This window comes from Enoplosus armatus, chromosome 6 (assembly GCF_043641665.1).
Source record: "Enoplosus armatus isolate fEnoArm2 chromosome 6, fEnoArm2.hap1, whole genome shotgun sequence".
Taxonomy (NCBI): domain Eukaryota; kingdom Metazoa; phylum Chordata; class Actinopteri; order Centrarchiformes; family Enoplosidae; genus Enoplosus; species Enoplosus armatus.
The window spans coordinates 23788159-24075662 of NC_092185.1; the positions used below are offsets into that span (position 1 = coordinate 23788159).

At 45.0% G+C, this 287504-nt stretch overlaps 13 protein-coding genes and 2 non-coding genes across 17 annotated transcripts in view; 6 read left to right on the forward strand and 9 right to left on the reverse strand.

The window, feature by feature from the left end:
- mical2b (microtubule associated monooxygenase, calponin and LIM domain containing 2b) overlaps positions 1–7812 on the reverse strand; it is a 51052-nt gene extending 43240 nt beyond the window's left edge. For both annotated transcript variants that reach the window (XM_070906712.1, XM_070906713.1), the window contains exon 1: positions 7687–7812. The gene's annotated coding sequence lies outside the window, so the exon portion shown is untranslated. The remainder of the gene's footprint in view (positions 1–7686) is intronic.
- Positions 7813–16775: 8963 nt separating this feature from the next.
- dkk3b (dickkopf WNT signaling pathway inhibitor 3b) lies at positions 16776–25576 on the forward strand. The gene is made up of 7 exons (XM_070907846.1): positions 16776–17002; positions 17683–17808; positions 18135–18215; positions 22293–22385; positions 23110–23254; positions 24971–25121; positions 25320–25576. The coding sequence occupies exons 1-7, from the start codon at positions 16820–16822 to the stop codon at positions 25342–25344; spliced, it is 804 nt and encodes a 267-aa protein (XP_070763947.1). The 5' UTR covers positions 16776–16819; the 3' UTR covers positions 25345–25576.
- A 2037-nt stretch (positions 25577–27613) lies between these two features.
- On the forward strand, positions 27614–47470 carry far1 (fatty acyl CoA reductase 1). The gene is made up of 13 exons (XM_070907675.1): positions 27614–27654; positions 33550–33665; positions 34271–34387; positions 34920–35095; positions 36272–36451; positions 37774–37951; positions 39019–39063; positions 39459–39586; positions 39701–39762; positions 41149–41320; positions 44687–44816; positions 46572–46699; positions 47311–47470. Exons 2-13 carry the CDS (start codon positions 33594–33596, stop codon positions 47468–47470), a joined length of 1548 nt encoding a protein of 515 aa, XP_070763776.1. The 5' UTR covers positions 27614–27654; positions 33550–33593.
- Positions 47471–53488: 6018 nt separating this feature from the next.
- Positions 53489–68486, forward strand: LOC139286330 (ovochymase-2). The gene is made up of 16 exons (XM_070907077.1): positions 53489–53513; positions 55523–55729; positions 55816–55913; positions 56887–56984; positions 57129–57301; positions 57391–57486; positions 57574–57752; positions 57917–58118; positions 59284–59407; positions 59622–59755; positions 59936–60079; positions 60617–60741; positions 60836–60929; positions 61020–61151; positions 61405–61509; positions 68073–68486. Exons 1-16 carry the CDS (start codon positions 53489–53491, stop codon positions 68213–68215), a joined length of 2079 nt encoding a protein of 692 aa, XP_070763178.1. The 3' UTR covers positions 68216–68486.
- A 970-nt stretch (positions 68487–69456) lies between these two features.
- cyb5r2 (cytochrome b5 reductase 2) lies at positions 69457–75264 on the forward strand. The gene is made up of 9 exons (XM_070907521.1): positions 69457–69483; positions 69614–69769; positions 70620–70692; positions 70976–71082; positions 71723–71852; positions 71942–72025; positions 72314–72399; positions 72529–72628; positions 74753–75264. Exons 1-9 carry the CDS (start codon positions 69469–69471, stop codon positions 74923–74925), a joined length of 924 nt encoding a protein of 307 aa, XP_070763622.1. The 5' UTR covers positions 69457–69468; the 3' UTR covers positions 74926–75264.
- Positions 75265–75933: 669 nt separating this feature from the next.
- On the forward strand, positions 75934–80011 carry poglut3 (protein O-glucosyltransferase 3). Its single transcript, XM_070907889.1, has 6 exons — positions 75934–76171; positions 76620–76817; positions 77390–77673; positions 77814–78018; positions 79161–79357; positions 79571–80011. The coding sequence occupies exons 1-6, from the start codon at positions 75934–75936 to the stop codon at positions 80009–80011; spliced, it is 1563 nt and encodes a 520-aa protein (XP_070763990.1).
- Positions 80012–83573: 3562 nt separating this feature from the next.
- On the reverse strand, positions 83574–84497 carry rep15 (RAB15 effector protein). Its single transcript, XM_070907081.1, has 2 exons — positions 84216–84497; positions 83574–84119 (listed from the first exon to the last, which is right to left on the reverse strand). The coding sequence occupies exons 1-2, from the start codon at positions 84495–84497 to the stop codon at positions 83574–83576; spliced, it is 828 nt and encodes a 275-aa protein (XP_070763182.1).
- A 2041-nt stretch (positions 84498–86538) lies between these two features.
- On the reverse strand, positions 86539–153138 carry ppfibp2b (PPFIA binding protein 2b). The gene is given in 27 exon segments (XM_070907139.1): positions 86539–86601; positions 88084–88149; positions 89709–89909; positions 91019–91207; positions 91314–91439; positions 92041–92163; positions 92296–92384; positions 92470–92581; positions 92934–93084; positions 93271–93390; positions 93516–93651; positions 96465–96630; positions 98100–98160; positions 98435–98505; positions 98633–98751; positions 98849–98924; positions 99023–99084; positions 100745–100856; positions 103542–103634; positions 104576–104797; positions 110927–111076; positions 117221–117334; positions 119352–119438; positions 124157–124165; positions 132461–132669; positions 135541–135645; positions 153107–153138. Coding segments are annotated over 26 exon segments (3009 nt in total). The 5' UTR covers positions 135623–135645; positions 153107–153138.
- Positions 153139–161846: 8708 nt separating this feature from the next.
- Positions 161847–173515, forward strand: bmal1a (basic helix-loop-helix ARNT like 1a). The gene is made up of 19 exons (XM_070906666.1): positions 161847–161917; positions 163315–163368; positions 163884–164031; positions 164439–164459; positions 164629–164661; positions 165310–165339; positions 165990–166147; positions 166330–166409; positions 166653–166745; positions 167141–167258; positions 167893–168042; positions 169901–170147; positions 171013–171119; positions 171210–171360; positions 171445–171524; positions 171626–171734; positions 172249–172342; positions 173033–173126; positions 173257–173515. Exons 2-19 carry the CDS (start codon positions 163323–163325, stop codon positions 173412–173414), a joined length of 1917 nt encoding a protein of 638 aa, XP_070762767.1. The 5' UTR covers positions 161847–161917; positions 163315–163322; the 3' UTR covers positions 173415–173515.
- Positions 173516–177207: 3692 nt separating this feature from the next.
- On the reverse strand, positions 177208–190135 carry LOC139286422 (BTB/POZ domain-containing protein 10-like). 2 transcript variants are annotated; one of them, XM_070907206.1, is made up of 8 exons: positions 190008–190135; positions 185294–185544; positions 184866–185187; positions 183875–183977; positions 181798–181918; positions 179876–180073; positions 179048–179158; positions 177208–178585 (listed from the first exon to the last, which is right to left on the reverse strand). In XM_070907206.1, the coding sequence occupies exons 1-8, from the start codon at positions 190133–190135 to the stop codon at positions 178116–178118; spliced, it is 1704 nt and encodes a 567-aa protein (XP_070763307.1). In that variant the 3' UTR covers positions 177208–178115. The 2 variants fall into 2 exon arrangements, with proteins under 2 accessions (XP_070763307.1, XP_070763308.1); XM_070907207.1 differs by lacking the exon at positions 190008–190135 and having other exon boundaries at positions 185294–185425; positions 185468–185486.
- Positions 190136–207231: 17096 nt separating this feature from the next.
- On the reverse strand, positions 207232–207960 carry LOC139286628 (phosphatidylinositol N-acetylglucosaminyltransferase subunit Y). The gene has a single exon (XM_070907499.1). The coding sequence runs from the start codon at positions 207778–207780 to the stop codon at positions 207568–207570; it is 213 nt and encodes a 70-aa protein (XP_070763600.1). The 5' UTR covers positions 207781–207960; the 3' UTR covers positions 207232–207567.
- Positions 207961–207976: 16 nt separating this feature from the next.
- On the reverse strand, positions 207977–209317 carry pyurf (PIGY upstream open reading frame). The gene is made up of 2 exons (XM_070907498.1): positions 209063–209317; positions 207977–208124 (listed from the first exon to the last, which is right to left on the reverse strand). Exons 1-2 carry the CDS (start codon positions 209263–209265, stop codon positions 207980–207982), a joined length of 348 nt encoding a protein of 115 aa, XP_070763599.1. The 5' UTR covers positions 209266–209317; the 3' UTR covers positions 207977–207979.
- Positions 209318–211302: 1985 nt separating this feature from the next.
- Positions 211303–211373, reverse strand: trnag-gcc (transfer RNA glycine (anticodon GCC)). The gene has a single exon. It is a non-coding gene; the product is annotated as a tRNA-Gly (tRNA).
- A 3243-nt stretch (positions 211374–214616) lies between these two features.
- Positions 214617–214687, reverse strand: trnag-gcc (transfer RNA glycine (anticodon GCC)). Its single transcript has one exon. It is a non-coding gene; the product is annotated as a tRNA-Gly (tRNA).
- Positions 214688–220309: 5622 nt separating this feature from the next.
- galnt18a (UDP-N-acetyl-alpha-D-galactosamine:polypeptide N-acetylgalactosaminyltransferase 18a) overlaps positions 220310–287504 on the reverse strand; it is a 127027-nt gene continuing 59832 nt past the window's right edge. The window contains exons 2-11 of the mRNA XM_070907360.1: positions 276604–276811; positions 276283–276449; positions 269700–269886; positions 257708–257905; positions 254187–254301; positions 248462–248647; positions 246940–247077; positions 240630–240725; positions 229647–229814; positions 220310–220456 (exon numbers count right to left, since the gene is read on the reverse strand). Of these exons, the coding sequence (XP_070763461.1) occupies positions 220310–220456; positions 229647–229814; positions 240630–240725; positions 246940–247077; positions 248462–248647; positions 254187–254301; positions 257708–257905; positions 269700–269886; positions 276283–276449; positions 276604–276811 (1610 nt within the window). The remainder of the gene's footprint in view (positions 220457–229646; positions 229815–240629; positions 240726–246939; positions 247078–248461; positions 248648–254186; positions 254302–257707; positions 257906–269699; positions 269887–276282; positions 276450–276603; positions 276812–287504) is intronic.

Sequence of the window (287504 nt, forward strand, 5' to 3'; positions counted from 1 at the left end):
CTTGTTGGACAATCGATTGGATTTTTTTTCCTGTAGGGCTAGGTTAGTAATATGAAACTGGATGTGTACTAAACTCTAAAAAGAGATTACCGACAGATAGCCGTTGGGTTCTCCATCGTACCGTCTGTGGATTTTTACAACCCAAAGAGACAGATAAGGTGTTCAAAGTATTCATTCTGACATAAACAAAGCACAGGACGATTAGAATTAAGGCCCTCACAAGATTTTGTTTTTGAACTTTAGTCGCGTTAAGTCAGTGGCCTGTGGATGTGTGTGTGTGTGTGTGTGTGTGTGTGTGTGTGTGTGTGTGTGTGCGTGTGAGAATGTCTGAGAGAGGGATCAAAGCTGAGTCAACAAGTTCCTGCCCAGACAGACTAGACGCCAAGAGAGGAAAAACACAGAGTGAGAAAGACAGACGGACAGACAGGGAGTGTCAGGTGCAGAGAACACAAATCCTTCGGTTTTTGAAATGTATGGAATTTAAATCTGACCGCAGGACAGTGCAGGACTTGACCGGGAGACGTGCCGCTCCTGAATGTGACTCCGATTAGCTCCAGCGGCCGCGATTTCCTCTGAAAACAGGAAATATTGTATGAACAGCTGGAATGTCCGAGAGCTGAAGTGTGGACCTGCTGACTCCTTCTCAGAAACACACCACCTTGACATCCTGAGAAACTTGGTGTGGAAATGAATGAGGGACGTTACTGAACATTTTCAAAAAGTAACACGAAATGTTTGTTTGTATGACATTTGCTTGAGCGCATCGGTTTCCATGATGACACCTCCAATCATGATTCACTTGTCGGTTCGGATAAAAACTCTAAACATGTAACTGTCACGGTCAGAGGTCAGCGGCTCTTCAAACTATTGACATATTTACATACATTCATTCCAATCTAGCAAATAACTCCGTTACTGTTGAAACTGCTTTAGAGAGGCCTGGACACACTATTACAAACACCAATCAGTGCTATGCAATACAATTCAAGAAGATGAGATTTATTGCATTGGGTTTGGCTTGGCGTGTGCAATTAACTGGCGTTTAAGCGAAGAGGGAGGTGCAGAAGCTTTTAAAAATTCAACTTTAGGGCAGACCTCTCCCGGCGCAGCGGCCCTGAACTCACCAAACACAAGGTTTTCAGGATCATTTCACCAGAGAAAGCTATTTTCCTGCTTCCCCCCATGAATCACTCCCAGCGTCCTCTGTTACTCACTGCTATGACAACCACAGACCTAGTTCATCTTGGACCCGTCACCCATATTTGTTACTGACCCACAAACAACAGACAGCTAATACTGTTAAACAATAATTCAACTTTAAATCTTGAATCAACTGGCATTTAAACTGTCTTCAGCTCTTCCACTTAAACTGACATTGTGGCTACAAATTACCTTTATTATTATTCCTTCATATAATACTATAGTTAGTATTTGTATTTTGACTGCCACTTCAATTACTTCTTAAAACTATTTCAAATGTTTTAACTGTAGAGGTTCAGCATCCGGCACATTTGAATTTTCTTTTAAAATGTTGCCGTTCCTTGTCACAATAAATACGTTTGAAATATTTTGTTGCTGAAACCTTCTGCCATACTGTGACCAACCCCCCCCGTTACATTTCTTTTGGTCTTTCTGAATAAAAGCTCTCTAAATAATAAACTGCTAACAGCCTTTCCGGAGGGGAAACTTCTGCATGAATATCTATGAGCCACATCAGACTGGTCCACGGCTGAGAGCGACACACCCACACTTAACCTACAGATAAGGGGCTCTAAGGAGGGCAAACTACTCATCAGCTACATATTTGTTATTCCCCGAGTGGGGGGGGGGGGGGGGGGGGGGGGGGGCACAGCACAGTGGAGTGGAGTGGGTCATCAGTGTAAAAGCACAGAGTAGAGACAAAAAGCAAAACAGCATGATGTTCAGAGCGTTGTGATTCCTTAAAGACACCCCGTGGGGTTTTCTTGTTATGATCATATTCAGCATTTCCCACCAAAAAGCACATTTTATTCCTCATATGTGGAACAGGCAAAGCCATTTAAAAAAACATATATATATTAAACCCTGCATTGTTTACATCCATGTTTGCTAGCGAGCAGTCTTTGAGGAACATTACTGCCACCGACTGCTGATCAGCGGAACAACACGATGGCAGGTTGTGAATCGCGCCGTGCACATGCACAATCCAAACAAAACAGGGAGCCACTAGTGTTAACGTCGCCCCGTTAGCGCTACTAGTGGTCAAAAACTCCACAGGGTGTGTTTGAATTTGGTTTGACATTGGATTGCATAACAGTGAAAGCCAGTCTACATATGACTAAACTATTTCTTTTTACTTCCGTGATGTCCACATTTTACAAGCAGTCCAGAAAAGTCCGGGGGGGGGGGAACAGCAAGTTTCATGCGAATCCTGGCCGTCGTTCTGTAAACGGCTCAGTATATGTGACTCCTCGAGGCCACAACTGCACAGGACGGGACAGCACCTGAGACTGGGCTGCCATGTTTGAGTCCTCCGGCTGGACCGGACTATCATGTAAGAAGTCTTATTATGCCTGCAGCCTTGCGGGAGGGACAGCTGACTTTCATGACTTTGGTCACGGACTCACACCCAAACCAAGACACATGAGCTCTCACTGTTTGCGGTCTTACTGCATGATTCAACTTGGGAATGGGTTAATACACAAGTACTACACTTAAAAAGGCATGTATAGTAGCAATTTCCCATATCTAAAAACGTGCTAACACTACCTGTCTTTTCCAGAAAATGTCTCCGAACTCCAAAAAAAAAATGGTTCTTTGGTTAAAGTGCCCTGCAGATATCCACAATGAAAACAATATTGAACATGAAGCCATAAGGGAACAGCTGAGTTTTATGACAAAATTCCCTGGGGGTAAAGTACACTCATATCCTATTTCCAGTTTCACAGAGTTCCTGCTCAAACTCCAGTTGGCAGCGGGGTTGCCGCTTGTTCTCTTGTTGCGTCAGTGGGATTGAGTTCAACATACTGTTCAAGAGCTCATACCTACTGTATTTTAAATCCGACCTTGGCCTTCCTTCAGACGCCAGCACAAACCTTTCTTACACCTTAAGAGATCGCCGCTCACTAGGTGGTGGCGGGGGTTTTTTTTGGGAACGTGCTCATATCTTTACAGGAGCTCGTACAGGCAACAAGTCACGTCGTCAGTGCTTCCAACAGTTCGGTGATTGGTCTGATATGTCATCTGATTGGGCCGAATTTATTGATATTTTCCCGTTTGTTTTTGCAAAGACAGTCTGGTGCTCTCTTTTTGAGAGTCGAAAGGCAGTTCACGAGAAGGAAGGAAGGAGGAAAAAGGGAAAGAAAGATTTGCATCTCTTGTCTGGTCCATCAAATGTAAATATCAAAATTCAAATGCATGGAAATCACACTGGATTCATACAGACAAAGTTGTGGCAAATCTGGGTCTGACACCTGCTCTCATATGTAGCTCAGTCCTGACTGACACTGCTAAGAAAGCACATTTCCCAAAACGTCTACTATTCCTTTAAAAGTAGAAGAATAAAATAATTAGTACAATGAAACACATCCCGAGGTCTTCACAGGCTAAGCATGTGATGTTCAAGACCTGTGAGCACCCCTTTCTATTTACCGTGGCCAGAGGCAAAGTCTTACAAAGACAGACCAGTTCTTGTGCGAACAAGAAACAGAAATAAACGCGACAGTTAGCACGACATAATGAACTGGCAGGGAAATGATGTGCGGTTCTTTAAAAGCGTGTCGACTTACTGGGGGCAACATGATCCCTTAGGAATTCTTCTACAGTTGAATCAAGCAGTCAAAGCTCGACCCCAAAATTGGTTGCATTTGCTATTGGGTCCAAATCCAAAGTCCAAGTCTCCAAAAAAAGTCAAACGTCAGAAAAAGACATTTTAAAGACACAAGCCCAAACACTCTTGATGTAAAGACACTACTGCTTGTACATACCAAGAGGTGAACAACCATACTGTCTCCGCAGAACTCTTGTTGCGGTTTTAACAGCAGTTTGTAATCTAACTTGACAAATATATAGGGAGCGAGATAACAACATCTGTGTTCAACAGCCTGTCAAATCTCTGAGCAGGGGTTAAAGATTCCTTTTAAAGATCTACCCTATCAGGCTTGGTGTGTTTCTTTGAATGCGGTTCTACTAATAAGGGCATAGTGTTGATTCTTACCTTTGGTACAAAAGGTTGTACCAAAAGCATGGGAGAGTGTCCAAACTCCTGTTAAACAACAATAAAACCAATATGACTAGAAAAGGAAAGGTTTAGCTACAGCCTTGCATTTACTTGAGAGACTTGAGTCTTTGGTTCAACAATACGTGTTGTTTTTAACACTGCCACGTTGTACGGTTGGACTGACACCAACAGGAAACATCTCAGTTGAAAACCAACAGAAAATCTAACCCAGGGCGTACCAGCTAGAAGAAGATAGAAGCAAAAATAATGTTTACATTAATACAGCACATCTCAAACGTATAATTACATATAAAAAGAGTCAAATTGAGTTCCCCCATTTTGCATTGCATCATACAAACATCTCGACAAAAAACAAACAAACAACCAAAAGCTTCAATAACTTGTGTTATACACCACAATACAAATTAGTCAGTAAATCAAATATTGCTTTATTTCCTCGGTCCTACATTAATCTAATCTAATCTAATCTAATGTAAAGTGCAGTAAATCCAAGTCTAGAACTTCCAAACTTCTAAATATAGGTTTCGGGGTAACAACACAGACTACAGTAGCTTGGCATGAGTAATACACGCCATATGTTTGCATGTGCTAAGATAGGCTTTAATTGGGGCATGTGAGCCCTGAAATCAAACCCCTAATCCTCACAGTATTAACACCACACGCTGTAGAGGTTTGGGGCTGGATCAGGCCTACAACTTGCTAGTAGTTGTGACATTATCCCACACAGTATGTCCACATTGCACAGCCACTGGATGACACAGCTACGGTAAGTTTAGGCGTGTCTTCAATTGAGTATCCAACCACCTTGTTTGCATGAGCCTAGCATTAGCATCTGCTGATACAGCAGCTCTGCAGTAAATCCTGATTTTGTTGATACTGTAACCAACAACTGAATAAAAACTTAACTGGACGTACAAGCGTCTTAATAGTCCAGCCCTCACAGGTGGCTGTGCCACGGTCTTGCGGTGCAGTAGCCTGTCTAGAGTTAATGTTGGTTTAGATTACATTTAAGGCCCCACCTCATGGGGTGGGATTTTGGCCCCATGCATCCTCCAGAAGTATAGGATTTTGTAGGCTAATAAGCATTAGACCCTTGGACTGCTGGTGTGCAGTATGTTAGCCCGGCCAGACTGACCACAAGGATGTCAATGTTCCCAGACTGCAACTCAAACCTGAAGACCCTGAAGAGGAGCGTTTAAACATAAAGTAAAAAGTACGGCTGGCCGGTCAATGCAAGAGGCAGAGATAGCAATATAACCTGTTGCTCATGGCAACGGTCGCACTCACACATCCAATGAAAAAGAAAAATCTAAATTCCAAGGCCACATCACAGTGGTTTTCAAACTGGAAATCAATACTCACAATCATGTCCCGACAATTCACTGTAAACATTGCGAAACTCACTCCATTTTGGTCTCCACCAAAAGAAAAACTGGCTTGTTAATATGAAAAAAAATGCAGCTTTAAGCCCTTTAATCTGCAAGCCATATTCTTTTACTTAAACAGGGTATGCATCGTAGATAACATAATAAATGGCTCCGTAGAGTTTAAGAATTGTACATTCCCAAACTATCTGTTGAAATCTTGCCATACTGGAGCTCAACGTGGCCTTCCTCATCTGACAGCAGCCCACATGGTCAGCCGGTGACAGCGACACTCTGCTCCCTGGTGTATTTTTGTCCTGCCCCCCCCCCCTATAAGTCAACCGCTCGTTCCAGGAAGTGACAGCTGGTGCAACGCCCTGTTTTGGTTTTTTTTGCCCCCAGAGGCATCATGGTACAGATAAGTAGGGAGCAGCAACATGAAAAGGTTACCATCTCGAGGGTCGGGCGCACAGCAGTAGGAGGAGGAAGGTGAAGATCAAATCATAATCATCTTTCACCCATGATCCAGTGAATGGCCGAATGGTGCGTTGCTTTAAATGTTGCTGCTGCAAGGAATTGTGGGACGCCATTGCCTCGTCTCCTTTCGTAAAGGGTGGTCCAGCGTACCCTCTGCTAAAGAACATAGGAGAGGAGGCACTGAAGCACCTTTCCTTAGCATCTAGAGAATTCGACCAGCTCTCATCATCATGGCTGCCACTGAGATACTTCCAGGTCATTTCACTCAGTTAGGAACTTTCCCCAGCACATAAAAAACAAAACAAAAAAGAAAGACTTCAACTGCGGCCATGGGCGGTGTCTGAAATCACTCCATATCTATTACAGTCCACCATTTTATTTGAATGCCTGAACTCATGTACACGAATTTCGGCTAACAATCCCACAACGCAATGTGCCGCATTTCTCTACTACTATCTATCAGTGATGATTAGTAAGTGCTTGAAATCTGAACTTACTGCTCATGCGTTTTGTGAGTAATGACACTAAATGTAATGTTTACAAGAAACCCCCACTAGGGCACCTTTAAGTCGGCAGGAAGTAGAAACAGCAGCAACAAGGTAGCACCAGCCTTTTTCCCCCCTGCTATTACCCCTGTTGAAAACCACAAGGATTTGTCCAAGTCCTGGACCCTTGACCCGTTAGCCCTTCATGCTGACCAAGCTGCTTCTGACCAACACTCACATTCAGCAACTATAAGCCACTTGTGGCGATTGCCCTTCCTAATGCTTATTTACCACAAATCCACTTCTATGTATATGAATGGAGTGGATGCCCAGTTCCATCTCCTTAAGGCAGCCTCATGTTCTGACCTGTGCACAGCTTGGCAGGGTTATATGCCAAAAAAAAAAGAGGGGGGGGGGGGGGTCCAAAGATGAGACGGGCCTCCCCGTCTGACTAGATTTCAGTCTTTGGAGGACATGGAGCCACCTGCTACTCAACTGGAGGATGAGAGGGGGGGGGGGGGGGGGGGGGGGGGGGCACGCTCACGTCTCTTTACAAAAACTACAAATCCACATGCACCCACTGCCATACAAGATTGTACTGCTAATCTCCTCTCTGATGGTCCATGGTGGGATGAAATTATTAGCAAGCCCTCTCCCTGTCCACCCTTCCGGGGGTGTGTATAGGGCAGGTTTTTATCTGTGGATCATTAATGTTAGCTAACAGTCAAGTGTTTAAGGCTTAAGTCCGTAGTACACCTAGCAATTGTTCATTAGAGCAGTTGGCAGTGAGTTGCAGCATGTTCATACACGTCGTTTGCCTGATTTTCATCATAGACTAAAAGCGACCGCTAAAGCTATGTCTGGGGCCTGCCCGGGTCACCTGTTGCACCTCTCCCACCTATAAAGTTACAGCCGAGGATAAATAATTCAGCGGCAGCAAAGTGCCACAACAGTTGGCTTCAAGCAAGCGCTGTTATTATCGCGTACCAGGACAAAAAAAAAAAAAAGTAAAATAAATCATTTCCCTGGCAGTGTGAGCTGAATGTCAGATATGAACCATTTCAAAATAGCATTCCCGATAAGCGCTCAGTCGTGCACTCACGCGCTCAGGGGAGGAAAAGTGCGGCTGTCAGCTACTCACACCGGAGAGAGAGTCCAGGGAAAACGAAGGGCAGTCCCGCTGGAGTCCTCCGGCTTTTACCCGCAATGTGTCGGCAGTGAGAGTCCCAAACTCTACCGCGCGGGCCGGTTAGCACATGAATGTCGGCGCTGCTGCAGTTCTCCCCGGCGGCCTGCTCCTCACACGATAGCCGCCGTGTGTCTGCCGAGCCCCCTGTTGTAGACCAGCGTCAAGTCCGACTGCGGGACAGAGAGTGAACTTCCGGTTAGCATGTTTTCTAGAATAAAACTCTCCTCAATGATAAGTGCTTCTACTCACAGTTTATGATCCGTGTCATACTGTATTGGGCCTGCCAAGAATTCACTGTCAATTGTAGCGACAAGCTAGTGAATATAACAGAAAAAAGTCAATCTACTTTTATCTATCTAAATACAGTAAATACAGAATCTCGTTATTCAATGTTAACAAAATACTTTTGAGAAAGAGCATAGAAAGATGTCTATAAACCGGCGCACGACGCCAGAGGTGCATAAACATAGTTTTCGTTCATTAAAAAGACACCATAGCATACTAGCATTAGCCTACATTGTTTTCGCAGGGAAACTTCGTAGCTAAGCTAGCTAGCTACTTACTTAGCTTAGCTTGCCTTCCTATCTTGTGAAGGAATTATACACTTTAAAGCCAGTGGATATTTATAAAATATAATAAGACATTTTATTGAACTGTGGTTGTTGTTGAAGTGGTTTGTAGGCTTGTCAGTGAAAGCTTAAATTCTCACAGAAAAAACACAAAAACAAAACTACATATATATATATATATATAAAGAAACAATTGTATATCATTTATGTCAACACGTATGTGACTGTAAAGTACTGTATTGACGAATTACTAATGTTTTTTTTTTTACTTCTTAATGTGTGATTTGGAAGACCTTATGTAAATAAAGTTCTTCCAAATATCATTCTACAACTATAATCAATGAAATATTCTGTTTGATAGCAGAAGTCACACCTGTGCGTTGGGCCGACTTAGGGCTAGTTTTTAAGACCTACCTTTATTTTGAAAGTAAATTTGCCCCACGTCCGGAACTGCTCGGCCTGTCTGTAGCTACCTTGACAGAGCTATAGGAGCCCCATCATACTTTTTAATCTGTTACTGCCATTTTAATGATATATTTTTAAAAAATATGTCAAACTCAATGTTGTTTTGTTCAGTTTTTTAAGAGTGTGGTGGTGGCATGGAAAGGGAAACACACACACACACACACACACACTTCTTACCCTCCCACCTGCAGGCTACAGGGAACATTTTATTGCTCCATGACAGCTGTCTTCTGAAGTCAGAAGAAAAAGTGCACTCGTGTTGCACATGTTCTCTGTATGCCTGACACTGTATGTACACACATGAGCAGTGGGTCAGTGGTTGCTAATGTCTTTTGGCCCATTTACAGAGAGTGGGTGATGCTTCAGAGCTGCTGCACTATAGCAGGAGAGGCACCTAAAATGATTAGTATTTTAATTTGAGTTGGCAGGGTGAATTATTGCATTAAAAGATATCTCAAAGCCTGGCCAAATGAAACCAAAAGGAACCACGTGGCTAGTAACCTCTACATAAGTGATAAAATACAGGGTTTGTAATTTCAGTGAAACTATATATGTCTCACAGTTTGTACTAAGAAGTGTACTTTTTGACACAAAATGTGCCACTGCACCCATATGTTTGAATGTTCAAAATGGGGTCCACACTCCGATAATGAGAAACATCCCGGGTAGCACACACGTACAAAGCGGTGCTCTCACTATTTGTTACTTTTCTTTTGCGTCATCCCATTCTCATTTTCAACTTTCCAGTTCTGACCGTTTCCCAGAGATGTTGTGTCCTGCCCTGCCCTCAGGTGGTGGAGGACTGCTACGACACCATGAGGGTCTGACTGTGCGGGATAAATTTATGTATATGTATTATATGTGTTTCTCTGGATGCCAATAAAGCTGCACAACTATGAAACTCTTATTTTGACTTGTTGGGAGTTCTTGTTCAAGGCGGGGATTACCAAAGGGGCAAAGTGGGCGGATGCAGTATCCACTGACAAGAGGAGGCCCTAAAGGTGGCTCCTGCTGCTTTATCATCTGATAGGCCTTTTGGCCAGCAGACACTTTGACTTGTCATGAGTAAGAACAGCACAGTATAACATTAATGATGGCTCTGTTCTATTCAAGTGCCCCAGAAAGTCAGGAGAGTGCAGCTTGAATTTCATGGTACGACAATAGACAGCCGAAAACGTTTCCAAACCAGTTTATAGTAGAGAATCATCATCATGGCTGAGACATTACTTAAAGATACCCTGTGGAGTTATGTTTACATTAGTAGGTGGACTCAGACATCAGGTGTATCCCTGAGGTCTAACAAATGTGTTGAATACATTTTTTTTCAGCCATAAAATATTTTGGAAAGTAGATTTTCTGAATGTTTTGGAAACTGCACAGTTTACATCAGCTAGGAGTCTTCTCCCTCCCTGCTTGTTGCCGTTGAGCGGCTTCAACGACTGTTGGTCAGGGTGAAACTGTCGGCAGGAAAGTAGAAATGTGTACCGTGCCACCCAAGTGCACCTACATGCGCCTCCTAGTTCCCAGAGCATGAGACACAAACAAAGTGGGGGCCCCACTGCTCAAAACATGGAGTCATAGGAACACTCCCGCTCAAAAACTCCATAGGGTGCCTTTAATACTCTGTTTCACATGCATGTTATTCTCTCTGGTCCAGACAAGAATAACGCAGCCAACACTGCCCATATGGCAGAGTACTTCTACCTCTGCAATCACTCAATCTGCGTCACTTTTTTGGGGGGGGGAACATATCTTTATTATAAATTGTGTATACAGGATGTATCATTTACATACATACATACAAGTATGTATGTAAATGATCCAGCACAGCACATTCATGGTTCACAAGCACGGTGGAACATTGTCAATAAAAATAATACATACATGGAGTGGAAACATACATACATATATATAAAAAATAAAAAATTAAACAAAATTATTAAAAAATTAACATAATGATAATAACGATAATGCAGGTACAAACATAGACATCAGTGCCTCTCCATAACACTCAGCCATCATTCCTTGGTCTAGGAAGTACATTCCCGAATATATTGGCTATTCTAGGCCCGACACACTGAAGGAACGGTGTCCATACCTAATAAAATATACCAATTTTGCCTTTACACCAGTATGTTAGATAATCCATGGGTAAAAGGTCATAGATTATTTTATGCCACTCAGAAAATGTGGGTGGTTTATTTGAGACCCATTTTAGTAGTATGCTCTGACGTGCAGCATAGGTTAGTACATTCGGTAATTTTTTCCTATAATTCTGCTTAATTCTCAAGTGTGGTCTTCCTAACAGAAGAAAGAGTGGATCTAAGTCTAATTAAAAATAAAATTTAACTTTGAAACAACTTTCACACAGAAATCTTGAATATGTACACAGGCCCATACAGTATGTAAAAAAAAAACCCGACCCACTTCTACATTACACTTCATACTGATTTCTTTGGGTCCATCTTATTTCTAAGTTGTGGTGATAACGGAAGACGCTGCATCACTTTTGAACTCTTTGATCAAGTTCAGAAAACATATTCGGTTATGATTGGGCCGGTTAACTCACTTAAAGCCAGATCAGACTGAGAGAACATAAATACACACACACACACACATATATATATGTACTGCGGACAGCAGTGCAGGTTGTTTGTACGTTTTCAGAGAGCACCTATATAAAAGCCTTAAACGAGACCAGCAGGGCGTCAGTGAGAGAGCAGTGAGAAAATACACCCTAGACGTGCTGAAGCGTCTGCAGATGCTCAAAGAAAAGAGCATCATCCATGGTGACCTGAACCCGTTGCTTCAGAAAGCCACCGTATGGGAGATCTGTGCCGCATTTCTACCCATTCTTCTGTCACATTTTCAGAACGAGTTAACTTTAAAGACGCCACGAAGTCTCGTGGAAAGTGTCCCTCCAACACTGAGAAAATACCAATCTTTCTCCCCCAATATACAGTGTAAAATATGTTAAGTATGCCCTCCCCTTATGAACCCATTCAACAGATCTGTCTCTTGTCATTTCCTATTTATTTTCAATATATTTCTGTTAGTTATGGAAAACATAAGTGCGTGACGGTTTCAGGTTCCTGGGACTCAGCATCACAGAGAACCGGTCATGGTCGTCACACATCTCCACGCTGGTAAAGAAAGCTCAGAGACGGCTGTATTTCTTGGGGAAACGTACGAAGGGAAAACTGGGATGAGATGTGCACGGCCCAACAAATAAACCTTGAACCTTGAATCTTCCTTGAAAGAAATACTAACTTCTGCCGACAACAAGCAAATGACGACAACAGTAGTCGGCGACAAGCTAATCAAATTGCAATGGGGCACTTAGCATTGCAAGCGAGGGGCTATCCCCATAGCAACGTCTCGAGCCAAGCACAATTAAAACACCATGTTAAAACTATTCTTTGCAGCCACTGACCTTAAATTGTAATGAGTAATGCAACTGAGCATTTTTATGTTAATATTAATCTATATTGATTTCTCAGGTACTCAGTCCCACTAAAACCACAATTGTTCTGTGCGCAGCAGGTGGGGCTTTGCTCCGAAGCTCCGCTATTAATGATTACTGTGTGGTTACCTATCCGGCAGTGAGACGAGGGAAACTTTCCCGTCACCACTCTGTATCTCTATGATTCTATCCGCTCTATGAAAGTGAAGGAAAAAATATGGACACAATCACTTTGGGATACATAATAAAATGGCAGGATCATCAAAAAGATGTTACAGGAAGAGAAAAGAGAAAGACATTTTATCAACATATATGACAGACTGACAGAAAGTAATATATAACAGAATAATGAATGCAGGGAATCAGGATAAGAAAATGTAAATTTCATTATTTAAAAAAAAAACATTTTCAGACTTTTTTAAAATCGCATTCTTTACGACACCATCGCATTACGTGATGACAACACAGTCATTTGCCTTCATTGCATAATCACATTCCGCTGCGACACGGAAGTGCTGTGTGCTGTAGCCTCTTTACTGTGAAGGTTCTACATTTCATGCTAAAATGACATTTGAGTGCCCATGTGGGCGGGGCTAAACGAGGGCATTTCCTGTCAGGTGACTCAGCACTCAAATATCACAGCGGAATGTGATGATGCAATAAAGGCAAAAGACTGTGTTGTTGACACGCCATGCAATGATGTCATAAAGCATGTGGTTTTAGATGAGAGTCTTCACAATAACACGGTTACAGCACACAGGCCAGACCTAAACAACCAAGCACTCTCATTGAAAAACTATAATCATTTCTTTGACAGGTTAGAGATGGAGGCTAAAATCATGGAAAGAAGTGATTTCACTATAACTTCAATTTCAGCGCTAAGTAAAAATGAATTGATACATGTGATTCACACTCTTAAAGAACAACGGAAGAGGGAAACTTCATCATTTGAAGCTTCCCTAAAATGTCACAGGGACACTAATTCAATAAATCAAAGTGAGAACATTTTATTGAAGAAGGAGCTTTGCGTAGCGAAGAAGAAGCTACAGATAACTGACGATACAATAAAAAAATACTGTGAAAACAGGAAAGAAGAGCAGGCGCATCGCCTGAAACTGGAGGACCAATTGAGCAAAATCACCAAAGAAAGGGACATTTTAAAAAAACAGTTGCCATCCTACAGAAAGGAATGCAATCTATTTAAAAGTGAGAACAGGAACCTGGGAATGGCCCTGACTAGACTAAGTCAGGACCACAAGTTGCAGGTGGACGCGCTTTTGCGTGAAAAAAAGGAATTGGAAAGCAATCTGTTGATTGCTAAAAATTATAAAGGGGAACTCGCCCTAAAGGAAAAAGCCGTTCAACGGGAAAAGAAAATATGTTTGGACCTGGAAAAAACCCTGGAACTGGCAATAAAACAACTGGACAGCAGCCCTCCAGCAAAGAAAGAAGAGGTGACTGTGTCTTCTAATGATATGAAAATACTCAATGAAAACGTGGCTCTAAAGCAAAAGCTGGTCACCAAGGACCAGCATATGAGCACAAAACAGAGACAAATGGACAAAAAAGATAAAATAATTGAAGAGAAGGAGAAGCAGTGCGAGGAGCTGAAGCACAGCATGGCACATCTGCTGCCTCCGGAAAGACTAAAGTTGATCCCCAAGTGCCAGTGGGTGATCAGACAGCAGGACGAGAGGATCAAGGCCTTAACTGCACAGATTAAAATGTTCAAGACCAGCAAGGCTGAGAATGAAAAATTAGTTCAAAAGGTCGCAGCCATCAAAAAGCTGTATCTGATGGAAAAGATGGAGAATAAAGTTTTGAGGGAGGCCTTGAAGAAGGGTGGAGGCGGGCAGGTGCACGAACCCAAATCCAATGAGGTCCACACCAAGGTGGAAACCCTTAAATCAAGTCTTGTCCCCCTCCCACCCATCTCCACAAAAACCTGGGCACCCACCGCCACCAAGTCACGTTACTCGATTCTTCCGCCCATCTCCAAAGCTTTTATGACTGAAACAGACGAGAAAGAGGTGAAATAAAATGACTTCGACTGTCACGGCTGTACAAGCAGGGGATAGAACCCAAATGCAGACCACTGAGGCAGAGCTGATGCAGTGCAGCCAAACCAATCCGATGAGGACCAGGCAAGAATGAAAAGTCCAAACACGAGGCGAAGTCCAAACAGTAAGGTCCAAAAACACTGATAACGCAGGTAGAACAAGAAAATAAGGAGCCAAGACCAGAAACACAGCAACATAACGTAAAACAAACTGGCAAAGAACAAAGGAAGTCAACTGCTGTAAGACGACATTAACAAGAAACCACAAAGCAGCAATCTATGGGCCTGAAATCAAATCAATAGAAATATTCCGAGAAAAAAACAATAATGAAATAAAATAGTAACAAATATAAAAAATATATAAAATACAAAATAAAATCACAAATATAAAAGAAATACATGAAATATAAAATAATAATAAAAAAAAACAAATAAAAATAATGAAATCTACATTTTCTTATCCTGCATTCATTATTCTGTTATACATTACTTTCTGTCAGTCTGTCATATATCTTGATAAAATGTCTTTCTCTTGTCTCTTCCTGCAACATCTTTTTGATGATCCTGCCATTTTATTATGTATCCCAAAGTGATTGTGTCAATGTCATAGAGATACACAGTGGTGATGGGAAAGTTTCCCTTGTCTCACTGCTGGATAGGTAACTTCCAGAGCAAAGCCCCACCTGCTGCGCACAAAAAAAATTGTGGTTTTAGAGGTACTGAGTACCTGAGACATTAATATATTTCTGGATTAACGCATGGCATAAAAATAGTCAGTTGCATTATTCTACAATTTAGTGCCCAGAGTGTGGGAAAGCAACAATACACATGCCCAAAGCCTTTTGCAATGAAAGCGAATGGCACAACTTTGATGCCAAGTGGGGCTCAGTGCCCGTTGCACCACTGCAATTTGATTTGCTTTTCGCCAAGTACTGTTGTCGTCATTTGCTTGTAGTTGGCGGAAGTTAGTATTTCTAAGGTTCAAGGTTTATTTTGCACATCCCGTCCCAAGTTCGCCCTCTTACGTTTCCCCAAGAAATACAGCCGTCTGAGCTTTCTTTACCAGCGTGGAGATGTGTGACGACCGTGACCGGTTCTCTGTGATGCTGAGTCCCAGGAACCTGCACCTGTTCACCCGCTCCACCAAATACTCAATATATATTTATATATGTATTATACTTAATAATATACTTACAAAAACTAACCAGCAGGTGTCGCACTGATTCTGAACTCTTCATCAATAGGTCTGCGGGGCTGTGGGCACATGCTGGTTGGTTTTTGTGAGAATAGTTTTTGATGGCATGTCGTCTTCTTTACACTGTTCATAGCGTTAATGAGGATAAACTGAGCTTATTCTTTGAATTTAGAAAATAGATAAGTTCTAAATTTTAATTTTTAATTGATTACTGATACTTGGGAAAATATGGCCATCTAGTGCTATTCATAAATAACATCAAAATCTAACAAAGTCTATAAATCAAGCTGGACAGTGCTGCAAAACCACCATGAATAGGAGGACCTTATATATATATATATATATATATATATATATATATATATATATATATATATATAATGTTACAATGTTGGATATTCATACTAAACGTTGCCAAATAATGAGGTAAACGTATGCAAACGTGATCCCTGTGAGCCAAAAGCTCAGGCTTCAGACTGCTCTGAACGCTCCGTTTCCAACTTTTTTCGACCGCCGTGTGTATCTGATGTCACATAGGCACGGATGTCCTTATATGGTCATCTGCTCCAGGCACAGACAAGATGTTTACGTTAGCGATGCTCAGTACCGTTAGGTTTACAGTTTGCCTTTGGAAATTCTTCCAAAGACTTTCCAAACGTGGCCGGCCAATCAGAAGAAAGCCGGCTTTTAGGGAGGGGAGGCCTTGAAGAGACAGGAGCTCAAACGGCTTGTTTCAGACAGAGGGTGAACTGAGGGGCTGCATGAAGGGCCAGAATAAGACCAATAAGGACTTCTATGAACTGTGAGTCATGTAAAGCTACTCTAGTAGAATCACAAAATGAAAATATAGAGCTGGAAATGAGCACAATAGGTCCCCTTTAAACAGCCCACATACATAATATTGGTTCCATGTGCTTCACCTCATAAGCTTAACGCAACAGCGGACACAGACACTTTCAGTAAGATGGAGGCAGTGAAATACGGTTAACTCGCTGTGTGTGCCTCTTCCTGCCTGAATGATGACTGACTTTTGTATTTGTATTTGAACGTCCCTTTATCACATCTGGCAACCCCTGCCACCAGCTTTTGATCTTTCGTTTTTAAGTCTTTTTGTTAAAAACCTGTCGCGTGCTTCGCGAACTGCAATTTGAATCTTCACCACGCCATTAAACCCGATTCGTGCCAGTTTATAGCCGCGCCACCGCTCCTCAGAATTTCCAAATAAAAGCGGATCCAGCTGCGTTGCGGCCGTGCGCCCGCCGTGCGTCACACTTCTGCGCTGCCCGGCAGACAGGCAGAGACGGCCGCGTCTAGGAGGAGGAAGAGCAGGAAAGATGTCCGGTATCGTGCTGCTCTCGGTGTCCTTGAGTTTGTGCTCGTCGTGGGCGACCGGCGGCACGGCGGTGATCCTGCGGGACGCCCTGGAGCAGGTCCCGGTCAGTCTGAACGACATGTTCCGAGAGGTGGAGGAGCTGATGGAGGACACCCAGCACATACTGGAGGAGGCTGTAGACCAGGTCTGCGTGACGTTTTATTCATCCATGCACGGGGCAGTGTTGTATATTTTCAGAGCTCAGATAAGTTTCTCCAGTGTTTTGTCACAGCCTACATCTCATCTATCATAACAGTTGAATTGTTTTGGTGGTCAGCTTAATTGTGACTGCCAGGCTGAGGCATGTGTTGCAGCACTACACATAGTTTCCATGTCTGCTTTATGTCTGGCCTGTCTGAATAGGCTGCTATTAAGAGTCCCCATCATAATTGTAGTTTCTCCAAATGGATATTTGTCCGGTTAATTCAATAAGAGAAGTGGTGAAATGGAATAACCGTAAGCCCACGTACTTGTGTGACTGAGAGAAGGTCTGCTATTTTCCACTGGACCTGGATTTCAACAGGTCTAATAAGACTGACTGGTGTTTCACTACAGTGTCTGGTTTTGATCATTTGTGAACTACTGGGGAGTTTTCCCTTCATGACGTCCAAGAAATTGAGATTGACATCAATCACAGCATGCTGTAAAACAACAAACTGTCCACAGTTATAGTCACCTTGAAGACCCCCCCCCCCCCCCCCCCCCCCCAACAAAAAATGAAAATATGGAAATCTAATGTATGGACATAATGGAAACGCCATGTTCACTATTTCATACAAGATTTATGAATGGATTCCACATGCATCCTAACATTCAATCCGACAGATAACCACTGAGAGTGCCAAATCATCTTTAACGCCCCTGGATCTGCGTCCAAACTACCACAATGAGACGAAGAGGAAGATAAAGGATGGAGACCGGGCCGTTGAGGTGCTAGCTCGAGCTGACAAGGTAGGGGTTAACCTTTGACTGTATTTTATATATATATAACTCTAAGACAAAATCCTCTCATCCCTTCAAGGTCTTTTATTTTTTTTTCATAAATGGAGAAAACTAGCTTTGCTCAAAAAGTTACGCCCCTTTACATTTATGAGTGGGTTTAGAAATGGGGCTGTAGGGTTTGTGAAACACATACGAGGAACATGAAGGCTGTGATTGTTATTTTACTGATTGTAGGGATGAGCCCCCCCTCCTTTCCATCACATGAATAAAGCACAAAGTATGATTGCTTTTCAGTTTCAGCCTGATACAGTTTGTCACCTTTTTGACATTTATAGGGGACTAATAATACAACAGGAGAGATGCCTCAATCACACATCCATATGGAGATCTCTGGCCAGTGGAACAGCGTGGATCACGTGAGTCTCTTGCCGTCCCGGTCTGGTCTATGTGAATAGTTCGAGGACTGTGGGCCCGATGCATTCCGGCCCAAGTTTCCCGGTAATTTGGTTTCACTGCATCCTGATGCTGACACGGTTAGAAATGCACAAAATAGACGGAGATGTAGTTCTCTTGAGAGTGGGGACTTTTCGAGCATGTAGCAGTGTTGGCTCTGCTGACTCAGGGTTCCGGAAGTGGTGGTGTGTTTGGATTTCAGGCAGAAGCACGAAATCTAACCGCCCCAGTTTTAGGCCAGATGTTTCTCTTTTAGTAGTGATGATGGAAGCCGCAAAGGCAGCCCTTTAGAAACTCAGATAAAGGCTTGAGTCGTTATCACCGGTCGCATGTTATTTTTAATCGAAAAATGTGTCAACTCATCCAGAGCACCGGGTCTAAATGTCATGTTTCACGTGTACATAAGAGGAGACAGAGAGGTGGAGCGCCTTCTGAAACTGTGGCTGTATTGTCTCAACTCGTTTTATAAGGAATGAGATCATCCAGCAAACAGACCTACCATATACTTTTCATAGTTTTAACCAACAGGAGGCCGGCTCGCATTGAGGTCATTATTGCTGCTTGCCGCCTGTTGAGCCATTTTACTTTGCAACGGTGGTTTTGATCTTGTTCTTTTTTTTTTTTTGCTTTCCTGGCAGCTGCACAGAAAGCGGTTATGTTAATGGAACTTGCTGCTGGAAAAAAAAAAAAAAAGCCAGGGAAGCAAGCAAGCCTGCAAGCCAGGCAGGGTAAGGTCTGCTCTTCTAAAAGGACTAACTGTGTAGAACCTTTTTTTTTCTGTGATTTTAAGATGAAAAGACTAGTCTAGGCTTAAACTGGGACGCATGTGAAACGTTTTAGATGTCTGTAGGTAGCCAGTTAGTACTGTTGTTTAAATGGAATTTTTTTTTGTGGCTTGAGGGTTTACAGCAGGCAATTATTCTTAAACTAATGTTCCTACTTTCCTACTGTGACCTAAAGCACCCTCAAGTATTTCAAGTAAAAAATGTTTTAGACATCTGTGGCAGCTACCTTTGGTCATGCTGATTAAAGACAGATGATGTTGTCTGTTTTTACCTGCTCCATTATGTCTGGGAACATTAGCCGTTAGCGTTTAACTCACACGATCACAGCGACTTAAACATCTGCTCCCGCAGCCACATTAAGATGAAATCTTATTTTGTATCTCATAATTGGAACTATTAGAATTAGCAATACAATTAATTAACTAATGAGGTAGGTATTAGTTAACTTTTCATCTAACACTGTCTGTGAACTATTTTTATCTGTATCGGATAAGCTGGATATCCTCAGGCAAACAACCAAATGCTTACACTGATAGTCAGTAAACGGCGCTAGCTGGACGCTGCGCTCATCTGGACTTAGGGGGACGCAGCACAATAGTACTGACTATTTTCCCTGCATTCTGAGCTCCAACTGATGGGTTAAAACTAGCTAAAGGCTAAATATCAGCCTTGGGCTCAGTCCTTTAACCGGCAGTGTTCAGTGCCTTTTATGACACATCAGGATCATTTATGCGGCGGTTTGTGCAAAACGACTGCATCACAGTAACTTGCTACGAGTTAAAAAATGTGGGTCGAGCTTAGTTGGTTGATGGTACGGCTAATTTAGGGCTTGCCTTGGCCAGCTGCAGTTTCACCAGAAATCCCAAAGGCTTCGACACTTCAATGGGGTCTATCACTCAGTGAGTAGACTATGTAACTGTTTCGCCCTTTTTCTTTCAAAGTAATTTGTGGAAAATACTTTAAAAGAGAGGTATAAGCTGCTACTAGCCCTATGAGACTAATAACAGCTGTAGTCATCTGGCATTTATTAAGATAATTGCAGGGTGTTGTGGTTAGTGTGGTCCGTATTTGTAGTTTGTCTCTGTTGCTTCAGTAATATTTTATCTCTTGGCAAATGCTACGGAAAGAAAGAACATTTTTGCACACTGACCACAGATTTGTTACTATTATTATTATTATATTTACATATTTTCCATGTTATTTCCGCTGAGAGATAGGCACGTGGCAGCAGAGGTGAGGCAGATATGCTCGAGTGTCTATCATTATGAGTAACCCTGTTTAATAAGATTCTGCTGTCAGCCTCTTGATCCTGTCCCTGACTTTGACACAGTGCAGTCGGCCTAAAATAATGGTCGCTGTCCCAGATACTTAGCTCTGTTTCTGTGCTGATTTCCGAGAGGCAGCGCACGCAGGCCAGCGCTGTTTTTGGCAGACCCTGTTTCCTCTGACCACTGGAAACGAGTCAAGCTGAATCTCAAATGTCTGATTAGCATTCCGAAACCAGTCTCACTTCATTTTTGTTGTTCTTTGCCATGTACCAAGCACCTCCTTGCCAATGTAAAGGCTTTGGATGATAAACTGGACGACCTCCATGCCTGCATCAGGAACTGTAAGGTCCTTTGTTTCGCCGAAACCTGGTGAAATCCTGAAATACCGGACAGTGCCATTCAACCAGGAGACTCTTTTTTTTTGCATACCGATCTGACAGAACACAGGACTGGTGAATAAGGATTGGCGTGACAGGCGAAAGGATTGCATCTGCTCCTCACTACCCAGCACACTGGACCCACTACAGTTTGCCTACTGTCCCAAACGATCAACAGAAGACGCCATAGCACACATCCTCCACACCACCATATATCTCCTGGACAAGAAAGGGAGCTACGTGAGATTGCTGTTCATTGACTACAGTTTAACACCATAGTTGCCTCCAGACTCGTCACAAAGCTCAAGGACCACCACTGTGCATGTGGATTCTTGACTTCCTGGTGGGCAGAACCCAGGTGGACACACCTCTTCCACCCTCATCTGTAACACTGGAGCACCCGAGGGGTTTTGAGCCCCCTCCTGGACTCCCTATACAAACACGACTGTATAGCCACTTTCGACTCCGACACCATCCCCAAGTTTGCTGGCGACACAGCTGTGTTGGGCCGGATCACAGATAACAATGACAAAGGCCTACCTGGAGGAGGTAGAGGACCTGACCCGCTGGTGTCAGGACAACAACCTACTCCTGCATGTCAGCAAGACTAAGGAGCCGATTGTGGACTTTGGGAAGAAGCAGGGAAATACCTTGGTGTCCACTCAGTGGTGAGAAAGGCAAGGCGGAGACTGTTTCACCTCAGATGCTGGAGAGCGAGAGCGTCCTGATGGGGAACATCACTGCCCGGTGCGGAACGTACAATAGGTGGTGCTGTACCCTGCCTAAATTATATTTACACCAGGTGCTGCAAGAATAAGGCTAGGAGAAGCATTAAGGATCCCAACCACCCTTATAAGGGCCTTCTCTCCCTGCTGCGGTCAGGAAGAAGGTGCCGGATACACCAGGCCAGCACTGCGAGGCTCAGGAAGAGCTTCTACCTTCAGGCCACTAGGATACACATACACATGTATATTTATTACTATTCCCATTCTGTTTAAACTCTTTGTAATGCACAACTTGAAGGAACTGCAACTCACTACATGTGAAATAAACTTGATTGATTGATTGAGTGAGTTTGACCAAGAAATGTTTGAGTGGTTGAGGAGAGAGAGGAGGGAAAACTCTTGAGATTTAGCCCTTTTGTGTAATTCAGATGTCATTGATGTTGTCCATCAGGCAGTTTCCATGGAGATGGACTGTGGGCTGGCAGAAACACAACTTCAGAAAACATCAACCACTAAGAACTCATTAGATGGGGGTGCACTGGACAACTGTTACTGTGATACAGGAAAATGTAAACCATGATTGTATTTGGTTGAGCGCTTCTTGGTAGCGTGGCATATTACACGGTCATCAGATGAGCTCATGTTTTAGATTGATGCAATGATTTTGTCTAAAGCTATAATAAATAGAACATCATTCAAATCAAAATGTTTAAATCGTGATTCTGGTTTATATACAGCGACTGGGAGGAACAGAGGAAGCCGATGATTTGAAATGAACACAAATCCTGGTCTACAGTCGAGTTCGACCCACTTTTTCAATGTGCATTTTAATTCTGTGCTCTGGCTACTGACTATATATGTAACTGTTGTTATCTCTCAACCCAGGAATGCATGGTGGACGAGGACTGTGGTGACCTGAAATACTGCCTGTATGAGATTGAGAACTCCAAGTGCCTCCCCTGCATACCAACAGATATGGTGGGGATTCAGTCAGTGTTGTCGTCTGTGGTTATTTATTTAGTTAAAGCTGCACTGATCAATATTTTTATTTCACTAATGGATCACATGACTATGTGTAATGTGAACGGTGTCGCTCGTAGTGACAAACGTGGTTCGTTCTCACCGCTCCCATGAACCTCACATCCAGCTACAGCCAGCAGCCTTTCATTGTACTGAATCGCTAGCATCAACCGTTTGCATCACATTCCTCATAAATGATTTGCGTCTCGTCTCACAAATAGTATCGTTTTGTCTTGGTAAAAGGTTGCTGAAAGGGATAAATAGTGACAGTCTGCCAGTGAAAACGAACAATGAAGACTTGACGTCTCTGTTCACCTGTAGGAACTTCTGTGCCGTAAAGCCATCGCCCTTTTGTCTCACTGCTGCATAATGAAAAGTGAAAGTGTAGAGGCTACCAGTCTGAGCAATATGAAGTCATATAAACATGCACTATCATTATTAAAGTGTCTCAAAACAATGCAAAAAATAAAAACAATGTTAGCTGTTAATCCTGTACAGTAAAGCAGCATTAATAAATGTCATAAATATCTCAATGTTAAAAAGCTACACACAGTGCCTTTTACTGGAAATACTGAAAGGGATCCACGAGAGAGTGGATGTTGGTACAAAAGTACATTAACCATGAATGCAGTAACTGACTATAGACATAGTTATGCATATCTGAATGTGTGTCCCCACCTAGCCCTGCATAAAGGATGAGGAGTGTTGCTCAGATCAGATGTGTGTGTGGGGCCAGTGTACAGTCAACGCCACCAAGGGAACAGAGGGCACTATCTGTCAGGGTCAGAGTGACTGCCGGCTGGACCTCTGCTGTGCCTTTCAACGAGGTGAGCTTGAACAGTGACACCCTCAGAGACTTACCTAACCTGTCTCGTTTAATGTCATATCCCGCATACATGCAGTAGTATGAGCTCAAATACCTGCTGTAGGGAATGTTATTTTATGTCAAGTCTGCTGGGCTGAGGTCAAATCAATTGATATGTCTTTGCATGTACTTTAATTTCCCCTGTTCTTTTTTCTGTAATCAAATTTTTTCTCATTTTGATCTGTTACATCCACTATAGTAGACTACATTATAGCTTTCCGCAGCAGAGTTGTGTCTTCTGTTGCTTCTCAGATCCTGTTTTTGTGTGTGTGTGTGTGGGGGGGGGGGGGTTACGTTACGTTGTTTTTACTTGAAAATTTGTTAGCTACTACTACTGCTCTTATCTTGAAGGAAATTCGGGTCAGCTGATACGTTACAAAAATACGAATTTTCTCGCTGACCAGGAGAAGTATCTTGCCGCGAAGAAGCTTTTCTTCGCCCAGGTTTGCAGTCGTGCACCCTAATGCAATAGAGGTGAATGAAATGTTAAAGAAATACAACAGCATGTCTTTAAGGATAAGGCACAGACCTCCCTCTCTACAGTTTCCACTAGATCTGATTTCTACTGAAGAAATAGTTCCAATGAAAACATTTAACAAGGTGATCTGTGGATTATCCAGAGTAAACAACACTTTGGTAAATAAAACCAAAACTATTTGCATAGCTACATTCCACCAGAGGTAAGGCAGAATTGTGTGTGTGTGTGTGTGTGTGTGCTATCTCTATTTTTCCCTCTCTTTCGTACATCCTGTAATGTTACATATTGGTTGGGTATAACCACCCCCTGTTATGATCTTAATTCAATTCTAATTCAATCAGCATGTTCTGTTTTTGCTACTGCAATAATTCAATGTTCCTACAGGCGTCATTAAAGAGTAACTTAACACTGAAAAGCATTGTTTCACTGCCCACTCTCTCTAAAAGTTTCAAGTCTGCTTCACCTCTGACTACACCCCGCATCACTGGTGAGCGGGGTAGGAAAGTAATCACTCCCAGCAGTGATGTCACGGTGTCCTGGAGTACACCTGTGCATCACTGCAGCATGGTGAGGCGTTGAACCACTCGAGGTCAGCAAAGACAAAGTCTTCAGGGGGTGTGAAGTTGCCCTTCAAGGTTTCATTTGATGTTCTTATCCCTCTCTAGCTTCAACGGAACAAAAGTCAGGTAGGTATGGCCTCCCTAAACATACAGCACGTGGCCAAATATACTGTCCACAAGCCATCCAGTCTCAAATGGAAATGATAAGGAGAAGATTACTGGCCACTTTAGCCAGTCAGAACTGAAGGACTGACATGGAGGCGGTGAGAGTGGAGGAACACGTGCACTCTCATGTTTGTTGTTTTTTCTCTTTGTCACAGTCGGACCAAACAGCATATGTACAGTAGAACTAGTCTGATTTTGATTGAAGTAACAGTCCGTGGTGGTTCATTCCAACTTTGCTGCTTACTCACTGATTTATGCAATCTGTTTGTAAATCAGTTCTAAACACGTCAAATGCGGTCCAAGAGACTAATCTCAATGTCTGTGAAACTGAGCCTGAGGATCTGATGCGGGCTTTACGTTTTTCGTTTTTTGTGTAACAACAGGGACTGGCCAGCAACAGTGATTAGCCGCGATACAGTGCCCACTGTGGCAAAGTAAAGACTTCCATCATTTTTCTCTCTGCTGCTTCCTCCAGAGCTGTTGTTTCCAGTGTGTAATCCCAAACCCGAGAAGGGGGAGTCCTGTCTGAGCCACCCCAACCTGCTGACGGACATGCTGGCCTGGGACCAGGAGGGTCCCCGTGACCACTGCCCCTGTGCCGACGACCTCCAGTGCCAACCTCATGGGTGAGAGCATTTACACTTGCGGATGTATAATAGTTATTCCGGTTGAAGTAAAATCTCATTGTTGCAAATTTGCAGCATGCATCAGACAACGTGGGATCACTACAGATACAAGTGGCATATGGGGAAATAGAATAGAAGTACGCAAAAGCATTACTGCAAGTGTTTTGGTTTTTCTCAAAGTGTTTTTTCCTCTCACAGACGTGGATCTGTCTGTGGACAGTAGCAGAGGACATGGAGGGAGCATGAGGAAGTTATACATAACCTTGTCCAGGAGCTATACGAACGTCATTACTGAGCATTCACCAAAGAATGGCCCACCTGCTGATCAACAGTTTGTAAAAGAATGGGATCTTGCTACGGGACAGGACCTGCACTGTATTATTTATGCTTTACTACCAATGTGTATTATATATCCCGAAGCAAATAAAAGACCTGTTTTTAGTTTTGACTGAGAACCAAGAAAAGCGCTACTGTGGTATGTTTTTTTCTTCTTTGGATTCACAGATGGGCTTCATTTATTTATTTTTTTGCTGAGTGGATGAGAACAAACAGCAAGACATAGCACTGGCCACTAGAGGGCAAGCTTTTGTCTCTTTTCTGTGTGTCAGGAAGTGTAACCTGAGAGATAGCGCACATACTCGAGCAGAAATTCCTGGAGACGAGGCAAGAAGGAAATATTCAGGATGAGGCTGATAGCCACATGATGTCTCTCTCTCTCTCTCACTCTCTCTCTCTCTCTCACACACACATACATAAATAGTACAACTGCAGGCAACAAAAAAGTCTTTGACTTGAATAATAAGATATATATAAGATTCATTTTCAGTGTTTGCCACAGAGAGACTGAATATGTTTTTGTAGTCTTTTATGAGTCTTGTTTCTTGTCAGAAACGTGTGTATGTTGAATAGATAGGTTTGTATTTGCATTTGAAACCCATTGCTTGCCATGCAAAATATCTTAAACAACATTTCCTGTGGGAAAAGCCAAAGATCCTGCACTTCTGTTAAAACTGCTCACACCCTTCTCTGCAGTGGCATATGGACACCTGTGGAATGAACTTTAGGCTATAGTTATTCAATGTTAAACCTGTTGAACCTCTGTTCCCAACAAATCATGCTATTTCTGTTGAGTTCCGGTAGGACCACAGTACCCAGGAGCCTCATCCACCTTGTCCGCAGTGAAGACACCAGCCAGACCTTTAAAATTGGAGTTCTTGTAAGGTTATCGTTGCAATCAGGAACTGAATGTTTTTCAGCAGTCATCCAAAATGTCCAAATGTGAATTTGTACAATTTATCCAACAAGTTTCACAAGGCTGAAGTTAAATGGTCCTGATTTTAGGGGTCTTATTGTGTAGAATCGTTTTTAGGTGGCTTTCCTCTGGATGTGCTGGCTTCCCCCCTGCATGGAGACACACACTGCATGGCCTCAAGGCTGGATTACCAAGCGTGCATAGCGGACAAGTGCACTGGGGCCTCAGTTGTCCCAGGTTCATTGCACCAATCAACTAAGGTGGGTTTGGCTTTATTTGCTAATTCTTTCTTTTTTGTTGTTGTTGTTGTTGTTGCAGGGACTCAACAGCAAATGTTTGCCCTGGGGCCACCTGACAGATGAATCTGGCTATGATTGCCCCTGACTAAGACACTGATATCACAAATTCAGCGCAGATGTGACTGTCCATTGCTTAGTAGTTGCAACAGGTCAAGCGCAGAGGATGAATTCTGCCACAAAGTCTTAATCTAATTTCAGAGTGAGGCCATGTGGCCTTTGCTGACCTGATGATCATCAAGGGATGGTAAATGCTAAAATCTAGTGCAATTGTAGCACAAGCAGAGAGAAGAGTCATAAAGTCTGCAAACTGGCTGAATGATGTCAAGTAGCAATAGCCTATCTAGCTAAAGTTTGCTAACATCGACAAGCTGCTGGTGGTCATTGCAGACCAGCAAGGCTGTAGTAGCAACACCATTGAGTGTGCTGATTTGTGCAAGGGTGTGTTTTATAAACTATTTATGAATTAAAATGTTCATTTGTAAGGGGAATACGTGTGTTTTTCTTCTTTCAGAAGTTTCATAGCCTTAGCTTAAGGGATGGGATGCTTTAGACTCACACCTGACTTTTACCCCTAATGTTGCCATGTTCACTGCGCAGTATTTGTCACCCGATTCAATGGGGGAGAGCTTCATGCCCACCCAGACTTGCCCCCGAGCAAAGCCTGCGGACCCTCAGGAGGTGCGTTTTAGTTCCCCTGAAGCATTTTTTTGTTATTATTATTATTAAGACGAAGTGAAAGGTCGGAGGAGTGAGACCTCGCTTTTTCACCCTATCTGTGCCGGAGACCGCTGTCCCGCTGACGTCACGGCGGTTCATTTATCCGCCCAGGCTGCTGGCTGGCTTCCTGCTGCGCTCTTCACTCTCTGTCCCTTGTAGCGGTACACGCTGCTGCTGCTTCCTCCTCCTCCTCCTCCTCCTCCTCCTCCGCCGCCGCCCAGCAGACTCCCAAGTTCGAGAGCCGGCGAAGACGACGACATTTCGGGTACGTACACCCTTCACATTACGGTCCACCAGCCGCGGCGCTCGTCGGCGGTTTTCAGAGCGCGAGCTGGTGGTATGACAGGCTGCTCAACGTGTGACAGCGTGCAGGAAGAGATGCGCCAAGAGGAGGGAGGGGTGGCTGAACAACTGTAGCGTCGGTCGAAGATATACGCAGATACAGGCACCAAGTTAGACTTTGTGGGCTTTTACCGAACCCTCGCGTCCCCGCCCTCTCTACCACAAAGATGCCAGTCAGTCGCCACTGCCCTCCCCACTCCCCCGGCCACCGCGGTGCTCTTACGTTCAGCGCAAATCTTAATTCTCAATGGTTCTCTCTTTCTCCCCCCCCCCCCCCCCCCCCCACCACTGGCAGTGTGTTCTGTTTGAGCGCTTAAACGAGGAAGGTCGGCTGCTCCAGCAGCAGAGGAGGCACTTTTAATCGAAGGCGAGGTTTTAGCCGAGCGGCCTCACTTTTAATTTACTCCCGGGCTTTGCAGTAATCACATTAAAGGCTGTCAAAGCCAACCAGTCGGTGGTTGGCGTTAAGCGTCGCCCACTGTGCAAATGGACGGTGAGTGGTTACTGGTAATTGTGTGTGTGTGTGTGTTTGTGTGTGCGTGTGTGTGTGTGTGTGGGGAGAATCACGGGATCCGTTGCCTTCGTGTTTTTTTGTTTGGCTGTTTGGATATAGTCTGGTTTCATTTCAGTTTGTGTTTTTTGCCTGCTCTGGTGTGTTGTTTCTTGTAGCCTAACACACACACACACACACACACACACACACACATCACGGTTAAGGTGCAGTACTGTGCTGGCAGTTTGGGGTGAGATGGGGAGATGGTGCCCTCATCAGGTTTAAGACACTAAGCTGGTGGTAAAGCGTGTTTGGCGTTTATTTAACAGGCGTATTATCGAGGGCTTCAAATAGACCTTTTTGGAGGCAGGGTCCTGTTCCTGATTTACAAGTGAGTATGTGAAAGCTTCACAAACCCACATCCAGATCTCCAGTCTGTGCTCTCATGACGTTCCTCGTGTCTTGACGAACTTGTGGGTGATTTTTATTTTATATTTTTTATTTTTTATTTTTTTGACCTGTGTTTAAAGGCGGCGCAGGAAGCTGGGCATTTTCTCTCCGGGGGTAAGCAGGTTGTCACGGAGACACATGTTCCTCCGTCCAAGTGTCGGACGCATTTCATCTGCTGCTGTAGCTGTTGGGCGGCTGCTGACAAGGTGTGACCCCAAGTAGAAAAGAAGGCAACTTGGTCATGCGTGTTTGTGTCTGACATGGAGATTTAAGCGGCCGTCTTTTGTGACAAACTCTGGAAAGTTCCAACTGTTTTTAACCTCAGCCACAGGTGCCCAGTTTGAGCGTTCTAGTGCGTCCAATCAATTATTCAGAGTGAAGATGTGGCAGCGGGGATCAACTTGCTGCCTGTCTGGCCGTAAACTGCAGCAGCTCTTTCGCAGACACTCGATCAGAGGCCGCAGCAGGTCTGTTGTGGTTTGTCAGCACACACACACACACACACACACACACAGGGAAAGATTTCAGTTGTTCAGGCTTGGCTGATGCAGCGTTGAGGGACATCCATGCAGGAGAGCGCCAGGTTCTCTGTTTAGGGAATGCTGCAGAGGGAGTGCTGCTCTTACCTGTTGTCTTTTTGTCCCAGTTCTGCATTGCTCGCTCTGACGTGCATGCAATTGCAGCAATTTTTTTTTTCTTCTCTTCTCTCAAATATGGACACACACACTCGATTTGTAGACAATGCAGCAGGAGGAAACGCCAGCCTCAGTAGCAGCCCTGCCAGTGAATGCAGCATTACCTCAGCGGCTTGCGGTAACTCTTGATCCCAGCCAAAGATGTTGTCGCCCCTCCAGCTGTATGTGTCGGGGTCCGGATCTGCAGCCTTGTTATCACACTAGACCAGTTTTTGGGCATTTGAAAACCTTCCGTCGTAAATAATTTTTGCCCATTTTGTTGGGTGAACCTCTCATACATAGACACAAAATAAGCCCATAAGACAAACAATAATACAAAGATTGCAGTCACACAAATAGATCCAACTGCATACACACCCTAGACAGGCTTTACAGTACAGGTGTGTACTCATTGCTCCCATTATCATTGTGAAATGATGCACACGCGAGCCCAGTGCTTATTCCCACAACTAAGCAAGTGGCTGTTGAAATACACCCGAGTAGTCCAATTTGTGCAAGCGTCCTTCTGTCTGAGATATCGTCGGCACAACCTGCTTAAAACTGTTGTCACGCTTTCGTACTGGCGGGGTGTTGATGTCGGGTCGGGCCGTGCAGGACAGCACACGCCTTGACTTCACACGCTTTCTTTGGATGGCATGATGCTCGTGCAGATTGGGTGTTTGCACAAGTTGTGGCCCTAATTACACTCAACCTGCGCTGTAGGCATGAAACAAGAACACAGGAATCATTTTAGATAAACCTTGGAAGTTTTAGTGGTACTCCAGGACCACAGACCCCCCCCCCCCCCCCCCCCCCCAACACAATTTTATAAAACTACTTTTACAGACAGTTTTGTTTTGCATGATTTTTTTTTTTGTGTGTTGTTGGTGTCTTAGCAGCAGTTTGTAATTTACCAGCAAACTACTATACCAAGCGTGAAACCCTTCCAGCCCGCAGCACACGTGTGCACAAATAGAGCTCTTTTTCAGCACAGCACAGCACAGCCCAGTAAAAGTGGATAAATGGCCAAATAAATGCCCATGAAAAGCATTAATCACCACGGTATTGACAGCAATGCCTGCACCCAATTCTGAATCTCTCACAAAGCTTTCAATAATATATCGGCCAGCCCCGGTGAATAAAAGCAGGAGTTGCTGAGTCTTGTTTGTAGTGGAAGAATGATGACGTAACGCAGTGCAGACTGCAAGCTGGGGCCAGCGTTGTTCCACGCTGCTGTCCCAGTGTCGCCGAGTGACCCTCGCACAACATCTGGGCGAGTGTTTGCCAGAAGGCATGCGAGAGACTACGAAACAAACTAAAGATTAGGTTGGTTAACAAAAATTGTTACGTTTTTTTTGGTCATCATACTTAACGCCGCAGAACCGCACCATCCATAGCGTGAAGCCTGGTGGTGGTGGTAGGACAAAAACGGACCTCCGATCGGAATTTGTGGCAGTGACTTGAAAATTGCTGCTCCTTCGTCGCGTTGACTTGGCTGAGTTTGAGCACGTTTTGCGACTGAGGAGCGACTGCCAGATGTGCAGAACTAATGCACACATATCAACATAGATTCAAGGCTGCAAGTGCTGCCAGATGTCGGATCTAAATTAGGAATGCACTGATATGACTGTTCCTCTCACGATACCGATTCCTATACCTCAACTCTGGGTATCTGGGTTTTTTTTAATGTCCTTGCTTGTGATACCTCTCCCCATGTGATTTCAGACTTACTTCATTTGTTCTTTTCAATAGCTGTTGTCTTTTTTCCCCCATTTTCTAATAATATATTTCCTTTTTTCCAGAGTATTAATTTAGGAGGGTGTATTTCCAGTGTTTGAGTATAAGTTTCTTAAATAAACAATTATGATTATGTTATATTGGATTAAACACATTTTAATTTCATGGTAATATCCACGTTTTATTTTGATCGTTATTTGAATGAATAAAGATATGATCTAAGCACCCTAACCCTGTGATCAACCCATGAATCCAATTTTCTTTCATTTTTTTAAAAATAATTATTATTTTCCCTTCTCTTGTGTGAGTACTGTCCACAATCACAAGCTGCCCTCAGTCAGTGTGCAGCTTGGCCGGAGCCACAGCCGGAGCTGGCCGCCTGGCACAGGATGTGATGCAGCAAATGGTACATCTGCAGCATTTGCCAGGGCCTGAGCCAGCGTCCACTGAGCTAGCGAGGAGGAGGAGTAGTAGTGGTAGTAGTAAAGCTAATAATACATTTATTTATGCAGCTCTTTTCAAAACAAAGTTCCAAAGCGCTTTACATGATTGAGCAAGGATTAAAACATTTCAGGAGGCAAATAAAATAATACAAAAATAAAATGGATAAAGAAGTAGCACAAAATTCCCTCAGAATGTATGTTTTTTCTTTTTTTACGTTTTCGGTGATGCTGCCGCAGCTCAAGCAGGTCCACCATGTAGCGTTTGTTAGCGCTGCAAAGTCTGAGGCGGTTTGTGTTTGGATTATTGTCCAAATGAAAACCACACATGGTTTTAGCTTTATCTACCTTTTTTTTTTTTTTTTAACAATCCTATTCACAGTGCAACCTAGATAATCCCAGATGACTGTAATTGTAAACCCTTTCAGATTGACTTAAGTATTTGGATTGCACAGAGGTTTTTTCTATCGCACAAGAGCGGTCTGCCTGTCGCGCAGAGAAATGAGTTGCCCGAACAGAAGCAAATGATTTATGATCCCAAAGAATAATTTCAGGCCTGAGTGTTGCTGCAGTGGCCGCGGCAGACACTGTCCTGCTGTTCATGCTTTATCTGCACCTGCTCGCAGAAGTTCGGTTTTCCTGTTCTGTTTCAAATCTATGAAAACCACTGTTTTGCATGTCGTAACAGGACGATGAACAGACACATTTGACATTTCGCTTCATTGGCTGTGTTGTGGTAGTTTGTATCGCTTCTCATTACTGCAGTTTGTTCTTACAAGCCAGAATGAGCTCCATAGAGTTTATATGATGATGTGGTTGACATTCATGATTTATATGATTGTAGCATGTTTAGAGCGGCCATGATTAATCGATCGAATAATCAATCGAGTTGCCAAGTAACTTGATTTAAGCGATAAATCGCTAGTCAGTCAAATTTCAAGCAAAAATGTCAAACGTTTGCGGGTTCCAGCTTCAGTGTGAGGATTTGCTGCTTTTCTTTGTCGTTTTTGACAGTAAATGAAGAGTCTTTGGTGTTTTGGACTGTTGTTTTTACATTTTATAGACTAAACGATTAATTGAGACAATAATCGGCAGATTAATCGATAATGAAAATAATTGTTGCAGCCCTAAACATGTTTCAGTTTTCTGCAGCTGGTTTCACATCGTTTGGATACGTGTCGTAATGCGTTTTCAGTCACACAATAACTGATAAAGAAGAAAATCGCCTGAGTTATCTCGTGCATGGCCTGTTATCAGCTCTGCAGTGTCATTCCACTTAAAAGCCAACATAATGTGGCTGATAAGGTCGCACACAGTAGTGCATAGAGTCAACACACCGCAACGAGATGCACTTTGATTTCAGGAGCTTTAAGTATTTCGATCAAGACTTAATAAGCAACAATCCAAAGTAAAAAAAACGAAAAACAAATGATACCTATGGGTGTTTTGTTTTTCTAAGGATCCTCAATTAATCTGCTTCATCAGGACTGTGTGGACGTGGTTTTGATCAGATTTGATTGACAGTAGCACAGAAATGTAAACAAACTGTTACCAACTGTTAGAATCTGATTTCAAATATTTCTAAATCCTGATATCTCTGAGAAGAAGAAATCTGCCATTTTTTTAAAAATTAATTTGTGAATTTCAGAATAACCAAACATTTTGTTCTTTTTTTTTTTTTTAAATAAAGAATGACTTGAACATTTGTCACTTTGCCTGTGACGTGCGTTCCTGATGAATGTCAGTGTGGGGGCCTTGTTTCACAAAAGGCAGGTCTGACAACCTCGAGAAATTCCTTAAAAGCTTAACTTCCCGTTGAGCTCCACTCTTGACTTCATTTTTACAGTGCGTCTTTATGTGGTTTTATGTTTCCATCTTCAGTCTCCACAAGGCAAACGCCTCTTGGGCGCAAGTCCAAGCATGAAGTTGGTCTCATAATCCTAATCCTCCCTTTTGCATTTTGTCTTTTTTTTTATTTTTTTTAAATGATGATAATGATGATCATCTCCATCCTGTCTGGGCAGGTGGAGTGGTGCTGAGGAGCTCACTGAACAGGACCGCAGGCATCATGATGAACATCCCGGAATACTATGCAGGGAAAAATGTGCTGATCACCGGAGCAACAGGCTTCATGGGCAAGGTACAGTTGTAGTTCAGCGGGCAAGTAGCCATGTGGGGCATGACTGGACCCAACAATGTGAGCCACAGAGCGAGACGAGGGGGGGGGGGGGGGCTGTTTGGGAAATCCTTCAAGTGGATTCTTTTCACTCCAACATGAGCGAGTGACGCCAGCAAGTGAACCTGACAACCTGAACCTCTTGCTGCTGTAATTTATTAGAGTTCACATGTTTCTGCTAACTAACTCAGTGTAGTTTCAGTCCATATTACACACAGGAAGTATATACAGAGATGCATAGATTACCTTTTCGGGCCATATAGTGAAGTCACCACCGTTTGACACTTATTGTGGGTGTTATGCTCTGAACTAATAATATAATTTCTCAGATGCACTACTACTTCTTTTCTTTTCTTTTTTTTTCCTTGTTCAACGAATGATAAATGTCCTTTTTTACTGCCCTCTTCTACCAAACACAGCAGCCATTGTTTGTCATGTATCACGTTAGTTGACGTCTCTCCGCCTCTGCAAGGGACAAAAGGAGGAGGTTACAATTAAAAATGGTGTGCAGCATCAGTAAGCAGTCCAAAGAGACGATTTTGCGCCTCCTTCCTCGTTTATTATTTAAGGTGCTGCTGGAGAAGCTGCTGAGGTCCTGCCCTGGGGTCAAAGTTGTCTACGTGATGGTCCGGTCAAAAGCTGGTCAGAGCCCTCAGGCCCGCATCGCTGACATGATCAACTGCAAGGTGAGAAGTGGGGCTTAGAGATGGGACGCCGCCATCTGATGGGTGTTTGGAGAGGGGGGAGGGGGGGACTGTTGCACCAGCTATGTGTGTGGGAGTAGAGCTATAACTTTGTAAAAACAGGTTTCACCACACAAGCTGGTTGTAACATAGCATGAAGATACCACTTGTGTACAAAAAAAACGAACTAGTTACAACATAGCTGTTAGTGTCAAGACTTCCGCTCAGCTGGTGCAGCAGGCTGCTTCTTTTAAAGAGACTGTAGGCTGGCTATGGTTGCATCATCACTTTCTAGATAAGGGGAGGTATCGGGAGGGAGGAATATAGGGCTGGGATCTGCTGCAGAAGGCGTGGATGAAAAGCAGGGCCTTCTGCCATCAGCCATGCTCCACTGACACTGCCAGCTTTACTTTGAAAAGATATTCAGCTGCACACTGAATGACAGTGCCATGATTTTGTGCTTCGCAATTTCTAACTGTACTTCACTGCGTTTACTGTAACTCAGGCATCACTTTGACTTCATTTCACCATTCAGTTGTTTGAGAGACTGCAAGAGGAGCAGCCAGGCTTCGCAGAGAAGATCATAGCAGTGAACAGTGACCTCACACAGCCAGAGCTGGATCTGAGTAAAGAGGATCAGAGCCTCCTGGCTGAGAACATCAACGTTGTTTTCCACTGTGCTGCCACCATCCGCTTTAACGAGCCACTCAAGTGAGTTGTTTTTGTTGATGAATTTCTTCAGAGAATATGCACAGCTCATTCTTTTCATGCCCATTTCTCTCTCATGGCACTTGTACAAGTTAACCATGTGTTTCTTCCTGTTTTTTGTACAATTGGTAGTAGGTCATGGTCCGTTGTGTTTAGGAGACTGTGTAATATTATGGGTGTTTTGCCGGACTTGACAGTGAAAGCATGGTGGTGTTGACAGATTGTGCCCACTGTTGTTTGCAGTACACAGGGATAGTTGACTCCCTCAACAAATCACCTTTTCTGCAGGAAATTGGCCCACATTATTATTTTCTGCTGAACCAAAGACACTGCTTTGACAAAGTACTGCCCATTGAACTCTACTTACAACCTCTAAGAGATTGTGTTTGGAGTAAAGAAAATGCATTCAATTTGAAAGGCATAGTCATTGGGGCAGTTAGATTTGATGCCACACCTTTTTGTCATTTTGTGTTCGTGTGGTAAGATACACGTTTCTTTAAGGAATACATTTTGTAGGTTTTTATATTTGCATTCCTTTCGACATCGAAATGACAAAATCAATATCGCATATCTGTGCATTTAGTGTGGAGCTGGGGTCAGGATGTGATTCGCCTAGCTTAGCATAAAGACTAAAAGCAGGTGGAAAGAAGACAAATATGCCTACCGACACCTCTGATGCTCACTAATTAACATTGTTGTGCCTAGCTTGTTTGTACACGAACCAAAATATAAAACTGACAATTTGTGGTTGTAGGGGGAGTTGCATGCTAGAACTATTTCTGTGTTCCCCTAGTGCCCCTGTGCAGCATCTCCGGCCATAGCATTTGTCCGTACAGGCATGATGGTAGCAAATCTGGCAACCTCACTATGACAAGAAGACTTGTGGATGCTGCTCGCAGTCGCTGCCCCGGGTGTTGTGTCGCCATTAAATAGTTCCACAGTGTAATTAGGAAACTTTAGAGGTAGAGTTTTTTCACTTGGGACAGAGCCAGGCTAGCTGTTTCCCCCTGTTTCCAGTCTCAATGCTAAGCTAGGCTAACCACGTCCCGGCTCGAGACATGAGATTGGCATCCATCTCATTTCACATGTTTGGACTTCACTCATGTCTTTAGTCCCCCACTGCAAATGAAAAATGACCATGTCAGAGTTTACCGTCTATTGCTTTTCTCCCCCACTCAGAGATGCAATGCAGCTGAATGTCCTGGCCACCCAGAAGATGCTGGCATTGGCCCACAGGATGAAGCACCTGGAGATCTTCATTCATATCTCCACAGCCTACGCCAACTGCGACCGAGAGCTCATTGAGGAAATAGTTTACACTCCCCCCGTAGACTACCGCAGACTCATCGATTCTCTGGAGTAAGTTGATCTGGGCTGTTTCCTACAAACACTTACTGCACAGTCAACAAACTGTTGTAGTGGTGGTTGATTTTGGACGGCCTTGTGTACGTATACAGATGTGGAGATGGTCTTTTTTTTGGTCACTAATATACAGTGGCATGGGATTATGGTTAAGGTTTTTAAAAGGACTCTTAATTTCTTCAGATTGCTCGACGCATAAAAGGCAAGTAGGAAGGTATTATCAAGATTAATGTCAGTGATGCGCTGACATGCCAGCTCAGCTTAGCCATGGCCTGCAGAGTAAATGGCTGCATAGTAGCACTAATGTTGTAGAGGCTGCCAGTCTCAGCGGCTGAGCTAGATTAGTAAAGCATTAGAGGCCCGCAGTGAGTAGAGATTAGTGGGATGATTCTGAGGGATTGTATGCATAGTATAGCATCAAGCTTTTGAGGGAACTTGGATGTGTGCAGAGAGAATTTAAGCAAACTTGACCTTTTTTTTGGAGGGAGATCCAGACCTAGCTGAATGCACGAGTTGCTTGGTCCCGAGTGAAACTAAAGTGTGATGTTCCTTATGCCTTTCTTTGCTTGGAGTGTAGAATGTTTTTAAGTAGGTAGTTTGCAAGTCACTCTTTCACGGTATCTTACCGTTTGCTAGCTGGTGTGTATCTGACCAGCTGCAGACTTAAATGTCGTAAGGAAAACTGAGCTCATGAGATGGACGGCCTGTCGGACCACCACTTTGGTCCAGAACGAAATATCTTAACAATAACTGAATGGATTGCCTTGAAATGAACTGACGTTTTTGGCCCCCAGAGGATGAATCCTGTTGAGCGCCACCATGGAGTTTTTGTGGTTGTGAGTGAAATGCCTCTATTGCATGGATGGTCATGAAATTTGGTAGAGACATTCGCGTCGCCCCTCAGGATGAACTGTAATAACTTTGGTGATCCCCTGCCATGCAGGCCATCAGGTCACTATTATTATTATTATTATTATTATTATTATTATTATTAATTCCATCTAAAACTTTGATTTATGTCCAACTAAGTGGAGAACTAATGACATTCCCATCAGCCTCAGCTGATAAGCACATGTGAACTTGGTAAACATTATACCTGCTTAACATCAGCATGTTAGCATTGTCATTGTGAGCATGTTAGCATTTAGCTCAGTAGGGCCTCACAGAGCTGCTAGCGTGACTGTAGACACTGTTTGCATTCATTTCACAGAGTCGGAGACACATCTGCATTGCACCGTGTTGGTGCTGAAGGTGGTTAAGTAAATATGGCAAATGTAACACTAATCTCGTCTCGTTGTTTGTTGTCTTGTCTGGTCCAGCTGGATGGATGACGATCTGGTGTCCGCTCTGACTCCCAAGCTGATCGGGGAGCGTCCCAACACCTACACCTTCACTAAGGCCCTAGCTGAGTATATGGTGCAGCAGGAGGCCGGGGACCTCAACGTAGCCATCGTCAGGCCATCCATAGTAGGGGCCAGCTGGAAAGAGCCCTTCCCAGTGAGTGATCCAGGCTATTAGGGTTACATTGCTTTTTCATGATTTTTTTTTTAGGGAGAGAATTGCTCAGATTCATTTTGGATGCTGTTTTTAAAATGTACCAAGAAAAGCCAAAGCATACTGCAGAAATACAAATGACAGCAACCAGCTGTCCTGTTTTCTGGGTTTGTCCTGTTTTCAAAATCTGTGCCAGTCTGCTGGAGGAGGGGAACTTTTAATGCATTTTGAAGGTATTAAAGGTAGAAATATACTTTCTCAGAACAAGGTCATGTTGAAAAAGCCAAGTTGCATATAGAGCTGCTACCTGTTGAGCGAAAGGTAAGAAGCCGGTCGTCATGGTGAGCAGGGAGATTGTAAAGTGGAGGAAGTCATTGTTTCAAGAAACCAATAAACATTTTAAAAAAAACTTTTGCCTGAACAGCTAGCATACAAGTGGTCATCAGATCTGACAGATCTGTCCTGGCCCGTCATCAGGACACAATCCAGATTTCAATCGCACCCCTTCTGTCTCTTCTCTGAAAGCACTCAGCCTCTGTTGCTGCCAGCACCGAGGCGTTCGGAGCAGTTGAGCGGCGACGGCTGTGGTGGTGGGGGGTAGGAATGTGTGGAATGTGGAGTAAAGAAGCTCCGCACACCTTTTTTTTTTTTTTTGGCTTCCTGGTCAGTCACTGTGGAAAGCAGAAGGACCGCTGCATTTCTGGTTTAGGAAAGTCTTAGAAATTGGGTGACAGACGGCTCCTGTCTGAATATCGGAAAGGGGGCGTTTCAGTTTTCAGACTAGGGTTGCCTCTAATAACAGCATGATCCCTTGTACTGATTAATCATTTAGTCTATAATAACAAATACCGTCACAAGTTACCACAGGCTAAAGTATATTGAAATTGCTTATTTTATTTTCTGACCAGCAGTGAAAACGCCAGTATGTACAATCTATTGTAATATGAAGTGGAGAGAAGTAAGCATTTAAGAAACTATAACCAGAAAATGTTTGATTTGAGTGTGTTCAGTTAATCAGCTAATCGTTTCACTCCTAATTTCATGCTGCTTCCCTCTGACTGCTCTCTCAGGGTTGGATTGATAACTTCAACGGACCGAGTGGAATATTCATTGCCGTAAGTGCTAAGAGAGAATCTGTTTAGGTGGCCTGTATACAATAATGAAAAGCCTGTCTGTTTCTCTCCGTAGTGTGTCATTTCTTTCACCAATGTCTCTTACCTTGTAGTCGTCCGTTTATGAGGCGTAGCTGCATCAGGAAAGATTGTCATGTACAAATGAAGCTGAACATAAACTGCAGAGGCTAGCAGGCTAACAACAGCTGTCCACAGCTTCTTATCACACATTTTACTGTCGTTAACCTCGCTAATCACCGTCCTTACACTTCTTACACGCGTCATCTGTCGCTGTGCTGTGTTGTAAATCAACAATATGAACAAACAATATTTGGATATGTTAATCTGAAGACTAGGAAAGTATGCATTTTAGATGTCTTTTCTGTTGCCGTCACTAGGCTGGTAAGGGGATCCTGCGCACCATGAGAGCGTCTAATGACGCCGTGGCTGACCTGGTGCCTGTGGACGTGGTCATCAACGCCACGCTGGCTGCAGCTTGGTACTCTGGATCGCAGACGCGCAACAGGTTTGAGAGACACAAACACTTTCTCACAGACATTTTCTTGTCAGTGTTGCTCGTACTTTTTTAAGTAAAATTCATTGGGTTTGCTCTGAGATCTTCCCTCCTTATTAACCCTAGAAACATCCTGGTTTACAACTGCACAACCGGCGGGATCAACCCGTTTCACTGGGGGGAAGTCGGTATGAGACCTCTTTTTATCTTACTTAAACACAGCCTCTGTACACGCTGCCTCTAATAACATACCCTGATTGTAATCTGATCCGCTGCCTGCCACACCCCAAGCTAAGAGCCTTTGTTCGCCTGTTCCTTATGGATCCTGTTTGTAGCCACACATTGTTCGGAGGTGATTATGGACATTTTCCACAGGCATTTAACAATCGCACTCCTTTTTAGTGATACTACGTATAGTACATGATTTCAATTCACTCCTAAAGTAAAAAATGTAGTAATGTAGACTTAGTGGTTTGTTTTCAACTTCATGGTTTGGAGTAAAACTCTCTGTAAGTGCAATGATTTTGCGAACACAACACTTAGATTTGGAAGAACGGGTGGAGCAATAACTGAGGGAATTAAATGGTTGAGTCACAGGTAGGCTTAACATCATTTTATTCAAACCACTGTTAGCTTCAGGGCGTGGACAGAGTAACTGGAACGCCTTACAATATAATGCTATCCAATACAATAGCCCATCACTAAAGTGCTGTTTGAGATTTAAAGTTAAAGCACAGTTTTCGTGTATTTGTAGATGTTTTAGTTTCCATTTGTTTGGTATCACTTTAAAGGGGAACTTGCACAGTAGTACTCCGAGACCTGTAAACAGGCTGATGTGTATGTGTAAGAAGTTGTATAAAGCCTTTTGTGGCTCCAGAGGGAGCCGCGTGAAATCTGATGAATTGCCTCAACGCTGGGTTTTGACAAAGATGTATGAAATTAAAAAGACAATATATCTCTGCTGCATCGATTTGGGACCTTCTTCTTTTTTTTTTTAAAGCGTCCATTGTAAGGGTAATGTGAGTACACATTGGTGGAGTCCTGTTTTTAAAGATTTCACATTGGCTTGAAGAGCAGAGGTTTCATTCTTGGCCGTTGCAACAGTAGTTAACAAAACGTCAGAAAAATGGAAACTGGAACATCTGCAATTCAGTGACAACTGGGCTAACTCGGTCTGCTGAGGAAGTATATACACCAGTAGATACACTGGTGAAATTGGTTTGCCAGAAAGTTTTGATTTAACTCGATAGACGTTATTGGATGTGCATCATATTGTAAGTTGCTTATTTTCTTAATCTTTTGTGAGGTACACAATGATAGTATTGCTTGTGATGATACATTTGAACACTCGAGGGAAATATACTACCCATTTGAGTTAGCTGCAGTAAGCTAATCAGCTAGTCAGATGAGGTCGTTTCATTTTCAACTTTTTTCCTTTTTTTGAAAAGTTGTGGCAAGTTTTGAAAGACTTATTTTGCCAGCAGGACCAAAGCTTTCAGTCAGGCATGAAAAACAAAAACCTGTGTTTTAACTGCTGATTGATGACTTGTGTTGAACAACCTTCTGTTTCTTAGAGTACCATGTAATATCCACATTCAAGAGGAACCCCCTTGAGCAGGCCTTCCGTCGGCCCAATGTTAATCTCACATCCAATCACCTAATCAATCAGTACTGGATCGCCGTGAGCCACAAGGCTCCGGCCTTCCTCTATGATCTGTACCTCAGGCTGATTGGACGAGAGCCCAGGTAACCTCATCATCGCCGACTCGGACATGCCGCACCTCTGCTGCTGTTGTTTTTTAACGCCAACCCCCCCCCCCCACACACACACACACACATCTCTGCTGCTTTAGTCCTGTCATTTTTCTTGTAGTGTAGTAGCCTAATGTCGTAGCTGCGATGCTAATGTGTTACATGATGCTTGTGTGCAGTTTTGTGGGGAGTTGAAGAATGTATAACCCAGCTGCCCTCCTGCGCACACACAGGGGATTACGGATGGGTTCTGCACTCTTCACATCTTGCTACTTGCACTGTTGGTATTCTCAGTTGGGATCCCAAAATGTCAGCACTAAGGTCACCTCAGTCCAGCTGATAAATGGACTAAGGTGGACTTCAGTCTGAAGATGCCTTTGGGAACCCAACCCCCAGGTGTTTGCCCTTTCGGGAAAAACCTCTGCTAGTGGTTGAATTGTCACAACAGTGAGCTAAGTGAGCTGGATATGTCGCCTTTTTTTTTTTTTTTTTTTTAATCCAGATACTTAAAGATCTGCAGCCCTTCAGATGTCACATGTGCGAGTGACAGGCAAGCAGCGGTCAAGCCATTACACAGGGGCCCCCTCATCTTGCTTATTAGTAGGAGCTGGAAACGCACATTCTTCTTCATCTCGTGCTCTCTGTGTCCTCCTTGTCCTGTCATATGTGTATCTCTCTCCTACAGAGTACTGTATAAACATGACCTTCAAGACCAATCCCTTAGAGCAGGCCTTCAGAAGGCCCAATGTCAATCTGCGCTCCAACCCCTTTACTAATCAGTACTGGACCACTGTCAGCCACACGCTGCCAGCCCTGCTCTATGACGGCTATCTCAGGCTGACAGGCCGCAAGCCCCGGTAAGGTTGCCACCCCTGCACCCCCCCCACCCCCCCACTGTCAGTCAGCTCCCACCTTTCCCACAAACCCACCCTCCCCAGCTGTGTTTGTTGTTTTGGTTGGTTTAGTGTTTTTTTTTGACTGGTTGTGTGGGAACAAGGACGGGCGCGGGGCAGAAGGAACGAAACGTTTGCCGTGACTTTACTTGACCTCATGGCATCAGCTGGACTTTGTTAGTGTCATGATAACACCATTTGGCTTCTGTCAGAGCGTGTTTTCACCTTGGCTCTATGTTCACCTATGTGTTTGGGTTTTTTTTTTTTTTTATAGATTCGACCAGCAGCTCTATGGCTCGCTCCGTCTGTTCGTTGGTCGGTCAGTAGGACCACAAGAAAGTTCCCCACCCATTGGCGGCCACAGTTTTCGCCCAAGGAGGTTGAAATTTGGCATGGAGATCAAGCGTGTGTTTTGTGTTCATGCCATTGGCAAAAAGGAGGGTGTGGCAATGGGAGTGGCCTATCGCAAAAAAGCGCTTAACTTCAAAACAGATTCACGTAACATGACCAGACTTTGTAGAGATTTGCCATGGAGGTCAAGTGTTTGTGTGAGAGAATGCATGAGTGTACGTGGTCGCAGCTATTGCGACGTCGCACTCGTTTTTATTCTTTTATTCAAAGAAGACTTTTTTTTTTTTTGTGAACATGACATCCATTATTGTCACCCCCCCCCACTCCCCACCCCCACCCCCACACTTCTCACCCAATCATGGAAACCACGGGATGACTCGGCCATTTAAGAAAAGTTGTGTCCAGTCGGAGACAGGTCATGTCCCACTGAATACAACACGCGATGCATGTTAACTGATTTGATATCCACATTTGTGTGTTTCTCTCTCGACTACAAGCCACAGGTATTTCAGGCATTAGATGTCACGCAGTGCCAGTACTTTTTTTTTACTGGCAGAGTTTCAGTGTTTGGCTGTCTGAAATGAATTTGGCTTGCTGGGGGTGTGATTTGATCCTAGTTGGGTATGTCACCAGCTGTAAGTAATTGGCTATCTCTGCCTCTATGTGCTGATCAACCATGCATGCTCGTCACTTCCTCCTGAATCCTTCACTTTCACAGGAGGAATCTGAGTCATCCGAGTCTGCCTCGATTAGTGTAAATGTTTAATCATCCAGAATATGACAGGCCTATCATTGGACTAAGGCCTTTTTTTTTATTATTATTTTTATCAAAACACATTTAAATGGTTGCAACCATGCAATTCAAATTCTATTAAATGTTTACTTTGAGAACTATTTAACTTTTAAAATTCCCAGAATAACAAAATGTGCAGTTCGAAGACTCAGACCCTCTTTTACTCCTCACGAGAAATGGGTACCGCTGCTTAAATTATGATCCCCTAAGTCTGAACTAACGCAGGAAAGAAGCATATTAACTGGATTCACTTGTGTTAACAGGAGGACAATATTATTGCGTTCCTGCGACTGCTTTGACCACAAAGCAGATCTTCATTTTTGTAAGAGTTCCAAGTATTTTGGGTGAAATATTGAATCCGTCTGACCTAAATTTGGTTCCTGGGTCCATTTGACAGTGTATTGTCTGTCCTCCTGGTCTGCACACAGATTAAATCCAGTTAGTCCTCAGCTGATTTGAATCGGTCACTGTCCTCAGGGCAGGAATGACAGACCTGACTACTTACAGTGCCATGTCAAAGTTTGGACAACCATCTTGACTATTTGGGCTAATTGTTAATCTGCAAAACAATCTTGGTCTACATTACCATTGATTCTTTGAAGAAAAAAAAAAAAAAAATAGAGCTGTTTTTTAAAATCTCATGCAACTGAAATTGCATATTGTTGCAGTCCAATGAAAACCATGCATCTCCCATTTTGGTGAGTTACATTTTTTTTTTCAGATAGATTAAAGAAAATACACATATTCACTTTCCAGCGGGGAGATCAAAGCCACTCTCATATCTGTATGGTAAATATGAAGCTACAGCCAGCAGCTGCTTAGCTTAGCTTAGCATAAAAATCGTTTTGGAGATGTATGGTTTTCACAGGACAGTGATTCAACTTGTAGGCACGACTTTAGAAGTCGATTTCAAGTGTCAATGGGTGTGCAAACGCATAGCGGTGTACAGCTCAAATCATCACCTGCATAAATGTATAAAACCTTTGTGCACATTTGTGTTACTCTAACTTTGTTTATCTTTTGTAGTTAAAGTTTCCTTTAACCTTTGCCCTCCCCTCCTCCCAACACCATGGAACCCTGTCCTGCTCTGCATTCATTACCCCTCCTCTCGGTCCTCGTCCACCACCCTTCTCCACTCTCCTATATCCCATATCCCCTGCCCTCCCTCCCTCCCTCCCTCTCTGTCTATCCAATTTTTCTTCATCCCACCACCTCTCTACCCGCCTGCCCCACTCCTGCATCATCCCTCTGTCTTTTCGTCCACCACCTTACTGCTTCCCTCCCGCCCTCTTCCATCTTGCCTTCACCGTTCATTTATCATAGGATGATGAAGACAATCACTCGCCTCCACAAAGCCATGATGGTCCTGGAGTATTTCACCAGTCACTCTTGGGTGTGGAACAACGACAACGTAGCCATGCTCATGGCTCAGATGAACCCCGAGGATAAGAAGGTACGGAGGGCACAGGCGACTGTGATCTTGTTATATGGAAGGAAAAAAACAATTGGTCTCCTTCACATCATTCACTGTCCGCACACGTCAGACCTTTTCACACACTGTGGAGATGGCAGACAGATTTACCACTCAGTGCGTTAATGTCTGATAGTAGGCTGGCTACAATAGACTGAGTCATTCTTTCACTGGTGACGTCAGTCTGTAGTGAACAGAGACATTGTTCAGGATAACTGTCTGGAGGAATCTGCGTTTCTGAAGGGCATGTTGGTGGACTGAAAGACTTTTTTTATGTCCTGTTTAGACATCAGACCTATTGTTCCTGGAACATGAGACACTGACACTTTGTCTCTGTACTCTTGACTGAAGCATATCTGATGACAAACTCATTCTGTATATTACACTAGTAAGTCTAAATAGTGTTTTTAAGTTTTTCATTTGCTGCCTCCGGGGCTGCCTGCACTAACTCCACCTCACTGTCCACTCATCCAATCACAATCATCAAGTTTTATTCTACCCTCGTAGTGGAAGGCGCCGCTGGGGCTTAAATTAGGTCAAAGCCAGCCGGAGCTCAGAGCCTGTTCCTCACCATCTCTCATAAGATAGGTACTACAAATTAAACATTAAAGCAATTCAAATTCTTTCTTTCTTTTTTATCAAACAAACTCCTCGTTTGCTCCCCCATATTCTTCCCAACTCAAAAGAACTTTTGACACGTCACAGTAGGAAAAGCAAGCAAGCCACGCAGCTGCTGACACTTGGCTGACTCATTGTTAATGTTATTAGTTAACACCTGTGCATGTCAAAATGTCTGCTGTGGGGAAAAAAAAAAAAAAAGGCGTGCTGTGTTTCTGTCGCTCAGGGAAACGCTGCACAACAAGCACAAAATTCCAATTTCCTGGTTTTTCTCTGGTTTGTTTTCTCTGGTTTCATGATGGAGCAGATTCATTGGCAGGCCATTATTACCTTATCATCTGGTCTAATCCAGATACATTTACATCGGTGGACATGTTGGCAGATACACAAATAGACAACAGTACACAATTGTTTCACAGGCTGCGTACAGGATGTGTTTGTTGACACAATCGTGGCATGGCCTTGTAGATGGCGGTGCTGGTCTGTCGGTTGATCCAGACGGAAATATCTCAGCCATCGAATGCATCGTTCTGACATTCATGCTCCCCAGAGGATAAAGCCCACAGACCTCAGTGATCATCTGTCTTTTCCTGTGGCACCGCCAGCAGGACACAGTTTTGCCATGACATTTGATACATATATTCCCTAGAAGATAAATTCTAGGTGACCCCTTAACCTTTCATCTAGCGCCATCATTAGGGCAACATTTTAAAATGTCCAGTAGTTTGGTTTATGACCAGATCTCTGCCAAACTAGTGCCATACCCATCAGCCTCAGCTGTACTTCATGATTAGTGCTAATTAGCAAATGTTAGCATGCCAACGGGCTAAACTAATATTGTAAACCCGGTAAATGTTACCTGCTAAGGAGTGGCATGTTTACAATGTCAATGTGTATATTGGCATGCTAATATTAGCATTTAGCTCACTGCTGTGCCTGAGTATATCCTCACAGATATTAAAAACTGTTTACCTTCATTTATTATCTGAGATGTAACTGATTATTACAAAATCTTGATTTAGAAGACCACACTTCTTTTAAGTCACTGAAAAAAAGAAAAAAAAAAGTTTTCAAAGTTGTTGACTAGTGGCGATGTTCCTCGTGCTTCTGTTTCCGTAGGTGTTTAATTTTGATGTGCGTCAGCTGCACTGGGCGGAGTACATGGAAAGCTACTGCATGGGCACCAAAAAATACGTCCTCAATGAAGAGCTGTCAGGCCTGCCTGCCGCACGCAAACACCTCAACAAGTAAGAATCTATGGAATCAGATCTGCAATTCTGCCGACATATACAGGCGGAGGAAGAAATGCTGTGTGTGATGGGCTGTTCGACAGCTGCCACTCTCTGTAGGGAGCAGGTGGCTCTTATTTAATCTACGTCACCACACAGTCTATCAATCTCTGCATTTGCACTTAAATATCCTTTTTAATTTTCAAGTACTTCTGTTCATCCTCCCCATTAACCACTGATGCCTTTTCCATGTGTCAGGAATGTGATGCTCTTTTGGGTTTTTTTTTTTTCTTCTCTCAACCAAACTGTTCTTCAGATTATCACTCCGAGTGGATAGTACACAGTGGCAGTAATCCTCCTGGCTTTAACAAAGCCCATGTGAATCGTTTAGCAAGCAGAAATGTTCAAGGAATTAAAAGGAGAGGGCATGAATTAAAATGGCACATCTAGCATCTGTGTGAAAGCGGACTGGCTTTGGGATATGACTTTGTGTGTGTTCAGAATCAACTGTTCTTTTCCTCTCACGCTTGAGATCTTCACCCTGGCAAGCCAAACATTGGAGTCCTCCTTTTTTCTTTCTTTTTTTTTTGAAGTCTCTGATTTGTCTCAAATGTGTGTCTGTTTCCCAGGCTGAGGAACATCCGCTACACCTTCAACACCATCCTGGTGGTGCTCATCTGGCGCGTCTTCATCGCCCGATCCCAGATGGCCAGAAACATCTGGTACTTTGTGGTGAGCCTCTGCTTCAAATTCCTGTCCTACTTCAGAGCTTCTTCCACCATGAGATAATGAGCCTGGGACAAGGTGGGGGGTGGGGGGGGTGGCGACGACATGAGGAGACGCTGGCTGGTGTGGGTGATGAGGGGTGCCTGATCTCTTACCCCCCCTCCCCGTGTTCGCCCCGACACTCTGGGATTAAACGGAACCATTAAACCCATGAACGCAGAGCGACTGGACGAGCCTGGAGCCCAGAGCGGTCAAAATGTTGCATATCTCAGATCGATCTAACCCCGAACTCTTTAGCATTTCATAAAACACAGGGGGCATGGATTTATCTTGCAAAGTATAACTCTCAGACTAACAGACTAGTTAAAGAAGCAGGATCACGCGCCCTCATTCTGTGCATTTCCAGCCAATATTCAGTCCCCCTCTGGTGCCAGCTCTACTCCTGCAGTCTTTTAAACTCCAGGGCACCCACCCCATCTCGTCTGCCTGCCTGCAAAACAAAGCTATGCATTGGATGATGCTCTGCCGCAAAACCTCCTCAGCTGGTTTTGAGTCAGCCCAGGCTTCCTCCTCTGTTAGTCTTTCATTGAAGAATAACCACTCCAGCTGCTGTGTAAGTTATATTTCTCCTGTCACCTGAAAACATAACTCCAATTCTTCTTTTTCCCCCATTATTTTCTCCCTTGAAGTTTGTGTGTGGTTCTTGTCAATTTTACGCTAGTGCGGCATATTGAAATGTTCTTGATAAACCTGTTTCCAAAGTGCATAATAAGCTGGGTTTTCTAGGGTTTTCATCTGGCAGCAGCTTTTGCTAGGCGCAGCATAAACTACGCTCAGCTTCTGGGGGCATTGGAGCCGGGTTTTGCATGTTCGGCTGGAGGCAGTCGAAGGCTGATTCTGTGCGGACTCAGTGAAGGCTTTAACTCTTGTCTTGCCCGCCTAACCCCATCCCCAAGACCAAAGCCATTTTAACCGATGTTTGTGACCGTTGCCCTGACATCTTGGTGTAAAGAGGAAGTTGACATTGCAAGGGGTTTCCGGCGGGGTCGCGTACACTGACCCACGCCCCACCAAGAGTTGCCATTGGATGACTTTCACGCTTCCTGCTTGGCGCACACTCAACAACAATGCACTCCTGCATGTCCCCCCGGGCTGCAGTGGCTAGTTCCCTAATTATGACCAAGCACAATGTAGATTGTCGTACGATGGCTTCATCCAGTGCCTACAAACAGATTATTCTTGCATCAGCAGATCTTGCAAATCAAGCTTCTTCTACAGGTTCCTTTTTTTTTTTTTTCCCTTCATGTCTGAAAGTCACTTGTGACGGTCTTGAAGCTATTTTTTGCCAAAATACCTCTTAGCTAACAGACTCGAAGCTCAGTAGAGGATGAGCCGGACGGAGTTGAGAGGAGAAATATTGTCACCTTTTTAGCTTCTCTTTCTTTGTTACGCTTGAGGGTTGAAACTCTTTCAGCGCTGGTTGACATATTGAGTCCCGGATATACACTGTAGGTGATGACTCGTGTTCATTGGTCTTTGTTAGTACACTACTTTTTCAGGTAGCTCTAACCATAGCTCACCCTCTTTGTGAAAGGATTTATTTCGTGACTTTAATCATTTTCCTCTGTTAAGTGTGCGGTTAAGTAACTTTCATGGGTCATAGTTTGTCACGTCGGTTGTTCATTTACTATCTTAGTTGCTTCTGTTAATACAGATATACAGGATTTGTCAACTGCTGTTAAACTCTCGGACCACTCTGTGGCCTTCATCGTCCGGTCTTGCTACACGAGACATTTGCCTTTTCAGACAAGAAACGTTGGTTTTGTCACAGAATTGGCAATTGACTGCATGTTTTTTGTTTTTTTGTTGTTTTTTTTGCATCAAAAGTCTCCAGGAATGAACCCTCATGGCCATATTAAGTCGTCAATTAACGTACCTGAGGTTTACATGTGCACTTTGTCATATTTGTCTTGTCTGTTACCTATTTCTCGAGCACACTACAATGTTTGAAGAAGCAGGGTGTGACCTGGATGTGCTTTGCATGTGTCTTCTCAGAGTGTCTTAGGCCCCAACAACTTCAAACGCCCACGTGTGCGTCCTGTGAATGTCTGTCTGACTCATCAAGGAATGTGATTTTGGTCTCTTTTTTTTTTTTCCCCCCTCCCCTCTCACAGCATGAGCTGTTTTACATAGGATCATGTGACGCGTGCAAGTGTGAACCGTGCCTGAACTTTTTTCAATATTCTAACAATGTGAAAAGAGAGCAATCAGATCTATGTTTTCTAATTATTTTGTGTACAGCTCTATTTAGGTAGACTTCAAAGTATAACGAAAACAGATGTATTTTTATGCTAAAGACATTGCGTGGCTATTTTGCTGACGAAAAGCTTACTGAACCAACTTCAGCTGCTGTAAATAATACTTAAAAAAAAAAAAAAAAGTAAATATGTAAACTCAAGTGCAGTATGTTCATTGCTGAATTAAACTGTTATAAGTTGCTTGTCATTTGACTTTACTGTATATGTACATGTACCTTCTTTTTTTTTTTCCTCTCTGAATGTAATTGAATAACACAGCCTGACTTGTTTGCACAGCCAGAATCTTCCTCTGACTCTTGAAACAAGAAATTAACAATACTGTAATTGCCTGTCTTTTTTAATATTAAGCAAGTGTTTGTTCGTTGGAGTGCCGTGCGATACGTTCCGTTGTAGCTCCATTTCCTTGACACGGCGCTGAGTGAGCAGGTCTGTTTTATGATGGTGAGTGGCTGTCACGCTTCTGTTAAGTGTTTTGGGGGTGGGGGCCATGGCGTGTCTCATTCAGGGTTTTCTTCAAGCCTGTTGTGATTTGAGAAGTGAGAGCGATGAACGGGTCCTTTTTCATGTTCTCACTTTTGGTGTCAGGAACTACTGAATCACAGCAACGGTTTGGTCATCAAACAGGGCATTATGCACAAGCAACATCAGCATTAACTCCGCTTGGAACAAATCCTAAATAGTCACATTGATCCATTATTCAAATCAAGCTTCCCAAAACCTGGTTTCAAATCTGAAATGACATTAAATATAATCCACTAATTGGCTTTCTTGCAGAGAGCTAGATGAGAAGATTGATACCACGCTCATATCTGTCCGTTCAATATCAAGCTACAGCCAGCAGCTGCTTAGCTTAGCATAAAGACTGGAAACGGCTAACCTGGTTCTGTCCAAAGATAACAAAATCTGCCTACCAGCACCTCTGCAGCTCACTGAGAGTCGCCCGGCAACCTCATGGTGACGAGAAGACTCCCCATAACACCGCGACGTGTCGTTTACACTTTTCTATACAAATGAATCGGCTTTAGAGGTGCTGATGGATGGATTTTTAATACCTTTGGACACAGCCAGTCTTTGCGCTAAGCTAAGCTAACAGCCACACATATTGTACGGACATGAGTGTTATCAAATTTCTTCTCAGAAGTGTATCTCCCAAATGAAAAGGGCCCGCGAAAGTGTTACTCTCAGAGAGTCTAGCGGTCGGACCCGGCTGATCCGCGTCATCAGGACTGTGTGGGTGTGTCATCAAGCTTCAGATTCAGATGCTCCTGGATCCTGATTGGTGCACAGAAATGTTTTTGTTTTTTTTCCCCAACCGCCCAATTACAAACCCATGAGAACACGAGCAAAAATACAGTAAATACATAAAATAACCAAAACTGTCTTAACTTTGGTAGGAAATGTTGTCATGTCTAGAAGTTAAAAATAAGTTTTCTTAAAGTCATTTTGAAAAATGGATCATCGCTCACCCTCATTTGGATTTGGCGCTTAAACTGGTTTATGTATATAATGATTCTGTCTTTTCTTTAGTTTTACCATCAGGATTTTGTAGGACTAAATGCTCTTTCCTTGTCAAATTGTTATTTAAAAAAACTTCTTTTTTTTTTCCTGCTAAAACCCGTGTTGATGCACTGTTGTTTTCATGAAGTAGAAATGTTGCCAGTCTGTGTACTGATCACTTGCATCAAAGTGGGAGTGGTGGTTTTATTTTTTTATTATTATTTTTCTTGTTTCCATGGCTCAACGATGATATTTGCTCCTTTTTTTTTGTTTTTTTAATACATGGCCAACACACCATGGGGTCCATATGCTTAACGCTGTACTAGAATGCTAACAAGTTTTTCTTCTGAGGTTGTGATTGCATTCAGACTGGTTACAGAGTCCACGTTCATTTTTCAACGGGTCGCTCGTGTGGCTCTTGAGGTGGCTCTCGTTTCATCGCTCCCTACTTTGAGCAGCGTGATTGCAGAAGGAGGAAAAGGAGTTCTCAGTAATTTGTCAATGTGAAACTCCAAAAAAGAAAAAAGAAAGAAAAAAAAAAACAAATCAATGGGTGCCTTTTTGTTTGTAAACCAAAAAGAAGGAATAAACTGTGTTTAATCCTCTTTCTGATTGGGCGTTTGATTTCTCTCAGACGAAGGGTCGTCGCTCTCCGAGACTCAGCCAGAGAATGGCGGCATGATTGACAGTTCAACAAATGAACCATTAGTCTCGATCCGTCCAGCTGACCTGTTTCCTGTGCTGCGTAACAGATCTGTCCTCCACCTCATGCACTGTATCTGCTACCAGACTAAAGTGGAAGCTATTGAACAGCTCCATTAAGATTTAATGCTGCCCAACAGGATTATGCTTGAATGGAAGGGTTGGCCTCTGTCCTCAGTTTGGACGGCTCAGTTTTCATTTTCTAGAAACGACTGGAGGGGCAGCGTTTCTGGTAATTCCCCCGAGGAAGATGATCAGTTTCCTGCCATGGTAACCTTTTAACTTCACACATCACATAACAGCTATGACAGATCGGTTTGATCTCTGGGACTGCATGAACCCATACAGGCACAGGTAACATGATTACTGGTGCACACAAATGCTGCCCTCACTTGACTCTGGTTGCTAGGCAAGCTGACGCTGGAGATTGTGTCCGGATGTTGTTCCACGCTGGAGAGGTTTTGTTTCTCGTCACAAGTGGAAGGGGTTGAGCCGAGAACCGGAGTTTCCAATTTTGTTATAGCCCGAAACTGGTCATTGTAGATTATGGTGTATGGTAATCACACACATGTAAAAACGAAACAAAACTTAAACTAAAATGGAACGCAAGAATCGGGAGGATTGGATTTGTTCTGTGTAAACAAACGAGTGAAAGCTCAGCTCTACTAGAACATAAAATGTATTTTAAAAAGTGAAAAACTAGTTTAGAAGTAATGAAAGCAAAAGAAGCAAAAATAATGCAGTATATATATTATATATTAGTATATATTACATTAATACAAAAGTAGTATCAGCATTTATTCAGAACTGTATATCATGATATGAAATATAGAAATGGTAAATAGACATTAGATATACTGTACAGTACATGTGCAATATTGCATCATACTTATATGGAAGCCCGTTTCAAAAGATGAATAAATTCAAAGTTATGCGTGGGAAAACGATTCAGAACCCAAATGATATTCTAAATTAAAGACCCCCTTTAGACATAAGAGCACTCTGCTTTGAATAATATGCTTTGCCCCACAAAGTCTGATTAACTGGTTTTAGTTTTAAAAGTTTTAACTGTTGGGTGCAAGATTTCTGTGAGGTCTGTTCCCCGTGTGCTCGCCCTGAAGGCTTCACGTTTCCGCGTTCTGGTACGGTGTCGTTTTGACTTAGTATGACTTACAAAGTCAAATTGTTTGACTTACCATGACTATTTCTTTGGTTTTATTACCCCTAACTATTCTTTTTTTTTTTTTTTTTTTTTTTTTTTTTTTTCCTCACACTAAAATGTGCTTCCATACACTCTACATACCAGGAGGCCTACTTGGTCAAAATTTGCTGGCACCTTGTCATCTTTAGATCGGGGTGAGTTAGCATTTTAATACACAAGTGTTAATGCATGATATCAGATTGGATGAGCTGTCTTTGCTCTCCGGGCTCGTGACTCATAATAAGGCTGCAGTAAACCGCAGTATAATGATGACTCGTGGAACCAAATGTAGATGTACAAATGAGTTACTTTCAGGTTTCGGATATGAAACTATGTATAGGGGGAATATACTGGATACACACCATGATGGAGCTGGGGGCAGCTGTCGGTAAGCTAATGTAAAAATCAAAGGATGCTGTCCCATCTGTGGGTCCTCCTATGATGGGACTGGCTTCATTTTTTTTTTTTTTTTTTGAAGCTGACACTTGTGTTATCACTCTGTGTTGAACTAACTGGCTTTTTGGCATCCTCCCAGCTCAAATACATCGACTTTAACAATGAAATACACTGATTAAATGCTGCTGCTGCTGCTTCCGGCTTTACATAAAGAATTCATGGACATTAAATGCCTCCATAACTCTCTGATGCTCTGGAGTGAAGCCAGAGACAAATACCCTGGCACTAATCTGAGTTTATGTGTGTGTGTGTGTGTTTGGGGGGGGCTATCTGAGTACATTTGATAGTTCCTCTTGTGCAGCTTTGCACAGACGGGGATGTGAAAAGACATCAGGCAGTGACTCCTGACTGAATGATCCATTGACAGCTGCCCCCCCCCCGCCCCTGTAATGTTTCCATTCGTCTGGTGTGGGTCACCAGATGCTGAAAGCGACCCTACAGCGATGGGAGCCCTCAGCGTTTTATGCTCCTCTCCGCAACACCTGGCAACCGCCGCATGGCAACGGTGGCCCGGCAACCGTGCCAAGCACTGAGTCACGACCAGCCGCGCGCACCCAGTGGGGCCTGGGCCGCTGGGCTGCACAAACAGGAACTGGGGGCTTACAGGGCTTAGAGTGGGAGCCCAGAGGCAGAAAACACACACACCCAACACTCACACACGCTCTCACTGAACGTCTACACTGTGTATCTGTTAATGAGTGTTAATGCAAGGGCTTTTTAGCACTTAAAGTAATACTCTGGGTCATTTTTGCTACTTTACTGCCAACACAATGGTCATTCAATCTATAACCGGCACATGAAAGCTTTTAGATTTGCTGCCTGGTGAGTCTTTACCGCCTCCCAGGAAACGATGCAATCAAAGAGCTTGCTGGGTAGAGCTGGAAAGCAAGTATGACAGCGACTTTATGTGGTGATAATATGTCTCTGTTGTGTTAACAGCTTGCTGTGCCGCCCCCAAAACGGCCAAGTAAATCGATTACCGATGCATTTTCGAAAAAGCTGATACAGAAAACAGCGTTTTTTAATCTAATCCGGGCTGTTTGGATGGATCGGATGCCTGATAGGAATAAAGAAAAGGTTCAGTTCCCTCACCCCCGTAGCCTTGCGGATTTGTTTGGGTCTTATTAGCCCAGGTTTGGGGATGTCCCGCCTGCCGGATTTCTGCTCCCAGAAATGTTTTGTTTTGTTTTGTTTTTTTTGGGGGGGGGGGTGATAAACTCCCTGCACTCCTCTGCACCTCGCTCAGATCTAAGTATGGTGTAGATTTAAAAAAAAACAACCAAAAACTATATTGTGACAGAAAACCAAAGGTCACTTCAAGTGTCGAAAGCCACACTTTTCTAAAACCTTTCAAATAAATACTTGTCTGCTTTGGCCGCATGTCTGACTCATGCTGTTCCCCACACACAGATACACAGCAGTCCAACCGTAAAGTGAGTGTGGCGAGGGCTCCGTTTCCTGTATCCCATCTTATAAAGCTTCGCCTCAAAGGTCACGTCGACCGCCACAGGTTGTCTTTTCAGGCCGTCGCAACTGAGCTCTTTGGCTCAGGGAGACAGTAACTGCTGGAAACCTCACGCGTCAAAAAAACGTGTGTTTTTCAGGCTTCCGAAGACATCACGGAAGACGAATTAACAGAAAACGGCGTGCGTGTTGACATGCGCATCAGTGCCAGCTAGTGCCCCCCCCCCCCCCCCCCCCCGGGGCTTTGTCTGCATTTTATTTTTATGGCTGTTTCTCTTCTTTGGGAGTTTTTACAGCAGCCGGGCTGTCTGTGTCTTTGCAGCATGTAGGAAATACTCCACACACACACACACACACACACACACACACACACACACACACACACACACACACACACACACACACACACACACACACACACACACACACACACACAGTTGACCTTGAGAGTGCCAACACCTTCACTCTAGTCTGCAGTTCATTTTGTTGCGACGTTCGGACGCACCAACCACCCGCTGCAGGACCTTTACTGGCCTGTTGATGAGCACACGCCCCGGGTCTATAAAGCATTTGGTGTCAACCGGCGGGGGCCATTCTCCATGTGCCTGTTCGTGATGAGGGCCACCGCCGCTCTGCTCTCTCTCTGCTTTTGGGTGAACACCGGCACCAGTGCCGCTCAGACAGGTGAGTGATGGAGGGGAAGGTAGACACCGCCCGTACCCGCTTCTTGTCTTTAATGAATGCTTTTTTTTTTTTTGCCCGCGTGTCAGGTTCAAAGTGTGGGATTCCTCAGGTGTGGAGCCCCATGGTTCACTCGCTGAGGGTGGTTGGAGGGGCCGAGGCCGCATACGGATCCCATCCATGGATAGTCAGTGGTCTACCCTTCCTCTTTGAACATTTGTTAATAGCTTCTTCTTTTTTTTTTGGCTGTGGTTTCTTTGTCTGTACAGCCCTGATGGCTGTTGCTACATGCAGACTAACCACTTCTTCTATTCGCCACCTCGCTGTTATCTGTCATTTCCTGTGCACCAGAGAAAGACAGCCCCCGGGTGTTTTATCAAGTGTCTCTCTCTCTCTCTCTACAGTCACACTGTCCTTGAGTTGCATGGAAATGCTGTTTAATTGCTTACTTGCTCCAATCTGACACTCACAGTTAATGTAACCACATAAAAGCATAATGCGTAATTTCCAATCATCGATGATTTGGACACAGTTATTGTTTATTTTACTGGCGTATCAACTCAACATCTCACATCGTGTTCAGCGACATTGGGCCGAAGCAAAAAAGAAATATGCACCTGTGTGTTCATGCTACAGATCTACATGATCCCATGATGATGGAAGTGGCCGATTTTGTAAAGCTGTAAAAGGCAATGTCAGTTGCTCCGTTGGCCGGCCCATGGTGAAATGTCCATGAATGCAACACAAATACTGAATGGTTTGCCACAACACTTTGGCAGACATTCACAGCCCCAGAGGATGAATCCTCCAATCCGTCTAATTTATGGATTGCAAGCTGTAAGCTAGCATGACCGCTAAATATGCGCCGTGTGCGTCATGTTACCGCTGTGAGCGTGATCGGCATGCCGACAAGCTAACATGCGAAATGCTACGTACTATAGCTGTTGCGTTCCAGCTCCCCTAGCTAGCATGTTAGCATGGGGCAGGCGCCAAACAAACGCTTCTTCTCGTTTGCCGACATGTAACGCAGCACAATAAACGGCACCCCTTTTCTTTTCCTTTTTGCATCCAGAAGCTTCTATCGGGCTTACATCTTTGAGTCTTTTTTCAAGATGTGTGAAGTGTTGAACTTCTGTAAAGTCTGTGTTCTCCATGCTCAGGTTTCCCTGCAGAACAGGGGCTCTCATTTCTGCGGAGGGGCCATCCTGACTGACCGCTGGATAATGACCGCCGCACACTGCTTTGCATCACTCTCAAAGTACTGGTGTTACTTACCTGTGTACCCCCCCCCCCCCCCCCCCCCATCAAGTAGCTCTTTTTGCCATATATGCGTATTCCCGATGTGCATGGTTTATTGTGTGAACATTACAACACGATTCTAACACTTCTCTGCTCCGTCTAGAGAGTCTCTCAGTGGCGTGAGAGTGGTGGTGGGGGAATTTGACCGGAGAGTGGATGATGAAGAGGAGCAGGTCTTTCTCATCAAGTCGGTCTCAGTCCATGAGAAGTACCATCATGCCCTGCCTATGAGCTACGACATAGCTCTGGTGGAGCTGGATCAGCACGTGCGACTGGGCAGGTTTCCATTTGGACGATTGGTTTAGTTTGCTTCGGCGACGATGCATTTTGCTAAGTCATTGTTGAGCAGTTTCTTTTTTCAACAGGAGCCAGCGTCCAGCCAATATGTCTGCCTTTGCCCGATGAGAGCGTTCCACCTGAAACCAGTTGCATTGTGGGTGGATGGGGCCGGATGAAGGAAAGTAAGGAGTTCTCTCACTCCCACCAAACATTCTGTCAAAGCAGACTTGAGCTTTTATTTTGTCATATTCCATTCTGCTGTTTCCTAGAGGGTCGCCTCCCTGCGGTTCTGAGAGAGGTCCAGGTAGACTTGGTGGACCCAGCCAAATGTAAATATGTCCTCCAGACTGTCAAAAGTTCACTTCTCAACCAGAGACCAGCTAAGCCTCAGCCAGCCATGACAGTTGTGTGTGCGGGGCCAGAGAGAGGAGGGAGAGATGCCTGCCAGGTAGAAAAAGAAATGCACCGTCTGCAACATCTGCCCGATGCTTCAGTAATACCTGGGAGCTATGAATGCGTCAGTTTTGAAGAAATCACATTGCTTAGTGGCGTTGAATAGGTTTTGCAGTGCTGTTGCGCATCCATTCATTCCTCCCTTCATCCCCTCTCCAGGGGGACTCGGGGGGTCCTCTGGTATGTCCGGCAGGTTCAGGCGGCGGTCACTGGGTAGCGCTGGGTGTAACTTCCTGGGGGAAGGGATGTGGTCGGAGCTGGGGAAACAACAGCAGCCGCCACCCTTCAAGGAGGGGATCTCCTGGGATTTTCACTGATGTCAGGCTGCTGCTGCCCTGGATTAAGCGTAAACTGAGAGAGGGTAGGTCAAGATGAGGTTATCGTAAGATCGTATGTATCCATTTATCCACTGGATACTGGATCACACGATCCCAATTTATTAGGGTAATCCAGTGTGACTGTCAAGCGACTATAATGTGTCAAATGGCCGTCACATGACCCCTGAAAAGCATTGAATGTCTGCGTTGTGTTCGGGTTAGGGTGCGGCTGAGCTCAGGGTTAGGATTACATAGTCTGTTGACATGCAACACAAAGACAAATTGGCCAAACCAAAGCCCCTTCATTTTTATATCAATCTTAAACCTGCATTTTGTCGATTGTTTTGGCCACTAGGGGGCAGTGGAGACGAGATTGACATATTGACCTCATGGAGCGCAAACTGTTGCTTATTTACGCATCCGGGCAGGTACAGAGCAGCATCATCATTAAGGTGGAGCCATGTTTCTGGCCACCTGACAGATGTAAGATTAATATTTACTCTCCTTTTAGCTCTGTGTCTGCTCTGGACCAGCTCACTGAGGAAGATGTCTGGCAAAGCCCCTGGCAAAGCCCCCCTGAGCCGTTTTTTTTTTTTTTTTTTCTGTCCGTCGTTCGGTGCTGGGCAGGTGAAAAAAACGAGACTGTTGAGTGGTGGGAGTGAACGGAAGCAGCGAATTTGCTGGCCGTTAAAAAGCAAAACAGTGAGTTTAAAAAAAACTCCACTGAGCTGAGGGGAGCTGCGCAGTCAGGTGGTAATTCCTTTTTGAGCGGTGCCACTACAACAAACAACCTCTTTCATATCACACATAGTCTATTGATCCATTGTTAAAAAAAAAAGAGCTTGGGGGCTTTAAAACTTACTTGACATGGCCTCAACCAAGCACAAAACTGAAAACCTTCCCCCCGATATCTCATGACACTATGGGTGTAGGTGAATATACACTGTAGGTGTGTGTACACGGTTATACCAGAAGATATATTAGTAGTAACATTTGATAATAATGGTGTGATGTTAATGAGGACTCTTTCTTTAAATATTCTCTTCTTTTTTTTTTATATGTGTGTGTGTGTGTGTGTGTGTGTGTGTGTGTGTTGGCGTTAGCCGATGAGCAGCAGCAGGGAACAACTTCGTCTAGTGAGTTGTTTTTCCTCTCGTCACAGCAACTCTCATTCATCTATATTTCATAACGCTTCTTTGATGTGCGCAGTACTGTGTGTGTGTGTGTGTGTGTGTGTGTCAGAGCTCTGCAGCATGAGAGACGGACCTGTACCAGACAGTGAGGGGGTAATCAGAAACCCCGCCCTCCCCGGTGATCACTATGACAACAACCAGTGAGTGACACTCCAGAGAAGCAGACAGGGGCTTTGCTAGCAAATGGTTGTGGCTGTGACCGAACCGCCGTAGAAACCAGTATCATTTTATGATCCTTTGAATAACTGTTTAGTGTCAAGATCCGAAATCTAGCGTGTGTGTGTGTGTGTGTGTGTGTGTGTGTGTGTGTTAGATTATGTGTAATAGATGACATATCTCTGTGTGTGCGCTCAGGTTGTGTGTGTGGATCATCAGTGGTCCTCCAGCTCACAGCATTCTGCTGGAGTTTGACCACTTGGATCTGGAGAGTGACTCTCACTGCCGCTACGATCGACTCACTGTTTCAGTGGGCACTCACAGGCCTGTTGGTGAGTTTCACACACACACACACACACACACACACACACACACACACACACACACACACACACACGGCAAGGATTTTTTTTTAATTGCATAAACACGTCTCAGAGGCAGCAGAGCCACCCAGGACTTCTGGAAACGTGCAAGTTACTTAGGTTAAAGCCCCTCTGTTTTTCTTTTTCCAGGGATTTTCTGTGGAAGTGTCCTTCCTGGCCCGGTGCTCCTGAATACCTCCCAGAATGCAACACTTCTCTTCTCCTCTGACATTAGCGGAGCAGGACGTGGCTTCGCCATTAGGCACCGCGCTGTGAAGGGACGCCCTGATCCCGGTGGGAGGCCCAACACACGACGCAAACACACAGTACATACAGTGCACAGGCACGTGCGCCTCCACGTGCAATGCCAAGGTGTCTGTGCAGTGCAGTGTCTCTGGCTCATAAACGCTCTGCTCTGCGGCCACCACTTAGCTGGAGCTGTATATGCACAGTTTTACCACTCCGCTATGTCTGTTGATTGTGGATCTCGTAGCAACCTGGGAGCGGACAGATGTCCCATGACACAGTAATGAGCTGCACAAGACCAACACACACACACACACACACACACACACACACACACACACACACACACACACACACACACACACACACACACACACACACACACACACACACACACACACACACACACACACACACACACACACGCACGCACGCACACACACAGAGGATGAACCCAGTTGCTAATAACGTGTCCTTTGTTTTCAGTGTGCAGGTGAGTGTGTGTATCTGTGTAAATCTGTCTGCCTTCTGGAAGTGTAGTAATGCTTGGTGTGTGTGTGTGTGTGTGTGTGTGTGCACAATCAGGATGCGGGACAGTTATTTTAGTCGAGGATCAGACTGCCGTCCGCAGCCCAAATTACCCACAGTTCTACAGTGACGACTGTGTCGTCCGCTGGGTCGTCCACGCTCCGCAGGGTCACGTTGTAAAGGTGATGCACGTGAATCAAAGTGAATGGCTGGAACTCTCGACAACGCAGCATACCTATCAGTCCGAGGCTGATTTATTGTGCTGTTGCGTTTCAGCTAAACTTCGTTGACTTCTACCTGGAGGAGTCGGACGGATGCTCCTACGATTCCCTCACGATCCTGGGAGACGTGGAAGGAACAGAGCCGATAGGTGGGATTCAAAACTCAATCAGTCAGTCTATCGCCCCCCCCCCCCCCCAGCCCCCGTGACAAGAGGTTCACTTTGTCGTGTCTTGTGTAGCGGTGCTGTGTGGTGGCAGCCCTCCTCCTCCTGTCCTGTCCTACCGCAGCGTCATGGTGCTCCACTTCACGTCAGACAGCAGCATCACACACAGGGGCTTCAGCGCGTCGCTCACATTCATCAGCCACGCAGGTGTGTCCACTGTGTGTGTGTGTGTGTGTGTGTGTGTGTGTGTGTGTGTGTGTGTGTGTGTGTTGGAATTTTGTGAGTGTTTTTAATCTTGTCATTTGTGTGCTACATGTATCTATAAACACCTATTTAAAAAAAATATATATAATCCCTGCCAAAAAATGGATAGATAGATATGAACAGATCAAATAGGACTCTGCGTAGAAATGTCCCAACATTGCCCTCTACACAAACTGCCTCCTCTGTCTTTCTGCAGAGCTCCATGATCAGGACCCAGCAGGCGTTGTTGGAAGTGGAAGAAGCGGTCTGAGAGATCCCCGAGATGATGTGGCAGCCAGCCAGCGACGAGTGACATCTCACGGTTGGTTGTTTTGTTCCACCTTTGGATTCTCCTTGTCCTCTTTTGCCTTTCAGTGTGTTGACTTAAGGTTTGTGGATTTAGAAAGAGGGCGGGGACAAGGATCCTTGCCCCCCCCCCCCCCCCCCCCCCCCCCCCCCACTCCCCCCCACCCTTGGAAAATGTCATGCAAGTGGAGAAAGAGAATGAGTAACTCTCCTCTCCTTGAGTCCCCGTGCAAAGGCACCGAAAATTCAGCTGCTGCACTGAGGGGCGTAGCGGTCGGAGGTTAAATGAAGGTTACATTAAAAGAGTATCTGTGAGTGAGAAACTGCCGACTTTGTGTCTCACTTCAAGCAGTGCTGCCAGTGCAGTCATGGGCTCAACGAAGCAAGCGAGCGTCACTGGCATTTCGAATAGTAATGGGACATTTAGCAATGGAGTCCCAACTGAGACATGAGAAGCAGAGTGACACACGCACTCCTGCAAACTGACAAACCGCCCCCCCACCCCCCAAAAAAAGATAAGTGTTTTACCCACAGTATAAGGGTGGGGTGATTCCGCGCTAAGTTTGTTTCACTCCTGACCATATTGTCGTCTCTTTTCTCTCCTCTATCTTTATCTCGGTGCCTTCTGTAGAAATAACTCCTGCAAGCTAAACACTTAAGTGCAAGCTGTTCTCACTTCTGTCACACATTGTGGAGGTGGTGAGAATTTTGCTGTCGCCTCCCTTTTTTCTTTTCAGCCACTTTGAAAGAGAGCTGGAGCTCCAGCATTAAGGCAGTGGTTCAGTATTCCACTGAATAATTCTGCGCTTTGGGCAATGCACCTTTCCGTTCGCTGTCTTGCAGATATGCTGGATGAGAAGACTGATACCACTCTCGTATCTGTAAAATCTGCTAAATATGAAGCTACGGTCGGCAGCCGATGAGCTTAGCTTAGCACAAAGACTGGAAACAAGGGGAAACGGTTAGCCTGGCTCTGTCCAAAGGGAGCAAAATCCACTTACAGTGCATCCGGAAAGTATTCACAGCGCTTCACTTGTTCCACATTTTGTTATGTTGCAGCCTTATACCAAAATGGATTAAATTCATTTTTTTCCTCAAAATTCTACACACAACACCCCATAATGACAACGTGAAAAAAGTTTTTTTGAGATTTTTGCAAATTTATTAAAAATAAAAAACCTGAGAAATCACATGTACATAAGTATTCACAGCCTTTGCTCAATACTTTGTTGATGCACCTTTGGCAGCAATTACAGCCTCAAGTCTTTTTGAATATGATGCCACAAGCTTGGCACACCTATCTTTGGGCAGTTTCACCCATTCCTCTTTGCAGCACCTCTCAAGCTCCATCAGGTTGGATGGGAAGCGTCGGTGCACAGCCATTTTCAGATCTCTCCAGAGATGTTCAATCGGATTCAAGTCTGGGCTCTGGCTGGGCCACTCAAGGACATTCACAGAGTTGTCCTGAAGCCACTCCTTTGATATCTTGGCTGTGTGCTTAGGGTCGTTGTCCTGCTGAAAGATAAACCGTCGCCCCAGTCTGAGGTCAAGAGCGCTCTGGAGCAGGTTTTCATCCAGGATGTCTCTGTACTTTGCTGCATTCATCTTTCCCTCTATCCTGACTAGTCTCCCAGTTCCTGCCGCTGAAAAACATCCCCACAGCATGATGCTGCCACCACCATGCTTCACTGTAGGGATGGTATTGGCCTGGTGATGAGCGGTGCCTGGTTTCCTCCAAACGTGACGCCTGGCATTCACACCAAAGAGTTCAATCTTTGTCTCATCAGACCAGAGAATTTTGTTTCTCATGGTCTGAGAGTCCTTCAGGTGCCTTTTGGCAAACTCCAGGGCTGCTATGTGCCTTTTACTAAGGAGTGGCTTCCGTCTGGCCACTCTACCATACAGGCCTGATTGGTGGATTGCTGCAGAGATGGTTGTCCTTCTGGAAGGTTCTCCTCTCTCCACAGAGGAACTCTGGAGCTCTGACAGAGTGACCATCGGGTTCTTGGTCACCTCCCTGACTAAGGCCCTTCTCCCCCGATTACTCAGTTTAGATGGCCGGCCAGCTCTAGGAAGAGTCCTGGTGGTTCCGAACTTCTTCCACTTACGGATGATGGAGGCCACTGTGCTCATTGGGACCTTCAAAGCAGCAGAAATTTTTCTGTAACCTTCCCCAGATTTGTGCCTCGAGACAATCCTGTCTCGGAGGTCTACAGACAATTCCTTTGACTTCATGCTTGGTTTGTGCTCTGACATGCACTGTCAACTGTGGGACCTTATATAGACAGGTGTGTGCCTTTCCAAATCATGTCCAATCAACTGAATTTACCACAGGTGGACTCCAATTAAGCTGCAGAAACATCTCAAGGATGATCAGTGGAAACAGGATGCACCTGAGCTCAATTTTGAGCTTCATGGCAAAGGCTGTGAATACTTATGTACATGTGATTTCTTAGTTTTTTATTTTTAATAAATTTGCAAAAATTTCAAAAAAACTTTTTTCACATTGTCATTATGGGGTGTTGTGTGTAGAATTTTGAGGAAAAAAATTTATTTAATCCATTTTGGAATAAGGGTGTAACATAACAAAATGTGGAAAAAGTGAAGCGCCGTGAATACTTTCCGGATGCACTGTACCAGCAACTCTCAACTGTTTCTTGGCTGGGCGCAGGCACTTCCCTGAGTCTCGGCTGGTTTATTAGAAAAGGTATTGGCAGTCTGGACAATAGGAATAGTAGACAAATGTTTTACATGATACATACATAATAAGACTAATTTAACCGTGGTTCATCCTGGGTTTTAGTCTAGGGTTTTAATGGACCAAATGCTGATTCGAAAGCTTTTGCAAATTTCTCCGCTGAGGGATTAACAAAGGATTATCTTATTTTATTTTATCTTATCTTTTACATGTTTACAGCTGAAAAAGGTTCAAATATAAGGATTACTGGCACAAAATATCAGTTTTCAGCTTCGTCAATTCCCAAATAGCGCGAAAAAAAACTTGCAGTTTATGTGAGCTACTCGTCCACGCCCTCTCGAATCTCCGTACTGTGAGTGTACAAACATGCAGGGAACACAGAAGCTGATCGTTCAGAACGGAGAGGTTTCCCTTTTCGGTGCGTTCAGGGTGTTTCTGCTCGTCTAGATCCCCTCCAGAGAGACACAATCCCTCTACAGGTTGCCAGTGCTGACAACAGGACCTGAAAAACAGGTAGGTACGGCTGTGTGTGTGCGTGTGTGTGCGTGTGTGTGTGTGTGTGTGTGCGTGTGTGTGCGTGTGTGTGCGTGTGTGTGTGTGTGTGTGTGTGTGTGCGTGTGCGTGTGTGTCCTCCAGAGAAAGACAGAGAGGCTTCTCTTTCATTTCCTCTCATTTGCTCTAGAACTTTGCTTTCTTGCACACTCTTCTCCACGTCTGTGCTTTCCTTTTCCTCAATGATTCATTATTAATCTGTGCTTCTTTAGACTCTTTGAATTAGGACTGAAACTGGGTTATATACTCTGGCGGGTTTCCACATGACACGAGTGGCAGTATCTTTTTTTTTTCTTTTCTTTTTTCTTTTCTTTTATGAGACTGGGAATTTCTCCCGATGAGTCCCGGCGGAAAGGAAATCTGTTCTTCTGAGACTTTATCCTTCTCTCTCTCTCTCTCTCTCTCTCTCTCTCTGCTGTCATCTCCTCTGCCTCTTTCATCAGACTCGTCCCTTTCTGCTGTCTACCTGCTGTCTCTCTCCTGTTGTAAACCTGTCAGCTCTCTGCATCTGTTTTCATGCTTTGTGTGTGTGTGTGTGTGTGTGTGTGTGCGCGTCTTTCAGAGAAATCATATCTACAGGGATCACCCTCACCACACCAGTTCTTTTGGGACCGGGATGCTGCTTTGCTGTGTCTTTTTTCTCCCCCACTGTAACTCTTCATGCTAATCTGTGCAGCTGGAGGCTCCGCCCATCCAGGTGTGCACTGACTCAGAATGGGCGGAGCTAAGGTTCTGTGTTCAGCCAGCTCTAGCTAGCTATCATGACACATAGAAGTCCAGTTACAGCAGCTAGTCGTAGTTATAACGCTAACCGTGAGCACACAAAGCTAGCTCTCTGAGGTAGCGAAAAATGACGAATGCCTGTCGCCCTCAGACACGTTAGCATAAAAATAGGTATTAAGTTAGCATTTTCAAAAAAAGTAGCGTTAGCTGAAATGAAATTCCTGCTGTTTGCCTGCTGCACAAGTTATGAGCACATAACCTCCCTCATTTCGGATGTTACGTCAGTGTGTATGAAAGTCCTGCTGTTTAGCATCAACACTAGATACATGCCAGACGTGTTACGTTCGTGTGAAACCTCATATCAGCTGCCTGCAGTGTGCACAGGCGAAAAAACGTCATTCACGAGAACCTGAAGGATTATCAGCCTCACGGGGCCGTGAAAAGCGACTCTTTACACTTGTTTGAGGTTTTATTTTTCTCTGAAAAATGATCAGCACAAGATGATATAAATTCAATCCATAGCCATCAGTCTGCCACCTCTATTAGCTGTCTAATCTAATCTAACCTACTAAAACAAGGACAAGGGTTACAGGCCCAGGCCAAATAAACACAATAGTTCTATGTTTTACTGGCCTGTCAGAGTGCCAGTGAACACAACACATAGTGGACATCTGACAGAGATGAATATCACATGATGCAGCAACACGCTCAGTGTTATGGCCACACAGCTCATGTGTTTCCCCCAAACAAGGCATTATTTCAGTCTAATATCTAAAACATTATATTCAACTGTAGAGAACTATTCTGTTTCGCTGTCAAATGATTCATTTCTAAAGTGACTGTAGATGAAATAGTCTAGGTGAGGAGTTTCCAACCTTAAAGGGGTCCCAACTGCCTGGTTGGGAACCACTGCCCTTACAGGCAGAATGAGGAAGATTGTTTTCCTAAAAAATGTATATGTCCAATCTATCCAACGTATAGACTCATACAGAAATATTCCCTGTCAATCATCACTTGTGCCTGTATTTGCCTATTTCGCTGTGTTTGGGACATTTCTGGGCGTCAACCTTTGGGCAGTGGGTGTGTAGCCCCCAGCCAATAACAGCGCACAGGGTGTGAGGGCGGGACTCTATAAAAAGCTTAGCGACCAGGTGCCAGATTGCATCCGGGAGGGAGCTACGAGCCGCAACGACGAATCGTACTCGTTCTGCCTTTAGATATGTGAGAGCCACACACTATTCTTAATAAGGACAAAACAAGTCATTTATTGCAGTTTTTCAAATTAAATTATTGTCAGGAGTCAGTTGTGATTGTTCCATCCACCATCCGCAACACAGCGAAGGGGCCTTTTAGGTTGCTTATGATATAAACCATAGAAACATTATTTTCATGTGCCACAGGAAGTGACCATCCATATTTACAATTTTACAACAACTCTTGGTGTCAGTAGAAAACTACATGAGAGAGGGAACTGTTGACACCCAGCGTCAAAGGCCATGCATCTCTGTGGGTGCAGGGCACCCTCTAGTGGCAGTTCATAGGAATAGACCAGAAACATGAATAAGTCTCTTCAGGCTTGACTTGAACATTTTATAAATATAACACATATATTTGACAGATTATCATCATCATCATCATTATCATCATCATCATCATCATCAGCGTACTGTATGGGGTCGTGTTAATGAAATGACACCAGTACAAAGTCTATTCACAAGACTTTCACTCTTATTGTAGGTTACTCTGAATAATGTGCGCGTTTCTGCATGCATTCATTACAATCAAGTTCATATAAAAAGGTACTGTAGTTTATTGGATAAGTCTAAAACATGCCATTTTTGTTCTACCGGCCCTAATTTTGAGGAACTCAGGAAGTGGAAACAGGAGCGCAGCTGGAAGAGATGAGTCACGGTACTTAAATAAGCAAGCTTCATAGACCTTTTTTCACTGCAGACAGTTGGTCTTCTCACAGCAGGAAAGGCACGGGTGGAATAATAATATTAATGAAGGCTGCATTCCATTCAGCTGAGCCAGTTCCAGGGCTCTGTGCATGTCGTGCATGCTCACTTACTGACATGGCTTACTGGTTTGACTGCTTTTGCGAGTCAAATATCTGCCATAAAATGGGCCTGGTGCTTTCTCAGCTGATCTTTTTCTTCTTCTTCTTTGACTTCTGCAGGGATATCGGAGGGAAAAGCAACATCTCGCATCAAATTCATACGGGCTACATGCTCTGCAGCAGCTAGGGATCAGTGCCTTGCTCAGGGGCAATTTTACAGTAGCCGTGAGAGAGAGAGAGAGAGAGAGGAGTGGTACTGATGCTAACTTGTTGGTTATTCTCTTGACAAAAATAAAGATCTCCCTCCTCCTCATTGTCATAAATGGAAGAAATGAGTTACAGTGAGTCAGTTCGTATCACAAAGTGAGCCCATCTGGCTGAAGTTGCAAGCTGAGGAAATATACAGTGCAGGCAAAACGTCCTTCATAATAATACATGTGTGACAAGAGGGATAATATACAGAATGCCTCCACTCCATGGGTCATCCTGGGCTTACTGACTGCCGTTCCTTTCATAATTCTGCTTTTTTTTCTTTTCTTTTTTTTAGACCCAGTTGTGCAACAGGCCAGCAGCAGATCCCTGTCCCACAGGGGCGCTGTGGACAACAAGACCTCAGAGGATCCCAGACGGCATACGGACATGGGCTCAGATGATGAAGACGACCTCGGGGAATCCTCAGGGGCCGGGTAGTAAGCCACTGGAAGAAGGCCCCGAGGCAAAAATGCATTTCCAAGTGTGCCACGTGTGGAATGACACTGGTTGGTGCAGTGGTGTTTTGAGCTTGGGCGAGGATGAGTGTTATGATGACATGACATTTGTCATTTGGTCTCGGCTGAAATATCTCTGCAACTGCTAGGTGGATTGCCACCCATTTTTTTTTTTTTTTTGTACAGACATCCTTTCAAGTGTTTTGGTCATAGATTCAGTTTGATAAAGCAAGAACATCATTTCCTAACAGGGTGAAATAAATCCACTCGACGCCACCGTGACTCTTTTTCGTTTTTGTGTATTTGCCTCCCAAACACCAAATCATTTGTTTTTTCAGATGAGCTCAGCTGCTCCACAATCTTCCCATCATGAATCTACTTTATATCTGTTCAACAAAACCGGCATCTCCTCTCCTGGCAGTTCAGAAACATTCTCTTATATATGCTATATACTTCTGGCAACACTATATTTTACCTCCCCCCCCCCCCCTCCATTTAGAATTAATAAAATGCTTTATAACACATTATTATGTAGTTGTAAGCAGGTATCTATAACTCCTGTGGGCACCCACCCAGTGATATAACACACACATAATGGATGACAGACACAAGTACATTAATAGCACTTGTGATAAAGCAGTAGAGCACTTTTATTTATCTTTATTTGTTACAGGCCACTGTAGGTAATGTTTACGTGATCATTGTTTTGACTGCATGGTGACTTTAACTCGCACTCAAACGTTGCCCGGTGGTGTTCGCAACCCTCTGAGAACTCACTCAACTCACATCAAGGTGCAAATCGTTCAAAACAAGTGAGCCGTATGTTTTATAGCGTTGAACATGAAAGTTCTCGTCAACTCTTCTCTGCAAAGAATAAAATAGTTCCTCTCAGCGCTTGTTATGTAATCTGTGTGTGTGTGTCTCCTCCCCTCCCTCCCAGAGCAGTGGTGTGATACCACTCCTCTGCTCCTCACTGCCCGAACACCACCTCTGTGCTATGTAGTGTCATGGTGACATCTGTCTTCCTATTGGTGCTTTGGACCTTCACCTCTCCCCCAGCGGGAAGCCACTCCCCCTTTGGAGGCCTTTCACTGTGTGTGTGTGTGTGTATGTGTGAGACTGTGAAGGCTATCACTGCCTTGCTTGTGTGTGTGTGTGTGTGTGTGTGTGGACTCTGGTCTCTCAGGCTGTGTGAGCAGAAGGGGACTCTGGCACACTTTGGCGCACGTTAGAACTATGGATCAGAGCTTGGTGAGGGTTTACTTTCACTCCTTTCCCCAAAGTTAAAAGGAACACTGACGGGAAAAACTGTTGCTTTCCGCCCAAAACTAGAACCCTGACTGTCGGCTCTGTGCGCTGTGTGTGACCTTTTGTCTTGCAGGTGTTCCCGGCGGTGGTGGTGGCGGTTTCTACGGTGGTATTGTCGGTGCTGTACTTCCTCCTGGGAGGCTCTGCGGGAGGGAAGAAGAAGAAGAAGCTGCGCATCACCCTGCAGGACTCTATGGTCAAATATCCCCTTCCTCTTATAGACAAACAGGTACTGACTGCATCCACACACACACACACACACACATTTTTCTTGCATACACATTCACACTCAAGCCTGATTATACAGCAGGTTAATACTCAGCTGCCATGTTATGAACTCAGTACTGCGAGGGAACAATGTGGCATGTAACTGGCTGCAGAAAATGACCTCACAAATGCACTCACATTCATATTCCAGTCTGTGTGTTCGTGTTTCACCCCACACTGAACCCGAAGACATTTTGTTTGTTATTGCTGTGCAAACCCACATAAAGCAAGAAATACTCATGAAAACTGACGCTGCCGTTTAGCCGCTGTGAAGCTCACATTCGGGTCAGTCAGGATGTGCTTCTGAGAGAAAATAGATTCATATACGCGTTTGGTTTAAAGGGTCGTTTGTTTGTTTGTTTGTTTGTTTCGGCCCAGGTTTTGAGACATCTGCCCGAGACTTGAAAGAACTGGGTATGAGATTGAATTCATAAGCATGCATCTCTCTCCAGAAACAGTCTCCCTGTTAAAACAGAGCAAACTGTCACAGATTTTCATTGGAAATACTTTGTACCAAAGGAAGAAAAGTCCTAGAAACAGTGAAGTGAGTGAGAAAATATGGGGGGGGGGGGGGGGGGGGGGGGGGGGGGGGGGGGGGGGGTTGTTATGTTGGTTAAACAAAACCCATGTTCTGTTCCTAATTCGACCACCCACTCTCAAGATGAAGTCTCGGGATATTTATTTTGCAAGCTAGCACGGATCCTATTGCATGTTACTGTTGTTTTGTTTTTGTATTTTATAAATTTTTTTCCTAACCTGTGTGTGTGTGCATGTGCGTGTGTGTGTGTGTGTGTGTGTGTGTTCTTGAACAGGAAATCAGCCACGACACAAAGAAATTTCGGTTCGGCCTTCCATCTGCAGCTCACATCCTTGGGCTGCCAATAGGTACCGAAAAACAGCTCTCTCCTTCTTCTCTCCTTCATCTCAGATAAAAGTTCTTCGGCGCCGGACAGATTTTCAGGCGATGCTGGGGGGTCTTTTTCCCGGAGTATGTTGGCGAGAAGCGAGCATTTACACCCTCATGTCCGAGCGGCAGTTTCACAGTGTTACTTTGTACCTCTTCTAATAAAGCTCCGGATTCTGAGCGTCTTGAAACATGGCAGTAAACTCTTTTCATCCTCTTCTTCCCCTCAACCCCCCCCCCCCCCAACTCTGTCCTCTGCACCAGGTCAGCATGTGTACCTGTCAGCCAAGGTGAACGGCAGTCTGGTGGTCAGGGCCTACACCCCAGTCTCCAGTGACGAGGACCAGGGGTATGTCGACCTCGTCGTCAAGGTAATTCACATCACTGACGTGGGGCTCAAAACCACACAGACGCGGCCACACAGGACGTTTTTTTGGCGTGGGCTGTTGTAGGTATCAGCTGCCTGCCTCTTTTTCACGTCACTGACATCTGGGGGCAGCACCACATTCTATCAACCCTTTAGAAGGGGATCATGAATTGTGATAAAATGCCAATAAGTCGTTTACCGATGCCATTGATATTGGCTGTCAGGTAGTAAAAAAGACAAACCCGAGTGTCACGCTGCAAGAGGATAAGCACCAGCCACTGCACACTACCTGCCCAGCACCAAACAGCAGACAGACAAAGTTCGCTGGTTTAGCAGCTTAAAAGCCAGACGTTAGGAGTCGGTGGAGACCAAAACAGAGGCAGCGGGAGAGAAACATGGCTCCAGACCAATGCTAATGTTGCTCCTTGTCTGTCTAAATGTGTAAATAAGCTGCTGCTTGCTAACACGTTAGACATGTCAACTCCGTAAGGTGATAATAAAGTCAGTTAATACAGCTTTGAGTGGGTGGTTTTTATATTTTGGATGCTTCTTGTCACGTAATAAAAGTTACCCGCACTCGCTCACAGTCCGATGACATGACAGGAACAGATGCAATTGTTGTGTCCTCTCTGCAACTGCTCCAGGTGTACTACAAGAACTGCCACCCCTCCTTCCCCGAGGGCGGGAAGATGTCCCAGTACCTGGACAACATGGCCATTGGAGACGCCATCGACTTCAGAGGACCCAATGGGCTGCTGGTGTACAAGGGAAATGGTATGGTGTGCCGCCAGCAGATGTCACCCTGGTACAATATACAAGACCGTCTGGCACAGCACATAACTAATGCTGAGGTCTGCTCCCAGGTCAGTTTTCCGTCCGACCAGACAAGAAGTCAGAGCCGAAAGTTCGGACGTTTAAGCACGTTGGAATGATCGCCGGTGGAACAGGTTCATTTACATTTCTGTGCACTCCCAATCTCCTCTAATGTACTTTCATGCATGCACTCATATTCATCATACAGCACCTCCTGTATAACTGGATTGTTATGTAGATGAAGAGTGGGAAAAGAATAGTTCTGTCAAGTAGTTTAACGTTGGGGACCATTTGAAGACACTGTCTTTGCAGCCACACTGTTGACAATATCGTTTTATTGAAAAGGCAACACTGTACCTCCACATAACACCCTCAGTTAGACATGAACCCTCCTCTGAGACTCACTCCTCTTACCCTCACAGGTATCACTCCTATGCTGCAGCTAATCCGCAGCATCACAGCAGACCCCACCGACAACACCAAGTGCTCTCTCATATTTGCCAACCAGGTCAGCGCCGCGCGCTACATTGCTTTGGGAAATCCCTCCCCATGTCTCATTGTTAAAGAGCATTAAAGTACACCATTGGAAAATACATTGGAGAAATAAAACCTCTTCCACTTGCACCCCCTCTCTCAGACTGAGAAAGATATCCTGCTGAGGGAGGAGCTGGAGGAGGTGAAGAAGAGCCATCCCGACAAAGTGAAACTCTGGTTCACACTGGACAAACCTCCGCAGGGTAAGGCAGCGTTTCTTCGGTCATGGACCCAACAGCAGGGTGCCTGGTGGGGGCCCCCCGCTCGATGTAAGCTGCCCCGTGTGTTAAAAGTGCCACCCTGTAGCATTTCAACACCCAGAACAAGGTGCTGTTCTTTGCGCAGAGACAGCTAAAGCGCACAGGGTCGTGTTATGGCAGGTGGAGCAGGCCAGAGAGGGAAGAAATATTATTAATATTACCTCTGACCAAAGAACTAGCAGGTCGTATTTGTAATGTGGTCCTAATTTTGTTAAGCAGTACAATACATTAACATGGGACAGACAGACGCTACCTTGTTTTTAGTACAATGCAAAAAACAACATACATTTTAAAGCTGCACTAATCAATATTTTTAGGTCAACCACTGATCAGACGGCAATGTGTAATGTGAAAGGCTTTTGTTGCAGTCATGAGCCCACAGAGAATTGTCTCCTTTTAATATGTTGCACTTGTTGCAGTTGTTTTGGTTTTCTGGCAGCGACTTCACTGTTTTGGTTCAGTCTCACGGCTCTCATCAAAGTCATTTCCAGCAGCAGCAGCAGGCAGCTTTGTCAACAACACACCCGCTGTGCGCTACCCGCCCAGCACCCATCGGCAGACAGACAACGTTTGGATTGTCAACCCGAATTGGGGGAAAAAAAACGGGTTAATGTAGATTTAAAGGTACTTTTAGCCTTAGATTCAGTCTGCAGGACTAATAAAAAAGAAAGAAAGAAAAGAAACGGAGGTTGAATAAATCCACTCGTTGCCGGTGTAGTTCCATTTGATTGTCCTGTCAATGTCGGTGTCCTGAAACAGAACCGGCTACGCAGCGCTAGCACACAGAAAATGTTACACGAGGTGATATGAAGTTTCTGAAATTTCACGGTATGATTCATATTTGATGCGGGTATAATAATCTCAGCCAGATAAGAATGGACAAGATGGATAGATTTGGATCGATAGATTTGTTTGCAGTGTAATTCTTAATTCTTAAGGCATCAATTCATTTGACAGTAATACCTCCATATTTAAAACCTCTGCACCTTTACGGAGAAAAGAATGCCATGTGATCTAAAATGTGTCTTTTGGGTGGATGAAGGCACCACAGTTCAGACATTTCAAACTATTTGTCAGACTTTTCAATAGCATCGGCCATGTTAACGAAAGTATTATATTAGATAATAACCTTTATTTGCTGCATGCCACATTACACTGTAACAAAAGACACAATTCCATATAGAAAATGTTCTTACTTCTCATCATCTTTTGGAAACACTTTCCTTGACTAATACTGTCACGTTGCCGTGATGGATGTATGGTACAGTGCCAGGCTATACGAGGCTGAATGAATCGGGTCTCCAAGCCCGGTGCTTCGCTTTCACTGCTGAATATTCAGAGTGGGAAACCAAACAAAGCTGAAGGAAAATCCCTGCAGGCCGAGGAGGGAGATAGTTCCAACAAGGTGTTACAGTAGCTTAGCAAAACGCTCATGTCTTCCTTTGCATAATCCTTAAAGCGAGCAGATATTAATGAGCATAATATTGTTACATAATCTCTGTTGCGAGGGCCTCGAACGCCGTTCGTATTCTGTAGAAACACATCGGCCCTTGATCATTATTCATTAGGAGAGGTGTACTTGCTCTTCTTTAGCAGCGTTATTATTTGGTTGCCCCGGAGGGAGAGATGACTATCTCTGGAAGACAGCACAAGTTGAACAAACCTCTCCATGTTTCTTTACTTTACTGTATTCCTTCTGATGTCCCATCTCTTCTTCTCTCTGTGGTTCTGCTCAAACGTAATCATTGGGCCTCCCTCTGCTGAGGCACAAAGGAAAATGATGGATTCAAAACGATAGAAACAGGAAGTGTTTATTTTTTCGTATTTAGAGAAGACAGGCTTCTCTGGTGAATAAGCCATAGATGCCGCATCCTGTCAGGATGGAAGCCCTTTCACATTTTTGGCTTTAAATATCCCGAACAACTGTGTGAAGGAAAAGGGATGTGATTCTATTCTGAATTTTCCCAGCTACAGAGAAGATAAGAGACTGAGCTGCATTTTGTTTCAGATCATTTTCTCTGAAGTCGAAGGTTGATCTTTCTTTCTCACTCTTGTCTTGTCCTCAAGACTGGAGCTACAGTTCGGGGTTCGTGACCTATGACATGATCAGGGACCACCTCCCCGCTCCGTCCACTGATGTCCTTGTGGTCCTGTGCGGCCCTCCACCGATGATCCAGTACGCCTGTCTGCCAAATCTGGACAAGCTGGGACACAGAACGGAAAACATTTTTGCATACTAGTGTTCTGATTAACTACAAGACGGGTTTATTCTGTGTAATCACACAGTCACCGTATGAACACTATTGATACTGCGTACACCTGTATGCTTTTTATTCAGGCATGTGTGATTTTGGACGTCAGTGACTGAACGACTACAATGCAAACCTCAGTATAAAATGGGTACGTAATCGTCATCAAAATGACCCAGTAACATCGCTATGAACATTTCTAGGGACTCAGGTACTTTTATATACAGTGTGTCATCAAACTTCCTATCTGTGATTACCTTTTGTACGACACAAAAGCCACTTTTTTTTTTATTTTTCAGGCAAAAATGTGAAATAAACAGTTCTACAGTTTTTCTGTCACTTTACTTGTGTAAAACTCCCCAAATGTTCTGACTATTCCACAAGCTATTGTATAGAGCAACTGTATCTGACATGAACTTAATAGTGTATGCAGGTTTTCCACTTTTAAAGTGAAGCATATGGTTTAATTTACTGTATGGTAAGTCATTTCATATAAAATCCATCCAAGACCATTGCATCCAAACAAACTACAGCAATAAGATTAAAAACGTATACGTAATACAACATTTATATTAATATGAATTAAATGATAATACACTAATTAAACAATTTTGTTATCCCTGCTAAATAGTTCTATAGTTGTATGAGACCAACAACACCAAAGTAAGACTGCACTTCTTTGGCTTTAAGGAGCTGTAATAGCTCTATTTATTTATTTATTTACAAATTCGGCTGTTATCCGTAGTATCTAGTCAGGCTTGGTCGAAAGCTCGAGAACAATTGAGTGAGTGGACCTTGAGTGGTTGCGATTATTTTGTCCGCGCGCTGTAGTATTTAGGCGTCACAATCTGCGGGCAACATTTCCGACATCCCCTGAAGGCATCACCGGATAATGGGCGTGTTTCTCTTCGCCAACATGTCGGCGTAGGAGTTTCTGTCAAAACTTTACACTCCATATTTAATAAGTTCAGGCGTCTAGCAGTTAGCAGTCGGACGAACATGGTGTGTAAACGTGGCGTATACTTGGTTAAGCCTTTTCAGAATGCTTTATTGTGTAAGTTCATAGCCTTAGTGGTTTTTGTCAGCGTAAACTTCACGGTTTCTGACTGTGAATGGGTCGCTCCAGAGAGATGCCTCGTCTGGGGTCCAGGGCTGAACCCCGACACCGTTCTACCGGTCCGCTACTTCTTTATTCAGGCGGTCAATTCAAAGGGGGACAACCTGACTTTATCTCCAGGTAAAGTGGCCACAAACACAGTGCGTGCCGAAAGTGTCATTATTGTTAGGCATAGCATCGCTGAAACGCCGGAGCGGATGCTGACAAACGGCTAGCTAATTTTCCCGGCGCATCGTTTTTTAAGCTAACCACCAAACTGACGTGATTGGTACATAAACAACAGACGTAGCTAGCTACATGCAACAGTGTTATTCTCGACGAGACGTGATTATTAAACGCACAATAATAACTAATGTCATCTCTTGGCCTTCAAGACAGTTTCAGTGCCCACTGGGATCACCCTCGGTGCCCTTTAACTCTGGGGGGGGAAAGTGTCTTTGGTCAGCTAACAACAAAGATGTCATGTGTCATGGCTGTGCAAAATGTAATGAAGCTTTTAAAGCCCATGAAGTCAAGTCAAGTCAAGTCCTCACAGGCCGCTGAAATGTTCTTTGCGTGTGCTGTTCAGGCAGAGACACGTTCAGGGTGAAGATGAGCCCGCTGGACAAGAGGGAGCACATCCGCATCCACGTCCCTCCGCCTCTGGACCGAGGAGACGGGTCCTTCCTGGTGAGGTACCGGCTCTACGGCTCGGTGCTGAAGGGCCTGAAAGTTGAAGTCTTCCACCGGGATGACAATGTCGCCAGGTCGCCGTACACCATCCAAGGTTTGTGTCATTAATAAACACAGCCACCGGAGGTATGTGTATTTGTGTAACCCAAAATCACACATTTGCCTCAAAAGTCTTTTTAATCTGCACAGCATACAACACCCTCCGTCCTTTCACCCTCATATAGATATGAAGAATTGCCCCCCCCCCCCCCAAATAAAAACCTCTTTAACATGGAAGAAACTTCAGGAAGCATCCCTCTTCCAGGGCACTAGACATGCCCCACACACTTAATGGCTGCGGTGCAAAAGAACACCCCCGCTGCATCACCAGAATGACCCAATCTGTGCTCGATGAGGTGCTGGTCTTAAAGCGAAGCCCCGTTGAGCCTGTCGCAGCCATTCTCACGCAAGTGAATGAAATGAGTATTGTGTTCTTTTGCCATCGTTTGCCATCGTATAGAGAAGCAAGTCTCACAACAAGAGTTTAACACCAGCTCCTTTATATGTATATACACCCAGAAAATGCTTGATTAATTCTGGATATTTCTGGAGTTCAGGATGGACGGAAGATACCTGGACCTGCTCTAGCTCCCTCATCTAACCCGGAGTATTATTTCTAATGCCCAGGTCCAGTCTATCATGAGTACTGTGACTGTCCGGAGCTCGATGCTTCCGCCTGGCAGAGCGCCATGCGGTGTCCCGCCGAGGAGCCCCAGATCCTGGCGGACTTCAAATCCTTTCCCACGGTCGACCTGCAGCGTCTCCGGCAGGAAGTGCCTCCCAGGTTTGCCAACAGGGGAGGTCTCGTTCACTACGCCATCATCGGCAACCAGCTGTACCGCCGCACTCTGGGGAAATACACAGACTTCAAGATGTTCTCTGATGAGATGCTGCTCTCTCTAACCAGAAAGGTAAGGGTGTGTGTGTGTGCGCGTGTGTGTGCATGTTCTAGGGATGTTAAAGGATCATACAGCTGTTTGTGCATGCTTTGGCACATTTACTACATGTGGTATCTTAACGTTGTGCTGTGATCTGTAATTTGCCGTTGAAGGTGAGGGTGCCCGATGTGGAGTTTTACATCAATGTTGGCGACTGGCCGTTAGAGACGAGGAGGGCGGATGCCGTTCCGGTCTTTTCGTGGTGCGGCTCTACAGAGACGCGGGACATTGTCCTCCCCACTTATGAGGTCACACACTCCACCCTGGAGACCATGAGAGGTGTCACCAATGACCTGCTGTCTGTCCAGGGAAACACAGGTAACACACACACACACACACAACTCTAGAAAACTATTTGTGAGCCAGGATCAGGGCTGACAACTGCTGAAGTTATGGAGACTCTTAAGTCCTCTAAGTATAAGTACAGAGGCTCTTGCTTTTTTATGATTTATTGAAAGTAAGGAGTCCGGGACAGGTCAGGGACTACACCAGGAACTGGTGCTGTTTATTGGTTTTGAACATACCAGTATTGAACAAAAAAAAGATCAACATTAGTGTTATATTGTGATGAGGGAACGGACCATTCGATAAAAATTATCATTACAGTGTCTAATTCAGTGGACAGGGTTCAGAGCCCGGTGTTCGCATGATTCAGAAAGGTCTGCGATGGTCTCTCGACAGTTAAGATAGAGGCGAAACATACATGAGCAAACGCACAGATGGAATTTTTTCGCCTCGCTCACGTTGGAGGTGTCCACCAGGGGGCGCCACATGGTTCAGTACTGGGTCCCCTTGGTTTTGCTTCCTTTTGTCTGTACCTAAGCTATGTATGCTTGGTAAAATCGTGGACATTTTCTGGACAGAAATGGTTCAGTACACTTTCTTAACTGTATCATTTTAATTCTCTACAGAGACATATAGTGTTTTTCAAGTGTGTCCCTTTTTCCAATTCAGTTTTGACCGCAATTCGTAAGATTTGAAGAATCCAACCCGATTAAATATAAGCCATATGAATAAATCAATAATTCTTGTGATGCTATTTGCAGAGTTTAAACACATGAAAATGTATTATTGGACTCACACGTCCTCCTGTTTCTCCCGCAGCCTTATTTGCACTCATTTTAGCATCTGACTGGTTTTGCCAGACTAGTGTGAGAAACAACTGGCAGTTGATACATTTGAATGAACTAATGAGTCAGGAGACATAGCCACCCTTACCCCAGGCTTTAACGTGTCCTTATAGTACCAATTAAACCCAGACAAATAACAAGTAACTTTTATGGAAGTACATAGTTATTTATTAAAGATAGCCTGTTACAGACAGTTTTGGGTCTGTGTTAGTGTTAGTTTAATAAATGGCTAATTATTTATTAAAGTTTATGCTTTTAAATTCTACCACTTAGACCTCTTTGCTTTCTTTTGGTGGGGGGAGGGGTAACATTTGGACCCTTTTCTTCCAGGGCCTCCGTGGATGAACAAAACGGATCGAGCGTTTTTCCGCGGCCGGGACAGTCGAGAGGAGCGCCTTCACCTGGTCTCTCTGTCCAAGAAAAACCCCGAGCTGCTGGACGCAGGCATCACAGGGTGGTTCTTCTTCAGAGACAGGGAGAAACATGTCGGCAAAGCACCGCTCGTCGGATTCTTTGACTTCTTCAAGGTGAGGAATACATTTATGAATATATTTGATTCTAATTCACTTTCTTCCTGTTACTTAAAGCAGCAAGGTGCAACATTTCTCGCTGAGGCAGGTGCTTTTTCCTTCTTTCTCATTTCATTTTACGTCATCGCATTTTTTATTCACTACTTGTCTCTGGTAACAAGTAGCCTCACCTTGATATTAAAACTGGTTTTCCTATTCCCCCTCGTTTAGTACAAGTATCAGGTGAACGTGGATGGAACCGTGGCAGCGTACCGGTTTCCTTACCTGATGCTCGGGAACAGTCTGGTTCTGAAACAGGACTCGCAGTATTATGAGTATTTCTACAGCCATCTGAAAGCAGGCACGCACTACGTCCCCGTGAAGAGAAACCTGTCGGACCTGTTGGAGAAAATCAAATGGGCCCAAGAGAACGACGCCGAAGCACGAGAGATAGCCAGAGCGGGCCAGGCAGTGACCCGCGAGCTGCTGCAGCCCAGCAGACTGTACTGTTACTACTACAGAGTGCTGCACACGTACTCAGAGCGGCAGACGGGACGGCCGACGCAGCACGCAGACATGGAGCTGGTGCCTCAGCCGGACGACCACACCGCCGCGTGCACGTGTGAGCGTAAAAGCCGCAAGGAAGAAACCGACATGAAGGATGAACTATGACGGAATCTGTCCTTAGTTGTTGTCATTTTGTTTTTTTCATTCTCTGAAACATTCCTGACATATAAAGAGTGAAGATCGTTTTGTTTTTTAAATCTTATTTAACCAGGAAGCCCCTTGAGATGGGAGACCCGGTCAAGACGGCCCACCAGTTACAGGTTAAATAGAAATAAAACAACTGACAGGAAATACAATCATCAGACACACAAGGAAGAGACTAAATCCAGCAGTTACATGGACTTTTAACATGGCTTTAAACTACATTATTAAATATTAAAACTCTGCAGATTATTCCAAGTCCAGGGAGCAAAGCCACCCGGTGGAACGAAAGCTGACTCCGTTTACTTGAGCTTCCAACATTTTAGCACGAATAGATTGCCTGGGAATTTAGACTCACTGAAAATAGAGCCAGTTGATTACAAAATGTTTATCAAAGTGCCCAGCTATAAAATTTTCGTTTGCGTAAATATGTTCAGGGAGACCCGAAGGAGAGTGGGGAACAGGACAGTGACTTAATTTGCTTCCAAAAATGTAGAGGGATTATTGAAATGCTCTGATTTATTTTAAACAGTAATGCGATTTTGATTTTCTTGGTCATGCTTGGGCATTTGTTTAGTTAAAGTTCTCAAAGCCGACCAGTCAGCAGCAGAATTTTGCGCCTCCAGCTTTGACCCACAAGGCGTTTCTCTCTCTGACCATGAGGGCTAACGGTTGTTCCCCCCGCTAATCCTAACCTTCTTGAGAGGCGCATGCGTACTACAAATTGCAAATATTCCTAAGCATTTTCAACGTCAGGTATCAGACAAACGTGATCCAAATGACAGTTGTACCGACGAGAATCATGTACATTGATGTGTGCATGATGGGGCATATATGCAAGAATGAAGTCCAACAGTGAAGATGTTTGCATCAGCGACTGAAAGCTCCTGACGCTCACAAGAAGGAAAAGAAGGAAAGTAAAGGAAGTTTGAGGGATGACTTGCAAGAAAGACTCTGTCCTGAGCCACTTCAAGATGCGGCCGCAGGGCAGTGCCCTCAAAATATAATGCCACTTGTAGTTTTTAATATTGTGCGTCCTGTTGTTTTGTACCTTTTTGTAAAGCTGTGGTTTGTACGGCAAGAAACTGAGGATAGAATTACTGTTTTGTAAACGTGCCTTTGCATTGGATATTTGCATACACTGATATCTTGAAATAAATCCATCTGAAATAAATAGTATTTTGGACGGTTTAGTCTTCATATTTCCCAACTGCACATTGCACATGTTTTGAGTCGGCAGTCAGACGAGGTGCCCCCACTTGCGTCACTTTGTTCACTAGAAGCTGTGCTTTGAGATGAATGCTAACGTTAGCATGCTAACACGCTCACAATGATAACATAAAGCGTTAACGCGCTGATGTTGAGCAGGTCATGGTTTACCGCGTCCATAGTTCAGTGTGTGTCAGCATGCTAGCTATTTGCTTATTAGCACAAAACATGAAGTACAGCTGGGGCCGAATGTCATTGCTTGTGCGGGGTTTTGAAAACTTTGTCTGGAACCTCAGTCTGGACCAAAACGGTGGACCGACAAACAGACCTTGAGCCAGCAGGGCTAAAAACTAATTTCTACTTAGTCTTATTTTCTCTATTCAGTATTCACTAAGGGTTAAAAAACACAGACTTAATCATGGCCTCCACTCCGGCATCATTTCTACAGTTTTCAGCTGAACTAGTATTTACTGCTCTTTGTTCATTTAAACTGCTATTTCTTTCCAGTGTGTGTTTTACAGCCCCCATAGAAGTTGTTTGTGGTGGTCAGCATTTCCCCCTTAAAGTCTCTTCGAAAGCTCTTTGACATTGTTGCACACAAGTGGGGAAAAAAAATGTTCTCAATGCAAATCCTTCATAATATAAAAAAAAAGGAAAAAACAACAGAGCGACAATAATGAGGGTCAAAGAGTCAGATATAGGTTAAGAAGATACATGTTAACATTTAAATGAAATACAGTAAGAGCGATTTACAATATTTTCAAATTCATACAAGCATTTGTTAAAGATCGATATTTTACAAGATCGATATTTCACTTTTTTGGCCCAACTGTATACCGATATACTTTGGTAACAACATTCAAACACAATTACAGTAGACAAGAAAACATAAAGAAGACAAAAGATGTTTTCCAACCCTCTCCATGTTCTCTGTCATTTGACAATGTATTTTCCATGCCAGCGTGTTTGCTCACTAATTACAGTAACGGCACACTCATCCTTCAATTCAGCCAGCTGCAGCTTGTGATGCAGATTTGAAGAAAACAAGAAAAACCCCTCCTCAAGTAGAGTAGTTTAAGGTAAAAGTACTTATTCTGCCTTAATCCAAACAGTAAAATAGTTCATGCAAAATCATGTAGCTCAAGCTCCTCAGTGGTAATATGCAAAACATCGCTGTAAAGAAAGCCTCGGTTCAACTCAGATTTACATGTTGGTCAAACACAGCAGGTAGTTGGATACAAAAACACGGATCCTGGAACATGTTGTTCGTCATTGCTGTCTGTTCCGATTTACTTTTTTTTTTTTTTTTTTTTTTTTTGTTGGAGGGAGCTAAGCTAGGGTCGCTCTTTTTGTTTGTTACGTGTTAGTGTCAGGATGCATGATATCCAACTGATAAAAACCAATGAAATTCTGGATCTGCACTCACACACTTAACCGTGCAACATTTACTTTGCATCACAATGGTTTGTAGGTTTCTTTTCCTCTTGGAAGAAACACTGGAGACTGAAGACAAGAAGTTTTGCACATGTAATATGATTTTTTTTTTTCCTAGTTAGACTTGTCAGAGCAGGAAAAGCACAGGTGTAACAACGACTCTGTTACCTTGAGGTGTAGCATTAAGTCATAAAAGTGAAAGCACCACTCACACAATAGCAGGACCGTAGAACTAAAGCATATAAATGGGATGCAGCCATCTTTAACTGTACAGTGAGTGACAAGTCAAAATGTGAATAGGCCTTTTTCACTGAGGACATTTTGAAAAACAGAGGTGTATGTAATAAAATGAATGACGGCTGAGTTCCAATTAGCTGCTGTAGTTTCAGGGTCCTGGTATGTGCTGGCTGTCAGAGCCATCACTAATGTTGTGTTACACCTGTGCTTTTCCTGCTATCACCAAATGTCTGCTGTGAACCGTACCCAGCAAAACTTGAGCACCATGTTATGTTGTTTCAGAAAAGGGACTAACTACAATGGTATGATAAAACCTTGCAGCTCTTTAAAGACGAATGTGCAGTAGGTTTGGTCGTGTTTTAATGAGCTTCTAACTTAAGCTGTTAGAAAAACAGGACTCTAAGTAAACAGCAGAAGGTGAACAAACACTTGTAAGATGCACCACCATCAACTGGAATGGGTTAAATATAACCAGAATTTTCTTACAAAGGCCTTCTACTTTTATCAAACTCTCAAACATCTTTGTAGGTCTGGAGCTTGTTTCTAAAGAGATACATCAACAGCCCCCACATTTCTATCGCATAACGTTTATAACGGTGTCACTGTATCATGTTGTTGGCCATTAAATATTACGAGTCCCTTTGGTTCAGCTGAATTTAATCATGAGAGTGAGAGGGTCTCCCTCTTTCTTGGTGACAATGGCCTGCATCATTCCTGACGGTGTGTGGAGATACCTCGAGCCTTTGAAGAAGTTCTCGATAAAAGCTCTGTCAATCTTGTTGCACTTCCCGATGGCCGCCTCAAAGTTGTTGCTGAGGACACCGTAGATATTCCCCTTGTCGCTTTTCTTCCCCAAGAACAAGAAGAGGGCATAGCAGTCCTTGCCGACGGAGGTGCAGAAGTCGACCAGCTTCTCGTACATGGTCTTGTTGCTGCACTCCTTCTGGGCTATCTGGACGGACTCGCTGCAGGCCTCCGGGGGGGCGCCATTCTCCTCGGCGTCCTCCCCGTCGGGCAGGTGTAGGACCTGCACGGCGATCTGGATCCGAGGGTTCTTGGAGGGCTTCTCCAAGACGGCCCAGACCCAGTCGGCACCCAAGAGGATGCGCTGCCCGGGAGTCATGGCCGTGCAGTTGAAGGTGTCTGTCATGTTGAGGCTGACACTCTGAGTGATGTAGGTCATCAGGTAGACCTGTTGGAGGACAAGATGTTTTAAAGACCACTTAAAAGCAATTTCGTGAAGGTCAAAAGGGTTACTGTCTTCAGTTTTTTTTAGAAAGTTATCTACCTGAGTGAGCACTTCAGGGCTCGGGTGGAACTTGTCCTCCGGGTCTTTGAAGAGGAGGTACTCTTGAGTTCTGGACGAGGCAGCAGAGATGCAGTCGTTGAATAGAGGTATGAAATCGTTGGGTTTGGCGACTGGGGCCCTCCTCAGCGTGGAGAAGATGCTCGGCCGAGGGGACGTGTTCTGTTCGCCAGAGGGACGGCTGGAGGGGCCACGCTTAAAAGAGGACAGGAAGCTGGAGTTCTGGAAGGGGTGAGAGGTGGGTTTGCTGATGGAGTGGCCCATGGTGGAATGACGATGGAAGGCGGGAGATCAGAGGGTGGTCTCCCTGATACACTGGAAAGATATAAACTGTACCATTAGAGACAGACTGTAATCTGAAATGAATTTCTGGTTAAATAGTATTTGAACAGTTGTGTTCTTGATGTACAAAAGAAAACCACCATCTGTATTAATGTTGTCCCACCATATGGAACCATTGCACCTGTCCGGTCTCTCATTTAACAGTGAACAAATTATTAGTTCTCCATGTTGCACTTTCAAAATCTACCAATTCTCTGCCCACCTACACATACAGTGAGAATAACATGGTCTGGTGTTTATTAAAAAAAAAGCTGATTCCAGGTACTCACCAGGACGGGTCTGGAAGTTTCTGTGGTTCCAAGTCCACTACCTGCCCTCCGCTCCTGTCCCCTGCCCTGCTGAGATACACAGTGTGTGTGTGTGTGTGTGTGTGTGTGTGTGTGTGTGTGTGTATTTATGTGTGTATTGTGCTGTATGTGAAGCTCAGTCTTCGGTCTCTTGACATGTACAGAACTTTCAGTAGACAAAAAGAGGATTTTCTATCCCAGGTTTGGAGGGGGAGTTCCTGCCGACAAGCGTTAGCGTGGGTGTGGTGTTTGAAACTCAAATTTTAGCTAAGTCAACAAAAGACTAATCTTACCAGTTAACTGGCAGCAGCAGCAGCTTGGGGACGTAGGTAGGCCTGAAGGGTTTGATGGGTAAACAAGACACTTAACTGTCTCTTTTCAGAAGGCAGCGCAAATGAGGACATGTAGGTCGGGCCAGTACCTGTTAGTTTGACTCTCTATCGTAATGTAACATTAGAGGATGAGAGAGGAGTTTCACTACAAATGTATAAAGAGTGTGGGGGGGGGGGTAGCTGGATGATAAGGAGGGACTTGAGGGTCACATCTGACATTTATTGTTCTTGTCGAAATTCCAATTTTGACCAATAGGGCTCTTAGGACTCAATAGGACTAGATTCTTTTTGTAAGGATCCTCCAATGGCTTATGGTTTACCATACCAGTGTGTTAATGTTGGTAAGCATGTGTTCTTACGTTAGCCCACGGTTACTTTCCAAATCCCTTAACATTAGCTGTTTACCACTCAGAGGACCCAGTCTGTCAAAGTGCCTTTATTTTGTCAACCAACCATAACAATGCACTGCCCTACAGTACCATTCTGTTGTCATGTGTGCAGTCATACGTATACTTTGTAAAGGCAGGTTTTAATTTGTGCTTGTGGACAGGGTCGCTTCCACGAACAACAACAGCGCTGTACTAAAGCATATACAGTTCAACAGGGGGAGAACAGGGTCAAATGAACCATCATCTGTGCTGATGCCAGACAAGATATTCTGGTTAAAACTGTTGGAGTCTAATGGACAAAATCTGAATGTTTTTTCCCCCTACTGAAATAATACAACTTATTTCAACAAAGTAACATGGGTTAGGTAGGTTTTTGCCCCATTCAGGCCTTCAGAAGATCTAGCAATTCTAACAAAATGACCATTTCGTTTCAGCATGTCATGCCGGTAAATGTCTCTTCATTTCAAAACGTTATTGTTGAGCTGCATATCATATGATTGCCATGAAGCAGGGGATGGCTAATACGGCCCTGTTCTCCCCTTTGATATACCAACACGGTATGTACAGTACACAGTGGTCAGTATGATCGTTAGAGTACATTGCATAGGGAAACAAGGAAAGCAGTAAAAAAAAAATGCCCCAAATTTGTTATGAGTAACAGTTCAGTTCATTATTGTAGAAATGAAAAATGTGATTTTTGTCAGCAACCCTTGATGTGTGTTTTCCACATGGTGCAAGTCCACTGGTGGTCCCTGGCCCACTGTATCTACAGCGTGGCTGCAGAGTGACTGTAGGTGTTAGATGAGGTATCAGCGGCTAGCAGACGGAGATGGGCCAGCTCCACGCTGCAGTGTTAGGCCGGGGCTGGAGGTACAGTGCAGGCAGTCAGACTGCTACAGGTGTCTGCCAGTCGATTGACAGCATTAGTGAGCCAGCGGCGTTCGGCCACCGTCCGTCAAACTAGCGCCGTCTGAGACCGCCTCAGCTCCCTCCGCAGCTCGTCACGGCCGAGCAGGAACTGGAAGCAAAGCATCATGGGTAGCGGTAACGGGTTAGAGAGCTCGGGAGCTGGTTATTTGCCACTGAGCTGGGATCAGTTAGCACATTTAGTTCCAGTATGTATGAGGACACTGTAAACAAATATGACCATCAGAGACATTTTTTCATTTCAAGAGTAAACTTTGAGGACAGCGCCACTAGGAAAGCCCCCCCTGTTGTGTCAACAAAGGCCTGACTTGTTATTGAAAATGATAACGGTTATGTCTAAAATGCGACACATAACATATGGCACCTTGCAGGATGTATGGGGAGAACAGAGCGCAACCAGCTTCACTGCAGAGAGTTAAGGCCTGGAACGTTCAAAGGCTGCTTACATGTTAATGCATCAATAATAATCCACTAATGTAGTACATGACAACACCCCCCTCAAAAAAGGGCTGTTCTATAAAATTAGCACTTTTAACGTGGATCATTTTTCTAAAGGATTTTTTCCGCTCTTTAATTTGAAAGGAACAGGAAATACACTTGTTCACTTTCTTGCTGAGAGTCACTGTAGATGAGAAGATCACTGCTGCGCTCACATGTCCATGGTAAATATGTAGCAGGAAGCTGCAGCCAGTTAGCTTAGCACAAAGACTGGAAACTTGGGGAGGGGGCAAACCTAGATATAACATGTTCATTAGTGAGCTTTAGAGGTGTTGGTAGGTGGATTTCTTTTTCACCTTGGCACCGAGCCAGGGTAGCCGTTTCCAGCCTTTATGCTAAGCTAAGCTAAGCTAAGCTAACGGCTGTCGGCTCCAGCTACATATTTTCACGTCAATCTCCTCATCTAACTCTTGGCAAGACAGCAAATGAGCATATTTAGCAAACCTACACCGAACGCCGCCATTAGTAATGTTACTAATTACACCTGTGCCTTCCGTGCTGTGACATCTCAAAATGTCTGCTGTGGAAAAGACCTACGTCTCATTATCAGGCAGCCTGATTCATTTAGGCCTCCTGTGGCCTTTTCAGTATCATGGGGGGGTAGGGGGGGAGGTGATGTCACCTTCACAGGTCCTTAGATTGAATATTTCACTTTGAAATGAATCTCTTTAAGTAGCAATAAAATAAAAAGATCTCAAGGCTCCACCGGTTCACCGGAGACGTTGCTTTAGGCAGCTACAAAGAAGTGGTTTTACGTGTTTGTTATCCAAAGCCTTAGGGTTCAATTGCTTAGACGACTTCAGCAAACAGAAGCAGGAGCAAAAGAACCAGCGCTGGCATGACGCCGCCTGATGACAGCCGGTAGTGAAGCACCAGCGAGCAGGCTTCACTCCAGAAGCCATTGTACTGCTTTTCTCATTTCCACACAGATCTGCAGTGTTTTAATGTCGCTTCTCCCTCCGATAAACTCCCGAGTTTTCCATCTGAGTGACTCAAACCCCCCCGTACAGCCGACGAGGAGCATTACCAGCAGCTTGTGTGTGTGTGTGTGTGTGTGTGTGTTGGTGGTGCTTACTGTGAGGTTGTTGATGCTTTCAGACAGAGCTTCTATTTGCAACATGGTGCCCTCTGTGATCGCCATCTGCAACACACACACACACACACACACACACACACACACACACACACACACACACACACACACACACACACACAGGGTCTCATGAACCCATCACGATTACAGACATACAGTCAGTGAAACAATGCTATTTAGGCTTTAGTACACAGCAGTTCATAAACGATGCGTTCATGTGAGTATGTAAGTGTGGATACATTACTGACTGACGTAATGCATGAGGATTGTACCTGCAGCTGCAGGCTGAGCCATACTCAAACATGCACTTTCCCCCCCATGTCATCTTACGCAGGGGTTACCATGGTAATGGTCAGCAGCCATCTTGGCTCAGATAGGTCCGCCGGGGGGGGGGGGAGCCGGTATCATAAACAGCCATGACAGCCACCATGATGGTGAGGATGATGATGAAGATGAAAGCAGGTTAGCGGTTGATGCAGGTTACTCGGGCATGCCGTCCGCCGTGGCGCCACACGGAGCACAGTGAGTCCATTGCTTTATTTTGTCCACGTCAGTTGTCTCAAAGTTTAAAAATCGCCCTACACCGCGTCTGTTTTTCTTTATCTTTGGATCGGTATAGATAATTATAATAATAAGAGAATCATTAATAAGAGACAGGATATAGTGTGCGCTTCCCGGAAGAAAACGCATGTCCCTAATATGTTATAAACTCACAGAAAATCTGATTTTACTGTCCTTTCTGCCTTTTGTCTAGAAAGAAGGACTCAGCTTTACACACGTATGATTTTGTTTATTAAATGATTTGATAAGTCTTTTTACATGTACATGACCACATGTGAGCTTCCTTAAGCGGAGCAGGATTTTTCTTTACTATAAAAATACTATTACAGCAAATATGAAAATAACAGTACAAAATCAACACCTCAGGTTCAAACGAAACATGCTATTTATCATTTCCTCTGCAATGACATAAATATTAAATAAGACCCCCCCCCCCCGTAATATTATGCAAATATTGCACAAGTTCATCTCAACCGTGTGACCGAGCTGTATTTAACTGGAAAGTTGTAAATGATGCGATGACTCACACACATATGAAATCGTCTAACGGTGGTGCACAAATGTTAGAACAATGGCTTAATACTGTACAACAAGAGATGTCCATATATACTGCATGGGTTACAGGAAGTGATGTCACAGGAAGTGGAGTCCAGAGGGATGCTGGGCTCTCTCATGATGAGTTAGATCATGGCACAGGTTTGAGGCTGAGGTCGGGTTAGTTAGGCATCTGACTGAAAATGAAATCAAAATACTGAGAGTGCAGATTCATGGTCTCAGCGCGCCCTTCATGACCAGCAGCTGCGACTGGGAGACAGTCGGGCAGGTTTATCTGGGCGTCCCTGAATCTGTTCGCTCGTAAGGCACAGGGTCAGGCTGATGGGCGGGGTTTAGAGGAGCAGGGAGGGGCTGAGGTATTATGGGCCGCAAGCAAAAGGAAGCAGAGTAGTGGCAGTGACAGCCGATTGGCTGACGGAAAGCGGGACGACGCGGTATCGCCACGGCCGCTGTCACGGAGATGGGTCAGCTCCGCTGTCGTCGAGCCCCACCTGGTCCCTGGGGCGGTCGGGCTCTCGGTCCAGGATGGGGCTCAGGCCTCTGAAGCCGGCGTATGGCCGCACCTGCACCCCGTTCGCTGCAGACCGTCCTGACTGAGGCGAGGACGACTCGATGGGACAGACGTAGTCCGTGGATTCATCCGGCCGCCTCCTCCTGAGGTGAGTCAAGTTGGAGAAGCCCAACTTCTTCGGCTGCAATGAGGAGAAATGACCAAAAGGATATGATCATTTTAGTTCATTACAACTTTATTATTATTGCAGTTCTATCACTTATGATAACATTGTGCTCTTCGAGGACAACGTCGCTCCAGCAAAGTCCAAAAGAGCAAGAATCAGGCAGTCAGACAATCGGAGAGGCCAGATCATTTCAACCGCTTTATTTGAAGGCAAAACCCAAAGAGGGCGCACCACTGCCAGCAAATACAGTTGACTCAAGTTGAATCAGGAAGTAATGCTAATGTTGCTCCTGTTCAGTGTGTAAATAGCCAGCTGTTTGCTACGATATTATAAAGTTATATATGTTTTGTTTACAGTTACTCTTAGTTGTGCTTGGTGAAGGCAATGTTATCATAACTGGCAGAAAGGGTACGAAAATGTAAAACTAACAGCATTAAAAAGCAATGTGTCTCTAGTCCACACACACACACACACACACACCAGGCAACAACAGACAGCAGCTTATATAAATGTGCCCTCTAAGCTCGCTCTTGCTGACTAGAGCCAATGTGATATTATCACAAAGCACTATAGGATATCACTTGGTGGCTGGCTGGCCCTCTGGGAGGAAATACACACACACACACATAAAAATAAATCTATTTTTGTGTGTGTGTGTGTGTGTGTGTGGGGGGGTCATGGAGTAGCATGAGAAATTTAAGATCTAAGTGTCCAAGGTCATAAATGGGTCAACAGCAAGTGTGTGCTGTGTTTCAGGGAGGATTATTCTTCCAGCCTCCTCCAGCAGAGCACAGGGGGACTTAGAGCTGACGGCTGGCTCTTAAAGCTGCGAGGAGGAGCAGAGCAGAGCCGGGTTCGCTCTGCTCGCGCAGGCTTAAAAACACACTGAAGGGCTCAGAGCTCAAAGTGAGCTGACACACCAAGGCCTCAGCCCGGATTAAGGTGCCTCCCCTCGCAAACGCAGGCAGGGAGAGGACGGGCTGACTGTGCACCCGCTCCCTGACTGCACCGTCGACGCCGAGGAGGGCTTCCTCTTCTACTCTCCCAAGTCGTATATATATATATATATATATATATATATATATATATATATATATATATATCGGCGCCCTGTGTGATCTCACCTTGACTTTAGCTGTGATGCTGAGTGGGATGTACCCCGCGGCCTCGGTGTAGTCCCTCTTCTCCTGCTGAGCTTGCGCCCCCACCAGGCTGTTGAAGTTGGTGGTGAGGTGGCGTCTCAGCAGCGTTTTCTGAGGAGGGATGTTCAGCAGCATGGCCAGCGTGTCGGAGCTGAACCGAGGCTCCAGCATCTATGGGGGGGGGGGGGGGGGGGGGAGGACATTTGAGACGCTGTTTGTAGCGTTTTTTTTGTTTTGTTGTTGTTGTTTTTTGTCCTACACATTGTACCGTACTCACCACCAGCCCTCCGTGCACACCGCTGCCCCTCAGGTTTGGTGCGTACTCTGCCAGATCCACAGACCTCAGCCACTCCATGACTCGGTGGTTGGACCACTGGACCACCTCACTCGGAGTGAACTGGTTCTGAAACACACACACACACACACACACACACACACACACACACACACACACACACACACACACACACACACACGTGTGAATGCATGTTTTATTATTCATTACAGTTTAACCATTTCTCAAACCATGTAAGTGTGCAAAAGTCCACTAACAGATTTTCATTTTGTTTGGAAATGAGTGGAAACCAATGGCTGCCTGGAATGGTAAAAAAAAAAAAACTGTATATAACCTGCAATGAAAATTAGATGAGGTGCTTTGTATAGTAATTCAGAGTACTGTACGGCATTAAGATAACGTATAAAAGAAACACAAGGCAATATAGAAATAGGATTTTTTTTAAAAGTAAAGTAACACAGACGAGAAAAATAAGCTAAAATTGAATAAAACCAAGAAACAGGAAGCGCATAATCAATAGTCCAAACTTTTATTTAATAATAGACGGTTGCAAACAGAAGAGTTAAAAGCCTCGATTGAAAAGAAATGATAGTTGGAGCAGAGCTCAACTGTGGTGCATGGAATCGCTGCTCGAAAAGACAAAACTTTAACACACCTCGGCTCTCCTTTTATACCGCGCGCCCACACACACACACACACACCTACTTACCTCGTTGCTGGGCCTGCGTTTGAGGCAGTTCGGGTGGAACTTGTTGACGTGGAGGACGTGAATGGCGCACTTGATGCTGAGGTGGTGCAGCTGGCTGGTCACTTTGAGGAACAACAAGTCGTTCTGTGACGGAGAGAGGACGGAGAGGTGAGTGCGATTACTACTAATGCTCTGCGGGGGGGGGGACAAAAACAGGTGATCCATGTTCTTCGATTTCCTGAACAATCAGCGGACTGTTGTGGGTGACAAACTCACCACAGTGAGGTACTGCAGCATCTGCCCGTCCACTCTTCCGTCATTAAACTGGTCTTTGTACTGAGGGAGGCCGATGTCATCGAGCCAACCTTTGGAACATAAAACACCACAGCGTTTATGTCCGGGGACCTCAGAATGAAGCTCGGTCAGTGAGTGTGTGCTTTCAGTACGTACGAGTGACCCAGACGTAATCCAGCTGTGCGGACTTCTCAGGCTGCTTGCCGCTGAGCGTCTTGACGGCTAACTGGAGCTTCTTCCTGTGGAGCGGATTCTTCATCGCCAGCTCCTGGAGACACCGTGAGGGAAGTTACAGTTACTTAAATCCATCGGATTTCAGGTACCATACGTGTGTCAGAGAGAATGATCTGATTAAAATGACCCTGTGGAGGGGGGGGGGGGGGGGTCTGAGGTGGACAATGTGACAGAGTCGAAGGCGAAACTAACAAGCGGGCTGAAAAGCAGAGACAGGCGTTGCTAAAGACCAAACAGACTGACAGACAGCAGCAATGATCAGACAGGTAGAACTGAGAGGGATCTGACAGGCTGAATGGAAACCAACTGAGCCACACAGATGCATCATGTAGAGCGGGCGCTGTGTGTGTGTGTGTGTGTGTGTGTGCGTGTGCGCACGTCTGTACCCTCTCGAGGTCTTGCAGGGTGGCCGACAGCAGGGTCTGACCGCTGGCGACCCAGTGGCGAGCGAGGACGCCGTACTGTCCGAGTCCAATTTCCTCGAGCCAGTCACACACCTGCTCTGCACTCCACTTCGAGAAAGGCGCCTTCAGGTCCCTGACGTGGTGAGAGGAAAAGACTAAACATTAAACACCACTAAACACCACGCACACGCTTTGTTTTACAGTGTTGGCCTCCGGCACATTCTAAAGTAAAGAGTCTTTGTACATTTCATGCTACGTCCAAGCAGGAACACATATATGAGAATACGCAGTATGTGTGAGCATAATTGTGTTTTTCTACCGTGTGTTCCCTGAGCGGGCCAGTCTCGGTCCAGCTGTGGCTCTGAAGCCTCCCCTCTTGAACTCTCCCAGCTCGGGGTCGTGAACCTGGGCAGGGCTGCCCGACTGGCTGCGCCGGATCCTGGGGACAACCAAAACTCTGATGAGAAACAGGTACAGAGACTGAGAGAATGTGGCTGTGTGGGACGGAATATAAGTACCGTACAGCATGTGTGCATATGTACAGTATACATCTTCGATACGTACTTCCCCCAGAGTTTCTTGATGCCTCTTTGACTCTTCCTGTTCTCTGGAGAGACGGGGGACTGCTGTCCAGAGTCCACTCCAGAGGACAGGGGGGACTGGTCGGACAGAACACTCTCCTCGAGCTTCTCTGGATGCCCTGCCGGACGAAAACACGAGAACACAGCGATTGATACTCAAACTAAAAACAAAATAATAATAAACCAAAATAAAACAGTGAGAGGGAATATTCTTTGGCTTGGCATCGACCACAGACATGCAGCTCAAAGTTGACGCGCGCCGGTCCTGGTTCTTGTCGCGCACAGTAACTGCAAAGCTGCACTGATCAATATTGTTTATATTAACGATGTGGGGAAGTGGCTCAGCTTTAGGGAGCTTTTTCAGGCTTTTCTGGGTCATTGTTTTTGGTTTTCTGGTGAGGAAGCCCCGATGAACCCACAAAACACTGCCAGCCGAGCAGCAGACTAGCTGTTAGCGACTAGCTGCTGAACTCTGTGGGGCGCTTAAGCCAGACGCTTCGGCCTCAGGAGCTGGTGGAAACCAAAAAACGGAGCTAAAAGAGAGTGAATGTTGGACTTGGACTTGTGGATAGTGTCATGTTGATACTCCATTATGTGCCGCAACAGGTTGCAGCGTTGTGGTCATTCGGTGCTTCGATGGAAACTCTAAGCAGTCACCCTGAATAAATACAATAATGCATCCAAGAACGCAAAGAACTGCCGGTACACCCTGGATGCATTATTCTCACAGACTCACACACTGTCTGGGGTTGAGATGCAATACCCACCGACATCATAGAGGTCATGCTTTCCGGGAGATCCTGAGGCGGAGGAAGGTTAGTGAGGTGGAGAAGAAAGCGAGGCAGACAGAAAGCAGAAGCGAGCATTAGTCACACCCTCTTCATCTCCACAGTATATACCGCTGTATACACGTTAGGTGTGTAAAGCTGCAACATGCAGATGCGCAGGCCTCAGGCAGGCGCCACGCTGGGCCAGAAACTCAGGCAGGATTAAGTCTGCGTGTTTACATGAAACTCATTTTTCTGCAGACACCGAGAGCGTGGGTGGCTCTTTGTTAGCCTCCGAGCCGGATATGAGGTCACCCCACACCCATTTTGTTTCTTGATTCTTAACCTGAAAGGTCCTCCCTAAAACCTTGATCAGAGGCTGGAAAGGAGAACCCCCCCCCCCCTTCTTTGAGAAGTTTGACCAAGGCGGTGCTCGAACAAACGAGCTGCCACCTCATTACATGCATGCTGCCGTGTCTGATTCCACACCTGTTTACTTTGAGCGCTTGCTCGACTTGCTCCCTTCTCAGCGACATCCTGCTTCAGAGCGTCTGTGAGATGGGGGGGGGGGGGGGGGGGGCGTCAGGTCGCATGTCTGTTTGTTTACTTTGGACGTCTAAGCTAGTTGAACTGCACACGTCCTTAAGCTTGCTCTCCTGGCCCTCTCGCAGCCCCCTGATCACTCTCCTGCCTTAAGCTCCGGCTCAGTGTGAAGCTGATATTTGGGTGGCTGTGTGCTTATGTGCCTATCGGCTTCAAATGTGTGCGAGTTGGAGCCGGGCATTATCTTCGACAGCTCTCTTGAGTCATGAGGGAGTCCTAATAATCCCCGGCTTTCGAGGGGCCTGATCCGCGGTGAGAACGGTTACTCACCCCGACTCCGCTCACCTCTGAGGCTCGGCTGCGACGGGGACAATCTCATTTTGTGTTTATGGGATAGCTGACGGGAATTGTGTTTGTCAGGAGACGCTTGTTTGTGCGACTTCAGAGTCGGCGCAACTCAGGTGCCCAGAAAAGTGTGTTTCCCCAGTGTTTTGAATTTGCGTGTGAGCATACAGTACCTAAAGCCGGAGCACTGGCACTCCTGCAGCGAACTGCAGCCCGAACGCAAACAGAGAGAAGAGCAATCCGACAGCGAAGCAGACAGGAGGAGGAGGAGGAGGAGGAGGAGGAGGAGGAGAGGGGGGTGGGGCACAGAGAAGGAAGCAGTGGGAGCAAAGTTAGTTGACAAGGAGTTAATCAGCAGTTACAGTTGATTGAATTTCGTTATTTGCTGCATTAAGAGGTCTGTTCAAGATCATATTCATATCCCACTTCTACTGGTGTTCAGTAGACAGTTTCTGTCTGCTAAGTTCATTTGAGCTGCGTACAGCAGTGAAGCATGAAAACACAGCGACACAATGGGCCTCCTGCAAGAGTGATTTTCTGTTCCAATACAGACACAGTCACACACACACCAAACTCTCGCAAGTTGTTGGGAATCGTTCGTTTCAACTTGACCAATAGCAGCTGTGCATAAGGAGGTGCCCGCTGGGGAGACAGATGATCATAAGCATAACAGCGTAGTGGAGCTTCGAGTCCTGCGAAAACAGAACACATGTAGCGGCGCTGGTAGTCGTGTAAAGACCCAAAAACGGTCCTAAATCATTCATAAGCTGCCAACAAGGTGTCGCCAGGGCAAATTTCTTTGATCGGAGAATAAAACCAACTAGAGATGGCACAGGATCCGCGGTCCCCCGGCCCTAGTCTAGTTCAAGCAGTTCAGAGATGTGTCTTCACCCCATCGTGAGCTGTCCTAGACGCTGCAGACATGCTTGATTTTCTTACAGCTAAAAACCTGGACGCGCTTGTAGTCGGAATGATGATGATTTGGTGATGTGAAGGTTCCGTTTCCATTAAGTTTGTTTTAATTGGTTAATTTATTTCATATGTATTTGATCTGAATGACTGTGCTATTTAAGTGCTGAGGGAAAATTCAACATACAAATTGGTGACTGCGACAAATGTTCCTTTTTTGTAACTTGTGCGTGGGTTTCTGCTAATGGTTCTTGCATGAGGCCCAGTGTCCCACTTACTCACAGACTTAGGCCCTGTCATTAAAACAGGCGTCACAGGTAACTGCAGGAGAAAACCCCCACCAAAAAAACAGACTTCCTGCGACTCACCGAGACTGTAGTCCTGGTTGTGGCCGTGGACCGGAGAGAGCTGGACGGGGGACAGATACTCTCCGTCTCCCTCCCGGTCGCCGTTCAGCTCGGCCCTCGGCTCTCTCTTTTTGCTTTTTAGTTTCCCCGGCAGAGTCTGGTACTTGCTCAGCTCCATGGGGGGATTCTGCAGAACATTAAAAAAAACAAACAAACAAACAAAACAGTGTGTTGCTTTTCTTTTAGGTACGATCTAGCACCAAATATGGGTTTAATGTTTGTTACTGTATGTCCCATTTCCTCTACATCGATGCACAGGCTGGTCAGTCCCGTCTAAATGTCTTTCATAAGAGAACAGCGGCGTCCTGATTTGATTTGCTCCTTTGCTCTGTTGCATAACAAGAGTGTCCTTTGGAGGGTAAAAGAAAAAAAAGTCTGACGGTGCCGGCATCTGACCAGGCATCAAAGTCACCGGGGCTCTGAAGGAATAAGAGGAGAAAGGCCAGCAGAAAGAAACAGCTGGGAGGCAGCCGTGACGCCGAGCACTACTGACAGCCACTTCAGGTGGGTCTTGGCCCTTTTGTGTGTGTGTGTGTGTTTGTGTGTGCGCGGCATTGAATATCTGCGGAGCGAAGGAGGATACGTGTGTGAATGAGTGTAAGGCTGTGATCGCATAGGAAACTTTTTTTTCTTTCTTTCTTTCTTTCTTTCTTTCTGTTACTCCGAGGGAAAACTCAGCTGTGAACTTTGCCTGTCACGCTGGGAACATGAGGTCAGGGGGGGGGGGGGGGGGGGCGGCTGGAGCATTACGTCACTCTCTCTGTGCTACAGTATACGACGCAAAAATCTCACACGGCTCAAGATACATGACGAGTGTTGCAGAGATAATCTCAGTTTGTGAATGAAGAGTTTTACTAAACAGTCGGTTTAAAGGTGAGGGCACTTCAGATGAAGCCAAAACGGGGCCCAGAATGCATGCAACAAGCAAGCGCCCAACTGTCCGTGGCCATGATCTAAATATGCAGGATTGTGTCTCCTCATGCACGCACGCCTCGCATGGCGTTGTGTACTTGTATGATTGGGTTGGTTGGTTTTTATTTATACGCTAAAGTCTGCATAAAGTATACAAGTTATGCAAGCATACAAGCATTTGAATTTACTGAAGAGGAAGAAGAAGTCAAACCAAGTGGACCCTATACCCCTGCTGTGTACAGAGTATGTGTGTGTGTGTGTGTGTGTGTGTGTGTGTGTGTGTGTGTGTGTATCTGGGGGTTAGGTGAAGGTTAGATTGTGCAAAGTCATGCAGCAGATCAGTACCTCTGCCCCTACGTCTGATTCAGTTTCAACTGGGTGGATCTCTACAGCCTATAGGCCAACACCCACACAGGAGAGAGGAAAGAACACGCACACACACACACACACACACACACACACACATACAGAGAGAGAGAGAGAGAGAGAGAGAGAGAGAGAGAGGTAGCAGGTTAGCAATCACGCAATCAGATTAAAAGGACATCATTGTTCATTTGGAGAGAAGTTAGCGTGCATGTTGATCAGGTATTTAAGAAGCAGCAGCAGATGTATGAGTTCGGATCGGACGCACAGGCTGGTTAGATTATAGTTTTATGAAAGCCAGACAGCTGGTTTGCAACAAACCTTTTGCAGGGATCCACTCTGCAACTCTTCAAGACTGCTGGACAGCAACCTGCGCTGATGCCTGGGAGAAAATTGAAAAAAAAAAGAAAAAAGGCCCGCCGTCATTTCATTCCTGTTTTGACTGCCTGCGCTACATTTCGCCGCGCTCAACAGGAGGCGCACAAACTCACCACGATCCATTAAGGAAGCTTGCGTCCCCAGTGGACACCAGCGACGTGTCCATGGAGTTCTGGATGCTACAACAGAAGCCACGCGACGAGGCGTGAGATTAATAGCAAGTTGTGAGATGTGTGTGTGTGTGTGTGTGCGTGCACGTGCGTTGTGAGTGTTCACACCTGGAATAGTCCAGTTCTCGCTGGTAAGGAGATGAGGATAACATGAGCGGAGAAGAGCCTCTTGATGACATCTGTGCAGAGACAAAACACAATTTAGTTTTCTCCACTTCCTGTCAACAGTTATTATTTTTCAGGGGATGAGTCCTGTGAGAGGATGCATAGAGGTTGTAAAAAAGGTTATAAACTTTGTCATCTTACCTCTGACCTGAGGATATCAGAGTGTGCTTTGTGTGTGACGGCTCGGAGTCTTAAACTGCCGCTCAGCTCCTCTTCACTACTCCCTGGTTGGTGAAAACACAAATATTACAACACCATTACTAAAAAAATCGGAAGGGAGAAGAAGGTACCTCGCCCAGCGTTTCCCCAAATCATCTGAAACTCATATTCCAGGAAAGAAAGGGATGTAATTCTTACCCTGGGTCAGCGCCACGACCTCCCTCATCTTCCTGTACTGGCCGAGCAGGATGGTCAGCTCCTCTATACGTCGATCCTGTTGTCAGAAGGACACAAATATTTGCGCTTTTCAAGTGAAATGATGGGGTTTACTTTCATTACAGCAGCAGTACAAAAACAACAGGCGTCATTTACCTTTTCATCGTTTGAAGCCAACAAAGACTCCATCCCCACCTTCAGCCTCTGGTATTCCTGGTCTGACAAAGAAAAAACACGAGACATTAAAATGTTATTTTGGACTGGCGGTAACCTGGTGTCTTCATTCATTTGGGGCGCCTGATGGGCGCCTGATGCGACGCTGGCGACAGACGTGACGGCCATGCTAACGCGAATGAACAGGCAAAACAAATACACAGTGACAGCGCGACTGTGCCCATGCACCACCGTCACCTGGGACAAACACTGCAGCTCTTCATAATGATATAACCAGCGACGGTGCCAGTACCAACAAATAAAAAAGAAGCGAGATTCCTAAAGTGACATTTTCAAGCAACACAATACGAACACAACACACACACACACACACACACACACAAGCCTGGGCCAGATGCCATTCAATATCCTTTCAAACACTGGAACTGTTCTTAAAGGGGAACTCCACCAATGTTACACACAACGGTCGGTTTACGAGTACTACTCGGCCTGGGGAGCTTTGTTAAGTCTGCGAGAGAAACGTGAGCACTTATCAGGCGGGGGAGGGTCGAACAAAAAAGATGCCATTGGTTGCATTGTGGGAAACGTAGGAACCAGTGTTTTTGGAGCTTGACCCATACTAAAGACTAAAAGTGAGGATATCTTGGCTTCTGATGCATCGACTTGGACTATTCTCGTCTTCCGTCTCTGATGAGTCGCACAACCTCTTATGTAAGTGCAATACTTAGTACCCTTGCTGGAGTACCCCTTTAAAACATCTGGCTTATTGCAATGGAGCCCATACAAACCAAAAGAGACTCGAGCTGTTGGATGTTAGATGGCACTGAGGTACAGAGAGGTGTATACACGCTGACACCACGGCGGCTATCGATTCTGATTGGCTGGAACCAGACAGTATAACTGGATGCCAATGACGCGAGTGTTTGTGTGCAGTTTGTTAACGCGGCAGTATTAAATTGTAGGTAAAGACAACAACAACTAAGCTACAAAGCTTGGAGCTAGTGTTGTTTGCGTAACAAAAAAAAATCTAAACCTGGAAACTAGGAAAAAAAAAAGAGTGATATTTTCCATTTGATTTCACATATGGCATTTTGTTGTCAAGCGGCCGTAGTAAGAGCGGGATAATACCCTCCCAAGCATGCACGTGCCACGTTGCACTGGCGGCCAGACGGTTTGAGAGGATGCAGAGACTGCTCTTTGGTTTAGCGGCGCTGGAACGTTCACCACGACCAACACAAAGTGACGCTAAGCTGTGGGCCAATGTCAAACCAAACACTCTGCCGCCAGACACCCGAGTAAGGCGCCACTAAACTTAAATATTTCAAGTGACCACTTGCTGTTTTTTAGGTTTCTTGGGTTTGTTGAGATTTGAGCTAAAAATCACTTGACAACAATATACTGCAGAAACACTTGAAGTTAAGTGTCTGCATAGGCAGAGGAGTTTGGTTGAACATTAGACCCACATTAGACAGCACACCATGCCTTACATTTGTTAATCAGCTGCTTGATATACACCTCCTCTACAGCAGAGGGCAGCAGAGAGTCAAAAACAAGTCAAGTGTACAGCAGAGGAGAGAGGGACATGTTGATTAGATGTTACAGTAGTCAGAGTTGACAGACATGCATATCGCTGGCTCTCGCGCGCACATCTGCGCTGACAGATGTGGCTCTGAAGCGACTGGTCAGACCGTCAGCTGTGAATACCTCTCTCTGCGCTGTCATTGGCTGTGCCGCCCCTGGCCAGCAACTGGGTCTGCAGGCATTCGATCTCGGCGTCTTTGGAGGCCAGGAGCTGCTGCAGCTCTGAGATTTCTGCCTGCGGAGGAGGACGGAGCACATGTCTGTGAGCGGTGTCGGTCTTGATATTAGACATTGTGAGCTGCTGATGAGTGTATCTCACACACACACACACACACACACACACACACACTCAAACACACACCTATACACTGGAAAGACAAACCGAGTACTGGATAAGGCCTTCGCCAATCAAAGGAGGGCTAAGTCATTACATCATGACTAAGCTTGATTTAGCTTATCTCTCCCTCTTTTCCTGTCATCTGTCTACTCTCAGCTATCGAATAATGGCATCAAATTCCCCCTAAAAGGAATTCCACCTCTATGAATTTAGCACTCCCACCTCTGGCTTGTGATTTTACTTGCGCCTAGGTTGCGGTAAACAAAGGGCTTGGTGTGTTTTTTTTTGCTTGTTTTTTTTGACAACCTAACCTGAGTTGAAGACAATAAAATGCATTATAGGAACAAAGCTGCTGAAGAAAGGCAGTTGCAGACAACAGGTGTCAGAAGACAGGTGTGCGCACAGACTTGCGCGTTTACAACGGTGCGATGCTATAAATGCAAATTTAACACCTCCTGCAGCTGCCTCACAATAAAAGCCTAGAAGTCAAAGAAAGTTACAACAGAAGCACAATAGGGTAGTGTGGTGGGAATAGAATAACAGAATAATTCAAAGAGACTGTAGACGTATGGTATGGTATGTTTGCAATGTATGTTCCTAAATAATGCTGTTTTTTTTCCATCAGTTTAGGTTGTTGAAGGGCACTAATCTGTGAATGGTTACACCTCTTCACTGGTGGGATCAAGGGGGGGGGGGTTTCCATTGCTAGAAAAAGTAGGGCCTCTAGTTGGCTTCTCTGTGCCTCTAAATGGTTAAAAAGTTAATAGCAGTTTGATCACAGGTGATGTATACACATCACAATCATATTGATTTACGTTATCCATGCAAACACCCCCCCCCCCCCCCCCCCCCCCCCCCAAAAAAAAACGCTGCTACATGAACAGACCACCTTGTTCTTCAAATCAGAATATTTTACTATCACACCCCCCCCCCCCCCGGTCTCTCTAACGGTCTCCCAGTCCTTGCTACTTCAACATTCGTGATTTGTGTGTGAAAGTTCGACCAACAACGGCAAAACACAGAGAGGATCAGGAGGAGGAGGAGGAAAAGGAAGAGCTGCAAAGCTGCAAAAATACGGAAGAAGAGGAGGAGGTGGAGAAGCAGAAGTGCAAAAGGAGAACAGTGGCGGGGAGGAGGAGGGCGGAGGGAGGCAGAGCATTAGGGAAGGAGCAAACAAGGCGAGGCGACGAGCAAGAAGAGCGAGAGGCAGGAGAGGAGGAAGAGGAGGCACCTGTGCGCTGCGCCAGCGCTCCTCCCAGTGCTGCTTCTCCAGCTGTGTGTGCTCCACAGTCAGCTTGAGGCTGGACAGCTGGGTCATGAGCGACTGGTAACACACATGGAGAGAGTAAGAGATAGAGAGCTAGAGAGAGCAGAGATACAGGAAGAGGGTAATGATCGGGGAGGAGGAGGAGGGGGGGAGGGTGATTTAGAGATGAGAAGTGGAGAGAGCAAGCCGCAGAGAGGGGTTAACAGAGAAGAGAGGATACAGAGTGAGGGAGGGGGAGGAGGAAGGAAGCGCTGTAAGCATAAGAGAAAGCAATGGCAGTTTGACCACCTTCAAAATAAAACCAATGACAAACAATGTGTTTTTCTGTTTCATTCAAACTGATGAACCATTATTTCAATCTCTCGTCCAGACGAAACCACCAAATATGTCAGGGCTGACTTCTGGATCTTGAATGTCTTTGGTTTGAATATTTAGCTCAGCACAAGCGTCATAAATCTTTAAATACATTTTAAAGTCAGATCAGAAGTTTAAGAGTCAAAACGTGAGGCAAGTATATTAAATAGATTAAGATTAGATAGATCTGCGGTCTTTGTCATGCACATGCATACATGTAAACTAATCCCCTATCCTGAATGCGGAAGCCGGGTTTCTGGTATACATGGTGTTTCAGAATTCAGAATTCGGGAGACTGTAGCCTGGATACTACAAGGGATGGGTCCACATTCTCAGGAAATGGGCTTTTTCACTTTCTGGCCGAGAGATTGGCGAGAAGATGGACGGCGCTCTCATCATGCGTCATTTCAATATGTTGGCTTTGCTTAGCTTTTATTTAAATGTATTTTATATTATGATTATTTTTTTTCCCCACTGTTTAATTTTCCGCTTAGTATGTATTTGGGGGCACAACTGGGGGCTATGAGTTTATGTATGTACAACATTATCTGCTGACATAATGCAAAGGCACTGGTGTTATAAATGACAGCGTGTCCAGTTTGACAGCAGAACTAGAATCATATTGTTTTAATTCAGCATCTTGATTGCAGTGCTTTCCCTGCATCATCTCAGAGAGTTCTTTTCAGATTGGTGTGTGTTGTCGGGATGACTGCAGGGCGGCGGGCCACAGTTACAGTACATTACTTTGTGAGCTCTGATATAATGAGACCAAATCAACCCTGCAGCTGTATTTATTCCCATCTTTCTTCTTCTACAGCTACGTACAGTACATTACCAGCTCTCAAAGTAAAGACATACTTCTTTATCCGTTTAGCTGTTACTCGTACAACTCGTACGTATATACTGTATGTGTTACCAGTTCAGGTGGGCTGATCACAGAGATGGAAGGTCTATTCACGTACCTTGGTGCCTCTTAGTTTCCTCTCATACCGGCCCTTCTCTCCCTCCAGCTCCTCCACTTTGCCCTTCAGCAGCTTCACTTCTTGTAGCAAATCCTGCCGAGAAAACAAAAAAGAAACGCAGCACCTTACTTCATGCGTCCCTCTCCGAGCCACATTCAGCAGTCTATGCCATGTCCATATCAGAATCAACGGCATGACTGAGCTGTGCACATGCCAACGCCTCAAAAAAACGAAACAAAAAACACAGGAGGGTAATCAAACATCAGGTTCACATTCAGTGCAGTTATAAAGGTCTTCGGGGCTGGGCAGCACAGTGGTTAATATGGGAAACATGATCCTCCTGAAACAGATACCACGGCGTGCAGTTATTGACAACCAGGAAAAGGATGAACCCGAGGACCCAGAACAAGACTGAAAGCCGTCCAGGCTGCTCATCGCCACCGTCCGAGGGAGACCTTGCGCGGCATTATTTTGAGAAACAGTTACATGGCCCATCCACCTGGTCAGTGCAGGAGGAAACGGAAAGATGTCAACTCTGTTAGTAGAGGGAGGAAACCACTGTCATGCAAGCAAACCGCATCAAATCAGATCAAAACACAATGCTTGGTCCAAAACCCATGATCGGGGCTGAAATATGTTTTTCCAAATGCTTCCAAATACTTGAGGGGTTAGGCAGAGAAATGCCTTAGCATCCACCTGCAAACAATTACAGTAGCTCATACTACTCGTAGCTATTTCATTATTTTTCCATATAATGACTCCTCTTCAGTGACTAATGTATGGAAGTATTTGGGAAAACCAATCAAAGCCTCCATATCTGCAAGAACCAGAGTAGAGCGTGACCCCAACATCCTGCAGTGCACACACAGACACTCTGCAGACACACTACAAGAGAGGCTGTTAGTTTGATTCTGCGGAAAGTTCCAAATACCGGGTGGAGTGTGGACTGGTTAATAAGGGAGAAGAGAAGGAGAGAAGAAATGATGGGGAAGGAGGGGAAGATGAGTTCATCCATCAAGTCTCCCTACGTGTACAGTCTGTCCTCCATTGTGCATCCGGGCGTCAGAGCCACACAGGCTCAGGTCTGAGCCGGCTGACCCGACCCGGGGGCCTTGGCCCTGGGCTCGGCCGCCTCTGGGCTCCCCCTGCTGGGCCTCCCTCTCCTCCAGGGCCCGCTTCTCCTGGATACGAGTGCTGATCTCCTCCTGAAACCTGCACATCTGCTCCTGGAGCTCACTGATGAAGTTTACCACACACTGGGAGGGGTGGAGCGATGGAGGGCAAATGAAGGGCAGCGGAGGAGATGAATTGGTGAGACGAAGGGAGGGAAAAAAAAGGAGAGGGGGGGGGGATAAAAGTGGGTTGTGAGGAGAGGAAAGGAGAGACATGAACTTATTTGTTAATCTAGTCAGTATTTGGGAATGCCTGTTTCCATGTCTCGGTGCCTGTTGGCTGTTACTGAGGAAACTACACTTAATAGAAACAGCTCAAAAACCCCCAAAAAACATCTGAACAACATATAACATGAATATTTAGTGCAACAATGAGCGCAGGCGAAGGAATTGCAACCGTGTAATGAACAACTTTCTGGACTCAAGGATGAGAAGAGACTGGAAGAATCCTCAAAAAGAGTTCCTGATAAAAGGGGAGAAAACATCAGCATATACTTTCAATCATGAGCGACGATTGTCTTATTATGTTTTATCCTCCTTGTGCAAAATGAGTCAGTGTTTGGGCAGACAGATGCAGCCTCAGGGTCCACAGTAAGTCTTTCTTTCAATTAAAGTACCGTTCCCTACAGCAGGCTGTGGGATGAAGTCAAATGCTCTGGGACATGTGACCACAACATGTATATCCAGTGTGGAGGGAGCAGATGATCAGAGACGCATGATTCCAAATGTCTTCTTTGGGAACTTTGGGACCTGCTTTTGCACAATATTAACACAAGGGCAGCACTTGAGGAGGTCACCTTATTGCAAATGCAAAAAGATCATGACGACAAACTCTATTAGTTTGCATTCAAAGCTTCCAGCCATTGTTGCTGTGGTTTCTTCAGAGTCGAAACTTCTCGCGGACGCGATGTCTGAGGATGTGCACAATGATGTTCCGAAGGAATGCAGGATGAAGACCGGGGTGTTTCAAAAACAAGTGCATGTGTATCATTCTTTTTTATTGGATTCTCTGTAGATGAAGGCACGTGGGTCTACTGCTGTGATGTTTTAATCAATACGTTTGACCTCCATGCAACAGCCTCATGCAGAACCATGACCCAGAATTGAGACAGACGGAGCAGAACAGGAAGAGAAGACGGAGGTGCTGCAGACAGCCGGTCAGGTAGAAAGAAGAACCACAGCGCTTTATTGCATTTATACACATGAAGGGCTCGATCGTGTCTTTGGCTAGAGAATGTCACAACTCTCGGGCTTGTGAAACCTTTCCACAGCCAGTTACATAAAACCAAAAAAAAGCATGCTCATCAACTTCAAAACCCTGTTCCTGAAACGCTGTTGTTTTAGTCATTCAGAGAGTTCAGCAGACAGCAGAGAGCTCGCGTGTGGTGCGCGAGTGGTTTCCCGCAGTGAAAGTGTTTGGCCCTCAGGAATGCTCAGACGGGATGCCTGCCATTCCTGCTGCCAGCCGACCGGAGCCTCGCAGCTGTTGCTAACCACACTCACACACACACAAAAAACACACACGCGCCCTCACTTTGCTGACAAAAATGCAGGCCGGTGTCAGTTGCCATCGTAACATGACCAAAGCAAAAACACCACCGCTGTACGTCGGATATGTTGGATTTGGGTGTGTACGCATGTGTATGAGATCAGACGCGGTATCTCATTACTACGCAAACGTGTCAGTGTTAAAACAGCCCTGATGTTGAGATTTAGGTGGGGGGGGGGCTGAAGCTCAGAGAAGCGGCCTTGTGAACCCTGAGAATCAGACTAAAGGTCCCTGAATAAACCACTACTGAAGTGCCCCTGAACCTGGCATGTCGCCACTTTGGTCCAGACTGAAATATCCCAACAACTACTGATGTGTGATTGACTGCTGTGACATTTTGTACAGACATGTGGACCCCAGAGGATGAACGGACTTTAACAACCCCATGGATTTTCATCTAGCGCCACCATGAGGTTGACATTTGTGGTTTTGTATGAAACTACTGGATGCGTTGCCATGGATTCTGGTACGGACATTCCTCAACACATTAGGTCAACATGTTTTAATGAAATACCTGCAAAGGCTTTCCCTTTGTGCTTAACGCTAATTAGTAAACGTTAGCAAGCCGACAAAACCAAGATGGTGAACTTGGTAAACATTATACCTACTTAGCATCAGCATGTTGGCGTCACTGTGAGAATTAGCGTGCTGACGGTAGCATTTAAAGCACCAGCGACAGTCTCGCAAAGCCGTTAGCATGACTGTAGATGTCTTGTTAAAGGATAACTCCAGTTTATTACAACATACGGGCATTGCTCTCTTAATCTTGGCCATCACTCCATTTGGTAGCGACATAATACTCACCGAGCTAACAGCCGTGATGTGGGAATTTGGCAAAACTGGTAAAAAGAAGTCAGAAGTAATAGCCAAAACCACAGCAAGAAGCTTCTTTCATTAATGACCTCTTGGAACCACAGCAACAAGTGTTTGTTTGCATCAAATATGGATTCCTGGCTGGAAAAAAAAAGGGGTGTCAAACCAACCGCTAACATACCTTTCCTTTTGTTTTTTTTAAAGTTCAGAATCTTGTTTCCACGTGCAGAGGCAGAAAATGTTGCCGACAGTTACGTCCAGCGGGATCTGCAGTGTGAATGTCCTGCATGTTCACTTTGTGTGTGAGCCTCGCAGGGCCCACAACAATATTTCCACAGCACATCCTGTCATTTCTTATCTTCCCATCTGTCTGTCACAGTCTCTCATCTTGTCCCTGTGTTCCTTTTCCCTCCGCCCTCTTGTCTCCCCCCTCTCTCCTGTCGAGCCCTCTCCTCACCCCCTCTCCCTCTCTGTCTACTTCCGCTGATGCTTATCGTGCTCCATCCGTGTGTGTGTGTGTGTGTGTGTGTGTGTGTGTGTGTGTGCAGAACATGGGCCTCGGCGTGTCAAAAACGCTGTATCCTGTTTATTCAATCAAAGCACGCCCCTGGGTGCTGGATGCCTTGTGATAGCTTTACACACACACACACACAAAAAGGAAGTGCACACACACACACACACACACACACACACACACGACCACAAGAGCAGCTTCAGTATCTCGTGGTGCCAGTGGGGAGCAGCTGGATGCCACAATGAACAAAATCCACACAAAGAAACTAGTGAAGACAAGCAAAGACTGCTCAACTAGACTTGGGTGGCGTGCACGTCTGTGTGTGTGTGTGTGTGTGTGCGTGTGTGTGTGGACACGGCATATTTGTGTACGCGATCAGTGAGAGACACAAAGTCTTAACTATTTCCACGTTCACTGAAGCAGAAAGTTTGCTGCAAACCTGAACAGAGAAGCTGACAGAGGAACAAAAAGGTCTAACGCTCACTTGCAAATTATTGTGGTGGGAATTCTGTATTTAATGCTTATATCATTATTCCCATTTTTTAAAATATTTTATGCGTTAACTATGCAACATTCGTGTGCGTGTCGGTTTGACCTTTGGTGTGTAAGGCCTTAGATCGAGCGTCCTCCCTTCTTCCTTGAGGAAGCTCCAGTTGCTGAGACAACTTACACTGTTTTTCTATCATTGATCTGTCCATAAAACTTGAGCGTGACTTCATTCTGTGGTCTTCACCGTATTACAGAACAATTATATTCATATTTGTATATATGCGAGTATTATGTAATATATAATACACTAGTAGAAATACTAGTGTGCTTCTAGTGGATATAAGGCAGTTTTGGGTATCCTATTCTGCTGAGTGAACTGTATGTTTTTATTAGTGGAGTGATGGGGGTGGCATTGTGGAGCACACTGCACACTTTTTTTGTGACAGCCCCCGACAACTTGATTTCAAATTTGTCTAACATTACATGTTATTGTGTTATTAATTATTAATATCAAGGCTTAACACTAAAAAAAAAAAACAGCTAATCTGCTTAATCCATACTGTGTGGATGTGGTTTGATTGACAGAGCCAACATAAACAAACAACCCCAAAACTGATTCAAAGTTTGACTCATTTTGATTGATAAATGACATCACTTTGAAACGCACACATGTCTTTTCAGGGCCTTTAAAGTAAAAGACTTGGCTCAACACTTAGTCTAAATTACCTTTTAAGATGGGCACTTTTTGTAGTGTTGACTGTCAGCTGTCTGTCTGGCAGGCCGTCTGCTGGGTGTTGAAACTGTCACAAACAGTTTATTATTTGGGTGACAGATCTGGCTGCAATATGGTGTTGGGACACCCCTTCATCAACTGATTAGGCTGGGTGTGAATGTATGGCTTTCACTTACAGTAGTGCTGGCAAAGAGTTGTGGGAAAGCCCAACGTGGAGGACAACAACCAAACCTGAAAGGCAACACTGCAGCGACTTCAGCCAACACTGCAGTTTCTAGTGAAAGCTGAAACCATTTTTCGTTATCTCATGGGTGGCCCACAGAACCAAAAGGTTCAGACTTGTTTAAACAAGTGAACTGAAGTTTCAGCTACTTTTTTGGGATCGCCCAGGATCTTGCTTTGTATTCCCCCTCAGCAGTGGCAGGTACAAAAGACGACAGCCCTGAGGCTCTGCGAACAGACCCGGTTGACACCAAACGCACATTCCACCAATCACACCCCTCTTTAGTAGGATCATCGGCCACCGGCCACCAGCCAACAGGTGAGTTCACACAAACAAAGCTAAAGGGGATTTGCTCCAAGTATTCCGATACATCAAGTCATATAGAAGTCACTACACTGTGCTTATTTGTTTGGAGTAAACGGAAGATGTAACTTGGTGGAACATACAAATAAAAAAAGCAGCACCATAGTAGGAAAAAGTTAATAAGTAGATTCTGCAGAAAGAAACTTGCAAGTGAGCCAGGACATTTGAGATATTCTGTGTGCCAAAAAGTCGCCTTAATCAGTGTCCCCTTCCCAAAAACCCTAATGGGTCCACTTCAGCGTATGGGAAACCATTTATTTTGGTTGGTGCTGTGGCCACAGCGTCCAGTGGTGGATGTTGTTGCTACTCGCTTTGGCTCAGAGACGGTGAAAACATTCAAAACACACAAACAACTGACATACATCCTTTTTTATGACATGTCTTAGGGTAACGCGAGGGGCCCCACATGTCCCTAAGTAATCCCTGATGGCATGTGATTGTTTTCCGTCTGCTCACGGACAGAGAAAACAAGAAAAACATGCCAGTAGTCTCTGGTCATTTCATGTTCGGAATGGAAAAAGGCTCTCATTAAACACTGGAAAAACATCTGCATCATCTTTCAGAGTTGTGCACTTTGGGGGGGGGGGGTGCTTCGCCAGAGGCGCAGTATGAGGTCTCAGTGGAGACTAAACCAAGAGACCTAATAGTGCCATTGTTGTACTTATTAAAGACATACAAACATATCACACGTCATACACTTACATAACGCAGCATTAAGGGAGGCCAATGTGTAAAAAAGACAGTCTCTGTGAGGTTGTGCTTTGAGCTAAATGCTAACGTCAGCATGTTAACATGCTCACAACGCTAATGTTTACCACGCTCACCATCTTGGTTTAGTGGGTACGCATGCTAACATTTGCTGATTAGCACTCAAGTGCAGCTGGCTGACGGACATGCCATTCGTTTTGCGGGTATGTGATCATCATGACCAAGAAGTTGCAGTGAGGGATCGAGTCAATACATTTCATCCCGAGTGTGTCATGAATGTCGAGCCCAAATTTCATGACAATCGATGCAATAGCTGTTGAGATATTTCAGTCTGGACCGTGGTGGTGACCAACAGACCTGCATTGCCATCCCAAGATCTACACCGCTAGCGTGGCTAAAAATCTTCTCCCACTGTATATATGTGTACATTTCCTGTAAATTTAATTGAGAAACAGTTTAGATAAATTAGCCAGATAAGAATGCTGTTGGCTAATCAACTGAATTTAACACCCGATATATCAAGGTACTTCATCTCTAAAGATCTCGTCCAATCCAATAACGTCCTAGTGCAGCCCGACATATTAAAGGGAAAGGGATTTTATCAGTGCACAAACATTTCTGATGTGTGTTGTAGGATACTAAGAGGAGGAGGAAACATTTCATTCAACACTACGTCGATGGTGTATACGCATGTATGGGTGGAAACTTTTCATTCAGGCCAACGCAGCAGGAACCTCTGCCTACAGCTACTTACTGTACATACAAGCAGCATTTAAAGTTGTTAACAGACCAACACACACAGGTCTGTTGACTTTACACACCTCGGCTTTGTTCTGCTCGCTGTCCGTGGGATCTTGGGGGCGTGCGTTGCTGTGCGTCTCCTCCATGCCGACCAGCTTCAGCTTGAGGTACGACACCTCGTCCATCAGATCCAGCTTCTGAGTCTCCAGAGAGGTCCTGTTCATCAGCTCCTGGGACACACACACACACACACACTGTAAGTTAGACGCATGGAAAACAACACTTTCACAGACCACGGCAGTAGAAAAAGTCACACACAAATATCGGAGATCAACGCAGTGAGAAGTCAGCATGCTACTCCACTCGGTACAATGTTCTTCCCACACTAACAGAGCAGGCTAGGCTGGGGGGCCCAGACCCCACAAAGCTAAATATACACACACACTCACACAGGCAAGCAAGGGACTCTATTAATATATCTCTGTGCTTCTTTGGTATGGGACAGAGAAAAAGAAAGTGTGTCTGAAAGAGAGAGAGAGACAGAGAGAGAGGGTATGCTGGCCACTGAACATGAAGAAGTGTGTTTTTTCTCTGACTCAAAATGAAAAAAAAAAACAAATCTCTTTGCCAACTCTCAGTGTGTCTGTTGCTTTCGTTTCCTCAACTAAACCTCTTCTAATCCCACTTCCTCTCAACTCAACCTTACATTGCCTTGGATTGTTCTTTAAGCATCTGACAACCATCTTCGTACGCCACTCTTGTTGAGATCAAACATTTTAGAGCAAAATGGAGAGGAAAATGAGCCTGCAAACAGTTACTAGTTTGATAAACCAGGTACAGGAAGTGCAGAAAGCTTTGGCCCAGATCCATCCTTCTTGCTGGTCATTTTATACCAAAAAAAAAAAAAAGAAGTGATTCCAGCTCTATATCTAATCTAGATCTAACTAAAACAGATACTTCCTGTATCTTTTTGTCCTTCAAAACAGATTAAAAGAATAGTCTGGCTGTTAACATGTCATGCAACAAGTGACCATGTCTTGAAATAAAGCAGAATGTTTCTCTCACATCTGGTGATTCGATCGATTTGACGTCACTGGTTTTAAGGAAATGGGGTATTTATGAGTCAACAACCAAGTGAATGACTCATTAAGAGGGACGCAACTTTGCACAGCTTCTCTGAATAATGCACTACTGTTGCACAATAGTGCAAGTTTGAGATGATTTTCCAACCGAGGTCAGGGACTTTCTTTCATGCTGGATCACACTCGATATGACCTTGATAAACACAGCAATGCTTTGGAGCTAAATGCTAACCTCAGCATGCTAACATTTGCCAGCTCAATTCAATTTTATTTATATAGCACCAAATCATGACAGAAGTCATCTCAGGGCACTTTTCATAAAGACCGTACTCTTTGAAATATTAATTTAACAGGCAATTAGCACTAAACACAAGGTAGAGCTGAGGATGATGGGATTGTCATTAGTGTTGCAGGTCATGAGCCAAAGTGTTGGACACATTTGGACAAAAGTCAACCCAAGTTATTACAACTCATCCTGAGGGGACCATGAAGGTTTGACATTTCACAATAAAATATCAACCTCATGGCTAGAGGAAAAGTCAGAGGATCACAGAAATGAATTAAGATACATCCTCTGGGCACAATGAATGTGTGAAAAAAATCTCTATCGGCTATCCATCCAATAGTTGCTGAGATATTTCCGTGAGGACCAAAGTAGTGAACCGACCAACCAACCCACCCACATCGCCATATAAATATCATCTAGTATTTATACACACTTATGTTATACTAACTTGTGCTGATTTTAGGTCCCTAATCGTGTATACTTTTCTTAGTCCTCTTAAGGACGTGTGGAGGCCACATTACACACATTAGAGACAACTCTCTTTGACCACAGACGGACACCATGCGGTCCAAATGGAAAGATCACATGGTAAGCAAATTGTGTCAACACCACAGCCACAGACAGACAGCTAAAACCCCATAATCACTCCAGCTCAGCACACACACACACACACACACACACACACACAAACACACACAAATCTGCTTAGTTATGGCAGCTGACTGTCAGTTTGCAATCTAACACCAGTGTCACTTACAGCAGGATAAGCCGCGGTCTTTAGAAGTAATTTATCAGAACCCTGTGGTCGAGGTCCACAGCTCAGCTGCCTGACATTTGCTTTCCTTTAATTATGAGCAGCAGCGTGTGACAAATTATCATCCGCTCTACAGCATTTATAGATCTCTTTATCGTCTCCAAAACTGAACTGTGTTAAACATGACACAGATACATAGCAGGACTCCGATCCCGACTTACAGTTACTTAATATGTGAAGAATGTCACTTCAGAATGAATATCCACAACTTGAAAGACACCCAGACCGATGTGATCCACAGAAGTATTATACGCTGACGCTCATACCCCATTTACACCTGGCATCAAGGAGAAAACGCGTGTTAATGCCTGCAGAAAGCATTGGGATTGAATCTCACCACATTCCACATGACTGCATTTTTAAGAAACAAAAATCTGCCCAGGGAGTTGAGAGGTCACCTAACTCCGCCACGTCCTGCTAGCTTAGGCAAGCCTGGTAAAAGCTGCTGGCGTAGCAGCAGCTCGCAAGTCTTCCTTATCAAAAAGGGATTCAGAAAGGAATGGCGTCGGTACCATAGTGACAAGAGCAACAAGCCGTAAACAACACCGAAATATTTGAAATGTCGACAAACAGTCATATCTCATACCACAGTGAAGTGCATTGAAACTGGTCAGATATGTTGGATTGTTTTGAAATCTTAAAAGATACTTACTACTAAGAGAATGACGTGAGGTAGTAAATTCATTTTGCCTATGGACAAATCAAAAAAGATAATGAACCTTCACTTAAGCTGCATTTGTGCATGCGCATGCGTGTGTGTACACACATTTGTAACCACAACACCGTAAGACACAGAACTGTCTCAATACCATCATTTCTGTGTCTAGATAAAGGCACAGCAGGACGCGTAGTCACAGCATGACGACATGTGTGGGTGGATCCCCTCTAGCATGAGAACACTGTACTCTGTGTGTGTGTGTGTGTGTGTGTGTGTGTGTGTGTGTGTGCGCGCTGACTAAGGACTATTTCTTATTAGATTAGCTGTGGTTCCCACGGCAAGAAGCAGCCCCGCGGCACTGACACATAACGTTACATGGCTGTCTTTCTCTTTCTCCCTCACTCAAAGACTCACACAGGGACAGTGACACAGATGAAGGACAGCCTGCCGCAGACATGATGTCACCTTTTAAATCCTTCAAACTTGCTTTCTAATGATATATTGAGGAGACTTAAGAGAAACAGATTTGGGAGATGATAAACACTCCGAAAAGGCAACACACTGCGACGCGACGGGCACACAGACCCGGAAGCCAGACGACTGTTATCTTCCTCCGCACTCCGCCTTCATCTCTCTCGGCAAACATCTCGTATCACAGTAGCTATTTGACCAGCAGTCATTAACTGCGTCTCACACACACACACACACACACACACACACGCATTAGCGCACAACCACAAACTGAGACAACAGCTGCAGATCAGTGCAGCTAAATCTAAAAAGGATTGTAAAGAGGATCAGGTGCAGTGGCAGGTGGAGATCTACAGTCAGTTTGAAATGTGCTTCCATTTAACTGTAACGGTGGCGACGTACCAATTCTGTTTTTCAATTACGACTGACAGAAAAACAGGGAAGAAGAGAACTCCCTTGTATAAATTCAAGGATTATAAAAGCTAGCTGGATAAAGACGATAAAGGCCACAGCCCCAAGTGGGGCATTCTTTTTTGGGACTGTGGCCTTTTTATCCTCGGTCTTGACGACGGAGAGAACAAAGAGCCTGTTGAAGGGTCTAAACAGAGGGTTGATTCTGCGATGCACAGAGCTGTGGTCTTGTTGAGTCCAGTTTGGCAGAGCTCATGAGTTTTCCTCATTGAAGACGTCAAGCCAAACAACTGGAACAACTTGAAGACATTCAGAGTTTCGCACTACTTATACTGGCGACAGCAACAGCGCGACCTGTAGTCTACAGCAGGGTTGACCTGCAACAGATACAAAAAAAAAAAGACAGGGGCCTTCAGACAATCCAGACTCAGCTCCTGAAGATCCTAAGAACAACACCCTACAGCCACGCTATCCTCTGTGAGGTCTCTTGGGCACAGCGGTGCAGCCAGATGCTAACATCACCATGCAAAATGTTAACATGCTGATGTTTAGAAGGTATAATGTTTTCCATGGTCACCATCTTAGTTTAGTGTTTGGTGTCTTGGCATGCTAACATTTTCTGATTAGCACTAAACACGATGTACAGCTGAGGCTGAAGGGGAATGTCATGAATATGTGTGCCACATTTCATGGCAAGGCATCTGATAGTTATGTAGTTCATCCACAGGATCCATGGCTAACAAGAAACATTTTAGCCAGAGCAAGAAGGCGAGTGCGAGTGGGTGTCTGCCATGACGAACTAAAGTAAACAAGGGTTGTACCCTTCTCAGGGTAAAGCAGCGTTACAGTAATACACACAAGGGCGAAAGAATTGTTACTTGACTTGTTTGACCTATCATCATACTGTAGGTGTCACTAAAACAACTAGGATTAAAGGTTTGAATTTTAAGATTCAAAACTAATTTCTCGTTCATTCATAGTTGATTACGCAGATACAAGGTTTTCACCCAGCAGCAGCAAAGTGTAGCAACTCATAACTCTCAGTCATCATTCTCAGCGATATCCTGTCAGACATGCTTGCGGCAGTGCCCTGTTAAAAACGTTCTTTTGGTTTTCACAGACAAGCTACAAATGTGATTCTTGCTCGTTCCAGTTGGTCTCATATATCAAGCTGCTGTATCCCATAGGGAATGCTTTATTTCTTTGCTCTGATTGAAGCAAATCTCTGCCCTTTATTATTTTGAGAGGACCTTTTTGCCTTCAGGGCCAATAACAACTTACTGAACCAAAAATGGGACATTTTAGGCCTCATCATACTGCGATGCAAAGCTAATAGCAGTGCTTCAAACTGTATGAAACAACAGTGGTAGCAGAGCAGTCCACAGTGCTTTATCTAAAAGGTCACCCTCAAACTCAGTTTGTTTTAAGAGTAAACTTACCTAATCCTGAAACACAGTGTAATGTTGAGCTTTGACCTGTCAAGTCTACTTGTTCTCGTTTGTGTTAAATCCACCACATAACTGAACAGGCCGCGAGTCAGAGGAGGTCAACGGTATAAAGTCAAGCTGGAATGGAACACCGTGCCACTCCTTTATTTATTCACTCACAGTACCACCTCACTGCTACAGTGTTCAGCCGCTCGTCTGTCTGCACATCCTGTTTGACAGCTGGCACAAGCGATCACGCCAATGCCGCTACCTGACATCAGTGGCTTGACAGAACATGTGTGTAAACTAAAAACAACATGTCACCGTAATAATTTTTCAGCCAATTTCATTTTCAGATACCTTGAGAACATTTTAGTAGTGTTTTCATATGTTGCAAATTAATGTGGTTTAGTTGTTAAAACACTCAGTAAGTCAAAACTGAATTAAACTGAACACTCACATGACTGGAGCCTGATTGGCCGACGCACTCTGATCTCTTTTCCTGCTCGGTTGGACTTCTGGCAGGGCGGACATTTTGACCGTTTTGATCGACTGTCCCTCAGTTTGAGCAGTTCCACGGTCCGACTGCTGATCATTTCTAAAAACTGTCGCGAGCTTGTTTTAATGGAGTAGTATTTCACATGTCGTGGCACGTAGCTACGCTAACAAATTGCACAAAATTAATAAAAACAAAAGCGTCTGCCCAGTTTAATGCGTGTCATCTAAATATTGTGGTACTGACGAATTCAAGAGTCCACTTTCCACTTGGAGCACCTTTGAGTTGACTTTAAAAAAGGCACCCATTCCGCTGATATACAGGCAGCAAAGCACCAGGAAAGACAGTGAAGAAGGAGACTGCTAGCAAGTTAACCTGGATGGAAACAGGTATTCAAAAAGTTGCTTTATAAGAACGGAAACGCATTCAACGTGTTTGTTAAACCTCAGGGACACACACACAGTGTGTTTTGGGGAGTAACGCTCCTCGGGGCACCATAAATCAAACAACATGAAGCCAGCGTGCCGCACTGCAAAGGCCCCCCGACGTATAACAGGAGCTCGAATTAGCCACCTGGTGGAAGAATGACCTCTCCCACATTTGATTAGACAGGACATTGAACATATTGCAAGTTTTGTCTGAGTCTCAAGTTTACAGCCTTGTTCAACGGCTTCTGTGTCACAGATAGTTCCATCTTTTTACGTGTGTGACTATATGTGTGTGCATTACCTGTTGAAGCATCTCCTCTGTGGAGGCCAGTTTCTGCCGGTGCTCCTCCAGAGAACTTTCCAGGTCTCTGATCTTCTCTCCCTGGGCCTCCACCTGGTCCGTCAGAACGCTCACCTAATGGGTGACACATTCATTCTCCATCAGGAATGCAGCGTTGAGCGAGACTCGCACTGGCTGTTGTGGAAGCACACGCGCAAACATTGGTGCATATACGCAAAACATGCAGTTATGAAGTGGCAATTTTTTTATTTATTTTTTGGTTGGCAAACACCACCTACCTATATTTCATGCACACACCACCATGTCTCTCCCTCGTCCTTCACTCCACACACAAACAAACACACAACTCCAAAACAACGCGCATTTACTCAGCCGTCTGTCACTCAGGAATGCGTTGCACATTTACTATAATCTCCCTGACAACACACTCACCTCCTGCCAAGCACACACACACACACACACACACACACACACTACTATTCCCCCGTTCTCCTAAACTATGCCAAATTCCTCTGACAGCAGCTGAATCTCTGTCACTTCAGCTTCCCCTGATTTTCACCCCTGCAGCCACGTCCTGTCTCACGGCACTCTGGCAAATAAAGAAGTTTCGGCCTCAAAATGAATCCACGTCCAAGATTACGAAGAAAACGAGCTCACGTGTTGTGACAGAGAGGAGACGAGTGAATGATCCGCTTCCTGACAATGACTGGGTGAGCCACGGACAAGTGAGTAAATGAATGAGCGAGTGTGTGGAGGAGTTGCAGCTCCTGAGTGTGTATAGCACCTAAAACAAGTATTTGACTGATGTGGTGTATAATCAATCTGCTATAAATCACTAAGACAAGGTATGACTTTGATATGACAGTATAAACTCCTCTTACCTCTTCTGTGCTCCGCTGCTGAGTCACACACACACACACACACACACACACACACACACAAATGCAGGTGAAAGTTCCCTGCTAGGCAACAGGGAAGTCAGTTACTAAACACGGAGTGTGTGTATATGCTAACACAGACAACACCACGCATAGTCCTGAAGAGGAGAGGCAGGTGACGAGAAAGTAAAGCAAATAACCTCAAAGCAGGCAAACTGTCAACGGCCAGTTAAATCTGCTGTCAAGCAAACCAAGCCCCAGTCACCTTGCGTATCAACCAATCACAGCGGGTCTCAGATGAGGAATGTGTAGGAAACCAGTAGGTGTGTTTGTGTGTGTGTGTGTGTGTGTGTGTGTGTGTGTGTGTGTGTGTGTGGCGAGAAATATGGACTTTATGAACAACTTTACGAACCAGAGTCATCCAGGCGGGTGGTGTACTTTAACTCGTCATTAAAAAAAAAAAGACCCACTCGCATAAGCTCACCCAGAGCACAAAACAAACACTCATGCAAGCACACAGGTGAAGAGAGTCGGGGGAGCGCATTGAAAACTGTCATTTAAGTGGGAGGAACATGAAGGCAGATTGCGGCGATCATAGCCGCATGAACCGGCTATTAAAGTGATCTAAGAGCAGGGAGAGCCTGTTGACATCATGCGGCTGTATAATCTTCTGCTTTACCGCGGCAGAGCTCATGTTGATAGTTAGATAGCGTAGAGGTCGGCGGAAAACACAAGCTCAGGCGGCTGGGAAAGCGTCCGGGCATGTTTTGTTATGAAACAACATGAAATATCCAAAGTACAAGGGATTACAGACTAGAAACTAAGACGTATCTTTTTTTTTTTCCAGTGTGGCACCAATCCTTCCAGACAAATCCCTGGCTCGTCGACTCATAGCAGGGATTCAAATCATAATGTCAAAATAAACACAACTGCGCTACAATTAAACATATGATTCTAACTCTTTTTGTTTTTTGGAGAATTCTAGGAGAAAAGTATATAAGTAACATGATACAAATGTCCCACTGAATGTAACGCAGATGCAGAAAGATATATATGTATATATATATATATATTTTTTAAACTTTATTTTGTGAGATGACAGGAGAGATTGACGGGGAATGCGGGAAGAGAGCGAGGAGGACGACATGCAACATAAGTTCCCAGCTGGAATCGAACGCGGGACTGTGATTTTATGATGCGCATTTTAGACCACGAGGCCACGAGGATAATACAGAGTAAGTAATAGTTCTGACCTGTAGCACCAGAGACTCCTTGTCTCCCTCTAGGCGGAGCAGGCGTTCTTGGTAGCTTTCATTGTTGGCTGGAGAACACAGGTTCACCTGGAGAAAAAGGCACAGAAAAACAGAAACGAGGTAAAACAGCTATTTTCACTCTTTAACACTACTTTCCCTGCGGGGCCTTGCTCTTCATACATGGGTGACTGAGTTAGCTGGACTTGAAACAACAGCTCAAGTTAACCTGAACTTCTGTCGGAGCAACAAATCCTTGAGACAAAACCTGACATTCACAAACCTTTTCAGATACAAATGAATCTGAAAATGTTGATAAAATTATGGTTTTAAATGCGAACATGTAGCATTTTGAGAAAACATCAACATTTCTTTGGTTTAATTGTGGCTTTAAAGAGTAAAATACTTGCATTTTGCTTTTTTTTTCTAATAGTGTACCGATACATAATAAAATGTGCCGAGTTAAATAAAATCAGAAAAGCAAGAGCAAAATAAATATATGAAAATTAACGTTTTCATTGTTCTTACAGCCAGATAGAAAGAAATGGTCATGAATTATGACATTTTAATGTGGACCTCCCTCTTAAACACCAAAATGTATGAAATATTGCATCAGAAGTATAAATCCTTTACGACTGGATTGAAACAACGAACTAATTTTAATCAAAATTGAGTTGTATGTTATTCATAGTTATAGCTAAATTATTCAAATAAATAATGAAAAATGAAATATTGATTCCAGGTTGTAAAACATTAAAACTTATAGGGACCGTACTGGTTGACTGGAGCTTCAGACAACAATTGATATATTGTTCTTTTTCTCTTCAACTTTCCTGGCCTGTGGTTGTTGGAAGATAGAGTGACTATCCTGTTACAATTACTGTAACGGTGTAAGAGTGAGAGTATTTTATTACGTAGTGCATTAACGGTATGTTGATCCACTGAGGCCTGCTTCAAGTCAAGTCAAAGTTTATTCAAAAAGCTCAGTATTGCAAATTTGCATCCGGAAGCAACCTCAGGAAGCGCTACAGAGGAGGGGATCCCTCTCCCTGCTTCATGTACAGAACTGGTCCGAGCCAAACTGCTGACCGACTCCTGCCGCGCGGGGCTGACAGAGCTGCTGCTGTTCAAATCATGAATTTTTCCACAAGGCACATGATAAAGAGTTATAAAAGATCATCTGACTCCCATTTATCCGGAATTAGCACACCGATAAATGCATCTTTCTGAGGCTTGGGTGATGATTTTCACAAACTGTTGCCACCTCTGAGGCGAACATAACATTCCAAAAGAAGCGGATATGGATATTTTTTGAGCAGCCATGCAGCCGTGCAGCTCAGTGGGAGAAAAAAAAGCAGCGTCAGGCTCCGTCTAGAAATAGAAATGGTTTACAACACTGTGAAAGAGATCTTTCCTTTTGGTCAGAAGCTCTTTTGCCAGATTTGAAGTCCCTAGTTATTACGGTTACAGCAGAAATGACGTGTTCCGCAACTCAGGAGGTAAAACTGAAAATCAAGCAGAACTATTTTAAATGATGTAGTCAGGTCAGTTTCCATTTCTCTGTAAAGAGAGAGATTATCCCGTCTTTGAGCGTCTGTGTCCAGCTCTGCTGACTCCTCAGCTTGCTGCTGCTGTTAACAGGGACGCTGAGAGAACGAGGGAAACATCATTATCCAGCCATAAAGATGAGGGTTTCTGCTTCTCTCAGCTCCAGAGCAGGCTGCTGGTAGCTGCCCATTCACTTTAAGGAACTTCTGTCCTTTTCACATCAAACTGTGTGGTAGTAGCCCCCCCAAACTGCATAAGAAGAATTGATAATTAGCTGCTAAATGCAGCATACTGCACATTTTATCGTCAATGAATCATTATCACAACACATTTTGAGGCATTAGACAGCTATGGATTGTTGCCAGGCTGGGAATTTGCTATATTGCTGTATGGCACAAAACAAAATGAGTATTTCAGACATCAATAATTAGCTGCTGCAAAGGACCTGAAGCCTTAGAACAGGGGTGTCGAACTCATTTTCACCGAGGGCCACATCAGCGTAATGACTGTCCTCAAAGGGCCAGATGTACCTTATAAATGTAACTAAATGTAATCGAATGTAATGTATAATAAATGTAACTACTCCTTAATGTTAAATAACTCTGAATTTATTACTTATTCAAGTCACAAACATTGCAGTTGCATAGATTTGTTTGTTGCTCTGTTATAACATAAATCCTTTTAATTTGTCAGCTTATGAAACCCACATAACTCCATCAATCATGGATCAAACTATCCAAGTGAATGAAGAAAAATAACATAATAAACAACTCTGAAAAAACTCAGAAAAATAACACAATAAATACCCATTACCCACCACCCATTGGCGGTGAGCCGTCACTTCGCGGGTATCATAGTCGACAGGCATTGTGGGAAATGTAGTTTTTGGTCAAAGCACTCTTTTGACCTATTTATTTTTAGACACTCAGACCTTTTAAGCTCTCGGCCTTGAGTTTGACACATATGCCTTAGAACATGCTGAGACTGCAATTGGACAAAACACAGGTGACGTGTTTGTGATGAAATGCATTTCAAGAATAGCTAATTTTATATAACTGACATTTAAAGCCGCATTAACCAATATTTTCATAATAGCAACGGATCAAATGTATGTAGTGGCAGTTGTGGCTCACAGTGACAAACCCTCAGAGACTCCGCAGTTCCCCTCGGCTGTTTTTTAGCGAGAAAGCTGTGATAAACCCGCTGCGCGCCATGACGCGCCTGACAGGAGAGTGAATACTGGGGCTTATGTTCATCAGCAGAAACACCAAATGAATGCTAATGTTGCTCCGTGGGTGTTTAATTAAGCAACTGTTTGCTAACAAGTTAGCCATAAGGACTTTACAAGGTTATAATAAGTCAGTGTTGTTGTTTACAGGTTGTTCCCAGTGGCCAAAGGCACTGGTGACAGAAGATATACTTGTATTAACTTGTACTTGCCGGTTTATAGCAGTCAATTCTTGAATGTGTTATACATTAAGTTGTGTGTACAGTCCACCCAACAGCTGTTTAAACTATATGGCCAAAACACACTGCCAAAAATAACTGGACAGTCCAGAAAAGCATGCAAAAGGCCCGGGAAGCTAAAATATGTGCTGAGTGTAGACGTAAATACTTGTAAGTGGCCCTTCCTGCCATCATGACGATGACCCAGTTTTGAAGAGGAGAAATGTAAACATCTGCACGTTAGGCTTTTAGCTGACACTCTTATCTGATGCTACGTTCAGAGCAGTAACTGTACAATAAGCCACCAACAGTGCTAACCCAAAACTGAGGTTAGCACCCTGGCGGCATTGTCATGACCATATTGCAGAAAATACAGCTTTAGCTTGTTCGCCTCCACACAGTGTAAAACGTGTGGACAGTTAGCCTCACGACTGTCTAAGAACACAGACAAATGACCCTAAAATCAGCCTGTAATCCTTCATGAACCGTCTGCAGCTGAGGTCAGTGACTTCAGAGGATGTATACAGACTGGGCCACCTGACGCTGACCATATGGACACATTAAAGCTATTAACATACTGTAAACCAAACAGAGAGACGGGGGGGGGGGGGGGGGATCAAAGCTACAGTGTGAAAGTCTCCCTAATGTTTAGGTCTGCAATACTGCTCCAGTATGACTTCTGGTTTGTTGCTCCAGCGGGAGACGTCAAGGAAGTATTTGAAATATGCTGCAATCACTGATATTCCCATCGGACTGTGCAGAGACGCAGAGCCATTTCGGGGGGTGGGGGGGTGGGGTGGTGACACAGCACTTGAAGGGGCTGATAAAGGAAACCAGGCCAGTCTGGTTTTATCTGTCTGTCATCGCCTGCTGGACTGTGCAGGTATGGAGGGGAGGAGGCCAAGAGGGTGAGGGAGAACAGGGATTTGGGGGGCAGAGTTGGGCCCTTCACATTAGCCCGATGGAAAGATGGAAGCTCTGGCCAGTGGAGCGGGTGGGACTCCTAATGACATACACCGCCATATATGATCCCGCTGTCTACGAATGCATGACGGCATGCAGGACAGCACCTACTTTTAGTAGTGCGACATTTCCTTGAATTCCTTGTTAAATTTGGTGGCGAGTGTTGATTTGATTTGGCCCTGCAGCATGTGTAACACATTAGCTTAGGTAGTCTCTCTAGTCACACCTCTGGGTCTCCAAATCTAATTTTCAATTTTCTTGCACAGCTTGACAATCAACAATCCCAGTGAGTGCGGAGAGGGGATTTGTCGGTGAGTTGGTGGCATTCAGGACGATCTCAGTCTGAAATACATTTTTCTTGATAGCGTTAAGCATGCTCTAAACACGCTTAACCACGCTACATGAACACGGTAGTTTCTGTGCAGGGGGGGGGGTGGGGGGGTGGAGTGGTTGTTATTATACCAAAGTAAAGGTTTGGAAACAGTATTTATTAAAAGTGCTATCACACTAAATTTTACCATGGGGGAGTGGAGTGTGTGGGACTTGAAAGCAGATCCCCCAACCTTAACTTGACTTCAGACTCAAACATGTCTTAAACAACTTCACTCCATCTATGAATCTGCTGTGTCAGTACGTAAAAAGTAGAGTGTGCTGGAGATGGCAGGATATCCGCTATTGCGGGCTCGATTGATTAGATATCAGAGAAACAGAAGTCAGCAGGGTAAAAAGTACCCAGAATGCAGCATGGTGAGACGGAGGCAAAGCGCGATAAGGTCCAAAATGTGGATGCACATTTGGTCACTCTGTATTACCAACTGAAGAAGCCAATTAAAAGAGACAAAGAGTGCCACCTGCAGTAACTGTAACAGATTTGCACATTTTGTAACAGTTGACCGGCTTTTTGGACTAGAATGAGTATTTATGGTGTGACTTCATCAGGAGAAGTCACACAGAGAAGCATCATTAGAAAAGAAAGATATGGAGCTCAGCGTTAATCCACTTTTCTGAAACAAAAAAAATGAGATATGATTATTTTTTTTTTTACACATTTCTCTGTGTGAGAATTGATTCTAGTCTGAACATGTGTTTCAAAGTATGGCATCCCTTTGGTGTGATGTTAAAATTATTATTATTATTATTACAGTTTTTAGGACCATAAAAGCTATATATTTCAAGCCCAATGTAAAAGGCATCTGACAAAATGACACAGACGTGGCAAAGCGCTGATTCATAGCCACAATAATCCGCTTATAGGACTCCAAGACAAAACAAAAACACAGCCCCGACTCAAGCTCATGTCTTAACAACAGCGCAGATCTCAGGTGGCAAAGGCGCCCCCCCCCCCCCCCCCCCGATTGAATCCAGCACCATCAGATGCTGCTTTGTCAACAAACAACAATCAGCTGATGGCTGATGCTTCTAATCTGATAACACAGTCCTTGTGATGCGTGCCTCCACACACACACACACACACACACACACACACACACACACACACACGGCCTAACAGCACCGCAACAAGTTGAGGATGCAGCTCGGCTCTTGAGCTAAAGGAAATGACATCAGAAAAGGCGTCTGTCGCTGGGAAATAACACAATAACACGCATGTGAGGGAATTCTTCTTATAAACATTGCTGAAGAGGTTGCTGGAAACTCCTTTCAAGGGCATCAATTTAACGGAAGGAACGTGATGCAAGGAAAGACGTGAAAGAGAGGAAAAAGTCAAACGGAAACCTCAGCGCTCACCTTTTTGAGCCAGGAGAAGTGCCGGTAGAAGTCAATGGGAGCCTCCATGCTGCCAGCCCATCGCTGCCCTGCCTAGTTCCGCTGTGTTTCTGTCCGACACTGTCAGACCGTGTGTGTGTGTGACCAGACAAAGTAAAGAGTGGATTCTTGAGTTTGCAGGCTGCTGTAGCATGCGGGCACTGTCACGTAAGTGTGTGTCTCTGTGTGTGAGCGAGTGTGTGTGAGCGCGAAATGTTCACAGCTGTGGAGGAGGGCGTTTTACGATCTCTGCCTTCTGAGTGGGACAACTCCCCCCTCCTCCTACAGTGCTTCTCCCTTTCTTCTCCTTCTTTAGTAGCGCTCCTTCCCCCCCCCCTCTCTTTCCCTACTTTCTCCCTCACTTCCACACTTATCTCTCCTTCCTCCAGAGACACTCGCTGCCTCCTCCCTTTCCCCGTCCTTGTCGGAGGAGTCTTCTCTTCTCCCCTTTTACCTCCAGTCACTCCTCTTTCCCCTACTCTCTCTCTCTTTCTTTCTCTCGTTTTTTTTCTGCCTTTCTTTACTTCTCAGTCGCTCCCCCTCTTTCCTTTTTCTCTCCCTGCTGAGGTCCATCTGACAGCCAAATGGCCGAGCCCAGAGAGGAGGTGGGGTGGTGGTGGTGGTGCTGGTGGGAGGGTCTGCCGTTTTTCTTCTTTCTCTGTCATCTGTTTGTGTCTGAGTCTTGGCCCATATTCTCCCTCGCTCTCTCTCTGACACACACACACACACACACACACACACACACACACACACACACACACTCACACACAAACACAAACACACACTCACACACACACTAAACCAGCAGCATGTGATGTTAGACACGCGAACAAAGCAGCAACAGGCTGTAATGTCAGCACAAACACAAACCACGCCAGGTCTCTCCCCCTCGCTTGTGCTCTCTCTTAATTAAGTTACAGCCGCAGAGCTGGGAGACCTCACAACACTGTCTGCACAAGTGAGAGACACCCCCCCCCCACTCCCACTGTCTTTCTGTGTCTGATCATCTTCATGTTTAAACCCATTAGCTCAGGTTTCCATTTCCTGTGTACTTTACAAAACCGTTCACCATAACAATGTCAGCCATTTGTCTGAATGACAGGTACATTTACACACACACACACACACACACGCACACACGCTGACGAATATTTTAACTGCTCGGTGGATTATGAGCTATTCAAAGTGTCTTATAATAACAAGAACTTGTTTGTGTGTGTGTGTGTGTGTGTGTGTGTATGTTTGACAATAAGATAATCCTTTTGTGTTGTGTTTGTTGTTGTGTTGTGTACCTTTGATGAACCCAAACTATACTTTCCACATGTGCAGAGCTGCGAAGGCTCTCTGTGACGTACACTTCGTCACCTGCTCATGTGAACAAGGGTCAAATATAGGGCAGCACGCGGACGTCGACGCGGCTCAGCGCATGGAATGTGCAGGCCGACAAGTCCGCATGCGCAGATACCTAATGTAGCACGCACTGCACGGAGCTGGGTGTGCCGGTCTTTCAGTGTGAAGGACTACAAGAGGGTGGCTGATGGGTCACATAACATGGCAAATTATGTCACGTGACATGGTAGTGTTTGAATCTGCTTATCCAATCCAAAATCCTTTTAATATCGCTTACTGAATGGTTTTGGGTTCCGCTTTCAACATTTGTGCGTCACCAAAATCGCAGATAACTTTAAAATGTATTTAAAGCTGCAGTGACAGACATTTTTATATAGTGTCTTTCAGCTCACTGTTTTGGTGTCAGTTTCGGCAACTTTTCAGCAGCTCCATCGGCAGCAGGCAGAAGTTAGCGACCAGCAAGTGATAAAAGTGGAGCATTTAGCTGCTGAGAGGCAGACTTTTCTCAATGCTTTATGTCTGCTGTGATGTGTAAATAGGCAACTCTTTGCTAACTTATTAGCAATATCAACTTTATAAAAAGGTGATAATGTGCCCCCATCGCAAGCGAAAAGGCAGAGAAGGCAGAAAGACTACAGTTTTGCGTGCTAGCCTAAATAACGTTCAACCTGAAAATGAGATGAGCAGCGTGAGATATAAAAACGTTGATAAAAGATTTAAAATTGCCCCACTTTGCTGATCCTCAGTGCTAGTGTGGAAAAAGAGAACATGTCAACTAGCTGGTGCCGACTTGGGGGAAAAACTCTTCTCCAAAAACCGTCAACGGCGTCAGGAACACCGCCTGAAGACCTGTTAACGTCTATGGGTCGGCAGTAATGAGCGGCAGTCACGGGGCATCGCAACTTCCTGCCAATAACACACTGATGATGCTTCCTATGTTTATATGTGTATATCTGTAAGTGTGTGTGTGTTTCGCCATGGAGCATCCCCTGGAGAGAAGCCCACAGGGTGCAGACTAATTGCAGAGCACGAATGTCTTTGATCCTGTTCCTCCAGGTCAGCGGGGGAGGAGTAGGAAAGGGGGGTGGGGGGGTGGACAGGATGAGGACAAGAGGGAGCAGCCAACCTTACATATTGGACGCCTCAATAACCTGCCAGGCTTTTGTTCATCTCTGCTATTGAAATTCACAGGCCAACAATTTTCACTGGAACTGCTTTCCACTGAAGAAATAGTCCCTCTGGAAAGAGGATCATGGATTGATGCATTTTTCCAATGCTGCTAACCCCTACAGTATTATTAATGCAACCATGATCTTTTCCAAACCATAACCAACTTGTGTTTGTTGCCTAACTCTAACCTTAACCACACCGCAGTGGCCATGCACAGATATTGCAGGAAGAGAGACTGGATGTAAAACAAATGTCGACTCTAAATGTAATCCTTGATTTTGCAGAATTGTCCAATACCGACATTTTTTGTCTGGTGAATTTTTATTTATTTATTTATTTTTATTGTCCAAACTAGACAGGGTGCCCTGGTGGACTGTCCACTCTAATAAAAGGCATAAAATGACTTGGAAAAATGTGAAACTGGGTATTCTGGGGTGTGCTCACAACTGGAGCACCTTGTTTACCGTAAACTGTGGTGAACAAGAGTCAACAAGTGTGCAGCAGGAAACACAACAAGGTATGCATGTGAGGGGGACATAACATCAGGGCAAATATTTACTGTAAACCAATCTGCCCCTTTACAAAACATCCAAGTACATTTTATGGTTAAAAAAATAGCAAAAATCTAAACCGATTGGCTTTTATACACAGTGTATTGAAGAGTTTGCTAGTATAATTAAAGAAGTTTCACTTAAGACGAACGACCTGAGGGTCGCGACCCCCACAAGGGTTCAGAGGACAGGAAAGCAGAAGAAAACACATTTCTGCTATACCGAATTATGTTTAATTTTCAGACTTTCCATTACCAGATCGTTTTACCTCTAAAACTTATTCAGATAAAACAAGGGGAAAAAAGGTCACTCCTCGGATGAATTGGCCAGAACCAGTAAACAAACGCAATCTGTGAAGAGGTCACAAGCCAAAGTAGCTGCTGCTCTATATATATATATATATATATATATATTTATATATGCTTAGCACAAATAAAGTAAATTAATAGATGAATAGATGAATAGATGAATAAAGACGACGCCGTCACGTTACCCTGCATGTATGTCAGCAACAGCACAAACAACACTGAGCTAGGGAGGGAAAAATTGGGACAGCTTGGAGGAGGAAGGGAGGAGTGAATAAGAGAGGGGGAGATAAGGGGGAGAGAGAGAGCTGGAGGAATCAAAGTAAGAAACAAAGAAAGAAAGAAAGAAAAAGAGGGAGGGAGGGTTGGCCAGTGACGGCGTGCAACATGTGAGACATCTGCTGTTGAAACAATGTAGGAGCTGAAAAAGCTGCTGAACTGGATCCAAGATCCGCTCTCCCTTTTCAGCCTCAGTCAGTGTGTGAAAGTCTTCGCACTGCTTTCAGAGCAGAAAACAGCAGCCTCTGCAGGACAACACTCAGCAACAGCACGACAAACAACCACATACAACTCAATCCACAATGGCTGTTCGTCAGTGAATTCAGCAGAGAAACACACAAAATTCAAAACGTCACATTTGTCATTTGCAAAAACAGGGAAAAATAGATCTTCTTTCTATGTGGCATTGCAAGTATAGTACATCAAATTCAGTCATGAGGTTACAAAACAGCTAAAAAAAACACCAAACATTTAGAATCATTTGACGGTGTTTGAGCAGTTTGACCTTACCTTAACAGTCCTGAGCGGTCCTTGAGTGCCTGACTGCTACACTAAGTACCTCATTTACAAACAGACTCGCGTCACAAAGTAAGAGGGAGGGTGTCCAAACACGCAGAGCAGCAATGAGGAGGAGAGAGTAGCAGTATGCAGTGAAAAAGAAACGAGTGGGGGGGGGGGGGGGGCAGAGAATTTAGAACGGCCGAGAGGTCACGCAGGACAGACGGAGGGTGTGAGGGAGGCGGCCCAGCGCAGGATGTTGATAACAGTCCATAGAGTTGTAATGGTGTCTCTGAGGAAAACTTAATGGAACCCGCCCCGAACCTCTCCCCTTGCTCCCTTCCCTCCTTCCCTCGCTGTGAAAACACTGGAACTGTAGTTGCAAACAAAGCTGTGCCATAGTAATGATGAACCTGCATTCTTTCCAATGTCTGTGAGAAAATGACCCTGCTTCTCACTTGATTTATTACCTCAGTGAACATTTTCCTGATGACTTCATGGTCTCAATCGCTTGTTTCAAGTCTTCTTCAATACAGCGTGATGTTCATTTTGTAAATAATGGTTTAGAGTCAAATGGAGTAAAGCAGGGTATGCTTTAGGGCGTGGCTACCTTGTGATGGTCACAAACACGGCAACAACCTGTCAGTCAGGAGAGTGGCGCTTGGTTGTACTAAAAGACGATTCATTTTTTAGGTTAAGCACATTTACAAGCTAACTGTGTTAGCAGCCACTTCAGTATAGGTGGGCGTGCATATTGTCTTCCGGTCCTCAGATCCCCTGCTCCATCCTCTCGTCCAAATATGGTCACATCTGGTTCCAAAAATCCAAGGTGGCGACGGCCAATGGGAGGATTTGGCGATGTTGTTAATTCATACCTTTATTGTATCAAGCTGACATAGAAAGAAAGAAAGAAGAAAGAAGGAAAGAAAGAAAGAAAGAAAGAAAGAAAGAAAGAATGGACGGATGGCGAAACGGGTGAACAAATGAGGAAGCTGGTGTCAGACTGAGACAGATGAACCCTGAGTTCATCCTCACAGAGACACGCCAACCTCCTGCAGCAGAGACTAGCTGTTCTGTAGCGCAGCAGCGACATTCCTCTCCTCTCCCTCTGACCCCGCTGCGACTGTCCCCCTACTGTGAAGACACGACATGACAGATGAGTTGTTTCTTCGCCGCCAAAATCACTCAACTTTGTCATATTCCTCCTTAAAGCTCTACCACTGTTCACATTGGGTATTAGACAGTCAAATATACAGTATCACTGAGAGACTGGCAGTCTCTACTGGCCTCTATCCTGTGTTTCACATGCAGTGCATCTACACCAAGGTAGGTATTGTTCATATGCTTACATGAAGACTATACCTAAAGCACAATAGTTTGGTTTTGATCACATTTCTGAGGTGACACAGGCTTGGTTTGAATTCACCAAAAAAAAAAAAAAAAAATACAGAAGCATAAAACTAAATGGACGTGACCGTTAAGAGGTGTAGAAAAATATAGAAGTGAAAGCAGATTTATGTTCGTGATCCTGGACCAGCACTCCTCTGAACCCGGCCTCCTGCTCTGATCACTGCTGAATGAACAGGTGAATCCAGCCTCTCTTTTCTAATGTGCCATGAATAACTCGGACCTCGAAAGACGAGCATAAAGAAAGCCACCGTGCACTCTAAACGTGAATGCTCCCTGCCGAAGGAGGCCTTTCAACGTAAAAAACAGCTGGTTCTTTCGGATCGCATGTTGCATGTTTGACTCTTGTTTCTCCGGGACCGCCAACTTCCAAACCATCACAATGAATATACTTATGTAACTTGTGCGTCACCAGGCAACCCATCCTGCTCTGAGTGCAAGCGAGCGCAACTTTTATTCACAGAGACGTGCGCACTGAGCACACAGTGCAATCTCTTAGCCAGCTGTGTAATCTCGAAGGACAGTGGCAAGTTTCACTGCAAATCTAAAATGAGCAGCTCTATAAACTCTCCGGCTATTGACACAAGAGATGTAAAATCTAAAAAGCTGTATTTTCAGCCTTGCTATCGTGGACGGCAATCCATGCGTCCATCTGCTGGTTCAGACTGAAATATCTCAACAGCTATTGGATTGACTCCTGTGAGATTTTCTCCAGATATTCATGGTCCCCAGAGGACGAGTCCAACTGTTTTCCTCTTTTGTGGCTTCGATCAACGGAACAAAATTTAAACGTGTCCGATCATTTGGTTCGTGACTAAATACCCGGAAAACTAACATTTTTCCCCATCAGCCTCAGCTGTACTTTGAGCTTAGGGCTAATTAGCAAGTTTTAGCACGCCAGCACACTGAACAATGATGGTGAACAGGGTAAACATTACACCTCCTAAACATCGGCATGTTAGCATTGTCATTGTGAGCATGTTGCATGCTGAAATTGGCGTTTAGGTCAAAGCACTGCTGTGCCTCAATACAGCTTCACACGGCAACTGAGATTTGTGTGTGTTGCGTTCAATTTTAATGTCATAAAACAGCCTGGACACTGTGCTGTTTTCTCTGCTGCTTGGGACACACAAATGCTACGACTTCAGGGTTTCCCACAAATCCAGCGCCTCTGCTATCAGAAGGCATTTTTATGTTCTTAAGAAACATAATATTAGCCTTATTAAGCTTCAGGGACAATGAGCAGTGGCTCTACATCACGCAGCCAAGGACAAGCCAACTTCATCGATAGCGAGACTTGGTGCGTCAGGACTAGTGCATGTGATACAAATGCCATTTAAACTCTGGAGGCGCTGACTAAACAAACCTCGTGAGACTTCAGGTGTTGGCCTGAGGTTTCCAAGAGAACTGTTCACGGAGAGTGAGGACAACACAATCTGCAGTGAAAGCAGCAACAAAGCGCGATGCTTTGTGGGGATAAGGAAACAGTTCCTCATGCTTGAGGAGCAGAACAACATGAACCGAGCAATCTGAGCTGATGCTCATCCTCAGCTATTTCTTCATGCGTTTTTAACAACGATGAACCACAAAGAAAAGTCAAAGATGAACAGACAAGCCTCCATGCTGAAATAATGTTACACAAACTGGAAACAAATTCCCTTTGACTGCTCATTAAAAAGACTTGCAGCTTGATATGAAACTGATGAATGAAGTGTGACATCTCCAGTTGCCGTGGCCGCAGCTTGGTTTTTCAACACCACGCTGCAGAGGGCAAACATTATCTGAAGACCACAAATAAGACGAGCTGATTTGAAGCACACAATGTACTCACAGTTCCAGCCTGCAGCCAGTCAATGAGAGCCTGTGCTGTTTCTGCGGGTAATTGTGCTCTGAGGCTGTCCCTCCCCTCCTGGTTGGGTTGGAGCTCCAAGGCAAGTTTGAGGTCCTCGGCTAATTGAACAACCTGCAGCGGACCAGCGCTGACGGGAGAATCCAGGTCGTACATGCTGTTGGAAAACTCCACTGCTGCGGCTTTCGAACCTGGAGAGTGTGCGGGAGAGGAGAGATAATTACTTATCACAGACAGATTATTAAATCCATTCTTCAAGACTGAAACATTACTGCAAGACGAAACTAATCTCTCAGGTGGATTACCAGACTATTTGCAAGGAGACCTAGAATGGAGCTTTGAACACTAGGAAAGCAGGATTTAATCAGAGCCATACATCCTCCTGCATGTTTCCAAAATGTCCATGTGTCACCTGGATCATTTCCCTGGCACCCACCCACACACACACACACACACACACACACACACGCACACACACACACACACAGACACACATCTGGATGCACTCAAATAATTGTGACTCTGAAAAACAGCCACACATTACAGGTCCTCCATACAGTATGTGGAGTCCAAAATGAATAAGCACAGCAGAGTACATAATAAAAACAGCGTTCGCTGAGAGGGAGCTAAGAACTGAAATCTTGGTGTACGCGAGTAAAATAAGGACAAAGATCACATCTCATCACTGCACAGCTTAAATAAATAGTCCAAGGAAATATCATATAGCTGTATACCCAGATGTGACCTTATATGACGGATACAGGATTTGAGTCTCAAAAAGCCCAGAAGGAGCCTTACAGGATGGAGTATGAACAGTGACAGTGGGACATTTTGCACTAACTCACTGCCGCATCTACTGCCCATACTATAAACAAATATCTCCAGGCTGGTTGGAGGGGGGGGGGGTTGAACATGAGCATTTACAATGTGAACCTGGAAACAAACATGAACATGAACCCATTCAACTCTCCATCCACGCAGACTGCAGCGTGTTTGGGCCCGAGCACACAGTGGAGGACATTACTCCCACACTGTGAACTCAGTTGAGATGCAGGCTACAGCAGCTATTACATGCACTTTTATTCCACGTTTTATCCCCTGAAGGCCACTCTGTAGTGTGGGGAGGAGTTAATGGGGAGAACTGGGACTGCGCACAGTAAATGGCGACACTGTTTCAATCACATCGACAACAACGCCAACATCAAAGTCATCAACCAGTGGAGAGCTTTCGCTTGTGTTCCCACAAGATGCTTAACCAGAAAGAAAAAGAAAAAAAGAAAAAAAAAACTGTTGATTATGGAATGCAATATGACCAACATATCTAAATTCTGTTGATAAGTGTCTCTAATTTCCTTGTTAGTGATTGGCTGATGTTATCGCTAATGGGATTTTTAATGTATTTCTATTTGTGGTCACTGAGAGCCGGAACAGCAAACTCAGAGCACTCGATGAGGTCAGCGTGTTTTGGGCTAGCGGCAGTGCCTCTGCGAGCTTCCGAGCTTCAGTGGACCCTCTTTAGTCCACGGGTGCTTCATGGGAGACGGTGGTATGTTGATCCTCAGGGTGAGATGACACACACACACACACACACACACACACACACACACACACCTCTCTCTCCTTTCCTCTGTGATACTTTGCTCCTCTCAACGTTTGTTTTGTCACATACTGTCGGTGGACCGCATTAAACATTAAACCCCACTGTTAGTTAAATCCCCAGTTACACGTGCAAACACAGAGAACCAGGTGAAGCACACTAGTTTACCAATTATTAACCTGCTGTTACAGTTTTGGCCAACAATCTGAAGGACTCCATACTCAAAAACATACAGCCTAAAATAAAAAAAATGCACACATGAACAAAAATGAAGGCTACAGCTGAGCAAAGCGGCATTCTCTGTAGTGATTATAAGAGGGGAAAAAAAAGTATGCTTGCCATCCTTAAAGCCCCAGATTTTCCAGTGTGATGTTGCCCTATTGTCCCACAATGCAACATACAATGGAAATGAAGGAGGTATTGAGTGATCTCAGTAGCGAGATAACCAGCCCCTTTGTTTTCACATGCAAATTGCGAATTATGCACCGTGGCCTACATACGCATGCACGAGGTTGCGCGCGCCCTCACCTTTACACGAGGAGGACCGTCGGTGGTCGAGGTGTTGTCGAGTCCGTAAAGAATTAAAGAAGAAGCGCTGTGTTTGCGGAGCTTATTGTTACCCAGCACCTGCAAAATATGTATGTGTGATATATGTTGCGCCTCCTGGTGATCACAAAATGATATAATACATCTTTTTCCTTGTACTTCTCCTTGTCAATCCTTGTCGGATTTAATTCTAGTTTTCGTCATTTCTGATTCAGATACTTGGCATGTTAAATGCTTTCCACTAGTCAGCTATTGCAAGGCTTTTATTGTGAGGCAGTTCCAGCTTCCTGTGAACTCCCCGGCCATAGCAACTACTAACTCTTCGTCTCCATGCAGTCGTAGACATTCTTCGGCATATTCTTATCGGCAAAGTAGCATTAGTATATAGCATAGGTCAGTAACAGGCGGACCGCGGACCGAGTCTGGACCCAGACGCCGTCCTATACGGACCCGGACCTATAATCAATAAATTATTAAGGGATTTTAAACTTTGACTTCAATATATATCACACTAAATCACAACGCAAGTTAGACATGATGACGTTCCGGACCTTTGCTTGAGGAAATGTTCTCTAACTAGACCTCTTCGAATTTTAGTTGAATACCCCTGGTATATAGCAAGTACTTATTGTAAGAGACTACAAGCCTCTCTGGTGACGCCTAGAGGCTTTGCTGCTCCTTACAGCAAACCAGACCTTGTGGTTATCTGTGGAGCACCGTGACCCCTGGAGCAGGGTTATTCTGATGCAGAGAGAAGCCCGTTTGTGTGCAGATATCGGTTGCTAGGACCACAGCATGTGAGACCCTGTGACTCCCTCTCGCCCTGCAGCATCTCACTTGTGACGCCGCAACCAGCACCGGAGAAAACGAAGAGCACATTTTCCCCCAGTAACTCCCACGCCACTTTGCGGGCTCTTACCTGCGATGATGTCGTCCATCTGCTCCAGCGCCGCCTCCAGCATGTGACTGGCCTCCGTTTCCATGGTGATGGCGGGAAGCATCAGACCTCAGGTGTGCTTGTGTCCTGCGGAAAGAGATTTAAAAGTATGTAAAGAATGTTGAAGCTGCTGCAAATCATGATAATGGTTTGTATCAAAGTTGTACAGACTTAGCCGGTGACTCCCCGGCCTGCGAGACACAATAAAGCAGCCACGGAGATGTGGATGCTCTAATCAACTCTAATCCAATAAGGATAATGCGTCTCATTTGCTTGGCAACTTTCTGTAGGCTTCGAGAATCTAATACTAAGAAACAAAGGCACAAATACATGGAATAAGCCTCCAGAATGAAGAATTTCTAGAATAAGGACATGGGCAAGTATATTACTGTGAGCTAGAAAGAAACATCATGCAGGCGGTCCTAATTAAAACGGCTTTCTTTTTACTGTTCCAGGTAATAAAATGGCCATGAAATATTTATATACTTAAAAGGACAAGCAGGAGTTCAATTTTGTTGCAATTGCTGCAGGTCAAAACTCTGTTTCATGCAACAAGTTTTGAGGATTTTCCCTCTGACACTGTTCATCACAGTGGTTATCTTTTAATTTTCTGCATATGCGCGTAACCCATGCATGCACACGTACAACCGGAAGCAATCACATACACATTATTCCTCAAAGCAGTATTGACTTTTCATCAGTCATCGCAGCCCCTGGCACACCCCCCCCCCCCCCCCCCCCTTCATCTCCTGCCATCCCTGTTCCCTGCCTCTCGCCGCGCCCCTCCTCCCTCCTGTCATCCCTTCTTTGCCTGGCACTCATCTCTCCTTCAAGGCCCTCATCGCTCTGTCACGCTGTCATGCTGACTTACAGACAAGTAGACATCAACATGCAGAAGTCAAGGGAGGGACGGCGATGTCTTGACGCCTTGGGAGAATAACCCCCCCCCCCACACACACACACACACACACACACACCTAATGCAGCCTAATGCTCATCTACAGAACTTTCACAGCCACAACTCCTCATGAGGGCGTCGGTGGATTTACAGAAGCATGCTGTCATTACAATCTGGCGCTGTCGCCATTCTCACAGCCTTTCAGTCAAAGCGTGTCTCCCATGACGCATGTAGTGTGTGTACAGATGCAGATGTGCGCGTTTGAATAAAAGCCCCGGCCATTTTATTGTTAATAACTATAAATGGCTGCGTGTTTGTCTTGTTGAGACAGAGGGCGACAGCGCCATTCAGACACCATGACAGACTGACGTTGTTCAACAGCCCCGTGACAGCAGTTGACCTCGACAGGACAACATTGCCTTTGTCTCCACGTGTGTGTGTGTGTGTGTTTTCGGGTGTGTGAGCAAGGAAACTGTGGGGTTTTCATGGTGATTGTGACACTGTGTGTATGTAAAAGGTGCTGATATAGAGATTACTGTCCTGTTGCAGCACAGAGCTGACAAGACAAACTGTGACAATCCTGTCCACTGTCTCCCATACTGCACAATCTGCACAACTATATGTGTGGAAATGGGTGTGTGTGTGTGTGTGGGAGGGACAGTGATAGAGAGAACAGCGAGGGTGTGTCTGTGTGTGAGGTTCACTGGATCTCCTTGTGATCCTGGATTAAATCTTGGTAAAGAAATGCCCGATGAATGGAGGTGTTTCAGAGGCAGACTTTTGATAAAAACAAAATAATGTTTTGATCCTTTCTTTAAACCACATAACTTTTTAGTTGGGAATGAAAGACATGAAAAAAAACTGCCCTGCTTGAGACAGCTCTTTAACTGAGATTTGCGCGCTGGCCTTGGGAGCTCAATGCACTGTGAGTTACGAAAACATCTGCAAACGAAAGAAAATGAAGAAAACACACGCGTCAATTTGACAAAATTAAGATGCATTTTGCTGTTTTCATAGCTGTGTGAAAGAATAAGCGAATTAAGTTACAGGGTTTATCTAAGGTGTTAATATAAAAACATGATTACATTAGTATGGCGTGGATTACTCTCTAAATACTAACAACCACGTACCAAATAATCACGTCATTGTTTACATTTTATGCAGACAGGTAGTTTTCAAGAATCCCTGTTACAGTGAGAGGCCGGATCGTCCCCTGAGGTTAAATCACGTTGTCTGTGCTCCACGATTTCCCATTCATGTCTTTGGTAGCTGTAGAAACAGACACGCCTTTTTCCAGGAAGGGCGAAACACTCCAGAAAAACGAGTTTGTCCGACGCGACAATGTGCGACCTGTTTGTTGCGGCTGCACCCGCCTCGGTGTTGACAGCTCTCTGTCTCCTGAGTCAAAAGGGAAGCTGGCACGCTGTCAACACAACAGACAGCTCGTGCACAGGGTGCAGCAGATAGGACGTATCAAATTTTGGAATGTTCACAGCTGGAAACGTTGGACAATGGCAAGGATTGTTTGAATGATTGTTTTCAGCATTTGCAGCAACTCGCGCAACTGCGGATCTGTCATTCAGTGCTGAGGAGCACGAGAACTACTTTTGTGCAACGTCAGAGAACGAGAACAGCTCCAATCGCGTGAATGAAAAAGCCCCAATCGGAAACCAACAGGATTTGCTACCGAGCAAGCAGGTCAACCATTTCCATGTTGACAGAGCAGAGTTTTCCACACACACCCTGCTACCCCATGCCCCCCTCCCCCCCCCGCTGCTGTAAGAGTGATAAAGCACAAACAAAAGATCCTCAAATCCAGCACCCGGCAGTCCGAGCACATTTGGTTTCAGATATCAGCACTACGGCCTTGGCTGGTGAGAAAATGAGACACCAAAACACAATACAGCTTCCAACGCTGGACTTAAACATGGGCGTTAGAGTGGTTCACACACACGCACTGTACACTAGCCCTATTATCCCTGAATGCGACACGTGATGAAACCAAACATCTGCTGGGTGCCTGTATGCAAACAATCATATCAAGAGATCTTTTCCATGTACCTGCACGCACCGTGAGTGTGAGAACAAGCCAGTCCAACTCAATCACACAGAGATGTTTCCCTGTGTGTGTGTGTGAGAGAGAGAGAGAGAGAGAGAGAGAGAGAGAGAGAGAGAGAGAGAGAGAGAGAGAGAGAGAGAGAGAGAGAGAGAGAGAGAGAGAGAGGCAGGGAGGAAAGAGGAGAGAGAATGGTGATTAGGCAGCCAGTGCGTTTATGTGCTTCCCCCGCCCACAGCCGCCGCCCATCCAGAAGCTGTGGCTATGTCACTGCCGCTATCAGTGTCATGATTAGCTGCATCAGGACCATCACAGGGCCTCGGCGCGTTACTCACGCGACATCACTGCTCCCGACCCTGCTCCCACCACTGGGATTTAAGGCCATACCAACATGAGCAATTCTGTAAACAACTCTCAATTATTTGCCAATTCCTAATCTCTGATGAGGGCCGCATGGAGTATTAGTAAACCTCATTCATTCAGAAAAACGGTGCTTCTGATCTTTCTTGTGCGAATAGTGCGTGTGTGTGTTGGCCTGATCAGTCCTCAGAAGTCTATTTCAAAAGAAGCACTTGGCACAATATGGAGAGAAGCCACAGGTCGTTGACCAAGGCACCCCCCCCCCCCCCCCCCCACAGGAGACTTGGACCTGTTACAACAGGAAGCAGGTGTAACTCACTAATAACATTAACGATGCCTCAGTTCCATTAAGCGTAAGTCAGTAAGGCCAGATTGCACAGCAGCAGAAGCCTGCAACGGGCTCACCTAAATGGAGCGCAGCCGCACACCTGTGATCTTCCTGCCGTGACAAAATGGAAAAGGCCTGCTGTCGTGACTACGGGTCACGGCTGTCTCTCGGACACTGAGAGAATGTAATTTTGTAATTTACGTCATGCAATAAAGCATCATTTAAATGGCTTTTAGGAATATCATTTTTTTCTGTTGTTTTTTGCCACTTGGGCCAAGCTGTAAACACAACACTGATATACATGTTGCCTTATAAAGTTGTTGTAGCCAACGACCTAGTTGCTCTTTACACGTCTGATATTGACTCTCCTTTTAGCTCTGCTTTAGTGTCCACCAGCTCCTGAGAAAACTATCTGCTGCTAAATGCTCCGCTGCATTGACTAGGCTAATGGCTAATGGCTAACTGTGTCCGTCTGGCGTAACAGCGGCTTTATAAAAACAGTTTGCCTGCTGCATCTCGGGACACGGTTGGGGGCTGTGAGACCAAAACCGCAAGTCGGAGGTCCCAAAAGCCAAAGCAAAGCGCGATAGAGCTGACGGGAGGTGCAAACATGGGGTGATAATTCTTTGTAGGCTTCACTTTCACATTACACGTGGTCATTTGATCCATTGTAAATATAGAAAACGTTGATTCGTGCAGCTTTAAATTTCAAATGTGGCCTTGATATTATTCATAACAAAGGCTGAGACGCTGTTACTCTGTAGATATACAGTTCTAAAGCACCAGTTCCTTTGTAACAGCTTATCATTGATGTAATACAGCTAAAATACTTTTAAATGAGTTATTTAGTTGAGTCATTTAGTACCTAACACACATATACTTAAGTGTCAGTGTGAAAGCACTGCTGTGGTGGCATGAAAACAGCTTTAAATTGCCCTTGAACACCTCAGCTTCTACTGGCATGACCTACACACTGCAGCAACCGCTTTGTGGAGACAATACAGTGCATGACTTTTTTCTTTTTCTTTTTTTTTTTTCCGTAAGATTACGTCTCTATAAGTGGGCTGCTCTCTCCTGAGGCTCGCTCCCAGCCCCACACACAGACACAGAGGAGAGGAAAAAAAACCCCAAAACACCTCAGAGCTAAATCTGTGGGCTTGAACACTGGTTAGATTATCTGCTAGTGTATGACTGTGGGTAGTGTGTGATCTGTGAACCGTGGCTGATGCGCGGCTGCTGGGGGGAGCAGGAATATATAGTTCCATGTGACTCCCAGCGCTGCACTCGCCTGGGCTGTTCTGCGCGTTGAACTGCTCTGCTCTTTATTGTCCCATTTCCTGCTAAAAGTGCATTTGACTCAGACCTGTTCTGTCAAGGAAACATGGCTCTGTGTTCCGCTCTGTCTGTATATTATCTGATTCTTTTCTCCTTCGCTGTGCTCTGTGTGTTACACTCCGGTCCAGTCCAGTAGGCTTCTGCTCTCGTTTCTGCTGTAATCTATTTTGCCCTCGGAGTGAGGGTAATGAACCAGAACACACACAAAAAAAAAAAAACCACATGACTTCCAGTCAATGATCATCATGGGGGTAACCAACAGCAATGTGAACATTCAGACATGACTTTAAATAGTTTTCTTTGGTCGGCCAGTGCCTCCGTTATTTTGTATTAATATTACATTATTGTGGTATTCTTGGAGTGTCTTCAAATGCTTCATATCGCTTAAATCTGTGCAGCCTAAGCTAAAAGGTTATGCAAGTCAATAAACCATAATAATTGCTAAAAGTATTGAAATTGTGTCATAAATACAAAATATAACACAAATATTTGACATTTTTTTCTATCAAATTCTATTAAATAAACACACAAACTATTCTGAATGTAGAAACATGAACAAAGTATCATTATGAGCAGAGTGCAAAGGCGTTTTGATAGTATTTAATCAGCGCCGACATTGGTATTTCGCTTATTGTGATGTCACTTCCTGGATTCTCTTAAAATGCTTCATATCCCTAAAATCTGAACAGCCTAAGATAAAAGGCTGTGAAAGTGAATAAACCATAACTTAAAAAGAAAAATAAAAGTATTGTTCTGTATACAACATGACTTGGCTTTCTGCTGCAAAAGGGAATGAATTCTCTAGCTATTATGGTTTACATTTTAGATCAATTTAAACGGGATTATGCGTTATGGTATGTGTCAAACACCGGCCTCCCACAGCCAGTCAGGGGGACGCCCCCGCAGGAGGACCCACAATCGCCATCAGCTTGATGTTATAACGTGTACAATAACTTCAGATGGGGGAAAATAAAAGGATGGGTAAACTGAGGTGAGGTGGGTGCACGAGTAAGGCTGTGCACCGAGCGCACGGTGAGTTGGTCTTTCCACGTCCTGAACTAGCGTGCGGTTGACGAGAGAGTCACAGGCAGGGTCGAGGAACAACAAACAAGTCAGAGCGACCACATCACAACACGGCCCTCCACTCCGTACCGTGTGCTCTCATACTGATTATAATGCAATGACCTTCAAACCGGTGCATTACAGCAGGGAACCGCCTTCTGATATGGTTTTGTCCCAGGAGGAGTGGGAAGAGTTCTGGTGTTGTTGATTTTAGCGTCACAGCTGTGCGTGAGGAGATAATAATGGTGCGTGTGGAACCTTCACTGTAACCTGTAATGATTGCCTGAGATTTCATTTCTCATTTAAAATGCACCTCACAGTCATTTCACGGGGCTATCAATGACAGACTTATGAACCAAAATACCACCTTGGTGAACAAACACACCTTTACACTTGCCTGGAGGAGAGTTTGCACGGCTACCGCTGTTGCAGCACACACACAATCACACCTGGCGGTCCTCCAGTACTACCACATTCCTGTAATGTCAGTTGCGGAACTGCTCGACTATAGTAATCATCGGTGTAACAACTTGCCCAAGGGCGCCAACAGCTAAGATCTATAGATCAAACTTGCAAAAGAACTGTGTGTGTGTGTGTGTGTGTGTGTGTGTGTGTGTGTGTGTGTGTACGTTTGCGCTGACCGTAGCGTAATGGATGTAGTATATCAAAATGGCATTCGGCTCACTTTGGTCTGGGAGGTAATGAGTAATATTAAGACATGATGCAACTAAATGTACTGTAAGAAAGAGGCAGATGCACAGTGATAGAAGCAGAGCGATAAAGAAGCAGAGCCAGGGTGAAGAGGAGATAAAGTATGAAGAGTCAGTGGTAAAGAGATTTCTCCCGGGGCGAGAGCTCCTCCAACAAAGGCAAACAGCAGAGCTGATACGAGCTGACACTGAGTGGATTGATGTACGACACTTAGCCTCTGGACTATCATCATAAGCATAGCTTATTACTTATCATCAAGCTGACTTACTGTCCTCAGAAGAGGATGGAGACACGCATGTCAGTGAAACATACCGATTTCCACATTAAGCTCCAGAGAACCTCTTCTAAAGATAATGTTGTGACGGCTAATTTTCGAACGGATTGCAGTTGTTGTTCTATAAACGGCTCTCGGAGGCAGAGCTGCTCTGGAGGCAAAAGTTAAACAAGGAATCACTGACAACAATGTGGGATGAGCTATACTTATTCTTGATTAGTGAGCCAACTGGAACTCACCGCACTGAAACTATACTGCAACAGGCAAAGACTCTCTTTTTGTGCATTTGTGAGAATAGTCATTTCAGTGGCGGGCCAACTATCTAGCCTGGTTTTGCTACTCGGAACTTGAAAAGTAAGCTAACTTAGCATGGGAACATTGCATTTTTTTAGGTAGAGACAACGTTTTTGCTAGGTTTCACTCTGAAGTTACTTATAAAATTGGAAGGATTTTTCTTTTTTTTCAGTATTTAGGCACAAAACCAACACGTGCCCAGTCTCCGGTAGACCTATATATAATATCGACAGCTTAAAATGTTAAACGTATGATTAAAGAGACTGAGCAGTATAAATAAGACAAAAACAGTGTCGTACTGATCACATGCTGCAGTATGAACATGATCCATTAAAGTCCAGTCGGAGTAATAGACCCTTGAGTTTGAGGATGACAAAGCACTGCAGAGTGGTTTATAATATTATTAGGAAGGATTTTACTACTCTGGAAAATGATCACGTCATTTCATCATCGCTTCATTGAGATGATCTTGATCCTACGTCAACACTTTTTGTCGGACAACCCTGCGTTTTGTTTTGTTTTTGTTGGGTTTTTTTTGCAGGAGCCCTCTGTTTTACTGTTTTGATTATTACTGAAAATGATCCCGAAAAGAACCTGTATCAACGCTGACTGTCACTAGGGCCTCAACTGATGGAAGTTATTAATGATTTTTTTGGGATGAATCCACTAATTGTGGAAAACGGAGACATTTTTGTTCGATATAAACGACTTGAACGATGGACCCATTGTTGACATTGTTGCCGAGTGACTTTCTGTTATTGACATTGATTCTTTGAGTCCTTGTGCGGTGCCTAATCAGACAGATGACAGCACTGGCTCTTGACTACTCCATTTTTTTCATCCGTGTTTTCATTGTTTCATTGAGAATGCGGCACATTTCATACGTGAAATTCCGTTTGTTTAAAATGTAGACAGCTGTAAGCTAATGCTAAACACTGCAGCCTCCCCGAAGGTCCATGGAAATACATTCTTGAGCTCTGTCGTCTTATTCTGACCCTCTTCTTGAACGATGTCTGAGAAACTGTGGATGGTTAATTGAACTCCATCAGCTCATTCAGTTTGATACTACTCACTAAGGTATGTGACACTATGTATGAATTTGCATGTTGAAGATAAGTTTGACTTTTTATTCCTGCAAATACAAAGGAGGGTTCACCCATCGCTGCACTCCTGATTATAACACAAAGGGATATTTTAGGGAAGTGAGGCAGTGAACCGGTAACTGTTGAGATCTATGAGGAGAAAAATCTGCTGTTTGTTTTCTAACTTGCCTGACAGGAACAGAAGGTTGGGGAAGATTATTCCAGCGTGTCCACACACACACACACACACACACACACACATATATATACACAGAATCTGGCCAAGACATTTGGATGTGCATACATTACATATGCAAATGATGAAATCTCCTCAAAAGAGTATTTACAGTCACGTAAGAGTCTCACGGGAAAGCAAAATATGACCTTTAGCGGCCGATGCGAGCCCGATGAAAGCCCAAGTGTTTCTTCAGAGTGAATCAATAACACACCTGCGGAGCGTTTCAGGGGTTGCGACGTGTTAGATATTAAGTGAACCTGCTTGTCAAACATCCACAGAAAGCTGTCACTGTTCTACAAAGTGGGGAAACCTCGACATTTGAAATCCTGACACCTTCACGAGGGTCAGTTATCGAGAGAGAGAGCAGAAAACGCCAGAATGCTGTGTGAACCTGTGCGGTTGAGAAGACGAGTTAAACATTAACACAGAGAAACACAGGAGAGAGCTGGACACACACACACACACACACACAGAGGGAGAGGGGTGTGTGTGAGTTTACCGTTCCTCCTCATTTGGCTTAGCCTGTTTGGATTAGTGTCACCAGCTAGAGGCCAGACCTAAGCCCCCCAGGCCCTCCTGTCACACAGGGTAAATACAACTGTGTGTGTGTGCGTGTGCGTGTGCGTGTGTGTGTGTGTGTGTGTGTGTGTGTTCGTGGAGCCAAGCCAACAAGAAACACCAGATTCTTCACCAATTAACATCAACGCGACGGGACCACTGACATTTAAGATGAGGATGTTCCTTGTTCTGTCCTTTAGTTCAGCCTGAAAGTCTACCTCTCTCTCTCTCTCTCTCTCTCTCTCTCTCTCCTTTAGTTGTGTTTTCTCATCTTCACCACTTGCTCATTTTGGTAGTCAAGCAACTGGTGTTAGTCCAGCTCAAGACTTTATGGAACACTAACATATTGGCTTACTAATGTAGACAAACTCTCAACTCACTCCAGTCAAACCGACAAGAGAAGATTCTGTAGCAGCAGAGGGAGACGTTGGGAGAAACATTTCGTCCAAAGTTTTTGATTCTCACAATGTGTGGCTACATGGTTGCCACAGAAAAAAAAAAAACGGCAAAAGGTGCACTGTGTGTGTGTGTGTGTGTGTGATGACCAGAGTAAAATGACTTTGACAAGAGAGGTTGCGCGGAGCGAGTTTGTCAGGCAGAACACGCTGGTTCTCAAGTTCTCTGGTTTTTCAGGTTTTAGTCCTGCTCCTCTTCCTTGTGACGTTTCATACCCTGAGCTCGGCAACCCCACTATCAGCAACGCAGAAATGTCTGCAACGCGACACCTGCAGCCAAATTCACAGACGCATGACTATTTATTTACGTGACAATTACATTTCATTGTCAAGGGTAGAAACATCCCAAATAGTACTGTAGGGTCTCCACACAGCCACAGCGAACTTGAAAAACACACACGTATGTTTACAGTTTTCAAGCTTTCGGTTTCACTTTGAAAGCATCACGAGGAGCAGGTAAAGGCTGCTAATAAATACCAGGTGTGCCAGCTGATAGCTCTGTTGCATCGATTGTGGCCCAGTCACACCAGAAGGCGGCTCAGCTCAAGTTCATCCGTGTGGTCTTGCAAGATATGCGATCCTCAGGGAATTACCGCAGCTGGTGAGCTAACCCGCTAAAACGCTAGCCAGCCGGGTACACGCGAACGCTCGCCAGCCACAACAGTTCTTTTTTACATTTCAAAATGTAGTCTGGTGGTGTCTTATAGTATTTTAGTGTGTTCTTTCATGAGACTGTAGAAAAGCTGACCATACAGGAGAGAAAACAGAGGGTAGACGTTTCTGGCAGCATTCTCAGCACGAGGCCCAACGAAAAAAACAATCTTACCTACGACATTTCTGTTTTCTCAACACTTCATTTCTGGCATTAGTCGAAAACAGGGCTTTTGAGTGTTACAAACAAATGCAGTGCATTTGTTTCGCTGCGTTCTGTTCCAGAAAGGGCCTCCAACAACACACTATGAAGGAACACATAAACAGTACAAGCGGCCATAAAACAAATCACTACCATACATGTGTGAGACTTTTTAGAGGAGAGACTCATTCAAGATTTTCATCTCATCTCTCCCTTAAAGTCCCAAGATAAAACTCCAAGAGGATACGCCATGTTTTTTAAGTTTTAAAAAGACGAAAAACGCTTGCCCTCCCTCTTCTCTAGACCTTTATTTTTTCACAGAGGTGTCTTTTTTTTTGTTTTTACAATTCCAGGACAGTAATCACAGGAGGGCGGCCTGGTTGCAATAATTCCCTGCAGAAGAAAATGTGACAGCACTTTATTAGCCTCATAACAAAAAAAAGTTCAAAACAAACTACGGATTCATCCTGAGCAACATGTGGAATGGGAAGTGCAGCTGTTTTGTCTTTCCAAAGCAGATGCAGATCTTTTTTTTGCAGTTCATTTTGAAGCCCTGAAATGGCCTAGGGCGCAAAGACCAGCAGAGAGCTCAAAGACCAGTGTCAGCAAGCAAGGGGGCTGTAAAAACAACATGTCCACACCGCTTAATACATGCACATTAAAGACAGTCACAACCCCATGTGACAGCTGGGACTAACCAATCAGCACTTAGCTGGGAACGGGGGGGGGTCAGTGGGAGCCACTGTGAGTAATGAACTGGACAGCTAGATGGTGGACTCATTCTGCCATGTGTTGAAGCTGATGAGATGACACAGCAAAGCATCCTGGAAGGAACAGGCACACAAGCTATCGAGGCAGTTCAGAGGTGTGTGTGTGCACTCGCATATAATCATTTTTATATTTTTACTTGACAAAGCTCCTCCAGAGCCACAGACGACATTATGACCTTCAAGTAAACTGACCTTTGTGTGTAAAATTGGTGGAATGCTACTTTAAGCCGAAACACAACCGGCTTCATGCCAGTTTTTATCCGAATAAAGCCCACTTTTGTCATAATCATCATCATCATAATCATCAGGCCAGTCTCCCCTGAACTTGATAAATTCCTTCCCCCATTCTACATGAAAGTGCAAGACGCAGAGCTAAATTTCTTGGGCAGGTGATCATCTTAAGAAATCAGACCATGACCTGCATGCAGAAGTGCATGCTGGAGCGCCAGTGGAGTATACCGACTGAGACCGTGAAGCGCTCGCGCTCTGCCAGCTGATTCAGATGCAGCGCAAAAGATGTTGGCCACCGGCCCTTGTGAGTGCAGTCGACCAGCATTAGCCTCATTAGCCTTGGTCCAAATTCTGCCGACAAAGAACGGTTTCCAAGAAAAATGCTAAACGCAAGCTAGCCGGGTGGTAAAAAAAAAACCCATTCTATCTCCACAATAACAGCCAAGCATGTGGAGCAGGGCAAAGCAGTGAAGTGCTACACCTCAGAGGGCCGGCACCTTGGCGACAGGGGGCTAGAGTTACACCGAGTCGGAGTCACAACCTGCTAACAAGCTCTCTAGACATGAACAGAGACAGCTCACTTTACAGGATGATGTTACAGTCACATAAGCATAGGCTGTGTGTGTGTGTGTGTGTGTGTGTGTGTGTCTCGGCTAAAAGTCATCAAGAAGCAGGTGCACAGACAAGCACACTTCATTTCAGCTAAACCAATCCAAACCTCAAGCTTTAAAGAAATGAATAACAATAACACTACTCATGCAGGATACACGCACACAAAAAAAAAGAAAAAAAGAAGAAGCTACTACTCCATCTGTTTCGGGAGCACTAATACTCAAACAGATTAAAGTTCCATTTCCGTTTTGATCTGAAGGAGGCGAATGTGAATTAGTGTCTCCTCCGATCCACAGGCTTCAGTTAAACCAGCAAAGCCAGGATAAATATTAAAAGCTCCGACACCATTCACATCTCATTCTTTCCTCCTAATTCACATATCCTATCTGTTCCCTGAAAATGGCAATCTTCTTGCTTAAGAAAATTGAATCATTAAGTTTCAAAATGAGATATCTCCTTTAATAACATTATTGGTAATACACTCATTTAGGCTTCCTGAATTCCTGCTCTCTCTCTGTGTGTGTGTGTGTGCGTGCATGCGTGCGTGCGTGCATTAGTTTAGTGCTGCTGAATTCTGCAAACTACCCGTCCTGCTTCAGTAAAGGAAGGTGGATCTATAAACTCCTGGAACCAAAACACGAGGCTCTCCTACACCGAAACCCAAACAGAGACCAGAGTTAAGGCAAGGACTCAAATCCAGATCAAATATTGACATTGGCCGAGTTAAACTACTGTGTGATGAGGGTCATATCCTTGTAGCACAGGAGCAGATCCAAACGCACAGCCTATATTTAGGCATATACTTGATTCGTTGATTAATTGATTGTTTGGTCTATGAAACGCCAGAATATAGACAGATTAGTCCTCTGCTCAGGTTGATGGTGGGTGGAGCTAATGTGGGAATCACATGAGGTCACCGGCCTCTGTGTACCAACAAGAATGATGAAAAGTTGCCCTCCCCCCAGGAGGTACAGCAAAAGCTGGCAGGAAGAGTGATGGAGATGTCAGTCAAACGCAGGCTGTATGCGGCCACAGAGACGTGTGATTAGCCAAAATAAGTGAAAACACACACGGAATCCTTAAGATGTTCAGTTTAGTCATCACATAAGGCAGAGAAAAGCAGCAGATCCTCGCAATTTTGGTTGCTTTGAAAATGACTTCGACAATGAAGCGATCAAAACAGATATTTTCTGTCAAAGAACAAAGGAGTATTTTAAAAGACATGTCATCGGAAAGTGATCCAAGTTGAGCCAACATATATATTTTTCTTTTTCACCTACAGCAGCGTAATCCTCCAGACTTTCTGCCACTTTGGCCGCTGCGCATCATCCTGTGAAGGTAGGCTGTGCGTGTCAACAGGTAGTCTATGCACCGTGCAATGTTCAAATATAAAATACATCCATGCTGTTCCAAGCCACTTTCCGTCTCCCAGTAGACCACACACGCCGAAATGGACAATCCACCCTCATCATTGAATGTATAACAAATGGTGCAATATCTGTATCTCTCTTAGTGCAATACAGTATAATTCCCTTATCCGTTCTGTGAATTGTAAACGTGTGAATTTGTAAACTTTTTAAGAATTGTTCTTTTTTTTTTATAACTGCCTTTATTGTTTTTTATTTATTATATCCTGAGTTTTCTTACTTGTGTCTCTGATGTCGCTGCTGTAACCATGCAGATTTCCCCACTGAGGGATTAATAAAGGATTATCTCATCTTATCTTATCTATTTTAACTTTCTATATTACCATTTCCTGTATAGGATACTCCGGTCCAAACAAACACCACCGCAGGAGCAGAAAAACTTTTTTCAGTTTCTTTTTCTTTGCAGCTTTTGGTCCAAATGTTGGCGTTCTCATTCAATATAGCATAATTTGGACGGACCTCTCCTTCCTATCGCCTCCTCCCAACTCCAGCCCTCATCCCATGCTGACTTCTCCCTCCCTATCACCGTCCCTCCATGCTTTTCCTCTGCTGCTGCTGCTGCTGCTGCTGCTGCTCTCCTGCCCTCTCTCCCTCGTCGCCCTAATTCTTCATGTCCACCCCCACCTCCTCTCTCCTCTTCGTTCGTCAGCCGGTCTGTTTGATATCGCTTCTGACAAGGCAAACAGAGATGGATTTGACGGTGGCGATGCTCACGTGCCCCGCTTTTTTTTCAGTGAGGGGTTCATCATGTGTCGTGTGAATGTATCCAAAGCAGAGAACACTGAAGAATTAGCCTCTTACATTATTGCATATCGTGGACAAGTGTCCTGTATAGACTGCTTCTTGAATACTGACGCTAAATGTATTGCCAGCTTCAATACATAAATAAAGCCCATACTTCATTTCTCCATTAATGCTGAAAAGTGGACATTGTTTAACAACTGGGCTGTGTGTTAATATATATTGGCGCCGCTCCTAAAGTGCTGCATCATCCAACAGTCTCACAAACACTCCCTGTTCTCCTCCAAGAGCAGAGTGAGAGCTGATGGAAACAAAATCAAATAACACCAGCTTTTACCCTCCGCTCATTTGTTAACAGCACGGCTAATTTCCCTTCTTTCCATCCTTATTCGCCATTTTTACTCTTCCTGTGCTCAGCCCTTTTTTTTTTTGCCTCTCCCACACTGCCGTCCATCCCTTTCAACATTGCTGGACTAAGATGGGCGTCACTTTTCACTTTTTTGTTTGTTTCAAAGGTTTTACAGTTGTGTCACTCACAGATCAACCAATCAAAGTTGGCATCACGATGGAGGTTCACTGGAGTCCATTCTGAAAATATGTTTACGAACGCATTTTCATGCCTAAGTGGATGGTGTGGCTGTAGGTCAGTTCAGCATCAGGCCTGACACTTTCGGGATTACTAGGCTTGAAACACATACTGACAAACACAGGAGCCATATGAAATAACAGGACTGTGAAACAGCATTAAAGTGACTGAAAATAGTTAAATGCAAACAAAGATTTAAAACGTGTGAAACTTGTACTAGAACTCTTTAAGCCAGCCGGTCAGATTTTCAGAAAAGGACCACACATTTGGGTCTAACAACAGTATAGCTATAGATGATAATGTCCCTGTAAACACATTCAGGTTTGGTTTTCTAGACACCAGAACGAAGCCAAACGCCTTGCTGCGAGTCGCCTCGAACCTTTCCACCTCCTACTTCCCTCAAAGAAACTAAATCCGTAATGCAGACGGCACCGGCTGCACAATGACTGCACTCAAAAGGAGCGCTTAAAGTTGTTGTGAAGTTCCATGACACTGCACAGTGATGCCTTTCATTTGCATATCCTCATACGCTAACAAGCATTTCCACCGACACAGTACTCTCCTTTATCGCACGTTACGTCACCCACTCGTGTTTTGGGTGCTGCGGTGTGGACTGTCAAAGTAAGCAAAAAAATAAATAAAAAATCTAATAAACCTAATCCATTCCCTTGCTTTCGCTCTATTCTTCTCTCTCAGAAATCCGAGAAGCACTCTTTTTAATTTCTTTTTCTCTCTGACAGAAATAGGAATATAGTCTGTGTATTGTCGATCCTCTGCTCTTCTCTACCACCTATTCTCATTTCCTTTCCTCCCTTTCCCCCCTCCCGTGACAGCAAACCAAAGATAACCTCTAATAAACCACAGTCATTTCATTTTTTTCGCTGCCACTATCTTTTCTTCCACTCCCTCAGCAGGCAGAGGATTATTCCTTGTAGATTAACAGCCTGACTTTGTCTTGCTGTTCTCGACCCTTTAGCTCTTCCTCTCTCGTCTCTCTCTTTCACAGCCATTAATCTCGCCTGTATCTCTCCTTCCTCCCTTATTCATCTCTCTCTCTCTCTCTCTTTTCGCGCGTGTCTCTCCCTGCCGTCAGGGAACAGTAGATTACTCCCAGTGAACTACAGTAGCGGCGTGATTAGCAGCCCGAGTTAAGATGACAGAGCAATCATCTGAACCTATATGGCTGCAGAGGAAACCACCGCTCTTGGTATTACACAAGCTGGCTTTGATCACAGGGATGAGTGCCATCATCTGCTGATCCAGTGTGTGTGTGTGTGTGTGTGTGTGTGTGTGCGCACACATGCATGCGTGCACAGACATAGCCACAAAACCTACTCCAGAGTAGCCTGATAACACTGTCAAAACAAACTGTTCCAGAACTGTTTGCACAAAAGTGCATTGGTTACAAATTCAAGGGATTGGGCTATCGCCACTTCACTTTAGCCCCTGTTTTTATTTCCTCAGTTGTTTCCAAGTGCTAATGCCACCCAAGTGCCAACCAAAGCAGCCTTAATCAATTCACTGTCGTCAGTGGCAATGATGCCTTTCAACTCTCTCCCTTTTAAATGAGATTTGCAATAGAAAAGAGGCACCGGCCTGCTGTATTCACTGGCAGGAGGCTCCTTCAACTCTCTCTCTCTCGCCTGTCTGTGATGTCTGTGCGCGTGCGCTTGCATGTGCGTGTGCATGCCTGTGTGTGTGTGTGTGTTAGATGCAGCAGATGCTTCAGCAGAGGGGAGCCACACATCAGCCTTCATATTCTACCATCAGCATATCAGCCCCCCCCCCCCTTCCCTTTACTCACGCTGTCAGAAATTGATGATCTGCAATTACACAGCATGTGTCAGTGCAACTAAACATCATTTAATGGCTCCCAGCTGACAGTACATGACTGAGCGAGCGGAGAGGCACCAGTGTCACAATAAAAGCACCATGTTCTCTATCCCGGAGCGTGTCCCTTGTACACAAAACAAATTTGCTGTCATGTGGAAAAAGAAAAAGTCCAGCCTACAGAATAAAAGTGCATATTAAATAGTCCACAGTATCCTATATTTGTTACAGTATGTGGCTGTTACAGGAATGTTATAACTATAACATGAGCAAATAGAAGAAATCCTGTCGGTCGGTTGACCATGCAGATTATCAAACTCACTACTGAGCACCCCCCCCCCCCCCCCCCCCAGCATTCTCATAGAAATACTATTAGTATTTAGCATTGGCATATTCTAGCTAATATAAGTGCAGGGGGTGAAAGGTGTGCCAGTGTCACTGCAAACTAACTATTGGGCACCACAGCACAGCACATTTAAAGTCCAGATACAACTATCAAAGCTATATTATCAGTGCCCCCCCATGAAATCACTTTTACTGCGTTAAAAACAAGAAGAAGAAAAAATAGGGAAAACTATTTTTTTTTTTAAAAGCGTGTTAAAACCGGACACATATTCAAGTTGCACAGCCGAACAATACTCACACTCCTTAAATCCAGCTTTATGGACTTGTGTGTTGTTTGTTACACTCAAAAGCTTTTAATTTTGTAGCACACTTGTCTCCCACAGTATCATTATATTCGCATTCAAAAGAAATTCCGGAAATTAGCTAAATGACACTTTCCGACAGCAGCAGGCTAACTTCTAGAGTACTACAGTAATTAGCTTCATGCAGTTACATTACTTACGAAATGCGACTCCTCTGAGGCTTTATCCAACTATATCCTCCAATTTAGTTTGCGGAAGACCCTTCAAGATAAAGCGAGCGAGCACACACACACACCCACCCACACACACACACACACACACACACACACACATAAAAAAAAACACACTCACACATGCAAGGTGCTCTGGGCTCCGGAGTTGTCCCTCGTCTATACTCCGAGCTGTACTGAGGCGCGAGCTTCCTCAACTATCACCTGCCATGTGATAGGCAACGGTGCCTTCACGAGCCCCTCGTAATATCTCGCGCGCTCAAGCGCCCCTCATTAGATGCGTATTGGACATGCTTGTTAAATGAATGATTTGGGATATGGTGCGCAATAGATATAACCGTGAATAAATACAGGTGAACACGTGCGTAGGCTACTTCCTTAATTATTATTTTGATGCAAACAAAAACTATGAATTAATGACTTGCAATAAGTGCCTATTTATCAAGCACTGGTAGACGATCATTTGCACATAATGCCTATCAATACTCAAATGCCAAACTAGCATATAAATTACATGCTTGTGCTATTGATATTCCAAGCTGGTGCTATTCTTAATATGCTACGGATAGTCTGACTAAGTCTTAAACATCGCATGTTGCCAACACTGACCTCATAGACAAGCCTAATTAAGCAATTAAAATAAATCCGACAGTACATGAAGGCAGCAAAATGTAGGCAGTGATCCGATAACTTGAATTTTGAGACATTAAACGCCATACTCCATGAAAAGTTCTTCATTTTGCCTAGCTTACAACCTCCCATATTTCCACTGTACCTCAGGAGAGGGGGGGGGGGGGGGTCCTTTAAGAATACCACACAAATGGCACAGAAAACAACTATAGGCCTGTATTTTTAATCCTGTGGTTTTAATATGACTCAACACTGCCATCTAGCGGCACAATGCATGTTTGCAATATAAAGCACTCCAGTGAACTATTTTCATCTCTTTTGACATGTATAGGCCTAGTATTTGTTTCAGTTGTAACTGATTTGTATTTGTCTGGCTAGAATGTTTCATATAAAAAGTATATGTGTGAAAATTAGTAAATAGATGCTACAGTAGTACATATATAATTGTTTGTGAGGGTGAGCAGTGTCATTTTTGTGTCATATGTGTTATAATCTACTTTATTTTTACCTGTCATACACTGAACAAATTGTTTTTCCCTGCAGGTCCAATCAACTTTATTTTGCCCTTTGGCAAACGCTCAACTTGTGTATTTATGATATATGTAATTTAAGTGAAAAAAACAGAGTTTTGATTTACGGCTGAGGACCCAGACCCAGAAAACGTTCTTTATGTTGACCTCGTTTGCTCATTGATCCATTCAATAATTTGGATTGGGATATCCAAAGAAAAGCGTCATCAGCCAAATCAGGTTAAGCTGCTCTTACAAAACATGTGTGATATAAGAAGTGCTCTAGGGCACAAGACAGAAGTATGAAGTCAGACCAGCTTCAGGCACACTTCCAGATTAGCTGGTTTCCCTCTGTGATATCTCAATATATCATCTTCAGAGTTGTTGAAGCTTCATTTCTGTTGCCACAGGTTGAACGAAATTTGTCATTGTTAAACCAACTAATAATATTAATAAGACAGAAAGTGGTAATGAGACATAAATGACAGGAAAAGCTAAAGGCACTGACCTAGGTAAATGCAATGCACTACAATCATATAAATGATAAATATTATCAGGAAAAACTGATATTGATATTTTTTTACTTTTTTAAAAATGTATTTCCACTGATTATATTGTGATAAATTGTACTTAGTTTTTGAAAAATCAACAACTGTACACTGGTTCACTTCCGCAATAATTACAGTCAATATAACATTGCTTACATGCATGTAATATGCTTATTCACTGTATTTATCCACCTTACCCTGATTTCGCCTGTAAACTACAAACAGACAGACAATAAACTCATACCAAACCTGACAATGTGCAGAAGCTTAGATTATTTGTTTACTTCTTGCACGCGGAGACAAAACTGTATAGATTAGGAGGAGGCAAAGCAGGGCAGCTTCATCCGACCACTTTGACTTCATTCCACAATGACACACAAAAAAAGAAAGGAAATGGACCGCAGTTAAAATCTGAATTATTACCTGTCTTGTTTATTTTTCTTCAAGAGGGGTCTTGTAGCAAAATTTACATGGTGTATATTCCTAAATGAAGTAGTCTTTTATTTAATGATCACAAACATGAAGTCAATGGGGGCCCACAACTAACTTTTTTGCTTTGGGGCCCCCTAGTGGATAAATACGATCATGAATTTCTGCATAGTGTTCGTCTCTGTTCAACTTCCACTTTATTGCTCAGTTTTCACATTAATGAAAAAAAGACATTTGACCTTTTAAATGACACTGTCAGATTACAGTATTTATTGTGTGTTTTCATGTCTGGACATTAAAAGAGGTTAAAATATATATATATGAGACCAGCAGGAGGCGTCAGTGTGCACAGTGCAGGCAGCTATAGAGCTTGACCCAAACAACGGAGGATTACTTGCTTACTTAGATGTCTCCATTTAAAAACAAAGTCACACTAATATCAAGATAAATCAATTTTAGAACACAAGTTCACCTTCACCTGCGTCTGTGTATTCAGACATATTAAAGGACATTAAAGGAGTACATTTTTCTCAAATGGTTACGCTGGTTAACAGTACTCTTACAAAACACTACAATTGAATTATTCTTTCATAAATATGCATGTTTACCCTCATATTTAATGTCTCATATTGCCCACATTAAATAGAAGAAACTGAAGAGACCCAGGATCGAAATTAACGGGTGTCAAAGTGTCAAAATACAATGTAAGGCAATTAGGCACAAGGCCAGCTCGTGCTGTCCGCCTACCAGCGACATGACTCGTGATGCAGTGTTCTCCATACACACTCTCACTCACAAGTAGCCTCTGCATTCCGTTCCACTCTGGCTGTCATTGGTTAACTAGCACGCCCATCATATTTTCCCAGCCTGAACTTGTGTCTGATTGGCTAGAGGGGCACCTATGGCGGTAGCACAGACGCCATTGGCTGAAAAACTAGGTTAGTGGTCCGACAGGCATGACGGTGAAGAGAAACTGGGTCACAGTTCTGTGGGTTGCTATTACATATTACAAGCGGCTTTCAATGGATAGACTAATCTCACTGGACCTACTGTAAGTATACAACGAAAACAGGCCCCACGGGTTACCGATATTGCATCTCGGTGACGTTGCTGGTTTTTAATCCATGATGGATATCGTCGATGTTTTCCCAGCGATGTGGTCATGTCAGTGTGGTTTTCTAGAGCAGGAGGAGGGACGCTAGCTCGCTGGCCAAGTCTTGACAGTTAGCGTTCCTCAGCTAGCAGCTGTATGCTAATATTAGTCAACGGGGCTAAATACTGTCATGGATAAAAGGTGGGGAGAACGCCCCCGGTATGCCAGGCTAGCTTTAACTATTGTCGGCATTTACCGCGGCTCCAAGGAAGCTCGTGCACAGGTAAGTGCCGGTCCGTAGGCTCGTTAAATGTTAACTAAACGTGACCCTAAGCGCGAGCGACTAAGTGAACGATGCTATCCAATGCTAGCACGCTAGCTATGTAAACAGGCCTTGGTGGGTATCTGGCACTCGGTTCCTTCGACAGCATCCATCCTGCTGCCGATAACTTCAAAGCCCCCGTCGCATATCTCCGCGAATAACACAGTAACGTGTGGCTGCAACCCATAGCGAGACCGTAGCTGTTTCGATAGCAGGCTCATGTTTGGTTATGAAATATCGTGACACAGTGCTGGCATTGGCAGTGGAAATGTGGCGACCGCTCGGTTTCTTGCTTTCGTGCTTGCCAAAAGATGATCATGATATTGGGCTTTGGTTACATTGTGCACTAGGCACAATCAGTGGCGTTTTGTTGTATGATTCGCAGCAGGGGGGGTGGGGGGGGGGGGGCAACGGGTTTTCATGAGGAGGGTTCCTGGAGGTCTCCAATAGTTGCTCTCCACTGTTACTCAATCTTCTGAGTCATACTCACCACCATGAATCCTCACAGATTGGATTTTTTTTTTTTTTTTTTAGGACGCAGTCTTTTCTAATGGGGGTCTGTTGTGGTTCCATTTCGGGATCCGTGATGTAAAAAAAAAAAAAAAAAAAAAAAAGCTGGCAGTTGTTGATTAGCAGTCTGCAGTGGCTTTTATTTTTCTGTTAATTTTGAGAGATTGTAGTTGCCTTTTTTTATATATTGGCTGGATTTTTAAATGTGCAACTTTTTTTTTTTTCTAATTTCGGTAAAATAAAATAGAAAATCGTTTTAATAATTATCTCAACAGCAGTGTTATCAGTAGTTTACGTATTAACCTTTTCATGACAGGAGACATATCCGCTGTGAACTTCAGACTGTGTGTTGTTATTTTTGCTCATGGACAGGTAGCAGCCTACAGTGCTTATCACTCTTCACCGACGTTGCCACGAAGGCATTTTGATAACCGAAGCTTGTTGTAATGATTCAGTGTCCATGGAGGAAAAAAATAGTTCAAAGGCTAATTAGAGGGGGGGGGGGGGGGTTGTAAGGGAAACATTAGGAAAACGGCTTTAATTACTTTCAACAGCTTCTATACTTGTGGTCAGCCTCTCCGCCTCACCATGGCTTCTAATGTATGATAATGTGTGTTTTCCCAATTTGGAAACTCGGTGAGTCATGCAGAGAAGCCTGTGGAGCACACTTTGTCAGTAGCAGTAGGTGGTATTCTTATGTGCTGCATCTAACAGTTCCGGTGACGATGTTAGGCTGCAGCCTGACGTTGGGTGACTTCGGCAGTGTGCTGAAGCGTAAATGCCGTCTTTTTCACGATGGCTCCCTCGCGGATTACCAGACTGTTCTCGCCGAGTGAAGTGAACGTCTCTCACTGTCCTACCCACCTGTTGTTACTAACGACTGCTTCTCAAAGTTTTCTTGTAACTCGCCAAGTTGTGTATTTTGAGGTATTTATTTATAAGTATTGGGATATTTGACGCTTGCAGCCTGTATCGCTTCGCCCGGTGACTGCCACTGGGGATGCAATCTTTTTTTTTTTTTTAGCAATTAATGATCAATAATTGATGTGTCAGCAAAAATATTTTTAGATGAAAGCTTTATTCAAACAGTAGGCATTTGCTATTTCTAGAGGAAAACCAAAGTAAAATAAGTGCCTGAGTCAAATATTTTTATAGAGGCCCTGTACATTGACACACAGGTGTTTTCAATCATTCTGGCTGACTAGACGATGTACGACCATCGGACTAGATTTTGCGAGGCACTTGCAAAAATAGATTTTGCCAAAAATAGATTTTGCAAGTGGAGGCTCAATGCGATTGAACCTGGACGACCCCTTCTTGGATCAATGCCTTTTATTAAATAGAAAAGTACATTTGTCTGTCCCAGGAGACACCTTTTTGCCAGGACAATGCTTTTGGGAAAATGTCCGGTTTTGCAGGTCCGGTCCGGTGTGGTGTATGAGCTTAAACCGGTTTGATTTTATGCAACCCGTTCATTCCTGGGCTCCCTCGGGTCTCACTGAGGCTGCTGAGTCAAGCGCGACACTCGGTGGTAAAATCTGGTATACTGGTCCGGTGTTCGGTTTAATATCAAACCGGCTTGAACATTTTTACACCGGCCCAACCTTATTGGCAGAGAAATATTTTGCCGCGAAACCTCCATTAAACCCTCATTTTTGCACTTGAGTGTTTGGACGGATTATTGTGTTAATTAGTGAGCTTTAGAGACGTTATTAGGTGGCTATAGTTGCTTTTGGTGATAGCCAGGCCAGCTGTTTCTCCTCTTCCTCCAGTCTTTGTGCTAACCTAAGTTAGCTGGCTGCTTACCTCGTACAGAAGCTGCAGTTTCAAATGTTGCCGGGTGACAAAAACTTCTGTCGTGGCTCATTCTCTTTTTCTATTGGCTGATTTCTGTGTCAAATCACTAGTAGACAGCTTTTAGATACAGGTGTGAAAGCAACTCGACTGCACCAAGGATGCACTGGGTTCTCATGTGGCGGGTGGTCGGGGGACCCGTGACCACGTACATTGTCTCGCGTGAACCAAAATGCATCGCAGATTGATCCTTATTGTTTTGTTTTCATCATGCACTGCACTCAGTAGCAGCTACACCCCACCAGAGGTGTTGGCAACCTTCTGCGGTCAGCTTCAGTGTTTCGTGGCTGCACCACAAAAATGTGAATCATTTCGGGGAAAAATGAAGGTAGAGTGAGCCAAACTAGCATGACTAACTTTGTGTACTCTCTGCCAGCATTGGTTGATGGCTCCGCTGCACAGCCCTCACACGCATTCAATTAATTTCCAATAATAATCACGCAAAAAACATTTTTTTAATTGTGTTTTCATGATCAAGGCTCATGTCTTTGTCGAATGGAGTTGGTCGGGATTGATGAAAGTTTGCATTTTGTCACCACATTTTCAGAGATGGTGCATTGAACATTTTTTCAAAAGTTCTAGGAAGTCAAATGGTCGCACAAGCTTGGACCCTTCCCACGACAGCTTGGGGCTATGTTTATTAATATTCATGTCAAATAAAAATAAAATAAAGGAGCTAATGGACTTCGCAGCATCTCTCCCTTATTTCTTATGTAACTTCAGAATAGTATCGGCGTCGACACTGACTAAACTACTTCCATCCCTGGTCAGGGCAAGTGTTTGGGAGGTCGGGTGGCTGACACGCTGCCTCGATGTTTCCCCTGCTTTCGCGAACAGGCTTTGCTGGCTGCGTCGCGACTGTGTGAGTGGGTGGAGAGCGTGGAACCGGGACGCGGAGCCTGATGGCTTGCTGACTCGCTGACGAAGTAGAAGTAGGTGGCGGATGGAAACTGAGGCTGGCTGGTTTTTGAGACCATAGAGACGGGCTGACCCAGTTTCCACTCTAGCACCAGTTCCTTTCAGTGTTCAATCATGACATAGTGGTTTTCCCCCTCTAGCCCAGAGCTTTGTCCCAATAAAAGAGCTCAGTGAGCCTGTCCTGACCTAGTACTCTGCTGCCTGCTACCTCAACAGTGCGTCTTCAGATTTGTATTCTGCTGTCACTGCAAATTAAACATTTACATGGCCTATCAAATTGTTTTTTCCCCAGAACATTTAGAGGAATCAGTGACAGTTTCTGACTGGCTTTATAAACGGGCATTATAAAGAATGCGCTTTTTTACTTTTTTTTTTATTGATCAGGTAGCCTCTTGTTTGTCTGACTAGCAAACCGATGCATGCACGTGACAAGTATAGCCGCACACTACTAGATTTCTATCTGCAGACACGCAATAACACTCCAGAAACAACCTGGTCGACCCCGAAATTCAGAATCAGAAATACTTTTTTGAAATTATACAACACACTGGAAGCGACACGCTGGTGGTGTGCAACGTGAATATGCGCGGTCCTGGATGCGATCGGAGTTCAGGCTAACTTTTAGCTGTCTTGCTCTGCTGGATTTTTGCAAGTTCGGCACAGTCCAGCAACCCCAACTAACGTCTCCCGGGGCTCAGTTAGTCCTCATCCTAGCTGTTCCCCTTAATTTCCTCCTCTAGCTTTGTATTTTGCAACAGTATGTTCTCACAACAAGTAGGTAAGATTAGCAGCCAAACAGGGTTATGAAACAGTCTGATCTCACATATTTCCTTATCATACTTGTAAAACTAAGACTAATGGGCTCCACACTGCAATACAGGAACAATGCTGATCCTTCCACGTCTTCTACACGGATCATCAACTGGTGAGGATGCTGACTGCTGGCCTGGGACATACTGCTTTAGCCTCGGGCCATTAGCATAATATTATGTACGTGGGCATCAAGTGCATAATTAAGAGCCACTGAACAGGGTTTAAGATGAATCTGCTGGAAACATTGAAAAGTTATCCGGAGACATCGTTTTCAACCAACCTGCTGGAGCTAATGTTACCTTAATCAGCTCGCTAGTTGTCATTTTAGCTGACAAAATCAACGATCAGGGGCTATGAATGAGAATCAGAAAGCCCAGGCCTATGGCTGTGTGAGAACGGCAAGCTTGAGAGCCGTGACGTGGCCACGTTATGCCCATCACTGTTTTCAGGACCTGGGGTGCTGTTGGAGCCTGCCATGGGCCTCTAATCTTCTCAGCGATCTTCCAAGAATTAGAAGAAGACTGGGGAAAGAAACATTTAGGCCGAGTCCTCTAAGTTGGCGCCACTTCAGGTTATGAGGTTATTTAAAACCTCTGAAATGATCAGTAAGCTTCGAAGTGTTTACGTTGAAGAGCAGCAACCACGCAAATTCCGGCTTGCGTACAAGTTAAAACGGAATAGAGAAAAATCTGCTTTTAGCTTTCATCGGCGCATTAAAGGCGCTTCAGGAAATGATCCAATTAGCCCAGATTCACTCATGACATTTTTCAGGTCAGCAGTAGTGAACACAAGGAGTGCTCTTGTTTTATGTCGTCCATATTTTGAGTCAAGTTTTACCATGTTACGTACACATGTGGCCCTTTGTATGGATATTTTCAGCTGTATTTCATTTTGCTGACTTTTTTCGATTAGCGACGGATTTGCACTTGATTTAGATGACTGACTTTTCTCTTTTGGTTCTCTCCAGGACTAGACGGGTTGCACCAGCTGCTTAAGGATCAGATCATATTGGGCCACACTGACCACATCAAATCGGATGAAACTAGGTCAGGCTGAATCAAACCAGACTGAGACCAGACCAGAGCGGAGAGCAGGCCCGACTGATCCCGACCACACCAGGCCCGTCCAGGAGACCTGTTCCAGTTTCCTATCCAGGTGACTGAAGCAGCTCTGTTCTCCATGTGCAGGCTGTCCCCGCTCATATTTCAGAGCGCTGACTTTGAACCAAGGGAGGCTGCCCACTGAACTTGTGCATCAGTCTGACTCGTGTGAGAACTGTCATTGAGTTGAATGCATTACCAGAGACAGGTGCTTATTCATCCTGCCAAGTTATAGGGTCATATAGTGATAGCTAGCCTCCCCTGAAAACCAATAATGTCCGCTGGCACCGCTGCATTCTGAGCGACTGACATCCAAAGCTTGATGTCTTTTTAAATAGGTGAATTTGTACGTAAAAATCCATCTCCAAATGACCAAATGTGTGTGGAAATGCACAGCAGTCTTTTTGCTCACAAGTGGACAGAAGGTGGAGAGTGAAATAACATGGTGGCAGCTAGCTGGAATTGCAGAGTTTGCAGGTTTGCACGGTAATGCCCACTAGGGAGAGAGGTATACTTCCATCTCCATTATGCAGCCACATATCGGAGTCTGACAAGCCATGCAAGTTCGTTGCTGTTAATCCTTGCTGGTGTCTTGTATTTACCGACACTGGCAAGCTGGTAGCTTTGCTCCGACTCACCCGCGAGGCAACTAACTCTGAATATTTGTTGAGATTCCATCACTAGGTCAATATATCTGCTGGAGTAGCCAAGTGTTAATGAAAATATGGACGGTTTAAGCAAACGTGTTGTGTCCTGATTAGTTTTACTCAACAACAAACCTGTAATGTATCGCTTTAATACAGTTATAAAGTCGGTTATATGCCTGCATGCACAAGTCATGGACTAAATGTGATGATTTACTCAACTGTCAATTAAAGAGTGACTCCTAAAAAAATGTTTTTTTAAAAATCTTGTTTTCACCGACCTCCGGCGGTTTCTCTTCTTGGCCCAGTGACGTCGTGCACCGTGACATCACTTTTGGGTGCGGTTACAGGTGCGACAGAGCACACGTCTTGGTCGGTGATGAAAGGGGCTCGAAACTTTCTCAGCCAGAGAGGGCAAGTTACTCTCCAAGTAAAGTTACCCAGTGGAGTAGTTCTCATTATCTCTTCAAGAACTTAATCTGCACATACATTGAGTTGAAATGAGGGAACTGGGACGCGAGTGGCACGTCTCTTATGATTTTAGATTTATGTCTTTCATGTAACTGATACGGTGTGACCTAAATCTCCTTGGAAAATAATAACCGTGGCATGCAGTGTTTTCTATACTGAAACAATAGCGGCTTCCTGTTTATTCTGCCTCCACATTTGACCTAGATGGCATAATGTTTGCCGCATGTGTCCAGGCAACGGTTGTGTGTCTGTGTTTTCTTTCAGTGTGTGGATTTATTTGAGGGGGGGGGGCACAGTTTCAGAGTGACTCAAACATGATGTTTTTGTGTGTTCACAGTCGAGTGGATGGAAGGAGATGATTTTAACACAGAGGCTGTGATGAACATCTGTGGTGAGTGTGACCTCATAATATTGTGCCTTTTTCAAACATGGAAACTCCCAGCAAATGTTTCCCCACCCATCTTAATATCTATTATCTTTTTACTTCCTTCTGTATATCGGCACTCTCTATGATTTGTGAATGTTTTTTTTTTTTGTTGTTGTTTTTTTTTTTCCATCTTTGCCCTTAACGTATACTCGCTGTATTACACTTGCCACTCACTTTGCTGCCTTAATACGTGCTGGCTAGCGGGATTGCTCTCCTCGTCTCTGGGGGAAGTGCTTATGAGTCAAAACACATTTGATTGACGCCTTTTGGACCAATCATTTGAGAGACTACCAAGAGATACCTGTTCTCAACTTCTAAACTAAACGTTAGGTGGAATAGCTTTCTTACAATTAAAAGCAACCCTGAAATTAGCCAACACTCGCCCACAGTTATTACAAAACACGTGTTTTGTAATAACATTCAGAACAGTTCGTTAGGCTGAATAATAGAGGGGTTTTTTTTCCCTCTTTGCTCTGCAGATGACCTGATGGCAGACCAAAGGATGGACATCTCGTCTACAATGACTGACTTCATGTCCCCCGGCTCCACCGACCTCATCTCCAGCTCCATCAGCACGCCTGGCATGGACTACACCCGCAAGAGGAAGGGCAGCACCACCGACTACCAGTAAGGACACCAGGGAGGAGAGGAGGGAGGGGAGATGGCAAAGGGAGAAAAGAAGGAAGGAGGGAAAGAAAAAATGAGGATGAAACAAAGAAAGGAAAGTGAAGAAGAAAAAGGCTGGGTGGGCGGAGAGAAAGAAAGGAGGGAAGTAGGGGACCGGGGAAGGAGTGAGGACAGAGAAAGAGAACAACAGAACAAAAAGAGGAATGAAAGGAAACCTCATGACTGATTTGTAGAGAACCAAAGTCTACGTCTGTTGAGTTAATCACTCCTGTCACAGTCAAAACCCTATAAAATACATGTTCTATTAAACACCATCAGTGTTGCTTTTTACACCGTACACATTTTAAGGAATCACATTTCTCACCACCTGACAGAAAACTAATGATTGACTTTGTGTTTCTTTGCAGAATTGATGGCTTCTCATTTGAGTAAGTTCAAACTGTTTACTTGAAGTTTACCCTGAAGAGTTGAATAGGCTGAAAAACAAACCAGCTGAACCCAGCGCCTTAGCCCTCTCTGGAAGCGCTGTGGTTATTTGAATGTTCTCTGATGTTCTTGCCGAAACTGACACCTCTTTCCCCCTCTTTCCCTCCACAGCGACATGGACCCAGACAAAGATAAACTGGGAAGGTAAGAGGCCGTCATTACCGTGGTGATTAAGAGGGCGCTTTAATCTTCAGTGTTGTTGTATTTACTGGAGTTTTATCACATCCCCTGCTGCTGAAATGATCCAGGCTCCCTTTTAAATCCCAACTTAAGGGAGGGTTGGCTCACCCAAACCGTAAGGCGCATATATTTTCTCCCTTACATCTAGTGGTATCTATCAAAGTGGATAGCTTTTCGAATTGATCTGTCCGAGGTCCATCTCTTGAGACGTCTCGACGGCGCAACTGGAAGCATTTTCTGGGTGCAGCGATGGAAATTGCCCCCTCATTGTTGACGCGACCGCATGTGTGAGAAAGAATGTGAAGACGTTTAATCAAAACTGCGTCATATTTGTATTACATCAGTACATCAGATTGTACAGTCAAATATAAACCCCCGGAGCTTTACCCTCGTTGCATAAGCGCTGTTTAAACCAGCAAATGAGGTTGGTTACAGAACCGGCGGAGGTTAGCCCATTCCCTCCCTCCCTCCCTCGCTCTCCCTTCCTCGCTCTTTTAAAATGCCTCCTGTCCCATAAATTTAAAGCTCAAACCGTGATGTTAATTCTGTCTGAAGCGCTCCCCGTTCAGCCAGTTTCCCCCCTCTCTAATATTTCTTTGTTTGTCTTTGCAGTGACCAACAGGGCCGGATTAAGAATGCCAGGTATAAAAACTCTCTCTCTCTCTCTCTCACCCCCCCCCCGCCTGCTAATCTCTTACATGAATTAAATGTCACTCTGTCTGATAGGGGACAGAGAGCGCTTTGTGTACATTGATAATAAGAAACTTTATACATTGAGATGTGTAGATCGAGCATTATGCGGAACTAAGGGACTGTAAGAGCATACCTAAAGGCTAATGACAAGCTCTCTTTCTCTCGCGTGGAAAGATCTTTCCCTTTTTTAAATTTTTTTAGTCTCTGCAGTGAGGGCAGAACAGGCGAGCTGCATAGACCCTCGGATGTGTTCTTTCAGTCCTGACGGATGGACGCAACACCAAAAATGGCGTTTCATCTTTCTTTAGAGAGCGGCGTTTTGTTTGCGTTGAGCTTAGCTGACTTAGATGTAACCTGTGAGGTGATGGGTAATCCGCAGAGCGAGAACGCGGCCCGTTGAAGGATAACTTCTCGCCTTCCTGCTGCGTTTAATTTTAGGAGTCTTGTTTGTACAACAGGTGAAATGCAAATCAGACATTTTTGTGTATGTTTTTTTGGGGTTTTTTTTTTACTTTGGATTTATACCTGCAAGATGGGTCAGGGGGTCAGTCAATGTAAGATCACCGCCTCACTAACGTCCTGCGCGTCTTCCTCCGCAGAGAGGCTCACAGCCAGATCGAGAAGCGCCGCAGGGACAAGATGAACAGCTTCATCGACGAGCTGGCGTCGCTGGTGCCCACCTGCAACGCCATGTCCCGCAAGCTGGACAAGCTGACGGTGCTGCGCATGGCTGTCCAGCACATGAAGACACTCAGAGGTCAGGATCAACTGGTGAAACAGAAGGCAGGATATTGGGGGAGGGCTCTACTTTCATAGTTTCATTAAAGTAGGTGCGGTGGGGAAGAACCAGCTGCTTTCATTCATGGGAGGACTACAAGCTGTGTGAACTGTTATATGCGCATGTGCAGGTGTGAGTAGTGTGTGTGTTGTTGTGTGCAGGTGCAGCCAACCCGTACACAGAGGCCAACTACAAGCCCTCCTTCCTCTCAGATGACGAACTGAAGCACTTGATACTAAGGGTGAGTGCTGTGCTGATGATCAGGCATCCAACGCTTAGTGATACACACCGTCAGGGGTACATTGTTCAGTAATCCAGGTAGACAGTGTAGCACAATACTTCTAATATTCACCGGGCAGTATTTAATAAACTCAATGTACTTACTAATCCCCAGTCTTGTGTTGTAATTTTGATACAAAACATCAAGCTATATATTATACAGCTAAATCATACTGTGTGTCCTAATTTTGGATATATATTGCAGGCTGCGGATGGTTTCCTGTTTGTGGTGGGGTGCGACCGTGGAAAGATCCTCTTTGTTTCTGAATCCGTCTACAAGATTCTCAACTACAGCCAGGTAAGCCGGCTCAGCCATGAAGGACTTGAAACTTTTTCCGTCCTTTTTTTTGTTTTGTGTTTTTTGTCAGTCACTCGGTGAGCAGTGACCTTGATCAGGATGAATAGGATTCTCACAAGTCAGCAGGATTTCGTCACCGTGAATAATCTCCTTCAAGCCGCACATCATCCCAACCTGTCTTACTTGAGTTAGAAATTCTGTCTGTAAAGATGCGAGTTGCCTTGCAGTTTCCCAGAAAGGCCACCACCCCAAATATGTAAAGTAGCATCAAGCACGGCGCTGACCTCGCTTGAAGGTGTTTGTGGGAGTTTTTCCCCTCACTTTGTTCCCTCTATTCTCTCTTTGTCCCTCACTTTGCCCCCCCCCCCTTCCCATGTCCCCCCCGCCGCCTCCAGAACGACCTGATAGGCCAGAGCCTGTTCGACTACCTTCACCCCAAGGACATCGCCAAGGTCAAAGAGCAGCTGTCCTCCTCCGACACGGCCCCGCGAGAGAGGCTCATTGACGCTAAAAGTAAGTGCGCCAGTTCATGCTGACCCCCCCCCCCTCGAGCTCGCGTCTTAATCCACTGTGTCCTCGCGACAGCAGCGCAAACTGAGCCGTCGGCAATCTCAAGGCTGCCCCGTGACGTCAGTGAAAATGTTCCTAGTGAATTTCAGCACCTGGTTGTGTTGTCTAGTCATCGTAAACCCTTTGCTGCAGCTTTATATCTCTGTGCTGTAATTTAAAGCAATGTTAGCGCTCAGCATGTTGTATCACCTTTGTCAGGTGCAAGAGATTATCATACAGCGCGATTTGATGCTCCTCTGAGACGTGTGAGCTTTAATTGGGTGATTGGGCGAATTTAATTTTACAAAGAAAAGATGGAAGTCTGACAGAAATGTAACTGAAAAGCAAGTGGAAGAAATTATGACAAGGTCCAATACATTTTCTCAGTGGAAAAACGTTTTCTAAGACTGCAAACACACCTGGAGCATCATTCAAGACTTTAAAGTAGAGGCGCTGAAAGTAGAAAGAACAATTGAATTTGTCTACAGGAGTGTAGATGTGCCTCCCCCATGTTATTTTTGTGTCTTTGAGAATGATGGGGGAAAAAAGGGAAACAGTTTTGAAGCCTGTTACTATGTTAAGTGTTTTGTATTTGCAGCGGGTCTTCCAGTGAAGACTGACATCACCCCCGGTCCGTCCAGACTCTGCTCTGGAGCCAGACGGTCGTTTTTCTGCAGGATGAAATGCAACAGGCCCTCTGTCAAAGTAGAGGACAAAGACTTTCCCTCCACCTGCTCGAAGAAAAAAGGTACAGTGCTGTTCTCTCAAAGCGTGACAAGCGACAGTCGCCCACAGTCCTCGTTCTGCCCTAAAATGAGGCAAGGCTGCCTCTCCCAGCAGCCCCCAAAGCATCTCCCCTTCAGTCTTTGAGTGCCAATCAAGGGCCTTCAGCCTTTTCAGTCAGCTTCTTATGAAAGCAAAAGTCCTGATTTCCTGGTGTTCCTCTTTTTCTATTTTTAGAGGCACATCCTTATTAGAACCAGGAATCACACCTCAGTTGGCATGACAGCGCCTCCGTTACACAACCGAGGAAGTTGGCCTCTTTCAGTGCATGTATTCAGTCATTTATTTACTGAACCTTTATTTAACCAAACGGGCCTATCAAAAACGCACCAGGGTTTGTTGTAACCGAGCCAAACAAGTCGGCGTGAACGCACACAATGGGTTTTGTTTTGTTTTTTTGCAGCAGTGATGGATGATGCAGAAACACTAATAGTGCAGTGTCCTCTGTTGCAGTAGCATGGCGTCACAGTGTTTTGAACTATTTCCGTTATTTTAAAAGCCCTCAGACATCTTTTTTTCGAAGTTCGACTACGTCCCGCATGATTCAGGCCACCGTGGATTCACCGCCCGTCCGCTTTTTCCGGCGGCCCATTCTGGAGCACTTCCGCTCGGCGCCCCCAGCCGAGTGCGTCATCTCTGCTGCAGTGGCCTGAGAGCAGATGAAACATATGGCTGGCTGCTCGTCGCCCTGCTTACTTTTACACTCCAGTTCACCCCATCAGCGACTAAGTGTCTTTATAGTCAGAGGAACACTTTCGCAGGCCATTCGAGCACAGTCACGCACGCAACCCAGATCGGCTGTGTCGCCGTTCTCGTTGAATTTTTTAGCGTTCGGCTGAATATTTCATACAGACGAACTTTATTCTCCCTCTGATGTCTTGCTTTGTGTTTCACAGAGGGTGGGGGAATGGAGTTAAGTCCTGTTATAAAGTGGCTCAAGTCCTCTGAGTATCTTTTTTTTTTTTTTTTTTTCTTTTAATTTTTAGCAAAGAATCTGAATCATTTATTCAGATTTTTTTTTTTTTTATTGGACTTTTAGAACATAAATCAACAAACGGTCCACTCTCACAGATTCACCTCTCACCAAGGGGGAAGACCTTTTGCCAATTCAGTACTGGTTCAGTTAAGTACTCTGTAAACCGTAGTGGCCTGTGCCTACATACATATGGGTGAAGAATGTAACAAGCTAACGGCTTACTGCCAAGACTTTCCTCATATTTATGATGAGGTCAGGCGTGGTACTGCGTGCAAGGTCCCTCACGCAGTGCATATTAGCCTGGATCATTAAGTGTCCTTGGACTGCGAAGACAGTCCTTCAATGGCACGTCGGAGTTCAGCCGTGCCTGAGCGTTTTCTTATTGACCACCTATTACGGATGATTATGTTGATGATGGAAGGGAAAATCCACGACGCACTGCGAAGGTTATTGACTTTGTGAAGGCAAATGTCTGTTTGTTTGGGGGGTTTTTTAACGGAAACTAAACCTGGTTGTGAAGTGACACGGGAGTCGTCATCTTTCTTCATCAGTTGGGAACAGTTGTGTCACGTGTGTGTGTTTTTATAGATGTCAAAATGCATTAAACAAAAGTGAAAGGGCCAGTATTTCATTTTTATTTCTTTTCTTTTGTTTTGTAACAGTTTCAAATGTGATCAGCCAATCGGAGCTGGTTTTGTAAACATGTGTAAACCCCCTGTCAGATTCAGTTCGCCGAACCATAAGAATCTCTCATCATCCCCACAGCATGGGGGACGGCATCCCGCTAAGACTGTTCCAGTCCATGTCCAATTATAACCACCCCCCCCGCCTCTCACTCTCATTACAGCCGACCGCAAGAGCTTCTGCACCATCCACAGCACGGGCTACTTGAAGAGCTGGCCGCCCACCAAGATGGGTCTGGACGAGGACAACGAGCCCGACAACGAGGGCTGCAACCTGAGCTGCCTGGTGGCCATCGGCCGCCTGCACCCCCACATCGTCCCCCAACCCAGCCTGGCAGACATCAGGGTGAAGCCCACGGAGTACGTCTCCCGGCACGCCATCGACGGCAAATTTGTCTTCGTTGATCAGAGGTGAGAAGCGAAAAAAGTACACAAGTATATTTTTTCAAATATCAATAATAATAATAAAGCGCCAGCGGACACATTCAGGCAAAAGTCAGTCGATCCATAACAGCAGTACTCTTAATATCTGCCTTGTGATATTTGCACTTGCACAAAAAACCTTTAGAAGTATGTTTGTTTCTCCTTCTGACCGGAAATGTGGGCTTTTCTTTTGCGCCATGAGTCACAAAAAAAAAAAAAACATATTCCAAGTGCACTGTGTACACGCCCAAAGTATGCTCCTAAAACCAGAATAACATCGGCATGTGCCCACATGTCTTAATTGGAAAACGCCACAGTCGGAATATCCGACAGGAACATGTTTCCGTGGGCCGCACCAAATTCGGAATATTATCACAAGCCTGGATTACATTTCCACACCGATTTTTAATATCCGGAGTAGGACCTTTGTTAGATAGATAGATGACATTAGTTTGTATCTTCTGGCAGTTAATTCATGCAGAAAGTGATTCGATTTAAATCCATTTTACCGCTCCTGGTGCGGTAGGGGCACATTTATATATATATCACACTTTATTTAGCCATTTTTGTTGTCGCACCGCTCCAAATGTATCGCTTGTTGTTCGTATCAAGAATTATGCTTTTAAGAGCTCTATTGTCTTTTCATCTGCTGTTGCAATTACAGTTGAATTAAACATCATGTTCTTGAAAATAAGTTGGCGGGGACTTGTTGAGGATGGGCACATTTTAAATTCCCCACGCAGGAAAGCGACGTTACGTGACGGAGTGCTGTGACGCATGGTGAAGTTTTTAGGAAGTTGACAGTAACTTCCCCTGTCTGTCTGTCTGTCTGTCTGTCTGTCCGTCCCTCCAGAGCCACAGCCATCCTAGCCTACCTGCCCCAGGAGCTGCTGGGAACCTCCTTCTATGAGTATTTCCACCAGGACGACATCGGCCACCTGGCGGAGTGCCACAGACAAGGTACCTGCCGAGGGACCGACGTTAGGTTGATGAGTGACTGAATGGGTCGTGTGTTGGGTATGTCTGATGTGCTGATGGCTCTGTCCGCAGTGCTGCAGATGAGGGAGAAGATCAACACCAACTGTTACAAGTTCAAGATCAAAGACGGCTCCTTCATCACGCTGCGGAGCCGATGGTTCAGCTTCATGAACCCCTGGACCAAGGAGGTGGAGTACATCGTCTCCACCAACACCGTCGTGTCGTAAGTAACCGGGGACACTCTAATACCGGTGACGCTTAGCGGTGGAACGGCATAACATTTCCACACGTGTGCTCATCTCTCCAGGTGTCCGATGATGGAAGGGTCCGACTACCCTCAATCTGCTGCCTCACCACAGAGCATGGACAGCGTCCTCACCTCCGAGGGTAAAATACTGCTCTCAACAAAAAGATTTATCCAAAAACAAACCCGCAACCATTGTCATTCACCCACCCCCCCCCCCCTCGTGATTGCTGTTCATTTGTAGGCGGAGGACGGCGGGCGCTGCAGACGGTGCCCGGCATCCCCGGTGGCACGAGAGCGGGAGCCGGCAAGATTGGACGCATGATTGCAGAGGAGGTGATGGAGATCCAGAGGTGAGATCAGCCCCCCACCCCCTCCCTGTGGCCTAGTTTTTAATGTAGATGATGGTGATACAGGCACGACTTATCAGATAATCAGAAGCAAGCTGTACTCGCATGACATAAAATGTGCGGGACGTGACCTTTTTTTTAACGGAACATTTTATGAAGACGTACCAGACGTTCTTCCCGGTGTGAAACAGGACAGGGTGTTCACACTCCTCCGGGCCGGTGCTGACTCAGACTGCTGCGGTGCCGTAATTAAACCAGTTGTCTCCCCTGATAGATGTGGTATCTACTCATTGTCATGGCAACGCTGACAAATTCCAGTACAAGTGTTAAAAATAGGTTGCAGGTGGGCCACATGATATTTGAACCGCTTATCCAGGAAAAACTGCGACTCAGTGCGGTTCTTTTTGAGGATGAGGATGATGAAGATAATGAGGAGGATGATGATGATGATGAGGAGGAGGAGGAAGTGTGAAGTGTGTTTGGGAATCATTGCAACCATCTGCGTCTCCTCTACCAGGATTCGAGGCTCCTCCCCCTCCAGCTGTGGCTCCAGCCCGCTGAACATCACCAGCACCCCGCCACCCGACACCTGCTCTCCAGGGGGCAAGAAGGTAACACACACACACACACACACACACACACACACACACACACACACACACACACACACACACACACACACACACACACACACACACTGTTTCCTTCATAAGGCTGGGGTTCGACAGCATTTTATCCAATCTGACTACAGTATCAGATCCACTTCCTCCTCTCCGATCCCTCACCGATGGCAGAAACGCTGCGGCTTTGAGCGGCAGCCTAATCGGTGTTGACTGACAGAAGAAGGTACAAAATGCTGATTTAAATACGTAGCCGACACATTGGAATAACAGGTGTGTGTAATGCACACCATTCATCTTGCCCCAAAATGCTGGAGCTCCCGACCAGAAATAGCTGTCGGAAACCGCAACCCTGGCTCCGTCCAAGGGTAGCAAAGTCTGCCTGCCAGCACCGCTAAAAGCTCCCCAATTAAAGGAACAAGACATGACGCGTTAATCCGTATAAAAGCCGCCGTGTAAAGACGGCGGGCCCCGTTTCTGCCGGGGGTTATGTGCCGGACTATTTCCTGGAGCGGTGACTGAACTGAATGCGTCTACGTGTGAGGCCGACATGTCCTTCCCATGTGCCTCAGCGTCCGTTCTTTGAGAACAAACGCAAAGATATTTGAGGACAGAATGGAGACACTGATCCGTGTTCACGGTAAGCTGATGCTGATGATGTATGTGTGTCACTGTCTATAGATTCAGAATGGAGGGACACCCGACCTGCCGAGCACAGGGATCATTCCGGGACCTGATTCTGTGGGCTATCCCTACTCCAACCAGTCCATCATGAGTGAGTCGGATGTACACACACACTAAACACACACTAAACACACTTTCTTACCTCAATTTTTACTGAGTTTATTTGTGCGGCGTCTCCTTTTCCGAACATCACTCTCTCAACGTCTCGTCCTTTCATCCAGGTGACAACTCGCACCTGAGCATAGACATCATGGACGACCCCGGTTCCAGCAGCCCCAGCAACGACGAGGCGGCCATGGCGGTCATCATGTCCCTGCTGGAGGCGGACGCCGGCCTGGGCGGCCCCGTCGACTTCAGCGACCTGCCCTGGCCTTTGTGAGGAAGCGGGAAGGGGAAGAAGCAGAGGAGCCACTGACGGAGGGAGTTCAGTCGGAGTGAATTCTGGCTGCCATGTTTCCTGCCCTGTAAAAAGGCTGTAGATACTGACGATTTTTTTTTTTTTTCCTAAAAGTGCTACACACAAGAGGAGACGAGGCTCTCGCTGCGGTTCGGATTATACTCCTACTTTTTGATTCATCATTCCTGCTCGGTGGACAAGTGACCCTGAATGATGGTGTTGAGATGATCCTTTTTGGCAGTGTCAGTTGCCTGCAGACGAGGCGAGAGACCATTACTCTAACAATAGTCCAGTGAATGGAATTTGATGTTACAGGACTGCGGTGCTAATGCGTCTGCTGAGGAACTGAACTCTGTCCAGCAGTGGCTCTGGGCCCAGCCGTCGCCAGGTCAAGGGCCAAACCCCAGAACCAACACAGGACTCCTGAGACTCTGTACGTTCAAGCCTCCTCGTAGGAAGTGGATGCTGAAGATGGGAAGTGAACATGCAACAGTTAGCCTCCGAAGGTTTGCCCGGAGGTTTCTCAGAGGCCGCAAAAATCCACATTCATTTAGGTGATGACAAAACCTGAATGTTCTTTTTCTTTCTCCAAGCTACTCTGCAGCTCGTCCTCACTAAATTATATTTTCCCAGGAGAGTAGAGCAGATTCTGTATTTTCTTTTTTTTTTTTTTCCCATTCATTTTAAACACAAACTGATCTGCCTAAAACTACCTGCAGCACTTCTGTAAGAAGTGTAAGCTGTCCAGAAACGATACTCTCATACATGCTTGACAAGTCCAAAATGGTCGACCCTGTCGGAGGTGAACCTGTGCAACTACTAACCTGATAACAGAGAGAACATCAGCACTGGCAGGAGCGCGGTGCGCCGTCAGTCAACACTGTCGAAAGTCCCTATCGGACTGATCCGGCTCAAATTTTGATCAAACGTAGCGTCCTGCCCGAATGTTTCTCCCGCTCAAACAAATGCGTTCATAGTTTAACAACCATTGCTTTCATAATGGTTGTGTTTGTGGCTCTCTGGGCCCGTGTGTGTCACGTGACCTGCAGTGCCGACTGCGGCCACTGCGCCACAATCACCTCATGGCCGTGGCGCTGTGTCGCAGTCCCATACTACATACTAATTCTAAGAAAGTTTTCAGTGTGTTTATATTTTAAAAGCCAAACTAATTGTGGAGGGTAAAACAGATCCAGGAACGCTTTTAATCCGACGGCTAAATTATCGTATAATTTCCTGCTAGCATAAAACAAAAGCAGTATGCTATAGAAATGTACACTGTATGTAGTATGGAGCTGGGACTCAGCCCTGGGATAGACACGCAACCCAGTGCATGCTGGGAAAGGCTGCAGTCCCCAGCAACCCTCTGATGGAGGATAAGAGGGTGTAGATATGGATGGACTGCACAGTTCAGTGCTGATAGCAAGTCTGCTCAGAGCCACGTAGCCAATACAACGGGCCCCCTACACAACATGATGAAACTGAGTATCATTTAGACCCAGTTCGGTTCCAAGAAAGCGCCTGGACCCGTGAAGACCTCCTACTGCTTTGTTCTCCAGTGCGTGTTCTCCGGCACATTTTAAGGAATCCGGAGAAAAGGAGGTTCATTGAACCTGGTGGGAGCAGCAGCGGCTGTCGCGGCGCGCCGCTGCAGACGTTTCAAGTCTCAAAGGAAGAGCCACTGGACTGCGAACCGAGGCGATCCTCGTGCTCCTCCACGAGGAGGCGTCACTTCACTGCCATTTTAGGGAAGCCTGCTCCTCACGCGCAGCTTCCGGACGGCGATCACGATGCAGGCAAGGGGGGGGGGGTCACAGGGTCACAGGGTCTCCGCCTGTTCACCTCCCCTCGACGCCGATACCCAAATGAAGCACTTAAGATGCGGTCAGACGGTCGGTCAATAAACTCTAGCTCCTCAGCAGGAGGCCTGACTCTGGATCAGCGTTCTGATTCAGCGCAGGACCTGGGAACGTATTTCTTTTGCCTCTGTGATCTGAATATTTAAAAGCTGACCTAACATGTCCCGAACAGCCCCCTTCTAACTCATTTTGCTGGAGTTGGAAGAAGTTAAAGGAAAAAAAATACCTCTGAGTTAAATTCTGCTGCAGATTTACAGTATGTGGATTTTGTTTTAAAAAAAATTTAAAAATTAAAAAAAAAAAGAATCCCACACTTACTCTTGAATTTGGCCTGTTTAGCACTAAATGATACACACACGTAACTGTCAATGCAAACTACCTTGTTCGCAGAGAGGGCTATAACGTAGACGGGGGGGGGGGGGGGGGGGGGGGGCAGATAAATGAGATGGAGGCTGGGCGAACATTTTTTTTTTTTTTCTTTTCATGTGGGCAGAAGTTTTTTTTCATCCCGGGCTTGACGTCAGCCGCTCGGTGGTGGCTGAACATTTGGCAGCCCTCTTTTAAAAAAAAAAACAAGACAACAAAAAATGAGAGCGTATCCAGTCTGGGATGCAAAATGGTGCAAGTGGAAGAGCCGCAGCAGCTCCTGTCTCAACCCATCTGTGTGAAACCCTCGGTGGGTTGAAACAGGACTGTTAATTAAATTAAAATACCTGCTGCCCCCACCCCCCACCCCCTCCTGTCCTCCTCCAATCAGGCAGCAGCTGGCAAGGTCCCCCCCCCCCTGTATCTGTTCTAGTGGTTTTCTGTTTCAATGGTTTTACGCTACACACTACAATAAAGTGTTCCCCTTGTTGATATACCCCTCCCCACCTGACAATAATGTATCAAATCTTTAAATATTATCATGTTAAGAGTATACTTTATGCAAATATATATGAGTATGATGAGTGTATTGTATGTATCAGCAGTGAAATATTTTTAAAATAAAATTATTTGTTTCTGTCAAAAACACTGTGCTACTCTCATGTTCCCCATGACTCCCGCTCCCGTTCTCTCAGCCAATCAGTGCCGGTATATGTTTATATGCTGGTTGCCATCCAGCAGCACAGAGAAGAAAGGCTGAGGCCTCTTTTATCAACCGAGCAGCTGACTGGAGGTCAGTAAGTAACACGCTCTCCTCTTGAAGTATGTGTTCACATCCCTGACACTCACAGAAGGGGAGCTATTGGAAGGTAAACAACATTTTTAAGTCTTTTTGTTGTTTGTTTTTGGTAACAGAGCTCCTTAATATTCCCAAAACCCTTTAAGTTTGTTCGAGGCTTGAGTTTTTTTTTTAAAAGTAATTTAGAGCGGGAGCACACGCTTTGAGCTTGTGCATTAAATAATCAGTTACTGTGGAAGCAGCTCGTGCATATTTCATCTCCGATCTCCATTCCTGAGTCGGGTCATCTCCAGCTATTAAACACTTCTTTCATCCGCTGCCAAACCTTCAGAAAACCTCCCACGCTAGTTTTAAAAGTTTTATGCCTTCTTCATACTTTTTGTTGTGGTTGAAGGCCAGAGCGCTGCTGCTCTGTGTGTCCCTGCAGTAAAGTTCCGACGGAGGAATGTCATGTGTCACCGCACCAGCCGGGGATGCAGAATCACTCCACTGGCCTCAGATCAGCCTCATCGCTGTGTGCGCCGGCCTTCATCATCCATCGAGACGCCTCAAAAGCACCGGTACCAAGACTGACAGCAAACTGATGTCTGATACATGGCGGTAATAAATAACAGTATTGATGATATTGTTCATTTGGCTGTTGGTTAACAGCCAAAAAAATAGCGTGTTCACAGCCCCAACTTCTGTTACCTTATTTATTTATTAATTTTTTAAATCACTCAAAATAAGGAAGTGAAGTCATTTAAGACGAGAGTGTTGTGAATAGCATTTATTAGAAAAACATTTGTGTTCAACATCTCTGACATCCTGTGCGCTCGCAGCCGTGAGACGGTGAGAGCCTGTGCAGAGTTTTCAGGGCGGGTCGGTCGGGCGTGGCGCCAACGGGTGGAAAACGTGGGAACTGGGAACCAAATCGACTGGTTTCAAAATGAACAAACGGGAGTGGAGCATTTTTCTTAAAAATTAAAAAAAAAACTTGTGTAAAACAAAAACAAACCCTTTTGTCAAAGCGACCCTTCACATTCGACTCACATCCAAATATGAAGAGGCACTGAAATCCACTTTCCCAGTGAGGTACAGTATCCCAGCAGCGCCACACACGTCACTTCATTATAATGTAATACAACACATGCATACAGGATGCGAGTAAACTGTCGTTTGGTCGGATAAATAAAATTAAAAAAAACAACAACAAACGAACGGAGGTGGGTGAGGAAGCCTGCTGGCATGCGTCCTCCTGTCTTTGGCCGCTGGACAGTTCGTTGGGACCGCCGAGTTGACTGAGAAAGGCTGCAGCAGAGGTGCAACAGAAGGCAAAGTGGTGTTTTGCCACTCAGGAGGAGGAAGAGGAGGATGAGGAGGAGGTGAGGGGGGTGGGGGTGGGGTACCAAAGTCTGCGTTCACACTGAAAGTAACAAGTGGCCAGAAGTGCTTTATTGTCAGCTGAGAAAGGTCGAACCTTGTGTGCTTATTGGCTGTCGACAGGCCAATCAGGTTTCTGTGCTTCTTGGCTTCCCGTCCAGTGTCACCGGGTCTAATTTCCTAACGTTTTAGGAGTTTTTTGGTGTAAATAACAAGCACTTGTTTCTGTTAGTGTGAACGCAGCAGCGGAGGGAGGGATGGAGGGAGGGGGGACAGGGGGGTCAAGTGTGCAGCCAGTCCTCATGCGGAGGGGGACGGTGTGTCTGGGTCTGGCTCGTAGTGGTAAGTGGCCTGAGTGTGGCTGCCGCCGTGCTGCTGGTTGCCGTGCGCCAAGCTGTGCAGGGCCTGGCTTGGGCTGTCCTGGGCCTGCTGGCTCGGGCCCTCGTAGCCCTGCGCCGAGCTCTCGGGCCCCTGCCCAAACGCCGGCCGGTGGGGGTCGTCGGCGCCCGGCGGCTGCGGCAGAGTGTCTAGCTCGTCCACCTGCGGCCCCGGGGGCTGCATGACCACCAGCTGGTCCTGGGGAATGTCCGCAGCGGCCGCAGCCAGGTTGGTGGTGGACTTGGACTTGACGCACTGGAAGTCCACGTGGCGGCTCTTCCCTTCCTCCTTCTCCCAGGACATGCGGATGAAGGGCCGCTGGACGTAGTTGTAGATGACCTCCGGGCGACCTCCGGGACGCCGCTTCACCTTTTCTTTATATGTCGGGTAGCCTGGAGAAAACACAAGAACAACATTTAAAGAACTACCGCTTCCTGGTTGGAGTCGCTTTCTCGCCGGGTCAGATGTGAAGATTAATACAACTCTCTCTCTCTCTCATGTTAGCTTAGCATAAAGACTAGAAACGGCGAGACAGCTAGCCTTGCTTTGTCCAAAGCTAACAAAATCCAGCAACCAGCACCTCTTAAACTCACTCACTGACCTGTTGCATCACATCTCTTTAATCCATGCAAAAGTCCAAGCGTAAAAACAACCATCCCCTGTTTCATGGAGGGGACTATTTCTTGGCCGGGAAGACGCCAGGAAGTGACCAAGCAATAGTCTGGCACATAGCCTAGCTTGTAAAAACGGCAAACTATACTAGTGTTTTCCAGTGACGGCTTGGATTTGTTGTGCAGTGTTTACAGGGAAAGGTTTCCCACTGTGGCCCTTGAGGGGAAAGTCCCAGTGAGTACCTTCTATTCCCAGCCGGATCTTCTTCAGCCCCCTGTCCTTCAGCACCGACTTGGCCACGTCTCTGTTCTCAATGTACTTGAAGAAGCGGTACAGTTTGGTGCTGTAGATGACTGTAGATGAGGAAAAGAGGGGACAGTCAGCGCGCACGTCCACCACATGACCTTCAACAACTGATCTGAAAAGACTTCCGTCCTTGTCAACAAAGAAATACAACTTTAAAAACACAAATATACGCACATATTGTTGATTTTTTTAAGGCTCTGTCATTTCCTAGAACAGCTACAACCACTGTAGCTTTTAGCCAATGTTACTCAAACCGGAGGACATTTGCTGGGGACTATTTTCAGCTGCGGATTAATCCACATTTGGTGCTCTAGCGAGTATTTACGGCGTGTGTGGGACTGGTTTCAAAATAAGCAACAGTGTGTGTGTGTGTGTTCACTGCAATGAAGGAGCATGTCCCCCAGTGCAACAGTGTGACTCATTGATGTGTTTTTAGGATTTTTTGGACAACAATGGAGCTCTATCACACACACACACACACACACACACACACACACACACACACTCTGAGCAACACGTTTTATTCAAACCACAGCTCTCCTCCTGTTGTTTTCTTCTTCTTACGTACTCTATTATGTGAAAGTAATCACACAAGAAGAAGAAGAAGAAGAAGGTTTCTGGTAACTGGAGGATGACCCCCACCCCCTTCCCCTCCCTCACAGCTCACCCAGCTGGCGAGGCAGACGCACTGCCACCAAAACGGGTCACCCGGGCGGCTGGAGTTCACTAGGGAGCGTAAACAGATCCGCTATCAGTGAGCTTACTCTGCGAGTACTCCTCTCCCATCTGCGGGGGGTACTCCTCGTCCCAGTCCACGACGTCGTCGTCCGTCAGCACCACCACGTGACACTCCCTCTCTCCGCTCTGGGCGCTGGCCACCATCAGCGGCAGCACCATCTCCTCCAGGTAACACTCGAACTGACGCCGGGCACCGTCGTTGGACAGCTCGTGCATCAGGGCACCTGCGGGGGGGGGGGGGGGGGGGCAGGTGGGGGCACATGTCACTGTTTGTGAGGAGCAAACCGACTCCATAACAAATACAGGGGTTCTGTATCCTGTACTTCTTCCAAGTTTAAACTGATATATTCACATGGAAAAACTCACAAACACAGCACCAACATACAGTATAAGAACACACACACGCTGTTTTTGCCGTTTATGAGACTGGGCACGCCTCTCTCCACCTCGAAATGTACACAATTGCTACGTTTTTGAGGCACAATTAAAAAACTAACTGCAAAAAATACAAAAACCGCAGCTTACAGTTACCGCGACACAAAGTACTGCATAAAATACGTTGACCATGTCGCGGGGGACTTCGTTAAAGTGGGACGTGTTGACCACTAGCGGCACTGTGGGTGGAGCACTTATTTTACTGATCGACAAGCGGAGATACGGCGAACAAAAGGAGGAGGGAGACTGCTAGCAAGTAAACGTGGATGGGAAACAATGCCACTTGAGAAGGAAACGTGGCTTTAGAAAATGTTTTATGAGGTCCACGTCCGTCAGAGCTAAAGAATGATGGGGAAATGGATAAAATGGTAACAGTTGTATTTATTCTTATTCATTACTGTGACTCGGGGTCTGGGAGTAAATAGAAACCAGCTACGGTCGGCCCATTACAGCTGTCTCCAGAATGTGTGCACACAGGCTGAGATCTGAGGGCCTTGAGGGCCATTCTAGGACAGTGTCTTCTTCTGAGCAAGGCTGTACACTGGTGGAAAGTTCTGGCTCTTCAGCTGATAATATCCAGGCAGCACTGCACCAGCTCTGACCTAAATATTACCTGAAACATGACAAATGCTGATACCGTGAACTCTTCAAAATATACAAACAGAAAAGGTGGTTTATATGCGGAGCCTTGAGTGTGGGTCTAATCCAGGACTGGAGACTGGTTTCATTGGTACTCAAATGAACCACAAAAAAAAAAAAAAAAAAAAAACCAACAACCCCCGAAAACCACGTCCTGCTGGTACAAGAATGAGACCTGCACGCCTCAGCTGGTTACGCGCTTGCATAACAAGCATTAAATCACAGGGCTAATCATGACCTACTTACAGCTCAACACACACACACACACACACACACAGACACAGCAGCCCCTGTGAGCTGAAGCTGCTCCTCCCACACACTCAGAGACACAAACAAGAGGCACAACCATGCACGATAACAACACTTACATCACACACACACACACAGATGTGCATCACTGACAAAAAAAAAAAGGCTTTTCTAGTGTGACGTCACGGGGTGTGGGGGTGTGTGTCAAACATGAAGTTAGGGAAACAGCACATGACGCAGGACAAACAGCTCCATCGGCCTGTCTCTATACACTATTCAGATATCCACTGTGCATTCATGCTGATAATGGACAGGTCTGAGCCTACTGACATCAACATCAACCATGTTACTAACTTACTACCGCCAACCTCCTCATTCATCCTAAAACCAAAAAAAGGCGTCTGCAGCTGCCTGCACCCACCAGACATGCCGCGGCGTCCACGTTTAGTAATGGGAATAAAAGCAAGCAACGTCTCTTTAGTAGCAACGCGATAACAAGGGAAACGACCTGCGCTCCGCACTCACCACAGTCCAGGGGCTACATCCGCGCGCGCGCGCGCGCGCACACACACACACACACACACACACTTCTTCAGACAGTAAATCGACAGCTGCGCGTACTCACTGAGGTCTCTGCACTTGATGGTGCTGTAGTTGAAGGAGATACAGAGGTAGTCACATGCCTCCCTCAGCTCCGGAATGGAAACGCCGTCAGGGCAGCGGATTATCCCCGATTTGTAGTAATCCTGCCATTTTCAGCAGAGCGCGCGCGCACACACACACACACACACACACACACACGAAAACACAGGCAGAATGGCGGGCGATCAGGCGCACACACAAGCATGGGAGAAAAAACAAGACGCCATTATTGATGCTGCTTCAGCCACACGGGCGGCAGAGAGACGGAGGGAGAGGGATGGAGGGGAGGGGGGGGGGGGGGGGGGTGATGAAAGTAAAATCCAGCGGACGTCACATGTGAGAGAGAGAGAGACTAAGAGGAGAAAAGGGGGCGGGGGGGGCTAACCACGTCACTCTCCCTCCCCTCGCTGTCTCCGTGTTCTCCCAGGGGAGCTTCTGCTCAAAACACTGCGGGACTGCGATGGAGCCGGACGGAGCTCAGGCAGCCACGCAGCTCCCGTCCCGGACCTCTCGCACTTTTTCCTCGCGCGCGCGCGCGCGCGCTCTCGTGCCAGAAACAGCGATGCCGTGGCCACGCTCGGGCCACCATTCAGCTCCTCCAGTAAGGCGCGCGGGCAGCGGAGTGTCGCCGCACTAGCCAGAAACCCGTTGGAAGCCACATATCAACAAAAAGCTCACCGGGAATGCTTCATGTTTTCCGTTCGCGCGTGGCAAAATGAGGCGGCAGTTTGAACCTCAGCCCTGAGCTGTCTCTGCCCTGCTGCCATGTTTGTGTTGTTTTGTTGTTTTTTGTTTTCCTGTCAGCGCTAATAAGCAAGCGTGCTGACAAGGCAGTCTGTGTGCGCTTTCAATCAAACATAATCCCGCCATACGGTGGTCTCTAGAAACCGACAGCTGCGTACAGGGGCGTGTGGTCCATTACGGGCGTTGGGGCGCCGCCGCTCCTTTAATTCCAATTGTGAAATACATATTTTAATGACAAATCGTTAATGTTATTGTTGTGTTGTGTGTGTGTATACATTTAAGTTGTTACTCTCACATAAACCATAATAATAATAAAAAGCGCTGCCTACAGTCAACCGATCACGTTTAAACGGGCGTTGGTTGCTGACGACGACTTAGCTTTTTTTTTTTATTAATCTCGGAACCCTACAGATTAGCTTTTAATTAGCTTTCTTTATATTGATCTGCATTCGAATAGTCGCCAACGGGCTCCTCTTTTAAACTGAAAAATAGCTCACCACGAAGGTCCATTTAGTAGCTGCTCTGGAGCTTTCGATCCAATCTCATGAGCGTTATCAGTGTCATTTCCTTTTCTTTTCTTTTTTTGTGTTTGGAGCAATTTCCAGACTGTTGGCTTTCCATAACAACTGGGCAAAGCTCCACAGCAGCTACTGAATGGACTTATACTGGATGTGTATTGGATCTACTGGCTTCATCTATCTGTGACTTTATTGGGGGGGGGGGGGGGGGTTGTGCAGGATATCCATTTATTCGTCCATGTACTTGGCACAACTTAAAACTGGCTCGCTCATAGCGTTTTATGGTTTATGCAAAACGCTCCCAGCCTGAACACTTGAGCAGTGTTTCTTCAAATAAAAAGAGCTGATGCTGTAGCTAATGGGTTCTGAGCAGCTCTTCCGGGAAGCTTTATCATCTTTCTATGAACATGGTTTTGTTTTTGGGATCCTTTGCTGCCGTGTTTCTATTATACCCCCCCCCCCCCCCCATCCCCCCCTCATTACAAGCAGCTACAATGGACCAAAACGAACTGGAGGGAGTAGGGTGGAAGAGAGGACTGGTAGAACAGGATCAGGATCAGAGAAAGAGAGAGTTGGCGGTGGGCGTGCTGAGAGGTATCTGATGTGTGATACAAATGGAAGGATGGAGGGAGATGGGTGGGAGCAGGGGTGGATGGAGAGAGCGCCAGAGAAAGACAGAAAAAGCTACACTGAGACAATGAAAGCATGAGAGAGAAAGATAGAGACACTGCGATCCGGCGCGCTGTCTGCTGTACACAGGGAGTGACAGACAAACTGTTCTGAGCTCAGCATCCTCACCAGAATGGCTCTGAAGACGGTGGAGCTGATGCCATCGGCCACCTCAAACTCTCCCTTTTCATTGGGTCGTGTGAAGTTGTGGTCCCGTCCAGAACCAAACATCCTGGAAACGAATAACAGATGAGGAAAAACAACAACAACAACAACAAAAACAACTTGTGATCACGGGGCGAACAGATCAAGTATCAGATCAAATTCAAAAGTGGCCGCCTATCAGTGTTGCTGCCGTTTGTTTGTTTTTACGCTTCAGGAGCTGGAACGGCACATTAAAAGGTGCGGGAAGACTTCGAAGCCGTGGTTCAGGCACTTCCTTGTAATCACAGAGGACGGCCGTGTAGTTTCAAAATGAATGTGATCAAAACAACTTGAAGGAAATAAAGACATAATAAATCAAAACCAATCTCGTTTAAATGGATGTAATCCTGACACACACAAAAAAAAAATCACAACTGCCTTATGGTTTATTCATTATAAAAAGGTGCTATGTGAATTTGTATTTATTTGTATACACACACACACACACACACACACACACACACACACACACACACACACACACACATCAACCAGGTCTGCTGGAACGCTTTGGGACATGAAAGGAGGGCGCTGTCCTTTCAGCACCAATACAGTGAAAGCTTTTAGTTTCAGGGAATGGCAGATGGTAGGCGGAGTGAAAGGTGAACAGACAAAAAAACCATCCAAAATATCTATCCTCTTTAGTAAAGCCAAAAGGGAAATAATAATACTGTTATATATGTATCCTGTAGAACTGTTTCAACAGTTTCTACCCAGCTGTTTCAGCACTTACAGTCCAGCAGTGCTGGACAGTCAGCAGGGTGGTTTGAAAACTCACGTCTAACACTCCACATTTCCTCCAGGGCTCGATAATGTATTGGAAAGGTTACCAAAGTAAAAAGTCTGGGCCTTCCCGTGTCTATGGGGAAACTGTAAGGCTCCTTTACCTACTTTAAATCCATTTCTCACACATTACCTGCCCAGCATGGTGTTAGGTTGAGCTGTGAAGATGGCGGGATCCACCACGAATCTCGTGTTGTCCACAATGAGCGTCACTCGTTCCCCCAGTCTCAGCCCACTGCGGTGCCCCTCTTTGCTGCTGAGGTCGTACACATAGATCATGTCGCACAGCCCTTGGCCCAGTGTCTTGGAGTGGTGGTCTGCTCCAGGAGGGCCCAGGGACCGGGGTATGTGTCCCCCGATCAGGGCCCCTCCGGCGTGGGAATAGGGAAGGGGGACCCTGGGAGGGCGTGGGCTGGAGGGTCTGGAGGACGAGCCTCCGTCGCCGCGCTCGCGGTCTGTGGGAGACAGGGGGAGAACACGTGAACACCAGTGAGGCGAGCTGTCAGTCAGACACAACCATAGTCAGGTCTAATGATTACTTCTTCTTCCTCTTCTCCTCACCATGCTGCCGAGTGGGAGAAGTGACATTCCTGATGCAGGGCGTCAGCTGACTCTCCCCCCTCTCATGGGAGGAGTCACGTGAGCGGTCGCTGGAGCGCCGCCGTTGCTCTCGGTAATGTTCTGCTCCTCCTCCTCCTCTTTCTCTCGCCCCGCCGATGGCACCACCGCTGGCACCGGACCCGTACATATTCATGGTGCTGACCTGCTCCTGCTGGTCGCAGTCCAATACTGACAAACCACACTGCCGCTCACTGATGGAGACATGAGAGCGTGTGCACACACACACACACACACACACACACACACACACACACACAGAGGAAATCAAAGCTATGAGCATGTCTTTTATTTCAGCTAAGGAGTAAAGTCAGACTGCACAGCGTTTTTGCTGAATGACATGGCGAGTACTTTGTTCAAACTGGACTACACCGAATAAAGAGCGCCATGTGGTCTGACTTTGGGTTCTGATAAAGATAACCGATGACCCAGAGGTACACGGCCACCAATGTCTTCGTTCATTCATTTTTTTTTTGGAAACTTAGCAAAGGTTTTAGTCAACTTGTTCTCCGTGCAGTTGAATGCTGAGGATGAAGTTACTGCCACTGGTGTGTTTTTGGATCAAATGAGGCCGTCTCCGGGAATCCACAAAACACATTTAAAAAAGATTTCATAAACAGGTTAGTAATAACACAGAGAAAAAGAGGAGGGGAGCTGTTGCGTGCACAAAATTGAGAAAATGTGCAATGCTAAATGTGTGCATAAATACAGGCACTTTGTAGCACTAACACATTAAAAGGCTCGGACTGGCAGCTATTCCGGATTTCAGGCTTCAAAGTCTGGCGCTCTTGCTCTCAGGCAGCATCACCTTCTCACTGTTCTGCATTAAACCTGTTCCCCCTCCTTTTTTTGGGCCTTCCAGTTCACCTTTACGATGGGGGGCAGGAAGCGAGCCGGGTAAGCTCGGTTAAACTAAACGTTTGGTCAGAGCTGGAGCTAGAGTCGAGATGAGGACCCACGAGAAGCTAGCGCTCGTCACTTAAAGGCTACATGTGCCGCAGGAGACAGCGGCGTAAAGAAATATAGATATCAGACAATTCAGGAAATGGAAAAATCCTCTGTGGCCCCTTTTATTTGACTGCCACGGCATCGCAATAAGATTGAATTCCAAACTGCCAGAAAAGTTTGATGTGGTCACAACTTCAAGTCCGAGTGGGATGACACCACTAATCCTACAGAAACCAAAGCACTGACGCATGATATCGTGCAACAATGAGATAGATGGCTTGGTGGACACAGATTAGATCACACACACAGTTGTGCAGAAATCGCTCAGGGGGTAAAAGGTTTGTTTTGCAGTTTGCGAGCAGTGGAACGAGGAGAGAGCCTGTAGAAAAGAAAAAAAAAAGTCTGGAGTCAACTCGTGTGAACCCTTACAGGAGCTGAGTGCTGCAGAAACAGGGCCCGACGACAAACCACCAACCTCAGCCTGCAGCTACACGCACGCACACGCACACACACACACAAACACACCGCCCCAGCATCCATTAGAGAGTGTGCCCATGTGAGACCATCTGAGCGAGCGGGACTCGCTTAGGTACAGGACAACAAACAGGAATGGCTTCGGCTGTTCGCTCGCTCCACGGGCTGCTTTTTCAGGGATTTCGGGCCGACGCTTAACAACCACTCCACCTTGCCTTGGAGCGAGCGACGCCTCCTGGAGTGGCTCGCTGCAATCCAAACAGACAAGCAGCCTTGAGAGAGCTGTTACCAATATCTGCCCTCCTTTCCACAGAGGACTTAAACGCACCATCTCGTGCATAAAGTGGAAAAAAGTGACGGGAATGTGTTAACTCTTTTGGTGTTTTTTGGTTTCAATGTTAGTTAACATAATAGCATCTCTCTGATGGGACGCTTGATTCAGGCAAGGCCCTTATTCAATAATGCATAGGCTCAAAAGCGCAGCGTGCGATGCTATCGAGTTTGACAGCTGTACAATGCGGTTACAAATGGTCAGTTTTAGACATGCAAATTAAATAGTAAATGCATGGAGACGTGAACCCGAGAGAAGGGATGAAGATGAAAGGGAGGACAGCAGAGGTGCTTGCGGTAGCACTTGAAATAGTAACACCGTGTGAGCAGTGGTTAAATGCTGGCCAATAACACTGGACCGGATGTTGGCACGTGTCGAGTGAATGCAGGCAGTCACACTTCAGGTGACATGCAAAAAAAAAAGAAGCCGCCGCATGTATCACATGATAACAGCAATGATACAGGACTGCCTGTGGGGTTTTGGTATTGATATATGAGAGAGGGAAAATGCTACCAAACCTTTTATAATTACATTATTATTCAGTTGTATTATGATAAATTACACTCCTGCAGTTATGTTGATGAGTGTTCACTTCCATTTGGGTTCCACTGCGACAGTGTATCTGATCAATAATAATTATCAGGCAGACACACAACCAGGCCTCAGTGATGAAGAGCGAGTGGCTGCTGTGAAATACGATGATGATGATGACGACCATCTACTGTAGGCTATGGAATCGGAGAGATGGAAGATGGGGAGCAAGGAGGGACAGAATGAGAGATTCTTTTTTTATTTTTCCCTTTATTATTATTTTATAAAAATGAAGTTAGTGACGTACAAAGAGCCAGAGCACCGACTGCCTTCCACAAGGCACAGCACATGACCAGGCACGCATAAATAAACCACTAACGCATAAAGCTCTGACCTAGCTCACTGAGGCAGATTGGACACTTTGACGCACCACATAAAAAACAAATCAAGCGCGCATCAGGTCTTAAACCTGAAGGCAAGCTGTTCATTACTGAATGAGGAATTATAAATGTAAGTCTTTTGTTGCCCGTGTCCAGCGGAAAGGCCATATATTTCGGCAGAGGCTGGTAATGAGAGACGCCTCCCTGGATACTGGCTGACATCTTAACGCGCTGGACGGCCGGGTAGGTGGCCAACCGACTAACAGACTGATTGAGTGGATAATAGGCTAACTGTCTGGGTGGTGGTAGAGCCAGGCGAAGCAAGACCAGTGAGCTGAGGACACAAAATGATCAACAATGCAGTGTGATGACACGTCACCTTGAATTTCCACTGACGCCTAAGCTACACCCAGTCAAGGTCACAGATTCATTTTCGTTTTATGGCGCCCCATCAGCCTTGTGATGCCTAAGATTTTATCTTGTGCACAACACGTTAGCACAAACCTAAACCCAATGATGTCAAAGCACATTTACAAAATAATTAATAATACAAATGTAAAGAGAAAAAAAAAACAACCCATGTGAAGCTAGTTATGGTGAACTTTTAATTATACTCAAAAGGGTAAAGACCCTGTTCGTTTTCTGTTTATAACATGTCGGCTTCACAGTATAGCTGCTGACTCCGGCAATGTCCTTGAAGACTGGGGTCACCATAGCAGCTGAGGAAAGGAACAAAGAGACGCACACTGCTCCTGGCTCAGTGTGTTCAGGTGAGCCCGACAACTTCCTTAAGCCTGTGTAAGAGACACTAACTGTCACTGAAAATGTGAAGAAACAGCATTCAAGGCTATTCATAGACAGGCATGGCGCAATGGTCAGGCCTATTATCCATTATATCACGGTTATACATTATACTGAAGTGAATTGATCATAAACAATTGACCTAATTTGTTATGATCAATTCGCTTCAGCGAGACATGACTGATTGTAATACTATATATTGTGTTTACTTACACGGGTGCCTGACAGTGCATAAATGCATATTTTATCTCCAATGGGATTTTAATGCTGGGCAGAAATGGGATAATAAAAACAAAAGCTGGTCTTCCGGCCAAAACAGGCAGGCAGCCAGTGGCCAGACCAGCAGGGTAGAGGGAACAAAGGAACTGAGGAGGCAACATTTCACTCAGGGCAGGCGGCTCCTCTCATCTTTCACATGGCAATGCAAATCTGCGGCGGCCAAGATCTCACACAGCCAGAAAAGAAGATTTCACTTGTCCAATTTCCTGTGACTGGGCACCAACCCCCACCCCCCTGTGATATCACAATTTCCCTTGTCTTTTGCTGAACAGATAGGTCAACGGCCTGCAGCGCTTACAAAAGATCTGCACACAGGTTTGATGTGTTAAATACAAGTCAAGTTCGCCAACCGGCCCGCGACACAATAATTCAAACAATGCAAGATGCGAGGCATCCTGGCATGTCTATTAAAAGCTTGAGGTGAGAGCCCTGAGGGGTGAGGGTCCCATCTATTATTTAGGGGCTGCTGACACCGACACACTGACGGGCAAAGACATGGGGGGGGGGGGGGGGTCTGCTCTCTGCAGCAGTCTGGGCTGAAATCCAGCAAAGATATCCTCAACATGGGATAAAACTGGGAAATACCCCCTTATAACAATAATATGGATATCATCCTTACATTTTGTCTTATATCTTCGGGAATATGATGGGCATTTCTTATGTCATGCAACATAAAAGATCACTATTAAATATCACAAGATCACTATTTACTCTATTGAGTACCATAGTCAGACGGAGTCCCATCAAGGATACTAGCCTACAGACAGTGATTTTCTTTCTAGAGCACTATCCTTTTATTTTTTTTATTACAGTAAATCGTACCAAGAGCCCGGTGCTAATAGTGTGCACATAGTGTAACACACAATGACAAAGAAAAAAAACCCGGTGCTTTGAAAGCGGACGTGCACCTTACCGGTCGGTATCAGAGGGCCAAGTGAAGACAAAGCAGCAGGGGATGAGCTGCGGGATGACAGCGGCACAAAAGCCTTGCGCTCCTCCGAACAAAGCGGGCTTGCCGGCAGCTTCAGCATCCTCGCTCATTACTTTCCAACTTCCTCGGCATCGTTTCACACACTCAACCTGGGCTCGGACTCGCTGCTAAAACCCACCGCGTCGGCCCAGCGCTCCGATTGTGTCCGCAAGGGCGAGGGAGACGCGCGCCGGCTAGTCATTCGGAGTCACCGGAGGGACCTGAAACTGTGAATGGCCGCGTGCTTGACTGAATCAGAGCGGCGCCGCCTTCACGTGCTCCTCGTAAGCTCCCCCTTCATGTATTAGTAGTGCATGTCATCGACGCTGGCCGTCAATAACAACAAAACAGATCCACTTTCGCCTATACAATTAAACTGCAGGATGTCTTTAGCGTCGCCATCGCAACACTAATGTTTTTGGGGAAGGAAATGTCTATTAGTCAGACTAACCATCGTAAATGGAATTTGTTCCACAGGGACATACATATTTATTTGCCAGTGGTCGTGGGGTATGTTTATATCCGTTTGGCAGACCCCTGCCAGATGCCGCACAAAAATCACGAGTTTTCCAGGGCTATCATTTGATCTGTTCTTTCCAATGGGCTCAAACCGACCACGTAAAAGCAATATTTCCAACTTCATTTGAAGGCAGCATCAAACAGGCACTTACTGAATCGCTCTGTCTGCAAGGTTGTCTCGGACAGTTTTTCCTTCTTGACAAAAAAAAAAAACTAAAACAAGCTCGGGGAACAATAAATCAATCAATCAATCTGAGAAAACACGAACATATACAAAACACCGACATATTTGTGCGCATGCGCCGACCGTGCATGCAGCCTGTTACAGTCCCTCCTGGTTGTTTTCTTCTTTTCCTTACCTTTTCTCCTTTATTTCTTTATTCAACTCAGAACTGTTTTTAAATGTGTATATTTTTTATTTGATATTTCTTATTTTTATATTTTGTACATACTTTTAGCTCAAAATTATGCTACTTTCTACTCTTGAATGGGAGCACCGGTACTGTACAAAAATCCATCAACATGTCATATTATAACATAACTTCATAGTCATAAGACACACTGTATTGTCCATGCTTTTAAGGGCACTGGTTGATTCGGAACTGTGTCGCGCACTTTATCAGCACTACATGGGCAATGTCACCTTCATGACACCAGGGGACCCCTTTACACTACAAGATAAGTCACACTACATTACCTCTTCCAGGCTAGGGCATAAGAGGCACATGGCTGAATGAAATCCTCTCTTCTTTTTTTTTATAAATGGTCACCAGGAATTCAGATGGTGCACACAGTGTGGGATTAACCAGCGGAACATCTGTCTGTGCTGCAACACCAACCTCCTCACTACACAATCTATCCACTGGACAACAAGGGCTGTGGTGTTTTTCTATAACATGACGGCGCTTTACCAAATGAACCCCGGGATGATTTCTATCCACTTTTTGAATGGATTTGGAGGTGGCAAATTAAAGGCAGTTACACATTGGCCATCCATCAAACAATACAGTCACTGCGTGGACATTGTTGACCTCAAAACGTCCCATTTCTGGAAATGACTATGCTATACGTAGGGTGTCTTGTAAAATTAATTGTATGCAGATACCAGTTGGCTACACTCAAGTTAACATCAATGAACAGGGGGGCTAACATGTCCCGATATGTGGCTCCATCTCCGCAAAGGGCTTGTCATTGCAGGGGTGTTACGTTAGCTTAATACAACATTCGTTAACGTTAGCTAAGCTACATAACGGCAAAAGAGACACACCATAGATTTGAACGCAAATTAATTTCTCTAACAACATGGATCCTCGTGCTCGACAGATTAAAGTTATGGCCACATTGGCTGGAAGACAGGTTGTATTGCCTATACTACAATACAACATTGCCGTCCACTACCTCTTAACCACAAGCTAAGCTACATATTTCACCGCTATTCAACAGATAGCACTTAAGGAAATATGACGACACACATTTACTCTGTCTCGAACGTCACTTCGGAAACTGTTAACGAGAAGTTGCCGGATAAAATTCCACGCTGCCATTCTTGCTTTTAAAACGTGACTGCGTGTGAACTCACCGACGATGTCAAAAGCAAGAAAGTCACTCGCCATCGTGCTCTGCAGAGACTTTAGAGCGGCTAAGAGGATTTTAGACTTTTTGGTTAGCCTGTTAAATTAGCGTTAACCGCTAAGCTAAACACCTCGCCAGCCGTTAGGCTAACGCTAGCTAGCTCGCTCCATAAACAGTAGTTCAAAACAAACTTTCCTTTACCTCCTTGCGTTACATTCCGATTTTGGCTTTTTTATCCGCTGGGCAGTCCACCCGAAATACGTGGAAGAGAGTTTCCGTAGAAGACACCCCCCCCCAGCGTACATGAACTACACTTGGCTGTGGATTCTTTGTTTTGGTTTTGGGAAAACTCGCACGCAACGTATCGCGAGACTACCTCCAGGGGACAACCCCCGCATGCACACAAGCGCGCGCGCACACACACACACACACACACAACTATGTACATTCCTGAACGCATAAAAAAACAACAACAACTTTAACAGGAATATGATTCATTTATTTTTTTCATTCATTCATATCAAACACGGCTGACATACATGACAATAAAATGTCGTATTTTATATAGTTAAACACATAAAAAAAATATACAATGTATTTCTATGTTGTTGAAGTGCATAGCCTATTATTAAGCCTAACATTAGATATCCGTTTTGACGTTTTACACTCAAAACTCCAGGTAAAAAGACGTAGCATTACGAGCAGGTCTACAATGTAGCCTAATAAATATAGTCTATACATTCATACATTTAAACTAGACGACATTGGCATAAAACGAGAGACAGGAATGCCCGTTGATTCGGGCGTCGTCAAATCATAAACAACAAGTGTTGGTCTCTTTACCTCCTCCAGTTCGGTGCAGTAAGCAGCTTTACGAGCGGTTTACAACACGGCCTGTCAGATAAAAGTGCATACAGCACGGGGAAGCCTCGCCTCGCAGCCCCCCCCCCCCCCCCCCCCCCCCCCTCTGTCACGTCCATAAATATCGATTCCATAAATACAGTGAAATAAATAAAATGAAAACGCAAAATAAATTTAAAAAAAAACAAAGGTGCATTCTAACAAGAGACGATCTTTCGAAACGTTCGAAACGTTAAAGTAGAAAAATAGAAAGTGGACTAAAATTCTGTGACAATGTTAAAAGTCATGTGATGTAAAATCAACCCAAGTCTCACGATGGCTGCTCTGACTTGAGGAGCTTCTCTAAGAAGCTCACGGCGTGCTGGATCTCCTCCGGTGTCAGGTCGTCCAGGTCGGGCAGCTCCTCGGGACGCAGCCTCCTCCTCGTCCGGCCCGCCTCCCCGCTGCTGCCCCGGGCCGGCGCGGTGTGGATGCCCCGGAGCCTCATCTGCAGCCACTCCCGACGCTCCTGCAGCTGCTTGTGCTCCCCGAGGTTGTGCATGAGCTGGACCTCACTCACCGTCCTTTTTCTGCACACAGGGCCGTGAAATATGGGTTAGTTTGACACTGCAATGATTCATTAATTGAATGTGAAGCCCAGCCGAGGTGATGAACTTGCGGTGGTGAAGGTGATCTTAATTGATCTGAAAGAGGCGATAGGAGGGGGGATTACCTCAGAGGGCGCCCTTGACAGACAGTGAAGAGGTGTAAAATGCAGAATGAAACGAACACGATTTTATAGTCCATGCTGACCTTCATGACCTGTTGAGATGAAAATAAAAAACCTGAGATATAATATGAAATGGAAAATGACCAAAAACACGATAAGTGGATTTTAAATGTCTGACCTTCAGCCTTACGTCAAAATAAGTGAGGAAGCTGTATGATATTCAATTTTTAGTAAGATTTATCTTGAAATCCCTATAGCTGACATATTAAACATTCAAATATATCACAATATCTAGGAAAAAACTGGAGTTGGGGGGGGGGGGGGGTGTTCGGCCTACATCTCTGACAATAATAAACTGAACATACCTCTGGTGGTGGCTCCCCCTCAGTCTGATAACACTAAAAGTTGTGTTCCGGCAGTATAAAGTGGAGTCAGTCTGGTTTGGTGGTTAGCGCCTATCAGTTTTGATAAGCACGGGACTCTCCAGCTTCCTTTTATAGCCCCTGGGCCCAGCCATTGATGAGCTGCCTTCATTATTGCTGTTGATGTCACACCTCCAGCTCCTGGAGGGGGCAGGACAGGAATGACAACACCTCCTCTGAGCTTCAGGCTTTCACCACCGTTGTACCAGACCAAATGGCTATGCATGTTGAACCCAAATACCTTCCCACCCACCTTACACGTACACACACACACACACACACACACAAAATTCCAAACTCCTTTAAAGGAATGCCTGCATTTCCCTGTCGGTAAATCTATTGATTTATTTTATTTCTACATTTTATTCTGTGATATCACTATTAGACCATGTATGTATGTTGAAATGGTTATTCCAATTAATGTGATGGCAGGATGACTGAGAAGGTTTTACGTAAGAAACCCTGTTTCCCAGACTAAAACCACACGCGAAACATCCCTCCACATTTTCAATTTTGCATGCTTCTCTTTTTTATTTACTTCCCCCTATCTCCGTAGAGTGGCCAGATCTATTGGTCCACATCTGATGTGACCTTTTTTTGTCCGACTACCAGCCTGCCTCACAACAATAGCGCCAACATTTGGATGGATTTATGACTCCCATTGGCTATTAGGGAGTCTCCCTGGCTACATAGGCGCTTTGCCCAAGAATTAACATTGTTTTAACGAGTTCACTTCCCCCCCAAAAAAGAGCTTTTACACGGGCCTGACGTCAGAGAAAACATCCTGAATCAAAGAGTAAGTGGGAGTTCAGGAGGTGTGTCGGGGGGGGGTGATCCCGATGCCGTCATGGTCTTGTTCATGAGTGGTGTGTGTATGTGTGTGTGTGTGTGTGTGTCAACTTGACAATCTCTTAACATCTGGACAATCTCTTTTTTTGATTCAACTGCAAGGCTTTTCGAGGCCGGTACCGACATCAGTATTTGAAAGTTGAAAAAAAAAACATAAGGATTCCCTTAAAATTATATTATGAAGGAATTGTGACTGCGATTTATACTGAACAGGACATTTTACAATTAAAAAGTGAACTTGTGCTCGCCGGTGGCCAGTGAAGGAGACACGAAGCCTAAATTACCTCAATAACCCCCTATTGGCCGATATATCGCCAATGAGCTTGTCCTCGGACCCCCCCCCCCCCCCCCCCAGCTTTCAGCCACAAGGAAGATCAATCAATGGGACCAAACAGCTCATGTAAGAAAGAAGCACCCTACTACTTATTATGGTCACACACACACACACACACACACACCACACATTAGGTAACCACGAGGGTATGAGTTTTCTAAATGTAGCAGGAGCTGGGAATGGCGATGTCATGACACAGCGGCCCTGTTCACACCAAGCCCTTTGATCTGTGGTGAAACCGATTTAAAAAGGTAGAAAAACATTTGGGGACTGCAGTCGTTGAGCGATGCATCTCACGCTGAGGGCAGCTGGGAACGTAGGAGAGCGGAACCTAAAAAGCCTCGAAGCTCCAGTGTGAACGGCGTCACGGGGATCACAACCGACAGGCCCAAACATATTGATCAGCACCCTCGTGCGCTGCTTAGACCTTCCGCCTTCCATTCCCACGAGGTGAAAAAGACGGCATTGTGGGCGAGTGTGGCGCCGTGCCAAGCAGCTCAAAGGTGCACAAGTAACTTCTCATCCGAGCGAAGAGGACGAAAGAAAGACATTTATTGGAGGAAAATTTGAATTCTTACGAGCTCTCTCAGTTTTCACTTCTTGTCATTCAGGCAGTTTGCAGCTGTAAATGAACCATCATGACATTAAAGCGCAAAGTGATCCAACACTGATTATGCTCTGAAGTCAGCCATTGCACCTGTTGATACATAAACAAATGGCTCAAGTGGTCAGTGATTAGAGCTGTTTACATACCAGCTTTACAAGATTTATGGTGATTGGTGGGGCCCTTCAGAGACATTGACCTCCACTTGCTTTCCCGTGATTCTATTATGGACTACCGTGGCCACGGCCTGTTTAGATGACACCCGCTGAACACGTCGACCTTTGACCTTAGGTCCTAAACCTTGTCGCCCTCATTACCTCATGCTGCCTTCATGTGCAGCATGTTACCTATGGCATGCAAAGGCAACAAGGCAAGAGACTTCAAGTCAAAGTCCGCAATCCCACAACATCCGCCGCCATTCGGCGGTCAAATGGCACCAGATACAGGACTAAATCATTTGTAACAGATTCATCTTCCAGAGCCGCTGTGCCAAGTGGAGCTGTAAACAAAGGGGCCACTAACTAGCCGGGCATCACCATTGACCTGACATTCATGGCTATTGCAAGTCAGGTGCGTCAGTAAGGCAAGCTGGTCCCCAAGAGTTCAGAATAGTCCCAGGGGAGTAAATAAGGAGAAGGGGACCGCTATTTCAGGTTGGGCTTTGACTTTTATAGAGGGTGACGGCATGTCCCGGGGTAGGCGGCACAGAAGATAAATGACATTGCACAGATGCTGATCGTCTCAAGTCACTTCAAAGAGAGTTGGAAGAAAACAAGGTTGGAATTTATAGAAAAACCAATGATGAAAATGTTATATAGAGCCAAAAAAAAAGGACATGATTAGAAATGGTTTGTTTTGGTGAGGATATGATAGGACCTTAAACATATTTTGACGAAATTATTTAAATATTTAAATCTGCAGTATTTAAACCCCCCCCCACAACATTTGACGTCTTATTTATTCACATATCAGACACAGTTAGCAACATTAGCATTCATTAGAGTTGTGTCTCTGTCCACCTGATCAATGTAAGTTCTGTTTTCCCCCAACTCCTGAGGGAAATATTAGCATTGTTAGCTGCTAGCTTTGTATATGTGCTGTTTGGTGGGGGGCAGGTGGTATACAGTCGGTTTATCAGAGCCATTTTACGCTGAAAACAGTTTCCTTCTGTGGTCAGAAACCAAGTTGAGAGCAGACGTTGTGGGTCTGAAAACCAAAACAATAAGCTAAAAGAGGCTAAAACAACTCTGTCGATCACCAGGAGCAACACTTTCCACATTACACTTAGTCATTTGATTCATTGTTAATATGAAAATAATGATTAGTGCAGCTTTAAGCCTAGTGGGGAAAGAATTTCAGAACATAATCGGTATGAAGTATTTTTGAGATTGGCCATTGTTGATGAAAAGAGGCGGGAACAAAAAGGTTAGATTCAATATAAACGGACTAATGCTAACATTTCTGACATGATCACAGTTCAGACATACACATTTAGGAATGCTTAAATTTGACAATGTGTACTGACGCCTCATAGCTCAGTGTGTCATGGATGCCAGGATTTATGATGTCAGGAGAAGGGTCAGCTTGAACTTTAACAACTTTAGGTCATGTGCATAACAGGCAGTTCTTTACTCCAGCCCGACCCTCTTTTCCCGGAACTGCAGACTGGCTTGTCCCGCCTCCCAAGGCGACATCATTTTTACTGCCACCAGACACCACCACCAGACCATTACCAAAGCCCGGGCTTCCTTCCACTTAGCTGGATTGATTGCTTTGATCAGGCGTCAGAGAGACAGATGATTCATGCGGCAATTTGAACCAGTCTGGCTGCTGAATAGCAGGTTATTACAAGCCATCAAACTCCCCTTCTCTGCGTCACGCAGCCGACCTTCAGGCAGCGCCTCTGCCATGAGCCTAAAAATGCATAAACCATCTGCTTTGGGAGTTTGATTTAACCCAACATTAAAGCGGTGTTATTACTTTGTCGGCGCTTTCTTCAAATGCAATCCTTATCAGAGCTCTCTTAGGAAAGTAGATATAATGGTTGATTTCATGTCCGCAGTAGGAAGGAGAAGGAGCAAGGAGAGGATGGATCCCACTGACTTTGGTGGTGCCAGCAGGCCGACTGTTTGTCTGTGTAACAAACATCACTGAGTCAGTTTGGCTGATTAGCTACGTGCAGCTACTGCACGTGTCCTAACCTAAACTCCATCTCCTCTGCCTCCTCCCTGCAGGATTCACGCATGACGAGACATGAGAGAATGATCTCTGGGAAATGCTGTGCCGCCCCCCACACACACACCCCCACACCCTGAGCCGACCTGAACCCATTTGAAGGAGCAATTTGGAAAGACACCGGCATACTTATGGCCACATAGGTGAGGCTTGCCATCCAGAGTGTGAAATGTGAGGAAAAGGGAGGGAAGCAATTCAGTGACTAATCTGAATGGAAATACAACCCCCTCACTTCCTCTCTTGAGCCTTCATGGTTTTGCTGCCGAGCTGCATGCGATCGCCGTGGCAACGGAAAGCTCCTCACAAATGAAAATGTAATGCCCCCAGCAGGAGTAATCCAGGAGCACAATGAGGACATTAAGATGATGGGTTTGTATGGATCTTATTACTGCTCCAACGTGTTAATGGTTTTGGGAGATAACACATCGTTGCTGTTTGCTCTGCAGGTGAGAAATCTGTGGGAAAGTAGTTCCTGAGTCATATGTGTTAATCACCCTATCAACCCCCACAGATGTATTATGGCCATTTAGTGCTGCTCATAACCTCCATAAACTCCCAGTCCCAGTTTTTTTTTTTTCTTACTAGGTCCAAGGCTAAGGTTGTTTGGAGCTTTATCTAAGCTTTTTTTCAACCACAAAGTCCCTGGAAGTAAATATGTAAATTCAGCACTGGCAATGGTGAGGTAAGATACAGCAGTAGTAGACGTAAAAACATAAAGTTTGTCCTGAGCGTTTTACTAGAGGACAGACAATTGAGTCATTAAAATGTGTGTGTGTGTGTGTGTGTGTGGGGGGGGGGGGTTATTGCCCCGGCAGTATTAATGTGCTCGGCAAATTTCACAACAATCTGTGGATTAAATGGTGAAATATCATGTCACATATCAACTATCGTGAGCGCGAATGTGTTCAGCAGATTTCCCGCCATGACTAACAAATGCAGAGAGCTGACTCACAGAGCGAGTCACCGGGTGTATTCCATAGTCTGGCAGAGACCTCTCCTCAACCTGACCTCTGACCTCACAATGTGACGACTACAAGTTGGAGACTGCACACCCAACTACGGGTATCCCTTAACTGGGAACATGTCTGCTTCCCAGCAAAAGCCTCGTAATCTTCAGTCTTTGGAGAGCTTCACCGTTGGATATGAGCGGGCAGGGAGTGATCTAGCACCCCTAACCAATCTGCGATTCACATAATGTTATTTCCCACCTCAACCGTGTGCCTGGACTGACTGACGCTGACTTAATGTGTCTGATACATCCTGTTCTCCATAACAGCCAGCCTGAATCAGTCTGAGGGATGACAAAGGCCCATGCATTTTGAGATCCGTCCTACATAATGGGAAAACGCCTCATTAGACCTTTGAATTGAGTAAAAACGACGAAACGACGACTCTCCTTATAAAATCAGATTTTGACTTGTACTTCCTTGAATGATGGATGGAAAAAAAAAACCCTGAATAGAGAGACCCTGAAGAACCAGCATGGCTAACTGTGTACATGAACCGGGCTTTTCAATATCTGTTTAATAACATAAGAAATATTATACCATTTTGGCTTTGCGTTGCTCTGGTTTGGTTAATCTGTGCACTCCAGGAGCTGCAATTGCATTTACTGCACGAAAACTAGAAAGCTAAAGCAAGAGAGTTATATCACGTAAAAGCTAGCTGTGAGGCTAGCCTTAGCTAAAGCTCAAGCTAAATTTACTTATCGAGTTTTCCCTACGTGTTGTCTGGAAACTAAAAACACCCATTTTGTCAGCAACTTGTTAATTCAGTTTGTTACTCCGCATAATTCAATCATGACGGGGTATAAAAAAAAAACCCAAGCTAAACCGCTAAAGGTAGCTAGCTTAGCGTATCTCAGTCGCTGCAATCGTAGCGTTTGGCCGTTGGAGTTCATGTGATTTGGTGTGGTTAAGCTGTCGTTATTATCACATATTTCAATGCATTCAACTGTTAATTAACTTATTACATGCAAAACTGAATTAAAAATAGATGGACAGAAACCTAGCAAAACAAACATTTATTTCTTATGAACTACAAATGGTATAATAATCAAAAAATAAAGTTTATTGTTTTAAACATGACATTTCCTGATCATCCAAAGGCAGGGTGCAGTATTTTAATTCAGCTGAGTTATTGTGTGGGTTTTATGGGAGCGATTTTTCTGAGGTAAAATAACCTAAAAGGACATAATATGAAGGTATTACAGCTTTTCTATCACCCAGTTTGCCAGGCAGCCTAAAAAGTTGAAACCCTTTTTTCTTGTTCTGTTTCTGTAGTTACTGTTCTCTGCCTTAGTAGGACAGAATATATTAATAAAGCTGTTTTTTAATGAAATCCAGCTTCCTATTAGCTAATCCCTACAGCCCCACTGCACACTTTAACAACCCACCTGATTACCTATAAAAATCTTCTTTCTCAAACTAACACAGGCAAAGGATGTTGTTGCACTAAAGCAGGTGGAGTTTTTTGTCAAACTAATGGGACGGCGGGATGGAAATGGGTCACAGAAATTGCCAGCCAGACTTTGTAATGGAAATGCTGCAATCTTGCTGGTCTGTGATGTAAGATGCATTTCCTTCCAGTGGCCTTCAAAATAACCCTAAAAATATCAGGCTTGTGTGAAAAACGCTGCGCTTCCGACAGAATGTTTGGGGAAAAACACTGGTGTTCAAGAGCAATGTTGCTCTTAATCAACATTCATCACGTATCAATTTAGATTAATTGCTGCTTAAAACATGGACGCACAGTACGTGCTCAATTTAAAGAGGACACCTAAAAAGAAGTAAGGAAATTAAGAAAAAAAATGACCTTGGAAATAACAATTTGACAAAAGAATTTGCATCCTAAGGTCAACTTATTTGGAGCTTTTCCACATCTCATGGCCTTCCTCACTGGATGGGGTCACTCAGTTGTCATGGAGATGGTTTAGTTGTTATCACATGACCTAAGTATTACGTCAAATTGCTCTTAATTAAGTCCCTGCCTGCAGGAGTGTGTAAAATCAGACTCAATGGTAGATATATCTGAGCCTACCTTTACTGCATCATATACATCCTTAATCATTCATGTGTTGTCTGTGAATAGAGTACATTTCTAGAATAGAATGAGTCAAACAAGTAAATGTATAGGCAACAAGACAGTAGATTAGTCTGCTGTACAAAATTGAAGTGCAAATGGGGTTGCTAACAAAACACTGTCTGCTCTGTTGACTGAAAGGTTTCCCAGCCGACTGTGTATCATCCTTAGGCCGTAGCTACTCGGGAAGATTGCGAGGCTTCACAGCGAGGCCGAAGGAGAGAGTGAGTCATGAATCGTAAGAACAGAGGGGGTTGTGGATGGGGGTTTATGAATTTGCATAGTTTATTTGCATATTTGCACAGTGACTGAGCAAAAGAGAAATGATGAAGCTTACTGGACCGACGATGAGGGGAGGTATTTTAAAAAATACCAAATGTCTTTGCTGCTATATTTTCTTTTTGTATTCATTTCAAGATGTTACCGACGCTTGGCGCAGGGCAGCGCAGTTCCATGGCTCTTCGCCTTCTGAATATAATGTAATAATATAAATGTAAGTCTTCTTATTCTATCACTGTTTATCCACACTCACAATCACCAAAGTTTAGACACTCATGTGTTTCAGAGTATGAGGAGCTGATGGTAAATTGCGACATCTAGTGGTCTTAATGTGAACAGTTTGTGAACTCGATAAACCAGCCAGACAAACACTCTCCAGGACAGCGACCTTCGTGGTAACATTAGACGGGCCTGTCTTCGGTGTCGCGAGAAGATGTTTAAAAGGCGCTCGTCAACACTGCAGGCTGGAGAGGGTCCAATGCCCCCTTCGTATGCCAACGAAAATATTGTAAATACAAGAACCGGAATTAACTCGCAAACGAATGCAGAATGTCAGGGACTTTCTCCGGCACCCGAGTTGGTGAGGTGTGACATTTATGAGGTGGAGGCGCGGGAAACATTAACAAACAACTAGATATATGGATAATGTCTTTTAAGGGTGTAAGCACCGAACATTACTTTTGCCTGGCATGTTGAATTGGCTTATTATTAAAACTGAGAAGACATGTTGTTCCCTAGATGCTATGGAGATGAAAAAAAGTTGCTTATACATTATGTCATCTCAGTACTTATATAGTTGTATCATGCTACAACATGATATTCTCTTTACATGTATTAACTAGACTGCGTGTACTTGAATAAATTAATGACAGGAATTAAACTTAATGATTAAATAGATGACGTGTTTTGTCTTTCTTTCCTCAAAACTGTTCTGTGGTTTTAAGTCTCCTTAAATGCCCGAGATGTCCATGGTCTCTCCGGTTCTCAGAGGTCCGGGCTTAGAAGAAAGCACTTGAATCCAACGTGAACTCTGGGATGCAGAGTCGGTCTCTTTGAAGTTGAGTTTGCCAGATTGAATCTGCACTTCTGAGGTGACTATTAAGTTATTGCAAAAGATTGTATTTTTTGTATGCTGACATTTTATGTTACAGCCCATACGCGAGTCAAAATAAGTCGCTTGGGACGAAGTAGTTACCTTTTTTTTGGAAAATATACGGCCAAAGGGACACAAAGTTAGGCTGAACCTGTCAGGTTTAACGGTAACGTTACAGTCTGGTTTTGCTAAAGCCCAAAGTCGTGTTTCTTGTTTTCAGCTAGGATATTATATAACCAGATAAAACTGTAAAAACGGTGGGAAAATGCAGTCTATAAAAAGGTAACTCCCATGTCACTTATGGTAGTAAGTCAGTATCACTTCTTCACATCGTCATGCTGTTACATTGTCGCGAACTCCATTATGTATGTTAACATCCGAAATTGAAATGCTAGCATGAAATGCTTTCCTGTGCTAGCAAAGAGATTTTTGTCTTTTCAAGTGTGACAAATATCAGAAAGATATCCGAAATTAACTTCGTGACCAAGAAAATTGTACCACATCTTATACGAAAGCAAATACCCGCTAAAATAGTTCGTACAAATAGACTTTTGTCAAAATATGTCACCCTGTTGTGTTTCTTTCCAGCTCTGTTTCAACGTGACACCCCACAATAAATGTCTTGCAGCATACCTAGGCGGCGATTGCTTGTAGGACCTGGGTACTTCTAGTATTCTCTATTTGCCTCCTTACACATGGATTGAAGCTGTAATTCGTAATATGCCAGAGAGCTCAATGAACCAAATGTTAAATCACAGATTTACAGTAAATAGTATTTAGAAAGCGGTGGAGCTGTTACGGGTATTATGCAAATGGTTCATGTCCTCTGGGAAATACAATACAGTGACCTGTCGTCCTGTTGATCTATAGAGTACGGTCTTTACTTCACTGAGTTTATCTTTACAGGGGCAGTGCCCATTCATCATGTCTGTCGCCTCGTGCCTGGGCTCCATGTTAAACCATAAGTGATAAAGAAAGTGGTCCCGTCTAAAAACCTCATTAGGAAGTGAGACACCAACGCAGGCACTCAGCGCCTCTCGAACAGTTATACATAAAAGATTTGCTGACACAGTCTCACTCACATGCAACACACTTGTATGCAAATACAGGTAATAGACAAAGCAAGCAAATAGACAGGACAGAAATGAAAGCATCTATATATACAGACAGGTGACAAATTACAGGAAAAGCATGAATAAATGAGTGAAGCTGTTTTCCTGTCTTTAATTTGCTACCCATCTGTAGAAAGATAGAGACTACTCCCCGACTGAAAGGTAGTTTGGTGAAAACATGAATGAGGTTAAACGTTATTATCGTAACGTATTATATTATTTCCTCGATCAATCAATTTAACGATGAACCGCTAATACAGTCTAGTAAAACCACCCTGCAGTAAATTTGACCTCCTGAAGAATATAATGTGGTTTTGCTGCCTGTTGAATTTTATTGTGTTATATATGTTTCATTTATTTAGTCTACCCTCACTGATATAAAAGAAGACCAATAAGACAGGCGTTGGCATTTTCTTTCATTTAAGTTAGTGTATTTATCTCTACAGGTGTCAGACGAACATAAAACGATGTATTCAAAACTGCTGTACGTAGCTTTTAAAAACTCTGCACTTTCCTCTTCTCGTCGAGCAGACCCATGAGTGACTGTGAGGAGACAGACTTCTTCTGGGAGTCTTGGACTTCATCTGGGAAAAGAAGAAGAAGAAAAAAGGACACCAAAAGGGACAAAAAATGCCTAAAATGCAAAAACAGCACCACCATGAAAGCGGATGAGAACATCCAGAAAAAGAAGAAGAAGAAGAAAAACCCCAAATTCAAAGAAGCAATGGAGGGAAGGAAAGAAAAGAAAAAAGAAAAGAGCAAAAAGAAGAAGAGATCGACTTTGGGACGGGATGACAGTTCTGTGTTTACACAAGCGAAACCTACTGTGAAGCCTGAAGCATTGCCTTCACGTAGCAATGACGAGCTAAAAGTGGACCACCTGACTCAAGACTCCAAGAAGAAAACCAAAGGAAAAAAGAAAGTGGCATTTGACTTGTCACCAGGCCACGTCTGTGTCAAAAGGTCTAAATTTGTCTCCTCATCCCCGCAGTGTCCCGAAGAGAACAGCCTCGCAGAAGCTGTGACAGACTTGGAGAGCTGTTCTCAGGTCACAGCGATGGGGCACGGCCTGGGTCAGACGCACGACAATGCCTCTCAAGACAACAGCCAGGACATAGACAGCCAGGACCTGTTCATCACCCAGAAGACGTTCAGAGCATCGCCCGCTGAGTCCTCCAGTGGTGAAGCCAGTGACAAAGCCATTGCCGCGACTCCTCGGACATTCACGCGGCGAGACGAGCTGCACGCGTCTGTGGCGCAGACAAAACAGCATCGTGAAGGATCATACAAGAGTCCACAAGACTCACATTCCCATTTCCAGCATCGCAGGGACACAAAGGAGCATGCGAAGAAGACAGTACAGGTACTTCTTACAGAAGAGGAAGAGGAAGACGAGGGTTTCAACAAAGCACGTCAGAATCCCAAGAAGGGAAAATTGTCCTTTCAGACACAGACTGAGCTAAACGCTAACCTGACTAAGGAGAAAGAAGTATCATGTCCTGTGCATATAAAGCCCAGAGTGGTAAATCCTTACCTGGATGAGCCAACTGATGTAAACCCAGAGTCAAAGAAACAGTCCTGTAGTTCAGGGCAGCAGCCCGTGACAAACGCTTCCACACAGACAGAAAACTTCTTCACCACTGAACTCTCCTCCTACCTCAACATCTGTCAAAAGCGGAGAGTTCCCACACGCTCAGAGGACTTCAAACCTTTGGACCTGAGCCTGCAGCGGAGGGCCAGAAAAGACCTGGAGCCGCATTCGTCGAGTTCTTCGGACATGAAAGGTGTGGAGGTAAAGAAAGAGGCTTCTGGCCAACACCCCTACTCTGCAAGCACGCACGGTGAAGGCGAAACAGCCCTGAGCCCGCGGTCGCAGCCCGAGTCGAAGTCCGCAGACACGACGACCTCCAGCGAGGACGGCGAGCCCCCCTGTCGCACTGGCAAGCTGGACCTGACCCAGGTGATGCACTGGAGTTACACTGGCACACGCAGCCATCAAATATCTTGTATCTCTATGGGTCTCGCACAATCAATCCTTTCTGTCAAATGCAGTTTACAGAGGAGAAAGGATGCCTACATTAAATTGCAGTGTCTTAGTCTTTTTTTTCTCTCAAACTCCTTTTATAAACTGTTATAATGTACAAATAATATTGTGAATTTCATCACTACACTTAAAGGATGAGGCAGGCAACATTCTATATTTTTCTTACTGTCAACAAATCCCATGAAAAAAACCAAAGCCAACAATTAATTGATCCTACTAACACGTATTGTGTGTGTGTGTGTGTGTGTGTGCATGAGCCAGTGGGCTCGGAGCTGAGAGCCACAGGCAGGGTAGGAAGGTTTGAATGTGTTAAAAGGTGGACTAATTGTGTTTTTGGTCTTTTATTCTCTTAACAATGACAGAAAGATTTTTGTGTTAATGAGAATAATTTGCCAAAAAAAAGGTGATTGAAGTGCTCCAGTTCAGTAACAACACAACATTTTGTTTGACTTCAGGTCCGAGCAGTCCAGATGAGACTCAACGAGTGCTTCTTTTTCAAGGCAAAAGGCGAGGGACAGTCACCCAGACCGGCGTCTCCACTGATGAAACTGGCCCTCAGCAGAGAGGTGAAAAGCAGGAAGGGCCACTGAGGTCACCCGAAGGGATGGAAGTGAAGGTTTCTGGACACTAACCTGTGGTCAGTGGCTGCCGCTTCTTCTGCAGGGCGCCGTTTAATGTCCGAAACAGCGTTTAACGTGTCGGCTTGAAAAGCAACCAGGTCTCAGATTAACCGGTCAAATAAAATTCAACTCTGAAGCTGGTCCTTGAGATGGAAGAATCTTGGGAGCAGAAAGGTGTGATGTAACACTGTGAGGGCAGTCAGTCCCGTTATGATATACAGTAGAAAGTTCAAATAGTCGTGATGGATGTTGTTCGGAACATGAAAAGGAAAAATTTTAACAACAACAGAACAGAAATTCGGCCCCAAAATGAACTTCTGGAGAAAAATAATCCTTATTGTAGCCGTGCCAACTTAATGTGTTTGTCAAATGTACGTTTTAAAGTTAGACTTTCCTATAATGTTGTTGGTATAGGGTTTAAGTGCACACACGCCGTTTGTTACTCCTCTCAATGTCAGTTTTAGCAACAGCTTTTTGAATGCTTTCGGGAAACTGCCATCAAATTGTAGTTCATCGCTTTGTTCGTCGTCTGTTCCGTACGAAAGCAAGTTTTATTTTTATTTTTATCAATTAAAGTTTATTTATTGTGAAGAAATAGTGGTTTACTTAATGTACTGTAGAATCTCTAACTATATACTGTGTTTTTCCAAATGACCCAGTGAAGCTTCAATACACTATTATCATTTCAGGGTTTACTGCACCACTTTGACATTCACAAAGCTTGTCAACAGTGGCTTGTTTTGTAGCTGTTGTGACTGCAACACATTATCATTCTGTCTTTTAAAATCAGCCGATTACCAGTATTCGAAAAGAAAAAAAAAAAAATCTTTATTTATATTTTTGCCAGTTATTACACGCAGCAGCCCTTAAAACACTTAACTAGTAATGTGCATTAAAGCAAAAATCCACCAATGGTTACTCTCAAAATAGACTTATTTTGACAGTAAATTAGATTTTTTTTTTTTTGTTGCATTCTACCTTGTGTCCTGCAATGTGTCTATTCCCTTGGTATCGCAATCAAAATATGTATTACAGCAGTATTTTATTCTAATGTTTGTGGAGATAGCAACCACATTCGAGTGATGTCATGTGACGTCAAACCATCTATTTTTACAAAATGCAGTCTTTTCAGGTGGATTTTTCCTTTAACGGAACAGCGTCAGGACAGCCTAGTTGTGTCTAAAGAGCTTGATCCCCATCCAGCTCCAGAGGTGGAAGAAGACGTAGACGGGGATGGTGACCGGCAGCAGCAGGCTGTAGAAACACAGACTGTTGCTGCTGGTGCAGCCCTGAGGGAAGTTGTCATCCACCGCAGCAGAGTAGAACAAGCCAAAGAGGGACACTATCGGGACCAGCCCCACCATCATGGACAGGGAGAACATGCTTGCTAGGTGGGCTCTAACACAGGGTACTAGTGGAGTAAATAAATAACTTTTTAGCCAGGTGGCTAGAGTGCAGTGTAAGTTCTCACTGTGCAGCAATACAGTCCGGCAATTGAGCAGAATCCAGTTACAGTGCTACAGTGCTCTTTCAGCCCACAACAATGTTAGGTCTGTTTGCTCGGGTCTGCTGACGGTGTTTCTACTCTTGCGCTGGTGTGGTCGAGGTATCGGCGTCTTTCTGCAGGAGTCTGGCTTCCTGAGGGATCATGTTGGGGATGCCGCCGACGATGGGATAGGCGATACCAAGCTCCTCGTTGATCAGCTCGTTGGTCTTGGCCTCGTACCTGAGGGGGAGGGACAAGAGGAACGCAATTCTTCTACTAAGTTCAATACTTTGTCTTCAAAATCATCTCTTTGCAGTGTGTCACGTTTACTACATGACAGTTGTTGTGGTTTTACAGAAAAGCAACTGAAAGCCGTCGTCATCTTTCCCAGCAACACCTGAATGCAGTATCCGTCACCCCGCCCCCCCATGTTCACACCGTGTAACGCTGTTACCTGCGCAGTGTTTAGATACATAGGTCACATATTTTGATAGTTGGGGAGAGAAAACAGAACGTCACAGATTTTCCTATAACACCAGTCAGGTTTTGGAGCCCATTCAGTGGAGTCAATTTGGTGGAAATACATTTTTACGTCCACATTTCAACATGACTTCATGACCGGTGTTTCGGTTTAAGGAGTGACCCGGTTAACTGGCGACTTTCAGCCGAATGCGTCTGTTGTTGTCGTGGTTACGACAGCTGTTGAAAGCAACTTGCTCTCTTCCGGTTTTCAACACATTCCGTAACAACACGCAACGTTCAAAATGCGACCGACTGTTAGCGTGAGACACGTTTCCCCAAACAAGACCAAGTGTGTTTGGATGGAAAAACTACAAAAAATCTCTTGCCGTAACTACGACAACAACTGACGCATTCGACTGAAAGTCACCAGTTAACAGGGTCACTCGTTAAACCGAAACACCTGCTTGATTCGCCTGCGGCGGACGGTGTCATGAAACGGATGCTATAATTATTATCATGCGACATACACTAGAAAGACATAAGTATGCGAACACTCCCACCTGATGGTCATACACATCACATTGCGACTCATATGAAATGTTACTTAAATATCAACCATGAAGTTAAAAAGCACGAGCCCACAGTGGACGCTGCCCCACCCCCCCAAAAAAAACTACCCAAGTCAAGTGTAGTTTGTCCGGCGGTTCCCGTCATACCTCAGCGGCTTCTTGGACAGCGGGCAGACCAGGAAGTCGAGCAGGGAGACGTCGAAAGGCTGCTGCCCTTCGTCCTTCGCACCCGAAAGGCTCCTGGCCGACACGGAGGCGCGCGTCGCCCTCTGTATTAATGGTGCATTCTTCACGCAGCGGTGCGCACGAGCTGCTTCTGTCACCAGTCCACCCAAAACATTCCGAAACATGACCAAAGGTGACCAACAAGCTAGTGAAACTCCCCGACAGGAAGCAAGTGTCTGGAAACTGTGTAACCGGAATATGAGTCCTCTTCCTGTAAACGTCTGTCATTAGTTCCGCCTATTGACTTCTTTAGCGACCCACTTTCAAAAACAGTATTTGAGACCGGTTTAATTGCTTATCTTATAAACTATTTAGAGTAATATTACGTATAATAATAACTAATAAGTAATAAGTATTAGATGTAATTTTTTATTATAGTCATAAGCATGAGTTGGAGAATGGTTGTTCCTACATTTGTCCGTATGGTGGCAGTGTTGCATCGTTTAGCTCAGTAAAGCTAACTTCATGGGGGTGATTTGACCAGAATGTGGAAGCAGAAATATATAGAAAAAAAAACATATGAATTGCATTAACTTAGCTAGGCTACAATACACACTACTCTGCTTCCATCTATTGCTTTCACAAATACGTTGCTCACTCACCTTAGTGAGTGCAATTTAGCCTTAGTGAGTAATACAGCCCACAGCATTGTGGTCAGTCGTCACAGAATAACAAAATCACTGTGCCCGATCAGTAGTATTGAGAGGAATAATCTAATGGAGGTACAAGTTTTGTTAATTTTACATCAGTCACTGTTTGAACTTTAGTTTAATTTAAGCCCCACACACACCCTGAACATGATTTCCCAGAAGGTCATACTGTATCTATACAATATTAAATATTGTGAGAGAGCCCCTGTGCCAGCCTGAGCAGAATGCATTCCCCCATCCATAAGGCTGAAGATATTGCTCTGAGACTTTCTTGGCAGGGCCCCAACTTGTTTTAAAACTGCTTCTAGCTGTAATATATCCCACTGCTTGGTACATGACAGACCTGCTAATATAGTTTTTTTTCTTTTCTTTTTTTTTTCTAGCTACCAGGCCTTGAATACACCAGTGTAGAGCTGTAGCTGTGTACCTTTTTTCGTTGGGTCTGTTTACTCATGAGAGGTATCCATCATCTCTGACAATGTTCCACGGAGCACCGGGGCTGAAATAATGCCTGAAAGAGGACGACATGCATGTCGTACCGCTATGTGCTGTGGCAAAAATGAGTAAGTGCCGTTCAAGTGGAAAGCTGAAGTAGTCACCTTGAAAATAAATGTAAAAATGATCACACTGTCTTATTTTCTACAGGTCAATATCACATATTATAACGCACAAGGCGGCTCACACCAGAGCCACCTATAGGCAAGAAAAGAGCTGTCTTGTGTATTCTGAGGAACATCTGGACATGACCAACCAGCCACTGAAAACCCTGATGCTCTGATCTAATTTAACACAACGTTGCTCTTGAAATGCTGATGAAGTTTCACAGCGGTGATGAAAGAGACATTAGGAGGGAACATTAGAGAGCTAAGACTGGATAACTGTCATTTTTCATATGGTGAGCCAAATAGATATATAAACGTTAGTGTTTTGTTTCGAAAGTATGGAGACCTCAGTCCAAATCACACTGATATTTGTTATAACATAGACAGTCTATGTAATAACATAGACAATAAAAAAAAAAGCAAAGCCACCATTATTATCCCTATTACACATATACACAATCAATTTAGCTTATTTAAAAGGAGCTATACATTGTTTCTTTATCTGGATTCAATATGTATTCAATATGTAAACACAAAAGTACCTAATTTAGACTATTTAAACGGTGTGGAAAAGTGGGAATGATGGGAGGTTTTTGTGCTCTTTGCATTCTTTGCAAGGAGAAACCAACAGTTATAATTATGTCTAACTCAGTTAATGCAGGTTAAATGTCACAAAGGGTAGCAATAGCAAGTGCTGTAGTCGGTGCTCATTTATCTTAGAGTGTAATTACCCGCAGTAACTTTTTCAGAAAGGAGTCCACAGTTACAGAGGCTAGTGGAACAGGCCAGCCCTGCAGTAACGTCAGGACTTCAGCTCCCTGTTCCGCGTCAGCTCGCACCTATATAAGCTGTAGGGACTCTGTGCAATGGAGATGAGGTCTATGTAGTTAGACAAAGTTAAAACCAACTATGCATTGGCCGGGAATCGAACCCGGGCCTCCCGCGTGGCAGGCGAGAATTCTACCACTGAACCACCAATGCCTGAAAGCCCAATAATGTTAGGCTGACTCAGCAAATCACGCTGGCTAACATGCCTGGAATTTGGCCAGTTGAGGTCTATGAGGTAGCGTTCGCCAGAATCACGTTGCCGCACATGTTGGGTGGATGTGACTGTGGACAGTCCTGCTTTCAAGTCATTGGTTACAGCGTCCTGACTAATATCTTAAGAATATATAAAAAAAAAACTCGACAGGGAGTTCGATGCAAAAAAAAAGGCTTCACGCTTCCCCGGTGACAGCACGGCCCCCTTGCCAACAGGCGGCTCAGACTTGGCAGAGACGTTAGCTGGTCCCTGCCAGGATTGTTACAGCGCTAATAACTTCCAAGCTTTCTGGGCAGGGAAAAAGGATCTCCGCACTTCACCAGCAATGTTGCCCCCCTACAAGTGGGAGACAGAGCTGCGCTTGGAAGGCGGCGGCAGCAGCGTGGGCCTCGCAAGCAGCAGCAGAGCCTGACTGGTGTCTCCTGACAGATCCTCCGTCAAGCCCGCTCCTCCCGGCGATGTATTTTCCACGGAGCTTTCATCACTCCCACACCTCTGCTGACCTTCTCAGGGCCGCTCACCTGTGCACAGACACAAGAAGTTCTCGCCGATTACTTCTTGTGACTGCTTCAGGCTGTGTTTTTCCAGGTTTGCCCCCCCCCCCTCCCCCCGTTTGTACTGAAGAGTCAGGGACAGTGACAGCCTTTTTTTCTCTCTCTCCTGGCGACTGTGAACAGACATCTGTATGTTTTTTAGTGATAGAGTGAATCCATCAAGGCTGTGCACCTTTACACACATTTGTCTCATCACCTTCAACCCATTTACAGGGTTTATGGTAATACCCCCCCCCCCCAGTTTCCACCATATTAACAAAGTAAAAGCCCTAATTTCCACATTCTATTATCTAATCTTGTTTGCAGGAATCCACTCGCAAGTCCATTTCGTACCTGCCCCAGGACTCAGAAAGCCATGCCAAAGTCATGTTTGCCCAAATGTGACGATAGCCAATACTTTAAATTGTATCTCTGCTCCACACGCAGAATTCGAATTAAAACATGTTAATAGAGTGTATTCTTGAGTTCCCTGTATGTTGCCCTCAGGAACTCAATGAAAACGAGAATCCGCTTCCCGAAATTGAGTGGTGCACGGCAATTCGGTGTCATTCCATTCTGTTCTGATGGTTTTCCTTGCTGAGCGTAGGTTTTATCCAATTAGAAACAGGAGATTAGGCTTTTTTTCTTTTTTTTTCCTGCCAGGAGAGTTTTCATTTCCATGCTGAAATATTGCTGATGTAGCATTTGCTGCTTAATCTGATAATCAGATCCCCAAGGACTCCCTTCCCCTCCCCGTCTTTCTTGTCTCCCACGGACCCTTAATCCTCCTCTCTCACGCCCTTCCCCTATCTTCTCCCTGTCCCCCCCCCCCCCAGGTCCTCCCACACTTCTTCTCTCTCTTCCAGTCAACACATTCCGCTGCCAAGACGATAAAAAAAAAGAAGAAAAAAAGCTAAGCTCCAGCTATTGCACCTGATTGATGGACAGGCACTGATCCAATGAAGCGTTGCCCCTCAATTAGGCCTCTGTGGTCACCTGGCAACAGCGTTAACGAGGTGCACCCTTCAATTAAGTCGCGGCAGAAGCGTGGGCCAATGAGGCGTGAGCAAAGGTTGACGCTGCATCATTACCGCTCCCTTCAAGGCCCCAGAGTGCCTCACGGCTTTAATCACTGGGTTGCCGTTAAGTACTACGTTGTGGTGCCAATGTGTGTGTGTGTGTGTGCGTGTGTGTGTTTATTATTGCGCACGCTCACGGCTCATTGGACGTGCTAGGTTTACAATGTCTTTGATGTTATGAGAGGCTCCGCGACTTGTTTATGAGGTGCTCATGGTAACTCCCCCAAACAGCATAGGTGCAGGGTTTCAGCTTTTATAGCGACTCATCCGTGGAAATGCTTTATCGCTTATAGAGACAAAAGAGTAAAGCTGTTTTTGGTGCCTGGGCACACTCCTGCATCACTGTAATCCTTTAAGAAGGCACTGTGTTAAAGGATGGATTTCTCTTTAGGGAAGACGCGTCCGCTCTATAATGGTATCTATTAAAAGAGGGGGGAGGCGGCGGGGTGGGAGGGAAGTGAATTAAAGAGAGGGAGGGAAGAGGCCTGAGCGAGGAGGTGTGAGAGGAAGAGGGAGGGACGGCAGAGAGGATGACGGCGGAGTGAATGAGTGGGCCTGAGAGGAAGAGAGAGTCGGTCCAGCTCCTCAGTGGGCTAACGAGGGAGTAGGATGCTGCCTGGAGGTGGTAATTAGTGTATCCTCGGAGGCTGCGGGAATGCAGAGGCCCACACATCTGCCCCCAGTTCAGCTGAACCACAGCAGACAAACTGCACTGCAAACTGCAACGTAAAAGTTTACCGTTCTTTTCCTTTGGTCCGCAGAGCTTTATACTTGCCAGAGTGGGAAATCTTTGGAGCATTCAGACCATCATGAGAAGCTAAAATCCTCCACTTTCTTTTTTTTTAATGGTTAACAGCTCTTCAAGGCAAAGTGACTCATGCACTTGTTTTGGGAGATTTCAGCGGTAAAGGAGACCCTTAAACAAAGGTGTTGGGAGCAAGTTCAACTCACTGTTATGATATTATATGAACAAGTCTGTTAATGTCAAATATGTCAAAGTTTAAAATGTCTCTGCATTGGCGAGAATTCTACCACTGAACCACCAATGCTTGTGAAGCAAGTTAGCTAAATAGGGTAACATGCCCACATGTCCACACAGAATTCTCACCTGGCCTCCATGCAATTTCAAGCCCATATTCTTCAAACCTTAAAAATCCTGAAAACATCTTCTCAGTCATTGTGAACGGGAATTCATTGGGTGATTCCCTGACTTTTCCTCTAGCCCCCACTATGAATTGTTTACTGTGTATTACTGTCGACTGACTGACTTTTCCTCTCTCGCCACCATGAGGTTCATATTTGTGATTTCGAATGAAATGTTGGCTGGCAGAATGAAGACACGACTTGTATTTTGCCAGTTTCAAGTCCGTACACTTAAAAGTTTCTCCATGACCTTGAGAGAAATTCATGATCCCCAGAGGATGAAGGCTACTGACTGGACACTGTTTTTCTAACGATGAAGGCAATGCCTTTACGAATCATATTCTAGAGTGAACAAGTTTCTTAGCATATCCTTCACAGATGGGTAGTAGTAGCTTTTGCTGGTATATGACAAAGTTAAAACCAACTATGCATTGGCCGGGAATCGAACCCAGACCTCCCGCGTGGCAGGCGAGAATTCTACCACTGAACCACCAATGCTTGAATGCCCACAAATGTTAAGTTTACATGACAAGGCACGCTGGCTGACATGCCTGGAATTTGGCCAGTTTCAAGCCCATATACTTCAAACCTTGAAAGCCCTGAAAACATTTCCTCCGTTACCTTGAGAGATATTCACGGTCCCCAGAAGATGAACCCTATGTAAGTTTGTTCACCTGTAAAGAAAACTGAAATGCCCATGAAACATTTTCATTGGAAAAGAATTCAAATGAATGAGCATCCAGTCGTTTTTGTTGTTGTTGTTGTTGTTGTTGTTGTTGTTGTTGTTGCTGCAAATATACAAAAATAGCATTAAAATGAGGAAGTCATGGTAATGAAAAGCTATCTGGATACGTGCAGTTTCACCTGTAACGTGGTGGAACACATCCACCTTCTTTTAACAAGATTACTGTAAATCCATACACTGAACGCTTGGCTCTCAACACCGTCAGTGCCTCGGAAAAAAAAAAAAAAATAAATAAATCATGAATCATATTTCTTCATCCACTTGTGTTTCATTTCCTTGTTGTAAAAAACGGTGACATAAATTGCGAAATGTGTGCGTGTCTGTGTCTGTGTGTGTGTGTGTGTGTGTGTGAGCATGCAAATGACGGCTTTTATGAGACAGTGGGAGAGTAAACAGCAGCATTTCTGGGATTGATGTCGGCGGTGCTCAGAGAGTGCCATCTCATGCATGTTTCATGACGCCCAACTCCCGAGTTCAGCCGAGACGCAGGCGCTCAGGGAAAATGCCTGCGCTCCTGTTTAGCGACCTGCATCTTGGAAGCTAATAATGTAAAATTTAGCAGACGCAGGCAAACAACTCTGTGAGGTTGAATGAGACTTCAATCATTGCAGATTTCATTTTGATGAGATGCGCTGCACAGTGTTTCCCCTCTTCACTCGCTTCAAAACATGTTCAATGGGAGATGGAAGAAAATGTCATTCATGTCTTTAACCGGATGGCATTTATGTAATCTCACTTTTATTAACAGGTGTTTTCAGCACACGCACAAGCGACTGTGGGATGAAAGAGCGTCAGGGCTTTACAGTTTATCAAGTATCTTTGTGTGCGGCGGTTTTGATTCAGACATTCGACAGTTATCAAACATCAAAATGAATGAAGCACCGCTTTCAGTCAAGGTCCACCGCAGTTGCAAACTAGGGAAGGGCAAAAAGGGCTAAAATCCGTCAACTGAGTTTTTCAAATCATCATGATGAAAGATTCTGATGACATACTGCAATAGGCAGGCATCATACACGGTGGTAGTAGTGGTAAGCTCCTTTACCCCTCGACTCCGCCACATTTCAGAGGGGAATGCTGTACGTTGTACTTCACCACGTCACTGCATGGGTTAAGATATTTGGTTGGTTCAGTCTCTCAGCTCTCACCAACCTTGTTTCCTTCCCGATGAATCCACTGCGCGCTACCTGCTCAACACCAAGCAGACAAAGTCAACGACTAGCTGGTGAAGACGGACGGACGCGTCCATCCTTAAGAATGCCAATGTGGCTCCGTGCCTGCCCCGCCCCTTTAGACTACTGACTAGCGGCAGGCACAAATCTTACGAACATTCTGACACTGAAATGGCCTTTTCAAACAAACAGACAATTAACTTTGAGGGGGGGGTGTATCATTAGACAGACAAAAGGAGCAGCAGGGATGTGGCCACGCCCACTTAGGAGACAGGAAGCGTGTTTTCATGCCATTGCCGCAGCTTGTAAAGCGTCGTCTTCTGTTATAGAGCGTCTTTGATGATGATGTCAATATTGTGTTTGAGACGTTGAAATTGTGGTGTGGCTTTTACTTCCACGGGGGAACCTTTAATATGCCATACTATATGTCTGTAGGCCAGCTGCTAATCCGGACGATATGTTTTAGCGTGCTAACCCAACACCCGCACTGTCAAAAAGTGTTCAAAACATTCATTGTTAGCAAAGGCGAAAAGAGACACAGGACAGACGTTTTGCCATTATCATTTTTTTTTTTTACTGTTGGTACTTATAAATATCCAGTTCAAATACACTAATAAAATAGCCTGGACATTCCCATGATTCGATATATTAACAGCTTCCCAAAAATTGAGATACTTTTCAGGATCTACAAACCTGAGCCACAAAAACAAACGACGGAAGGTCCACAGAAGGTTTGGTGACAGGTGCTACACAGTAGCCGATAGAAGACACACAGTTCCAGTCCTCCATGAGTTGATGAGGGGGGGGGGGGGGTAAAAAAAAAACAACAACTTTTGAATACATAATAGCCAGATTAATAATGAAGAGGTTCATCCTGTTTTTGTGTTGAATTATTGATAACGGCTGTTGCAGGCTAGGGCTTTGAATAATTGGGAGATTGATTGCAAAGCGGTTATATTTAATTAAAAGGTTTCATGACGGCGCGTGACTTCTGGAGATGCGTAAATGTAGAGCAAACAGCTTAGCGGTAGTATTTCACGCAAATGTCGGATCAGCGAAAAAGCTACATTTAAAAACATACATCCAGACACTCCTCTGTGTCGGGCACCAATGCCCGGTCTGTATGGAGTTCTATCAGTGCAGGCAGCGGGACAGGAACACACGCATGCACACAAAGTACATTTTGTGGAAAACCATCATTTATATGATCGTCATTTCTCCACAAAATCTATTTTCTTTGTGCTAAAACGGTCCCACCGCACGCTCAGGCGCGAGGCACATGTTGAACTCCATGAGTCACGGCCACGTACGCGCCTAATACTGATGGATTACATGTCGTTGCGTGCCCAATTCCTCCTTCTCGCATGCCCATCAATTATATTTTATATCTCCAACGTATATTTTTGTATGTGCTGAAAGTGTCCCACCGTGCCCACAGAACTGAGGCACAAATTCAACTCCATAAGTAAGACCCACGTGTGTCTAATTTTGACTTTTTGACTTTTTTCCCACTACATGTCTTTGGAATCCACATTTCTTGATGATGATGAACTGAATGAGGAGAACTCATTTTTTTGCACGCTCCCCCGCGGGTTAGCTGTAGCTCCCGATGCCCTTTGTTGAATTCGTACCCGGTGGACACCCGCGATTCAGAGCTTTAAGGGAACAACAGGGCACGCACACACACACACACACACACACACACACACCAGCGCATTGACTGGTTTCGAGGACGCAGCAGCAGAACTTGGATGCTCGTCCACTGTCAAGATACCATCCATCTGCTACGGATGATGTAACATCCATCTGTTGTGTTCAATCCATGCCTTTCCTGTTGCTCGCCATCTGATTCTGCACGATTCAGTGGTGATGCCCTACATTTCCCAGAATACCTTTTGACAGCGACCTTGTTGCAGCGGTGTAGGTGGAGAACGGAGTGACAACGTGGGTCCCGTATGATGGAGGATTCGTAAAACCTGGGCCTGGTCATTTCTAGTTTTGCCCAGCGTTTGTCTCAGTTGTGCAAGCGTTGTCCTCACTGAAGCCATTGCTGAGACCTCGGGAACACGGCGTCATCGGCAAAAAAACCCCCAAAGAAATCTTGATGGGGCAGGAAAGATGAGCGGTCCGACGATCAGAAAGGGTAGAAACAAGCTGTTATGGCCTTTGCTGTTAGCGTTGTACATGCTACGTATTAATCCTGTAATCAGATCGCCCTTTATTCGCACTTTATTTGTCGGTCAAACTGAAATGCCGGTAATTATTCCTCTTTGCACGGGAAAGGTTTGTGCCTCCACAACTACAGCCTGATGACGTAAAATGGCCGCATTTATAATTCTTACAATAATTCCATTTAGGGACAGAGAGTTCAGTTCACTCTTGTCCAATATGCACTGCAACCCCGTCGTGTTCAATTGTGTTCATGCACATGAAGTAACCTTACAGCTTGCCTTCATTTTCTCATCCGAATAAGTCCGACCAACTCTGGGTGTTTGATTGAAACCCGTTGGATCACCTGACCGCTCGTGTTTAGCCATATATCGCAAGTTACTACAGCTGATAGGATCAATGACCACGACTACAAAGACAAGACCCGAGTTGTAATAAACCAGAGTTAATCTTGAAATCTACCGGCAAACAACATGTGGAGTTAACTTATCCATACAACGTAAACAATAAAAGGACTCAGAGGAGCATTCCACATGTATTGATGAACAACATGCTCAGGCCGCTGACGAGGACAAACATCAGCGTTGACGCCTGCTGTTCATTGTCAGACTCTGAAAATGGCATTTTCCATCACTTCGCTTCTTTGTGAACGCCGCTTAGTTACGTGAGCGTTACCCAGCGAGGATCAAGGATCGTAGCATGGGGGGGGGCAGTCTCGGGTCTTGAGGACTTTCTGAAGGAGGAGGCCCCCCTGAAATAAGACAAGTAAATATCTGAACTTGCTCTGTCAAAGCTCCTGCACACCCACGCCGGCATTTTTCATTCATTTTTCCCGACATCTCCTACAGGACTGTGTGGGTGTATACAGACTGTGTTAAACTGACATCTTCTTGTGTCAGTTCTATTATACCTGTCATGGCAGGACGACTGCAGCCCGGATTCCTTTGAATACGTAGCGTTTGGTGGCACGAAACATTTCAACATAAAACCTTTAAACTAAAAACACCAGTGCAGATTGCGCGCCGCCTTCTCCGGCCCCAGCAGTTTTTACAACGCTTTCCTCCTTCCACCCAGGTCTGCTTAAGACACGTCAATGCTCCATGAGTTATGAGAGGCGTGTTCGCTGCCGGTGTCGCAGGAGCGAGGGAGTCTAAAATCTCCCTTTTCCGGATGAATCTCCTGCTCCGTCTCTGAACCCGTAAACATGCGCGCCTTCCGGCGTGATCGGCGGCTCTGGGCGCCTGATCAAATGAACTCAAAAGCACACACTTCTGAGGGATAGCGTTCCTTTCACAATGGCAGTTCAAAGCGCCCGCCGCTTATTCCCCAGTGCGCTCTCTCACTTTGCTGTGGTACCCTGCCCGCACTCTGAGCCAAGCAGTGTGCGACGGTGACGACTCAAAACCTGCCCCCTTCCACATCATTCTGCGTAACAGTCAGGCTGCTGGGTTTTTCCGGAATGCGTGCCGCCCCTCACCTGGCATTTCTCCCTCTGCCAACAAACACATTGGCACCGCGCACGCTCGATTTGTTGTGGTTGATTGTGCGGCGAGGCCGAGGGAGTACAGGCCCTGTCTTAAACAGGCGGACGGGGACCCAAAAATACATGATTTACATGATTTCCCGAGGCTGTCCCTCGGAACGAGCGGCTGTATTTCTCATTTCGATTGCGGAGTGGGACGTCTGAGGAGCCCCGGTTCCATCTGTGAGCGTCTCTCCTCTCGGGTCACTGGCATTAAATTAGTTTACTGATGAGCCGTGTCTGATTGGAGCACATCTTTCCTTGACTCTCGTTAAAAATAGGTCCTGTATTGAGGCTCATTTTTTGGACACTTAGTTCACTTTAGTCCATTTCTAACTGGACTCTCAATTCTTTTTACGTGCACCCGAACTCTGTGACGGTCGATCTTGGGTCTGGGTCAGTTTGGTTTTTGTCGGTCTCAAGCAGGGGGAGGTCCTCACGCGAACTCCCTTCGCTTCGCTAGGTAAGTCCGTCACAACAAAGGCGTTCCAGCAGCCGACTGCCGTCGAGCGTGTTCACTGTGGCAGGACAGTCAGTATGTTAGTGATGGTCCATTTCTGATCGGTGCAGTCCTGAATGACCAGCTGGAAAGGGAACTCTGACTGCCTGCTCTCCACCAGCTCCAGACAACGCTGAGACTCCATGTTCTGGATGGAGCCACCCTAAAGGCAAAGAGAGAGAGGGGTGAGTGAGATTTTACAGAATACAAGCGCTGAAATAATGATGAGACAGGTGAAGAATGCCGCTCTCATTTGGGGTTGTGTTTCTGTACTACAGTTCGGTTTGTTGCTTGAATTCTTTAATGTCGTCCAGCAAAAGCACATTATCATTTGTTTTTAAAAGAAACCCTCATGAAACAGCATCATTACTGTGTTGTAATAATAGCTTGCCTCGCCAACAGCGGTCAGTAGGTGGTAAAAACGCTGGCAGATTAGCTCGCTGGCGGTAAAGCTACATATATGTCACCCTCGCTCGCTTTGCAGATCCCAAGAGAGTCTCCCTTTGGAGTTGCTCTGACCCCCAAAAAAAATGCCATCTTGCGCTGGTGACGTCATTTGGAGCCATACACCCGCCCAAAATGTATTTGCCATGTACTTTGATTTTTTAAGTTTACGCCATGTCCCATCCGCTAACATGGAGGGGGCGGGGTTTATGACCTATGCTGCAGCCAGCCACCGGGGGGGCGATCGAGACGTTTTGGCTTCACTTTTGGGGAGCTGCCATGTCGTCCATCTTTATACACAGTCTATGCTCTATAGTGTTAGCAAGCCAACTGGGGTTGCTGAGCTAACTGACAACCCCCAACCCGCCCACCCCACTTTGGTCGATTTTCATGTGCATAAATATAGATAGGCACGGGCTGAAATGCAGTGTTTAATTACTCTTAACATCATCCACCGTTTGGTTGGTTAAACCATCAGATTAGTCTCCTCATTCTCACCACCCACTCTTCTTCCCTCCCGCGATGCTAGCGCTAATGTAGAACCTTCACAGGCTGCGAGTACAATTAGACGTTACACAGAACAGCTGTCATTTCATTTTCTGCAGGCCCACACAAACACAGAACCGTGGGGAAACAAAACCCTCCGTTCAATTAAAAACACTATTGGCTGCAGAACACTAAGACAAAAATGTAGACAAACAAACCATCAGCCTATATAAAGGATAAATGTATAAATCTAACGTATGGTGGAACAGACCACACATCAGAGTGCACTCCTGACGCTTGCCAAGCCAGTCAGTATTCTCTGTATCCATGGTTTAACAGCCAATAACCTTTCCAACTAAAGTTTGAGTCTGTGGATCTTTTACTGCATGCACCCCCCCCCCACCCCCTCACCCCCCAGCTGCTGGAGGTATGCTGTAAAAATTATGAGCCAGTTTACAGCAAAGCTGCACAGGCATATCATCTGTCAGCCATGGCCAGTGTACATTTGACCTTGTGTTTTTGAATTTCACAGCCTGTAATCACAAATCACATGCAGTTTAATGCAGTGGACGGAGGGCAAGAGGCCACACTGCAGCAAAAAGAGCTTTCCCGGGTACTTTCTCACTCACCAAGTACTCCGACAAATAGACGCAAATAACCCTTCCATACAGAAGTAGTCGTGTGGTCCAGTGTAAATAGAAAAATGTTGATTGCAGCCACTTTAAGGTTCTGGAACATGTTACCTTTTCACGTTAAAGTAACATGAAACCACCACAGTCTTAAAAGGACGGTCAAATCATGGCTTATCAGGAACTGTTAACTTCATTTTCATTCTAGTTATAATTTGTATGCAACTTATTATACATATATTAGTTTATATTATGCAAAATACGTGTGTGCACGAGTGTGTGTCTGTGTGCGCACACACTGTATTTGTTCTAAACAATGTCACAAGCCCATAACTCTCCATTGTGTGTGTGTGTGTGTGTGTGTGTGTGTGTGTGTGTGTGTGAGTGCGCGTACATCCTGGTTTCTTGAACAATAGGCCGGAATCCAAGTGCAAGTAGGACCTTAGTTACATGGCAAGAACAGTAATGTGTTTTAATGAGCCCGAGCTCCGGGAGAGAGGAGACTAAACCCATTTGTGTCAAACTCGCTGCGCGCTTTAGGAAGGCTGCTTTGCTTTAAAATCAATATGCTTTACATCTAACCACAATAACACACACACACACACACACACACACACACACAGAGGAATGATCATCAGCAGAGGCCTGAGAGTACCACAGTGTTTTTAGTGTTTCCAAACACGCTGACTCTCGCTGCTAACTCTACATTCTCCATGAGAACGGTTGACAACACTACAAACACAATACAAAACACAAACAAACAAACAAACAAACAAAAAAAACCCAGCGGTAACAGTAACATGGTCACGCTCTCCTTGAGGCTTTCAGCTCAGAGCGTATCGATTCTGCACAGAGCGGCTTGCCCACATATCGGCCGGGCCGGCATTGTGTGGGCGCGATCACTCGATAGAACAAAGTGTCCACGCTCACACACACACACGCACACACACACACACACACACACACACACACACACACACACACACGTTATCTTGCACACACTCAGAGAGGAGAGAGAATCTATCCGAGACTGGGATTTACAGTTAGATCCTTTTACACTGATCCCGGGCTAATCAGTAAAATACTGGTTAGGAGCTGAGTTCAAACCTGTTTGACTTCGAATGAGCGGCCGGTCGGACCCCTTTCACAAAGTCCAAGTGTTTATACGGAGCGCTTTCATGTGAGGCAGGTGGAATATGATGCCTCTGAAAATCCAATCAGCCAGTGAGTGATCCCTTTTAGAGAAGGATGGGGGAACCTCTCCGACAAGAAAAGAGCAAAGTCGATCGTATGAGACACATTAGCCAACGGGGTTTCGAAAACACAATCAGACAAATGATTTTTGCTGCGGATATTTTCGGACAGCGACTGTCTCACAGAAAGCACTTGGAAACTCCATCTTTCAACTCAGCTGCGTGGCCTCGCTGTTTTGGTTGAGCCTCACAGCTCTCATCAGGGTCGTCTCCTAGCAGCCGCTTTCTGTCAGAAAGCTCTGATAAACCCACCTGTGCTGTGCACTGCTAATATTTTATCAGTGTTGTGTGTACAGCTTGTTGCACTGCCCCCCCCCCCCAGGTAGCCAAAACAAATCAATTGACGCAGGTCCGGTTTGGTTGGAGTGCATACACACTGTTCATTTGTTTCATCATTTGCCTCCCGGGAAAATAATTATTGGTCCATCTTGATTGGACAGATAGAACCCCCACTACAAAGTCTACAAACAATTTCAGTTTTTTTGTTAGCGGGGGGGGGGCTTTAGTCACAAATTACCACCATGATTTCAAAATCATTGGAGGTTATCAATTTAGTTACTAAGTCACAGCCCTCATTCATTAAATTTGCTGTGTGAAGGTGTATTCATTTGATATGACAGTGGAGGCGGCGGTTATTCATTCAGTGGAGGAGGTCCGTTTGTGTTGCGGGAAACCCTGGCCTGAATACAGATCAGTGTTTCATTGTAAAGGCACCTTGCACGCAGGTCTGCTTATGTAACTAACATCTGCATAACGAGACGCATTAAAGCTGCTCTTCTAAATGTTTTCATTATAACGGTGGACCAAATGACTATGTATGACGCGGGAGGGATCGCTCGCGGTGACATACAGAGAATTATTATCCGACTCCGCAGTTCGCCTCAGCCTTTCAGTTTCTTTCAACGCATTGTTTTGAGTTTTTTTTTCTTTAACGGCCCGCGACGTTACTGGTTTGATTTACTCTTACGGCTGCGTTTTCAGCCGCAGGCAGCTGTTATCAGTGAAAAAAAGTTCCAAAAACCGAATGGCAGACATGCGCAGTTGGCAGGCTTGGGGAGTGATGGAATTCATGGAATGACGTTTGGGACTGCATCGAAAAACGTTGCGTTAAAAGTCACAGAAAGAACAAGGCGCAATCAGATCACGCATGACATTCAGTAGGAACGGGGATCGTTAGCAGGATTCCAACTTCAAGACACATTTTAAAATAAAGAACGACACACGAACACGCACACATTACAGCACTTGAGGAGTCACACAGCTCTGGTTTCGAGTGAGGCCACAGCTAATTTTACAGTTGCCACTTCGTTATCGTGGCCTCCGGTGAAAATGTGGCCATTATTTTGCTAATCGAAGCATCACAGCGCAGTGAAAGCTGTGAAAATGCTGTCATCATCCAAGGACTCGACACCGAAGACCAACCGCTGACGTTAGCTACACAGAAATCCAGTTAGCCAAAGTTAACACTGACAAGCTAGCTAACCTGTCAATGCTACTACTACTACTACTACAAACTACTACTAAAATACTACACTAAAAGTACATTTAATTGCGCATAATTATCATTGTGGTGATAATTGGTCCACGTAGCGCTGACCGCGAACCCCAAGTGGCATTAATGCAGGTTTAAAGAACAACTAAAGGCCACTGCCTTCGTGTCCTCATTTTACTGCACTGCACAAAACACACTGACCCTCCACGAGCTCTGCGGCACTGGGTTTGACACTGCCTGCTGCAGTGGGCTGCTAATGGGACATTATAGCAGAAGGGACTCGTCATCGTGGACTCTGCTGATGGCTCTCACTGTATACGGCGCGGCAGAAGAACTTAAGATCCATTAAAGTAATCACAATGGTCTCTCTTACCTCCTCCGCTGAAAACGAGTCAATTGGCTCTCTCGAAGTGTGTGACCCCCTGAGTGACTTCCAACAAGTGTACTTAAAAGTCTGTGCTCTACCTCTTGGCTTCCCCGAGGAGCACAGCTCAGGCTAAGTGTACAGAAGCCGAGTAAGAGCATATACAAGCACACACATACACACACACACAGACAGACAAATATTTGGCATTTGTCCAGCGCCTTGTCCTCAATTCAGCCGTGAGCCCGTCTGTCATTCTGCAGAGTGCAGAGTTGGACCCACACTATTGATTCCCCGCTATTAAGGCGGGAACACTAGTTAATCAGTCGGTCAGACAGCCAGTCAGCCAGAAAGCCATCAGACGGCCAAGTCAGCCAAGTCAGGCAATCCGTCAGCCAGGTGCTCAATCACCGAGTGACTCACCTCAGAGGATGTGGCGAGTAGAAGACTGGAGCACCGAGCACGGAGTCTATATCTATAATTCCTACAGTAGCTGTCCATCTACAGATGATAGCAAACCTACAAAGCAGAACACAGCCCCTGAGTTGGGCTCCAAACAAAGTTCTTCCATCGGTACGTTTATTTTTACTGACCGACCTTTCAACTCATGCGAGCCTGTTTTGAGCAGCAAAAGCACAACATGCGTATTGTTGAAAACATAAAATAATCTATGCAATTATATTCACATTCATATATTTAGACCTTTACGCAACAGTCGGTAAGTGTTACACTTGCATGTGATACCTATAGTGAGGCTAACCGATGTCATGGCTCGTCTACACTGAAGGCATAAACACAACGTATATAAAGGATACGGTCGCCGCCACAGTCTGCGCAGTGGCGATCGGTGGCGATCAAAAATAATTGCCGAAAAAAAGAAATCCTGCGGTTGGAATTTACGAGGCTTATTCTTTCCGAGGACGCAGTTTTAAGATATCGGACGTCAAAGATTTGACAAACCTGATGGCAAAACAGTTATGCACCTTCTAAATATTTCAACCCCCGAAAAAGGTCTCTTTCATATAACACTACGCAAGCGGAGAGCAGTATTTGCCGCTGACAAATATGCCAATAACCTCAATTTGATAGTAAAGCCAGACGCAGCCTCCCAATTAGAGGTTTCCAAGGCGCTGTTGACTCAAGCCACAGCTGTGTGTGCCGAGTGTAAAGAAAACACGAGCTGGTATTTGCAGTGCTCGCTATCTCTTGGAAAGTATCTGCTCGTCTGGGAGCGGTTATGAATTACTGATTATAATGAATTGAACATGATCCAGCATCAGCGAAGCCACACCGAGATGTGGTGCGGTTTGACGAGCATCCATCCTGTGCTACGAAAGGGGGATTATCTATATAAGTGAGTGAGAGGACAGTGACGCACAACAGCGGAGGGGCGCGTAAAGCATGCAGGCTGCATCGAAGAACCGAGACAGTTGCTTTCAGTGCTTCTCAGTTTAGGAGGTGGACAGTATTGCCTGGGATCAATACCGAGAGCTGCTGTTCCCCTTGATGTCTCAACTTTCGCGAGATGGAACTTTTTATTGGGCTACCTCGCCGCAAGTGGCGTCCACCGAGGGACAAACACAAGCAGGCCAACGAAATAAAACGGTGAAAACCCACTAATGGCCGGCAGATTTTTTTCCTCTCCCACTCTTTCTCTCTATTGATGGCTGTTCCCTGAGGGTCAAGCTCAGTTCAATATTGTAAAAGATCTACTTATCAATAATTCACAAATACTGACTGCCAGCTTCACATGAAACGCCGCCTCCCTCCGACTCTCCTTCTCTGGTTCGCTTCGCTTCTTTCCCAGCACTGCTCCTCTCAGACTCGTCCCGTCTCTTTACGCTCCCGTCTGTTCGTCTTCTCCTTTCATGCTTTCAGTCTTCTTTCCTGCCCGCGTGCCTCTGGCGCTTTCTTCTTCGTCCGTCTCCACCTGCGCGGGCTCTTCTTCCGGCCTCCCCCCTCTGTATTTCCGCCCGCATTGAATTAGTTTTGAACCCGTCCTCATAATTAAACTTAAAAACATAACCCGGCCACTGCAAAGGCTAATCTGCACTGGCGTCCACCCTGTTAACGGGGATTAACGACAACAGGGAAGGCGGTTAGCATGGAAATAACTACGCTAACGCTAACACCCACGTAGTGGAGCGCGTGGTGTGCGCCGTTTGGCCTGACCGCCGTTGGTGGCTGCTAGCATCCTGATTTGCATAAGTTACATTGCATATGATGCGTCTACACATCTGCCAGCATAAATGAGTGGATGTGCCTGAGCCATCAGTCGTGATAACAGTGCAAGCGTCTGATTATGTGCTTGGTTGAACAATATTCCACTTAATGTACCAGCACTGGTAGACGGAAGACTCAGGACTTCCCTCTGAACGGCTACAGGAAGCAAAACAGAGTGCATGTACTGTGTACGTCAAAGTGAAGCTGAAGCGGCACTAATTAGAATTCTTTATATTAACAATCACGTAAGGTTATCACAATGCGACTAGTGACAAACCCACGGAGAATTATCACCTAAAGCTGGGCTCAGATTACAGGAGTCCTTAATCCCCAATTCGAAATCCCAGTCTGGGACCCTGGTTGGCGCCGATGTTACCCGGCCCAGATTATCTAAACATGTTTGATATTTAGGAGTTAAAACCAGCTGCTGGTGTCGCCAAGCAAGAGGAAATATTCTGGCCCTTGAGGCCAACGTTAGCTCGCTGTTGTCCTCCCCTCCAGGTCTCACTGGAGGACAGACCACCCGTTGTTGACCGCGTCTCATCCAGACTCGTTCGGCCTTCTGCTTTTGCTTTTATTAATTTCCCGTAGTTTGTGACGCGCCGTTATCTCCAAGTCTTGTCGTGTGTGCATGTTTGAGATCAGAGAGAAGAACATCTGCGACGATCCTCCGCATGTGTGTGGTGCGACCCCGATTTCAAAATCGGTTAGGATTAAAAAACTCCTGTAGCCTGAGACCGGCTTTACTCTGACCTCTTGTAGCTTGTTAGTCTATTTTAGCTCACTGTTTTGAGCTTGTTCTGCTGTCCCTGAGTGGCAAAAATAAGCAACTGACGCATCCTTACTGTGGCTTTTGCAGAAAGATTTGTTTTCACTGAGGTGTATTTACAATTGAACCTTTCACATCAATAGGCGACGCTCTGATCCCACTTGTTCTTTGACACCTCACGTCTCAAGAGTTCTGGCTGAGAGCGGGTACAGATCTGATACCAGGGCTTTGTTTCCTCTCAGTGTGAAATCTGTACATTTCGCTCCATGAAAAGTTAACGGGACTCATCAGATTGTAACTACACATTACTTTTAAACTATAAGCGGAGACGTTTCTATACAAACCCGCTTTTTAGACGCGCAAATTGTTCTAAATGCTTAAGAAAGGTGAATTGTTGCAATTTTACAGTGGCAGGAATTAAGGAGGCGATCAATTCTGGCTAATATCCACCCTGCTTTTGGTAAGGGTGGTGTTGGTGCAGGTATTGATTTGGTGGGTCAGTGGTGATTTGACTGAAGCATCGCTAGTGATGGGTAGAAAAAGAGAAGAAACAACAGCAGAGGACGAGCCAGGGTTGAACCCTACGCTTCCATTTGGTATCCACTCGATAACTTTTAGCTTTTAATCCTTTTTCACTGACGGGGGAACAAGTTTGACCTGAGAAATGTGATCAAATGCTATTATTTCATTTCACCACTTCTCCCTCCCTTCTGAATCTTTCATACATCCAACATTTCATCTGCTCTGTTGGAAAAGCTGGGCAGTTCAATCTCGGGCCTTATTTGGCTTCTTCGCCGAACTTTTTGCGAAGAAAATGGGCTTCTCTTTTCCAAAACCCCATGGGGACGCGCCTAATGGGTTTCATCTCTCTGACTTCTGACATAACTTAGAAGTGAGTTTTCTGATTCTGGCCGATGCTAATTAGAGGCAGATTCCCCTGCCAGCGTGCCCAGTGGCTGCAGATACTGAGGGGAAGTGGGGAGCTGGAGGATGGTGAGGTATTGCTCTCTGAGGGCACTGGACGATGGGGAAGAGAGAGAGGAAGGATCTGAATGATAGTTAAGTAAGCCTCTTATTCAGCCTGATGTCTGGGACAAAAACAGTACACACACACACACACACAGACACAGAAGCGTACAAATGCGCACACACACACACACACACACACACAGACACAGAAGCGTACAAATGCGCACACACACACACACACACACACACACACACAGAGCAGAGACGCCTAGGGCATGAATACAGTTGCGTCTTCTTTATACTAATTATCCGGCTCCCTCTACTTATCTGTCACATTTTAAGACAACATTAAAAGTGTGAAGATTAAAAAATAAGACAGAGGGTTGTTAAAAGTCAGAAAGTGTGGATGTGTGAAAGCTCATTATCCAACCGAAGTAGATGTGCTTTTAAAACGCCTATCACATAAAACAGCAGTTATCCGTGCTCTAACAAAACCGGAAGAGGCGAAGAGGCACGAATCCCACTCAATGGCAATGAAAAAAAAAAAAAGCTCTAAAACCAAAGGAGGTTTGGTCCAGCAGACAAGACACAGCAGGAAGTAGCCGCTGCATACCGAATACCAATTAGCAAACCGATGAGATCAAAGGTGCGTCTGACTGACGTAAAACACAAAACATGCCCGCAGAGTCTGGCTGTGTGTCTCCCGCGTTCGAGCGCGCCTCACCTGAGCGAACGTCCAGGTGAGCTTCATGTGTTTGGTGGCCGCGTAGCTGCACTCCAGCAGCCTGGGCCTGCTGTTCACGTCCACCAGACACTTGTTGTCGTCGTCGTCGATCGTCGGACTCAGCACTCCCAGGTGAAGCTGCTGGGAGCTGGTGTAGTAGACGTTCTGCTGGGGAACACAAACAGGGACTAAGAAGGGAGGACGTGTTTGGTGAGGGCCCTCGAGAGCCCCGAAGTAGCTGAAAGTAAGGCTCCTCTCTCGTTAGCATCAGGATGTGGTGGCGGCCAGTCTGCTCGTGCCATCGCCCTTCATGTGCATTGAACAATTCATGCAATCAAGGTGCCATTTGGTGAGAATTTCTTTACAGAGCAGCTGCAATTTTTATCTCCTGAAGTCGTATTTGTATGCAAATGATTTCAGCAACAACAAACAATCTAAAGGAGAACTGATTTCTGGGTCCTACATATACTGCACTGTATGTTTGCAGCTTAGAATCACTGTTATTATATACCTCAAACTTCATATAGACCCCGGTCTGCTTTGTCCCATTTTTGACTTGCAGTTGGACGATTTTTCATTTTCAATTCACATTTTATATTTCTATGCCTGTGATTAGTAAAATTTGCGACATAAAGGCGCACCTGTTTGTACAGGTTTTCATTCCTTGTCATTTGAAACTTTGTATTTTTATTCCATTTTATAGTTATTTTGTAGTTATCTATAGCACATGTATACCATGTATACATATATATATATATTCAGGTAATCACAATCATATTTTAAGAGAGACCTAAGAACAAAACAAACATTTATAGTCTGAGAAACTAACAACCTGCGTATAAAGTCAGCCCACTAACCACAAAGCAGCAAAGAGAATTAATAAAAACGATTACAGGAATCATAAAGCACGTTGGATAATGAAGCTGTAAAATCTCCAGGAGGACAGACTGAATCCAGCCTGAGAGCTATTTGTACTTTTCCATCCCGTTTAAAAGGTGCACAGAGCCTGAAATGAGTTCTGCTGAGGTTAGTGTGTACATATGGGATATATCTATAGTTAAGTAGCTATGGGATCATGTGCTGAAGTTACAAGATTAACGTTATAGATGCCAGTGTTTCATTCTATAGGGAAACTCTAGAATTGTGTGTTTGTGTGACTCGGCGCATGTCTACAAGTCCATGAAGTGAAATTGGGGAAGGATCAGAGTAAGAGCTGGGATTTGAGAAGAACCAGAGACGTACAAAGTTGTGTTGTCGGCATACAAACAGGTGAGATGACGTAAATGTTGCTGAATGTTGCCATGATGTCTATCCAGAGTTTGCTAACATTACCTAACTTTAGCTAGCCTGGGAACCATGTCGGTTCCCCCTCCCATTCAGACAACCGTTTATCTAATACGGGGCGGGTAAACAATCAAGATGGCTGCTGCTGATGTGGAGCATCCTGTTGAATCCACTGTGGCGTCAGTATTAAACAAATTGGACGGTACGTTTTTTCTATTTTCTCTACACCATCACAGCTCATCTCTGCGCGCCGTAGTCTGTTTACATTTTTCTGCCGGAGCAGCGCTACATCACACGTTTCGTTGCTCTGATTGGTTGTAGGTCTGTCCAATTGCCTTCCGGCGGCATTTCGGTCGGCGCCCGTTGATAACGTCCCTTGGAAATAAAAAAACGTACAGAGAAGTTCCAGACTAATTCCCATTTGCGAATTGGTCTCGCAATGCCAGGCTCAACATTAGCTACATAAAAGCTACATAAACATTAGCTAGTGGTCATACCAGACCAAGTGAGGCTATAGCTGCTAAACCCCTCAGTGTGTTGAGTTGAGCAATGGTGTGTTTTATTGTTGTGAGTTTTCATTTGGAAGACGAAAAGCGTGTTATATATTTTTTTCTAAATGTTACATAGTCTCCCTTTAAAGTGCAGAATATACAGAATACTTCTGCATCTTATAATACTGCACCTTTGCAAATGCCAAGCTGCAGCCTATATTCCCAGACAGTTTTGTCATTAGCAGCAGGGAGCACTGTAAGTAGGCTAATTTTTGAATGTTAAGTGTATTTTTTTTTCTTTTTTTACCTCACCTGCAAATTTTGCCAGGTCTCCAAACAACATTCTCACTTTAATGTTGCGAGAAATAAACAGGCCGCCTGTAACTGATCTAATTAGGAAGGAAAACAGAGAGGAAGAGAAGAAAAAAAAAAGGAGGGGGAAATATTCAGTGGCAAGTGATGAAGGAGGGAGAAGAGAGGTCAGGGATGGAAAAGTGGATCCTGGCTAAATATTAGCTCAGGGAACTTTGCATACCTGCAAAAAACAAAACACAAGGACTACGAATGCAAATGTTGGCCCCGTTCTGAAGCCTGCAAAATGTCTACCGAGGCAAATCAAACACACCTTTATGTCGTTTACAGAAATTAGTAGTTTAAGGAGTCTGACAGAACAGCAGAAGATGAGACAAAGAGTCACGCAAATGAGAAGGATCAGGGTCGAAGCGAAATCCACAGCGGGCGGAAAAGAGTTGAGTAGGCACGGAAACAGCCGCGCTCCAAACAAACCGGCAGACTTTGTGAGCGCGCGTGTTTCCTGAGGAGGTCATTGATGAGGATGACCACGGTCTTGCTGGAGAACAGGACACGCCTGGGTGGGGGGCGGGAGGGGGGGCATTATCATACTGTGAACCTGCCGCAGAGCTTTTAAGCCGCTGTTTAAAAAGCAGACAACAGCACAGATTGATGCGCATGGGTGGGCTGAGTATGTGCGAAGTGCTTCCGAGCGAGGACCGGCTTCTCTGTGTATGTGCATGTGCGCTAATAAGAGCGATTAAACTTGAATTTGTCAATAGATTGATGCTCAGCTGCCAGCGGAGGGCTTAATGCTATCTCCTCTCCTGTCACGGCTTCTTAAAACCTCTAATAGAAGGATTAGCGCAGCGCTGCGTTAGACAGATAGCAATCTCTCCTGACAGATGTACACATTAACAAGCACAGGCAGGAGTAAGCCCGTGAGCTCGGCTGTTTTTCCCCCGTGTGTAATGTCTACCTTCAGTGGGTGGCATTTCGGTCGGAGCTGAATCTTTTTGAGGTCAGACAAAAAAAAGTTGGTGATCAAATCCGTCCCTTCGAGTGCTATAGGACATGTTTTAGATATAAAAACAAAAAAAGTTGTGTACTGTCACCGTACTGCACAGCACCCCGCATATACTCTACGGCTTATTCCATGTTGAAAAGGGGTCTTCTAGCAGAGGACCATAGTTTACTATTCATAAAGCCTTCAACGAGTCCTATAAGGGCACCGAAACGTCATACGCTTAGGTTAAAGTGACAAAGCCGTAGTGATTATGGGTCCTGTCCAACAGGAGTAACGAAGGGAGTAGTGTGGCAGTGGTATAGAGCGAAGAAGTCTGCATAGGGTGGAGGATTGAGGTGGATGGATGGGTCAACAAAACACTGGACTTCGGGTCGCATTTCCCACCGACAGTCAACGTTGGTTTCTTTTAACCAAGACAGGTCCCTAACCTTACAGCCCTAACATAGCGCTGTAAGATCAGAAAAAAAGACCAACGATGCATTTTGCTGTTGTTTAATTTGGAGGACTTGTGGTAAAAAAAACATTAGGAATCAACCTTTTGGGGACTTTGAATTTCCACCACATTTCATATCCACCTGGCCTGTAGCTGTTTTAAAATTACGGACAAACTAACCGAAACTGCGGAAGCAAACAAATATCTTGATATCCTTTAAATAACTGTTTTTTGCGATCTCTAAGTAAATACTGTTCTATTATCTTGATCTCCATGTAGTCGTTGTACCAAAGGTGTTATCAAACGACTCAAAAATATAATTGAATACATCAATAAATAATACAGTTGGTTAAATAGTTAAAATGGAGCGTGAAAAGAAAAAGAAAGCTTTATACTCCGAAGGACGACGAGGTTGAAAAATTAAATGGAAAAACAAAAAGCTTTTCTCTTCTTTGAACAACTGACCGGAGGTTAAAGGAAAAGTATAAAACTTTGTATTTCTTTTCACACTGCATTTCAACTATTTAACCAATTACATTATTTATGGGTGCCCTCAGTTGTATTTTTAACTCATCTGAGGAGATTCATAACAAGAGAAACAATTGTGAGAATCAAATTGAGAACATACAGAACATATTTGCTAGTAGAGATCAAAATGAAGGCCGAGTTGGAAGATGGGTGTGGTCCAAGCAAGGGCGTCGGAAGTAGGGGGTTAGTACTTTACGCCCCTGGCCCACAATCATTTTAAGTCACGGATCACTTAACCTTAACCAATGTTTTGGTATTGAGTACTCATATAATAATGTAGTAATGACTGCTGAGTACTCATGTAATAATGTACTCATGTAATAATGTAGTAATGACTACTGAGTACTCATGTAATAATGTAGAAATGACTACTGAGTACTCATGTAATAATGTAGTAAGGACTACTGAGTACACATGTAATAATGTAGTAATGACTACTGAGTACTCATGTAATAATGTAGTAAGGACTACCAAGTACACATGTAATACTGTACAGTAGTTGAGTAATAATGTACTCATGTAATAATGTAGTAAGGACTACCGAGTACACATGTAATAATGTAGTAATGACTACTGAGTACTCATGTAATAATGTAGTAAGGACTAAAGAGTACTCATGTAATAATGTAGTAAGGAGTACACATGTAATAATGTAGTAAGGACTACCGAGTACTCATGTAATAATGTAGTAAGGAGTACTCATGTAATAATGTAGTAAGGACTACTGAGTACACATGTAATAATGCAGTAAGGACTACCGAGTACACATGTAATAATGTAGTAACGACTACTGAGTACTCATGGGTCGGAACGTCAACAACGTCTCCAGTTTTCAGTATGAAAACGACTTTCCTGTCCTGGTGAGCTTGTTTTTGTTGACAGCTTTGGATGTAGTTAGACGGACCAATCACTGGTGTTTCACTCAACCATCTGCTCTGGTGGCGAGAAGACAACACAAGCACACACACACACACACACACACACACACACACACGCAGCACAAAACAGCTGCAAAGTTGTCTCAGTACATAATGAAGAGGTTCATCCAGACGAGTGGAGCAGAAAGAGGAAGAGGAGGAGAGTTTAAGAGAGAGAGCAGACAATGAGGTTATCTCCTGAAAAGCTGTTATTTATAGACACAGATAACGAACTGTCTACAAAAAAAACTTCCCTTCCTACTACCATGCAGCTCACACACACACACACAAAGAGAGAGAGAGGGAGCTCATTACGCTATCGTACACTGATCAGATTGGCCCCCAGTTTTAATAGGCTTACAGACACCGTCATTTTGAAAATGGATTACTTCAGTGCAACGACAACCGTTTCAATATCTCCATTTCACAACCACAGCCCTTTAATGATCCGAAAAATTAACCGGCGGGCTCTTCTATATCCTGCTGCTTGTGGCGCCTCTTTGCATTTGCGCTATTTATTTATTTTTGTTTTTTTCCAGTGAAAGTGAAAGCTTGTCGGGAATTTAGCAACCTGAAATGAGATGGGGGTTGAGAACGTTTCTGTCTTTCCTGCTGATGAACAGACTCGAAGGCACAACTCTGACAAAGGTGAAAGTTTTTGAAAAGTCCGAGTAATTGGGTTCCGCTGACAAACACACACACACACACACACACACACTATTTGTCAAAAGTTTTTTAAAGTCTGGCAATTGGTTTGTTTATTTGTATCAAAGCGACTGGTGGTGGCGAAATAACTACTTTAAATCATGAATACACTTCCAACTTCCCCCAAAATGATAAATCAATGTCCTCTTGAGTCTCTCCAAAGTGAGCAAAGTCACTGTTGGATAAAAGCCTTTTCTCTTTCCCAAGTGGCAGGGTTGTGTTTCATTAAATTTGTTCTGCTACTTGGTTCCTCTTAATCAAGGCCTGGCTGTTTACTTTGCAAACATCAAACTCTGCGACAGCATTTCCTGCAGCTTGTTCATTTCGGCCTAAACTTACTTACAAGTTCAGTATCCTGGACGCCCACACGCCTACCCACACACACACACACACACACACACCACATTTATATTACTATACGCATCAGCGTGACATGCCTTAGCCGTAAAACTCAAGTCCTAAAATAGCCTCATAAAGAAGTGAGGGCTGGTGAGAGGGTCTTCACTCTGCAAGAGTCAAATAGGTCCCCGCAAAGACAGAAATACGAGGATCACACACACACACACACACACTCACGATTGCTGCCCTGGTAAATAGCCTCAGAGGTCTAACTTTCAGACTTTATTGATCCAGCCACAAACCAATCTTCTTAGCGAGGCTACACCAATATTGAGGCCCAGATCAGATTTCTATCACCTGCTTAATTTCCACGGCAATTTCTCACTATTTCGTCGAAGAAATACCGCGTTGGCCTGAAATTAGCCGCCACAGCCACAGCCACATTCGTTTCCTGGTTTCCTGTTTCGAAACGCTCGAGGACGCGAGAAACACATCGGTCCAGAAGGCGTGATGGCCGTCTGCGGACATCCTCAGCATTTAGAAAGAAGGCAACTTGCTGGAAAGCAATGAAAATGCTTTTTTAGGGATACACTTGGGATGTTTGCCTCTCTACATCTTGTTTGCGACCATAGGTTAGCTTAAAAGGGCTTAAAGCTCAGCGATGGCTTTTCTTAAACTAGCTCTACATTGGACTAAAGCTAGGTTTACACTTGACCCAAGGGGTTTGCAGCAGTCCTGCTACCAGTGGTGTAGATTTTAATCTTAGGTCAGGGATTTGGTTGGGGTCAGGTCTAGCATCTCAGAAGACGGCCTGTCGGGGGTTCAGATTCAGGTAAGGGGGACACGCGTATCACCGGGGACGCTGCCTTCGACACAGCACCGGTAAACAAACAAAAGGAGCAGAAGAAGAAGAATGCGGACAACCGGAACGGAGGACAAACTGAACTGAGACGAGAGAATGAGCGCCTCTACACAACACTGGCAGCTTTTCTTGGCCTTTTCAGCGCAAATGTCACCGCGTGTGAACGACGCGAGCTGCTGGTTGCCGCCCAGTGTTTGTTTGTTTGTTTTCCGGGGCAGCAACACGCGACAATTGTCCCGTCCCCCGGGGGTTTTCCGCTGGGTGGTCTGCCGCCAGGACTCCGGCCGTAGCTGAGCGGTTGTTCGGTGACTTTCAAAGACTCTCCAGGTTCGTCCCAAGCTTATAATCACCACCAGCACCTGCAGTGGGCGGCTTCTGTTCACAGGAAAGCTGACGTGACGTGAACGTGGCGGGGGGTCGATAAGCTGTGGTCATTTACTGCATTATGGAAAGAAAGCGCTTAACCGAACGCTTGCCAATGAAATCCCCACTTTGATGTCTCTCCACTGCACATACTTCCAGGCTCCCCTCCCTCGGCTGAAAAGGAAATCGAGGAACGTTATGCATGGCTGGAATTCAACAGTTCATCAGGTATTCAAAGCCGCGGTCCACCCATCCCGTCGAGTGATTCTGTTCAGGAAGAAGAGGACTCGGAGGTAATCTAAAGGATTGGACCAATCAGAATAAATGGATTCGAGTGGGGAATAAGGAGGACGGGGGGTGGGGGATAACATCACAAAAGATACACCACATGAATAAAGAATGAAGAATGAAAAGTGATAAAGGCATGATGGAAGACCAGAGTGATATTTGAGTCTTTGATGTGGGCTATAAAGCGGCCCCTGCTGCGATTCGCTCCGCATCCTCAGGCTGCTTATTGCAGATGCCTCAGAACCCTCAAAACATGGCGTCTCCTTGCCGTTCACCGATGATCTCAAGACCAATAAGCACTGGAAAGAGGTTTAGTATTGTTTTACCAAGTGTCAGTTTGAGCAGGGCCGGTCACTGAGGCCTGAAATTGCATTAGGCTAATGCAAGGAGAGGTCGTTTATGCATAAATATGTGTGGGAATATCCATTAACAGCAAAGATTATGGATTTATCCATTATATACTAACATTCTCTAATCCCTCTTTGATTACTGCAGCAGGTACAGGATAGATAATAACTTCCATTTCCCTTTATGTGCAGCGTAATGTAGGTATATGCACCCCTGATTCTAAAAGCCCAAATATCTCCAGTCTATAACGTGATTAGTTCCCCTCGCTGATCCCGCACTGTGTAATGATATTCTGCTGCTATCTTGACTTATTCTAGTAAAGCCCCCAAAACACCCCCGTTATCTGGAGACATGTTACAGTGCAGAGGATAAATTATGGCTTGCTAGAAGTCATATTTCTCCTTGGTGAGCCGAAATTCCTCCACAAATATGAGCCAACAAAGGATCTGCTCATTTGCTCTGCCTCACAAGTAGCTATATAATATATATATATATATAATAATACCGCATCATTCTGCATGCCAGAGGGTGGGGAGGAAGCCGACCCACGGGCCTCACTTTGGGGCAGTGCTGGTCTGGGGCGGGAGGGCAGTCTGCCCTGCCATAGGCTGACTACACTCAACCTGCGACCTTTCTGTCCCGTCTGCCAAGTTCACGTCGTCAGTGTGAAAGCGCCTCCACAGAAGTGTCTCTCAAGCTTTGCGCCCATTTTACTGGAAGCCACACTGGCCCACTCAGAATTAAGCTTGCTATTGTGAGCAGAATAAGCTCAAGACCCTCCCCATCTCAATATGTTGCGTTGAGATAAATCAATAAATAAATAAATAAAGACAGCGAGGGAGATAAAAATGTACTAATACAACTCAACTTCTTTATCAGCACCTGCTGATTATGCTGTCTCCGAGAGAGAGAGAGAGAGAGAGAGAGAGAGAGAGAGAGACACAGAGAAACGCAGACACAGCTGTTTCAGCGGCTGATGCCGTATTGCTGAGTGCGACCCAGATAGAAAGTTGGATGTTTCCCGACGTCAAGACGCCGGTCAAAGCTATTAACTTTACTGACAATGGAGGCGAGGCTTGGAGTGTCCTCAGAAAGCTCTCTTCTAGATGCCGGGCTGGCTACGCCGTGCAGTCTAGGTCTGATTATGCAAGGCTCTTTATGGCAGCCGGGATATGATGCAGACAGTAAAATATGAATTTTTAATTTTGTCAAGCTACAGAGCATTTCAAAGTCGTGAAAGGTGGAAATACACAGTCACACTCCCTCGGTTTTTAAAGTGTTTTTCAGTGCCTCCATTTAAGGGGCAATAAGTGCAGCCTTCATAGGCCCCTTAGACCAGAATGGCCTTAAATCTGGCAGAGGGCTGATAGAGTTGTTGATCGGCCTCAGTGGCTCGGGGATTACTTTTCCGATATTTCAGCTGCGAAGGCAGAAAAGTTTCACTCTACCGGCAAAACAGCTCATGACAAAGCAGCAGTCTTCTAGCACGGTGATATATTAGCCCTTTGCTAGCATTTCCTCGTAGATCTCTGCCGTAATTATCCAGCGTACTCATTATGGAAATGTGACTTTTTCCATTTATGTAAATTTCAGGACCCCATAGCTCAACATAATATGCGGAGAGACGCTGTAATTTCTCAAAAACTTTATTAACACTAGCTACAAGCAGTGCACTTTCCTCTTGACTTGCAAATGTTTAAAGCTGCACTCCCTCACAGTATTCTAAATGGTTCAAATGACTGAATGTGAAAGTAGTTGCTTGTGATGGTGAGCCCACAGGAAATGATTACCAACGATTGCAGTTCCTTTTAGCTCTGCATAGCATTTGAGCCCCTTTTTTAGCCCACTGTTTTGGTTTTTCTGGCCCACAACTCTGCTCTTATCAGCATCGCTTTCTTGCAGCGTGCCGGCTTTTATCAAGCTCTGATAAACCAACTGTGCCAAACCGGCCCAGGACCAAGCAACAGACGGAGTAAGTTACTAAGCAACAAGCAACTAGCTGGTTAACACAGAGGCATTTAACAGCATTTAACGGCTAAAGAGGCAGATATTTCCCTCAAGAGACCTACAGAGCTAACAGCAGCGTGAGTACTGTCTGACTTGACTCTCATTCATCAGGTGGACTCATGGACTGTGTAAAAGAAGTAGACGTAGCTAACGTGACGTCACCCATTGGTTTGTGGACTACCGTTTGGCATTTTGGCCGTCACCATCTTGGTTTTTTTGGACGCGAGGGTGGAGCTGAGGATCTGAGAACCCGAGGACACTATGCACGGCTAATTATACCGGCAACCTGACTGCACCTGGCCCCTGGTGGCTACGTCATTTGAAGTAGCTGCTTATACAAAGTTAGCTTGTAAATGTACAAAAAATAAAATAAACTTGTGTCTTTTAGTGCAACCTTTGTTAATCAGAAGGTAGCCCTGCCCTAAAGCATACCCCGCATAATTTACAAAATGAATGTCATGCTCTATTGAAGAGGACTTGAAACTATCCACTGGGACCATAAACTCATTAGGAAAATGTTCACTGAGGTAATAAATCAAGTGAGAAGTAGGGTCATTTTCTCATAGACTTCTATGCTGTCCGACTCAGCTCGAAACGAATGCTAATGTTGCTCTGGCGTCCGCTGGATGCACAACTCCCACAAGTAAAAACTTAACACGGTGATAATATGTCAGCGTGGCGTTCGCAGCTGTTTCCGCTGCCCCCAAGTGGCCACGAAGACAAACAAACGACACCAAGAAAAAAAAAAAATAAATCTATTCATGCAGCTTTAATAATGACGTTCATAATGTCATAATATTTTGGTGGATAGATGTTTGAAACTAGGACAACATTTTTACACAGCCTTTTTGTTGTGCAGAGAATAACCAGATATTACTCACCCACCTCTGCTACTATAATGCAACTGTATGCAATGGTTGCTCTCTCTAAATCCCTCATTTAAAATGACAAAGACTGTGAGGGAGTCCAATTGTCAACCGCTGACAACGTCTCCCACTGTAAGATCTCTCTGTGTTATCAGCATTTTTTTGAGGGGGGGGGTTTCATGTATTTGAACAGAAATAATAGAACAGAATAGAATGGAATAAGAGCCCACTGACCTGCGGTGTCATACCATGACAGAGGTACATGATGGGAACATTGTCAGTGTCGGGTCCCTGGTCCAAACACAGATTGTCTCTCAGACTGTTCTTCAACTGGAAAAGACGAGAGAAAGGTAAAACAGGTGAAAAAAAAAGAAGTGATCTGACGCATCTCCAAGTATGATAAAACCCTAAGTAGGTGGGTTTTAAAGGGTTTACATGTGAGTAATGGTGGCAGAGCACAAAGGAAAAACGAAGAGGAGGTGGACGCCTCTCTTTAATACACACATTTAGTCATCACATTTCCGGCACTATTTAACAAAGTGCTCTCTCCGCACTTTTCAGGCTTTCAGAGCTCGGCGGCCTTTGATTCTCATCACAAAATCTATCCACCCTTAAAAACATGGGAACGAAGAAAAAACAGCTCACCTTCAGTCCCAGTTTGTTTGTCTCATGTGAAGGGCCTCAATAAAACCTTCGTGGTTTCCAAATGCTACGGACTAATAGCAGCTAGATTTACGCTTTATTTAGATGTCTTTGGAGGAACATTTCCGTTTTAATACACTCATTAGCTTTCTCTCTGAGAGTGAGATGAAAGGCTGAAAGGATGAAAGCCTGATGTCGACGTCAGGAAGTGTTAGCGTGAACACTGGAGGCCGGGGTAAGCAGCCATGCTGGCCGCTATAAACACCACCCACCATCCAACTTTGAAGCCGCATCTCCTCCGCACCTTTGATTCACCCATACATCAACAACTTAGAAACGACAATGCCGTGGGTAGTCAGGGGAAATAAGTCAGCTTTAGAGGTGTTGGTAGGTTATTCCTTTGGACAGAGCCAGGCCAAGTGTTTCCCCGCTTTAAGTCTTTTTGCTAAGCTAGGCTAAACACACCTTGAATGACATCATTCTTCTCATCTCACTCTCAAATATTAATTTAAGCAAATAACATACATATCTGACCTTTTTCAATACTTATACATATACATATATATATATATATGTATATATATGTAGAAGACAAGCAAGTCTGTCTTTCTCTTTCTCCCTCTCTCTCCCCTCTGTCGGTCTTCCTCTCTCTGTCTCTACATTATTAATTACTCCATTATGACAGAGTGCTGCATTACACGGCTCTGGTTGTGCGGCTAAAGTGAAGACAAATGGAACCACTACAGGCTAATTATTGCCTGCCAGCAGAAAGTCATACAAACACTTTACACTAACCTTCACCTTTCTTTCTTTTTTTTGTTGGCAGCTGCAGAGCAATATTTCACAAAGGAAAAGCATCTGTACTTTTTCGCATCGCAGGTTACTCCTTTCATTTGGCTTCATTTCCACAGAGAATTGTAGGCTAATTGTACTATGTGCGTTAATTAACACAGGACAATCAATACACCGCAGTGTGTCCTCCTTCAGACATTTACAAGAGAGGGTGGCGATGAAACATTTCTCGTATGATGAAGCCTGACAGCACCATGAAGTAAGGACACACTCAGCTTGCAGGAACCTTTCCACCCTCAGATAAATGATGGATTTGAAAAAAACAGACAGAGAAGGCAGAATAAGAATCTGATTTAGGAACATTGTGGCAGAGTCTTTCCCATCAACGTCTGCAGGTTGTGCCACGCGGTTTGAAGAGAAGGTCAGACGCTCGAGGTGAATGGGAAGAAGTCTGGGAAGAAGTCTGCTATGGAGAAATGACGAAGTGAAACCACTTTTGTGAATCACTGCGCATTCCTTCTAGGCCCACGTTCAGGCTCAGGCTGATATTCATAATCACACCAAGACAGCTCTGGTTTGGGGCAACTGTGAGAGTGGGCCCAGAATACATTTCCAGTGTGTCAGTGACTTGAGCCTTAACGTTTTAAAAGTGCCATTACCTGATCCTGCTGAATTATTACCAGATATTTCAAATGTTTGATTTGAACCAAAGACTGTATATGAAGACGACACAGCTCCCCAAAAGTGGAGCCACAACGTCTCGATCGATTATTTCAGTGGCTACAGTTACTTGCGTTCAGACGGCTGCATAGCACAGCTGCCTTTGAAACGCTCAGGGTCTCTTGTGGTAGAAGTTCAGCTCTCTGAGACTCACGTTCCACACCTTTACTCCCACGGCATTGTAAACATTCTCTGGCTGCCATATCTTAAGTCTGCCATTCAAGTGACCTTTAAGAAGTGGTGATTTGAATAGAAATGCCTGCTTATCCAGTCAAGCTCTTTGGTCTGGGCCTACGTCTCCTTTTCCTCATAAACTTTAGCAATTAGACTTTTTTCATTTCCTGCGAAGCTCTTTTACATACAGCTAGCAAAAGCCTTTTCTCTCTCCATCTGCTGAATAGTTGGTCTCATCCAAGTGGCCCCACATGCTGTTTAGGTCACTGACTACATCTCTACCACAGTCCACTTGCTGCATCCCACCACCTCCCCGTGCTCCTTTGCAGTCACATCACATTTAAGTCCTGTTGGGGTGTCCGCACAGTTCTTGAGCCGCTATTGAGGGCCGAGCTGAGCCTTCCATTCTACAACATCTCACGCTGTTGTGGCACTTGTTACAGCGGTTCAATAATTGGATGTTCTATTGATCCCCCGGTGGGGCGGTTCTCTTTCCCCCTGCCCCATTTCACGGAGAGGACAGAGGTCGGGCTTAGCTACACAAGCAGCCCAGGAGCTGGTAGGGGTTTAGTGTCTCGTTCTCAAGGGTACAACGGTGAGGTCTAAACAAAGGCTTGAACCAGGGGGGTCCTCCAGCTAAAGGAACTACTTATTTCTTTTGCCAAATAAGCTTTGAGGGATAGTAGAAATCAGGTGGTGATAGTTGTAGCTTGGTGGTCTGGGTGGGCTTTGCTTCCTGAGTAGTGCATGTGGTTGGGTTCAGGCAACAGAAGCACTTTGGTTTCGGTTACGCGTCAATAAAGTAAATTAGTAGTGTCTCGTGCTTCAAGTCCATTTTGACTTTTTTCAACATTTAAAACATAACAGCGATATTTCTTTAAGTGTTTTGAGGGCCTAAACGTAACCATGCAAGTACTGAATACAAACTAATGAAATAAGTTGATGTTTAACAGGTATGCTGTTTTGTTTACCATGTTCACCGTCTTTGTTTGGTATACTAGCGTGCTAACAATTGCTAATTAGCACTACGTACAGCTGAGGCTGTTTTGCAGGTATTTGGTCATAAACTGCCGGACTGGACGAAATTTCGATCTGATGGCGGCGCAGAACAAAAAGCCCGGGGATCGCCGAAGTTATATCAATTCACCCGGAGGGGAACATAAATGTATGGACCAAATTTCAAAAAGGCAACCGCATGACGGCGCTCGAGGAATCTTTGTGGGATCAACAAAGTCATTAGGATTCATCCTCTGGAGACTCAACAATTTCATGGTAATCCATCGAGTAGTCGCCGAGATATTTCAGCCTGGAGCCAAGCGGTGGGCCGGCCGGCCGACCAACATTGCCACCGCAGTCTCTCTTTGGTGCTACAAAAACATCATTTCCAGGAGACTTCTGTGTTGGGGGAAAAACGTTACAGAGCTCCAGCTTTGTGTTTCATGCTAAATAAAGGATGAGGGAATAAACAGCATCCTCCGATGGCATCACACCAGAACACTTGTTGCACTCCCTCCAACCGTCATCTCCCGAGAGAGTTTGTTTTTGTCAAATATGTAAACTTCATATCCACATCTCTCGGATGTCACCGTGGCAACGCTTTCATCCCGCGCGCTCACCTGCCGAGCCGAGCCCCCGCACGTGCTCAGTCGCGTCAGCAAATAACTCCGTCACTCCAGCCCGCGCTGTGATTGAAGTGTTTATCGAACAACAAACACAAGAGGTGGCACAGGGGCTGTTGTCAGAGCCGGAGTCTCAGTCGCTGCTGCTAATATCTGAGCAGAACCATATCGGCCTGTTTCATAACTCAATTCATAACTTGTTTTTTTTCCCCCTTCTTCAGTGACAGGTTTGAAGTCGTGCAGAGTCAATAAAGCTGAAAGACCTTTTCAGCCTGAAGGGTATGGGTCCTAGGTGGTGCTAATTTTCCAGACTGCACTCAAGCTCGCAGGAGACAGATGACTCAAGCTACATCTGCGCTCCCGTTATAGGTTTAAAAGGTTTAAAGGAGGCCCCCGTCAAAAAATCACAATCAAAAATGAAATTGATAAATGATTAGTGCTTGGACTCCGAGCCAAGACGTGCTCATTTTTCTTCCCCTATCAGCAGGAGCAGTCAGAGCGGTGGGATTATTCTGCTCAGCTTTCAACAGATTACTGTCATTTTTCAATTATGCAAAATCCTCCCACAGCCGTTAACTGAAGAGAGGAATGGCCATGCAGAAACTAAGTGGCGTAAAAAAAAAAGAAAAAAAGAAAAAAGGTTCACCCTTTCAATACCTCTCTGCTGTGATTTGAAGTGAGCTCTTGTGGTACGGGAGCGTGCGTCCCGTGTTGCGCGTGCAATTAGACTCAGCGTTAATGGAAAAGTTCAACGTTTTATGGTTTGAAATACTTGGAAAAGTGAAGTTTAATGGAAATGTTTAGTCACGAGGAGGCGTTTGTGCTGTTTCAGAACTGTATCAGTGCTTTTCACATGACTTTGACTGAGAGTTTTTTTTTTTGGGGGGGGGGGGGGGGGTTGTTGGTTTCTATGAAATGTTCTGGCCACACAATTAAATTAATAACACATCGAAATCGATTGCCCATAACTTTCACTGCCACATTAAGCTAGGGTGTAGTCTGTGCCTGTGAGTGAAGACAGTATTACAAAACAGAGAAGAAGAGGAGTATGGCCAACCTGAAATCAAATATTAGCCTCAGCGTTAATGGAAAAGTTCAACGGCGTTAGTTTAATTTGTGTGTATTCAGTACTTATGACATGACTTTAACCAGATTACTTTTGGTGGCTTCCTATATGATTCTGATTTTGGTGGGAAACCAAGGACAACCCTGTAACAACACACTTTAAATAATACCTAACACCCCCCCCAAAAAAAAATACCTGATCATGCATGACTTCCAAATTTACTGTGAGTGTGGAAAATATTACAAAGCAGGTACAAAATAGCATTTAGCCTCAGCGCTGATGGAAAGGTTAAGGCTTGACAGCTTGACAGTAATTGTAAAACTTGTGTTTTTAATGGAAATGTTTGGTCTTGACGCAGTGTTTATGCTGCCTTGGTGGTATTTAAGTCCTTAGGAAACAACTATAGATGAACAATTTTTGGTTGGTTCCTATACAGTTCAGTTTTTGGTGGGCAACCACAGACAATCCTGGAAATGACCAAACATTCAAATATCTTAAAGCTGCTCTAATCAATATTTTTCACACTAACAATGGATCAAATGACGACACGTAATGTGAAAGGGGTCGAAGCCACAGAAAAAAATGATCACCCCTCGGCTCTGTGGAGTGATTCGGCGCCTTTTAGCTCACCGTTTGTGTTTTTTTTTTACGGCCAGAAACGTTGTTATTTTGGTTGACTCTCACAGCTCTCATCAGCGTCACTCCCAGCTGGAGCTGGCAGCTGTTTTCAGGTGGGAAAAGCTCTGACAAACCCAGCGTCCAGCAACAAACAGGACGCAGACACAGTTAGTGGCCAGCTGCTAACACGATGGAGCATTTAGCCGCTTGCTAACAGGATCCCCATGACAATTTTAGAAGCAATATTTTGTACTACTGCGCCAAGAGTGGCCAAAGAAACCTGCTAATGCAGGTTCAAATGAAATCTAAACAAAAACAAATCAGCCAGAGTGAGTTGAAAAATGTTAAAATTGTGGTAGGAATATAAAACTGGGTAATCACAACATCCAACAATATGAGACTTTGGTTCCTTTATCTAAATGTCTTAATTGGGGGAGCACACCATTAAGGGTCTTTGAAAATATTGTTGCCTTTTGGCTGAAATGTGACAAGAGAAGAGACAAATGAGAATATGTTCACACATTTTTTGTTGTTTTTTTTTAAACTCCTTGCCGGTAAGCTGCCACAACAAAGGCCTATTCATTTTTGATGAAGCTAAAGGGGTGTCTTGTTCCTATTTCATAATGAATTCAAATGCTCCTGAATACTTTATGCTCTGCTTTGAGGAGTTTCCGTATGTGTAGCAACCAGTGGGGACTGCGTGGGGAAGTGTATGGTGTAGTGTCTCAAACTGCGGGCTGGCGTCCAGACTTTGTCGACTTGTTCCTGTGGGCTCCTGTATCGCATGAACAGCGGCGTGCTTTAATTAACAACAGCATCTCACAGCGTAATGATAAAGGAATTTACTCCAATCAAGGTGGCGGACTGGAAATGTTCCGGGAACCCCGAGGATGAAAGAAGAAGTTGAACTCACCACTCCGTAAGCGACCGTGTCGCTGTAGGACCGGAGCTCAGGGTAGATGTTGGACAGGAACCAGCTGAACGGCCGGCACTGGAGTCTGGATCGCAGGGCTTTTCTCTCCGAAATGTCCCCGATGTCTATTCCTGAGTTCTAGAGAAGGAAAGAAAACACAAACACGTCTGAGTTCACACTTTGTCGGGTGTTTCGCGTACGCTCTAACCTTGGGCAATGCAACAAGTACAATAAGCTTCAACTTCCTAATCGCCGATGTCGCAAGAAATCAAAAATAACAAGCGCAGAATTCGGGGCCTCAGGGTCATTTCGGCACAACCGTGTCCCTGAAATGAAGAGCTTGAAATAATAAGTGAGGGGGAAGACAACAGGAAATGTTTACAGCGCAATCACAGGGAGAAAGGAGTGGAGGTGCGGAGAGGCTGAACTGAGGAAATCTTTTGAAAAGAGGAGTTTTCAGCCTACAACGGAAAATAAAATGAAAGTAGAGAGAGATGGGGAGGCAGAACATGCATATATGTATACACACGGCACAGAGTTTCAGCTGATGTGGGGGCGGGGGGGGGGGGGGGGGGGGGGGGTGTTTGGAGGACTAGTGCTGACAAAAATAATCAAAAAAGTGGAGGGATGAATAAATCCGACAACATTTGATTAGCGATTAATCATTTAAGTCTCATCAACATTGGCTGGATACCACAAACAATATAACACAACATCACATTGGGCTCGATGAAATGACATTTTGCCAAGCATTTTCCACTATTTGTAGACACTTTATGGATAAACAAATGACTTGGTTAACAGAAATATCGTAATAATCAACAGACTCATCAATTATGAACATTGCTGTCACTTGAGGCCGTACATTAGGTAACAGCAGCTGTGAGCGCCGTTTCTAAAAGGTATCTGACGGCTGTCTCACAGTCGACAGAGAAGAATTGGAGACACACGGGACTAAAAGGAGGACCAGCGAAGACAGAGGACACGGAGAGAAGGACAGGACACACCGAGGGTGTTATCAAAGTCTGAAAAGTGACCTGGACTCGGCCTCCTTGTCCAGTTGTGTGCAGGTGCCGATGCCATGAGGAGTTAGGGCAGAGGAGACGGGTGAAGGGAGGGCGGTAATGCTTTAAGGCAACAGCGCTAGCTTGTAGGAAAACACAGGGCCAGGAGCAACGGACAAGATATCTTTGTGCACTGAGCAGGTTTTTCCAGATTTTGGTCTGGATAGTTTTGCTGGACCTGGCAAACCTGAAATAGGGCAAATAGGTCTAAAACACCAGTGTGTGTCATTGTAACCACATTTTAAATTCAAATCCACCTCCAGTGTCCTCTTTGGCTATTATAAAATGACTTGTGCCAATACAACAGCTGTCTTCCACAGGTGCATTCAAACCTCGTTCATGCACGGCCGAGCCTCCAGTGGCCCTCCATGATGGCACTCGTTACGGTTGCTAGGAGATTTGTGACACGGCTTTTGAGCACTAACAGGCGTGCTACACACAGGGAACTGTTTGTTTACCTGCAGAGGAACGTTCCAGGCCATGTAGACGTGACTCTTGTGCTGGTCCATCCAGACCTCGGCCACCCGCAGAGCGTTACGCCGCACGTGGGCTGTCAGGTTCTCCGTGTAGGGTTTGTGGGCGCGCTCGATGTGTGCGATCCGGGAACAGGGCAGGACCTCTACGCTGCCGCCACACTGCCACACCTTTGTGACACACACACACACACACACACACACACACACACACATAAATGCACACACATTTGTGACTGCAGGGACTTCCACAATAAAGGTATGGATATTTTCATGCGGTAAACCTCTATCCTCTGAAGAGGGGATTAAATCCTTGCTGCGAGTGAGCCGGCTTGATAGAATTAGTATGAACAGAAAGGCATCACAGGAGCACACTGGGAATACCCACCCAGGTGCTTACTATTTTTACCATTTTGCAGCTCGTTGACAGTGGAAGCTGTCAAATACGTCTACACAGGCCTCGCTAGCATCATGACAGGCCCGTGAGATATGAAATGAATGTTCCGATTTGGCTCACCATGAATGCAACGCAAGTGTGAAGCCCTCTGGCATGCTTTGACAGTTGTATGTATGTTACGCCGATGTTCATTATTTATTTGTGCTATATCACAGGTATTTAAGCGTCTGTATGTTACAGAGTTCAATGCGGTGCCAAGGCACCAATCAGCATTAAAAATCGTAAAATGATATAAACTGAAATTTCAACTGCATTCTCTCTTCAACTGCTTACACTTGCATCAACACTTCAGCTTCATTCAGTGCTTTCACTTCCACTAAAACCTCAACTTCTTCCAGCACTTCCATTTCAGCTTCCTTCGCTAATTGTGTTCCGGCTGCCACTTCAACTTCTTTTCAGCTAGTTCAAATGTTTCACCTGCACACTTCCAGCAGAGAGTAGACGTAAATGTTTTCTCCTTTTCCACTTAATGTTCAGTCAAATGATGCAAGTGCATGCTAATTTCTATGATAGCACTGCTCACAGTTCGGCACCTCAGGGGCTCAGTGCACCGACCAAAGGAGTGCTGGAGAGTGCCGATTTGAACAGAAACGCCTGCTCTCTCTTTTCCAGTCCTGCATTTTTTTTTTTTGTGTGTGTTTGTGCTATAATCCCTCCTACCAGCCAGCGTCCTCGCCTGTATCCTTCCAAAGCAACTGGAAAGCAAATTCCAAAGGAATCCTCATAGTGCACACACTCGAACCACCTCCAGTGCTTCTACTCCAACTAAAATTTCAACACGTCAACTGCCATTTTAAACGCTTTCATCTCTTACTCTCTGCGGTTGCACTGTCAACGGCTTTCGGCGTGTCACCTGGAAGTGACACTGCTGTCATCCCTTATACCTTAACTGGCGGTTCATCTGCTTTCAGTTGGTTACATTTCAACTGACACTTTCAGCTCAATGTATGACATTGAAATGATTTCAACTCCTTCAAGGGCGTTAAAGCCAATGGAATCTTCAGCTCCTTTGAGCAATTTCACGTCATCTTTGCACTTACACCTGAATTAACACTTCAACTTTATTCAGTGCATTCACTGAAACTTCAACTTCTTTGAGTAGTCCATGTAAATAATTGCCATTTTATTTGCCCCTTCTTTCACTAAATCTGCCCCCCCCCCCGCCATTTCAACTTCTTTCAAACGTTTCAACTACAGTTTTTCAGCAGCAAGCAGATGAAATGTTTTCTTCAGAAAATGTAGCCTTTTCTAGTGGCCACTACAATGTTTAGTCAACTGATGCTTTTGCCATGGTAACCACAATTTCTGACTTTCATGGTAATGAAAACAGATACTAATTTTCATGACAGCACTGCTAAAAAAGTCTGCCGCAGGCAATTTAGGAGTTCAGTGTAACAAGCGCTGGAGAATGATTTAAATAGAAACGGCTGTTCTCTCTATTCCAGTCCTGCACCTTGTTTATGTGTTTGCGCTATAATCTCTCCTGCCGGCCAGCCTCCTTCCCTGTACCCTTCCAAAGCAAAGAGCTACTGCAGAACAACAGTAAAACTGTGGCACTGGCCCGGCGCCCAGGCAGGAGCACAAACCAGAGCCAGGTTCTGAGAATATATACACGCTTCCCTCAGAAATACCTCAACGTTCTCTATAAAGGACTTACAACACGGGGTTAGGGTATAAGGAGCTATTCTTCGAGCATAACAATCTATGTCTGAGCGCGTGGGTGTGCAGAGCGAGATAGAGAAAGGAAAACAAAAAAAAAGCAGTGAAGAGAAAGAGAGGGAGGAAAGATTCAGAGAGAGTGTGAAACATAAAACAGAGAAGGTAAAGGGATAAAAGTGAAGGGAGATAAAGTGGGAACTATAGAGGGAAGATAAAGGAAGTGAAATAGAGGGGGAGAGAGAATAACAGTTTCTCCTCGCCTTCATGAGTCATCCTTTCCAAAAAGCCCCTTCTTTTTTTTTTTTTTTTTTGTCTTGCTATCTTCTCCCTAAATAAAAAAGCCCCCTCCCATGGGATGAAACACGGCCCGGCACCGACCGTTACCCAGAAAACATCTCGGAAAACACCATCGTGACACTGAAGCATTTGCAGTTTATGTGTGTGTGCGTTGGCTTCCAACGTCTGGAACTTATGTCTGGCTGATTTGTACGTGTGTGTGTGTGTGTGTGTGTGTGTCACCCCAACAAAAACGCAGCACATCTACATCCCTAATTGTCTCGCAATTGTCTGTCGCCTTTAACGCGGAACAAATCTCGCATGCGGACTTGTGTCTTTTTTTCTTTTTTCTTTTTTCAAGTTTTAATGAGAAAATGAGAGGCGAAAGGCAACAATAAATGAAGTCGTGAATTATAAATGGCGGCGAGGACGGCCGCACGCTGTGGCAAAAAAAAAAAAAAAAAAAAGACGGCGTGAGACAATGAGCACTAAATATGCACAACATTACGCTTGGGCGCAGATGAAGCGTCATAAAAGCAATCTTTATCACAATGGAAGCGTGCGGGCCGGAGATACGGAGCGCTTCTGCAGAAACTGGAGGGGGGGGGGGGGGGGAACTAAAGTTGATAACAAAAGGCGCCTGTGTTTGGTGTGAGGCAGATGGAAATAGAACAAACTGGCTGTTTTCTGACTTAAACCTTGGGGTGAACTCAACGCATGATGAATTAGTTAAGAGTAAGAGCAATGCCCCCCGGGACACGTTTTGCAGAACTGATTCTGTCAAAATATCACTGCTGATTTACATGATCACTGATCTGCGGGGGGCTCTTTTGCAGCGCAGTCTGCCACTTTGTGCGAAAAATGGAAATATTGACTTTTTCTTGTCATTCTTGATGAGTTTATCGTCGGGAACTGTACGGTGTGAAGTAATTGACGACGATGATGTGCTTGTGTGTGTCGAGGCGGGCGTGTTGGGGGCTACTAATTGACGTCAGGCTCTGACTTCAAATACCCCTGGAAGTGTTTGCCGCGGAAAAAGAAATGTCAATACTCTGGCTGATGTTCCCGCTAACCTTTTGGTGCCTTTCAAACGTTCAAAAGCCTCGCATACGGACAGACGGACGGACGGGGGGGGGGGGGTTAGGGTCTGTCCAGCTCCAGCCACACAGCGAGCTCAACCGTGGCCTTGAAGGGTCTCTCCTCCTGAAACGGGTTCGTTTCAGTTAAGTGTTTGTTGTCACAGCTGCGGAGGGCAACTGATTTGCAGCAACGTGCGTGACTCCCGGACCCTCTTTTAGTGCATAGTGCAAATGTAATGTGGGCAGAGCCGAGGACAGCTGGAGGGAGCATCTCATGTGGGTCAGGGGTGACGTGGCGGCGGCGGCAACATCTCCTCCCGCGGAGAGGCCGGCTGTTCGTGGCCTCGCTGCTTACTCTATGCTGAATGCGCCATCCAAGTCTCCTCTGTGCTAACGTCAACAGTTGTGCTGTGCAGTCGTATACTGAAGAATTACATGCCAAAAGACCTCTACAATAGAGAACTCTGGGTGTTGCAGTAGCACTCATGGTCGCCGCACTGCGAGGAGCTAAGGAGAAAGCCATTATTGGTCTAGTAATACTTGACTGTGGAGGTGTGACATTCAAGCCTCCTACGGAGGAAGTCAAGGCCGAGCCCCGCGCAAAAGCTTTTTACGAGCCAGAGGAAAAGACACATTACCGCCAGTGACCCCCAGTGCGCAGAGGCAACAGGACATTTCAAGCCTTTGGCAGATTTCAGTAATTCATATTCATGACATCATGTCATGTTTATGTTATCAGGTCAAAGCCATTTTAAAGGGGACATTTAGTGAGCCATTATTCATATTGTGAGTATACTCTGCTTGTTTTGAGCTGAGGCTGAACCCAGCCAGCATCTGCTGTCACGGCAACACGGCTGACCCAAACTGATTCCTACTCACTAACCCTTCACTGCAGCCCCACTCACAGCTGTGGAGGGCAATCTGCATTAAGGGGGTTGGTGGGGGGGGGGGGGGGGGCATAAAATGACTGTGGAAAATTGGCCACTCTCTCTAAGCAGGAAAACATCCGCCGCCGAGGATACTGACAGGTGGCCTGCTGTTTCCCTAAAGTATGAATCTCACTCTACCTCCAGTCTTAAAAACCTTCCATGAAGGCCGTTGTTTAGACGACGAGGATCCAGAACCCTGGAACCCTGGTTTTGCATTTTGAGAAAGTTCCCGGGCACAAACAATAGGGAATCGGGGATGGTTGTTCAGGCACGCACAGCCACGTTCCCGGGCACTCACTCACTGAACACAGTCAGTCCAGAGCTAACCGCCGCCACGTGGGAGCACTGAGAAGTCATCGATCGTTCACAGCTGGGGCTGCCGTTCTAACCTGAGAAGAAAAAAAAAGGCTCACCCCTTTGAATCGATATTGCGCGCATCGCATACAGTGAAAATCTGAAAGTAGATTTAGCGAGTCATTGGAAATTGGATATACTTAGCTATATCATGCAAAAGTATTTGATGAATGAACTGAAATCAGCCTCATAAAAAAAACAAACAAAAAAAAAAGAGCACAACTCAGAATGTAGAACAACTACAATTGTGGGGGACAGCAGCCAAGAAGCCATCCTACGGGGAACATATCGCTGTTTGAACAAGACGTCCATCGAGCTGGCTGTGTGTGAAATAATCCAGCGTGAGAGCTGAATAGCCAACACTTTGCTAAGTCGCCGCTGCGCCCCCCCCCCCCCCCCCCCCCCCCTTGCCTCCGGAGACCGGATCAGAGATGAAAATCCCCGCAGCAACCGTTAACGTTAATGAACTGTAGTCAAGCCTGCTGAAAATGATTTCAAACCAGGACCTGCAACACAATTGTCACCATCACAATGTAATAAATGTCACTGATGTGCTGCGCGATGCTGTTGCATTTTATTGAGAATGCCAATTTTGAATGTAGTATTATTACATGAAGTCACAATGGTATCAGGCAGTTGTTACATCATTAGTACTCAGCTCAGTTTGCGTGAGTCAGACTGAATGAATAATGTGGATGACTGATAAAGCCCCCATTCTGTCAAAGGAAAGGTCATTCTTCTTTTCCTGTATACTGGATATGTCTGCTATTCAGGATATTTCAATGCGAACAGTGACAATGGCGGCTGCTTCTACTGTACACGGCACGCACGTGTTGCAGATATTTTTAGACTACAAAGGGCAGTACGCTGGGCTGCAGAGATGTACAGCGTCGGCACGCTGTTGCCATGGCTGTGGCCGCTAAAAGCCAGCGCGGGCTCTCGGCTCGCCGACTCACCCGGATGCCGAGCTCCACGTTTTCCCCGCCGTAAATTTCCATGCCTTCGTCCAGCAGGCCGATCTCCTCAAAGTACTTCCTGTCCACCACAAAGCAGCCAATCAGAGCGGGGCTCCTGAAAGGGAGGGAAGAGAGGAGGTCAGAGAGCGGGAAATGAGCTGCATGCGTTGAGGGGTTTAAATGCAAAACCTTTCTTTCAAGACACACACGAGCACAGTCTGAATCCACACTGGGCACCGAGGCCCCCCCCCCGAAGTGTGCAGCACATTTGAGGCCTTACCCTTTCATAATAAAGCAAGCAGATGTTTCATCGACATCAAACTGAATCAACAGGAGAGAAAAATAACTCTTATTAGTATTCATGCTGTCAGTCCCACACATCTCCTATTATCAATATGAGATACAGCACCGCTGCAAAAACAGCTTGTTTGGGTGAATTTCTCTCCCCCGTGGATACACAGATTGGCAAACAGCCAGGAACTCTGAAACCCAAAAATGCTAATAGGAACGAGGCCCTCCCACTACCGGCTCTTCTCCCTACAGCCTCCGGGATAACAGCACAATGAAATCACAAGGAACACATCAAACATCAGAGTCACGTGCTTCGTACCGTTGTAGTCCATCACAATGGGTACGTGAGGTGAACGAAGCCTTCACATGCAGCGTCAGGTTCATGAAATGCTTACATAAAGAAAAGAGTAATAGCAGCTTGAGGCTAGCGAATGCAACTTTATTTCAACCCGGTTACATTTGTGAAAGAAATGTGTCGACTGTGTCTGCCTGGAATTACAAAATGTTAATGACGTTTAAATCGGATATTCCCACGGACTGTGCCGCCCCAAACTTTGCTCTTCTTCTTCTGCTGGACGTACGTTACGTCTGCTGCTCAGTCCGCACCAGTGGCTGGCACAGTCCTATAGAAATGTTGCTTTCACCCCGGGCAAACATTTGACTTTCCGTGTTTTGATTTTTACCCTTAAGGTTTGATTAGGGAATGCCATGTGCCCAACAACGTGACGTCCTGGAGAGATTTCAGTGACCGTGACCTTAACTGTGTTAGCCCCCGCCCCGTTCAGACCGGGTTTATTTCTCTCGGGGAGGTGGGGTGATTTAAACATGACCTGTGCTGGTCAGCGATTTTAAACCCCGTCCGCGTCATTTTTCGCCACATTAATAAGTACAGCTGCAATCGCCTTCTGTTTTCTTTTATGCGGGAAAAGCTGTCCATTTGAATATGACGTCAAAACGGATAATTAATACAAGGTGAACAATGACCCATTTGGCGTTCGATATACGTCTCTCCCTTTGCGCCTCCCCTTCAGCTATTCGGTGCCCATTGGGGAGCCTTTTGGCTTTGTCATCATGGCACGTCCTGTAATGGTTAAAATACCGTCTGGAACGATTAGTTAAATTACCGAGGAGCTTAGTGAGTATTCAATTCCCCACCTCCCCCCTGTATGAATGGGGCTTTAGACTATAAAGTTTAAATGATGTGGTTTTAACAACATGAGACTTACAACTGACCATGTCCTCTGATAAGTTTTTATACTCTCAGAGCACGTAAAACAGCTTAGTATTAGTACGATTTAGCTACAGAGGAGTACAAATCCTTGATAAACAGCATGGGCAGATTAACCTGTTAGGGGGGGGGGGGGGGGGTCCAGGGGCAAAACTTTGCCGTTGGGCCCACAAGCTCACCTGCTGCTCCTCTGTGCACTACACATGGCAGCTTCAGTACTTGCCAAGAGACCAGAGGAACTCCTATATAAGAATATTACTACCAGGTTGTCCATGTACAGCGTCCTACGGTAACACAATATAATGTTTAAATCCCCCGTGCATGCGACAGTTTGTTTGTTTTTGTTCTCAATCAGGAAAAGTGAAATCAAATCAAATACATATTTACTTCAGAACGTAGTCATTTCTTTGTCAAAACTGCCTTGGAAGTGATTAAACGGCGACAAGGCTCTAAAGTGGTGCTTGACAAATTGCGCTCGGGAAAAAGTACTTAAGAAGATAGAGAAACAAATGATTGGGGGGAATTCATCTTCCTCCATTACGATATTGAGCTGGATACGGCCTCTTGTCTTTGTTCAGATCTATAAACACTGCATCACTGGCTTGCTTGCCGTGAACCACAACAACAGACGGTATTATCCTCTTGCAGATATTGGCGAGTAGGCAATTTTGCTGTTGTTGCTGGGCTGGTTTTCCCTCTCGTCGCCTCCCGCAGCGCGTCTAAGCAATCTTTATCTGTCATACCGAGCAGATGTTTTCCTGGCCCCGTTAACGGCATTGAAGAGCTGGATCATTACATCCACTTCACTGTGCATTGACTGCGCGTACCGTCGGTCGCGAAAATGACCTGCTTTCCTTTTTGAATTCGTGTGACTGCCCACCGCCCCTGATGAGACTCCAGATTTTCACGTGTTACAATGAACTGTGCTTTTTGGCTGTGCTGCATCCCCCAGGTTTTATATGGGTTGGAGTATTGACACTACACTTAGCAGAATTTACATACATAATTATTCATGGGGATTAGTGTTCAAGAAATTATAATGTAAAAATAATGAGCTTAGTAAGTGATCTTATCAAACCTACTTCAATATGCTTCCAGTCAAATTATTAATAATTAATACTGCACTGGCAGCGTCTCACTTCTTTCATGATAACAAGACATTTTCTTCAATGCAAACTGCCGAGAAGGTTTCTGTCTTTTCAATGATTTTCAAATTCCTCGTCCAACGTTGTGCAACTATTTTACCCTAAAATCACTTTGACGGTACGCTGAACTATGTAACTAGGGTTGAATTAGTACAATCTGCCGCACGAAGTGTGTTAGCGCCTTGCGGCACTGCGTCACACAAGGGTCATGGCGGAGGTGAGGAGGCCGGAGAGGACGTTTGACGGAGGAAGCCAAGACGAGAAAAAGAGAGAGTGAGCAAGCAAGAGGCCAGAAAAGTGTAAATCTCCGACTGGCTTCTCGCCGTTGGTGAGAGCTTCGCGTAATAAAAGGCAAGGCCGACGCCGAGCCGGACTAGTAAGTAACACCAGCTTGCTACGTCTTGCGTTGTCGCTCTCGCTTGATGTTTGGCTTTGTTAGCAAAGTTGTCGACCACGCTTTAGGAAGTCAGGTGACTTAGCAGCGTTGGGGTGGACGAACAGGTCAAACACAGGACCTTCAACCAGGAGACTACTGTTCGTGTCCCACGTGAAGCTACTTTTTAACCATGATCTTTTCCTAAACCTAAACGTCAAAGTCGTTTTTTGGAACCCCCTTTCTAACGTGGGGTTAACGTTGCGAAACGATCACAGTTCGGCTCGGTTTAGACACCAAAAACTAATTAGGCTTTCTGGCAGAAACCCCTGAGGGCAAGTCAGCCCTCCAAATCCAAATCCTTCTGCTCGTCAACAAATGCACGTGTACACTGACGGTGAACTGCTCTCCGAAAAACTGTAATTCTTGCATAATGCTGCTTTGAGTTGAAAAACAAAAGTCTTTCAGCTCTCCCTGTATTCACCTGATAGGGGCCGTGTGGTTGCGTTGTATCCACCAGGACTTTGGCGGGTTGAGGTATCGACACCACAGCTCCCAGTCAAAGCCCTGAGCAGACAGCGGGTACTCCTCGATCTCAAAGGTGTCGTACTTGATGTTGTCAAAGGAGGGAGACACCACCCTGGTCCGGTCCTCCTTTATTCGCTGCAGAATAGGTTCTGCCCTGTGGGACGACACAACACAGGGATTATTATAACATTCAAGCAGAAACGTGAAAAGTAGAACAAGTGAAATGGAAGTGTTTTTCAAATGTCTGCAGTCAAGTCAAGTTTTCAAAGACTTGCACAAAATATGATCCAAAAATAATATGCAATCTGAACTACCAAGACTACGTTAGCTCAAACAAGATGTGGCCATCCATTAAAAAAAGACTAAATCTCAGACTTCTTCCTTTTGTTGAAGCCCCTGAAAGACAGAAATCTCTGCGGCAGAATATAGGGAGTTCATGTGGGACCCCATTATTCAGAGTAAGAAGCTGATTGGGAAAGTTTTCAGGGCCTTTAATGCTGGACATCTACTATCTATCTACATCAATCATAAAATATTAATAACGTCCAAAAATGGCTGAAATCTTTATGCTAACCCTGAGTCAAATGATAATAATACTGAAATGAGTATCAGCAGTATGGAAGGGGTTTGCGTATAGAACCAAAGCCACCAAGAATAATTGACTGCAGCTCTTCTGAGCTTTTTAGCCTCTTTTAGCTCCTTGTTTTGTTGCAGTCTGCGGTGGTGTTATTGCGTTGGGCACGTCATTTATGTACTCAGCTCCGATTGGGAAATGATCTTCTCAAGTAGCCACTATACCGGCGCACAACGAAGTGATTCTTGTCTCGTCTTACCATGTTTACAAGACACAACAGCTCATAAAAAAGTTATTGAAGAGAAGTGGGATGCTTTTGACAGCAACAACTTTGCTTTAAGTACTTTCATGTAGCTGAGCGGAGTAGAAAAAGAACCCTGCCCTTTCTTTTGACGAGGGAATCAAGAAGAGCGTGGCAGTATCGTTGATCCCACGCGTTAGTGGACATCTGAGCCTTTCTCAACGTCCCTTTTGAGTCTGTGAAGTTGTTGTGCGTGTCCTTCATTTATCTCCAGTGTTTAGAGTCAGTCGGTTTGGACGGGACGTCGACCCTTGTTTCAAGCAGCAGCAGGCAGTTGTGTGAAGTCATTTTCATGAGAAGAAAGTTGAAAAGATCCAGACATTGGTGGGGGAACCAAATAACAAGAATTCTCCTTTTATCTTACACGTTTGTCATGAGTATCATTGTTGCTCTGTGCCCCCCCCCCCTTGTGTAAATTGGCAAGCGTTTATGGTGAGTATAACAGTAGAGTGAGGGTGAATTCCCTCATCAAAATTACATAAAGAACAGGACAAACAAGTATGCTATGGTAAATGCAACAAGCGAAAGATCACCTGGATGAAAAGAGGAAATGAAATACAGTGCGAGGGAGCGTCAGTCCATGCTTGAAGCTAGGGAGTGAGTCTGCAGTGCCGACTGGATTAGGAGGGTCAATCCACCAGTGAGAAGTCAGGATGGAGCTGAATCAAGGACTGAGGGAGTGCTGGCCCGGGAGGCTCCTCAGGGGAAGGCAGTGAGAGTAGTAAGGCACTGGCTGGCATGGGAAGTCCTGGAGAGTTCGAGCGCACCCTACTTAGCCTTGTCAGCCGTTCCCAGGGTTTAATTTAAGAGGAAGCGCAGGAAGCGGTGTTAGAATTCACCGAGGAGTTGCGAGGGCCAGCAGAGAGCCCCTCTAGAACCCCCAAGCCCAAATAGGCGACGACTAGAGCCTGGACTACAAACGCAGCGCGGCCCTTGATCAGGTAATATCGGATTCAGCGGGTGTTGAGCTGCAGGGCTGCGGCTGCGATGGCGGGTGGATTACGATTCACAGAGGCTCGTCGGCAGCCTGGGCAGCAATCACAGGGGCGCTGCCGATACAGAGGTGCTGCTGAGGGCTGAAGAGGAGCACTTCACGTCGGAGAGATGGAGCAGGTGTTCTTCTGTCGGACACAGATAACAGCTGCACGGAGGCAGATATGCTGTTTGTTTGAACGTGCTTCAGAGTATAAACCACCTGAAGCACGCTGACTCATCCACTGATTTCTAGCACGACTGAAACTCTTCAGAGTTCATATAAACAATGTATCTTTCTTAAATCTGTTCTTTTTTTTTTTTTAAAGCCCACTGAAAACTTTTTCTTTTTCTATAACATTAAAAAACGAAATTAAATCAGCAAAAAAAAAAAAATCACATTTGAAATTTTGAGTTTAACCATTTAAGCATTAGTCAGATTTATCGTGTCCCTCTTCACTGCATAAAAAAAACAAATTCAACAACTTTTTATGTTATGTTTTCAAACGTATCAAAAACAGAAGAAATAAAAAGCAATCAAACATCAAAATCACCGCCTTAAAAACCAGCTAACAACTTGAAAACATCTGCCAACACGACTAGTTTACTGGAGCTCGGCGGTCATGAAAGCCGCGACAGGGCAGAGATGGAAAGAAGCGGCGCGGCAAACAGAGCTCAAATCAGACTCGTCACTACCCCGCTAACCGCTTCGCGGACGGGTCACTGGCTGCTTGTGGAAGACGGATATCCTTCGCTGTCCGACAGCAGCTTCTCTGCGGTATTACACGTTCCCTGGCTCTCTCTCACCCCTGCTATACATGAACACAAGACAAGAGAGCGCCTGTATACATACATATACACACATATATATATATATATATCTCCTTTGAAGGGGTGCCATATTCTGTTTGTAATATTGAATACACTTAAACCCCCCCCCCCCCCAACTCTCAACAGATACTGATTCAAACGTTGCCAAATTCTGGTTAGAGCACAAGGAGTACGTGGGAGTGCGTCACCTTTTGCCGCCTGAGCCCCGCCCTCTTTGAACCAGTGAGAAGGGTACAAAGACATAACAGAAATCTCTCACAGCCAACAGCTGTTCTAACTGAAAATAGCACGTTGGACGGGAAAGAAGAACGAGAGAATACAGTTTCAGGGCCTTTAATGTAAGACGGAAAGGTTCAGGATTAGACAAAAGAGACCAATCAAACAGTTAATTCTCCATGTCGTCTTTTATACTTCCTTACAGAATTGTAAAAGGTCAGACCTGAAAGTCCCTCACGTGACCAGAGAAGTGAAATATCTTCGCTTTCTAATGGAACAAAAAAATAAAAAATCCCACTTCTGGTTATTGACAAAGAAAAGAGGATTTACATCGTCGCGCTCTGAAGAAAACAACTCTTCATCTGCTTCAAAGTGATGCTATTGATCTGGAGGAGACATGACGGCTGACTGGAGAGGGAAAAAACGATTTCTTTACATTCTCAGTCTCGTGGGACGAACAGCCGGGGGCTGTCGTTTCAATGCAAACTACCCTTGACTGCCCCACGAGAGGGGAAACGCAAACCGTGAAGCACCTCACAGCCACTCGTGTTCTATCAGCTCGGCCCCACCGAGGTATGATAATAACATCGCAAAGTCCCGACATCAGAGGGGAGGACGGGCTCTGTTGTTCATTAAGAGGTAAACCTCGCCTCTGGCTCACTGTTAACAGTTCTATGGCCACACGTAAACACTGCAACCTAAATACATACAGTGAGCCCACCCAGAAAGCCCTGGAATCTAGTTATTGGGGGGTGGGGGTGGATTTGCCTACTTAATGTGACCTCCACACGAGGCCAGGGGCCAGTTAATGAACCAACATTAATAGGCCTCAGGTCTTTCAGCCAGAAAGCCACACCAGTGTTGTTTGTATTTCTACCGATGACGTTCGAGAACAAAAGGCTGTCTCGCTCTGCACATTCCAGCGTTCTCTGAATTTGCACCATTTTCTCTCAGTTTTCCTACAATCTCTTCTCGGGAGTTGAGCATTTGGATTTTGTTTCCATGGCGCTTTCTGTTTGTCGTGGACTGCCTTAACTTCCGCCGGAGCAGCGTCATCCATAATATATATACCACTTTTGAATTGAAGTTAGTCATCAGATCATGTGTAGAGTCTGACGGTTGTCTTGGGGTCCTTGAAAGTGGCTGCTCAAAGAGAGCTCCCCAGAGATCATTTATGACTCCCTTTGTAGATCTGTGCTGAATGTGTGGGAAGTATCAAAGAGCACACAGAACGGCTCAGACAAGGCCGAGTTCTTGACAGCTGCGGAGATACTGAGACCCTTTAGTGATGACAAGGTTCAGGGTATGACTAAGAGAGTGAGTCGGCCCCCGTGCGTGCCGCGGCAGGCTGAAGGCACCAAGCAGTGCATTTAGTTCCTCGGCTCGGCTGTTCTTCGGATGATCGACAGTCATATCTGGTGTCCTTACCCTACGCATGGTGCCACGTATGATACACTTAACTGGCTACCGCCTCACCTCCAGGAGCCATTTCCATTGGTCGCTCTTTGTCTTCAAATCAGATCCTGACAACTGTCCTTTATACATAAAACAGCTTTCGGCTCCATTCAGGTCACCATACCCACAGTCGACCACGTTTTTTTCTATTGTGGGAACTGGGAGACATGCTTTCAAGTTTAAAGGTCGATTACTTAAGTAGACTTCTGACATCATGTTTTTTGGCCTGTTCGTACATTTCATTTTTTTTTTGCATTATTTTAGTCCATATGACACTCGTAACAGACGCAGTAGGTGTGGTTTGGGATGGTGGGCGAGCCCTCAGGCGTATGTCCTTGTTGACGTTACTATATCAATTGCGAGGACCCCCCTTGAAAACGGGGATGGCGCGTCTCAAGGGGTTTATCCCCTCATTAATACGTTTCGGGAATCTACGAGCAAGCTGAACCCCCCTGATGTGACAAGACAATCGAAATCCGCACAAAGGAGCTGATCCAGTGAGGGTAGTCGCAGCGCTTGCTTGACGCAACCGCGCGTCGGTCGAAAGTTAAATAAAGTTTTTGTGTGCAAATGAGATCATTTGGGCTAGCATTACAGGGTTTAACAGATACGTAACATGGCGTAAATTAGAAAAGTTAACAACTTTCCCCTGAAAAGTGCTTCTTGGTTCTGTTTCTGGCTACGACAGGCATAGTATGGGAGCACACAGCGCCCTGACTTGAACCGAGAGTTTCTATAAATAGACGCCTCGGCAAGACTTGGAGCTTCAGCTCTTGGAGTTGTCTGCTATAATTAAGACTCACGGTTTGTCTTGAGGTGGTGGTGGGGGAGGGGGGCCCCCCCCGGCTTGCACGAGTGTAATGTTAGCTCGATGTTCATGGATAACTCATGTGGTGAAAGATGCTAAAAACGCTCCGTCACCTCCAGTGACACCTTTGGCATTGCACATAGTCATTTCATTCATTGTCAATATCAACATGTTCAAATCGTCTTCATGAGGGTTGAGACGGAAATTGTTTTCTTTCACAACTACTGGACAATAGCCAGTAGGTCTCATCATGTAATTATGTTATTTTAGGTGTTCTCCATGTACGTGGAGATGCTTGAGGATTCTTGTGTTTACAGTCAGACAATCTCTGTAACATAAAACACCCTATAATCACTCGTGTTTGACTCAAAATAGCAGATAATTGCAATGTATGGTAGGGACAATTATGCAGATCGGGCAGTCAGTGCTTTGTTGGTAATTATACAGTAATTTCTCAATTTCTACGAAAATAATATATATATAATGTATGTGTGTGTGTGGGGGGGGGGGTTCAGAGCACAGGGGGGCGCACAGAGGAAGGAGGATTAAGAAGGAAGGTGTCAGAGGAGGAAGACAAAGGAAAGGGAGAGGAGAAAGTGATGAAGAGATGAAGAACGAAACGAGAGACGGGGCTGAGAGGCGTGCACACAATTGGCTGATTACTACGCGTGAAATCAGATGCGTTACAGAGTGTGCTAATGACGCTGGCACAAACACAACAGCGAACCTATCACAGCGATGTGGCACCAGAGCAAGAAACATTTAAACACCAATAAAAATGTGGAAAGTGTGTGTGTGTGTGTGTGGGTGTGTGTGTGTTGACAAAAAAAAAAAAAAAAGTGTTTATCTCCAGCTGAGCTCTTTTGCATCTCTGCCAAGAATGATTTCATTAGTCATAGACCAATACCCACTCGGTGGCAGTATGTGGGAGGTTTGTGTGGGCTCTGTGTGTGTGTGTGTGTGTGTAGAGAGAGAGAGAGAGCGAGCTAGGGTTGGAGTGGGTGGGTAGAGGGGTTAAGAACCTTGTAAGTGTCTCTTGTCTAATCTGGAACACAGCCGCAACAACGGCTATTTTGGATCCAACCCAGACATTATAATGAAGTGTGTGTGTGTGTGTGTGCTCTCATTCAAGTGTGAGCGTGTGATGTTTTTCAGGCTGTCAAAATGATTAACAGGTACACAGCAGTGCTGTCGTACGAGAGCGTTTTAAAGAGGGGGACCTGAGGTGATGAAGTGTCGGCGGCTCAAAGAGACTTGACGCTGAACTTGTGTTAAAAAGAAAACAGCGCTTGCCGGAAAAGTGAAAGTGCGACGACGGATAGCGCGTCACGAACCTCAGCCGCCTCGCCACTGTGATGGATTTAACACAACCAGCTTTGCTAATGAGTCCGGTAATGAACTACTGCCCCCATTACTTACAGCGCTGAGTGGAATCATTAGGAAACATCTCTACAGTGTGTCAACATACTTGTCTTGGCATAACACGGCTGCTCCGAAAAAGCTATAAAAGCCATAAAATAAATGGAAATGTCCACGTTAAAATGCAAGTGAATGCAACACGAAACTCAAAACTCTAATCAAGACGGAAAATCAAGGCGAGACATGTAGTCTAAATATGAAACACAGGCAGGACCAACATGGTGGAAGGATGTAAACACTGAAAATAGCAACCTCCGATAAATGTACTATTCTTCAGCCTTGAAGCAACACTTTCGAAACACGCTTCTTAGCCATCGAACCCAGAGTCAGAGGACGGGATTAATAGCCACTGTTTTGTGTCACGTTTAGCCTAGCTTAGCTTGAACACTGGAGGCAGAGGAAGACTAGCTAGCCTCCATTAAATGTGACGCAGGACTAAAACAGGACTTGTACTTCTGCTTTAAGGGGCTACGCCGTACCTACAGCGGCTGCGTGCGTAGGCTGCGATGTAGTGGAGGTGCTCCACCTTAAAAATGTCCTGCATCGATCGGAGATACCGTGTGGGGACTGCGGTGCCATGCTATTGTTCCGAAAAACCCCAACGGTCCAAAAAATGTCCCATTGATCCGAGAATACACGGGCTGACGACAAATGGGCTTTCGGTTTAATGGGACATTTTTCGGACTACTGAGGTTTCGGAATAATGGGCCGTTGGCGCAATGGGCAGTTCCCCGGGACGGTAAGATCTTGATTGGCTGCTTGTGTTTTACACTACATGTTTCTGGTGCCATCCAACATTGTTGGGGCAAGTGGTGGACTGACCGTCTTTTACATGCTCACCTTGTTCGCTGGCAAGCTACTCACCAAGAGTTTTGTTCATGGTAGGTGCAAGAAGGTGCAAATTCTCGTAGCTACGATGCTGTAATTGATTAGGGTAAAAACATCACCATGAGAACAAGAATGTCTGTCCAGGGCACGCAGAGGCCACACTGATATCCTGAAGGAGCTAACATCTGAAGTCATAGCACATTTCTTTATTATTATCAAGATAACTGACATGTTAAAGAGGACCTATAATGCTCATTTCCAGCTCTATATTTTCATTTTATGATTCCACTACAGTAGCTTTGCATGATTCACAGTTCAGAAAAGTCCCTATTTATCTTATTCTGGCCCTTCATGCAGCCCCTCAGTTCACCCTCTGTCTGAAACAAGCCGTTTGAGCTCCTGTCTCTTTAAGGCCTCCCCTCCCTAAAAACTTTCTCTTCTTTCTCTTTCGGGAAGTCTTCGGAAGAATTTCCAAAGGCAAACTGTAAACCTAACGTTGACATAAACATAAACATCTAGTCTGTGCCTGGAGCAGAGATACCATATAAGGACATCCGTGCCTATGTGACATCAGATAGACACGGCGGTTAAAAAAACTGAAACGGAGCGTTCAGAGCAGTCTGAAGCCTGAGCTTTTGGCTCACAGGGATCACTTTTACATACGTTTACCTCATTATTTGGCAACAGTTAGTATGAATATCCAACATTGTAACATTATATAAATATATATATATATGACAGAAAATAAGCAAAAGCACAATAGGTCCCCTTTAAGGAGGGAAAAAATCTTTTGCAGTCCCTGAAACTCTAAAATGTGACTTGAATAGATTTAGTCCGTTCAGGTTCTTACAGTGAGTGCAGGATTGATTAAACTGCACAAGTCACAGTATCCTGTCCCTGTTGCAACCCTGTCCTCTGCAGCAGATTGGACTGTCCGCCGTAGTGTTTAACAGTAATTACTCTTCAGAGCACAGCGAAACAGTAAATTCGCCAAAAAATGAGAGCAGCCCGTCCCATCACCGCTCGACACAACGAACAGCGTTGATGAAAGAAGCCGTTCTTGACATTATCACCGCAGCGTGATTAAACGAGACACAACACGCTGCAAGTTATTGACATTCCATTATTTCCAGTGATGATGTTTGTGCCTGCAAACAAAGTAGAAATCCTCTAGGACACGCCTGATTTAGAGAAGCCAACGTGAATGATTCATTTTAATAAGGTTCATGTGACTTTTTTCTCTTTTTTCTTTTTTTTTTTTGTCTCAGCTTCTTTTTCTTAATGTTTGGATGAAAAAAACCCCCAAAAACAAATCACACACCTGAGCCCGCTCCAAGGCAAAGTAGCTGAAAACCCGTGGAACAGAATAACAGCAGATGAGGCCTGGACCTATTGCACAAACCTGCCCAATGAACCGTTAAACCACTCTGGTCTTATTGGTAATTCTTTAAAAACGGCATCAATTGCTGCATTTCCTCCTCGGCGTGAATCACAGGGAGACCCCGAACTCATCTTTGTGACCTCTAAGCACTTTTCTCGCTTCTCACCCTCCGACATGTGACGAATTCCTGCAGCATGTAACATTACTGCGAGGATTGTCAGTAGTAGCGTGTTGAGCCCTTTTCACCCTTTGCCACAGTGACTTATTTTCACCCGACAACTATCAAATTATGCAGAAAGAAAACACGCGGGGGGGGGGGGGGATTTGATGTGTCAAAGTCTAGCGCTGTGTCACATTTGCATTACAAACATCTGCATGGAGTTAGTTCCATGCGAATGCACAATTCATTTATTTTTCATCAACTTTTAATACAACAAACAAAAGTTATTTATTTATTTATCTATTTTTATCATTTTGGTCCCTGATGCTGGTCTCATTTTCTGACACATGCAATTCATTAATTACAAATCATTAAATATTGAATTGGGTTTCTTTTCTTCATCAAAATACAAATTGGTTTCACTTTCACTTTCTCACGTTATGTTTTTGCCTTTCGAAACTCACAGTTCGCAAAGTGACACCAGCAACCATAACAGTCCGTTATTGACAAGCACGTCAGTGTTCCGGCGTGCCGCCTTCAAAGAGTTAACACTAAATCTTTTTTTTGGAGTCAGTAAATTACATGTGCAGTCACTTTATTACGGTATCCATTGATCCTGGTCCCATTATATATTGTTCATCGCGAACAAAGCTTTTTTTCTTTTTCTGGGGAAAATCTAGTAATTCTGCCCTCTTGACCCCCCAATAAATCTGTGAAAAATCTACCCGGGGACAAAACGAGTCTAAATGAGTCTTTTTATCAGGTCCAGATCTCAGTTGAATGAGCACCCAGTCACAGTTTTGTGATGCAGTCGCTGAGGATGTCGGTCGCTGCCCCAAGACAAACGAACAGAATAACCAGAGGACTGAGGGTTTAATTAGGCCTTGCTGGACCACAACAACCTCAACTACTTAACAAAATACAAAACCACCTCTACCTCTCTTTTGTGCACCAGGGAGTCTGGAATTAAATCACATGACTGAACCTGACTTCATGAAGCAGCTTATAAACAGATTTGGTCGCGCCATCCAGTGTTCACCGCTGCTCTGCCTCTGCTGGACTGATGTCTTGTCGTGTCTTGTGGCCCACGCAGAGAAGTGATGCCTCTTTTCTGATTTCATCAGCAACATTGGCTATCAAGTGGCTGTCGGATAAATGCCAACATTCAGCATGTCATTCTTTTCTCAGTTTTCATCTCTTGGCCTTTGTCCCGGCGTTTACAACAGCCTCTATCAAGTGGCTGGTTACAGCTGCACAAGCCGAGGAGGAATAATAACATCCAATGCCCGCCTAATTGAGATGTCATAGATTCTCCCTGTTTGCATATATTACATTTTGGTGTCTGGTACAATCGCATCCGGGCTGATTGGCGGAGATGAATACACACTTGAATGAGAAAACCAGGCAGAGCCTGTGTCACATGTACAAAGAGATGTGTTCAAACATAACAAAAAGTCCACAGAAATGTCTCAAATTGCTGCAGCGGCAAAATCCACATCTCTGCCATTGATATGTTCAGTTTGTTCCAAACTACCTCCATTAAATCGTAAAATGCACTACAACTTCTGGTGGAGCTTCGGAGCCGAGAGGATGGCGATAAAGCAACACAGAAGTGGTGCGTTCGGGTGCTGATTTGTGACGTTTCTATAGGGGTTTTTGTTTGATTGGAATCCATTGCAACGTGTGTGGATCTGGGCTGTGTACAGATGCTGTTCCCTGCGAAGGAACAGGCTACAGTCTTTTAGATACTCAAAAGACGGAGGATTCTTCGAAAGGATAGGTCTGGTAATATTCTATATCTCTCTTATTGTTAACAACAAATCCCATGAAAATCCACCAAAACCAACTGCTGTGCTGGCTCGTCTCTCAATGCTTTCCGACTCTCCTACCCTGAAGGGCTGGGCTGATCAATACCTAAAGTACTGATGCTGGCCAAGTCTTGTTTGGAGAATCAATACTGGTGTCAGTAGGATCAAAAACCATAAAAAAAAAAAGGGATCCAGCAAATTGACCCTAACTGATGTAAATAAAGGGAGTAAAAGTGGACGACAGTGTTCGCTGTCAGAGTTTAGGATCCAACGCTCCTGTCCATGAGACTTTCTGGAGTGCAAGAACTTTGTAGAGAACTCCTAGAAGTTATGCTTATACATCACTAAATTCATTTCCCAAATACGTTGTGATGGCAAACGTACATCATTATGTTGGCGATTATGTTTTCCGAATGAATGACGCGCAGGCAGGTGGTCTGGGTGGACGGTGGACATAACAAAGTCCAAGATTTTGTCTCACAGAGGCCGGGGTTCACATCCTGAGTCTGTGTCTGTGGTTACGCTTCGGCAAACAAAAGCACGTCCGTGTTGACTGAGGCGTCGCGCTTCGAGGCTCTGCAGACATTTTTTCGAGGTCGGAAAACGAGTGAAATGTGTTGTTCTGCTTCAGCATTAACATTTTTGAGACTTGCGTTAATGAACAACATCTCCTTTCAAGCATATTGGAGACTACCTTTCATCGGCGGGTTAAAACCACATGTGGTGCTCTAGTGAGTATTTATAGAAGTATATATAACAGGATGGTGTGTGTGTGTAACGAAGGGACCTGTCATCATCATCATCATCATCAACACTGTGGCTCAATGGAGCTCTGTAATGGCACAGAGGAGAAAGATGTATCAGGCTTTGGATGCACACAAAATACCTGCTGGCCCCATCAATTCATTCTTACTTTTGGTCTTTTCGTGAAATTTGTTGACGACGAGGAAAAATACAGAGTATGACCAGACTTTAATCCTTCAACATCAGGGAGCAAGACAGCCAGATTCCTCGGCCGCCAGCAGGTGAACACGAGCATGTTAATGAGGTGACCTTTCAAGGTTTCTGGTTATTGAAATTTGAAGTCACCACTTGCTGCCACCTGGGACCAGGAAGTGTGTAACCTGCTGGATGTCGTTTTTTAACCTGCAGTTGTATTGCAGCATTACAGCATGAACCGAAGCCGGCCGCTCACCATCCCGTGTTGAACTCCACATGTGCGTCGAACAGGGCGACGACGGGAGCGGAGGCGGCCCTCCATCCGCTGACCCTGGACCTGATCAGTCCCTCCTGCTTGTCATGGCGGACCACCTTGATGAAGCCCGGGCTGTGCTGGGCGTTGGTCTCCTCCACGAAGCTCTGCAGGTGCTCTTTCAGCTCCACTGGGGAGAGAGGGCGACACACACAGACACACTTGGATGGTGAAGCTGACTGAAGCCTGCCGCAGCATTGACCTTATCAACAAAGCTCCACAGAAACCCCCTCAGCTCCTCAGGTTAAACAAAAAGCACTAGAGTGTGTGTGTGTGTGTGTGTGTTTACACTTTTAGCCCACACATACGTTCAGTCGCTGATTTTGAAGGACAATGCCCTATATTTCCAGCATAAGCTTTGATTATCCTTCCTATTGGCTGATAACATTTTACTAACGAACACATTTCAATGCGGTGTTGACACTCATTGAGCCGTTATCCATATGGTGCGACAATAATACACATTTCACAAACCCCTCGGCAGGGCCTGGGATACACAACAATTAAATGAACATAAGCCCGTATTGAATGAACAGACATGCTGAATATACATAAATCCAAATGGCTATGTGTGCTAGTCCAGGTGGGGAGGGGGGCCTAAGCAGCAGGGAGTGGTGCAGCAGCAAGGATGCAGTGCCGACCGGACTGTGCAGGAATAGGTCGAACAAGGAAGTAAGATCTAACGTAACGCTTACAATGGAAAGTCTGGGTGAAACTTTGACCTTCATTTTCACTTGCAAGCCCCGTGTTCACATTTGTGTGTAGTTTTGGGGGCTGCATTGCCAATGGTTTGGGCTTGGCCCTTACTTCAATTTTTTTGGGAAATCTTAAATGGGCACTCGCACTGATTTTCACACATGGCGTGTGGTTTACTTGCCATGAGTTATTTCGGCTTGGGCCTGGATGCAACAAAGCTTGTAACTTGTAATGCATTTGAAAGGCATGGGGATTTACCAGGCACCAGGAATGCAACAAAAATGCTGTTGTGTTGTATTACTGTATGGGAAATGTGGAGCTTGACCCAAACTTAAGACCAAAAGCCTCTGTTGTACCAGTTTTTACCATTCCTTCCTATGTGTCCTATGTGTGTGCTATTTTGGACAACAGTGGGCTTCCAACTTTGTAGCAACAGTTTTGGGGGAGTTTCTTTCCCGTTTCAAAATGACAGTGCCCCCATGTACAAAGCGAAATAGTTTTCCCAGTTTGGTGGAAAAGACCCTGACTGGCCTGCACAGATCCTCGGACCTCAACCCCATCCGACACCTCTGGGATGAGTATCTGAACGGTGACTTTGAGCCAGACCTTATCGCCTTATTCACTTATTAACATTAAGTGAATGAGACTTTCAAGATTGAAAACACTAAACTATTGTAGACAGGCTGAAACTGGATTAGGCAACCTTTCTTTAGGCTATACAGGAGATTTAAATGCTAAAGGCTAACAGGAGCATGCCAACACACGATTGCAATGCTAACATGCCAACATTTTGCATGTTTGCCGTGGTGGTCTTCGTAGTTTAGTAGCATGCTAACATTTGCTAGTTAGCATGAACACAAAGCACAGCTGAGGCTGATAGTAATGTCATCAGTTTCGCACGTGTTCGGTTATAAAACGAAAATACTGGTTAAAACTTTGACCTGATGATGGCGCTAGAGAAAAAGTCACCATTCCATCCAATAGTTTTTGGGATTTTTAAGTCTGGACCAAGACATGGAGCAACCAATTTACCAACCAACTTACTGACTGACAAATCCCTAGCGCTATGCGTGAGCGTGGCTAAAAATGAAAAAAAAACAACTACTGATGATGCCGTAAGATGATCGGCCCACAGATATGGTACACACATACACATTCTTTGAATATGTTAAAGTCGAGATGAAACGGCATTTCGAGAGTATCGAGCTTCCGTATCAGAGAAGGCGGGTGGGACTTAATATTGGGATGGGCGGATGTCATGATATTATTGGTTGAAGTTGGCTGTTTCAAGCTTATGTAAGCACACGTCACATTTTGTTTTACAGGACGAAAACACGATTGGATTTAAGAATACAAAGAAATTGAGTTTTTTTGTTTTGCCATATATTGTTAAGTAGGTGCACAATATGGATGTATGGATGTGTTCTAAAAGGGCTGAAAAGGCGTTTGTCATTTCATCTCGACTTCATCTTACACACATGCAGGTAGACAGACTGACACACACACACACACACACACACACACACACATGCAGACTGCCCACAGTGGAACAGCAAACATCTTCATTTCCTCGTTGTGATTTCTCTGTGTTGTAATCCTGCCCGCGGGCTACGGCTGCTGCCTTCCCTCTCTATTCATTATTACCATCAGCCTGGATTCTCTAGTCTCTCTGTTTTCCTGTAATGAGCCACAGTTTGCTGCTGACCTGGAAGAAAGATGGGCTCATTTAAAAACTGAAGCCGGGAGTATTTGAAGAGCACCTTATCGTGTTACACGAACATGGGAGATTACTTACAAACATAAAAAAAAATCAAGTCATTAAATAAAGCGCACCTCCAGTTACCCAATTAATTTCCAGACGTCTGGTCCACACTGTGAAATATGTTTCAGGGTTTTTTGGAGCCGACAGTCTGAACAACAGGAGCCCTGTTTGCCTTCCCTCCATTAAACAACTTCATATAACTGCTGGGCTCAGTCTGACCAAGGACGAAAAATAGGTCGATGCGTCCTCACCGTCTGAAGAAATCAAATGGTGTTTGAATACCTGCGTACGACCTCTCATCAGATCAGTTGTCTGAGTTTTTCGCACATCATTTTGAACTACCGCGGTATAAAAGAGAAAGGAAACTGGGTTTTTGGACATTATGAAGTTCTATGGGCGGTGCTGGCTCACATTATATAATCATATTTTTTCCACGACGCGAGCGATAAGTGTTTAATCTATACAATGTAAGAAAAAGTGAAGAATTCCCATCAAAATTTCCAAGAACCCACAGTTGACACGTAAACAGTCCAAAACCCAAAGACACTCAATATACAATGAGGTAAAAGCAGCTTTGAGGAATCGAAACCTGCTGCAAACTGCTTGGGCCCTTCTGCTTGATGAATTACTTAGAAGATTAATCGAATAACAACATTACTGTTGATTCATTTTCTATCAAATACTAATCAACTAATTGTTTCAGCACTGGTGACGCTAAGCCGTCCTAGCTGTGAGGTTTTACATTACAAAGAAAACAAAATTGTTGGATGACTGAAAAATCAAGAGACTGCTGTGCTTTGAGCTAAATGCTACCATGCTCACAATCACAATGCTAACATGCTAATGTCTGCCACGTTCACTATCTTAGTTTAGCATGTTAGGATGCTAACATGTTAACATTCTGCGGATGTAATGTTTACCGCGGTCGTCTTCATATTTGTTTAGTAGCATGCTAGCATTTGCCAATCAGCACTAAACACAGAGTACAGCGGAGGCTGATGGGGAAAGTCGTTACTTTTGCATGTGCAGTATTTAGTCATAATCCAAAGTACTGGCCAAATTAATAATTTGATGGAAAGTCAGGGAGTCACTAGAGTTATTACAGTTCATCCTGTAACACGAGTGTCTGCTCCAAATTTTACGGCGCTCGGTCCCATCGTTGCCAAGACATTTCACTAAAAGCACAAAAAAAGGATGGTGGGGCGCTAAATGACCGCTTAGGGTATCACCAAAGTCATTGGGACACATTGTCTGCAAAAATGTCATGGAAATTCATCCACATCCAAATGGGAATGGGTGAAGTGGCAATGGCTGAAAATATACAGGGAAACTGTGATGCCCCCCCCCCCAAAATAAAAAAATTGTCTGACATTTTACAAACCAAACAATTAATTAGTTCAGTAAAAAGACATCTGTTAGATTAAATGATAGTGAAAATAAGGGTTACTTGCAGCCCTATTTTTTTAATGAATTGTTGAATTGGTGTAAGTTAGGATACAGAGATTTGGCTAACAGCAAGGCAAAGTAATTCAAAGTAATGTCATTGTGACATTAATGGGGGCTCGCATGGCTCAGTGATCTTTGATCAGCACTTCGAGGCTTTATGAATACAGCCCCTGATGTCTCTGCCAATTTACCATTCTGACGGCGATGCATAATGAATGTGACCGCATTTCCATGCTTGCCTCCGTCTAGCCTCGGTTGACCCCCATTTGTCACAATTACGCCACGCTCAATCAATAAGCCAAAGTGATGATCATGCAATTTTACGCACCGAGCTATCTTCCATCAATTACCTTCGTTATGAATCACCACCACGCAATTGTTATTCACCGCAGCGCAAAGCGGAAGCATTTAAATCATATCTCCCAGAGAACTGTTAACTCGAACAATAGTAACGCATTAGGAGGGAGCCGCTGGAGGTAAATGTTGAATGTTTTTATCCCCCTGGTTGCTCCACTAATCAGCATTCACCCCTGTGCAGAGCTACCGCAACTAAACTCCGATACACTGTATCATTGAAGAACAGAGGAGCAGCGAAGAGAGCCATAAAATCTGCAGGCGACGGGTAGCAGACACAGATTTCTCATAATGGTAATTATAGATTTGGCAGCGGTGAAATGTGTTCCATGGTACGTGATGCAATTATTAACAGCGGCCCTCTTAACAGACAAGTCGCACCCGGGCCTCGCCTGCGACTGCTGTAATAAGTTTTGATCTGTTTTCGTACACCACTGATGCAGCTAATGCCCCGATCTTTGTGCACCGTCCACAGCAGAATATAAAACAAGTGGGACATAAAATGTAGACAGTCTAGGCTGTAGCTCACCTACAGGAGTCAGTACCATCATTATTCCACTAGACCTTTGCCCTATAACATCGGGGGGGGGGGGGGGCTCTTAATCAAACTGGTGGTGACTTTAATCAATCCTTTATGTATTTGGCTATTATTTGGCTGCAGCGTTGTCAGAGCAGTAAACAGCAGGGTTGGGGTGTTTTTTTCAGCAATCATTCACCGTCATGGCAGAGAGTTCAGGTTATACTTCAAAGTGAGGCTGTGGGAGAACGTTTGAGAAGAAGTCACAGTAAAAAGTATTTCTCTCACACTTGCAGCTAATATTAGCCGTATAATGGAGATAACTCACGCTTCCTCACTTGTGCTACTGATGTAACTAAATGCTAAACAGTAGTTTAGTAGTGGCTGGCGTTCAGTGACAGTTGCATAGTCTCGTTTTAACAGTAACCCAGTGGTGGTTTATATATATATATATATATATATATATGCATGATATTACATCTGTTATATATATATATATATATATATAACAGATGTAATATCATGCATCTGCTGTTTTCCTCCCCATGTAGGCGGCCTTGTGGTGTTCCTACAGTGTTGTCTGTCTGGGACCCCTAGAATGACCCCCCCCCCGGCCCTTTGTTTTGCTTTGCCGTTTTGAAAATTGGTAGTTTAGTTTTTTTAAATCGACTTTCAAACTACAGAGTGTAATAATTTCACAATTAACTGACCGGTAGTTCGATATCTATGAGCGGGTTTTATAACTTCCAGAATACGCAGAACCTGGGTCCCGCTTTGAATCAGTGCTGGCCGTGTTTCAGATAGTAGAAGAAGAAGGCCGGCGGCAACGAGAAAAAAAAATGTGGAGCACATTCAAAACAACGGAGGCGGCTCATTTAATCAATTTCCTTTCCGTGCCCATACAAAATAACAACCACCCTAAAGGCGAAAAGGTGCTATTGCTTGTTCCTTTACATTATATCAAATTTCTATGCCATGAAAGCAGCAGAGGTGATAGCAGTACTACAAAAAAAAATGTGTGAGTAGTATGCACACTGTTAAGAAATATTAAAAAACTGGAGCTCTAGTTCACTTACTTCATTATTTTACATAAATATTACATATTAATATTCCAATAATAAACCTACAGGGACTTACATTTAACCGGCGGAGTTTCATGACTTGTCATTTTCGAAAGCCCACGCCAAGACGACGGATACCACCCTCGAGTCTGTGTGTTAGGTGTGGAGCCCGGAGGCAGTTAACTTAGATTCTCCACTCAGCGTAGGTCCCACTCATGTGTGTTTGTGCAAACAGTCGGCCCCCAAACTACACTTGTCAAACACAGAGGGCGGATTATGCCTCTCCTGCATGCGTCCTCTGGAGGTTGTTGAACGGTGGGTTCACTCCGTGCCTGTAGGTACAGTATGCTTGGTTTTTCCTCATCCTCTAAGAACCACTACATCCCAAAAGATCAAACTCGGAGTGAAAATCAATCAATGGGCAGAATAATATTGGTAATACTATAAAATCTAGGGCCAAGAGGTGATTGCTTTTAAGCACAAATCTTGCTGCCAAGAGAGATATCCAAATGGGATACACCTTCTAATCCCACCCCAAGTGGACTGCTGCCTACAGGAAGGGTGGAGGTATAAATGAGGCCGAGCTTTAAATTCAGGAAAGGCGGGCGCGCCGTCCACCTCTCTGAACACGGCTTGCATCAACACGAGAGCATGAACGTGAAGCGGCGAGGACGCTCGTATGATTCTTACGGCTGCTGCTGTGGTCGTCCACCAGTATGATCTCTTTGAGCAGGTGGGATGGTGTCCTCTGGATGGCTGTGTGGACGGAGCGCAGCAGCACCGACAGGGCCTCGTTGACGAAGATGAAGATGACGCTGAGCTGGGGAAGATCGGATGAATATGACATGTTTCTGCACCTGGGGGAAACAGAGAGAATCAGAGGCTTTCGTTCCCCGCTGTAACACAAGTCAAGACTCAAACCACATCATTCCATTAAAGGGGAAACAGGCAAATACCAGCATCCTGATCAGTGAATCAATTAACAGTGCACACGTGGCTCGGCTGACTGACCCATCAGGTCGTAAATCCGGGATCGGCCGGGTGAGGGAGATGCGGTCGCTAAGGTAGCCGTTGTAGCCATAGTAGCGGAACTTCCTGAGGGCGACCCTTCGACTCTCGGGGCCCAGGTCGCGACCCCAGCGGTCGAACAGCGAGGAGGCCGAGTCTGAGGCGGCGTCTGAGGACGACGCGGCGTCTTCGCCGTCCTTCTGCGGGGTCTCTGTGGACAGAGAGAGAGGGAGGGGTGATGCACTCGGTGTGAGGGAACATGCTTCTGCGTTCTATTTTTCTCCCAGACCCACCACCAGCCACGGTGACAGCTACCTGATGTCACACAAATGAACTCAGCTCTGTTCACGGAGCCTTGCAGGAAGGGAAAAGCATTACTGTGGCCGACGCTAAGTACTAAGTCCATTTGCTGGGGGCTGAAAGAATAATTTCAGCAGCACGGGGGGGGGGGGGGGGGGGGAGGATGGGACACAAAATGTGATGCATTAACAGGGATTTTCATTGTTATTACAAATAATTCATTCTGGCAGCCACGCCGATCTATTTCTGTAGAGGTGGACACAAATCCGCAAACATGCCCAAGGAAACATTTTTTTTTATTTTCTTTTTTTTAATCAGCACTGTAGCTCAGAGTTCTGTGCTACGTGTGCAACACCGAGCCAGCAACTCCCATGCATGGTGGGAAACAATGAGAGTAGAAAACATGCTTGAGGCCTGTTAGGAGAAAAACCAACAAAAAAAGATTTATAGCAAACAGACCAACAAGAGGCACTGCACTCATTCCAGCTGGTCGTAAACATGCAGAGTGACGCTTTGCGGCCTCCCTGTCACCTGCTCTCACTGTGGCGGCAGATTTGGGGCGAAGCAGCAGCAGGACTTGTTTGTCCGAGTCAGTGGAAGACTGGAAGAAAAACTGAGAGGAGGAAATATTCACGAGGCACGAGGTATGAGGCATGCTGTAATCCCTGACCCGGGTGTGCAGGTGCTGGAAAGAGTACGGTCGAGTCCTAAAAATAACATTCACAATTACAGTGTTTGACTCCAGATCGACTTGTAAAGTCAATTAGCAATCCTTGTTTTCTCTCACAATGGTTCTGAATGCTCAAAGACAAGGACTGTTAAATTATCACTTTTTGTTTTGGACATATTCGTGGAAACTGTGGCTGAGACATCTGAGAGTTACTCGGAAGACGTGGGCCCCTGCTGACTGAAGCCCACGTTTTCCACATAGTGCTAGTTGTGTCCCTTCACAGCATTCAACATTTGGGAGGTGGCCACAGGAAACTAACCGGACAGGCGTCCGATTTTCCCTTTTTAAAGGATTAAAAGTGGTTTATCAAAAACAATAATTCTGTATTCACCTCTAAGCAAAGCATTAAAACGACAACAAGAGGCCACTCATGACGCTTAACACCTGCAGTGCAGATGTTTGACTGTTTGACAGTTGTTTCACAGTCACCAACATGTAAATACATGACTTATCTAGGCTGACCTGCCGCCTTAAACCACAAACTTCTGCTTGCTTACAGCGTCTTTGTTCTCAGTTCATTGATCATCACTCCTGCACCTCCACTTGGAAAATGAGCGTTCGCCCCGCCGTAATCTGAACGACCCCAATGTTGACTTCGTATTCCACTCGCAAGCTAGACCGACGTCTTCCACCATCTTCCACTCAGAAAGTGGCCAAGCTTGCTAACTTTGGCACCGACGCCCACTGCGACCGCTAACTTTTATAAAAAAAAATTTTTTAATTTAACTTTAACTTTAATTTTATTTTTATTTTAAAGTATCTTCTCTTTGACCAAATGAGAACACAAGGCAAAACAAACCAGGGACATATACAATATGTAGGTTTCTTAGCAAAAAATATGAATTTCAGCTTTGACTTTAAGATTCTGACTCAAGCCTGTCAAACATCCCTTTGTTTTCTCTCTTGTTCCCTCCAAACAGGCCTGATGGAGGACTGTGAAGTGCCTTCTCTCCTTCCCCAGCTGAATGGGTTTTTTTTTTTATTAGTTTGAAGAGCAGTACTTCACCCTTTGGCAATAACAAGCTTAATGCTCTCGTGGGTGGAATGCCACCTCCCTCCAAGTCCCCTCAGAGCCTCATAAGCACCCTAAAAGCACCGCAAATGATACACTTTTCTTGGCCACAAATGCACGGTGACGCGCCTAAAGTTTTGAGACGTTTTAAGTGGCCTCATTTGGGCAGCCTTTTAGAGTTGGTGCCTGGCAGAAAGAGGAGCGTTGGTTGAAAAACAGCCATTTATATTCACTGGTGCTTTTAGTTAATGCATTGTGCTTGTTAGCACTGGAAGACAGCAGGAATGCGGCCGTGTACCTGGAAAGGTTTCTCAGTGTGGCCAAATTACTCAGGGGGGGGGGGGGGGAGAAGGACGGACGCATCACAGGGCGACTGCACCTGTGTAGGTTTCTTGATGTTCGAGTGGAAAACAGACAGGCGGGGGGGGGGAGCGTGTTGTGTCCTGCCCTGCACTGTGTCCGACACATTTCATTATTCATTTAGTAGGACCCAGCTACCCTTTCCAGCACGGCTGGAGGGCATAGCGTACCTCTGTAGGAGAAGTCGGTGGGAATCAAGTGGAACAATGGTGAGAATGTGAGTGTGTGTGCTACAGTACACCAGTAGTGTATTATTACTGCTTTAATAACACATTTTCTTATTTCTCTTTTCTGTTGTGCTGTTGCTCATTCATTTTGGAAAATATGGTTATTTGCATTTTTTGCAAGAATCCTGGAAAAAAAACCCATTAGTGTTAAAATAATATACCATAAACTGTAGTTTTGACATTTCTCTTTGTGTACAGATTAAACAAACCCGATGTTTTAATTAGTGAGCTTTACAGGTGCTGATCTATCTAATGTCCACTGGTTGCAAAAAGAAGTCCAATTCTATAGAAGTCTATGAGGAAATTACCCTACTTCTCACTTGATTTATTACGTCAGTAAACATTTTCCTCATGAGCGATTAAAAATAGGTGCAATTTCACAAAATGTTCCTATACGATTCCTACATTTCAACTGTGCTCTACAAATATACGTCAAACTAGAACAACTGAAATGATATATGACCTAAGCATTTTGTAGAAAGTTGACATTTTGTCCTTACGGTGGGGCTATAGGAAAGTTCATGGCGTGTGTCAAATATGGAAAGGGTTCATCCTCTGGGGAGCATGAATGTTAAAGTTCATTTTAAGCCTGACTATTATATTTTGATATTTCTTGCTTGCTGGTGGACATTTAGGCCTGTTTACAATTCAACCTCAGATTTCCAAAATGCCAGACCAACTGACCTATTCCCTACCTCTTGATCTTTAACTGCCCACATAGTTGTCTTAAATATTTAAGAAAAGAAGTGAAGAAGTGTGAACATTAACTTTTTGCTCGCTGCTCCACACGAACCGCTTTTTTATGACTTGCACTTTCATTTTCTCCAGCACACAAACGCAGTCGCAGTTACTCACAATTTATATGTCCTGTTATCCTACCCTGACGGCCCAGCTGGTAGTGCACACACAGAGGGCCTTGGGGGTCAGAGGTCAACCCCTACAAGCGCTACTCACTGTTTAGTCTGGCAGCATCCAGGACTGCATCGTGACGGTAAACACTGTGCCATGATACCCTTGTTGGGGAAAGGAACTTGGCTGCCTGTCAATGTCTGCTCAGCTGTGATTACACACAGAACTCTCAAACACACACGCACACACACACACATAATGCACACAGACCGGTTCAGATAGGGAGAGTGAGGTGGACCGTAGCCCAAATTTTGCCCAAAATGAGGGCTTAATGTGGCTTACTGAATAAAATCAAAACATTAATTTAAATTTTTTATCAAATTATTTTAGCAGGGATTGACTGACAGGTATTATGTTTCCAATTTGACATGAAAAGAAAATCAGTAAAATGGTGAAAATAGTAGGAGAGCGGCCCCAGTTGAAAGTGAATGGAAATTAATGTGGCTTAATGGTGTTTTAAGAGTCAAATCATTCATCATTTTACTATTCATATAGTCAAATCTAATCAATGTTTTTGTTTTTCCAGACTGATGCATCTGTAATCCCTGCTATGATGGATGGTGACCTGGCAAAGTGCACCCTTAAAGCTGGAGATAGAACAGCTACTGTGGCCTTCTGCTGGCAAGGCAACGCATCTCTTGACACAAAGAGCAGGACTCTGCGACAGAGCTCGGTGTCTGGTAAAGGCAAAACAAAGCCATGGGCAGGAGATACAAAATCCTCAGACTGTATCTTGGCACCAAAATGAGTAAAGAGGAGAGGGAGAGGAAGCAGAGATGCAGTTAACCTCAACCCCAAGTTGTAGATTTCACAGGGCGCGAGCCACATTGTCCGACTGAGGTACAAGGATGGTTCAACAAGAGATCGACCTCGAGATTATAACTGGGGCTGCGGCAAGTGAAGCTGTGCAGTTGGATGACGCGGAGCCCGAGTCCGAAATTAACTTTCTGACTCACTGGCCGAGGGGACTGGTCCGTGAAAAAAATCCACCCATATTTTTAAACCCATTGGGAACTTTGAGTTTGAGTTTTGACCCTTGTGTGGAGTGTTGAAGCAGCTCATTTGGAGAACTATTTATCCATCTATCTGCCAAACTAACCACCAACGTTCAGGGAGGGCGGAATGACCCTCCTTATAGATATTGCCACATAATGAGCTATCTAGTTATCCTAACGGTAGCAAGCAGCAGACTGGCGCTACACAGTGTCGTAAAAGTAGGACCGCTTGAGACGTTCAGTTCGGAATCTTAGTAGTAGGGTGGAGAATTTCCCGCTATTTCCATTCCTTGAAGAGGCACTGTATGCCACAACCGCCAGAAGCTTAAAGGACCACCTCTTGCAGTACGTGTCTGATCAGGAGAGGGAGGTACTTCTGAAGGCTTTGGAGGACTTCGGCTCTGTTGACAGGGATATGCACTGATGCCCCTTGATTGCCAGCAGGTTCCTACCAAGGACAATCTGATCCAAATGCTGGCACAGATGGGACACAAGGCTCTCCTACAGCCACAAATGTGTGTCACAGAGTGTTGGCGTCCCATTGTGATGCACTCGGCAAGTGTGCGGCCACCAGATGCTCTGCTTCGTGTCATACAGCAGAAAACGCCCCGCTACCCGAGCACCCTTCAGCTCTTCCCTCGCTTCTGCACTGGTTCCAATTTGCTGGAAAAAGCAATTAAGTTAGAGCCTATCGAAACCTCGAACTTCGAGCGAAGACCACATTCGCACACAACGCGGCTGCCTTTTAAATCTCCCCGTAGGGCACCACAATTATCCAGACCTCCGCAGTGATTTCAATAGTATTCTCACAAGCTCTGTACGGGTGATGGATATCATCTAGGCCAGAGGGATGAGAGCACCGACAGGTAGCACCCACAATCCCTACTGCTGTTACGGTTTTGAAATTCATGGAAGACAGACAGAAGATAATGTTTAAGGCGCAAAAGGCATGCTTTCATTTTCATGGGATTTGGTAGGAAAACACAAGCTTACTATTTGACGTGGATTATGTTCAAAATGTGTACCCTGATTCAATTAAGTTAGCAGCTTTTAGTGGTGGTGAAGGGGCTTAGACAAACGGGATGGTACTTAGCAGAAATAAACTGCAATGAATATCTTATACACATATATATATATATATATAGTATATATTGGAAAAGACAGCTAGCTTTTTGCGTATTATGTTTTGCTGTAATTTGGGGAGTAGTTATGGAAACATAAGGAAAATCTTTGCACTGCATGACATGATAGTTAGTTGCTGATTCGGAGAGTGTGAGTGATTCCAATGGGCAGTCCCACTACTGAAGTATGTTTTATTTTTATTTTTATTGCAATGCCTTTATGGTTGTTCCTGTTTTACACAGGCACTCTCTTCGGAGTCTTTTCAATTGACAGTTCTGGTCTTTCTGTTAAGCATGAATGTATTTTGAGATATTCATGTAAACCAGGGTAAGAAATGAACTGGGATTTCGGGGAAATGCCTTCAAATTGGGGATTGGAGGTACCGGGGGAAAAAAATGGGGTAGTTCACCGTGCGGTATTTCAATGCGAGTTTTGAAGCATTTCAAGAGGTAAAATAAGCTGCGAGTGTCTGGCAAATTGTCGTTACGCATGGTGGGCAGGCTGTGTTAGCCTGTGAGTTTAATGTAGTTTCATTTTGGTGAAGAATTTATGTCAATTGATTTTAGAGGTTAGTCCTACAGTGGGTGCACTGTATCACTGCACCAATGCTCAAAGTGACGTGGATGGATGCACATTCACCATTTCCTGATATTTTACTGTATTGTTACATTGCAATCCCTATCACAATCCCACGTAACAACCCACGACGAGTACATTAATAACTGGGGGCGGGGTGGATTATGGCACGGTCTGGGTTTAACAGTAGCTAATGCTCGTCAGATCGCCGTCATATTGTTTTGCCTGGCTGATTGCCACGAAGCCGAACTGGGCAGGTCCGTTGTCCGGGAAATCACCGGTGAGGAACCCTTCATCCCTGGGTTCTCCCAGTCGCTGGATCCAGTGTTCAACCGCTTCCTGTCTCCCTAACCTCAGTCCCCGCCAGCTTTCCATTCTCTGGTTGCTTCTGTTACATAACTCATTTCTCCTGGTCTGTCATCTTCATCATTTCGCCCCAAATACTGTTGGATGTCTCTTCGCACAAGCGTGTCAGTGCGTAGAAGCCTTGGCCAAGCAGCTTCCAATAACTCTTGGGTTGCTGTTGGTGAAGGCTGCTCTTAGGGCCACATAACCCTACAGGAATATCCGTCCATGCGTCCATTAATGCATATGCCATGGGGCTTGAGTTTGCCTTTATTTTAGTCCAGTAATAAGCTGAAATATAATGGTGAGTGAGAATGGGAAACTCAAGGACATCATGAGCACACATTGTACATGATGAAGGCCTTGAGGAATGTCAGCTAAGACACCGGTGTACCAGTGCATCAGCTGTTGCTTGCCTAATCAAACATGAGGCCAATAATACTAATAGTGTCTACAAACAAAAGTGAAGTACAAAATGTGCAATTGTGTTATTCGTACAACCAATGCTTAGCCTACATGTGTATTAGGTTTAATCAGGAGAAAAATATGAAGCACTAGTGTGCAGAAGGTAAGTACAGTCGAGCACACGAACATTGAAAAGGGAAAGGTCACTCTGGCCCGAACAGGTCAGAAGACTTACATAAGAAGGGCTGTTTTTGTAAGAAAAAGGAAGACAGCATCGATACTGGAAGTTGCCCTGATGCCAGAAAGCAGGGGCAGGTTTTGGTAGATAGGTGTTCCGCATAGCAACAGCGTATTGCGCTATAAAAATAAATGCACACAACGGGATGGGTTGAGTAGTTGCTCCCGGGACCAGCTCGATTTATTGTACTTTTATTCTTCAAGAAACATCTACAACATACCAGACTCTGCTAAGATCTAGTCGTGTGTTTCTCACGGACAGTGTGGAGGGAGACCTGCACCTGCATCTGGCCCTGCTGAGGGTTTTTTTTTTTCCCCTCCACAGGAACACTGCCTCCAGCAGTGGAAAGAAAGAAAGGAGGTCTTCTTTCCTGATGCCTGATACCTCGCTCCAAACACCTTGCATACATCCACCGGGAACCGTGACATTTTCCAGGGCCTTCCAATTGACCAACTATAAAGTCTAAAGCATCCTCGAAGTTAGCATATTGCCGCCGATATAATCTGCAAGCTCTCGATGTTGTCATTAATGGCCTTTTACTAACAAAGCAAGTGCTGTCGGCATGTCTTGTTAACTCACCCCCAAGCTGAAGTAAAGCCCGACCCATAGCTGTCAGGGACAAGTGCAGCAGGTGGAGGGGCGGCTGGGATGAATGACTTGGCCTTGATCACTGCCAAAATCATTTTATTATTTAATTATTCCATTATTTCGGACGAATAAACCAAAAAGGGGGGGGGGGGGGGGGGGCGAATTGTATCTCGTGCACATACAGACACATTCTTTACCTCTCTATGGCCACTCCGAGAGAGGTGGAAGAGAATGAGGAAAAAATCGGAGGAGTTAGGAGAGTGACAAAATGCAAGTGGTGACAGGATGTGGAGCGAGATAGCGGGAGGGTGATGAGAGGGAGGGGAGGCAGAGAGAGTGATGAGGAAAACAAGAGAATAAAGGGGTTGTGACAGAAGGTATTCATCCCTGGGCATCTGTAAACTAGGCGACCCTGAGCTCCGTCACATCAGCTCGCAGAGACACACTCTTTTATTGGCTCAGACACCGAGACAGCTCCCTGTCCACACACACACACACACACACACACACACACACACACACACACAGACACGGCATCAGGCCCAGACTCCGCATAACCTAACGGATTAGGAACGGGCCGCTCCGCTGGGTGACAAAGTGTCTCACCTTGTCCTCCAGTCACTTTATGCAGAATTGGCATGCTGTTGGGTCAGCAAGCCGGATATGCTGCATGCCCCCCCTCCCCCGGCACAGGGCTGCGGTCAGAGCCGAGATCTGGTTTCAGCCAAGACTGAGACCTGGACTGTTCCAGACTGGCAGCGACGGGTTTAGGGAGGATTAACCGAAATGCAGGAGCTCTGCACTGAAGCACGAGTGTTTTGACTAATGAATACATAAAAGGTTTAAGACAATTACATAATATACACGCAGACGTTTCTTTCCACTGTTTGTACTGCGGAGAAACAAACGTGGACCTGCGGCTTCAAATGCATTTACTCTGAAATCCATTTCCGTCTGCTTTAGTGGCTGAGGTAGAAATGTGCAAACGTGCCCGAGGAAGAGGCGTTTGTACGCGGGTGGAGCCAAGAAGAATGGAAAAAAACACGTTTTGTTTCTGAGTATTTCTTGGGTTTGGGTGAAATTCGTTGAATGCAGCACAAAAGCTCTCCCATGGTCTGACTTTGTCTAGTTGAGGTGCTTACTGTGGGTCTTACGTGTCAACGACACAAGAATAAACTAAATGAGGAAGGTTTTGTTATTGTGCAGCGGGGCTTGTTATCTCTGCTATAATCATCTTCGGAGAAAAGACTGTCCATTGTGTAATGACTGATTTAAAGGATGTAATAATTTGACCGCAAGTTGTGCTGTTTGGACGGAAATATCTGCTTTCGCTGCGTGCTTTTCACGTTTTGTGAGCGAAATGAGGAAAAACTGTAAGCAACTTGTGAGACTCGCGGTCAGCCACTGTTGGCTGTTTCTCCTGGGGCCAGAGCTTCCGACTTAGAGGCTAATCTGGGGGTGCTGGCATCACGCAGGGAGGGGCAGGTGACCCAGGCACACACCACCGCTAGTTTTAGCAACATTGTAGCCCATGTCTGCACCAACAATCTACGGTTGAGGCAGTCAGAGATCGCAAAAGAAAGCCTAGTTGGCATCTTAGGTATTGGTGACTTCAATATTCACTTATATGAGGCCTTTGACCCTTTTGGCTCCTTTTGATACTTTTGGTGGGATCGAGGTGTCGGCCCTGGGTGTTTCTTCTCTCCTATTCAATTTGAGGCGACGTTAGCCTGCCCTTGTGATGTTGGCACCGGTGTTGTTGTCACTCGCCACACTGGCCCGGCAACTTCAGCGGCACTTGATGAACAATCGCCTGGCCTCGTACCTGTTGCCACTTTACTTCCGGCGGGTCGGTCTCAGTCTCAGTGAACAAAGCTGCCAAGCTGTACATGCCGGCCCCCCTAGCCTTCTCCTCTTTCTCCTCTCTTGCTCTCGGGCTGCTCTGTGATGGACCACCAGCCCATCCTGGGACCTCTCTCCCCCTCCTGGCCGTCGGTGCCTCGTCCAGTCGTTGATCTGGACCTTCGTTCCCCCCGGAGATTCAGCCTCTCCCCTTCTGTCCCCTCTGCGTGAATGCTGATGTCCTCCTCCGTGTTTGAGTGGCCCGTCCTCTTCCCAGGTCTCAGTTGTGGAGAGGAAGTGGTGTGGCTCGGACCCTGCTTAGATGGCGACCCCTGAAGATCCATCCCTTTCACTTATGTTTTATAATCTACATTTTGACACCATAATTGTGTATACTATGACTTCTGTTGGCATCTGTTCCATGTCTGTCCATCCTGGGAGAGGGGTCCCTCCTCTGTTGCTCTTCCTGAGGTTTCTTCCATTTAACCACGACCTTTTCCTAACCTTAACCAAAGCGCTTCTGTCGTGTTTGTTAAACCTAACCACAGGCAGGACTCAGGACTCTGGCGTCACTGTCCTGAACTTTGTACACCTCTTTTTCCCTTTCTCACTTCCTCAGCTGACTGAGGGCGTTCACTCTTTCAGTTGAATTAGTCTCCAGTCCAGATCTTCCCCGTCACCACCACCACCACCACCACCAATGTCTTGCACTCCATTGGAGGGGGGGGGGTATTCCTGTACAGCTCATGGCGTGACTAACCCCATAGAACCATGACGTCGTATGTTGTTTTTCATGGCTCATACTGCCGCAACACAGTCTAACTTCACCCCTTAACTTTACTTTACACATCCAGCAGTTATGAAGGAGCATTATTATTCATTCGAAGTCGTGCTTGTGTCCACCTGATGAATGCAAGTCCAACATTCACTCTCTTTTAGCTCTGTTTTTGGTCGCCAACTCCTGAGGGGAAAGATCCGGCTCTTTAGCTGCTAAACGCTCCACTATGTTCACCAGCTAGTCGCTAACGGTGTCTGTCTGCTGTTCGCTGCTGAGCAGTGGAAAAACAACACCATGAGGGCCACGTTGTGGACTTGAAGCTAAACAACGAGCTGAAACTCATCACAAGGCTCTGTGAAGCCGAGGGGTCGCCTTCACTGTCTGTTCAGTGTGTGGGAAATTATAGATTGTAGCTTTAAGATATATATATATATATATATATATATGAGTGACACCCATCCAGGTATATCTGCAACC

What these genes read in the sequence shown, in the direction of transcription:
- poglut3 (XM_070907889.1), top strand. Translation starts at nt 75,934, where the DNA reads ATGGTGTGTAAACGTGGCGTATACTTGGTTAAGCCTTTTCAGAATGCT. An exon ending in CAACCTGACTTTATCTCCAG is followed by an intron (nt 76,172 to 76,619) that starts GTAAAGTGGCCA and finishes TGTGCTGTTCAG; the next exon opens with GCAGAGACACGTTCAGGGTG. An exon ending in TGCTCTCTCTAACCAGAAAG is followed by an intron (nt 77,674 to 77,813) that starts GTAAGGGTGTGT and finishes TTGCCGTTGAAG; the next exon opens with GTGAGGGTGCCCGATGTGGA.
- rep15 (XM_070907081.1), bottom strand. Translation starts at nt 84,497, where the DNA reads ATGGGCCACTCCATCAGCAAACCCACCTCTCACCCCTTCCAGAACTCC. An exon ending in GCCCTGAAGTGCTCACTCAG is followed by an intron (nt 84,120 to 84,215) that starts GTAGATAACTTT and finishes GTCCTCCAACAG; the next exon opens with GTCTACCTGATGACCTACAT.
- LOC139286628 (XM_070907499.1), bottom strand. Translation starts at nt 207,780, where the DNA reads ATGTTCTCCCTGTCCATGATGGTGGGGCTGGTCCCGATAGTGTCCCTC.
- bmal1a (XM_070906666.1), top strand. Translation starts at nt 163,323, where the DNA reads ATGGAAGGAGATGATTTTAACACAGAGGCTGTGATGAACATCTGTG. An exon ending in GCACATGAAGACACTCAGAG is followed by an intron (nt 166,148 to 166,329) that starts GTCAGGATCAAC and finishes TGTTGTGTGCAG; the next exon opens with GTGCAGCCAACCCGTACACA. An exon ending in TGAAGCACTTGATACTAAGG is followed by an intron (nt 166,410 to 166,652) that starts GTGAGTGCTGTG and finishes TATATATTGCAG; the next exon opens with GCTGCGGATGGTTTCCTGTT.
- cyb5r2 (XM_070907521.1), top strand. An exon ending in TTCCTCTTATAGACAAACAG is followed by an intron (nt 69,770 to 70,619) that starts GTACTGACTGCA and finishes GTTCTTGAACAG; the next exon opens with GAAATCAGCCACGACACAAA. An exon ending in ACTGGACAAACCTCCGCAGG is followed by an intron (nt 72,629 to 74,752) that starts GTAAGGCAGCGT and finishes CTTGTCCTCAAG; the next exon opens with ACTGGAGCTACAGTTCGGGG.
- LOC139286330 (XM_070907077.1), top strand. Translation starts at nt 53,489, where the DNA reads ATGATGGAGCTGGGGGCAGCTGTCG. An exon ending in GGATCAGCACGTGCGACTGG is followed by an intron (nt 57,302 to 57,390) that starts GCAGGTTTCCAT and finishes TTTTTTCAACAG; the next exon opens with GAGCCAGCGTCCAGCCAATA. An exon ending in GAAGGGACGCCCTGATCCCG is followed by an intron (nt 60,080 to 60,616) that starts GTGGGAGGCCCA and finishes GTGCACAATCAG; the next exon opens with GATGCGGGACAGTTATTTTA.
- dkk3b (XM_070907846.1), top strand. Translation starts at nt 16,820, where the DNA reads ATGTCCGGTATCGTGCTGCTCTCGGTGTCCTTGAGTTTGTGCTCGTCG. An exon ending in TGCTAGCTCGAGCTGACAAG is followed by an intron (nt 17,809 to 18,134) that starts GTAGGGGTTAAC and finishes TGACATTTATAG; the next exon opens with GGGACTAATAATACAACAGG. An exon ending in AGTGGAACAGCGTGGATCAC is followed by an intron (nt 18,216 to 22,292) that starts GTGAGTCTCTTG and finishes CTCTCAACCCAG; the next exon opens with GAATGCATGGTGGACGAGGA.
- LOC139286422 (XM_070907206.1), bottom strand. Translation starts at nt 190,135, where the DNA reads ATGAGCGAGGATGCTGAAGCTGCCGGCAAGCCCGCTTTGTTCGGAGGA. An exon ending in TTCTCCCACTCGGCAGCATG is followed by an intron (nt 185,188 to 185,293) that starts GTGAGGAGAAGA and finishes TGTCTCCCACAG; the next exon opens with ACCGCGAGCGCGGCGACGGA. An exon ending in CATCAAGTGCAGAGACCTCA is followed by an intron (nt 180,074 to 181,797) that starts GTGAGTACGCGC and finishes CCCCCCCCGCAG; the next exon opens with GTGCCCTGATGCACGAGCTG.
- far1 (XM_070907675.1), top strand. Translation starts at nt 33,594, where the DNA reads ATGATGAACATCCCGGAATACTATGCAGGGAAAAATGTGCTGATCACC. An exon ending in CAACAGGCTTCATGGGCAAG is followed by an intron (nt 33,666 to 34,270) that starts GTACAGTTGTAG and finishes TTATTATTTAAG; the next exon opens with GTGCTGCTGGAGAAGCTGCT. An exon ending in GCACGCAAACACCTCAACAA is followed by an intron (nt 46,700 to 47,310) that starts GTAAGAATCTAT and finishes TCTGTTTCCCAG; the next exon opens with GCTGAGGAACATCCGCTACA.
- pyurf (XM_070907498.1), bottom strand. Translation starts at nt 209,265, where the DNA reads ATGTTTCGGAATGTTTTGGGTGGACTGGTGACAGAAGCAGCTCGTGCG. An exon ending in CTGTCCAAGAAGCCGCTGAG is followed by an intron (nt 208,125 to 209,062) that starts GTATGACGGGAA and finishes CCTCCCCCTCAG; the next exon opens with GTACGAGGCCAAGACCAACG.